The sequence below is a fragment of the Microtus oregoni genome, unplaced genomic scaffold, assembly GCF_018167655.1.
Source record: "Microtus oregoni isolate MIOR12 unplaced genomic scaffold, Mior012 000049F_ref0000343, whole genome shotgun sequence".
Taxonomy (NCBI): Eukaryota; Metazoa; Chordata; class Mammalia; order Rodentia; family Cricetidae; genus Microtus; species Microtus oregoni.
This window is the reverse complement of record NW_024543223.1, coordinates 1,704,118-1,992,475: the sequence shown is the minus strand read 5'-3', so window position 1 is coordinate 1,992,475 and position 288,358 is coordinate 1,704,118. Positions and strand designations below refer to the sequence as shown.

General features: G+C 46.5%; 2 protein-coding genes across 8 annotated transcripts; one reads left to right on the top strand and one right to left on the bottom strand.

Annotated features, from left to right (window-relative positions):
• Nucleotides 1–61,506: 61,506 nt before the first annotated feature.
• LOC121436406 (ATPase MORC2A) lies at nt 61,507–105,738 on the top strand. The gene is made up of 27 exons (XM_041636265.1): nt 61,507–61,750; nt 61,846–62,047; nt 70,553–70,606; nt 71,930–71,964; nt 78,500–78,568; nt 79,076–79,166; nt 82,413–82,521; nt 90,181–90,340; nt 90,453–90,564; nt 91,038–91,163; nt 91,704–91,783; nt 92,586–92,668; nt 92,892–92,977; nt 94,037–94,177; nt 94,265–94,419; nt 94,569–94,697; nt 95,293–95,398; nt 96,014–96,146; nt 98,460–98,534; nt 98,621–99,001; nt 99,491–99,622; nt 100,024–100,078; nt 100,587–100,728; nt 100,859–101,080; nt 101,175–101,268; nt 103,101–103,289; nt 104,185–105,738. The coding sequence occupies exons 1-27, from the start codon at nt 61,729–61,731 to the stop codon at nt 104,251–104,253; spliced, it is 3,252 nt and encodes a 1,083-aa protein (XP_041492199.1). The 5' UTR covers nt 61,507–61,728; the 3' UTR covers nt 104,254–105,738.
• Nucleotides 105,739–105,840: 102 nt separating this feature from the next.
• On the bottom strand, nt 105,841–276,397 carry LOC121436407 (oxysterol-binding protein 2). 7 transcript variants are annotated; one of them, XM_041636269.1, is made up of 14 exons: nt 275,753–276,397; nt 231,623–231,831; nt 136,463–136,719; nt 124,230–124,422; nt 123,566–123,683; nt 122,054–122,117; nt 121,673–121,819; nt 120,168–120,413; nt 117,953–118,073; nt 117,595–117,698; nt 117,428–117,523; nt 117,177–117,352; nt 112,937–113,163; nt 105,841–105,977 (listed from the first exon to the last, which is right to left on the bottom strand). In XM_041636269.1, exons 1-14 carry the CDS (start codon nt 276,376–276,378, stop codon nt 105,958–105,960), a joined length of 2,604 nt encoding a protein of 867 aa, XP_041492203.1. In that variant the 5' UTR covers nt 276,379–276,397; the 3' UTR covers nt 105,841–105,957. The 7 variants fall into 7 exon arrangements, with proteins under 7 accessions (XP_041492203.1, XP_041492200.1, XP_041492201.1 ...); XM_041636266.1 differs by lacking the exon at nt 105,841–105,977 and adding an exon at nt 111,224–112,791; XM_041636267.1 differs by lacking the exon at nt 105,841–105,977 and adding an exon at nt 111,224–112,791 and having other exon boundaries at nt 122,063–122,117.
• Between the last annotated feature and the right edge of the window lie 11,961 nt (nt 276,398–288,358).

The following is a 288,358-nucleotide window of genomic DNA, read 5'->3' as shown; positions in this document are numbered from 1 at the left end:
AATCCTTCTGCACTAGCACTGGGAGTATGCAGCCTTTGGATTGGACTGAGACTGAGCAGAGGGCCCACAAAGCCTTAGGGGTATCCACCCTGGCCCTGGCCCTCCCAGACATTACCAGGCCATTCCACTTGTATGTGGATGAGGCCAGAGGCATTTCCTAGGGGATCCTCATGCAAATTCTGGGACCCTGGGAAACACAGGTGGGACCCTGTAAAAGACAGGTAGCATATCTGTTCAAGAGACAACCTGGTTATAGCCAGACGGCTGGTACGTATAAGGGCCATAGCTGTTGTCACCCCGCTGGTAAAAAAAGCTGACACATCAAATTTAGGACATGAACTGCTCTTGACAGCCTCACTCCATCTTTTGAATGGGCCTCCACTCCTGCATGTTCCTTCCAGGGGAGGAACAATGTAGGTCTAGAGGAAGGACATGAAGGACATCAGACTGTGGAGAAGATTGGCTAGAAAAGGGCCTTCGGGGGTTACAATTTTTTGCATGCCCTGCCAAGGGTGAGTCGTCCTTCCAAGGACAAGATTACCTGGCTTTTACTAACAGCTGGGCTAAATGTGCCTCCTCTGACTCACGGGCAAGTCCCACCCCCACCCTTTGTATACTGCTCTGTGTTAACACCCAGGCGTGTGCCTATAACAGAAAAGAGGGGAGCACGCATATCGACCTTGTCTCAATGATAATGGTCAAATGGGCCCTAAATCTAGTACCTATCCTAGTAGGGACAGGAATACTTGGTGTAGCTGCTATAGGCACCTCAGCCTTGATTGTTGGGAACAAAAACTTTAGGGACCTCATTTCCCAGACAGATTTAGAGCATGGCCATTTGGAGATTCTATTTGTGGGCTGGAGAGCCAGGTTGACTCCCTTGCCAAGGTAGTCCTGCAGAGCTGGAGGAGGCTGGGCCTACTTTTTATGAAACAGGGAGAACTTGGCATGGCCTTAGGAGAAATTTGCCAGCCTATCAGAGGTCATTAGGTAGAATCTTGCCATGGACAGATCAAACTTCAAAGAAAGGGAAGAAAGGAGACGTAGGTCAATTTCTGATAACCTGATCCCCATGGTTGTCCCTTACTGTCAGTGTTAGTCAGACAGTTCGATTCTTATTCTGATCAGGATAATGGTGGAACCCTGCATGGCCAACTATAACAAATAGGGAATACACTCAGGAAAGCTGCTGCTCCTAGAGCAAGACCAGTGAACAATCCGACTCATGTCCACAGAACTAGTGGGGAATATGACAGGACATAACAGTGCAGAGGCTCTTCCATCTTGTCTTCTTGCTGAGTCAATTTCAGGCTTAACTAGAATTTGATCTCTGTGATGGAGAATCCAGTGGAAAATTACCCAACTCTGTTTTAGGAACCAGAGGATTCTGATAATATGTCTGCTTGTGCAGAACCCCCTGTGACTAACCACCTATCTTCGTCTCTGTGAAATTGCCCCTACCTCCATTCCATAGCTGCTGAGAGAGATGCCAGGATGTTCTAGGAGAGCCGCTTGTTTCTGGCTGCTCAGCCCCGAAATAACCACACAGACACTGTATTAATCAAATCACTGCTTGGACCATTAGCTCTAGCTTCTTATTGGCTAATTCTTACATCTTAATCTAACCCATTTCTATTAATCTGTATTGCCACGTGGCTGTGGATTACTGGGTAAAGTTCTGTCATCTATCTCTGGCAGGGCTACATGGCTTCTCCTGACTCTGCCTTCTTTCTCTCAGCATTCAGTTTGGTTTTCTCTGCTTAGCTAAATTCTGCCTTGCTATAGACTCAAAACAGTTTCTTTATTCATCAATGGTAATCACAGCACACAGAGGGGGACTCCCACATCACCTTTTTACTACACCAGGACATGGTTTTTGCCTTCATAAGCTCTGTACTCTGGATACTTAGTATTATACCTAGGTCCAAATACCTCATTGTAGTCCCAACTGGAATAAAGACTTTAAATTGGCTACAAACTGTGTCTGAATGGTTGTCTGTGGTGGGCTCCCTGTAACACCTAAATGCTGTGGCCCCCAAATAGCAGGAAGCATCTAGAAAACATGGTGCCTATTTTCCCAAGAGGTAAGGTGGGTAGTTTTGTTCATTCAATGTATTATGGATATTCGTCCTCATTTAGAGGGTTGTTTAGAAATTGTTGTTGGTCAGGGAGAAAGTTAAACAAAGGAGATTAGATTCAGGGATCTCATCCTGCAAAAAAAAAAGGAGGATATAGGAATGATAGGATAAAAAGGTAGATTATTGAATCTACTTTAAAAAGCAACTATTAATATCAACCATTTTACATCAGCATGGATTTTGTATAGTGATACAAATTTAAGGTTATTTTTGTTATAACATACTGTATAAATGTTTGTATTTTTGTTTAAGATAATTTTAAATATTGATACAAATTTAGGTTATTTTTGTTATACCATATATATGTTTCTACTCTTTTTAAGGTATTGTACCTATACAGTTCATTTAGAAATGTAAAGTTCTAGTCCTTTAAAGCTATTATTTTAAATCATTTAGAATAATTAAGAAATGCAGGTTAGTAGTTAGTCATCTACAACAAACAAGCTTTAGTCTGTAGTAATAGGAGCGGTGGGGCTGCGTCCCCAGCACCCCGGCCGCCTGCTAGCTTATGCCCCGAAATAATTACACGGACACTGTATTCTTTTAAACACTGCTTGGCCCATTAACTCTAGCCCTTACAGGCTAATTCTCATATCCCGATCAACCCATCTCTAATAATCTGTGTAGCATCAGTCTTACCGGGAAAGATTCTAGCCTACGTCCATCCTGGATCGGAGTTCATTGCGTCTGCCTCAAAGAGCAGAGCTATCGCGTCTGCCCGGGAGAGGGGAGCATGGCGTCTCTGAGCTCACTTCCTCTTCCTCCCAGCATTCTGTTCTGTTTACTCCACCCACTTATGTTCTAACCTATCAGGGCAAGCAGTTTCTTTATTTAATTAACCAATGACCTTCCTCCATCATTAGTCTGTAAGGCATGTTTTCAAGGTCACACAGAAATATATTTTAGATGGTCTTTAAATACTTCAAAGATCACCTGGGTGGTGGTGGTGCATGCCTTTAATCCCAGCACTTGGGAGACAGAGGTAGGCAGATCTCTGTGAGTTTGAGGCCAGCCTTGTCTACAGAGTAAATTTCAGGATAGCTAGGGCTCTTACACAGAGAAACCCTGTCTCAAAAAAAAAAAAAAAAGCAAAACAAAAACCTCATACTTCAAAGACTTACAGAATATGGCATTTAAAATGTTTTTACAATCATAAGACTTTTCATGACAGTTAGATACATCTGCTCTTGGCAGCACCAATTTACTTCAACAAAGGATGATAGGTATCAAAGAACTTCCACAGAAGTTTGCTTTCAATATTGCAAAGCCAGCTACTGGGCACAAAACTTTCCTTGCCTTAACTGGTGACAGTATGCTGTCTGAATTGGATGAGCAGGAAACAAAAGATGATTGCCAAACTTTGCAATGATAAGGAAAGAAAGTCCTTCAAAGTTTCTGTTTCAAAAGAATATTGATCAAATATTCTAGACATGTAAGTCAAAGATGGATGCCCCAATGTTACAGTGGAACCTTGAGGTGACTGTCCAGGCAGCCAGATGTCTCTGTATTTTCTATAGTTTTGGAAGTTGTTGTTTTTTTTCCTGCATTTCCTGTTTACTCAGGTAATATTTTATCTTTCTTGGGTCTCTGATGGAGTTGAAGACAAGATAGTTACAGTTATAGTTTTCCTTGTTACCAAATTCAGAAAAGAAACTTACGTAGGAGATGTAAAGTTTATAAGGTTGAGAAACATATAAGCTTAAATTGTTTGTCTAAGAAGATGTTTTTAGGATGGTGAAACTCATGTTTCACGCATGAGTCATGAAAGATGATATCATGCTATTTTTTTCTAGCTGCAACTCCGTCATACCATATCTTTTAAAATTTTTGTGGTGGATATGTGAGTTCAAGTTTGGTCTACTGAAGCACTACGACCCATTTTGACTTTCATTGGACACGGCTGGTTACCAATGTGAGGATTGGACACGACTGGTCACAGGATGTGGGAATTGGACATGACTAGTCACGGGATGTGGGAATTGGACATGACCAGTCACGGGATGTGGGAACTGGACATGACCAGTGACGGGATGTGGGAATTGGACATGACTAGTGACGGGATGTGGGAATTGGACATGACTAGTCACGGGATGTGGGAATTGGACATGACTAGTCACGGGATGTGGGAATTGGACATGACCGGTCACAGGATGTGGGAATTGGACATGACCGGTCACGGGATGTGGGAATTGGACATGACTAGTCACAGGATGTGGGAATTGGACATGACCGGTCATGGGATGTGGGAATTGGACATGACTAGTCACAGGATGTGGGAATTGGACATGACCGGTCACGGGATGTGGGAATTGGACATGACTAGTGATGGGATGTGGGAATTGGACATGACTAGTGACGGGATGTGGGAATTGGACATGACTAGTGACGGGATGTGGGAATTGGACATGACCAGTCACGGGATGTGGGAACTGGACATGACCGGTCACGGGATGTGGGAATTGGACATGACTAGTCACATGATGTGGGAATTGGACATGACCGGTCACGGGATGTGGGAATTGGACATGACTAGTGACGGGATGTGGGAATTGGACATGACTAGTGACGGGATGTGGGAATTGGACATGACTAGTGACGGGATGTGGGAATTGGACATGACCAGTCACGGGATGTGGGAACTGGACATGACCAGTGACGGGATGTGGGAATTGGACATGACTAGTGACGGGATGTGGGAATTGGACATGACTAGTGACGGGATGTGGGAATTGGACATGACTAGTGACGGGATGTGGGAATTGGACATGACCAGTGACGGGATGTGGGAATTGGACATGACTAGTGACGGGATGTGGGAATTGGACATGACCAGTCACGGGATGTGGGAACTGGACATGACCAGTGACGGGATGTGGGAATTGGACATGACTAGTGACGGGATGTGGGAATTGGACATGACTAGTCACGGGATGTGGGAATTAGACACGGCTGGTTACTGATGTGGGGATTGGACATGACTGATCATGGAATGTGGGAATTATTGGACAAGGCTGGTCGTGGGAACTGGACATGACTGTCACGGAATGTATTTTTCACACTAACTCGTTTGTTTGTTTGTTTTGGGGGGAGCAGTTTTGTATTCTGAACATTTCCCCTTTCTCACATGTGATAGGGCTGGAGAGACAGCTCAGTGTGAAGAGCATTGGCTGCCTTCCCAGAGACCTGGGTTGGATTCCCAGCACCGTGATGACTCATAACCATCAGGTAATGGAACTCCGGGATTTTGGAGTTCCATCCTCAACTAGCGCTGCAGACATGTGACAGCCAGACATACATATAGGCAAAATAACCTTATAATACAATAATAATATAAAATAAGATATCTCCCCTTTCTCCTCTGTTTAAATGTTATTTGAAATGTATTGTTAGACATAAAATAAAGTATAGTTAATTTTTTGGAAGGAGTTCTTGTCTCAAAAATTAAGTGTTGAGCAATTGAATAAGACATTTACTATAGATCCCTGGTCTCCACACCCACACTCAGCCACGTGCACACATGTGCACACCCTCGATTACCTGGGTACACATGTTCACATACAAGAGATAAATTCTGGTATGAGCCTTGTAAAAAAATGAATACTTGTCTGGTGAAAATTACAACCTTTTGAGGAAAAAGTCAAAGAAATAAGTCCATGGGTAGACATTCAGTGTTCATGAACTAGAAGGCTCAAGGCAGTAGATCGTTCTCCATAACTTCCTTCTTCCAGCTAACAAAAGTCCCATCCATGCCTCTGTAAGCTGTCCTTCACTGTTGAAGGACAGCGTAACTTATTGTAACATTCAGGCACTGTAGCAATGGGAGGAATCGTGCTTACCATGTAGCATGGCAGGAACTTTTGAGAGGCCAGTCAGAGACTGATGGGACAAACTGCGATCTGGGAGCCACAGCTGTATAAAGAGACCCAGTGAAGGATGCACCAGGCTTTTTCTTGTGGACCACTATTTATTACTAGTTGTGAATGCCTGGCCAACCTTAGGCATGTTTCTGTTTAGCTCTTGTTTGGTTTTTTTTTTTTTTTTTTTTTTTTTTTTTTTGGTTTTTCGAGACAGGGTTTCTCTGTGGTTTTGGAGCCTGTCCTGGAACTAGCTCTTGTAGACCAGGCTGGTCTCGAACTCACAGAGATCCGCCTGCCTCTGCCTCCCAAGTGCTGGGATTAAAGGCATGCGCCACCACCGCCCGCTTTCTGGTTAGCTCTTTTAACTTAAATTAACCTTTTTCTATCTACCTTTTGCCTCAGGGCTTATTACCTCTTATTACCTCCTTTCTCCCTTTTCTTCTTCTTCTTCTTCTTCTTCTTCTTCTTCTTCTTCTTCTTCTTCTTCTTCTTCTTCTCCCTCTTCCCCTTCTCCTCCTCCTGTTCCCCCCCCTCCTCCTCCTCCTCCTTCTTCTTTGAGGCAGGGTTTCTCTGTGTAGCTTTGGAACCTGTCCTGGAACTTGCTCTGTAGGCCAGACTGGTCTTGACTTTCAGAGATCTGCCAGGCTCTGCTACTGGAGTGCTGGGATTTAAGGTATGCAGAAGTCAACTTTATGAAATCAGTTCTCTTCTTCCATCTTCATGTAGGTTCCAGGAATTGACGGCCAGGCTGTCAGGTTTGCAGAGTAAATGCTTTCCCCACTCACTTCCCTCTCTGGCTCCTGGGTTACCAGTTTGTTTTTTAACAATGGAGCAAAATCAAGCACACAGTAGACAGAGTTTTTTTTTTTTTCAAGAAATGTTGCCAACCAAAACAAAAAGGAAGAAAGAGTCAGACCCTAAACGTAAGAGTCCATAAAATTACCTTGAAAGGAATCATGGGCTTTTACATGGAAAGCAAAAGCATAAAACTTCTGAGGAAATGCAGGAGGACATCGTGGGAGGAAGGACAAGGTAATGAATGAGTTGCTAGGTGCAACACCAAAAGTGTGGCCCATACAAGGAGACACTGTCAGGTTGGACTCACTAGAATTTAAAAAAAAATTCTGTATGCATGACTGGGCAAGGGAATGAAAAGAAAAAAATTATGGCTGGGGGAAATTGTTCAGAAGTCACATATCTGACAGAGGTGTGGTTTCTTTTTTTTTTTAATTTTTTTTTATTGCGAAAAGAAGAAAAAAAACATAAACAAAAAACAAGTTTCCACCTCCTCCCAGCCTCCCATTTCCCCTCCCCTCCTCCCACCCTTCTCCCCCTCCTCCCACCCTTCTCCCCCTCCTCCCACCCTTCTCCCCCTCCCCCCACTCCTCTCCTCCCCCTCCCTCTCCAGTCCACAGAGCAGTCCGGGTTCCCTGCCCTGTGGTAAGTCCTAGGTCCTCCCCCCTCCGTCCATATCTAGGAAGGTGAACATCCAAACTGGCTAGGCTCCCACAAAGCCAGCACATTAAGTAGGATCAAAACCCCCTGCCATTGTCCTTGGTGTCTCATCAGCCCTCATTGTTCGCCATGTTCAGAGAGTCCGGTTTTATCCCATGCTTTTTCGGTCACAGTCCAGCTGGCCTTGGTGAGCTCCCCGTAGATCAGCTCCACTGTCTCAGTGGGTGGATGCACGCCTCGTGGTCCCGAATTCTTTGCTCATGTTCTCCCTCCTTCTGCTCCTCCTTGGGACCTTGGGAGCTCAGTCCAGTGCTCCTGTGTGGGTCTCTGTCTCTATCTCTATCCATCACCAGATGAAGATTCTATGATGATATGCAAGATATTCGTCAGTATTGCTCTAGGATAGGGTCATTTCAGGTTCCCAATCCTCAGCTGCCCAAGGAACTAACTGGGAACCTCATCTTGGGCACTAGGGAGCCCCTCTAGGGTCAAGTCTCTTGCCCACCCTAAACTGGCTCCCTTAACTAAGAATTGTGGTTCCGTGCTCCCCTATCCACCTTTCCTTTATCCCAATTCTCCTGTTTCCCAGGTCCCCCCTCCTTCCCTTCTACCTTTTCTCTCCCCATCTCCCTTTACCCCCATCCCACCCCAGCCCCAAGATCCCACAGAGGTGTGGTTTCTTAAATATATAGTTTCCAGGGGCTGGGATGTGGTTCAGGGGGTAAGAGGGTGTCTCTGCCAGATGGAGCCTGAAGTAGTCTTCAGCATGCAGGTATCACCAGCTGGGCCTGGTTGTGTGCCTACCTGTAACCCCAGCACTGGTGGGGAAAACAAGCGTTTCTTGGAGCTCCTTGCTGGCTGATGGCTTAGTGAAAAAGGCTTTAGGTTCAGGGAGGAACCCTATCTCAAGGGAAAAAGGGTGTGTGAGAAACCCGACATCCTCCTCTGACCTCCGCATGCACGCATAAGGGCAGCCCCCTCCAAGACAAACAAAATGAAAACCTGGAATTTTCAGAACTGTCGGTTTAAAGGGCTGGAGAGATGGCTGGGCAGCTAAGAGCACAAACTGCTTTGTCAGAAGACGGTGTTCAGTTCTCAGCCACACAGCAGGAGGTGTGCACCACCTGTCACTCCAGCTCCAGGGGACCTAATGTCCTGGCTGGCCTCTCTGAGCACCTGCATTCAGGCACACTCACCCCCATTCCCTGCACACAAATACACATTAGAAAACAAAACAAGCAAGAAAGCAAACAAAAAACAACTGAGTATTTAAAAACCAAACAGTAAAATAGAAAACAGGCAAAAGACGTTTGCAAGTATCTCACCCAAAGGGTACACACATAGGCATGGAGAGGGTTTCAAGGCCACCAGCTGCTAGAGAAAATCAAAAGACGACTACAATTTTGATAAATACTGTGCGTAGACAAGAATATCTAACACAATAGTGAGAGCACTGGATGGTGCTGAGGATGTGGAGAAAGGGGCTCCAGTATTGCTAGTGAGAATGTAAAATGGCCTGCCCTTCTGCAAAAATAGAGAAACCTTGTCTTTAAACAACAACAACAACAACAAAAACCCTAAACATGGAGTTAGTTAAATTCAGCAGAAGGTCCTAGCAGCTTTATTTGTAACAGACCCCAGACTAGAAACCCTCCAATGTACATGCTACACCGTAGAGTACTACTCTATAGCTTCCTGAGCCCCAAACAAAACCCCTAACCCTAGTTGGTAATTTGGACAAGCCTTAGAAAAGGTACTACTGCTGAGTGAAAGTGAAGTTCAGCTTCACAAGTGCACATGCTACATGCATCTACTCATGTGACTTTTGGAGTTACGGAGGTGGAGGGAAAATCATTAGTGGCCAGAGCTTAGGAATGGAGGTAGGGTAGGTGTGGTTACAAAGAGTTCCACAGAAGGACTTTGTGGTCTCCAGTTAAATACATGGCCTGTAAAACTGCACAGAGCTCTGGGTGGTGGTTGCACACGCCTTTATTCCCAACACTCGGGAGGTAGAGGCAGATCTCTGTGAGTTTGAGGTTAACCTGTGTTGCAGGAGGAGCCGGCTGCTTGTCATCCAGGCTGCCTGGCTAGCTTATACCCAAAATAATCACACAGAAACTGTATTCATTTAAACACTGCCTGGCCCATTAGCTCTAACTTCTTATTGGCTAACTCTTACATATTAGTTTAACCCATCTCCATTAATGTGTATATGGCTTACTGGTCCATCTCAGGCAGGAGATCCATCGCTTCTCCCTGACTCTGCTTTCTTCCCAGCATTCAGTTCTGTCTACTCCGCCTACCTAAGTTCTGCCCTATCAAAAGGCCACGTCAGTTTCTTTATTCAACCAATGAAACAGAAGGAACTCCTACACCATTTCCCTTTTTCTGTTTAAACAAAAAGCTTTAACTTTAATATAGTAAAACTACATATAACTGTAGTAATAAGAGTGGCGGTGCTGCATCCCCAGCACCCCAGCAGCCTGGCCAGCTTATGCTCCGAAATAACAACAAACTGTATTCATTTAAACACTGCTTGGCCCTTTAGCTCTAGCCCTTACAGGCTAATTCTCACATCCTGATCAACCCATCTCTAATAATCTGTAAGCACCGGTCTTACCGGGAAAGGTTCAGCATTTCTAACCTGGAGGCTTGCTTCATCATGTGCTCTGCCCGGGAGAGCGGAGCATGGCATCTCTCTGAGGCGTCTGCTCCCGAGAGGAGAGCTGTGGAGTCTGAGCTCACTTCCTCTTCCTCCCAGCATTCTGTTCTGTTTACTCCTCCCACCTATCTTCTAACCAATGAGAGCCAAGCAGTTTCTTTTTATTTAACCAATGACCTTCCTCCATCATATAACAAACAGTTATCAAGCAAGAATCACAGTTACAATATTTATATCTATTTTGTCTTTTATCATAACAAAGGAAAACTATAACTACCTATCTATTCTTCAACTCCATTAAAGATTCTAGAAGGATATAATATTATCTAAGTGAACAAGAAGCCTGGTCTACAAGAGCTAGTTCCGGGACAGGCTCCAAAGCTACAGAGAAACCCTGTCACCCCGGCATAGAGCCATGTGAGTGAGCACATACACAGCTGCACACAAGTGAGTGTAAAACAGAGAAATCTCAATCATTTCTTCCCTCTTTTTTGGATACAGGATCTCACTCTGTAGCCTTGGCTGGCCTCAAACTCACAGCAATAAACCTGTGTCTGCATCCTGAGTGCATGCACTAAACGTGTGTGCCGAAACACCCAGCGTAACATCTTCTTTTAAGAGATTTATTTAGGATGTGGAGAAATGGCTCACTGGTTACGAGAACCACTGCTCTTCCAGAGGACACTGCTTGCCTCAGCATCCCCTGTTGATGGAGGAGGGTCATCTGTCTATGTGTTACTTTCATTGGTTAATAAAGAAACTGCCCTGATAGGACAGAAAATTAGATAGGTGGAGTAGACAGAACAGAATGCTGGGAAGAAGGGAAGTGAGTCAGACGCTATGGAGCCAGCCATCAGGTCAGACATGCTGAATCTTTCCCGGTAAGCTACCACCTCGTGGTGCTACACTTATTAATAGAAATGGGTTAATCAAGATGTGAGAGTTAGCCAGTAAGAGGCTAGAGATATGGGCCTAGCAATGTTTAAAAGAATACAATTTGTGTGTTGTTATTTCTGGGGCTAAGCTAGCCATGTGGGAACCGGGCAGCAGGAACACAGCCCGCTGCTCTGCACTACACCCTGTCTCTCCAGCTCTGGGGGACCTGACACTTTCTTCTGGCCTCCACATGTGGCATACACATATATACGCATATATAAATTTTCATTTTAGCATTTGGGAGGCAGAGGCAGGTTGATCTCTTTGAGTTCGAGGTCAGCCTGATCTATAGAGATAGTTTCAGAACAGCCAGGTCTGCACAAGGAAACCCAGTCTAGAAAACCCCCTCAAAATCTTTTTAAAGGTTTATTTATTTGTTTACTTATTTGTGTGTATGTGAGTACGTGTGTGTGTGTGTGTGTGTGTGTGTGTGTGCGTGCATGTGTGTCCATACCTGTCTGTGAGTGCAGAAAGTTGGGTCAGTCTGAAGAGGGTGCTGTGTGCCCTTCATCCCTCTCTCCTTAGTCCTTTGAAGCAAGGTCTTTCTGGGAACCTGGGTGTTCTTTTGCTTTGATAAAACTTCTTGCCCCAAAGCAACATATGGAAGGATTTATTTTGGCTTACAGTTCTAGGGGTAAGTTCCTTGTGGTGGGGAAGGGTGATAGCAAGTGGCAGGCTTGGTGGCAGGAGCAGGAACCTGAGAGAGCTCATCTCAGTCAGAGCCATGAAGCAGAGAGTGAACTGGAATCGAGGTGAGGGTTTTAACTCACAAAGCCTGCCCCGATGATATACTTATTCCATCAAGGTTGCACCTCCACCAAACCTCTCCAAACAGTACCACGAACTGGGGACCAAGTGTTCAAATGCCTGAGCCTACGGGGGATATTTCTCACTTAAACCACCACCCTGGCATGCTCCTGGTTTCGGGGCTAGGCTGGGGGCTAGCACGCCCTACTGATTGCCTTGTCCTTCCCCCTCTAGGAACTGGAACTTCCAGATGCGCACTGGATGCCTGGTGGGGTGGTTTGAATGAAACTGGCCCTCATAGTTTCCCAGGGAGCTGCGCTATTAGGAGGTGTGGCCTTGTTGGGGGACGTGTGTTACTAGGGGCAGGCTTTGAGGTTTCAGATGCTCAAACCAGGCCCAGTGTCACTCTCTCTTCCTGCTGCCTGCTGATTCAGATGTAGAATTCCAGTTATCTCTCCAGCACCGTGTCTGCCTGCATGCTGTCATGCTTCCTGCCATGATAACAATGAACTACACCTCTGAATTATGAGCCAGCTCCAATCAAATGTTTTTTAAGAGTTGCTATGGTCATAGTGTCTTCACTGCAATAAAAACCCTCACTAAGATGCCTGGCTTCTTCCATGAGTGCTGAGATACTGAGCTCTGAGATAAAGTGCTCTTACCCACCCATCTGCCTCTCCAGGCCTGGAATCAAACTGTGGGTTGCGGGGATGCCAGTTATCTGGTTTTGTTTTTGTAGTTCCACGTGTGGGGTAAAGCTGTGCAAGAGAGAATGGAAACTTCTCTGCATTTCTTTTTACCTTCCCATGAATCTTTAACAACTTAGAAACAATTCCTAAAAAACTGAATTTGCTGGACAGTGGTGGTGCACGCCTTTAATCCCAGGAGTCGGGAGGCAGAGCCAGGTAGATCTCTGTGAGTTCGAGGCCAGTCTGATCTCTGTGAATTTGAGGCCAGTCTGGTCTACAAACTGAATTCCAGAACAGCCAGAGCTGTTACACAGAGACACCCTGTATATATATATATATATATATATATATATATATATATATATATATACAATCAACCAACGAAACAAACAAAAAACAAAAGCAAAAACATGAGTTCATTTAAAGAAATATTATGTGTACAGTAAGAGAGAGATGAACAGTCACTGTGAGGGTTGTAATGCAAATAACTGTCACTGTAGGGAAAGAAATGGTACAGGAGATTCTGGCTTCACATCCTGCGGTGTGGCTTTAGACAATTTCTTGCCTCAGTTTCTTCATCTCTGGGCACGTGCATTCTGAAGCAGACTTAGAAACTGACTTTCCCTTGGGTGCAACTGTTTGTTTCATTGACACTGGAGACCAGGGCCTAAATTTGTTTGGTGATCCTGGTGAGGCAGCTGTCTGTCAGTCACTTGAAGTGGACAGAGGTGAAAGGTTATCCAGGATGCCCGAGTTGGGCACAGGTATGAACAGAGGGGCAAGTCTGAGCTAACTGAGAATGTGTGTGCCCAAATGGTCTGGATAGACAGTGAAAAAGCCTGGAGATATAGCTAAGTGGGAGACAATTTGCCTCACACATTTGATTTTCAAGAACACACATGCACACAAAGTGCACACATACATATGTGCAACACATATGTACAGACACAATTGTCTGTGACCTAGCTTATCACCAAGCCACCTCCATCCTTATGTTTTAGGAAACTGGTAGTTCTACAAGCTGGCCTGGATTTCTCCTTAACTTTTATTTTTTAATTTTATTTTTATTTTATGTGTATGTGTGTTTTGCTTGCAGGCATCTCTGTGCACCATATGTGTGCAGTAACCAAAGAGGCCAGAAGAGGGTGTCTGATACCCCTGGAACTGGAGTTATACACAGTTGTGAGATACCATGAGAGTGCTGGGAATCAAACCCTGGTCCTCTAGAAGAGCATTCAATGCTCTTAATCACTGAGCCACCTCTCCATCCCCCTCCTTCATATATTTAAGGAGCCATGAGAGGAAGGAAAGGGCAGCTGGGGTGGCAGTCTGGCCAGCAGTTACATCTTGCTCCCCAGAGAATAGCTCAGGATCCAGAGACATTTGTAGACCTCCTGCTCTGGGCATGCAGGCCCTGGCATCCCTTTAGAGCTTTTGTGAGCTAAATCAGGCACTGGGGCTCTAGAACCAAGTGTCTCACCAAAAGCAATGGCCAGGAGGAGCTGGCCAATTACAAGGTGATAGCACTGGCATTCTGTGTCCAAGGTGGAATGACACCATCCTATAACTTAAGCTTGTTCCTAAATATCTCCTATGACTTAAATTAATTCATTTATATTAATCTATGCTCTGCCATGTGGCTCATGGCTGTTACCTCTCCTCTTGCACATTCTATTTATTCTGTGTCTCCTGCCATCTCTGCCATTCTTTTTTGCCAGAGTCCTCTCTGTTCCTAGAAGTCCCACCTATACCTCATGCCTAATTATTGGTTATTCAGCTCTTTATATATGTATATCTTCACACCATGTGCAAATATCCCACAACATTTCCCCCTTTTTGTCTAAATATAAGGAAAGTTTTTAACTCTGACACAGTAAAACTATACACAACAAGAACAATTATCAGTTAGGAATTATATTCACAATGTTAGTCTATGTGCATTTGGCAAATTCAGAGAAAAATTTCCATTATCTCTTCTATCTTGGTGAGTCAAAGTTTTGTACCTAATTTACTTTCTATCCTAACTTGTATCACCAACCCAAACCTATTTTTTTAGACCTGAAAACATTTTCTTAGATAAACAACTTAAGTTTATATGTCTCTCAACCTTATACATTTTACACCTCATTTGTGAATTTCTTTTCTGAATCTGGTAACAAGCGAAACTGTAACTATACGTATATAGTTCTTAACCCTATCAAAGATCTGAGAAGGATATACTATTAGCTGTTTAAACAGGAAGTGCAGAACAAACAGCTTCCAAAATTAACAACATACATCTGGCTGCCTGGACAATCACTTCAAGGTTCCTCTGTAATGTTGGGGTATGTAATGTTAGCCTGCAGGCTAGAATATCTGACAGATTTTTCTGTAAAGCAGAAGTTCTGAAGAACTGTCCTAACTTTCCTTGACAAAGTTCAGTAGTTGTTTTTTTTTTTTTATATATATATCCTATTTTTTCAGTTTGGTCAGCATACTATCAGCATTCAAAGCCAGTGCAATTTTTTGCCCAGTGACTGGCTTTGCCACATTGGAAGCAAACTCCATATGGAGGTACTCTGAGACCTATCATCTGTTTTTGAAGTAAATTGGTGCTGTCAGGAGCAGACATGTCTTACTGTTATGAAAAGACTTATGTCATTAATACATTTTAAATGCCATATTCTGTAGGCCTTTGAAGTGTTTAAAGATCATCTATTTATCTAAAATATATTTCTGTATGGCCTTGAAAATATACCTAATATGACTGAAAGTTTGATTGTTATAGATGACTAACTACTAACCTGCATTTCTTAATTATCCTAAATGTTTTATAGTAATATAAAGGACTAGAACTTTATATTACAGTTTTAAAAGAATTGCTTATGTTCAATACCCTAAACAAGAATAGAAACATGTATACAGTATGTCCTAACAAAAGACTTTAAATTTGTATCAATATACAAAAATCCATAACAGTATAAAATATTTGATATTAGTAGTTGCTTTTTAGTTTATGGTAGACTAAATAACCTACCTTTTCATCCTATCATTCCTATATTCCCCTTTTTCTTTGCAGAACAAGATTTTTAAATCTAATCTTCTTTGTTCAGTTTTCTCCCTGACTATGACCAACAACAACTTGTAACCAATCCCCCTAAATGATGAGAAACATCCCTAATCCATCAAACAAACCCAAACCACTCAGCCCATCTCTTGGGAATGCTGCCTTGTGTTTTCTAGACTGCTTCTTGTTATCATCTAAGGTCACAGCATCATTAGGGAACTCTGAGAAAATTGGGATAATGGTTAAGTCTTGGGAGTGCTAGCTGTATTATTTTTTGTTTAGTCTCTGTGTGATGAAAAAGTGTAGAGCTTATCCGAAGTCCTGGCTGGACAGTCTGTGAGGCTGGACCGTCTCAGCTAGCAGCTTTGAAGTTGTTCTGGATGCGGAATTTTGAGGAGACTGTAACAGAGGCATTCTAAGAGGCTGGATCATCTGGGCTGCTTGTCTTCATTGGTGTCTGGTTCTCTTTTTCTGTAAACACACAGACTTTTATATCCACATTAGCACAGGTATGGATTTTGTGGTGTGTGAAACTCAGCTAAAGATAATTTTTGTTTTATGTTTGAGCAGGTAAAGGGCATCTATCAACTTTGTAAATCCTTTTTGACTGTAAAACCGAACTATAAATCTCCATCCACGTTATATGAAAGGTTGGCATGTAATAACAACTCATGAAGACTCTATAACCAGGAAGATTTATCATGTCTTATCCAGTCTCAGAGCTGTTTCCATGTCAAGGGATATCAGCATATACATCATCTGTCCTGTAGTCTTTCCTGATTTCTTTTCTCATGTCTGTAGCCAATGTTTTTAGGAGCTCTCCCCAATAAAATCTAATCTTCATGAATTTTGAAGAGAACCATAGCTTTTTGTTTCCTGGAAACAAAGGCATAACCTCTCTTCAAATACAACATATTTCTTGACTTCCATTCTGAAGTTAAGACATCTCTAAAATGTCTTGGCTAGTTTAATTCAGCAGTTTTTTTTTCACAATCCAGGATCTCTCAGAGCTGTTGCTTTTTTGTTTGTTAGCATAAAAATAAATTCAAAGTCAACAAGGTACCATACAGAATCCAGATGCCCTGTATATTTCCCATGTAAAAATTCCAAGTCAACAAAGAGCCATACAGGATCTAGATGCCCTGTGTATCTCCCATGTAAAATTCAAAATCAACAAAGAGCCATACAGGATCCAAGCTTTTCCTTTTATATTCCTTACTCTCCCTTTAAAGACTTAACTTTATTGTTTTTATTTATTTTTTATGACTTTCTATTACCCATTTTCTTTTCTTTCTTCAGCATATAAGCACATTTTAAAGTGTATCACATGTGCTCAGAGGGCTTTGGTTTTCATTACATTTGTGAAGTGGGAGCATAAGTACTCGGCTCACAGGCAGACTAGGCAGAGAGTGGATCCTTCTACAGAGCCCGTGTCCTCTAGTCATTTATAGAGATCACTCACACTGTATTTTATGTTAGGTTTTGGCTTGTAGACCCACACTCCTTCATTTCTAGGTTCTGGGAATTAGATGGATCGTCTTACATGCTGGATAAGTGCTCCACTACTGAGCTAGATACCTCCGGCACTTCTAGATTACCTTTTGTTCAAATTGTTTCTGTTTTTAAATACTAGGAACCTCTTCTGCTGGATCTTGTGACATACTTTCATAAATTTTTAAATTCCTTTATTTTATTCTTTATTTTCAGATAGAGTCTTGCTACGAAGCTCAGACTAGTCTCAAAGTTGTTATGTAACCTAGGAGGCCTTTGGCCCCCCAAGTGCTGGATTACGGGTATGTGTCACTGTCTAGGGTTTGAAGAGAACCCATTTCTGTAAAGGAAACCATTTTATTGGAGCTTTGCTTACTGTTCAGAGCTTTAGCCCTTTGTCACTGTGGCAGGAAGCATGGTAGCATGCAGTCAGACTTGGTGCAGGAGAAGTAGCTGAGAGTTCTACATCCGATCAACAAGAAGAGACAGTGAACTAACCTATGTCTTGCTTAAGCATCTGAGACCTCAAAGCCATCTGTCCCAGTGACATACTTCTTCCAACAATGCCACACCTACTCCAGCAAGGTCACACTTAATAGTGCCACTCACTCCCTGAAAGCCTATGGGGGTCATTTCCTTTCATACCACCACAGCCACCATGACCAGCTCATGAATTTTTTAAAAGTTTTAGCAATGTTATTTCTCTAATTTTATTTATAGGTGTCTTACTTACATGTATATTTGTGAACCGTGTGTGTGTGGTGCCCTCAGAGGTCAGAAGAGGGCATTAGATCCCCTGGAACCGAAATTAGAGGTAGTTACACCCTGCCCTGTGGATACTGGGAATTAAATCTAGGTCTTCAGCAAAAGCAGTGAATGCCCTTAACTGCTGAGCCATCTCTCTAAGTCCTGGTTTTTTCCTCTCCTCTCCTCTCTTCTCCTCTTCTTTTCAAGGCAGGTATCTCCACATATCCCTGGCTGTCCTGGAATTCACTCTGTAGACCAGGCTGGCTTCAAACTCACAGAAATCCACCTGCGTCTGCCTCCTGAGAGCTGGGATTAAAGGTGTGCGCCACCATACATGGCCAGCTCCCTCACCACTCTCTGTTTATTAAAAGCATTTTCCTATTTTCTAAGACTCTTCAGGTTCCTATTCTCCTTTGCCTGCTCCGGTCTTCAAAGCAGTCATTTCTCCAGGAAGTAAATGATTCTCTTCCTTTGCAGAATAGCATCAGAAACCACTAAGAATTGCCATGGCTCCTGGGGTGAGGTTTTTTTTTTTTTTAACCCCTCTCAGTTTACAAATGAAAATAAAATGTTTCCCTAAACCCTACTCATACAAGTATCTTCAAATATTTCTCTGTGTAACCATTCATACCTGTGTTAGCTAGAAATGTGCTCATAGTGTCCACACTGATTCATCAACTGCAGTCTATTCCATGGTTCATCTTAGCCCTGTTACCTTGGCAACTGTGAGCTTCTCCAACAGTAGCAAAGCTCACGCCCACCCACGGCACACACTTATTTAATTATTCCACTCCATTGTGCATACCTAGCTGTGTTTGTACTCACATGGGGAACAAGCCCCTCACTTTCAGTGCGCTGCGTATGCCAGCTAGCCTCCCTCCAGTCTACTCATCCAAAAATCATTTTTCCTGAGGTCAGCACCCTGCCCTCACCCCAGTCCCCTGCGGTGAAGTGATTGCACACATTTATCTAAATTTTTTTGTTGCTGTTGAGTCCCTTCATAGGATCCCCCCCCACCTTCTAGAGGATTCTTGAAGTCTTTGTGTATGCTACAGGCTGACTCTTTGTGGATTTCCACAAGGACAACAACGAATGGTACTCACCGTTGCAGTGTGGTACAGAGAACTTCCTCTGCTCTGCACATCTCCCGTGCTCTAGCCCTCCCTCGGACCCCTGGCATCTATTCGCCATTCTATCGTCTCTATGGTTTTCTGTTATTTTTTTTTTCACATTGCCTTCTCTTACTTAGCAGTGAGACTTTTAGCTTCTTCCTCTTCTTATTATGGTTACATAGATATTTTTTTCTACTGCTAAATAATATTCTACTGTTCGGTTCTACCCTCTTTGTTCTCTTATTCAGACTCAACTAGATTGCTTCTGGGTTTCAGCAGTGATAGATGACGCTTCTATGAACATTGGCCTACAGGCTTGGTGTGAGGTGTGTGGCCAGGTCTGAGGGTTGGTCTTATACACTGACAGTCTGTGTGTTCATCTGGTGTGTAAGAAGCATCTCTCACAGGCTTCTAGGTTTTTTGTTTTGCCGGGGTCTGGTGGCAGCCTGGACCCTAAATTAAGTCTCTGAACCAGACCCCAACATAAACTATCTCTCTCTGGACCGGCGTGGAGGCATGGGAATAAAGACACAACTCACATGGCTTTATCGGGAGGGAGATTCTCAGAGGTCCCTCATGAAGTTCTGAGTTCACATGCTGAAGATTCCTCTCGTTTATTCTCCAAACAATATACCAAAACTTAACTGAGGGGAAATACATTAGCATTCTGTCTCCTAGGTAACCAGGTGAATGGCTTTTAGTCACATCCACATCTACCTATCTGCTCTGTATGCTAGGTGGCACATAGGCTTGAATCAGCATCTCTATCAGGCATCCTCCAAATTACAAAGAAAGGAGCAAGCCGGGCGGTGGTGGCGCACGCCTGTAATCCCAGCACTCGGGAGGCAGAGGCAGGCGGATCTCTGTGAGTTCGAGACCAGCCTGGTCTACAAGAGCTAGTTCCAGGACAGGCTCCAAAACCACAGAGAAACCTTGTCTCGAAAAAACCAAAAAAAACAAAAACAAAAACAAAAACAAAAACAAAGAAAGGAGCAAAACAACATCCTGACCCTTTGTTAGGGCAGTGACAGCCTGTCTGCAGGGCTATGGGACCACCTCAGATACTGACTATGGCTTTAGAGCCTGGCTGCCACACCATAGAGAAATATGGGCCTATGTCATTTGCCTTTGATGGTCTGAGGCTCAGACTACATTGCGAGGCTCTTCCTCTCTGAGCTCCCCCAGCTTCAGTCTCCAAAGTGCTGGGATTGCAGGTGTACTACCATGCTGTGCTTTCAGTTTTAAGATGGTCTTTCTTTTTTTTTTTTTTAAGGTTTATTTATTTATTATGTATACAGTGTTCTGTCTGCATGTATGCCTGCAGGCCAGAAGTGAGTACTAAATCTCATTACAGATGGTTGTTAGCCACCATGTGGTTGCTGGGAATTGAACTCAGGTCCTCTGGAAGAGCACCCAGTGCTCTTAACCTCTGAGCCATCTCTCCAGCCCTACAATGTTCCCTGGCTCAGGGATTTGATGATTTGATACAAACTAGTGCCATCTGGGAAGAGGGCTCCTCAGTCAAGAAAGTACTTCTGTAAGAGGACCTGTGGGCAAGCCTGTGATTAATGATTAATGTGGGAGGGAGGGAGTGCCCACGGGTCCACCCTACTGTAGGTGGTGCCACTCCTGGGCAAGAGCTCCTGGGCTGTATAAAACAGGTGGTGAGCCAGGGAAGTCACGTGACCTCTGTTTCAGTTACCGCCTCAGGCTCTGTCTGCCCTGACTGCCTTTCATGGTGGACTATAAGCTGTAAGATGAAATGACTCCTCCCCCTGAAACTGATTTCCATCATGGTGTCCATTACAGCAACAGAACTCAAACAAGAACAGATGCCTTCCTCAGTTTCCTTCCCATGACTTAGACGCCCCACACACCGACAACTTTCCTTGCTCATGCCTCCCTGAGGAACACCTCAGCTAATGCCTCATTGTCTTAGTCACTGTCCTATTGCTGTGCAGAGTCACCATATCCAGGGCAACGCTTATAAAGAAGACGTTTAATTGGGGCTGGTTTACAGTCAGAGATTTAGTCTATTATCATCATGGTGGGGAGCATGGCAGCCCATAGACATGGTGCTGGAGAAGTAGCTGAGAGTTACATCCTGTTTAGCAAGCAGAGAGAGAGACATTGGGCTTGGCAGGGGCTTTGGAAGCCTCCAAGCCCACCCCCACTGAGACACTTCCTCCAACAAGGCCACTCCTTGATGATTAAGCCTACAAATATATGAGCCTATGGGGACCATTCTTAGTCAAACCACCATTCCACCTGATCATTAGTATTCCTTTTCTTCCAATTTTGAGCTCATTCTCTCCTCCCTCAAACCTAGATTCTTTACTTTTTATTTATGTGCAGATATATCTGAGTTTGAGTGTGTGCACTTGAGTGTAGTGCCTACAGACAACAGGAGATGCCCTGGAGCTGGAGTTACATGCAGCTGTGAGTCACCTGATGTGGAAGCTGGTAATCCAGCTCTAGTTGTCTGCCAAGAACACGGCATGCTTTTAACCATTGAGCTTGCTAGTCACGTCCATCCTGCTGCATCAAGTCAGTCACATAGTCTGGATTCGCCTACATTCTCCACCTTTCTACCACAGATGCTGCTTAGAAGTCTCTGTAGTCAGCCCTGCTCTTTGAAGTTGATGCTTCAGACATACCAGGCGATTTCATGTGTCTGGATCTTTGCATAAGCTGTCTCTCTTATGCTGGAACACATCCCTCCTCTCACGAATTCCCTAGGAAATCAAAATTCAGCGTCTGGAGGTGCAAAGCCATCTGTAGACATTTGCTTTCTTCAGTCTACATTCTTGCTACCCAAAGTGTGGCCCACCATCTAGAAGCTGATAGGAATGCACTCTCCAGCTCCATGTCAGACCTGTCACATCAGGATCTGATTAACGAACCAATTAATTAGAAGTAAGGTCTCCTGTAGTTCAGGCTGGCCTTGAACTCATTGTGTAGCTGAGCCTGACCTTGCACCCTTGATTCTCCTGTCTGTACCTCCCGGGTGCTGGGATTAAGGGGTGTATCGCCAGGCTCCAGAATTTTCTTTTAAAGATTCCCCAAGGAGACTCCTATGCAGTTCAAGTGTAGGACATCGTTCACCTGCAGCCTGCACAGAGCTGCTTTGCCCAGCACATCATATTCATTCACTAAAACAACAGCACAGGTTTTATTTAAGTTCTCAGTTTCCCCTGTGACTGCTGTGGAGCGAGACTTAAGTCTCATCAGGAAGCTGACTTTATCCATAACCACTTGTGCCTCCACAGCATTAGCTGATAGGTACCTCCATCACAAAGAATCCTGGATCCACAGTTAAGCAGGACTTGGGGCCACAGTTTTCCTCAGCAGCCTTAGTATCACCTTCCAGTGCTACAGAGCCAGACCACAGGGAGGGGCCACTTTCAACTCACTCCTAGCCTTGCTTATCTATCCTATCACCAAGGCAAGAGACATTTCCAGTGATAGGGCTTGTCTTAGTTAGGGTTCCTACAGCTGCAATGAAGCATCACGACCAAAAAGCAAGTTGTGGAGGAAAGGGTTTTGTCTTACATTTCCACATTGTTGTTCATCACTGAAGGAAGTCGGGAACTCATGAAGAACAGGAACCTGGAGGCAGGAGCTGATGTAGAGGCCATGGAGGGGGGCTGCTTATTGGCTTGTTCAGTCTGCTTTCTTATAGAACCCAGGAACAATAGCCCAGGGATGGCATTACCCATCTGGGCTGGGCCCTCCCCCATTGATCACTAAATGAGAAAACGTCTTAGAGTTGGATCTCATGGAGGCATGTCCTCAGCAGAGGCTTCTTCCTCTCTGATGCTATAGCTTGTGTTATTCTTTTGGTCTCTGGTCCCTTTAAGGGACAAGCCACGCCCACTCCCCACGACCTCTGACCTCTTGTCGCCATCTTGAATCTCTCTTACTGTCCTCTCTTGGTGTGTGCACATGTCTCTCTCTCTCTCCTTTCTCTTCTTCTCTCTCTCTCTCCTTTAAGTAATAAATGTTCAGTTTTATGTCTATTTACTGTGTCTTGTAAGCCTTTTTCCCACTGTCTGCTCACATGGTCCCCGGGGATCTTGCAGGGACCCACAACCATCTCTGCTGGGCTAGTGGCTACTCTGTGAGCCTGCTGGGGACACGGCAGGATTTTTAAAAGAAAGCACAAAAGCTTGGGTCAAGTTGACCCAAAACCAACAGTACAGGGCCTGAGCATTGGTTCTGCACCCCTAGCACTGGGATTTATTTTTAAACAATTGTATGGCCTTTGGGAACAACTGTTTTGACTTTTACAAGATACTTTGCTTTAGTCTTTAGAAATTTTGGGGATTTTTTTTAACTTCTTAAGTTGTATTTGTGTGTTTCTTAAATGTATCTCTAAGTCTGTAAAACATTTAAGGGTTAGATATAACAATAATCATCTTACATAGGGCAGGACAACAATGTAAAGTTCAAAGCCACCCATAGCAAATGGCGGGCTACGGAGATAAGCTTAGTGGAGCACTCTGAAGCCTGTTGTCATCTATCCCAATCCAAGTAAGGGTCAGGTGATTGCAGAAGTTCATTACTAAGAAGATACTAAAGTAAACTGCTAGCAATGTCAACACAGCAGTAAAAGGTTTTGTTCATTTGTATTAATTATCTGGCTGTCTCATCCTGGAGCACTTTTATAGGGCTCTCTGTATTATTTCGCTGAGCCTTGATGAACTCAGTGGGGTGATCCTTAGCTGACTGGTCTAGCCTAGGGCCAAATGAGAAGAGTCACAGGTCTCCCTGGCTAGGTAAACAGTCCCTGCCCCCAGGGGAGAGACAGCTGCACACGCCCCCCCCCCCCCACTGAATCCCTTTAAATTTTTGTTTTTGTTTTGTTTTTGGAGACAGGGTTTCTCTGTAGCAGCTTTGGAGCCTGTCCTGGAACACATTCTCTAGACCAGGCTGGCCTTGAACTCAGAGATCTGCCTGCCTCTGCCAACAAGTGTGTGGCACCCAGCTCTCCCTGCCGGCTTTTCCCTTTGTGTTGACCTGATGGTGAGTCCGTAAGGCCTTCTAAAGTGTCACCAGCACTGTGTTTGGTCTCCTCACAATTTTTTTCCCCAGGAACTCTGGTTTAATGTAAATCTACCCATATTTGTTTTCATGTAACTCAGGCAGGGCTCAGTTTACATTTTGGTCTAGGACATTTTACTTCATTAAAATCTCTTTTACTTTACAAAGGCTCTGTCTTACCATGACAGGACATACCGAAGTCACTGAATCCTGATCCTGAGGTTAGAGAATGTCCTTTGATCTTTTCCTTCATCCTTTTTTTTTAAATATTTATTTGTATTTTATGTATGTTATTCTTTTGGTCTCTGGTCCCTTTAAGGGACAAGCCACGCCCACTCCCAGAAACCTCTGACCCCTGCCCCGCCATCTTGAATCTCTCTCCCTGTCCTCTCTTGGCCTTCATGCATCTCTCTCTCTCTCTCTCTCTCTCTCTCTCTCTCTCTCTCTCTCTCTCTCTCTCTCTTCTAAGCAATAAAGGTTCAGTTCTGATTCATACTATGTGTCTGTCACATGTCCCTACCCACGCACCCGCTCGCTGTTGGAAACCCAAGTGGCTGGACTCGGGGATTTAGGAATATTAATGTGCATTGTTATTTTGCCTCCATGTATGTCTGTGTGAGGGTGCCAGATCTTGGAGTTAAGACAGTTGCGAGCTGCCGTGTGGGTGCTGGCAATTGAATATGGGTCTTGTGGAAGAGTAGTCAGTGCTCTTACCTGCTAAGCCATATCTCCAGCTCCCCTTTTCCTTAACTCTTTTTTTTTTGTTTTGTTTTGTTTTTCGAGACAGGGTTTCTCTGTGGTTTTGGAGCCTGTCCTGGAACTAGCTCTTGTAGACCAGGCTGCCTCTGCCTCCCGAGTGCTGGGATTAAAGGCGTGTGCCATCACCACCGCCCGGCTCTTCCTCAACTCTTAAATGAGCAGAGTTTCATGTGACCTCGTGAACTCTGCATCAGACATTGATTTTAAATATCTTTTACATTTTGACTACTACTTTTATCTTATTTTTTTTCTTTACTATCCAACTCTTCCCATAGGTTCCAAGTGTGTTGGATCCCAGGAAGCTCTTTGGCAGACTTAACCTTAGTCTTGTTTCCTTGTATTCTACCGACTACAAAAACCAGCAATCGTCTCCACCTCATGTTTTCTTGCACAAGCAAATTTCCACTCAACAGTCATCTCACCCTAAAACATAATTTTTGTTATGCATAATAGTGGCTATGGAAACTCTATGGCAACCTAACACTCTCCTATTTTTTCCATGTTACGCTCATAGGCCACAAAATCTGTTCTAATCTCCAGCCTTTTTTAAAATAAAGATTTATTTATCTATGTATTTTGTGTACATGAGTGCTCTACGTGCATGTATTCCTGCATGACAGAAGAGGGCATCTGATCCTATTATAGATGGTTGTGAGCCACCATGTGCTTGATGGGCATTGAATTCAGGATGGCAAGAAGAACAGTCAATGCTGTTAACTGCTGGGCCATCTCTGCTGCCCCCAACCTCTAGCCATTTAAAGAGCATAGCTAGACTTGCACTGGACCACAGTCATCTAATGGGCATGTCACCCTATACCACACGGAGGAAGGCAGCCTCACTGGAATCTCCCCCGTTCTTCCCACTTCCCCCTGGTACAGCATTCAGCCTTCAAGGCCTGTTTCAGCATTCCCTGTAGGGGGTGGGGCATGCAAATGCTGACACAGCAGGAAGGCATACTATCCCATAGCTACACAGAAAGGTAGCCATTTCATGATTTGGTGTAGGAGGTTCTTCTGTTCATGTGTTGCTTTCATTGGCTAATGAATAAAGAAACTGCTTTGGGCCTGATAGGGCAGAACTTAGGTAGGCATGGAGAAGACAGAACTGAATGCTGGGAAGAAGGGCAGAGTGAGAGACAGCATGGATCTCCTGCCTAAGAGGGATGCTGGTTAGAATCTGGCCAGTAAGCCACAGTCACATGGCGATACACAGATTAATAGAAATGCGTTAAATCAAGATGCAAGAATTAGCCAATAAGAAACTAGAGCTAATGGGCCAAGCAATGTTTTAATTAATACAGTTTCTGTGTGGTTATTTCAGGTGTAAGCTAGCCAGGTGGCCGGGACAAACAAAGGGGCACCCTCCTTGCTCAACAATGATTCTTCCTGCGCATGCTTCATCCTTAGTTGCCTGCCTTGGGTACCATACCCATAACCAGGACCATGGACTCGCACATCTGCAGCTCATCTTTGGTTCTGTTGGTCTCTGTTTGGGAACCAATTATTATGTGCTACACTAATCCTGGGGAGCCATCAGCAAACATCAATCCAGATAGAGAATTGTTGACAGACCCAAGTAAAGGTACCACTGAAGTCCAGCTTGGTGAGTCAATGAGTTTTATTGGGATTACTTACAGGGCTATGAATGAGTTGTTACTTATGTGAGCAGAAATGACTCAAAGGCAGTTTATCGCTAAAGCTCACCTATAGATGGGTGTCACACACCCAACAAGGGGGTGATTGACAGCTCATAAAGGCTGGAAGCACGGAGCACAGTGTATAACCACACAGCTCACACACTGGAGAGTGTCCCTGTAGGTAGTTCAGTTGAGCTGAGCCTCTTCCAGACTGCTCAGCTGGTCTCTTCTATCGCCAGACAGCTCAGCTTGTTGAGGGAGGAACCTAGTGAACCTGGTTAGCTTTAGGGACTTCCTGAAGCTGTTTTAAGTTCTGTGTTTCTGGAGCTTAAAAAGCTTTCCTGTAAGATGGAGTATTTCATGTCCCCTTATACATCCTGCTGTTTGACCTCCCTGTAAATAGCCTGTGTCTTAATGAGCATCCCCCTTAGATGTTAGGTTTTTATGTTAGAAGAGCCATCTACACAACAGGAGTCTGCTGGGGCAGCTTGGGAAGATGTAACTGGGCAAGGATGGAGAGAGGGTGTCAGTCCTCAGAACTGAGAGATGGTTGGAAGCTGGGGTGAAGGGATGACCTTTCTCCTGCTGAGATCCCTTCAGCCCTCTGGTCTGGCAAGAAAGGAGCAACCTACAACATTTAAGCATAGGTCTGAGGCTTCAGACAGGCTCCAGACAGGGAGCTAGCGATGGCTCACAAAGGCTTGCCATCTGTGGATCTGACTCTGTTGCCACCTAGTTTTCCTGTCAGTGTATGTCAGTAATTCATAGTTCATCCTGTCTGCTGCTTCTTGAGGGCACTTGTGCTGGTTTGAATAAGAATGCCCCCCCCATACTCATATTTGAATGCTTAGGGAGTGGCATTAGGAGGTGTGGCCTTATTGGAGTGGGTGTGGCCTTGTTGGAGGAAATGTCTCACTGGGGGTAGGCTTTTGGCATTTCATATGCTCTAGCCAGGCCCAATGGCTTTCTGTCTTCCTGCTTATCCAGATGTAGAATTCTCAGCTACTCTCCAGCTTCATGACTGCCTGCATGGCACCATGCTTCCTGCCATGATGATAACGGACTAAACCTCTTAATTTTAAGACAGCCCCAATTAAATGCTTTCTTTTATAACAATTTTTGTGGTAATGTTGTCTCTTCACAGCTATAGAACCCTAATTAAGATATCACTTGTGGAGCTGCGTATATTACTCTGCTCTTAACGTGTGCACTCTCGGGGCCTATGAGATGGACACCTGACCTCCTTCTTGCTCTCTTTCATCTTGTAGACTGCATCATAGAGAGAATAGTGGTAGCCCTGGCCTGGCAGTATTTTGACAAAAACGGCTTAGGAGTCATCTATGGGATCTCCGGGCCATCCACCCAAGTGGATGTTCTTTCTGTCTTCACTGAAGGAGAAGGGCACTTATTTTGTATTCCCATACTTCCTTGGTCATTGGTTCCTTGTGCATCATTGAACATCTTGGCAACACCATGGGAGGCAGCCACACCAGAAGACTTGTTTGTGGTATGAATTGAAAGGGAGACAAGCAGGGTACAGAACTGAGCCTCTGTACTGCTGGGATCTAACTGAACCTGTCAAAATGGCTTTTAGGGTACATTGCATTGTGTGACGTTCTACATCATATACATGATAGCTATACAACTCTCTTAAATGTGTGCATCCTCCTTAGCAAGTCCAATCAAGTTTCCTATGTCAGAAAACAAGGGTTTTCCCCAGCTGAGTATTAGTTTGCATGCAGGGGTTAAATTGTAATATGTATATACACATGCAATTACAAATATGTCTATATCTCCTCAACTATGACTTAAAACAATTCCCAGCCCTTCAAAATGAACTTGAGAAATTTAGACTGATTTTTTCTTAACAAAATGAGAACATATTTTCCTGAAAATTTCTTTCCTTAATATTTTTCAAGTTCCTTCCCTTAAGTCTAGCATATTCTTTTCAAGAATTATACCTTAGTGGTAGGGCACTTGCCTACTATTCATGAGATCCTGGGTTCAATTCCCAGTACTAGGGTGTGAAAGGAAGGAAGTAAATCAGACAAAGTGACAAAGGCCTGTAATCCCAGCATTTGAGACTGAAGTAGCATATGGTAGTTTGAATATAATTGGCTCCCATAAATTAAAAGGGAGTGGATCTATTAGGAAGTGTGGCTCTGCTGGAGTAGGGGTATGGCCTTGTTGGAGGAAGTGTGTCACTGTGGGGGCGGGCTTTGAGGTATCCTATGATCAGGATACTGCCCAGTGTCTAAATTGACTTCATTCTCAGTTGCCTGCACGATGTAGGGCTCTCAGCTACTTCTCCAGCACTGTATCTGCCTGCATGCTGACAGATTGAGAGTTACAGCTCCAGAGGAAAAGGCATTCTGAATTGTCAGGAAGTCAGGCTATACCTGAAGCTTGGCCATGGAGAGAGAGCTCAAACGGGGCTACTCACTCCGGGCCTCAGCTTCCCCAGTTAGTTTCTGCTTGTAAATTCCGGATTTGATGACATAATCTTTCTGCAGTTGTTTCTTTCATTTGAAAGTCTCACCCTAGAGCACCGTGCTCTGCCTGGACCCTCCTGTTAAGGAAAGCTTTAACAGGGCTTTCTGCGTCTACTTCCACGGGTTGCTGTTGAGACTCAGTTTGATGATGATTTGCTCTGTCATCCATCCCATCTGTCTACCTACCCATTATCTCTTGCTGCTTATTTGTTTAGTTGAGTTTGTTATATACTTAATAAACGCACTCATTTAAACCCAAAGTGTGGCTATTATAAATCACTCTCTGGCTGGGCGGTGGTGGCGCACACCTTTAATCCCAGCACTTAGGAGGCAAAGGCAGGTGGATCTCTGTGAGTTCGAAGCCAGCCTTGTCTACAGAGTGAGTTCCAGGACAGCTAGGGCTACAAAGAGAAACCTTGTCTTGAAAAACAAACACAAAACAAAACAAAACAAAAAAAATCACTCTCTGGATCAAATAGAACAGCCCCAATTTTCAAAATTTAAAAAGAAATTGTGAACTAGTAAAAATATTAAATGTTTTTGTAATAGGTATTATTTTAAATTTTCATGTCCTAAGATTTTATCACCTGACAAATGAAAGTCAGAAGACAACCCAGCAGACAACATGCACTCATATACACACTTACACACTCACACACTCATACACACATTCATTCCAACACACACACTCAGACACACTCACACACTCATTCAAACACTCACTCATACATGTACACACACTCACACACACACTTATACATCCACACACACTTATACATGCTTACACACTCATTCAAACACACTACTCATACACACTCACACACTCAGTCAAACACTCATACACATACACACACTTATACACTCACACACTCATACACACGTATACACTTACACACACTCATTCAAACACACAGACTTATACACACACTCATTCAAACACTCACACACTCACACATGTATACACACTCATGCACACACTTATACACTATACACATACACACTTATACACACTCATTAAAACGCTCACACTCTCATACACATACACACACACTTCTACACTCACATACTCATACATACACTTATGCACACACACATACACACACTTATGATCACACACTCATGTACACACATTCTCACTCATGCACACACACACACACACACATACACTAACACACACATTTTATTACTAAAAAGAGTTTTAGGGCTGGCGATGAGTTCAGAGTCAGAGTGCTTACCCAGCTTGTGAAGCTCTGGTTTCAATCTCCCCATCACAAAAACAAAAATCGAAATAAACCAAACCAAGCCCAAAAGCCCAACACCTGGTTCCACTTTTCTGGGAGAAAGTGATAGAAAAAGGCTGATCGCCAATACAAATGTCCCACAAAACCGGCAGATTGCTTATAAGAGAAAAAAAGCTCCTACGAAAACAAATCTGTTTTTTTATATAAATTTATTAAAACTAATCACAAATTTAGAATAATAATGATTTTCCTTTATAAATTTGTTTGATCCAATAGGAACATGGCACTATTTCAAATTTGTTCAAAAAACAATAAAACTCTTGGGAGTTTTGAACACACACACTCCATCACTTCTGCGGATGACCTGAGGCCTGGCAGGTCTTTAGAACTCATTGTGGGCATGCTGGAGTCAGGCTCCTTGATCTCGTGAGACACAGAACCAGAGACTCTGCTTTGGGAGACCCCAGGCACCACATCAGGCCGTGCCTTGGCCAGTGTGCTTCCTTGTTCCCTCCGTCAGCCTTTATTCAAAAACTTTAATCTTTGTCAGGACACAGCTCTCCCTTGCCAAGATGACAGTGTGGTCGGCTTTGTTCTAGATTGTTACCTGGCTGTCTTTGCTTCTTATCCCCAGCTGTCCCACACAAATCCCATGCACATCAGCTTGACCCTTTCTATCAAAGTTTTCTCCCCCAGAGTTTCCAGTTTTGCTCTTTTTTGGTAGCAAAAGTTCCATCTTTATGTCCACTTAAAGAATTGCTAGATGTAAACTGAATTTGTGTAATCCTGCTAACTTCCTTGCAGTTTTTTTCCTAGACCCTTCTAATTTCCAGTTGCAGTTTCGATAGAATTTATTTTGCATCCACTGTACCACTTTTGTGGATTTGTAGTGTAACAAAGGGTCTTATCTTGCCCAGGTTAGCCTTGAACTCCCAAACCTCTTGCTTCTCCCTCCCCAGATTCCTGAGGTTCTAGGCAGACATCACTGTGCCATCTATCCTCACCCTCCGCTGATTTAGTTTTGATGCTTCGTAGTCCCCACATCTTTTTTTCTGGTTGCTTTTATCAGTTTGTTGGCGCACACACACCTCCTGCTTTTGTTAGAGAAGATGCAGAGAGAAAGTTCTAGGGTCCCTGCTTACCTTTGAGCGCCTTCTTTTGCTTCCATAGTTGCTTGGAAATCTGTCTGGAGATGGAATTTTAATTTGAACCCATTTTGTCTGTACAAAAGCTTATGTGACGGGTCAAAACCAGGAACTTGTCAAAAGGATGAGGAGAATACATGGATTTGCTCTCCTGGGCAGAAAGGCAAGGAGGAGACCAAGGGGGATGGGGCATCATATGGTTTTGAAGGAGCAGAGGACTGGAGGAATAACTAATGTTCCACAGGAAGTAGATTATGTTTTAACTGTGCTTTTGAAAAAAATATGTTCCCAAATTCTGTAGCACTACTCTCCAAGTTAAAGCTGAATTCTTCATTCTTTTGAACACCAGGCAGACTTTGTGACTTATTTCTAAGGAACAGAACAAAGAAGTAACACTGTGTGACTCTGGGGATGAGGTCGTACAAAGGCACCGTGCCTTCCCTCTTGACTGCCTTTAAGAGGTGTACCTGCTAGTTTTATGTTAACTTGACAGTTATCTGAAAAGAGAGAAGCTCAATTGAGAAAATGCCTCCTTAAGAAGGACTGCAGGCATGCCGTAGACTATTTTCTTAGTTAGTGATTGATGGGGGAGGGCCCAGCACATTGTGAATGGTGCCATCTCTGGGCTGGTGGTCCTAGGTTCTATAAGAAGGCAGGCTGAGCAAGCCATAGGAAGCAAGCCAGGAAGCAGCACCCCTCCACAGCCTCTGCATCCGCTCCTGTCTCTAGGTTCCTGCCCTGCATGAGTTTCTGACCTAACTTCCTCTGATGATGAACTGTGATGTGGAAGCATAAGCTGAATAAACCCTTTCCTCTCCAAGTTGCTTTGCTCATGATGTTTCATCACAGCAGCAGAAACCCTAGTTGAGACAAGTTGGTACCAGGAGTGGGGTATTGCTGTAACAGACCTGAACATATGTTTTTTTTATTTTATTTTTTAATTTTTTTAACTTTCTTTTTGTTTTATTGAGAGGATTGTGGAAGCTCTCTGGAACTCTAGAAAAGCCATTGAGTGTTGAGATCCCAGGGAACTGCTCTGTAGGATACCACTGTGAAGGGCAATGTAGATGAGGGAAGCCTGGCTTATGAAGTTTCATAATTTGGACCATTTATTATGAATTAAGATTCTGTGTTCTGGTAGCTGAGGGTGAAGAATCAGCTGCAATGAACAAGATACAAGAACTACCTGAGTAAAGTCTCTGCTGGAATACTTGATGCTGGCCAGAGATATAAGTTTCTGTTTAGAGATACTAGCCAAGTGGGGGTTCCAAAGACTTTGGGCCAGGTGGACGGGGGTAGGTCAGACTTCAATATAATTATGGTATAAAAAGGCATTAAAGACAATTTCATAAAGCTCAAGAACAGACACTGTGAAGCTGAGAAATTAGCAGTGATTAAGAAGAGACTAGTACTGTGAAGGTGACATCTGGGAAGTGTTTCCTGAGAGCACAGAGAAGGGGTGTTCCACAGACAGCCAAGGCTGTACCTCGTGCTAGCAGCCGAACTTGGAAGTGTAAGACTCACTCAGGCGGTACTGGTTTTGAAGGCATGAAGGGGTCGTGGTCAGCAGCTGATGTTTGGTACTGCAGAAGCCCAGGAGATGCTATTGATGAAGGTGCAGCCTCCATGGCAATTGAAGGCCCAGAATTTTAGGGGCCAGGAAGAGAAGTCGAGGCTTGGCACGGTGAAGAGAGCCCAGGTGTGGCTATTGGTGAAAGCACAGCCCAGTTGCAGCAGATGCCCCATTTTGGAGATGCCAGTGCTGTAGGGTGACCACCAAGAATAGCAGCCAGAGTGAAGAGGATTCTAGCCAGCTTAGAAGATGGGCTGTGTTTGCTGCAGAGGGCAGAGCCAGGGAAATGACCCTTTGGAGGAGCCCAGAAGACTGTGTGTGAATATGGAATGGTATTGGCCATGAAGTTATTCACACTGTTTGGTTTTGCTTTGTTCAGTTTGTGGCTATGCTCTAGTTCTCTTCTCTTGAAGTAAGCAAGTATTTAACTTAATTTTGATTTTTTATGGGAACCCACGGAGAAGAGACTTTGAACTTTTAAAAGAGATTTTTGATTCTTAAAGAGACTGACTATTTTTTAAAGACTAACCTCTTTTTTTGTTGTTTTTGTTTGTTTTGAGACATGGTTTCATTGTATTGCTGTTCTAGAACTCACTCTGTAGACAAGGCTGGCATGGAACTTATAGAGATCCTCCTGCCTCTACCTCCTGACTGCTGAGATTAGAAGTGTGTGCCACCATCACCAGGCTTGTAGGTCATTTTCTTAATTAGTGATTGATGGGAGAGGGACCAGCCCATTATGGGGTGGTGCCATCCCTGGGCTCGTGGTCCCGGGTTCTATAATAAAGCAGACTGAGAAAGCCATGGGGAGCAAGCCAGTAGCAGCATCCTTCCATGGCCTCTGTATCAGTTCCTGTACCCAGATTCCTGCCTCGCTTGACTTTCTTTGATGGTCTGTGATGTGGAAGCACAAGCTGAATGAACCCTTTTCTTTCCAACTAGCTGTGAGTGTGGTGTTTCATCACAGCAGTACAAACCCTAAGACAGGAGGTCTAATGGTTTCCACTTTCTCTTTCTGGGGACGATTGCTTTGAGGGAAAGTGCCACACAGAAGTCTGACTTTTTATTTTCAACTTAAAAACAAAGTAACTGTGTGTGCACAAGCATGGTTATTGGTGCTTGAATGCAATTGCTGTGGCAGGTAGAAGAGGGAGTTAGAGTTGGCTATGAGCTGTACAATGTGGGTGCTGGAAACCAAGCTCAGGTCCTCTGCAAGAGCAACAGAGACCTAAACACTGAGCCATCTCTCTAGCTCCAAAGTCTGACTTTTTAAAGGCTACCATGTTACTAGGAAGTCCAAGTCAGCACATGGAAAGACAAGATCAGACGTGCTCACCCTGCATCTGTAACTAACGATATTCAACTTTTCAGAGATGAGGTCCCAGACAAAGAAGTGAAGGAACTGTCTTGGCCATTTGGTCCCGGATTCATCCTGGGACACCGTATGGCTCCAGTGGCGTCCCCAGTCACTCTAGTGGGTTTCTTGTCTAAACACGGAGTTGAGTAATCCATACCGGGCTCTAACCGAAGTCTGACTCACAGAATCCTAAGTATATGCTACAGTTTATATCTTGACTGCCATCCAAAGCCTTAGTACCTAACAAGGCAATATTGGGAGTGGTGGAAATCCTTAAGAGATGGGGCCTAGTGGGAGATCTTAGGTCAACTGCGGGATATGCCCTAGAAGTGGGTAATAGGACTCTAGTCTCTCTTCTGTTCCCTGTTTGATTCTATGAGCTGACCAGACCTCTACTGTACTCTGTTCTTTCCAGGATGTACTATGCTACGTAGACCCAAGCAACAGAACCATTCAGCTATGGACCGAAACCTTCAGAACGGTGCGCCAAACAGACCCTTTCCTGTGTTTAAGGTAATTTACCTCAGGTACCGTTACAGTAAAGCTTACCCAGTACATTAAATGGCTGTCACTTTATGCAGTAAACAATTGCAACATACATGTTAATAAGTGTTTAACTCAAACGTTTTTGAAATTTTTATTTTAAAGATTTTATTAGCAGGTGCCTGCATATGTCCACATGAACGTATGTATACTAAGGTGTATATGGAGGTCAGAGGATGACTTTTGGGAATTAGTTCTCTCCTTCTACCATAGGTACCAGGGGTTGAACTCGGGTATTAAAAAGCCCCTTTACCTACTGAACCATTTCCCCAGCCCTCAAACATCTTTTAAAAGTATTTGCTAGACACTTTTCGTTACAAAAATAACATCTGTATATTGTGTTTCTCATTTAGCATGGCAGTATTGTTTGACTTTTTGGATTGCCCACCGCTTCCTGAGAGAAGGTTTCTCTGTGTAGCCCTGTCTGTCCTGGAACTCGCTCTGTAGCCTCAAACTCAGAGAACCATCTGCTTCCTGAGTCCTGAGATTAAAGAATGCCACCACCATCTAGCATCCTTCTTCTCTTTTTTTCTTCCTCTTCTCTCCTGTACCTTCTCCCCTAGTGCATGTCTCTCTTGTCTCACCCTATAGCGCACAGTTGCCTTGAACTCACAGTAACCCTCCTGCCTCAGTCTCAGAGTGATGGGACCACAGGTGTGATGCAGCCTGTCCTCCTTATCTTTTGCTATAGCTCCCTTAACTAGCCCAACTGTTCACAGGCTTAGTGGAAACATATCGAGTAAACAGTTCCTGCCGCTTTTCTTCCTCCTCTTCCCTATCATCTACCCATTCACACTTCAGCTCTGAGTGTGCTGCTGTGATTCTGCAAGTCAGCAAACTTCTACTTCTCTGGAGGCCTGGACCTCATGCTGGGCAGCTCTCAGACCAAAGGGCTTCCTCTGACCTTCCTTGACTGAAGTAAGGCTGTGGCTTTATAAAAGCCAAACTCCGAGAATAACTCCAAGGTTCACAGCTTCTGGGCATAGTGTGGGCTTTGAGAAAACAGCAGGTAAGCTGCAATGTTAGTAGGAATTTGGAGAGGGAGAGATCTCTGGGTACCAACAGGTTATCTAGCCTTGGGCATGTCCTCCCTTCTCTGCTAGGTGTCCTTATGAGGCTCCTTAGCCAAAGCCAGAAGCAGGAAAACCTGAGGTCATCAAAAGTGAGGTCTGGCAATGCCTCAAAATGTCAGGAGTGACTGCACATGCTCCCCAACACTTTAAATTCTTTAGAAAATGTGGGCTGACATTATGGAAAGAGCAAGTTACAAAACAGGCTGTACAGAGTGTTCCCTGTGTGTAACCTTATCCTGCTCTCTGCATGGGACCAAGTTGGGAAAGGCTGTTTGCCAATGTGTTATCTGTGGTTATCTGAGGGGGCAGAAAAATTATTCCCAGTAATTTTAATTTTCTTTCTGGTGTGTTTCCAAATTTTCTACAATGAACATCTATTACTTTTTATGAGCAAGAAATGAAGAAACCCTTTTTAAAAGCAGGCAGTTTGACACATGCCCCTTGTCACGCTTGGTAAGCATGTAAGTTATTTCTAGATAGTTTAAAAATGAGAACTCATCCATGCAGTTCTGTAAATGGAGGCTGTGAGGCTGTAGAACAAATCATAATTTATTAGCTTAAACCAGCGCACATTATCTCATGAGCTTAGCTGAATCTTCTGATCAGAATCTCACAGGGTGCATTAAGGTGTTGGCCAGAATGTATTCACATCTGGAGTTCTAATAGTGTTTTGGTTTCTGAGGCAGTTTGAACACGAATGGCCCCTATAGTCTCATATATTTGAACACTTAGTCATCAGGAGTGAGTGGCACTGCTTGAGGAGGGTTAGGAGGTGAGGCCTTGCTGAAGCACGTGTGACCTTGTTGAAGTAAGCACGTCCCTGGGGGGCAGGCTTTGAAGTTTCAAAAGCCTAAACCAGGCCCAGTGTCTCTCTCTCTCTCTCTCTCTCTCTCTCCCCCTGCTCCTTCAAATCTAGATGTAGAACTCTCAGTTACTGCTCCAGTACCACGCCTGCCTTCATGCCACCATGCTCCCTGTCATGATGATAATGGAGTAAACCTCTGAAACCTAAGCAAGCCCACATTAAATGTTTTCTTTTCTAAGAGTTGCTGTGGTCATGGTGTCTCTTCACAGCAATGGAACACCAATTAGGACAGGAGTTGATACTGGGAGTGGGGTATTGCTGCGACAGGCCTGACCATGCTGCTTGTTGGTGAAATGTGGACTTTGAATTAGGAAAACTAAGTCGGGTTTAATGGACCACACTAGGGAGTGTGGAAGACAGTTCTGAGAGAAACACTGACTATGGTGGCCCATGGTCCAACTCAAGAATTTCAAACAGGAAGAATAGTAAGCGGCCTAGAAACCATCCTTGTGATATTCTGGCAAAGAATGTGGCTGCTTTTGCCACTGTCTAAATAAATCTGCCTGAGGCTAATCAAAGAGTTTTGGATTAATGGCAGCAGCGGAGGAGACTTAAAAGAAGCTTGATATTGACAATGTCATGTGGTTAACAAGCTGAGCCAAGGAAAAATACAAAATGTTTGAGGAAAAAAGGAGCTTCAGGAGTGTAAAGAAGCTAAATCCTGTGCCGCTCAAGGAGATAAAAGGAAAAGCCTGTTGCTAAATGGAATAAAGGGAGTGGTGATCTCAGGGCAAGACCCCAAAAAAGGAATGAAAGAAAAGTTTAAGTAGTGAAGGAAACCATCAAAACCAGAAAGCTGATGCAAATGAATTTGAATGAGGGGGCCACCTTCAAGCCTCAGCAAGAGCAGAACTTGGTAGCTTCAGCCACATAGTTCTGGCTTTAGAATCAAGGATACAGGAAAGGAGTTGTGGAATCTTTCTCAATGGTTAAGGAAAGCCACGGAGGCCAGGTGGGTGTCAGGAGTGTCCTACTTGGAGGTTCTGGAGGTCATTGCGTGAAGCTGTGAAATCCAGGTGAAGCCTGAATTTCAGTGGGGACCCCAAGATGTTGCAAACACCTAAGATGCCCAAGAAGAGCAGTAGACAAGGTGTGGAGCCAGCTCAAAAGAGAGAAGTGTGTTCCAGTAAACAGAGCTGAAAGGAGTTGGAGATCTGAGGAGATTTGACAGAAGACATAGAGATTCAGAATTTGGAGTTTGCCCAGCTGGTTTTCAATCTTGTTTCTGTCTAATATTCCTCACTATGCTCTAATTCCTCCCCTAAGGAATGGTGGTAATACATATCCTGTGCCATTGTATGTTGTGGTATGTGATCTATTTATTTTGATTTGCATGAGGTTAAAGTTAAGAGAGCGTCCTTGACTCTCAGGAGGGACTTTGAACTTTGGATTTATAAGTTGTCTTGAGATTGTGAAAGACTATGGGGACTTTTGAAGTTGGACTAAATATATTTTGTATTGTAATAAGGTTTATAAGCCTATGGGGGCCAGTGAGTGGAATGTGGTGGTTTGAATAAGAATGGCCCCCATATGGGGGCTGGAGAGATGGCTCAGTAGTAGAAGAAGACTAGGTTCAATTCCCAGCACCCACATGGACGTTCACAACTGCCTATATAACTCCAGTTCCAGATAACTTAACACCCATGTCAAAACACTATGCACACTGATTAAAATATAAACAAACAAATAGATAAATAAATAGAATGGTCCCCGTCAGCTCATATATTTGACTGCTTAGTCATCAGGGAGTGGCACTGCTTGAGAAGGATTAGGAAATATTACCTTGTTGGAGAACGCATGGCATTGTTGGATAAGGTGTGGCCCTGTAGGAGGAAGTGTGTCACTGAGGGTGGACTTTGAGATTTCGAAAACCCAAGCCAGGCCAGTTCTCTCTTCCTGTTGCCTGCAGATCTGGGTGTAGAACTCCCAGCTCCTCTCTACACCATGTCTGCCTGTGTGCCACCATGCTTCTGCCACGATGATAATGGACTCAGAATCTGAAGCTGTCAGTCCTCCATAAGTGCTTTCCTTTTTATGAGTTGCCATGGCCGTGGCGTCTCCTCCCAGAACTAGATCTCCTACTAATTTAACCGTTTCCACACATCTCTTGAAACTTCATACACTGGAACTTTAATCCACCAATCATAGGTTACTTAGAGATCATGCCTTGATAATGTAATTAAAATTACCTGAGGTCATAAAGGTGGGGCCCTATGATGTATTGGTGATTCTGTGGGATGAAACAGTGGCTGTTCATAATACGCTCTGCCATGTTCTGAGCAGCAACAATGCTTTCCCCAGATGTCAAGTAGGTCCTGGCATCCTGCTCTTGGACCCCACAGCCTCCAGAACTGAAATAAATCTATTTTTTCCCTTACAGATTACCTAATCTCAGGTATTTTGTTATAGCGTTAAGAAACAGACTAAGACCATTGGGGAAGAATCCACTTTAATGGGGGAAGACTTCACTTCCGTGTTCAGTCATGCTGTTGGCAGATTTCAGTTTCCCTATGGCTGTAGGAGAGAGCTTCAGTTTCCTAATGTCCTTGGGTTGGAAGGTACTGTAAGTTCATTGAGGACACTTATTTCTTTTCCAACATGGCTACGTTCTTCAATAAACCATCAAAGAAAACTTCTAGAGCAAGCGTGCAAATAAGATGTACTATAGACTAGAATGTGGTAACACACTTCACAGCAGTGTTTCATATACTCTGGCATATACATAGGGTAACATCTCATCCCCTTCGTCAGTCACTATTGGTTAAAGCTAGTGGTCGCAAGTACCACTGTTTCTCCAGCAATGGCGGCTCTGTAGTCACTGACCTGCTTTTATGTCCCGCTGGATCAGCCTCCTGCCCCGCCACCAAATGTAGATTTAAATAAATTTATATCATTCTATTTACCAATAATATTCAGGAATAAGAGGCTGGAAACCCACTAGCTCAGGTTGAGGAATAACTAGCTGGCCTTCCCTCTTAGCTACGATCTCTGAAAGAGAGCTTCCTTCTACTCTGCCAAACCAAAGAGTACCAGCCACACTCAAAGCCCTTCCTAACTACTTTCTGGGCATCTCTATCCATCTTCCAGATACCCTCTGACCTCTGACTCTGTGATTTCTTTCTGTTAACTAGTCGCTAGCTCCACCTCCTGAACCAAGGTTGATTTTATTTAGTTAGCCTAAACACAAACTCGGGGTTCACAGTGTTATCATATATCCCGTAACATACCACTTCAACAGAACAAGGATATTGTCAACTGAATGATTCCCAACATTCAGTTTGAAGGTCTAATCCAGAATGACTGTATTTGAAGATGCTGCTTCAAGGAAGTAATAAAGGTTAACTGAGGAAGGAAGGGTGAGGCCCTGATCCAATAGGATTAGTGTCATTTTAAAGAAAAGATGCCACCAAGTTTTTCTTCATTTGCATATACCAAGGAATGTCACACCAGGACATCCCTGAGATAGCAGTCATCCTCAAGCCAGGAAGAATATCCCACCAGAAACTGATGGGGCTTGGTCATCGTCATCAGAGGAGTCCAGGCTCTGGAAATGTGAGAAATGATTCCTGTTGTTCATACCACCCAGTATGTCTAATCTGTGCCATGACAAGCATGAACAATAGGAGACACAGATCACTGGAGAGGAGACAGAACTTGTCTGCCACACTTGGTATTATGAGGTTGTTGGAATTCCACATAGACATTCTAGAAGCTTCCAGGTAACATGTAGACTATCTGAAGGACACAGATGCTCTGTATCGTTCTGTAGGTCAGTGTGGGCCTGGGAAATGTTAAATGTATTCTCCTAAAGTGACTCCAATAATGGTGTCTGGTGACTCACGAGTGAGGAATCCGAGGTTAGACCAGGCACATCTGAATCCTAACCTGGTCACTTCCTAGCTAGAGGACTTTAGCTCAATGCCTCCTTTTCTAGCCAGAATTTCTTTATCTAATTTGACACAGCAAATTGTTAGAAGAAAATATAAGCTAGGCATGGTGGTGCACACTTCTATTCCAGCACTCAGGAAGCAGAGACAGGTGGATCTCTGTGAGTTCAAGGCCAGCCTGGTCTACAGAGATAGTTCTAGGCCAGTCTTGGCTACACAGTGAGACTTTATAGGTATGGCTTCTGACATTACTAGAGACACAGTCTCACAGAAAACCCCTGATCCTCTGGCTCCTGTAATCTTCCTGCCACTTCTTCTGCAAAGTTCCCTATGACTTAGGTAAGGAAGTATTTGGTAGATGTATCCACTGGACTTGGGGGCTGACTCTATTTCTCTAGAGTACTCTGAGCATTATCTGAGTTTAGCACGTGGCCCTTGCCTAGCCTCAATGAGACTTGTTCTTACATATTGTAGCTATGACACCAAATCCTGGCCAAAACCAAAAGACTGGGTCTTTTGAGTGTGTTTTAAGTTGTTCACCTTTGAGGGGTATCAGAGTAAAACAGGGTTCATTCCTGGGTCTTTTGGCCTGTGCAGCTGCACAGGGCCATACACACAGAAGGGCCTCATGTCTAGAAAGCACTTAAATTTGACTTAATTCATAATTTTTGAACAAGGACCTCTTAAGTTTTCATTGGGCTTCCCAGTTTAGGTATATGTCCAATATAGCTTATTTTGATTTCAATTCTTAGTAGCAATCTGCAAGCGAAGCCTTCAAATTCCTACAACCCTTTGTCTTATCTTATTAATGTGTGTGTGGATGCACGTGTGTCTATGTTTTTACAGGTGTTTGAATGTCAAGATATATGCATGGAAGTCAGAGGACAATTTTGGAGTCAGGTCTCTCTTCCATCTTGTTGAGGCAAGGTCTCTCTTGTTATTCTTGTATTGCATATTCCAGGCTAGCAAGAGATTCCAAGAGACCCTCCTGCTCCCGCCTCTCGTCATACAATAGGAGCACCAGGATTGCAGGTGTGTGCCACCACATTCAGCTGCTTTATATGGCTCTAGGACTCAATCCCAGGCCTCAAGTTTGTAAAACAGGTGCTTTTATCTGCTGAGCCATCTCGCCGGCCCTATGTTTTGAGTCCTGACAGGTCTTGAACGCTTTTCCTTCATATGAAATTTCACTGGGCATGGGTATGAAAACAGTGAACACTGCAGGATTTGAGAAAAGAGCCAACACAGGAGTATCCCCTCGGTGTAGACCTAGTACATAGACATTTAGAAGTGGTTTTTTGCCCCATGTAGGCGGCACATGGATTTTTAGCTCCAATTTTCTAAGTGGAAATGAGAGGGGCAAGCATTGTGGTTTGGGCAGAAGCAGGCCCCAAAGCTCAGGTTGGAAGCCTGATCCCTAGCTCACGGTGTGACAGAGAGATGACTGGATCATGAAGCTGTAACACTGTTTTTAGCTAAATAGGCTAATATGAGACATGGCTTGGCAAAAAGACACTGGGGTGTCTTCTTGCTTTAGGCTCAGTGTGGCAGGGTCAAGACAAACACGTCTTCCTTTCAGAAAGCTAACACAGAAGATGCACAGGTACATCTCCTGCTCTCTCTCTCTCTCTCTCTCTCTCTCTCTCTCTCTCTCTCTCTCGGTCTTTTTTAAGTCAGGGTTTCTCTGTAGCTTTGGAGCCTGTCCTGGAACTAGCTTTGGTAGACCAGGCTGCCTCCTGAGTGCTCAGATTAAAGGCATGTGCCATCACCGTCCGATCACTGTCCAGCATCCTGTCTTCTCTTTCTTGACACAGGCTCTCACATATGCTTGACCTTACATAAGCTAGGCAACTAAGTGTTCTCCTGAACTGTATTCTCACCATTTTATAACTTCTATTTTATAACAGGCTCTCCCTAAATTGTCTGTCAGCTGTGCTTGAATTTATGATCCTCCAGCCTCAGCCTCCCTAGCCCCTGGGATTGTAGACCTGTTCCATTAAAATGTGCTTTTGAAAGTGAAGCAAGAGATCCCAGTTATTGTGGAATAGGTGCACACAGCTGAGCTGAGGCTGGGGGGGGGGGGTTGTTGGACAGAAGGCTAATTGACTGGGGTTTGCCTTAAAAGATGGAACTAGGGGAGGTCTCTAGCTTCCAGGCAGAGATATAAACACAGCCTGAGTCCTTGTTCCCTTTTCTGGTGCCCCAGGCATGAGGAAAAGGCAATGCATTTGGCAAGCAGCTAAGAACAACTTGGTATCAATTTTCTTTTCAGCAGAAGCCAAATCGCCTGCTATTGCAGACTGGAGGTTTTGTGAGGCCTTTCCACATTCATTTTGTATCATTGTAACTTTCCTGTAGTTAGATGTGCTGGAGAATCCCAAAGCGCTTGGGGACTGGGGGTGGGAGTAAACACTCTGAGCCAAGAAAAACTGAGAGGCCATGTGACTTGAGCCATTTTCTCTGGAGTGTGTGGATGGTCTCTTCCTCTCCCTACAGGCTGCCTTCTTCAAAACCCCAAATTGCTCCTGCGCCTGTCTTAGATTGGTGCTGTGTGACATGTGTATGCACACATGAGCATGTTTATATGGTACACCCTAAATGACCGCATTGGAAAATGAATGATACAGAGTCTACACAGAACGTGCTGATGTGTAATTATCCTCGTCACAAGGCAATGTGACTTTAAATGCTAATTCAGTGTTCCTCAGATGGGGTTCTAAAGACCATCATCATCTTCTGAGCGTGTCAGCGAGTACTTGTGCCTGAAGTCAATTTCTGTGGCCTCAGCACAGAGACAATGAGTCTATGGGTTCCCATGCCCTCAGTGTTCAACACTTGATGAGGTCAATGTTGTGCCCTCACCCCGTCTCCTGGATCCACGACTAGATCTAATTACATCTACTGCAGTGGCTCTCAACTTGTGGGTCCTGATCTCTTCAACAAGCCTCTAGCTTCATAACGGTACCAAAATTAGTTATGAAGTTGCAACAAAAATAATTTTATGGTCGGGGGTCACCATGGAAAACTGTATTAAAAGGTCACAGCGTGAGGAAGGTTGAGAACCACTGATCTGTGTCTAAAATTTGAGGCATGATGAAGCAGGATGACAACTAGCAGCAAGCAGTCTAGTGGGCCATTCTAATAGTTTAGAGTACTAACCGAGCACATACATATGCCCTGGATTCTTGTTGCTAGTTCAGGACGTTGTTTTCGAGGCAGGGTTTCTCTGTGTAACCCTGGCTGTTCTGGAACTTGCTCTGTAGACCAGGCTGGCCTTGAACTCAGAGAGCTGACTGCTTCTGCCTCCTGAGTGCTGGGATCAAAAGTGTGTGGTACCATCATGCCCTGCCAGGACAGCTTCTTTTTTTTTTTTAAATATTTAATTGAACTGTGTTCTTTTTTAAGATTTATTTATTTATTATGTATACACTGTTCCTCTGCATGTATGCACACCAGAAAAGGGCACCAGATCTCATTACAGATGGGTGTGAGCCACCATGTGGGTGCTGGGAATTGAACTCAGGACCTCTGGAAGAGCAATCAGTGCTCTTAACCACTGAGCCATCTCTCCAGCCCTAGACAGCTTCTTAATATATTGTTTAGGCTGCCTTTAAATCACAATCCTCTTTTAACTTTTTAAAACAAGATGTCTGTGTATGAGTGTTTTGCCTGCATGTGTGTATGTGTACATGTGTGTGTGCCTGGTGCCATGGGGGTCAAAAGAGTACTGGGAACTGAACCTCAGTCCTGTGCAAGAATAATCAGTGCTCTTAATTTCTGAGCCGTATCTCCTTCACAATCTTCTTGCCTCAGTTTCCCAAGTAGTTGGGATCCTATGTATGTACCAGTGCAGCAGGTTCTGTGTGTGGTTTTTTTGTTTGTTTGATACAGTCAGAGAAATGGGGAAGCATTGTTTGTGTGGAGTTACAAGGCTGTCCTGACACAGAAGAGCATTGAGCCTCCTTAACCAAAGCCTATACCCCATTTGCTAAAATGGCAACAGGCACCAGAATTTCTGAGGGTAGGAGAGAGTTGATTTTCCTTTTAAAAGACATTAAATGTGAAAGTGTGTGCATGTCACAGATCTTAACGGTTGAGGATGGGGTTAAAAAAAGAGCACCCAGGTTTAGTTCCAGCACCCATAAGATTCACATCTATAATTCTAGTTCCAGAAAACTTGATGCCCTTTTCTGGAATCTGCAAACACCAGGTATGAATGTGGTACAGATGAATTGTGCACACATGTGCATGCACACACATCAACATTCACTCACTCACTCAAAATCTAAATAGAGCCAGGTGGTGGTGGTACAAGCCTTTAAATCCAATGAGTTCAAGGCCAGCCTGAGCTAGTTCCAGGACAGACTCCAAAGCTACAGAGAAACCCTGTCTTGAAAAGAAACAACAACAGCAAAAAAAAAAAAAAACACCATCAACACCATCAACACCATCACCACCAACAAAACATAAACAGAAGAAATGGCTACTGTCCACCATCCTGAGCCTTCCAGGGTGTCACCATGGTATGTGTGTTCACTATTCTGCTTTCTATCTGACAGTGTTTGAGGGAGGGATTGTTACTTTTTAAAAAATGAACAAACTCAGAAAGGCCGAGTTGCTTGCCAGCACCCCCAGCTTTGCTAATGCAGAAAATTCCTTGGCTAAATTTACTATAATGAATTGGACCCAGGTTTCTGTCTCTACGAATATCTTTTATGTAATTTCTCACACCTATCACTACATGACAGATGCCAGTAATTTGAATGGGAGGTGAGTGAGTCAGGACACTGCCCAATTCATGAAAAGAGAAGACAAGTTATACTGAATAAAAACAACTGGGATCTGTTGGCTTTCAAAGTGTCCTGGGTTATACTCCCTTCAGACATGGCTGGATCTAGTTGGGCAATTTTGGGAATATCTCAGCCTGCTGTCAGACAATCTCTGTGTTGTGACAAGATAGCTGTCAGTAGTGTTAGGTCTACAACCTGGTAATTCTAAGTTCAAGGCATTAAAAACAAAGGAAATGGCTTCTCTCACCCCACCCCCCCGAAACAGCTCTGTGTGTATAGAACTAGTTTGTCTTAGATCTTATATTCACCCCTTATCCAATTATCCTGACCAAGAATCTTAAGTGCTCGGTTAGTCAGAACTCTACCCTTATTTCTGGGGCCAGAGACAGGTATCAATATGTTCAGATGGTGGGAAACTGAACTAACAACTGATATGTCCTCATTAAAAGAAAGAAGGGGTAGATGGTGAGCAGATGAAAGCAGCAGATATGCACTGCAGGGATCTCTTGGAATAGAAGGAGGTCACCTAGATAGTAAACAAAATTAACAAAGTGTTAATTCGTTAGCGTTTGATGGGAGATAAATGCTTGATTCATGGCTCAACTGGTCATTCACTTAGGGCTCAGCCTGTCTTGTCTGTCAGACAGGTTGACTCTGTAGTACAAAATTAGAACAAGTGGAATGAGATGTTCCTAAGAAATATTTCCATCAAACTATTTGCAGGCACATTAAGGTTTGTTCTAAGGAAGGGAAAAATTTCAAATATGATGTGCAAAGGACCGACATTTACTCTGGAAATGAAGTCCAGAGGTAAACAGTTCTGTTCTGTTGCTCTACCAGCATTCACACAGGGCTTTCTTCCTCCTGGTCAATCAGCAACAAGGCTCAGGACTCAGGCAAGTCCGCCTTCCATCTGGCAAGTGGAAGAAGAGGGGATGGGTACACTTTTAAGGACAAGTAGCAAAAGTTGCTCATCTCTGGCTACAAAAATCTAGTAACTAACCTCGTGATGGTTAATTTTGTGGTATCTGCACTGGACTTGGAAGTTCAAAGAAACCAAGAAAAGCACTATGTTTTAGTGTCATGTCAAGATTAGTTGTGAGCATCAAGTAGAGGAAGGTCTACTTCCAATATGGGTGGAGCCCAGACAGAACGAACTTGGAATTTATCAGACCTCTGCATTTGGATTGAATTGTTCTCTCAGCACTCCAATGTGTAGATGGCCTATTCTAAGATTCTTGAGCCTCCATAATAATTTCCCTAATAAGCCCCCATCATATATCTACACCAGTATCTTGTACATACATACATATATCCCATTGGGTTTGCTTCTTTGGAGAACCTGAATTTGGTGGGGTTTTACTTGCCAAAACAGGGTAAGAAATGTGCTTATTTGAAGAACAGATGCAGTGGCTCTCAACCTTCCCAATTATGTGACCCTTTAATACAGTTCCTCATGTTATGGTGACCCCCCAACCATGAAATTATTTTGCTACTTCATAACTGTAATTTTGCTCCTGTTATGAACTATTTGACATGAAATATCTGACATGCAGGATATCTGATATGCTATCGATCTAGGGGACATGACCGCCAGGTTGAGAACCAGTCTTCTGTCAGAATGTGGCACTCCAACCGCCAGCCTTTTCTTTGCTATAGCGAAGGGCTTATCCAAACGTTGAGCATCTGTTATCTGGAAGGCAAGCATCTTCAAAAGGCAGCTGTGAAAGACTTCATCCTTATCCCGTTCCTTCTTTAAGAGCTGGGGATCCAATCCAAGGCTTTAATACATGAGACAGGTGCTCCACCATTATCTCCAGTTTGTTGCTTTTTTTTTTCTTTAAAAGATTTCAGGAACTAGTCATGATGTTTTTTTTTTTCTTTTTTCTTTTTTCTTTTTTTTTTTTCTTTAAAAGATTTCAAGAACTAGTCATGTACCAGGCTGGCTTCAAACACACAGCAATCTTCCTGTCTCTGCCTCCACTGCTGAGCTACCCATTTGTTCATTACATTCTCATTTGAATTAGACCATGTTCAATGTAACAATTTTAAAAGTTATATTTAAATTATTTAATTTAGAACCAGCATTTTCTTGGAAATAAAGGGCATCTGCTTTGCATAACTACAAAGTCATTGTAACAAGTGTATTAAATAAAGTTTCACCAAACTCAATTTTCAGTAATTGTTCATTCAAGTGTTTCTAATTTTAATTGATGTCAAATCACTTTCTAGAAAGACTGGAACAATGCACATTCTCATGAATAAGGTAAAGAAAGTTCTCATTGATTCTAATTTTTGCTACCACTGTAGATAATTGATATTTTAAATAGGGATAGTTGTGAGCTGCCATGTGGGTGTTGGGAACTGGACCTGGGCCCTCTACAAGCGCTCTTAACCCCTAAGACATCTCTTTAGTCTTTTATTTCATTTAGACACTGTATTTTTGTGTTCATAAATAGAAAACACTATCCTGAGTGAGGTAAGCCAGACCCAAAAAGAGGAACACGGGATGTACTCACTCATAAATGGTTCTAGCCATAAATAAAGGACATTGAGTCTATAATTCGTGATCCTAGAGAAGCTAAATAAGAAGGTGAACCCAAAGAAAAACATATAGTCATCCTCATGAATATTAACCTTCATCAGGCGATCAAAGGAGACAGAGACAGAGACCCACATTGGAGCACCGGACTGAAACCCCAAGGTCCAAATCAGGAGCAGAAGGAGAGAGAGCACGAGCAAGGAACTCAGGACAGCGAGGGGTGCACCCACACACTGAGACAATGGGGATGTTCTATCGGGAATTCACCAAGGCCAGCTGGCCTGGGTCTGAAAAAGCCTGGGATAAAACCGGACTCGCTGAACATAGCGGACAATGAGGACTACTGAGAACTCAAGAACAATGGCACTGGGTTTTGATCCTACTGCACGTACTGGCTTTGTGGGAGCCTAGGCTGTTTGGATGTTCACCTTACTAGACCTGGAAGGAGGTGGGAGGTCCTTGGACTTCCCACAGGGCAGGGAACCCTGACTGCTCTTCGGGCTGATGAGGGAGGGGGAGTTGATTGGGGGAGGGGGAGGGAAATGGGAGGCGGTGGCGGGGAGGAGGCAGAAATCTTTAATAAATAAATAAGTAGCCGTTATAACTTTGTGCATATGTATTTTGCTTAAAAATCCATCATGAATACACTAGTTGAATAATCTTGATCTGTCTTCCATGTTTAACTTTTTTTCTAGTTTTTTTGGGTTTTTTTTTTTGGTTTTTATTTTTGAGACAGGGATTCTATGTGTAGTCCTAATTGTCCTGGAAGTCAGTCTTTAGAACAGGCTGACCTCAAACTCAAAGAGGTCCTCCTGCCTGTCTCCCAAGTACTGGGATTAAAGGTGTGCACCACCATTGCCCAGTAAACTTCTTATACCAATATCTTTATGCCATATTATTTATAGGTTTTTGAGTAAGTTTTCAAAGGGCTGCTGGCTAAAAAACATCCATTTCAAACTTTCATTTTTGTCAAATTACCTTTTAAAAAGATTAACACGAATGTTAAAAAAAATCATGTGTCCTAACTTTTGTTAGCACCATAGAAGGTTGCTGTTTGAAAATTTTGCCATCTGACCAATGTGAATGGTACTTTTTGTGGCTGACTTGTTTCGCTGACTGCTTTGGATACTTTCATGCTTACAGAGATGCAGAAGAACACACTGGCTCAAGCAGACTGAATTAGGCCCATTGTGGAAGTAACAGCTCTATTACCCACTGTGTGACATGGGCAAGAGTCCTTTAAAGGTGGTTTCTTTTGCAGGAGCATTTCCTCTCTCTTAAGGCAGACTGAGAAGGCCCAAAACAATACCCAGCATAAAACAGCACTAAATGACTAACAATTGTGTGCATTTGCCACATTTTGATCAACAGTGAACCACCTATACCACAGTGGTCCTTGACAGATTCAGACTAGTGGCATTGGGCATTTTAGTTAGTGTTAAGTATACTGACATTTACATAACAAAACTGCCTAACAATGCATTTGTCAGGATATATGCCTGTAGTTATGACACACGTCTGTTAGCGTATCAGGGATAGTAATCCTGAGTCTGTTATGTTGGAGATACTTCCTTAGTCTAACATATCTTTTATAGGTTTGTTTTATATAGAGAAATACATTTATCATCCTCTTTCTGGCTTCTAGGGTCTTGGATTTATAAAAATCTATTGGTTTCCCTTTTGGTTAATCATGTTGCTTTTAGGAGATTTTAATAACACTCTTATTTTTTCTCATTCTTAGCAATTCAGAAACTCATCATCAAGTGCTAGTTTGGACTCAAGCACTGAGGATCAGGGTTTTATTTGTTGCCTAAAGGTAAGTCTCTGGACTGAGGCTGTTCTTTTAAACTTACGTCACCCAATGAACAAGCATTTCTGCCTAATGGTTTTGGTCTTGGATCCCCAACATTTGCTTATTATACATTATTCCAAACATCAAGGGAGGATACTGTTTTTAAGTCTCCCTCCCAGGAAAGGAAAAACAAACAAACAAAAAAAGCTTTCCTTCAGGACTTCTAGGTGGGTTACCACTACCTTTAATTCAGTTTCAGGGGAATAATCATTTTCATGAGGGTCAGAAGTTTAATATTTTATTCTCTGGTTCCTTCAGGTCATTTGGTTACCAGCAATAGAAAGTCATATAAAATTACATTTATTTGTACATATGTATCAGCACAAATGTGGATGGTGGTCAGAGGACAATTTGCTGGAGTTGGGTCTCTCCTAATATGTACTGGGGACCCAAAATAGGTTATCACGCTTGGCAGCAAGGACATTTATCTGCTGAATCATCTTGCCAATCTGAGAATTTCATTTTTTTTCCCTTACAGAAAGTAAACTTGTAAAGATGTATGATTGTCTACAATTAAAAGAAAATTTGAGTAATAGGCCTTAAAAACAGGTATGAGGGTTCTTTAGGGGATTTTGTATCATTATCTATATTGTTTCTTTGGAACATTTTCATGACAATGATTCAATTCCTGCCACTTTGCCTCTGATGTTTCTCTTTAAAATAGAAAGTCCTGGTGGGAGACCAATTGTGATAGGATAAACTTTGGCCAGGAGTATGAGGTCAGTATATTGTCATGTACTGTCCCACTAAAATAACAGAAAGAGAAGGTGTTCTTTTTCAAGGAAGAGTGGAGTCGTCAGTGAAGGAAGAGATTTGGAGCAGGCCAGAGCAATGGATGTGCAGTATACTAATAGTGGAGAAGAGAATCATCAATGGATTGGTAGCCAGGATGCAAACGTCACACTGTCAGAACTCAGGGGTGCTTCAAGGCACTCATGGGAGCTTGTCTAAGCTCCAAATCCAGGGTACATGTTAGGCCTTAATGACCTTTACTGCAGTGACATGGGAGTTTAAAAAGTGATTCGTTGCCTTCTCTTTGCCTGATGTGAGCAATGCAACCAGGATTTAGTTTAGCCATCACTTTTAAATCTGGAATAATCTTTCATGTAAAATGAAGCTATCAAGATATTGTAATTTTGATGACTCAAGCTGTTTTAAAGGATACTTTCAAAACTAAGGAACACTTACCAAACTCTAAGCTTCCTAACGTTTAACAGCCTGCCAGCTTACGTAATGAAGACTACATTGCTAGATTTGATATACAAGGGCTATTTTAAATCATTTGACAAAGAGGCTCAGGTTTAAGTAACTTGCCCAAAAGGAGGCATTTACTTTTAAAATTCAGATTTTTAAATAAATTCTAATGTGGTAGTGTAAAATAGTCAAAGTTGAATCTTGCGTAATCTACACTATTCAAAGAAAGCCAGTGATAGACTTTTCTATGCATTTACAAAGGTAAGCATACACTTCAAAATGAGTTCACACAATACATTTCTATAACTTGTTTCATTTAAGGTCTCGTGGCCATTTTTTGATGTCTACTCACAATACATATACCTTATTTATGTAAACAACTATGTACACTTTCTTTTATGGCTGAACCATATATTCAACCAATCTTTGAAGTTTCCCCCAGTAATTTTTATGATTCTATAGTGTATTAATCTGTGTTTTTCTTTTGGAAAATAATTTTGTTATGGCCTTGACCTCAAGCTTAACAAATAGCTTGGACAAGTCAAGCTTCATTGCTGATAAATGTTATTAGTCAGGATTCACTTTCAAATAACAGAAACCCAACTCAGAGTAACTTCAACAAAAAGGGTATTTATTGGTTCACATAACTGCAAAGTCCAGGGGATATACCACTAGCTTCAGGCACAGCTGGATCCAGGGGGCATAAATGTTGTCATCAGAACTCAAGTCTTTTGCTCTTTTGGCTGTTTCCCTCTGCACTGGCTTCATTTTCTGCCTGGCTCATTGAACATAGTAGGCCCTGTTGGTTTGAGTTTTTCTCCCACAAAGCTAAAGCATCTAAGTTAAGGGAACTTCTCCACAACTGAGTAAACCACCTAGGGCTGATTATCATTGGACAAACTTGAATCGTGCATCCATTCCTGAATCAATCACTAGAGTCAAGAAGGACTTTGCTGATTGATGAGGTTGGAATAACATGTCCAGCACAAGATTCAACAAGTGTCTAAACCACATGGACTGAAAACTGGAAGAGATGGTTCCAAAAAATATCAGGAAGTTGTTATAGTGAGATGGAATGGGCAATAAAAAAGAACATCCAGGGATAAGGCCAAGTACAGAGCTTAATCTTTGACCATAAAGTTGGCTTATAGTAGTTGGTTTTTCTTCCTTGGTAATAGAATTCTAAAAATCACCAGGAGCGATGTCTGTCCTGTCCATAGGAAGCCTACAAATCACTTAAATGAATGATAATTTCCATTAGCTTCATACTCGAGGATTCACCATGGAGTTTTCATTCAAGTCAGATTGACATTGGTGATGTGAAGCAGGAAAACCATTCTCCTACTTGGCAAACAGTTTGAAGCTGTTTGAGTTAGCTGCAAATTAAGTTCAGTGGTCAAGTTCTTGTGTTGCTTTATGTCTCAAGGTGAACTTATAATTTTTTAGTCCTGGTCAATCATATTCATTTCTTAGTTATTACAGAAAAAAAAAAGCAATGCACTCTTGCTTTTCAACCTGATATACTTCTGTTAGATCAAACATGATTCAGGTGTTGAAAATAAGCAGGGTTATTCTCTACTTAAAGTTGTTGGTCAAAGAGTATGCAGCATGGTCCTCCCTGTTGTGAACATTGAGTTCTGGTAGGGTATGGTACAGGTTCCTTCTATTCAAAATTCGTTGATGGAACTGGGCACAAGCCTGAAACTGATGGTATTCTCAAGGCCAGTTAGTCTGATTGCAGTAGCATGTCAAAATAGGCAGGTTAAGAGCTAAAGACAGGTAAACAGAGTAACTTCAGCAGGGCCAGTCATACCAATAGTAAAACTATAATTTGGAAGAATAGGCAGATTGATAATGAAGCTCTGTAAATTAGTTTTTGTCCTGGGTACTCCAGAGATAATCCAAAGGGTTTACTCCAGACAAAATTTTTTTGTATCTTAAAGGGACAGTTGGGTATAGCAGCTTTCATTTTCCTGCTCATCTGTGCAAGAACTGTCAGCTTAGAAGGCTATATCCTCAATGCAGACTTGAGGTTCTATTTAGGAGTCTATGCTACATCTGAGAGCAACAGGATTTCTTTGGTAATCAAGTCTTCCCCTTCTGTAATACAGCCCATCGCCAAGAATCTTAAAGGCAAGTCAAGGCCTCAGACTGGTTGGTTGGGTGGCACTGTTGTAAGATTTAGATGAGCTCCAAGGCATGAAGACAGTAGACAAGGCCCTAGAATAAGGCTTTTGCCTTAAGTTTTAGTTTTTTCTATTTATCCAATCACTGATTAGATTGATTGCTCGTTTTAACTGAGTATGGCAGAATCAGAAGAAATGACTGGCAGTGTAGTTTTTTTTCCTGCAAATACAGTAAAAAGAAAGAGCTAATGTAGAGATAATAGAAAAGTGAATCTGTGATTTCTTCTTTACAAATAATAGTTGCAGATAAAAGCAGAAATCATCCCGATTTTGATTTGCTGACTGTGAGCAGTTTAGAATAACCCGATCTGAGTTTGATTTGCTGATTTGTGTCAACAATTATACAACCATGGTTAGAGGGTAAGAAACAAGAATATAAAAAGCAGCAGTTCCAACGTTTACCCAATGTACTCAAGAGTAGCTGATGGTAGTTGGCCCTTAGACTATGAAGTTGAAGAATGAGATTTTCTCAGGTCACAAAGTCTTGTTTACTATGATTTCAGTATTCAGGGATTTTATCCTTTCTACAAGAAAAAAATAATCTTAATGTCTTAAGAATACCTCATAGTAAGGAATAAAGTCAGTCACTCTGAACTAGTGTAAAGTGATAATACGAGACAGATGAAACTCCATTAAAACATCCAACAGGACACTCAAGAATATAGAAAAAAATCCTTAGCTGCCATTTACAGATTATTTTTTCCAAGTTAGTCTAATTTTCCAGCAAAAAGGTCGACAATATGCTACTTGAAATGTCTAGCAGGCTATCATGGCCTAGAGTCAAAGAATCTGCGTCCAACTATGCCCATCACATACAGCTGATGGTACCAAGCCTGAAGAATAATCATTAAAGAATATTTCAATGGTAGAGGAAAATTGTCCAGCTATGTTTTAAGTCACATATGATAAAGGATGTTCAGAATATGTCTTCACGATCATCTGTTCCATGTAGAGGTGAGTAAATTAATTTTGAAAAGGCAGAAATAACAAGTGTTGGAGGAATTTAATTTTTCTTTAAGCCCTGGAAACAGTAGTTATTAAATAACAGGAAACCATGGAGCAGTTTAATTAATAGTCACATGAGTTGAAATTGAGACAGTGAATGATAATCAGGTTACAAGTCCCTTTAGGAAAAACTGTATTTGGATTTTGCTTCATAGTTAATGATTATCCTTTGTACGTGGAGTACCATAGTTTATGTGGAGAGGTCAAATAAACAACTTGGTCTAAGATGGCCTCAATGAGACATCAGCTTCAATACCAGCTTTCAGGCAATTCCTATATCCAAGTTCCAAGACTTCCAAGCCACATACTTCCAGTACCACTAGGTACACGTTTGTGAAAGTTAATGGGGTTCTTCGGTGTAGGATACACATGTATTATTCTCTGGCTATATCCAACTCCAGGAAGTCCACCTTGGATGGAATGCTATTAATAAAATTTCACTTGACAACGCTGTGTGATCGTTCTCTGGACAAAGGCATACCCATCTCCAAACATGTTCGGCATCAACTGAATATGAACTATATAGAATTGGAAATACACATAAGGTCAGAATGTCATTCAGGTCAAACATGTTATCTAGGGCAGTGGTTTCCAGCAGTATCTTCTGAAGAATTTTCCATAAAGAAGTCCCTTTAGTTGTCACCATGATGGTAAAGGAATAGTTGTGGCAGGCTGCAGATCCCTACTCCAGAGCAGCTTCACTTTACTCTGGACTTCCACATAGCTTTCCTTCAAAGGACTTCATTAAGCACAAAGCCCTTGGAAAATCAGTGATAAGGATAAGTTGTTCACAAAATGCTGAAACACAAAAAATAGGTCATGGGAACCAGAATATGGGTAAGCAAGCTCAATGCTAAGACAAAGTAGACAAAATATTTGTTTATTCTCCCCCTGATGTGGACCATGTTATTGACTGATGGAATTAAAGCATCTACTGTAAATTTTGATTAGTGACTAAGATGACTAAAAAGGTTGACCATGCTTCTAGGGGTGCCCAAGAGTATCTGGGCAACACAAACTGAGGGAAAGGGGGCACAAAACTGAAAGAGAGCAGGGAGTAGTTTTTGGTAAGTTAGGGGGTAAATATGATCAAAATATACTACATGAAATTCCCAAAGAATTGATAAAAATAATTGTATTAAAAAAATGACTACCAGAGAACAAGACTATTGGTTTTAAGCTGTAATATTGCTGGGAATTTGCAAACAGTACTTTTGAGAAATTCAAAGTTGGATGACTTCACTTAAGCAGTAAGAAGTCACTGGGCCACAACTCTAATTCTTTTTCTTTTCCCTCCTTACTTGAGAAGTGATTCCTTTAAAAGTTACAACATGACTCTATTAAGAAGTTATTGCTAACTTAATTGACGCAAAAGTCAATTTCCCCCCATTCTCCCTTGAATTTCAGAGGCTCCCTTGACAAAAAAGGTAGCATCAAAATGTATAACCCTCAGATGTAACAATAATTCAAGCAGTTAGGACAAAATATGAGAAAGGGCAGTTTCAAAGACAGTGAATTTATTATGGGGTCACCAGGCCAATCTGCTGATAATTAAGCACTGGCAAGACAGTTCTAACAGTTTCCCATTCTGTTAAAAAAGAATACTGGAAAAAACAAAAGCAAACAAAAACTCGCAGTAATCTATTTGAATGATGTATGGCACACTGGGCTAAACAGCTAAATGAAGCTTTATAGCATGTCTTTGAGACCCTAACCACTAAACTGTTTGTGTAGGGACATGCATTACATTTTTTTAACCACCTCACTGGACAACAAAAATTATAAATTATATGCATATTTATAAAAGCAAATGGCTCGTTCTACCTATTAATTTGGGGACAGACCACTGGTAAGCTTTCTCTGTCTAGGAATATTAATAAAATTTAAAAGCAAAGAACAAGTGCAGATCTGTAGTTAATGAGGCTGTTCTTGGAAAGACCATAAAAATGAATAAGAAAATGTAAAAATACTTGTTTCATACTGCATAGCCTTGTTTCCTAACATTTTTTTTTTAAAACCAAATCACCAGCCACCATGAAGACTGCTTGCTCCTATACCTTAGTGACATCATCAAGGGATTCTGGGCTAAATATAGTTATGATTAAACTTCAAACATTGTGCTCTACTAAGGGCAACATATAGTCTAGAAGCTTGAACATTTTCAGTCTCCAGCCATTTTAATACTGTGAATAATATGAAAGCTAAGATAACGCCAAGGGTAATACTGGACTGGGAGTCAGAAGGACTGCCTTCTACTACTGTATCACCTTGGATAATTGCTTAAATTCTTAAATTTCTATTCCCTCATTTCAAAAAGGTGATTGTGTTGATAATTGACACAAATGTTATATGAAAGTGCTCTGAACCTGTAAAGTGCTATACAAACAGAAGAGATTACCATATAGGTTCTATCTTGATGTATCAGAAGTCTTTTCCGGAATCTGGTTGAAGCCTGGTGAGATGGTTAGGTAAAGGGACTCCTTAGTAGAATTTCTTATATTGGTGTGAAAAGTTTTGGTTCCTGAGTAACCCAAAGATGATACTATGAGGAATTCGATGTGCCTTAGTTTTGATCCCAATGGGTCAGAATGTCTGCTTCTCATTCAGTAGACAGCTATAGATTTGAAGGAGGAAAACAAAAACAAAACAAGAGTCCAGTGACCTTGACAGGATCCTAGTCAGTTCATTAAACTTCAGTCATTTGAGATTGTGGAGTATGTTCCAATGCTGTTTTCAGAGATGATGCCATTTTCAGACAGTGTTGACAATTCACAAACAAAACACAAAATCCCCTTGTCCAAGTTTACTATGTGTCTCTGAAGACTTAACTGCAGAAATGAACTGTACATTTATGGAATAAACTTGGCCTTTATTGTGATAAAATAGCTTCAGTTATTTGGCTTGAAGACTCTTGACTGCACTATAAAGGGCTGTGCTGAATCTGAGCAAAGAACAGGAGTGGAGGTAAAGATCACATCATGATGGCTGAATGCTTCTTGGGTCACAGTGGTCCACTGGAATGGTGTCTTCTTCAGTAGTAAGGTGGTAGGAATCACCATGGACAGAAATCCAGGTATCAGTTCTGCGGCTGATGGACTAGCAGAAGGAAGGTCATCACAGGGTCCAGGTGAAGACTCAGCAATCAGGAGGCACAGGACTAGAAAGGGCAGGGAAAAACAGATAAGGTAACAGGCACACAGAATTATAAACACAGGAGTGTAACAATGAGGTGGGGGTTGCTGTCAGTAAATCAACTGTATGGTGGGCAGTCACAAGCCTGGCTTAGCCGGTGATAGAGAAATTGCTAGAGGCAAGGTCAGTTAAAAAAAAAAGTTAGGTTGGGTAAAAAAATGCTCAGAGTTCTCTAATAGAGGTAATATTCTGACTGTCTCAGGGATCAACAAATATAAAATTCCTACTCTGGGGCAGTAATTTGTTTTCAGGTTGCTAGCCATTAGGTGAAAGGGAGGAAAAGTGGTTTCACAATTGGCACAAAAAGTGAGATTTTAGGTAACACACCAATTTTACCCTTACTTTCTCAGTATTGTTCAAATGCTGTCTTATGCTCCTGTCCTATAAAACTCTCCTAACCTTCACTTTAACAAATTCTATCTAGACCAAGACAGTATTAAGGCCTTGGTCGGTCAACCTGCTCTCAATTCCTTTTTGGGTTTAATGGTTCCCTAGTTTTCTTTTAAATCTAGATTTAAGAAATAAGAGTGTGGTTTATATCTAATGAATTCATTTTATCAAGAGTAATGTTAGATATAATATAGCAATTATGGTCCCTGCTTTAAAAAAGGCTTCATTAGAAGTGGTGGCACATTTGGGCAAAGATGAATAAAACCAAGGCTATATGGAAAAATAACAAATGCACCCAAGTAACTTTTATCAGATTTTGCACATAAAAGATTAAAGTCATTATAAAGATTTTCTTTCTGATGTTAAGAGAGCCACAGGGACGAGACCATTTTAGTTGTATAGGAGATAGGAGAGCGGTGCTAGGTGATAAACCACAGAAGTGCATTCCCAAGGTAAACAACAAAAATGGAAAGCAGGGGAATTTTGGAAAATGGCAAGTACCATAGGTTCACTTTGGATGGAGTGTTGTCAGTTTGCACTGAGGGTCTGGACAGAAACCCAGGTCTTCAAGTTTCCAGTAACAACGCTGGTGGCAGTGCTTGTTGTCTTGTTGCCTCTTTACACATGGCAAAATCAACAGTTCCAAAGTTGAAAAGTACAAGACATCTACCTCCAGAGTTCCTGCCACATCTTGACAAGCTCTTCTGGGTCACAGGTCCAGCAATTGAAAATCTGGAAACCTGGAGTCCACAGTGGCAATTACACGGAAAAGTGTATCTGCTCCAATTACTGCAAACACTTCATGAACCTCCAATCCTGGACATCTGTGCTTTGTCACGGAATTTCAAGCTTTTAAATTCCAGTTGATTTTTCTTTTTCTCCTTTCTCCTCCTTTCTCCAGAGGAAAGCCTTTAACACCACAGTCTTAAAAGAGTCTTTTGAGGTACATCCAGATTTAATTACAAAAGAACTAAGACCAACACATTTTTCTCCAAAACAGTCATTTCTCTTGAAGGGAAATCATTTGTCTCTGGCCCTTTGGTAAAGGGAATAGTCAACTTAATTTTTTATATACATTTGAATAAAATATCGGAATTGGTAACCTCTAATCATACAAAATACACTTAAATATGTTGTGTTCACTTGCTTCGAGAGCTGTACCACTTGATAAGCACCACTCCACAAAACGAAAATGTCTGAAATGCAACTGTTCAAACATTTTTATAGTGTTTGCTGGATAATGGCCTGCAATTTGAGGAAAGCAGCTGACAATTAACAGAAATAAACAAAAAACGGCATTTTGGCCATTTCAGTCTCACACTTGCAAGCAATTAGAATACAAGGCTGGCCAGGAAAAAGGTAAGCTTCAAATTACTTCCAAATATACTGATTCTGTGGTTCAACCAGAGTCCAACAACTTTTCAGAGACTGTTAACCTTCAATTAATAATAAGAACCAAACCAAACAAGCCAAACCAAAAATAATCCCAAACAGTCTCAGGAATCCAATGCCTGGTTCAGTCTGTTTCAGGGAGCCCGCTTGCTAAATATCCACCTGCACCATTAGCTGGGTTTGGCAGCACCATTTAAAAATAAGCCTGTTCACTATCAACCACGCAAACCAGGGATACACAATAGGAGCAAACGACGGATGTCAATCATGGTTGTAGAAAATGGTCAATGAAAGAAAAGTAGTCAGGCACCAGTACAAGCAGCAGAAAAACAATTGCTGGGCCAAAGATTACATTTCTTGATACTACAGAACACATTCACTCCTAATTGTAGCTGCTTTATATTGGGTGCCACTGTACCACGTGTATCTGCCACCCTTCAGGCACCCTACGGTGAGAGGAAAGGGCTTAGAATAGAAGCCAAGCAGTGAAATGATGTTACCCGAAATAGCCATTATGCATTAAGAAGCAGCTCACATATACCAGGGACTCAAATGGGGGCTTCAAATTGGTTGTGAAGGGTCCCAAATGACATGTAGGCCTCAGTTTCCTCCCGGTGGCATACAATTGTTCTCTTCTGGGTCACGGCCCCCTTTGAAAACTTGCTATTGATGGGTCCGCCCATTCCCCAAGAATGCTCTTTCCCACACGTTTCTGCACACAAATTCAAGGAGCCTGCCGATCTCCAACTCCAATAAAAGGTTCCCGGATTTAACTCCTGGGAATGAGCAGTTGCTAAGTCTTCTCGCAACTCAAAAAAATAAAAACGATAATCATCCTTTATGTAAACGGACGCTTCTGTAAAAGCGCTTTCAATCCCAGACACACACTGATAGGCAGAGGAGGAAACTGAGGCGCAGACAAATTACAGAGTGACTTGCCTAAGGTCACTCGGCCAGCGGGTGGCTAGGCCCGGAAGCAAACCCAGATCTTCCGACTCCGGAGCTCGAATCCCCACCCCGGAGCTGCCGCCAGAGCTTCCACCCCCACGCTAAGGTGGCATAAGTAGGAAAAGGCAGAGGAGAAAGCCCACCACCAACCATCCTCCCGCGCCCTCCTGTCCCTCCAGCTGCGTCCTAGCAGGCCCGGAAGGGTGGCGCCAGGCCTCCAGGCCGGCCCCGGCCACCCCAGCCTCCCCCGCCGCCTCCCCGGGAGCGGGGCGGAGCAGCTGCCCGCCGCCGCCGACCACCCGGACGACTCCTCGTCGAATCGCAAACGCATAGGCCGCCGCCCGAGTTCTGCGGACGAGAAGAAAGACGCGGCGCGAGCGCCAACGGCCACCGGGCGCGCGCCGCGGCGGCCGGGCCTGCGCCCCAAGAGCTGGATGCCAGAGCAGGAGGAAGAGCCGCCAACCGATCGCTCGATCGACCGCACGCCCGCTCCTTCGCCCTACCAGACCGGGGAGTGGGGGAGGGCGCGCCAGGGCTTCTTCGAGTTAGGGGCCTGACTCCCCGGCGACAAGACAAGATGGCTCCTCCGCTCTGCGCTGCAGCTCCCGTCCGGCTGCGTCGCTCGGCCCGCCCCCGGTACTGTTTCTTTAAATGGCGGAGAGGGTCAGGCAAGCAGGAAGAGAGGCGCGCGCCCTCACGTGACGGGGGCGGGCCGGCGCGGGCCGGATCCGGTCACGTGGGCCCGCGTTGCTCGCCAATCCGCAGGTGGGGGTCTCGGGGCGGGGGCGGGAAGACTTGCGGCGTTGTGATTGGCCGAAGGCGCGGCGGAGAGGCCTGGGAGGCCGGGACCGTCGGAGTGAGCGAGGCGGCTCGCGCTGCGTGCCCTGACGGAGACAAAGCAGTGCCCGAGGTCGCCGTGGCGGTGGCGGCGGCGGCGGCGGCGGCGGCGGCCGAGTCCTCAGCGCCGAGTCTCGTGACGCCAGCCCTGTCGTCATCTGTTCGGGCGCGGCGTGGCGCGCGCGGGCGGCGGCGGAGGCAGCGGCAGCACATGGTTCCAAGAGCGCGCCGCGGTGGTTGAGTTCCAATTCCGCGGGGAGGGACAAAGGCATCTGCGAGCTGCAGGCAACGCCCGACCGGACCCGGGGGGGTGGGGCGTGCTCGCCGCCGTCCTCCCGGTTCTCTGCCCTGGATCCGGAACGAGTGACTTTCTCGGAGGTGGCCGCAGGACCCGGGCCTGGGCGGGCCTGAGGGGCCCGAGGCTGGCTTCTGAAGGGGGTGGGGGAAGGGCGCGTCTGAGGCGATCCGGGCGGGTGTGCTGGGTGGCGTCTCTGGGGGCCACGCTGAGTGATTCCACCCTCCACCTGTGGTGACTGTGGCCTCCCAGCCAGCTGTGCGGGGGACGGGGCTGGGGGGGGGGGTACAGGAATCCGTCGGTCAGCACCAAGGACCTGCCAGTTGGGAAGCGGTGAGGCGGGAAAGGGCATCCATCGCTCCACTGCTGGAACACCTGTGTGAGGAGTCTGGCATCTTCGGCGGTGACGAAGCCTCCCGTGGTAATGACGTAGGTGAACCGTCAGCTTTATGACAGAAGTAGGTCAATCTCTTGGTTCTCTTCAGGAAACTTAGGAGAACAGAAAAGGACTCGAAGAACGTGAAGATGAAGCCGCAATAAGCCGCCAGCTTGGAAGACCATTCCGAACCATTCACTCCGGAGGCTTCGGGAATTGCAAGAAGGACGCTCTATGCTTGCTGCTCTTAAGGACTGTAGGTTTAGGATGTAGTTCTTTCCAAAAATATTACATCATAGTCACTGAAATACGTACATCACTTGCAATTTCAAATATCTGACAATATTTTAGATAGTCGGGAAATTTTGTCCTATGAGTCACTAAGAAGCACAGATTTACCCTTGACTGGATCAACCTCTGGGAAAGCCTGTTCCGTTCTATGTTCTCCCCTGTTAACGGGCAAAGACTGGAGACTCACTGCAGTCATGGCCTTCACCAATTACAGCAGTCTCAACCGAGCTCAGCTAACCTTTGAATATCTGCACACAAATTCGTAAGTATCCTGTAGGTGGCACTGAGGTAACCAGTAACTCCTTGGTGTTAATATGGAAATCCTTTCTCCAGAAAATTTTGCTTTTTTATCCTTTGGCATGTGTCATTGGATGTCTTGAGCCATATTGAAGAACCGAGATCAGTGAAATATTTGTTGCTAATCTAGAAGAAAATGATTTTCACTTACTGGATCACAGTTTTCTAAATGCAAACTTTATATGGAGTCAGTATGTTCAGTTGTCTCATCTGTTTGATAGGAATCCAACAAGAAGGGATCACCAACATTTGGACCGTCTGGTGTCAACTGTTGTACATCTTTAGTGACAGCCTAGACAATTGGGTTTATAACAAGTGTTTCTGACAACAAGATGATGGTGACACGTAAATGACCAACTTGGAAGAAGAAAGCTATTTTTTTTTCAGCAAACAATTGCCTTTATTTATTTATTGGCAAATTGGCAGTATATCCAATGTCGTTTGTATATGCTAAGCAGAGTGGAGAATTCTTTAAAGCCCTTGGTTTAGATAGTCTTGCCCCAAAATGCATGAAAGCACAGAAGCATGCTGTTTTCATGGTTTTTGAGTAAATGAAGAGATAACATCATTATGATTCAGTGTGGAGTATTTTAGGGTTGGTATATTTATTTATTTTGAAGTCCGGTCTCTCTACATATCTATGACTGTTCTGAAAATCACTATATAGACCAGGTTGGCCTGGAACTCATGGAGATCTGCTTGCCTCTGCCCCCACGAGTGCTAGATAAAAGGAGTGCTCTACCACATCAAGCTAGGGTCAGTTCTTAAAACCATTAAGTTACCTTGTAGTGCCAAAAACATTCACCTGTGACTTTTGAGCACAAGGTAAGTATTCTATTAAAGCACTGGGATGAGGAGTTAAGACCTAAATAAATAAATGGTCTAGTTAGTGAAGATCCATCTGCAGATTATCAAGCATAGACTTCAGTTATCCCATAATAGTGCAGTGATTTTTAGCCTATTGTGATTTCATAATACTTTAAAAAATCTTTTCTGAGCCAGTCAGTGATGGTGCACGCCTTTAATCCCAGTACAGTACTCAGGAGGCAGAGGCAGGCAGATCTCTGAATTCCAGGACAGCAAGGACTACACAGAGAATATTGTCTCAAAAAAAACAAAACAGAAAACAAAACAATACCAACTGCTCTCCCCCCACCCCAAAACCCAACCAACCAAACAAAAACTTCTGAAAAGGAAGTAATGAATTTTTGTCGTTGTTGGTTTTTTTTTTTTTAAGCAGTGGCTTGTCTAATGCTGAGAGGTTTTATTTTGCATCATTTAGGAAGTTTTTTTTTTTTTTAACTGAAGTGAATTGGTTTAGAGATGGTACTATATAGAGATTACCTTGGACACATTGCGAATCTGGAACCTAGGTCACTAATCAAAGATACTAGCACAACCTTTGGCTACGCTCTCAGTGTTTTTTGTTTGTTTGTTTGTTTTTTTTTTTTGGTTTCTCAAGACAAGGTTTCTCTGTGTAACGAGCAAGGTGGCCTTGAATTTGAATTTACAGAGATCCACCTGCCTCCCTGGATCTAGGATTAAAGGTGTACACCACCACCGCCTGGCATCAGTGTTCTTTATATTTAAACTACATATTAAGAACAAGCAGATGAAGGGCACTATTCAAAAGTTCATGGCTGATTGTGTGCTATAATGTCAGCACTCATCAGATTTCAATTTTGGACTGTCAGGGCAAATTTGGAGTTACAGATTTTAAGAAATTTGGAAGACCTTTGAAAATTGACCTTCCAAATCTGTCTTGTTCCAGATTCACTATTGACTTATGCAATAACAGGAGTATAAGCAATTCATTGCTTAAACTTACAGGTTGACCCTTATTCTGGTTTTGTGTTTGAGAAAACTGAGGCTCTAAGAGATCAAGTTGTTGCAGAGGCAAATTAACGGTACCCAGATTTGACTACAGTGCTTAGTATTTTTAACCATTATGCAGTGCTGGCTGATGTTACCTTGAAGGTTTTTTTTTCTTGTCTATAAGGCAGAGGACTTAGCTTCCTGATCTATAAGTCTTTCATTTTGGTTTATTTTATTAAGCTTCCGAGTATTATGGATTATTAACAGTTTGTGGACACTGCCAAAGCAAAGAAGTAAACTGAGTTACTTGAATGAGTTGAATTGGAACTTGTGCTAGCATATCATTTGGAAACTCTGGAATTTCTTATCTGGATCACAGATTTGGTCTTTGAAATGAATCTGCTTGCTTTGAATGTGCTAGTCTTACCTTAAGAAAATATTAACTGTACACCACACACAATGAGAATTCTTTTTTCTTTCACTTAGGCTTGTACTGTGTAGCCAGGCTAGGCTTAATCCTCATGCTTCAGCCTCTTGAGTGCTAAGGGCCACCACTCTGGGCCCTCAACTTAAGTTTTCTGTTAGTAACTAATTTTAAGAGGTTTTTTGTTGTTGTTGTTGTTTCTTTTGGTCATTATGATTTGATTGGAAGTTCATTATTAGAGAAACTAAAATTTTAAAAAATTTTACGTGTGTTAGAATCAACTTCAGAGAAGGAAAGATCTTATGGTACCTGCTTTATTCTGTTAAAATCTTAAAAATGCCAGACAATTTTAGATACTACACAAACAATATTAACTATATTTTGAATTGTGAAATAAAAACATTTTATTTATTTATTTATTTATTTATTTATTTACTTTGTATTAGGCTTGCAAGCAGAGCCTGGACTAGAGGAGTAGAAATTTTTGTGGTTTGGTGGAAAGCCTGTACTTAGAAACTCTCAAACTCTATACTTGAATGCTTCTTTTCTTGCGGCTTTTTTAAGCCTCAGTTTTGTTTTTTTCTTTTTTCATTTGTAAGATGGAGATAATATAGTATTTGAGGATTATGCCAAATAACAATCAATTGGTGTTTATTCTTTATACTGTTTTATCTAGACTAAAACCTAATTGTAACCTACTCATTGATGTTAGACATTAGACAATTTTTAAAGATTATTTTTTGTGTATGAGTGTTTTACCTGTATGTATGTAAATGTACCATGTTCATGCCTGATACGTTCCAAGTTCAGAAGAAGGCATCAGATTCCCTAGAACTGGAGTTAGGGGGTGGTTGTGAGCCACCATGTGGGAACTGGGAATTGAACCTGAGTCCTCTGCAAGAGCAACATGTGCTCTAAGCCACTGAGCCAGCCATCTTCAATCCCTAGGCAGATACATTCAGAAGTATATGTTGGAAAGAGTGAACAGGTCTTAATTTTTTTAAAAATTAGATCCTATGATACTTACTCCTGATGGTTATTCTTGATTATAGCTGATAGTCTGAAAAAGAAATCTGCTTTCTTCTAATAGTATACGCTGCTTTTTATGGGATTATGCAGGCTAGGGTTTCCACAGAAAAGGAGTTTTAAGCTCTTTGGTAGTTTTTTTTCATGACTGCTATTCTTGTTATAGTAGTGGTTCCTTTGGCATAAGAGGAATATGTTTCAGCCTGGTCTACAAGAGCTAGTTCCAGGACAGGCTCCAAAACCACAGTGAAACCCTGTCTCGAAAAACTAAAAAAAAAAAAAAAAAGGAATATGTTTTTAATTTAAGATTCGTATCTTAAGTCATTTGATATACTTTTATGTAGTCAGGTAATCAGAATGCTTAAGTATAAGGTGACTTTTTTTCTATTACTCTTGGAACATTCTGTGACTTACCTTTGGCATATGGTATTTCTGAGTGGTTTTCTCCATATGAGAAGTGAATGTACAGGGGCCTATGAAGTCAGAGACTTGTGTTTCATATGATTTACAAGACTGCTGAAATGTAAGGCAATCATATTTGTATGCATGCATGTATGTGCACACACACTATTTGAATGTAAAATAACTCCACAATTTCTCAGCTTGAACTCACAGAGATCCCTGCTTGTCTCTATCTCCCCAGTACTATGATGAAAGGCATGTGCCGCTAGCTTTTTTCTGTACTAATTATGGCAATTAACTATTGTCAGCATATTCAGGAATTCAGCAAAAGCTCTCATTGTTATGAGCTTGTACAATTTTTTCTTTTAAATTCAGGTTGTCTACATAGAGAAACCATTTTTTTTTACATAACAAGCAAATTTATGTTTGATTTTATTCTGGAAATGCTGAACTGCAAAACTATTTTGGATCACATATGGTTAAATCAATTGGAAGCATCAGAGTTTTAAAAACCTTTGTGTTTTCTCGATTAGTTGACTTCAGATAAGGTACAAATGATATTTAGGTCTGTGAAGGTTTTTTTTTTTTTCTTTTTTTTTTTTTTAGAGATTTATTTATTATGTGTACGGTGTTCTGCCTGCATTCCAGAAGAGGGCACCAGATATCATGGATGGTTGTGAGCCACCATGTGGTTGCTGGGAATTGAACTCAGGTCCTCTGGAAGAGAAGTCAGTGCACTTTACTGAGCTATCTCTCCAGCCCCCCTCTTTGTTTTCTTTTTTAAATTTGAAACAGGGTCTCTCTATGTAGCCCTGGCTGCCGCTGCCCTGGAACTCACTATATAGACCAGATAGACCAGGCTGGATTCAACTCACAGAGAACCGATCCACCTGCCTCTACCTGAGTGCTGGGATTAAAGGTGTACATCACCTTGCCTGACTTGAGAAATGTCTTTAAAAATATTTAATTATATCTCACATGCTAACCAGCAGCAAGTGTACCTTTTGAAATATTTGGCAAAAAAGGAACTTCATGCATTGTGTGTGTGTGTGTGTTTTATGATTTTTTAAGGATTATTTAGAACAATGATGTCAACGTCTTTAAGCTCCATCTATCTCATGAGATTCTATTTTTTTCTGACCTTAACAGAAAGCCCTTTAATGATGTTTGCTACCATACAAAATACTCTAGCTACATTTAGTATCTATTAGGTTATCTGAAATATGTGTGTATAAAATACTAATGATACTGCTAGTAACGAGATTTGAAATTTTTTTCTTAGCTCTTATATGTACAAAGCACATTCCTAAACTTTACATAGAGTACAGTGAGATTTTAGCTAGAAGTGCTGCGTGCTTGCCCTTTTAATAGCCTTTTAATAGATTCTCAATGTCTCATTTTTTATATGAAACAGTTGGAAGTACATAGTGCTTTTTTACACTTTTTTTGTTCTTGTGGCAAAGGATGTTATTACTGTCTCCATAATTCTTACTTACAGTTTTATAATCAGAAGCCAGAAACCTTTTCCTTCCTTCCTTCCTTCCTTCCTTCCTTCCTTTCTTTTTAAATAAGGTTTCTTGTAGCCAGGGCTAATAACCTTAAACTTGATAAGTAGCCAAGAATCACCTTGAACTGATAATCTTGCCTTCACCTCTGAGTTCTAGGACTTTAGGCTTATACTACAAACCTAGTTTTTTGTTGTACATGTTAGTCAAGCACCTTACCAACTGAGTTACATGCCCAGCCTAGAAACGTCATTTTCTTTTAAGCCAGAAGAATTTGAGCTCTGTTTTATCAGTTTTATCTGTTTTATATGCAACATTCTGATGCAAGTTATACTCGTATTCTTAGTCTAGTGTGCTTTTATTACCATACATCAGGGGGTTTTTTTGAGATTCACTGACTTACGTTAAAATAAAAACATGTTCTTGTTTAAATAAATGAAAATGATTAAAAATAGAGTTTCTAGTTTATATTTCTACACACCAGTCTGGATTGTATATAAAACTAATTTGATGTAATTTTATGACTTACATCAGAACAGAAGATGACTGAAAGCTTGAGAATAAATATTAGATTACCTACTTTAAAAAAAATTCAGTCTCTGTAGAGACTGTCAGAACTTTCCAGTGCTGACTGTGTTTTCAAGTCATCATGGTATGGGGTAGTTTTCAACTGCAGTGATTGTATCTCAGAGAAACCTTAGTGGCTGTGAAACAGCCACTGCTCAAAGCAGAGTCCCCACAAGAATTCTGTTCTAAAGATAATCTAGCTATATAGCCTAGGCTTACCTAAAACTTGTTATTGTCCCTCAGCTTTATGGAATTTCAGTTGTGTGCCATCATGCCTAACTGTAGATTGACTTTTTTGTCTTAAGTACTAGGGATCTAACCTAGGCCTTGCACATGGTATGCAAGTGCTCAGATGCTGAGTTATGTCCTCTGTCTCTAGATTGACTTTTTTGTTTGTTTTTCAAGACAAGGTTTCTCTGTATAACAGTTCTGACTGTCCTGGAACTCACTCTATAGACCAGGCTGGCCTCGAACTCACAGATCTGCCTACCTCTGCATCCTAAGTGCTAGGATTAAATGCATGTACCACCACCACTCAGATTGGCTTTTAATTAACATTATCTATAACAATTCATCTTAATTTTCCAACCTGCCTCTTTGTGTATCTGCCTGCTTGTTTGCCTGTTTCTCTCTCTCTCTCTCTCTCTCTCTCTCTCTCCCTCTCTCCCTCTCTCCCTCTCCCTCCCCCCCATGAGGATTAAATCTAACACCTATGCATGCTAGACAGATACTGTGCCACAGACCTGTATCACCAGCCCTCTCCCTATACCAGTGGTTTTCAACCTTCCTAATGCTGTGACTCGTTAATACAGTTCCCCATGTTGTGGTGATAAAATTATTTTTGTTGCTACTTAATAATTGCAATTTTGCTACTGATATGAATTGTAATATAAATATTTTTGGAAATAGAGTATTACCAAAGGAGCTGTGAGCTACAGGTTGAGAACCACTGCCCTATACAGATATGGAGTGGAGTACATGGGGCATTTTTTTATCCCAACTGATAGTTTGGCAAATTTAAAGCAATAATTTTGAGGGACTGGAGAGATGGCTCAGAGGTTAAGAGCACTGACAGCTCTTCCAGAGGACCTGAGTTCAATTCCCAGCACCCACATGGTGGCTTATGACCATCTGGCTTCTGGCCTGGAGGTATACATGCAATCAGAACACTATATACATATATACAAGTCATTTTTTTAAAAAAAGTAAAAATTTTGAAAATTACTTAAATTTTTCTTTTTTTGATAATATCTTGCTACATAGTCCAGGCAGGCCTTGAGTTCTTCATCTTACTACCTTTTGGATGATGTCATTATAGGGTCTTGGGATTTCAGGCATTGCTATCATAACTGTGAACACTCAAATATTTATAATAAAGAGATGACTTTTTAAGGCAAGGTTTCTATTAGAAGTTTGATTCTTCCATGTCAGGTACTTAATATTTGGATTTTATCTGGAAGAATTTGAGCTTCATTCCATAAGTGAATTGGTGATAAAACGTCTGCATTTTGCTGCAACATCTTTCTTGGTCCTACTGCCTTTGGATTAGCAATAGATATATTCACTGATCTCATGGGAGAAAATGTCTTTCTAGAATTCTAGGAAGAGGTAGTTTTATTTATTAAAAGTTTACAGTTTAAAAAACAAGCTGAAGAATAACCTTAAGAAAATCAGTTTTCCTGGACAGTTAGAGTTTTTATAAAGAAATGGTTCACAGTTTAAAACAATATCGTAAGTGGTCAGAGATCCTAAATGCTGGGTACTAGTGTTATATTTCAATCTAAATGTTTAGAAAATGCCATTTTGATTATTGACTAAACATGAAAAAGCAAGAAAAAATTTATGAGAGTTGATTATAGTTTGTGTCTATAACTTTGTATTTCCTTTAAAAATCAAGCCGATTTTGTGGATGGTTCTATATCGACCTGTTCCTCTTTATAGTTAGTGAAGACTGTTGTAGGAAATTGTACAACTTAAGAAAGTGTAAATTGAGCATACCTGTGTGTGAGCTGTCCCAGGGAAAAGAGGAGACGCATGGGTTTTGTGCAGCTTGTAAGTGAAATCCCCTCTTCTCAGAGCGGGAGGTAGCGCAGATCATTTCAACTTCCCCAGATGTTGGCTAAAATCAGGTCTTTGACTAAGATCCTTAAAAAAAAAAATGTAAGAAATTCTCCTGCAAGGGTAAGAAGACCATTGGTATGGTCTTCTGGGTGTCCAAGGAAAAAATAACTTTTTAAGTGGAGGCTTCAGTGATTATCTCCTGGAAGCTTCTAAAAGTTTGGGTTTTGTGAAGATACCTGTCATTATTCAGAACTCAAGATACTTACTTGTAAAGATGTATGTTTATAATTGCTTACAATTCCTCCTGTGCAGAAACCGACAGCTGGTTAAATCAATGAAAGATAAAATAGAGGCATTTTTTTTCTAGGCTATTACTCTTTTTTTCATACTATCACTACTTTTAATAGTACATGTAAAAATTTCAAGGTTCTTTAAGGTGGGTTTTCAATTAAAAATAGGAAAAGTAAACATTCCTGAATAAATGGCAGGGCTTGATTTGTGGGGAATCAGCTCTAGAAAGGCTTGTGTTATGGAGTTTATATTTAGTAGTTCCATCAGTGATGCACATGTGGATTTTAGATGTTTTCTAAACCTTTTAAATGTTTATAACCTTAAGACTCATAGCTCAGGTCATAATTCTTTTGTTAACTCTTAAAATGTATTATTTCAGAACCACTCATGAATTCTTGTTTGGTGCTCTTGCTGAACTGGTTGATAATGCAAGGTATGTAGTCTTCAAGCCTTCAATTGCTTAGAGGGAGAGCTTTATGGATCATCATGACTTTTGCTCTCTGATGACTTGAGAGAAAGATGTTTTTGTTGTATATGTTGCAACTCCTAAGAGACTCGTTAGCAAAAAGTATTTTTATTATCACAGTATTTGACACTTTCTTGATTACCTTAAATTCATTCATTGCTCTTTGTGTTCCAACCTAAAAATAGGAAACTTACCACTTCCAAACCACCTTCCCTTGTGTATCAGCATCTGATAATTGTGAGAAGTAGGGAATTAAGATAGGAACTGGAGAGTCAAACTAATTGGACACATAGAGTATTAGTTTGTGTTGCCAAGACACTGTACTGCTGAATGTCTTTAAAACTAGGCCAGATTTGTGCATCTTCCCCCAAATAGTTATTTTATTACAAGTGACTACTCTTTAATCAGTATCTTCCGTTGTGGGTTTTTTTGTTATTTTGAGACAGGACCTCACTCTGGCTGGCCTGGTAACCACTGTGTTGACTAGGCTAATTAACGTTTACTTTACAGAGATCTGCTGACCTCTTCCTCTTATAGTTATATTAACAAAATATTGTCTTGGTTTTAGTGTAAACTCTAAAATTTAGATACTTATTGACTAGTGTTGACATAATGAAGGAAGAAGAGGGTAAGAGTTGATAGTAGAATTTGAAACTTCCTCAGTTAGTGAATTTACTTGTAATTTCTAATGTCTGTACAACTGTTAGTATAGTGTATACTGTTAGTACTTTTTGTGTTTTTGAGACAGGCCTTACTATACAGCCCAAAGTCCTCCTGCCTCAGTCTTTTGAGTGTAGCCATTATAGATGTGTGTTACCATACTTGACTTTTATTATTGCTTTTGTTACTATATTCTTGTTACCTGCTCATGGAAATGTACTAGATCACACATTATTTAACTACAATCTTACATCTGGCCACTTCTCCTTCAGAGGAAGTCACTGCTAGTTTATCAGACAGTGAAAGATTAATTTCCTCAGTCAAAGTGAGCTTGAAGATACCAGCATGTATGAGACTCTTAAAACTGTACCCAGGTTCTGTGTGTCATGCATCTTAATAAATTTGGAGTGCTTGAAATATTTCATAGATATGTCAGGAAAATTTTGTGGTCAAGTATAAAAACAAAACTTTAATATATATATTTAAATATATGCATATATTTACTATATCTGAATTGTTCATAGCTTGAACAATTCAAAATAATATGCATTACTCTTAAAATACTGTGTATTTTGCTGGTTGATACTTTAAATTCTCATCTATATCTCAGATTTTTTTTTCCTTTTGCAGAGATGCTGATGCCACCAGAATAGACATTTATGCTGGTAAGCCAGACTTTAGATCTTTTATTGCCTAAGAAGTGAGTGGGAAATAAATGGCTTCTGGAGCCTGGAGATGATAGAATTTCTTCATGCTCTAGGTAGAAATGGGGCAGATCCGACCACATATGTCTTAAAACCCAGGAGCTTTAAGAGGGTGCTGGAATAGAGTAGTGGGAAGTACAATGATCCAGTGTTAGTCATCTTTCTGGAAGACAGGGTCTTGTTGAAATTAATCCTTCACTACTCCTGGTAACAGGTTTTTCCCTGGAAAGTTGCTGGTATCAGTTGCAGAAAATTGCTGGTAATTGGTTTATAGAGATGCTGAGATCATGTGTTAGGCTTTTCTAGAGTAATAGAACTTACAGAATGAATCACACACACTATATATATAGTGAGAGAGGATATATATAAAAAGGGGATTTATTAGAATGACTTACAGGCTTCAGTCCACCTAATCCAACAATAGCTAGCTGTGAATAGCGTATCCAAGAACCCACTAGTTGCTCAGTCCACAAGGCTGGATGTCTCAACTAGTCTTCAAAGAGGTAGGCTCCAATGCCAGTGAAGGAATGGATGGGCTAGCAAGGTGGAGGCAAGCAAAGAGCAAAAGCTTCCATCTTTCATGTCCTTATATAGGCTTCCAGCAGAAAGTGTGGCCCAGATTAAAAGGTGTATTTTCCTGCCTTGAGATCCAGATCAAGGCATGTGTCTTTCTTCCTCAAAGGTCCAGATAAGAAATGAATCCACTCACTTCAAATCAAGCAGAAAATCTCTCACAAGTGTACCCTCCATTTCTAGATTCCAGTTAATTCCAGATGTAGTCAAGTTGACAACCAAGAATAGTCATCACAAGTCCACTCCTTGTCAACTTGACATACACTCATATCTCTTTATGCTGTAATTATTTCTAAATGAAGACAATAACCAGGTCATAATAATGCCTAAATATAATGTAATTATCCCACATATAATTAGAAGCACATTATATATTTAACCAGGTCATAATTATGCCTAACTTGATATAACTATCCATTGTATAACCACAAATGCATTATAAATCTAGAATAGGTGGCAGTGTCCCTTGGGAGGCATTCTTTTAGTATCTCAAACTTATATCACAAGAAGGAAAGTGAAGGAAAACACAGATACCTGCATAAACACATTTTTAACAAAATACAATACTCATGTCAACTATGATCCTTGTTTCTGTTACTGGTCATGTGACCTTAGCTCTATTTCCTCCACCCTTGCAAGCATCTCAGCAGGTCTTGGTTCTTTTCCTGGAGGAGGAAAGGCAGAAAAGGCAAATCCATAGCCAGAATAAGCATCTACTCTAGTAAGGACAAAGTGTTCTTTCTATGGAGGAGATGGTCCAGTGTAGTCAATGTGTCACCAGGTGGTCTGGTCACCCTGGGAAATGGTTCTGTATCTGGGGCTCAGTGATTGTCTCTGCTGTTGTCATATCTGGCTCTCAGCAAGCAGTAGCTGTAGCCAGGTCACTTGGTGAGTTGCGGTCCATGTTGTTGAGCCCATGTATAACCTTCATCACTGCCACCATGGCCGCTTTGTTCATTGATCCCATTGGTCAGTGACAGGAATGGCTGAGGAAAGAGGCTACTGTCCACAGAACAGGTCATCCTATCTACTTGATTATTGAGCTTCTCAGCAGAAGTCACTTTTTGATGAGCATTTACATGGGACACAAGTATCTTCACATCCTTTGCCCATTTGGAGAGATCTATGCACATACATCCTCCCCAGATGTTTTTCTCACCTAATTCCATGATTCTTTCCAAGTCCCTGACCATCTAGCCAATCCATTGGCTCTAAGCCCATGAATCAGTAAATAATTGCACATCTGGCCATTTCTCCTTCAGAGGAAGGATTAATTTCCTTGGTCAAAGGTGAAATAGGCAGTATTTCAAGGGATGGTACTGAGGGTACTACTTCCTGAGGTGAGGGAAAAAAAAAAAAACAAACCTCGAGAATCTGAGAATTCAAAGTTCTCAGCCTCAGTAGGTTCCTCCCATACATCTCCACTCCAAGTTATAGGATCCCAGTTTCCACCAGCTAATGCCCTTCCTTTAACTGTGGATACCATCCATCTGAGGCTGGAACTTGAGTTTTCTCTGTAATTCAGCCTTATAATGAGGGCTTTAGCTTGATTTTCTACAACTTGAGTTCTGTGGCTGCTGGACAGAAGATTCTCTTCTAGGCCACACTTAGAAACTTTTAGACTGTTTTTGTGCATCTAGAACTGGTCAGTTTTATCACTAAAATTCTGAGGTACTAGAAGTTGATTGGTTTTTGTCACAGAGCTCATCCCTATCCTTTGTCAGTTCATCCAGAGATAAATTAAGCAACCAACCAGCATGATCATTTCCCTTATTTTTCTCCAAACTGTCTAAAGTTTCACATACAGGGTCCCCAAATTCTTTCCCACTCACAATTGGTGAACCAGGATAATCTAAAGCATTTATCTCACTATATGGTTCATACCATGGGCTTTCAATATTCTTTGAATTCCCAGGAGAAGGGATAATTGGAGAGGCTTCAGTAACTGTAGGTGCTAGCAAATTGAAAAGCCTGTTACAGATACTTAAAAGATTCATCCTTACACTTTTGTTGTTCTAGAGCCAGATTTGGTACTAAAATTTGTAATTAGGGTTCTCTAGAGTAACAGAACTTATGAAATGAATCTCTACATATAAAAGGGATTTATTAGAGTGATTTATAGGTTTCAGTCAAACTAATCTAACAGTTGCTGACTATCTAAGAATCCAGTAGTTGCTCAGTGCACAAGGCTGGATGTCTCAGCTAGTCTTCAGTACATGCTGGATACCAGTGAGGTAGGCTTCAATGCCAGTGAAGGAATGGATGGGCGAGCAAGGTGGGGGCAAGCAGACTATGATATAGAGAGCTTCCTTCTTCCTGCCCTGTAGAGGTTTCCAATAGAAGGTGTGGCTCAGATTAAAGGTGTATCTTCCTGCCAGATCAAGGCACCTGTCTTCCTTCCTCAAAGGTCCAGATAAGAAGTAAATCTACTCACTTCAAACCAAGCAGAAAATCCCTCACAGTTCTACTCTCCATTGCTGGATTCCATTTAATTCCTGATGTAGTCAAGTTGACAATAGGCATTATAAATAAAACATCTTTTTGAAATGTTAGGCTTAAAACTGGATGCTGTGACATCCTCTATTGTTTGCTCAGTTGGTTTTACTTTTATATTGTAAGATCATCTTTGTCCTAGAGTTACGATGACAGTGACAGAGTTTTTAGTTATTGTCAATTGGCTTTTTATTTGTTTTCTGCCCATTCAATATTTATAGCAATACCTTTTTGATCATTTTGATCCTAAAAACTTGAACAAGGAAATAGAAGACAATTCTTAAACTCAGTTTGGCTAATGTGATATATTTTATTGACATTCTTTTCTAAATCTGAAAGATTTTCGGTCATATTTTGAGCATATGCTCAAAAAAAGTTTGTTTATGTGGAATATACAGTTTTGAAAGTCTTTGTTTATGTGGAATATACAGTTACTAGATAACCCTCTTCATGGAATCTTTTGATAAGTGGAAATAAACACAGAACCTCTAGTGTTGTATTGTTAGGAAGATTCTCTAGATAAGACAAAGGACTTAGAGTAAATTATTTTGGAGAAAAAAGAAAATATAATGCCTACATATCAGCTATTCACAAATTCTGAAAGCTACCTGTAGAAAAGGCTGCCAAAGTGGTAGAAATACTTTGGATTTTTTTGTTGTTGTTTGTTGTTTTTGGGCTTTTAGACAGAGACACGCTATGTAACTTTCTAATCTTAGAGGAAAGTAAGAGGAAAAAGTAGTATTGTAAGACTTGAACATGATGATTGCTAAATCTCCTAGATGGTGCCACCTTTCCAGGCCATAGCTGAGTGTGCATGCAGGAGTGCTGGCAGTTACCTCTCAAAGAAACTGACTATTCACATCATTTCCCAGAAGATAAAGAAACATGAGCCTCCACTTGAAGTGATGTTGAAGGAATATATCCTCATAGTGGTCTTTCTAAGAAGTTATAAAGAAAAGATCTTCTTTATTCCCTTCTACCATCTTCATTGGGTAAATTTTAGCAAGGAAATTTAAGAAAGTTAGGTTATAAAAGGAGCGCTCAGTGTGCTTTTTATTTGTTTTGGGGAAAGTTCGGAGGATGAGATGAGGCCTTTGCTCTCAGAACCTAATACCTAATTAAAGAAATGGCACACTACAAATGGTTACAGATGAACAGATAAACAGTCAAGACAGTAAGAAACTGGGTACTGTAGCACTTGGTGTTAATCCTTAACAGGAGGTAGAGAGGCAGGAGGATCAGTGTACTCATCTTGACTATTTGGGGAGTTCAATGCCAACCTGGACTCTTACGGTTTTATAGTACTGTAAACTGAATGAAGAAACTTACTTTAAAAATCTCTCTCTCTCTCTCTCTCTCTCTCTCTCTCTCTCTCTGCGCATGTGCATGCGCACATATGCCACATGTGGGGGGTATACATGGAGGCAAGAAGAGAGCATTAGATCCTCTAGCATTGAAGTTACAGGTGGTTTTGGGCAACTCAGTATGGTTCTTGGTGACTGAACTTGAGTCTTCTGCAAAAAGAGTATATGCTCTTAACTACTGAGTCATCTCTGTAGTCCCATAAAACAAAAACAAAAAGCCAGACAAAAATGAAGCTTTGAGATAAATCCTTGAACTAGGAGAACTTGAACCCACATTTGAAGCAATGACTGCTGAAATAGCCTGACTCCTTTACCCTAACACAAGCCTAGGAAGTCAGCTCTGGGGTATTATTCAAGGGATTTCAGTGGTCTTGGGAACTTTTCAAGTGGCATTTGTCTCAAAACAGTTTTTAGATCCCAAGAGAGTCTTGATAGTTTTCTGACTGTATACAACAAATGTCTCTGGGCAGGTGCTAGGACGCTGCTGCTACATGCTCTGTCCCTTATCCATTGTGAGTCTCTATTTGACTGTTTCTTATAGACGGAACTTGGGCAGCTTTTAATACTTTAAAAACAAGAACAATAAAAAACCCTTGTTCCTGCTGGCCACATTTCTCTTGGATGAGCTAGATTTTGATAAGAAGTGCTGCCTTAGGAGAAATGTTCTCATCTACTACGATCTTCTAGAAGAGCCTCACTCTGGACCTTTGAAGAGGCATTTGTTCAGCCTCCTGAGCATTGAGAGATACTTACAAGTCCCTGTGGTTTATGGCCCATCTAAAATAGTATTTTAATTTGCATTAGTTTGTTTATTTAGCAGAGTGCAGTCACGACTCATTTAGTTTTACCCTGTGGGGGGAAAAAGCATTTAAAACAGATTTGTCAGGATAGATAATTGTACAAAGTGAACTGAAGCTTGGACTCTAGGAACTAGGCTCCCAAGTAGCCTTGGGCCTTGACCTTATATTATTTTACACAGCTTCTTCTTTTTTGGTAGATGTGTTACTTTTATTCTTATGCTGAGCAATGGACCATGAACAACATCTGTACTGGGGAGGTTGATCTTAGTGGTTCTTTACATGGTTTGTTTGGGTCCTGCTTCAGTTTCCGCCTCACTCCCTTTTCTGTTTGATATCTACATATCTGATTCCAAGACTAGTTTTCCCGTTGTTTACATAGTCTTCACTGAATTAAAAGTCACCTTGAAAATTAGTATAGCCTTTTTCCTTATTTGAGAATCTTTACTCTATTGTTGCTACTTGCTATGAGTTACCATATGGTGCTCGTATAAGAATGGAGGCCACAGTTTTGTGTCATGTTTCCTTTTTGTTGGCTAGTAATCCCTGCCAAAACTGTGCTGAATATTATTGCTAAAGGTCTGTAATTCTGACAAGGCAGGTCTATCCCAGAACTAAGAACCACTTGCTGAATCTTGTGTCATTTCGCTTTTCAAGGGCCCATATCTAGGAGGGGATATGACAGATATACAGATAGCTCACAATCTGCAGTTAGTCTAGAGGTGATAGTATATAAACATAGCAATTAATCTTTATGTGGCAACTGCCACCATTGTGCTTATTACTACATGTTGCATCGTTGAATGTTACCTCAGACGTAGATCACAAAGGAAGGTACTCTGTTGAGTTTGAACAGTTGATAAGGTATAATACATAATAGATTACTTAAATGACTTGGGGTCCATGATGTTGGACAGATGTAATAGTATATCATGTTGATATATAAAAAGGTATATAGAAAAATAGATATGATATATAAGAAAGAAAGATATAAAAGATATGCATATTCAGTGATCTTGAATGTTAAGTACTGGTCTCTTCTAATAGATTCTCTGAAGCCTTGTTGTGAATTAGAAAGCACTAGAGAAGCTTCATGTCCTCAAGAGCCCTGAAGTTTAACTCACACTAGCTTAGTAGTACTATTAGGAGAAACTAGATTTGAACTAACCCATCCTTTTATACCCGGCTTCACTTTGGTTCACTTTCTGTACCCAGGTTGTGGCCCTGTAAGTGGTAACAGCCCAGTAATGGCAGCTGCTTCTTTTACAGAAAGGCGGGATGACCTTCGAGGAGGATTTATGCTTTGCTTTTTGGATGATGGAGCAGGAATGGATCCAAGTAAGTGGTTATGGTGACTGTTTCTTTTTCAGAACATAACAATTTACTATCAAAGGTGCTTTTCTGTGACCTCACTGTTGTGGCTAGACGATCCACCTAGGGAATGAGAAGCTGTTGCAACATCTCAGGCTTTATTACACTGTGTGTTTGCTGGGTCTTGTCTTAACATAGGAGGTGTTTGGACAACACGGAATGTCAATCTGAAATCAGTTAGATTACCTGTCTCTTGACAATGTGTTTATCAGCTTGCACAACATCCTGGAGCCGTCACTACTGAGACTTCTTCCCCTGAAACTGTTCACCATGTTCTAGTAACAACACAGGGCACTGTGGTGGTATTGATGGACTAGGCAAGGATTACTTTCTTATGCCTCATGACTGACTTTCCTTCGAGAGAGGTTTTGTTGGCACAGAGCCTTGCTTATATTTAACATGACTCACATCTCTAGCTTTGAGAAGTCTGGGGAAGAAATGCTAACTTTTTATTTCTCTTATCTACCACTTGAGGTGATGCTGCCAGTGTGATCCAGTTTGGGAAGTCGGCCAAACGAACTCCTGAGTCCACCCAAATTGGGCAGTATGGCAATGGATTAAAATCGTATGTATATTGAAAGCCTGCTGTAGGGCTGAACACAAAATCACATGATGTGCTCTTGCTGTTCATCCCTTTGTCCCTCTAGGACTATTAACTCTGGAGCAGTAGGAGAGTCAGAAAGGAGAGATGGTTGGGGGTGGTTTACCAACTATCTAGCTGAATTTTCTCAGTAGTTTTTGAGTAGTATGAGTATCTAAAACACTGTTCTCTACAACTGTCTCTCTTCCCTTATTGAATAATAGATAGTTTTATCCCGTGTTTGAAAATGTGGGTGGTTCTCTTCTGGGCTGGGGTGTATTTGAGATGGCAAGGGAGTCACTTCACAATGTATCAGTATGCTTGTGGTGCCGGACATTGGGGACCCAGAGTGAAAAAGGGGCAGTTCTCCTGGAACGCCCTGTGTGGACATCCTCTAAGGCCATATTGTAGGAGACCCATCTTATTCCTTCAGTCTATTGGGATATCCCTTGGGCTTTGGTTCCCACTTGTTTAGTGCTTAGAATGTGTTGTTTGTAGCATTAGGTCCTGCTTGTTGGGGTTTCTGTCCCACCCAGTTCCTCACAGCTGGCAAGCCCCAAAGAAAATTACAGAGGTCTCCATAAGTTATAAATTCATTGATCCATTAGCTTAGGCTTCTTGTTAACTCTTATAACTTACATTAGTCCATTATCCTACTATATGTTAGCCACATGGCTCAGTACCTTTTTCAGCGGGGCAGGTCACATCCTGCATCTTCGGTGTCTGAACAGGACTACACAGGACTGTGGAGGAATGGGCTTCTTCCTTCCCAGAATTCTCATTGTTCCATCTCTACTTCCTGTCTGGTTGTCCTGCCTATACTTCCTGCTTGGCTACTGGCCAATCAGGGTTTATTTAAGACATAATTGACAGAATACAGAATTGTCCCACACTAGTTGTTCTGGTTTTTGAGTAAAGCTCTGAGGAAAAGGTTTCTGTTTCTGAAATGTTCACTTCCAGCTGTACGTACCTTTGGGTAGAATACTATTTAGTGGAGTTTGTGCAAATGAGATTATGACTCATGTTCCATCTTGCTGTGGAAGTGCGTTGTTTTATGTGAGAAAGGGTGGTGGTTTGATCTGTCAACAGCCTCAGTTGGGCTTCATGTGCATTGTGCTTTGGGTGTGGAGAAGAGAATGCTTCCAAAGAAACCAGGGCCCTGGTTCCTGGGCTTTCTTCTCAGGGAAGGATCTGAATGTTAATAATAAGCATTCCCCATGTGCCAGAAGGTACTGTGGCTAAAAACTTTGTATGGGTGATATCATTTAAGCCACACTTCAGCCTGTGATAGGTGGGTTTTGTTAGCATTCTCAATGAAATTTAGATGTATATGAGTGAAATGACTTGCCTGATGGTATAAAGGTGTTTATTTGAAGGGTGAATATATAAACCAGGTCTTTCTGATTAGAAAATGGAAGGGACTGTCCATTTGACTTTGGTCAAGGGTTCAGATCTCAATCCAGCCATTTATTCACTAAAGTTGTGGCTTCTTGCAAATTGATCATACTTACAAATAGTTAGGATCACCTGTTATTATTGCCTTGAGAGTCCCCAGACTGTGATCACAATGGGAGCCTTCCCCAGAGGATTCTGAAAATCTAAGACCTGTAAAAACCGAGGTCTCCAATAGAGTCAGCTCCTATCTAGTCCTGCCAGTTCTGCAGACTCAGCTTTACCTCTCTGACAGTTTCCTAACCTAGAAAATGAGGTTCTAACTGCTGATACTCTCCTTAGGAGCCGGTTAAGTATGACTCAGAAAGTACTTAGAAGACTGAGAAAGAACATGTACAGAGTTAGAGTGCAGTTATCAACATGTTTTGGAGGCTTTTATGAAAGTCCCTTTGAATTGGAGCCATCTAGTGTTCAAAGTTAAGAAGTTACATGAGGTGATTTACAGTGAGAATAGGGTTTAGCAAAGGTGGTGTTTTGGGGTTTCTGCTAATCGGACCCTATTGTCAGGATCAAAAACAGAAACAAAAAAGATATAAAGAAAGTCTTCTCAAGTTTGAGTAAAGGCAGTGCTGTCCACAACCTGCAGGAAAAGTAGTCCTATCTTCAGGAAAAGGAGAATTGATAGCCCCCAGAGCATCTACTTAGTGTCTTGGGAATTTTCCTGAGTGCTTGGGAAATGCGACATGAGATTCATTTATGTGTCTGGCATGCCAGTCTGAATTGTATATAGAGATTAATGAGGCTTCCTACCATTTTCTACTCCCAGAGGTATTGTAAGGACTAATGAGATAATAGCCAGAAGCTGTTCAGAAAAAAACGGAGCTAAACAACCTCATTGTTGAGTAGATAGTCTTACTGCTGCTTCATACTTCTGCTGTGTCCTGTGCTGCCGGAAGAAGCCTGTCTCTGCCTGCTCCAATAGAGGATTAACATGGCCAGACAGGAAGGAAGCCATTGACATTGATTGCATTTAGATTTTTTTGCCAGATGAGTTTTGTTTTCCATTGATTCTAGGGATTGTACCGAGGCCCTTGTACATGCTAGGCAAGTGTTCTACCATTCTGCTGTATGCCAAGCTCCAAACTGCCTTGTAGAAGACGAACTCGAGGCTATTTCAGAATTAGCTCAAAGTAGCAAAGCAATTCTGAGACCGAAAATGGCTAGAGTTACGGGACATGGATGTACTCCTCTTTGAACTATTTTCAAAGATCAAATTTTGAACTGGGCCTGATATCATGATCGAAGAAAAAAAATTAGCATTTGTGTTTTGATAAATGTTGCATTCATGCTGATTTTTGAAAGACTTGTGAGACTCTTCTCTTGACAGTGTAGTAAAAAGACAGATAGAAACAGGGTGTTGCCCAAAAAGAAGATGATGTGTTCAAGGTGTCCACTTTTGGAGTTAAACGAGTGGTGTCACAGAAGACCCCATGAACCTGGAGCTCCATTAGATTCTCTTGTTAGGGCTGTGGCAGTAAGCTGGGAGGAAAGCAAACCTGGGACTTGTCGTCTGAGCGATTATATTCTAGAAGGATGGTGAGAGGGAAGTTTGCTCAAGGAGGTTATAGACTAAGGAATTAGAGACCATTAGGAAGGCACAGCAAGGAGTGCTGGCTGAGTGCAAGTGGACAGGGGCTGTGGGATCTCTCGGGAGTAGGGCCATTGGTGGTCTTGAAGAGGGCCCTCTGGTCATACTCAGTAATGCCAAGAAGGTGCTCTCCCTTTCCAGATGAGCTTTGAGTCCTTGGGAGAGTGATCTGTTTTCTGTTTCCTTTTCAGGGGCTCAATGCGCATTGGGAAGGATTTTATTCTCTTCACTAAGAAGGAGGACACCATGACCTGCCTCTTCCTGTCTCGTACCTTTCATGAGGAAGAAGGCATTGATGAAGTAGGTTTTATCCTTGTGGCCTGAGTTGCCACTTGACATTTACTGGGTTTATCTGTTGTTCTGAGCTCTTTGAAGTTGTAGAATTGAAGCACTTGCCTGCTCTTATGGGATGAGATGGGTGGATGCATTGGTTGGAGGATGGTAAAGCAGATAATACCTTTATGTGAGAGGAAGTGAAATGTCCAGGTAAAGACAACAGCTTTTCTGTTTTTGAGAAACTGTAAAGTGGCCAGAAGTGAGAGTTGGATTCTAAGCTTCTCCTTATCTGCAAGATACCCCAGTCTGTGGAGAACTGTTACTCAGGCGGGTATTTTGGGCTTCCCTAACTGATTGGAGATTATAGTTGATGGTAATAATAGGACATCAGTGTGTTTGTCCTCTGAGGATTATTTTGTGGAGTGTGTTGTGAACACATTTTCTTTTTGAGGAAATGTGTCATGTCGATCTAACTCATGTCAGAAGCCATGAGTCAGATCCCTAACCAGGCAGGTTGTGAAGCAGGTAAGTATTTGGAAAACATTAGTATGAGCTCATTGTTAGTAGCGCCTTCCACCTGCTCTCACTAAGAGCTGCTTCCTTGCCCCAGTGATTATTACTGTCCTGAAAGACAGACTTAGAAATATATCTTACTTTTAGAATATATTGGGATTGGAAAGATGGTTAGGCAGTAAAGAGCACTGGCTGCTCTTTCAGAGGACCAGGTTCAATTCCCAGCACCCACTCCCGTTCCACAGGATCGGATACCCTCCACTGACCTCTGTGGGTACCAGGCATGCTTGTGGTGCACAGACATACAAGCAAGCAAAACATCCATATGCATTAAAAAAAAACTTTTTTGGTAATTAATTAGGCAGTTACCTAATTACAGATGTCTAGATTATTCTCTTTGTGGTTTGGTGACTTAAATACTGAAGAACAAATATTCTTTTCTTTTTGAGACAGAGTCTAACTGTGTAGTTCTAGTTGTCCAGAACTTGTTATGTAGACCAAGCTGACTTAAACTCATAGAGATCCACCTGCCTTTGCCTCCTGAATGTAGGGATTAAAGGCGTATATCACTGTACTTGTCAAAGAGCTGTTTCTTGCTGGGGGAGTAGGGAAGGTCTGGCCAGCTCTTCAGGTGTGAGTAATAGAGGCTAGAGCTTGAGAGGGATCTAGAAAGTGTGGAAAGTAATTCATAGCTGTCACATAAGTAGATGATCCAATTGAGAAGTTCAGTCTAGTCCCCTCTGTTGGTTAGCAGTGATTGAATTCGTACTGGTGCTGTTGAAATCTGAGTATAAATTTGTGGCAGATTTATTGATGTTAAAACAGGCATGTTTTTCTACCATTTTTATTTATCTAGTTAGTCGACTTGTTCACCTGTTAGGTATGGTTTGTTACCCTATTCAGCATATTTGGAGAGAAATACACTGAGGCTATAAAGAGAAAACTTCTAAAAGAAGATAGGACAGGAAGACAGCCTGGACTAAGGTATTCAGAAATGTTGCCTAGTGAAGGAGTCTTGGAGTCAGTGAAAACATTCTTTTTTTTAAAAATTTTTTTTTAAATATTTATTTATTTATTATGTATACAATATTCTTTCTGCGTGTATGCCTGAAGGCCAGAAGAGGGCACCATACCTCATTTCAGATGGCTGTGAGCCACCATGTGGTTGCTGGGAATTGAACTCAGGACCTTTGGAAGAGCAGGCAACGCTCTTAACCACTGAGCCATCTCTCCAGCCCCTTTAAAAAATTTTTTAATTATTGATTTTATTGAGCTATACATTTTTTTCCTTTCCTCTCCCCTCCCCCTCCCCTTCAACCCTCTTCCATGGTCTCTATGCTCCCAATTCACTCATGAGATCTTGTCTTTTTCTACTTCCCATGTAGATTAGATCTATGTATGTCTCTCTTAGGGTCCTCATCGTTGTCTAGGTTCTCTGGGATTGTGATTTGTAGGCTGTTTTTTTTTTTGCTTTATGTTTAAAAACCACTTACGAGTGAGTACATATGATAATTGCCTTTCTGGGTCTGGGTTACCTCATTCGATATGATGGAAAAGCATCCTTCTTAAGCTCCTGAGGTTGGTGCTGGGAGAGAGGTGGTCTTTGGAGAACAGGACATAGCAAGATTGGGCTGATGCTCTGGGCCTTGTTTAATGAATGGGATTTTAATCAAGCAGTTCTTAGTACCAGAATCTCTTTAGAAAAGTCTATGTGGTTGCTTCACAGTGTTAGAAAGATTTAGAGTGGACCGGCAGAGAGGTCCTGACTGGCTGTGCAGTGATACAGTATTTGATGATTATTGGAGGGAGTAAGGAAAGGATTAAAGAGACTTGCAGGTTCTGTTGTGGCAGTTGGAGGTAATGGGCCACTACCTGGGGAATGAATGGAAGGGGACAATATGGAGAGAGGACGATGTAAGTTAGTTTGGGGCATGCAAAGTAAATTCTGGAATTTGGGGGCAATAGGCTTTCTTTTCTGTTTTTGTTGTTGTTGTTTGTTTGTTTTTGTTTTTATGCATCCTTAGTCCTAGACTCTGGGATTATTAGTAGCAAATAAGATCACTTAAGAAAGAAAGTAGAGCAAGAAAAGGACTTGAGAGCTTAGCAGGCCAATATTGAAAGGTGTGTGTGAGGAGAAAGTCTAGGAAGAAAACTGGGAGATGGTGACATAAAAGCTGAAGGAGAAATGACAAGTAGGAGCAGTAGGGAAAGTTAGTAATTTAAATTGGTTCACCTGGAACTGCTTAAAATTGGAAGGTATAGATACATGTTCACAGAACGCAAATAGAACTTGATTCCCTTGGTAGAAAAGCTAGATGAAATTTTTTCCTTACTTGGTCCTAGAAGGTCACTGTTTTGGATTGTATTCCAGTCTAGACTCTGCCAAGATTTCAAAATAAGATCATTTTCAGCCCAGGAGGAATGTGTCCAGACCAGCCCCTGTGCTGAATGACTTCAGCATGAAGCTTCTTTAGAAAACCAGCAGTGTTGGAGCTCCTAATGAGTTATCACCCAATCATGTGTTAAGATACTGAATTCCTTTGTCTTATGTGGGGGCAATTGGCTTGAACCCATGAGGTGCTTCATTTGGTTTGCTGCACAGAGAATCCCTTCAGCCAACCCATGCTGAGTTCTGCAAGGACTGCTGGCTTTGAGCAAGGGATGAGGACATGATGAAGCCACTAGGGAAGATATTTGAAGGGGATGTTTAAAAAAAAATTAGACATAAAATCAATTTTCATATATGTTGAGGAATTATTACAATAAAGTACACATCTATGTAGTCATAATCATAAACCAAAGTTAGAAGTCCCCTGTCATTCCTGATCTGTGTAGTCCTCAGTGTGCCCCTGGGGAAATCACCTTCTGATAACTTTAAGGATCATCACTTGTAGTGATGAGCTGCAGGCAGGCCTGCTTTTCATCCTGCCTGGCTCCCTCATGGTTAGCTTTACACCCTAGATAACAACATACAAACTGTATTCTTTTAAACACTGCCTGGCCCGTTAGTTCTAGCCTCTTATTGGCTAACTCTCACATCTTGATTAACCCATTTCTAATAATCTGTGTAGCACCACGAGGTGGTAGCTTACCGGGAAGGATTCAGCATGTCTGACCTGATGGCTGGCTCCATAGCGTCTGACTTACTTCCCTTCCTCCCAGCATTCTGTTCTGTCTACTCCACCCACTTGATTTTCTGTCGTATCAAAGGGCCAAGGCAGTTTCTTTATTAACCAATGAAAGTAACACATAGACCCTCCTCCATCATTTCCCCTTTTTCTGTTTAAACAAAAAAGAAAGGCTTTAACTTTAGCATAGTAAAATTACATATAACAAAACAGTTATCAAGCAAGAATTATAGTTACAATATTTATACCTATTTTATCTTTTATCATAACTAAGGAAAACTATAACTATCCATTCTTCAACTCCATCAAAGACTCCAGAAGGATATAATATTACCTAAGTAAACAAGAAGTAAGCAACTTCCAAAACTCTAGAAATGACAGAGACATCTTGCTGTCTGGACAGTCACCTAAAGTTCCTCTGTACCGTTTGGGCATCTATCTTCTGCCTTCAGGCCCATAGTATTCAGCAGACTCTTCCATGAAGCAGGAAATTTCAAAGACAGTTCAGTCTCTTTTTGCTGTGTCCTGCAGAATGTCTCATAGACTCTTTCATAAATCAGGAACCCCGAGAGACCATCTCACCTTTAGGCAAGTTCAGCAGTCCTCTCTGTGGGTTCTCTGTGTCCAGTTTATGCAACAGTCCAGGCAAGAGCAGTTTCTTGCCCAAATGACTATCAAACTCCATAAGGAGCCTCTTCGATGCCCATCTTCCTCTCAAAGTAGCTTGGTGCTGTCAGGAGCAGACATGTCTCACTATCATGAACAATCCTAAGTTATTAAGACATTTAAAATGCCATATTCTATAGTCTTTGAAAGATATGAAGAATGCCTATCTGAAATATATCTATGCACATCTAGAAAATCTTACATGACTACAAGCTTGACTATTATCGATGATTATCCACTAACAACCTATATTTTCTAATTATACATTACATTTTTAAATGAACTACACAATCACAATACCTTAATCAAGATCAGAAATGCATATACATATAACAAAATTGACCTTAAAATTATATCAATAGAGTAAAAATTATACCAATGTAAATTATTCATGTCTATATCATTTCCCCCTTTAAATGTAAAAGAACATTTATAAACAATATTTGGGAAGATGGGCGCAGTTTTTTCTCTCCAAACTGCTTCGTGTTGAATGGGGGCACTGTTATTTAGGTCTTTCACAGTATAACCTGTTGCTAGGTTCATCTCAGTTGGCAGTTGAGCAAAGTAATTTTTTGAAGGTGTTCACAGCAACCTTTCAGGAGGGCGCAGTCTATCATACCATATTGGGATAGAAGCAATACACAGGGTCTCATCCTCTGTGAAAACTAAAGAAGAAACTTCTTTCCAAAGCATCATGCCCTTAGATCCAAATTTTAAAGTCAAAGTATTTTCAAAATATCTATCTTGGATTAGTTCAGCAGCATTTATAAACAAATATCTTTTAGCAGCTGTTGCTCCTTCCTCAGCATTCAAACAATTCATAGTATCAAGATTCTCTGTGCATTTTCCATCTTTGTGTGGCTTTATTTTAACCTCTATTTCATTTATTTTTATTTTTACTTTTATTTTTTGAGGCAAGTTCTCTGTATATCTTTGTCCTGGAATAACTCTGTAGACCAGGCTGTCCTTGAACTCTTAGAGATCCGTCTGTCTCTGCCTCCCAGGCATTGGGATTAACGGTGTGCGCTACCACACCTTGAAGTCACAAAGGTCAATCTACCTCTGCTCCTTGAAGTCTCAGAGGTCAATCTACCTCTGCCTCCCAAGTGTTGGAATTAAAGGTGTCTACTACCACACCCAACTACTCTCTTTCTTTCTTTTTTAGGAACTTTAACCTTTAGCCTACATATATTTTTTAACACATAGTAAACCATTTAGAGGTTTTCTTCATCTTTGAATCTATCTTTACTGTATATCTCTCTTTTTGTGAACACATGCGTCTTTAATTTAATGAGCAATATGGGTAGGATTAAAGCTGTGGCTTTGCTGGCTGGATCCAGCCTATTCCTTAGCTTTCTGCTATTCCAGCCTTGTGGCTGAGGTACCGGCTAGAACCGTGTTCATTGCCACAACTCTACAGTGTTTCAAGGTCCCTGCTAGCAAGCAAGCTGCAGCATTCTGCTCACGGACCACACTCAGTCGGACTGCCTGCCTGAAAGAGTCAGAGTTTGCCTTGGCAGGATGACCCAGAAAGTCAGCATTTTAAAGCGGCACAGCTTTTTTCCTGCTACGGCTGAAAACCGAAAAGCATGTGTTCAGCTTTTCATCAACACCATTTATGTGTTTTGTGGCAGGACCTCTTAAAAGAGCTGCAAGGTTTTGCATCTAAAGCTGAGTCAGGAAGCCTCTCTTAGATGAGAGCGCTTGCTTGCCTCTAACAAGCAGAGCAGACCCGAGAAATTTCTGCTACCAAGAAAACATGCTTTACTCTATTCTTTCCCAAGCTTTCTCAGGCTTTCTGTGGATTCAGTTGTCCACGTCTGGGTGCCATTTGTAGTGATGAGATGCGGGTAGGCTTGCTTTTCATCCTTCCTGGCTCCCTCATGGTTATCTTTACACCCTAGATAACAACATACAAACTGTATTCTTTTTTTTTTTTAAATATTTATTTATTATGTATACAATATTCTGTTTTTGAGTCTGCCTACAGGCCAGAAGAGGGCACCAGACCTCATTACAGATGGTTGTGAGCCACCATGTGGTTGCTGGGAATTGAACTCAGGACCTTTGGAAGAGCAGGCAATGCTCTTAACCGCTGAGCCATCTCTCCAGCCCCCAAACTGTATTCTTTTAAACACTGCCTGGCCCGTTAGTTCTAGCCTCTTATTGGCTAACTCTCACATCTTGATTAACCCATTTCTAATAATCTGTGTAGCACCACGAGGTGGTAGCTTACCGGGAAAGATTCAGCATGTCTGACCTGATGGCTGGCTCCATAGCGTCTGACTCACTTCCCTTCTTCCCAGCATTCTGTTCTGTCTACTCCACCCACTTGATTTTCTGTCGTATCAAAGGGCCAAGGCAGTTTCTTTATTAACCAATGAAAGTAACACATAGACCCTCCTCCATCAATCACATTTTGGAAGGTGTGAGGCATTGTTTGTCACTAGTGTGTGTGTGTTAGTTTTTTGTACATGTACACATGGACCGACAATGTAGAAATTGTATTCCTTTAAGATAATACTGTGTTTGTGAGACTCCTCCATGTTGATGTTTGTAGCTGTGCCTTTGTTCATTTTTATTACCATAAACTATTCGTTTAGACACTGTGTTGTAGAAGGAGCAGCGGGCTGCGTTCCTGCCTCCCAGCTCCCGGCCGCCTGGCTAGCTTATGCCCTGAAATAACAACACACAAACTGTATTCATATAAACACTGCCTGGCCCATTATATCTAGCCTCTTACTGGCTAACTCTCACATTTTGACTAACCCATATTTAGTAATCTGTATAGCACCATGAGGTAGTGTCTTACCAGGAAGATTCTAGTGTACGTCCATCTTGGACTGGAGCTTCATCACGTCTGACCCAGAGAGGAGAGGCATGGTAATTGCCTCACTTTCTCCCAGCATTCTGTTCTGTCTACTCCACCCACCTAAGGGCTGGCCTATCAAATGGGCCAAGGCAGTTTCTTTATTAACCAATGAAATTAACTCCTCCATCACTATGTAGTGAATATTTGAGTTGTTCCTGTATATGTATGCTGGTAATTCCTTTGGGGGTATTTGCCCAGAAGTAGAATTGCTGAGTTAGAGGTTATATTTTGTGTTTCTAGATTAGCTAGATAATTGTAAATGTATTTTCCCTTAATGGTAAAAGTAGAATTTTTACCAAATTAATGAAATGGCCAAAGACATCCCAGATAGGCACAGAAACCTTCAGGGCACAGACTAGCATAATGGTAAGAATTTGAGGAAGGACCAGAAGCTGCAGCTGATGCCAGACTACATAACTGAAGAGACAGGAAAGCTGCATGTTTCGGGGAAGGTGGTTCTGGATCCCCAATCACAGTGTTCATCTGTGCTCACCCAAAACAAAGGTGATAGTCCCATTGCCTACCTGGAATGCTCGAACACGGGAACCTGTCACAGACAATGTGGAGAAGTTTGCCATTGAGACAGAGCTCGTCTACAAGTACTCTCCCTTCCACACTGAGGAGCAGGTGATGGCCCAGTTCATGAAGATTCCCGGGAATAGTGGTAAGTATAGGCTTTGGACATGTAGCCCAGAGAATCTGGGAGCCCTAGAGCCTCTGGTGGTGTAGGAAGGAGCCATGGTTGGCTGGCAGAGAAAGGATTTCTGTTTCCTCAGGAACACTGGTGATCATCTTTAATCTCAAGCTCATGGACAATGGAGAACCAGAACTAGACATAATCTCAAATCCAAAAGACATCCAGATGGCAGAGACCTCCCCAGAGGGCACGTGAGTATGGCTGGAATGGTGGCAGGCCCTGGAACTGGTCTTTACTCCCTTAGGAGATGACTTCAGGGGAAAATGGAAAATCACTTTCATGGCTTTCCCTTGGCAGTATTGATAGAGCTGAGAACTCCTAACTGCTTAATAGCAGGACAGTGGCTCCTCAGTGAAACTAAAACAAAGACTAATGATTCCCTGTTCCAACTCTCCCATTTGATAGAAGAATCTGAGGCCTGGGTCCTAGTGGCGAAATTGCACTGGGTTCCCTGTAAGGGCCAGCTGAGGTATCTGTGGGGCATCTGTGCTAGGGATATGACTGGGGAGGATGTACCTGTGATGAGGGGCCATTCTGGTCAAAGTGTCAAGAGAAGCCAGGATGTGAAATGAATATTGAGGAACTGCAGAGCAGAGAGGAAGTCATTAGCTTTGGACTTAACCTTGTTGTGAAGACAGTACCTCTCAGTTCCTGCTATTTCCAGGAAGCCAGAGCGACGCTCCTTCCGAGCCTATGCTGCTGTGCTCTATATTGATCCACGGATGAGGATCTTCATTCATGGACACAAGGTGCAGACCAAGAGACTCTCCTGTTGCTTGTATAAACCCAGGTAAGAGCCTAGTTACCATGATCTGGGCTGAGAAATGGGGCCTGGCCACAGTTCTCTGGGGGTGATGTTAGGATGGTGTAGTATGAAGACTCTACACTGCTTGCTGATTGTGCCTGTTTAGCAGAGAGTCTTTTCCATGGTGAGGACGGAAGTGACAGACAGGCTGCTGGGTGGTTGGCCAGGCTGGTTCAGAGATGTGCCTTCTGAGATGTGGCGAGTGGCACGGGCAGCTGTCTTATCTCAAGTTCAGGGGCCTAGCCTATAGGCCCTTTAAAGGAAAGGAGAAGCCATGGCTTATTACTGAGGTTTGTTCCTGCTCTAAGATTAGTGATCCCTGCTGAACACCAAAGACACATCAGGAGACTGGGGACAAATTGAATAATGATTTGAATCATTTTACTAAAATGAGCTTGGATCTGTTTCATCACAAAGAGCCAGGGCAGCACCACATAGGAGGAGGCAGAGTACTTCCTGAGCTGTTCAAGTTAGCTACTTGCCCCACTACTGCTTGGCCCTCAGGTTGCTTTTTCTACTCTTCAGAATGTACAAGTATACATCAAGCCGTTTCAAGACTCGGGCAGAACAGGAAGTGAAGAAAGCAGAACATGTAGCACGGATTGGTAATGCTACTCCCTGTGTTAGGAGGAGGGATGAAGTTGGGGCTACCGCTTGTATTAAAAGCCTAGGTCAAGGCTGTTCCCCTACTTAGATCCAGTCCCTCTTCAATTTCTCCATCTCTAATGCCATCGGCACTGTTGTCTCTCTAGATTTGACTTTCCCCTCTCACTAGTTATAAGACTTAATGCAGGACTAGAGTGGCATAAAACAAATCTATAGATTCATTTAAGTCAGATACCAAGCCAGATATAGATTCAAGACCAGATTAAATATTTCATATTGCATACTGCTTCAGGTTATCCTGACTCTAGGACAGAAATCTCAAGGTTTCCCCCCGGAATAATTATAATTTTCTTAGCTCTTTGGTGGAGGCAATTGTCTAAAGCATTCTTCAGGCTTCAGTTCATACTGAAGGTTGAATTCCCATTGAATAATTTTTTTTAACTATTGTAAGTCATTTGTGAAACAAAAGGGAAATATAAATAATGCTTTGCTTAGGGTTATGATTTTGAGATAGACTTACTTACTTTATATCCCATGTTGGCCTCAAACTCAATGATCCTCCTGCCTTAGCTTACAGATTACTGTAAATATAAGATGTACCATCTTGTCCATGACAGTTTTGAATGTCAGTCGTTGTTTTGTTGTCTTTTTGTTTGTTTGTTTTGTTTTTTCTGGTGCAGTTCTGTAGTTTAGGCCCAGAGACTTCCCCATTTCGCCCTTGTTGTTAGTATGCACTTCTTGTGTAGCAGGGATTAAGGAAGGATGACAGAGTTCTGAACTTTTGATTTCTTCTGGATTTAGCTGAAGAGAAGGCCCGTGAGGCAGAGAGCAAAGCTCGGACTTTAGAAGTGCGAATGGGCGGGGACCTGACACGGGACTCCAGGGTAAGTCCTCAGACTCAGACTCTCTTTCCTTGCATATGTGGATTGGAACCCAGCATCCTGACCTTAGTAAAATGAAATACAGCTTTGAAGTTTGTCCCCAGTAAGGTCACTTTTCTATATAAAGGTATAATCTTCAGGTGTGTTTTAGTATCCAGGTGATATCATATTACTTAATGTAGCATAAAGCACTTCCTCCCCTGTCTTACTGGTTATGTATTGGCAGGTGATGTTGCGGCAAGTCCAGAATACAGCCATCACCCTGCGTAGAGAAGCTGATGTCAAGAAAAGGATCAAGGATGCCAAGCAGCGGTTAGTACTTGGGACAGACCTTTGGGCTTTTAAAATTATGTACCATTTGCACTGGCAGGTTGCCATTTGCTACCAAGTTTACTTGGAGAAAAGCATCACTGCTGTGATTGCAAATGCTGGTCAGACGCTTCTGATCCTGCAGAAGGCAGGCAGAACTGACACTTAACTCACTGCTATCCTTTTCTTACTCTTTTCTGTTAATGTTGTACAAAATATCCATTGTGTAAAACTTGAAAAATAGACATTTAAATAAATGTGAAACTCCCTTATGCTTACAAAAATATGAAATTTTTTTATATGTTCATAATTTATTTTCTCTACTCATTATAAATGTACAATGATACTATAGATTGAATTTTGTGCCTTTTGGTTCTAACTCATCAGATCACTGACCTTAACTCTGTTTAGAGCTTCTCAGGCCCTAGGGCATGAATTTCTAGCTAATTCCTTGTTACAAGCAGAAGTTTCAGTTCACTTCACTCTAACTTGTCCCAAGATTTTCTTGACATGTCATATGAATGTCTTCTCTTAAGTATTCTTGTTAATTTTTTGCCTTTTAAACTCTTATTGTTGTATAAATCAGGCGTATTAGTGAACACCTTTAATCCCAGTACTTGGGAGGCAGAAACAGGTGACTTTCTCTGTGAGTTTGAGGCCAGCCTGGTCTACAAAGCGAGTTCCAAGATTCTGTCTTGAAAAAACTAAACAAACCGAACTATTGCTGTTAACATAATTGGGATTTTGAGGATGGTATGATTATAATGTTATGTTTATTCTACTCTCTAACTCTCCTTGCAGAGATTTGCAGCAATTTCATAGTACCACATTCATATTTAAATCATCTCTGTTTTACAACATGAAAAAACCCCAGAATTCTGTTTATACAGAGGGTCACTGAACAGTTTAGATCCATATCAAGTCTAACATCACACATTGAATGGAGATGGAAAATTTTAACATGTCTCAAAAATCTTAACACACCATTATTACCATATTGTTTTTGTGCTAATGAGTTAATAGGCTTGATGGTTTTGTTTTTGTTTTTTTCCTCTTTATTAGAGCACTCAAAGAACCCAAGGAACTGAATTTTGTTTTTGGGGTCAATATTGAACACCGGGACCTAGATGGTATGTTTATCTACAATTGTAGTCGCCTGATCAAGATGTATGAGAAAGTGGGCCCACAGCTGGAAGGGGGCATGTGAGTACTGCTCTAGGAGAGGTTTTCCAGCCCAGGGTGAATGGCAAAAGAGTTTTGGTGACAGTTGTGACTTCTTTGTCCTTGCAGGGCATGTGGTGGGGTTGTTGGGGTTGTTGATGTGCCCTACTTGGTTCTGGAACCTACACATAACAAGCAGGACTTCGCTGATGCTAAGGAGTACCGGCATCTACTGCGAGCAATGGGGGAGCACTTGGCACAGTACTGGAAGGACATCGCCATTGGTAATGGGATTGGGAGCCAGGCTTAGCCTCTCTTTTATCTTGAGCTTTAAGATGCTTTTATGGCTTGAGAGGGTGAGTTTATCAGTTAAGAAGATGGTGAGGCTGATGAGGCCTGCTTCTTATGTAATGTGTGGGCATTCGCCTTCTAGCCCAGCGTGGAATCATCAAGTTTTGGGATGAGTTTGGCTACCTTTCTGCCAACTGGAACCAACCTCCATCCAGTGAGCTGCGTTTCAAACGCCGGAGGGCTATGGAAATCCCAACTACTATCCAGTGTGGTGAGTTGAATAGTGAGAACTCTTCTCCAAGCTCCTATCGTGAGGATCTGTGCCCTCCTGCTGGCCTTCTGACTTGACTAATATTCATAAACATAGCTTCCAGCAGGAACAGGATCTGTTTGGCAGTGGCTCTGTGAGCACAGTCTTGAAGCTGTGTTAGTTCTCCAGTTTCTCTTAATGATATGGACAGTCACACCACCTTGGAGACATTTCATACCACAGCTGGGCCAGGCTCAATAGGTCTAGTACTGTGTTGTTTCTAGAATGAATAAATGACTGAGCCTAGAGAAAGGAAGGGCTGGTGGCATTTAGATTCCATAATTTTTTTTTTTTTTTTTTTTTTTTTTTGGTTTTTCGAGACAGGGTTTCTCTGGTTTTGGAGCCTGTCCTGGAACTAGCTCTTGTAGACCAGGCTTCCATAATATTTTTAATCCTTGCTCCAATCTCTGTCCATAAGGTAAATGTATCAGTTTTGTAATAATAAATAAAGAGTGTTGAAAGTCCAGGACATCTTTGCTAAGATGAGGAGCCTGGATTCCAGTAATTGTTGATAGGTGTGGCTGACATGTAGGGAGGGGTGTTTTCTTTCTTGCAGATCTGTGTCTGAAATGGAGGACACTCCCCTTCCAGCTGAGTTCAGTAGAAAAAGATTATCCTGATACTTGGATTTGCTCCATGAACCCCGATCCTGAGCAGGACCGGTGAGTCTTTAACAAGGATTATGTTTGCTCTTCCCTCCCTATTACAGTTTTCTTTCTGTTGCTGTGTAGACATCACAGAACATCAGATATCACAGAAGCAATTTGGCTTATACTTCTAAGTACAGTCCATCGTTTAGAGACGTCAGGAATCTGAAGTAGAACCGTGAAGAAACATTGTTACAGTGGCTCAGTAACTCAGGCTCATGCTTAGCTGGCTTTCTTGTACAGCTCAAGACTGCCTGTCTTGGGATTGCCATCTATAGTGGGTTGGGGCTCCCATACATCAATTAACAAGGTAGTCCCTGACAAACATGGAATGCCCACAGACCAGTCTGATCTAGGCACTTCCTCAATCCAGGCTTTCTTCTCAGATGACTCTAGGCTGTGTCAAGTTGACAGTAAAGCTAACTCGACATTTACCAGCCCCACCACTGTTCCCTCCACTCTTGGGGTATTTCTTGAGGGCAATGCTGCATGGTTTGTGCACAAGAAGGACAAATAAATGTGTCCTGTAACATACCATTTTTATACATTGGAAGCTCTGTGGTGGTTGTAAGACAGCAGGTCTCTATCTTATTGGAATGCTGCTTTGCCACCAGTTTCTTTCCTTTACAGCTGTGAAGCTTCTGAACAGAAGCAGAAGGTTCCCTTGGGGACATTAAAAAAGGACCTAAAGACACAGGAAGAAAAGCAGAAGCAGCTGACAGAGAAAATTCGCCAGCAACAGGAAAAACTAGAAGCTCTTCAGGTACGCCATCATGAGCAAGTGGGCAGAGCCAGCCTGTGTCAGCAGTCTGTCCAGGATAGAAGCTTTCAGTGGCTTTCGTGTCCCTTCCATGTGTTCACACCAAGGTTTTCTGACCCCGAATTCCAAACACTTTTCCAGTGCACCTTGTTGATTATTTAGGTAACAAACTATTTTGTTTATATATCCAGATTGGTCCGATGTATTTAGAATGTATGAGCATTCCAAAAAACAAATATCCTATCATAGAAGAAATCACCACTAACTCAATAGTTTTATAACTTTTTTTTGCCTCCTCCTCCCATTAAGAATTAAACTACTTTGTCTATGTATGTATTAGGCAAGCTGTACCACTGAGCTACATCCCTAAACCCTTTTCTTGCTTTTTATTTTATTATTTTTCTTTCTTTTTTATTAAGATTTATTTATTAAATATACAGTGGTCTGCCTGCATATGTCCCTGAAGGCCAGAAGAGGGCAGCATTTTTCATTCAGATGGTTGTGAGCCACCATTGGTTGCTGGGAATTGAACTCAGGACCTTTGGAAGTGAAGCCAGTTCTCTTAACCTCTGAGCCATCTCTCCAGCCCCTTATTTTTATTTCTTTAAGTCTCTGAGTTTACCTTTAAGGCTGGTCTTAGACTTAAGATTCTCTGGAGTAGCTCTTTCCAATTTTGCATGAAGGCCTACACTTAAAAACCTCTCTATATAGTTTTTAGTGTCATAGCCAACCATCCCATGTTTATTTAATATATGCATATATTATTTTTAGTGCATAATAATTTTTTGGTAATTTGTGAAATTGAAAAGAGTTTACAAGCCGGGCGGTGGTAGCACAAGCCTTTAATCCCAGCACTTGGGAGGCAGAGGCAGGCGGATCACTGTGAGTTTGAGTCCAGCCTGGTCTACAAGAGCTAGTTCCAAGACAGGCTCCAAAGCTACAGATAAACCCTATCTCGGAAAGAAAAAAACAAAAAAAGAAGAGTTTACAAAATGTTATGGTTTTAAAAGAATTCTCGGGGACTGGAGAGATGGCTCATAGATAAAGAGCACTGGCTGCTGTTCCAGAGGTCCTGAGTTCAATTCCCAGCCACCCACATGGTGGCTCATGACCATCTATAATGAGGTCTGGTGCCCTCTTCTGGTAGGCATGCAGGTGTACATGCAGAGCACTCATTAAAATATAAATAAATAAAATTTGAAAATAAAATAAAAAATAGCCTTGCAGGCAATGTACTGTTTTGCATTTTTTCAGTTTATTTCTTCTCATATATTAACATCCCAACCAGTTTCTCCTCTCTCCTTTTCTCCCAGTCATGTGCCCTCCACAATTTTGCACGTTTTCCCAGTATGTAGAAGAGTTATCTTTATATTGCAAATTTGATCAGCAAAGATTTTTTTATTTTTAAGGTTGATCAAATTTTCATATGTGCTTAATGTTTCATGATTTCATATTTTTTAAATGATTAATTTTTATTATTTTAAAAATGTGTCTGCCTGTACATGCACAGGTGTGTGCATGGAATGTGTGCAGGTGCCTGTGGCATCCAGAAGAGGGCATCAGATTGTGGATAATGGGAACTGAACTCTGGTGCCCTATAAGAACAATTTGCACTTTTAACCAATGAACCCAATTTTGTATTTATTACAAAATTATTTTCCTTTCTTCTGTGTCTATACTTAACTAACTGAAAATGCCTTTTACGGGGGGGGGGGGGGGGAGTGAGTTTAGAGAGACAGGGTTTCTCTGTAGCTTTGGAGCCTGTCCTGGAACTAGCTCTTGTAGACCAGGCTGGCCTCAAACTCACAGAGTTCCACCTGCCTCTGCCTTCCAAGTGCTGGGATTAAAGGCTTGCGCCACCACCGCCCGGCTTGTAAACTCAATTTTCAATTTCACAAATTGCAAAAAAATCCCGAGTGCTGGGATTAAAAGCTTTTGCCACCACTGCCTAGTTTGGAAATGTCTTAAGCATGCTGAATTCCACTCCCTTCTCTGGCCTCATGCCAACTTCTCTCACCAGTTCTTTCCCACCTTTTTGGTTTCCTTTTTAGAAACTCTAAAGACTTCCCCAGTCTCTCAGTTGCTGAATCAGTCACTTAGGTACCCTTTATATTTATATCTGTATGCATATAGATGTATATCTGTGTGTATGTATGTATGTATATAATGTATACGAATATATACATGCGTGCACACACATACTGCCTTTGTAGTGATAATAGCAAACTTTCAGAAATAGACCTAGATCACTGTCTTAGGCACATAGTGAGGGTCCAAAAAGATTGTAAAGAATTTATCATTACCTTTGTTTTGCAGAAAACCACACCCATCCGCTCACAAGCTGACCTGAAGAAATTGCCCTTAGAAGTGACTACCAGACCTTCCACTGAAGTAAAGCCCAGGGACATAAGGGAGGCGGGGCTCTTCTGGTGTCTTAAGCTAGGACCAATGTTCCCACTGTTTGGGCTTTTTTTTAGGAACCTGTACGGAGACCTCAGCGTCCTCGGTCACCCCCTTTACCTGCCGTGATCAAGAATGCTCCTAGCAGACCCCCTTCTGTTCAAACTGCTAGACCAACTAGCCAACTCCGAAAGGCTTCGGTTATCAGCAACCCCCCAAAGCTGCCTGCTACTGCAGCCCGAGGTGAAACTAGTGTATCCAGGCTGCTCCAGCCAGCTGAGGCACCTCGAAAGCCTGCAAACTCTCCCATCAAGACTGCACCCCGACCCACCCCTCCTGTGCAGCCCCCATCACCATCTCTACTCCCGAACTCCAAGAACCTTCGGGAGATTCCTGCTCAAAAAGCCATCAAGACTCCAGTGGTCAAGAAGCTGGAGACACCTGTTAAACATTCCGTGGTGAGACACTTTGCCTCCTCCATGTTCCAGCTCATTAGCAATGCAGTAGGGGAAAAGTTATACTAGGGGAGTCCAGGATCACTGAATCTCCATGCTTTTCTGATGCCTTTGAAGAAGAGGAGCCTATATAGCAAGAGACTTGCTCAGAACTTACACAGTGAGTTTTTTACCCAGCAGACCCAACCTTGGTCTGCTGCAAACTTGAGTCAGCTCCATTGGCTTCTTGTTAACTTGGTGACAGACAGCTTTGGTAGATTATGGCAGTGGTCTTTGTTTGTCAAGGAGGGCTTGACTAACTAAGGTTAAACGAGAATCTTCTCTGGTAACAAGTGTTGTCAAAGTCCACATAGTATAAGTACCAGGAAGTTGCTTATGTGTGTACTGAGTAATTCTGAGCAGGAACTGACATAAGCTCTTTTGAATAGTTCAAAATCTGTACAAAATCTGAAGGCTGAACAGGGCCTTCATGCTCCTACTCTCCTGATCTAGGTCACCTCAGGGCGGAAGCGGAGTCTTGTAGTCTCTGATGAGGAAGAGGCTGAAGAAGAAGCTGAAAAGAGGAAAGAAAGATGCAAGCGAAGCAAGTTTTCTGTGAAGGAGGAAAAGAAGGAGGCAAATGAGGTGGGTGATCACATGAGGCTCACAGGGATTGCCTCCCTGGGCCTCTGCCAGCACCCATTGTGTTCATGACCTAAGGCTTTGAGCCTGTTACCCTGATGGGTAGAAACATGGGGCCAGGTAGGATCTTGAGGTTTGTTCTAATAACGGGCCAGTATATATGTGCATGTGTGTGCGTGTGTGTGTGTGTGTGTGTACACCTAGGGGCCTAGAATCACTTGAAATGTGTCTCTTGCCTGTTGTTTTATTCATAAAGGTGGTGGAAGGGTAGATACCTGGGACAGCATAAAAAAAAAAAAGACATGTTATAGCTGGTGACCATGAATAGCCAGTAACACAAAAGAGCCCTCATTGACAAACAGTGACCACTTGAAGAAGCTTCTAATAGACCGTTCTCCTCGCAGCTCTCAGACAGTGCTGGGGAAGATGACTCAGCTGAACTCAAGAAGGCTCAGAAAGGTAAGTTTAGGGAGTCCTGTCAGCCTGTTTTGAAAAAGGAAATAGAGCCTTTATTGTCAGCAGCTTCCTCCTTAAGTTAACAGCTCTCTGGGCTTGGTTTCTATAGTTGGTCCAGCTTTCCCTTCATGATGTTTAGTTTTACTTGTGATGCTTGAGATTTTTGAGCAGACTTGCATTAGATGGTCCAGTTTGGCCTTGAATTTGTAATCCTCTGGCTCAGTCTCCCAGTGCTGGGATTAAAGACACGAGCCATCATGCTTGACTTGTGGTTTTCTGCTTTTGGGTTTTTTTGTTTGTTTGTTTTGTTTTGACACAAATTCTTTGGTGTTTGCCCTTGGCAAGTCACTCATCCTGTGTCTTGGCTCTATGACAGATGGAAGAATCCGCATTGCCAAACTTCAGAGTGCATACTGGGGGACTCACCTGGGGACCTTTTACAAGTACAGCACTGGCTAAGTCGGGAGCACTGATGTAGTTGTCTGGTTTTCACTTGTGTTTGAATTCTCAGATAAAGGGCTGCATGTAGAGGTACGTGTGAACCGGGAGTGGTACACAGGTCGTGTCACAGCTGTAGAGATGGGCAAGAATGTGGTCCGGTGGAAAGTGAAGTTTGACTACGTGCCCACAGACACAACACCAAGAGACCGCTGGTAATGCCCTCTTCTGGGATGTCAGAATAGCAGAAGTTAACTAGGGTAAAGGAAAGCGGTACCCTCATGTCCTTCCTAGCAGCCTGTTAGGAGCTTAGGACAGACATGATACGCTCTGTGTCCTCCATAGGGTGGAGAAAGGCAGTGAAGATGTACGACTGATGAAGCCACCTTCTCCAGAGCATCAGAGTCCTGACACGCAGCAAGAAGGTGGAGAGGAGGAGGAGCCTGTAGCCCAACAGGCTTCGGCCTTACCAGAGCCGTCTACCTCTGATGGTCTAGCCATTGAGCCTGACACTACTGCCCCAAGTACCAACCATGAGACTATTGACCTCCTGGTCCAGATTCTTCGGTTTGTGTTTCTTTGCCTTTTCCTTAGGGCTGACAATAGTTCACTTTTTCCATGCTATTCTGAGTTCCTGTCCCTCCCTTTTTTTCCTACTTAGCAATTGCTTGCGATATTTCTTGCCTCCGAGTTTCCCCATCTCTAAGAAGGAGCTGAGTGCTATGAATTCAGAAGAACTAATATCTTTTCCTCTGGTGAGTCTGGCCTGATCTTTGGTTGCTTATTACAATCTCATCATTCTCCCTTCTTACTGAGGGAAGATTTGAGAAGATAGGACTGGTGTGCAGGAAAGAAAGCTAGCTTCACCCCTTGAGGCTCCTTTTCAGATTTAGGATACATGCATCTCTTTTCTTTTTTTCAAATCTGTCCTAGGTAACACTAAAGAGATTAGACTCAGCATACCTAGAACTTGGGACTTGGAAAGAGGAAGAGGGAAAGTGGTGGTATCTGGAGATGAACATGAGAACTCATGTAGCCCAGAGGACTCTACTGGCTTTTTGCTAGAGGTGGACTTGCTGCTACTAGGTAGCTGGCCATAGCCTGAGAGAAATGAATGTTGTGGCAGTGGCCAGAGAGCCTTAGCAACTTGGTAGAGAGGGAAAACACCAAAAAACCCTAACCAAGTAAAACAACTAGGGCTTCAGTAAGTGCCTGCTTTTGTAAGTGCAGAAGACTGTTTGGAGGCAAGGGCAGGAGGCTTTTGTAAGCAGCAGCAGGCTGAAAGATTTGATGATATGGTGCATCTTTGGGTATCAATCTAAGCCTCATTTTTATGTTGGAAATGGTTGAAGCTGAAAGAATTGTTGATCTGAACCACGCCCAGGGCCAGTTAGCAAATAATAATGGGTTTGTAGACTATATGGTGTGTAAAATTACTCAGCTCTGCAATTACAGCATGAAAGTATCCAGAGGCATCCATCAAGGATAAAGCTTTGTTTACAGAAACACCCAAGTTGATTTTTGTCTGCTGTCCTGGCCTTTCTAGGGGCACTTTTAGTAGCATGTCATGCCACATTCTTGTCTCACAGCAAGCCCAGCCCAGACTGTGGCTTTTGCCCTTGTTTAGACTGGGCTCTCCAGAGGCCCTAGGAGAACAAACATCTACTTGTTACTTTTGGCATCAACTTGTGAAATTCAAAGCAAAAGCCAGAGTACGGCAGGACCTCAGCAGTAAGCACTGTCGCTCAGCCCAAAGAGAATCAGTGTGATTGTCCAAGTCTAAAAATAATATCTAGCTTGTTTTTGTAAAAGTAGTAGTACACAACTTTGATCTTCTGATTGCAATTTCTAAAACCAAACTTTCAATTTTGTTCATTTTATTTCTTATCAGTATGTAAATGGTGCTCTTCAGTAATTTTACAATTAAAAGTTTAATATAATTGTCTTCAAGATATTTGCATTTGGCTTAAATTTTATTTTGTGCAGCCAAGATATTTTTTATGTAAAATGTGAAGCTTCTGTTGTCATCATGGTGTGAGATCGTAATGTAGATTGTAAGCCCCTCAGTGCAGCGACTCACGCAGCCTTCAGAGAAGCAAGTACGTGCACTGGATAGCCAGGACCTGTGGTAGTTTTTCTGTGAGGATGACTTCCCTTCTCAGTGACTGTTTCTGAGCAGATCATACTGGGATACGACTTAAAATTGTTTTTAACTACTTTTAACCACTTCATAATAAAAGGCTTTGTTGTACAACTAAACAAATCTGGGGATAATTGCTGTTGGTAGGTGCTTGGTAGCTCTTTGATCCTAACACGATGTTGGATATACAAGTCTTGTTCTGGAGTTAGAAAGGTGTGATTAAAGCTAGAATGATTCCACAGTCCTTTTTAGCTGTGTGGAAGGTAAGCCATCCTTGCAGTTTACTAAGCACTTTGCTGAGTGCACTGTATCCTCATCCTTGTGGTATCCCCAAAGGACTGCCACTAAAATCTCTTTACCTTGGTTCTAGAAGACTGCTTTCCCCCAGTACTGAAATAAACCCAAGTTACTTGTGAACTTATGGCCCTATCATGTTTCCTTCCACAGAAAGAATACTTCAAGCAGTATGAGGTGGGACTCCAGAATCTGTGTCATTCCTACCAAAGTCGTGCTGACTCACGGGCAAAAGCCTCAGAGGAGAGCTTGCGCACCTCTGAGAGAAAGCTTCGTGAGACAGAAGAAAAGTTACAGAAGTTGAGGACCAATATTGTAGCACTCCTGCAAAAAGTACAGGAGGTGAGCCAGCAAATCCCTTGGAGAAGCTAGACTAACTGGTCTTGGAGTGAGGCTGGACTTTTCACAGGACTATGCACCCACAAGAGTCTGTTTTCAGCCCTGGCTGCTCTTGAGTGGCTTGAGGGCTTGAAGTGATAGAGCTGCCTGGGCCTCGTCCCAGCCAGACCCCACAGACCGTATACAGTTTGCTTTGAGAACCCTTTAAGCCATAAGCAAAATTCTTTTTTTTTTTAAATATTTATTTATTTATTTACTTATTATATATACAATATTCTGTCTGTGTGTATGTCTACAGGCCAGAAGAGGGCACCAGACCTCATTACAGATGGTTGTGAGCCACCATGTGGTTGCCAGGAATGCAAAATTCTTACTTATCTAAATGGGTCCCAGGTGGAGTTGAGTAGTGGAGAAGTGGGATGTTGCCCTTAGGGGTCTGGTACATCTTTCTTCTACACAGTAGACTGGGGGCAGGCTGGTAGAGAACCTAGAGCTACGAATGGGATGGTCTCTAAAGTAACGAAGGAGACTGAATCCAAGGGGAGGCTACTAGACTAGGATGGACTCTGGAGACTAGGATCTGACTAAGCTGTAGTAGGGAGTTATGGATGGTAGGAGAGGCAGGACCTCTAAGTATGTGGTTTGAACCCAAGAGCGGAACATTACTGGGGGATGTGGCATAGTCCAATTTTCAATATAAGACACCAGGTGGAGGGATGCAGAGAACCTGGCATTCCTGGGCATACACAATGAGTTCTAACAAGGGATAACAGATTTAGAAACAGGGCAGGAACAAGAAGCAGAGAGCTGGGCAAGAGAACAGAATGGAATTCTGGCCTAGTCCTAACCCCCAACCTGTTTTCCTGCTCCAACTGACCCCCACCCCACTCTGTTCCAGGACATAGACATCAATACAGATGACGAGCTGGATGCCTACATTGAGGACCTCATCACCAAAGGGGACTGAGGAGCTGGGAGGCAGATAATTCCTCTGCACACCTGCCTCAGCACAGCAGCTTCTGGGGAAGGGGATTTCATTAGTGAGTTGGTGGACTTAATCTTGATTTGACTCATGTGGGACATTTGTGCTTTGGGAAGGAGATTCCTTGAATCTTCCTCCCTAAGTTTACATAAATATTTATTTTTTAAAAGAGAAGATGTTAATGCCTGCTGTGAGACTGTTCTTTTGTGTGACTCTTGAGGAAAGGGCACAGAGTCTGAGCCATTGAGCTCCTGGAACCTCAACATAGGATGAAGCAAGCACCAACCTGAAGTTGGAGAGGCTCCGAGGACAGGAAGATCAACAATGGGATATGAAAAGTATGTGGCCCCAGAGACTCAGATCTACAAGACCCACAAGGGGGTGATCAAAGCAGGTCCAGTATCAGAACGACTTCCTGTAGCAGATCTCCTGGTTTCCAGTCGAGGCTATGTAGGTCTGTAGGCTACCTGAGCAGCTGTCAGAGTCATCCTGGCTGTGTTACCCAGGCAGCTTGGAGATGATTCTTGATGTTCAAATTTCCCAACGCACCACCTACTCTGTTGCTGAAGGAGCCATTTCTCAAGTCAACCACACTGTCCAAGCTCAAACGTAGACAGCTCTGACTGGTCAAATTGCTGGGCTGGATAGCACTCTGAATGTTGAACTCCAAAGATTCTCAGGGTGTGCAGGTGTGAAAGAGCTCTCTGGAGGAGGAGGCTTCCTCAGTGGTGCTAGTTCCTGGAGAGCCTTTGCTGCTGCTTTTCTACTTTGTCCTTTGTGGGCTTCAGAGAGCCCAGCACCTCCCATACTCTGAAACAGTGAGGAGGAGGAGGAGGAGGAGGAGGAGGAGGACCATGTGCTTCAGACAACTATTCAGAACCGGAAAGGCAAGAGTTTCATCTGATGGCCATTGGGAGAATTCTGGTTCTTGTCCCACCAACTCTTCACTTCTGTTGAAGACCACTGAAGATAGAACTGTGACTTTGTACTCCTGATCCAAAACACTTTGGGCTTTGTTTCCTACATCTACCCACTTGCCATGGTGTTTGTAGAAGATGGGGAATTGGTGAGGACTATGCACATGTGGCTAGAAGTGCCTGCTTGGGTTCTAGGCTACCCCAGACTATCCCATCTGACAATTCCTGATGCCGGATTGTTTGGGGGGGGGGGGTATCATTCAGAAGTAGTCCTTTTCTCTGGAACATTCTCCAATAGAAGGATTTCCTGTGTTGGTGCACATAACCCCCAATCCAACTTTCTGTTGACCCTATCCAGGCAGTGTGTGGTCCATTTTTGTCTCTAAACCCACTGTTTAAAGAAAATTGGTCCTGCATTTTTACTGGCAGGTAATACTTCTTTTTTTAACCTACACATGTAATCAAAACGTTACCATAAATTTCTACTGGTGAGACTCCTTAAGTTCAGTACATTCTTATGCGAAATACAAGATCTTCCTCTTCACCTGTTACATATCCACTGTCTTTGTTCTTAGCTTCACTTAACATCCACAGACACGGAACAACTTCATTTCCTAGATGTTTTATCTTTAACTTTCTGGATATACTAAATCCAACCTCAGCTTTTCTTAGTGCTGCTTGTTCCTATGCAGAGGTCCTACTGTTCTGATGGCAAGATAAAATGTAGGGTCTTTCCTGGGAACAGCATGAAATAGCTGACCTTGGAACTGATTCATAAGGTATCCACCGGCTCTAAAAGAGAGGGATAGGGTTGAAGATGCTAAGTGACACGTGGACATGATAAGAATTCACTTATGCTGGGCGGTGGTGGCACATGCCTTTAATCCCAGCACTCAGGAGGCAGAGGCAGGCGGATCTCTGGGAGTTCGAGGACAGCCTGGTCTACAAGAGCTAGTTCCAGGACAGGCACCAAAGCTACAGAGAAACCCTGTCTCGAAAAACCAAAAAAAAAAAAAAAAAAAAAAAAAAAAAGCACTTATTACAAAGGGCTGAACATGAAAAGCAAGGCTTCTACCTGATCCCCATGTTCTCCCTAGAGATCAGATTATTCATCTTGGATACAGCAACACATCTGCCCTCTTGGGTTTCCTTAGGTTTTTCATCAAGTATGTCATACTTTGTTTCAGAGTGAGTCTAGTATACGTCAGCTTTGTTCTGAACCATCAAAGGACATTTCATTATCTTGAATGTGTTGTCATGTAACAGTCTGTGAACACTCGTGTTTCTAACATCTGTGAAAAAAGCTGTGGTGTGTGTATGCTTTTATCTATTACACTTGTATGGAGGGTAAATTCCAGAAAGGACATCAGATACATTCCCATTCTGCTCCCAACAGCTTCAATTGTAACTCATTAATAGTGGGTATCTCCAAAAGTGATACTGGGCATCACAACTGTGACTGGACATTTTCATTGTCTTGCCCAGGTGTTTTTGTTTTTTTTTTTGTTTGTTTTTGTTTTGTTTTTTTTTTTTTTTTGGTGCAGAGATATATGTAGTTCTGAATCTAGGACTAGGGATCTTTTTGTAAATCATGAGTTTGCAAAATCCTCAGGAAAATAACTTAGTATAGTAGGATTTAGAATTTCCAACCCCATTTGGGAGTAAAATACTGTCTACTACCAGGTAAAGACAAGGACATGACACTTGTTTTCCAAGAATTAGTACAGGCTGAGGAAACTTCTGGTTTCTTCATTTCGTCTGTCTGAGAGACACTGCTTTTTATCTTACAGGTTCATATTTCCCATGTTATCAGCACCTGGCTGATAGTTGGCACCTTTAGGGATCAGTAGTAAATTAAGCCAGATAAGACTTCCAAATTTGCCATTTACACAGAACTCAAGTTTGGCCTGAGTGTTTTGTACCTCCTCTGGCTACTTGGCTCCTATTTGGAAGGTCATCCAACAGGGTTGGGTGAGCCTGAAACATCCTGAGAATTCTGCAAGGCTCTGGATTGTAACTGCAAGTTACCACTTCTGCATAAACATTAAGAGGTGTATATTAATTACAAACCTTGGCCTATTAGCTCAGTCTTATTAATTAGCTCTTACAACTTAAATTAACTCATTTCTATTATATACTTTACCACGAGGCTTGTGACTTGTTACCTCATGTCTGTGTTCTCCAGTAGCTGCTGGCATCTCTCTGATTCTGCATTCTTTCTCCCTCTGTTTTGATTTCCTGCCTAGCTATATTCTGTCCTGCCATAGGCCAAAGCAGCTTCTTTATTAGCCATTGGTAATAAAATATTCACAGCATACAGAGGGGCATCCCACTTCACTGGACTTCACTGGACTTCACTGGAGATGGAACCTAGGAGGCTCCATGTGCAACAGCCACACTGTACTGGCTTTGCAGGGTCAGCTTGACCCAGAAGGCAGGACTCCAAACAGGTTCTGCCTTCAGACTGCCAGTTCCCTTGCACTGCCCAGGGACCCTCTCTACGATGGCAGGGATGGTGAGGCAAGATGTTCAGGTGCCAGGACCACTGCTGGCTTCAGCAGAAACTTCCTTCTTGCAAGGTAAAAAGGTCGTTCTGTTCCTTGTTCCTTAGGGGGTTACATTGCAGACAGATCTTCTAGTTTAATAAAGCCACAAGGACAGACAGGTTCCTGCTTGAGAGTTAGCCCAGTGTTTCTAAAAAGTCTGGAGCTGTGGGCTGAAACTGGAATGGGGGCCAGAAACCACTTGCTGTCTTGATCCCCAGTTTTTGCTTGTAGGGTTCTCAGCACTCTACCAGCTACCTGTAGGCCTTCAGGTGTTTACAGAGTGGCCCACATTAAGGACTACCATCATCAGGTCAACTTCATCAGTATCCAAAAGGGAGGGCTGGGCTTCCATGCAGCTTCTGCCAGACCTGTGCCATTTCCTGGGGTGCTTATCCTCAGCAGTTGCCAGCTAATACCTGGAAGGGGGGGGGCTTTTACCTTGAGAGGGCAAAGAATCATAAAGATTCATGTCCTCGACCTTCCTGGGATATTTACAGGATTCCCAGGGTCCCCTGCAGTCCCCTTTTAAAGCTGTGGCCAGCTCTACTCTGTGACTTACTGTCCTCCGCACCCCTCCCAGAAAGCCTCCCCAGTAGTTTGGTCACTAGACTGGCCTTGGGGTTATTCAGTGGGTACTGGAGAGGAGTCTGACAGCCTTTTTCTTCCATTCTTTTGTGATTAACCATCAGCTACCATGGCACCACATTTGCCCGAGGATTGATTATGTAACCCAGAGGACACAGCACTTTAGTAGCCACTCATCTCTGGAGGTGACTGACATCCAACACTGGCCTCCTTACAACTGGCCAATAGAGGCATTCTGTGGAGTGTACCGCCCCCAGTCCAGACAGCATCTACACCAAGCTACACAGATGACAGCAGGCTGGCCATTTGAAGCAAGCTGAACCATACAGCCCTTCCCATGTCCACCATCTTGCAGAAAAAAAGCTCTTGGACAAAAGAGTGTGTAGGGTTACCTGTAATGATCCTCCACAGAAAGCTGAAAAAAGACTGGAGCCATGGCTCCGCAGTTAAGAGCTATTATGGCTCTTGGACAGGACAGGACAGGACAGCACCTACAGAAGGCTCACAAATGCCTCCAGTTGCAGTTTTAATGCCCTCTTCTGCATCTGAGGGCATCACACATATATGTAGTGCACAGACACACTCAAGGCAAAACATTCATACACATAAAGTAAAACTTTGGACCTTGTTCACCTGTAAGATAACCCCAGGGTTTGATGAGTCCCTCGGTGCTTATAATGCAGATATAAATTCTCTTGAGGAGTGAGCCTCAAATCTGATCAGAGAGCAACTGGTTACTCCCATAACAGACTGGCCACTATTGCACCTGTGGGTGCATTTTGCCTGGCTGGTCAGGACCTAGGTTTATTCCTAGCACCCACATGGTGGCTCTCAATTGTCAGTAACTCCAGTTCCAGCAGATCTGATGCTCTCTTTTGTCCATTATGGGCACCAGGCCTGTATGTGGTCCATACACAAATAAAATTTTAAGAAACTATTTTAAAACTTTGTCCAGTATATCTAGTTTTCCTTTTTTTAACCTATTTTTAAATAAAACTGGGCATGAATTTACCACTTAGCAATATGTCTTTTATAAGTGGCTGCCTTCTATTTGATATTGTCTTATTTGTATTTGTGAGAAAACATTTGATAAGGATGGAACACAGGACCTTGCACATGCTCTAAAGTGCTTTACTGAGCCACCTCTCATGCCTGAGAATTCTTTTTAATGTCATCAACTGTTTTGCAGAGGACCCAGGTTTGATTCCCAGCACTCATATGGCAGCTCACAACAACCTGTCTGTAATTCCAGTTCCAGAGAATGAGAATCCAACGCCCTCTTCTGGCCTCCGTGAGCACTCATGCACAGACACATGCAGCATATACACACAAAAATCTTAAGGTAGTTACTCTGTTACTGTTAGAATGTGTAGGTTAAGTGTTGAGAGTTGTCTCTTAGGTATCATCTCCTCCCCTCTCCCTGGACCCTCCAGGTTTCTTTCCTGTACAGATGTTTCTTTTAGACAACTGCTCTGTCAGGAGCAACAATTTGGGCTCTATAGTTTGGGGAAAATTAGGAGTTTCCTGGGTCATTCCATTCAGTTCTTCCCAGGTTCATCTCTAGGGCCCCATCCCAAGTTAACACTTCTCCACAACCACACCATCTTTCCGATGTCCTTGCACTCCGCGGACCACTGAAACACTTCGCCTCTATGGTCTACGTACATTCTTTGCTGTTGTTGTTCTGGCTTCTTTGCTGGCTTAATCTGTGCTCTGACCCAGCAAATATCAGCATCGTACTGCACTGTGTATGTGGTATGCAGTTGTCAAGGAGTACATGCAAATGTGTGTGCACACCTGTAGAGGCCCCACCTGGATGCTGGATGTCTTAAGCACACAATGTTGAGGTAGGGCTTCACAAATGAACCCACATTTGCCCATCAGCTAGTCTAGCTGGTCAGCTTGTTCCCCGCCACTCCAGCACCCATCTCTGTTGCCTCAGTGCTGGACCTGCAGGTGGCTGCCATACTTGCCTGGACTTCATGAGTTTCTAATCCTTTTGCTTGCAATGCAAGTGTTTGATCTTCTGAGCCATCCCCCAGACCCCTTTATTTTACTTTACTACTCCAGGAAGGGTTTGTGTAGTCTGGTGACTTGAGGTTTTGAGTGGGAGACCCTACCAACCCAGTTATCACGGCAGCCCTGCCTTTTCCTTAAAAATACTTTTCCTACTCAGAGGGGCTTTCATCCAGGAAACAGACTGTAGGTCAATCTTTCTAGAACACTGCGCTATTACTCCCTGTTCAGAGCTCTGCCAGGCCATTCCTGTCTCTTTGCGTATCTCTGTGCTTCAGTGTGCAGGCCTTTGTCCTCTCTGGACGGTGCCCAGTGTGGCTTGTTCCCTCCCTTGCCCTCTGAGTCAGGTCCATCCTGGGGATGCTTCTGCTCACAGTACCCAGCGATGGAGCAAGGCTGGAAAGGCTCTCTATGGGGCCCAGTTGGAGCCTGTGGTGTTAGTGCCCCACCCCACCTCTTCCCTCACCTGGAAGCCTCTTTGGTCCATGACTCAGAAGTTAGTGATCTGAGTCGCCTGGCAACAGGGCAGTAGATGTTGCCTAGGCCACAGTGGTCAGGCAACATGGAACTCACCAGACTTTATGGAGCCGTGGGACTCATGGCCAGAGTGCCTCTACCTGGGCATTTCTGGGAACAAAGGATCAGGGGCCAGTTCTGCACCACGGCTCTGTTGATACAGGGTTACCTCTCCTCTGGTCAGCTGGTGTTCCCTCTGTCCACTGAGACTATCCCATCAGGTCTTACCCCCACCCCCACCCCCCCACCACCACCCCACTCCTTTTGCAGCTTGGGAATTGAGCAGAACAGAGCCCCACGCCTCCCATGTCCCCACATGGCTGTCACCTTTATTAGCCACACTTCATCTAGCCACAGACAGATTCTGGGACAGGGTTGTGGAAAACTCCAGAACCAAGGTTTTTATTATGGTCAGAGGGTACTTGCTCAGCCTGCTGGGAAGAGGCACATTCCAGCTCTGAGGGAGACCCGTGGCCCTGTCCCTCCCCCTCACTTCCCCCCCCTCCCCCCAGAGTGGGCACTGTAAGGCATTCACACTTGGTGTTTTCTTGCTTTCTTTTTTCATTTTCTTTCTTTCTTTCTTTTTTTTTTTTTTAGATAAAAAAACAGCCCTGGAGTAGAAAGAAAAGTCCTGCAATGATGAACTTTCCAGACCAAACTGAAGTGGGGTGGACTCAGAGGGTCTGAGGAACAGGGTTCATTTCCAAGGTTGGCAGAAGCGGCTGGGAGGGAGGGGGTCCAAGGAGAGGGTGGGGTCCAGCTGACAGGAGGCCAAACTCAGACAGGAACACCCTGTCTTCATCATTTTTCACGTTCACAGATCATAGAAATTTAAGCAAAATAGCTATTTTATATATATTTATATATCATATATATATATATAAATTAGGCAAATAAAGATGTCAGGAGTGCTGAGATGAGGACCCTGATGCCGCCTAGGGACAAGGCAGGAGGCCAGGTGTCTGTAGAGCCTAGGTCACCAGCCCAGGCTAACTGAAGGATTTGTTCCTTATTGCTGATTTGGGGGCCTGGATCTTGGCAGGAAGCACCTTTGCGCCCTGCCTTTCAGCCCTTCTTGGCCTTCTGGGGACTGGGGCACTGTCCCAGCATGGCCAAGGCCTGGCAGGGGATGCTGCTGTCAGCTCACAGCGGGGGCTGCCTCCTTGCTCCCACTGTGGGCTGTCTGTCCCCACAGGGACCCCACACACCCGTGCAGGTCGGGCAGGCTTCGGGCTGTCTCTGTGCCTGCCGACCGGGAGCATGAACAATGCGGAGACACAGCCCAGCTGGGTTTCAGATGCTCCCCACTCAAAGGGGCGGGGTTTCCGTATGTCTTTAGAAGAGCGCTTCTCGCCGGGACAGTTTCAGGGCAAGAACACACGCTTGGAAAGCGAATCTTCTCAGTCATGTGCTAAAAACAGTTACTAAACCTCATTGTTAGAAAGAAATGGAGTTTTGGTTTTTTTCTTAAAAAAGTCAAAAGAGGCTCCCTAGGAGGGGGTAGTTCCTCCCTGGATTGGGGTTAGTGACCTGAGCAGCCCAGGGGCCCAGTCAGCCGGCCTGAGTTGTGGTAACTGGGAACTAGGGTGCCCATGGGGCCCAAGTCAGTGATAACAGGCTGGCGACCTGGGGGCTGGAGAAAACCTAGGTCGGCCTTTATCCCTTCCAGGGAGGGAGCCCCCTTTCAGGGGGGAAAAGTGTGTGAATGTGTGTGCGTGTGTGTGTGGTCCAGTACTAAATTGGGTGCATTAAAGAAAAGGCTGAGGCTGTGCAGGCGCCTGTATTTGTCGCAGGAGTGGCTCAGAAGATGTTGGGGCACATGTGCCAGTCCTTCTTCTCCTTGGCCTCCCAGTAGCCGCCCTTGTACATGCAGGCCATCTCCCCGGTCAGCGGGTCCAGCCTCTTCTCGAACCACAGTGGCGCATAGCTGTCTGACTCCTTTTCTGCTCGGCAGGCACAGCGGGTGGGGTGAGCTGCCTGCTGCCCTGGCCACCTTCTCATCTCCCCCCATTCCCCTCCTCATCCCCCCCCCCAGGGGATCATCCCTCCCCATCTCACCCCCACCGCCATGCGCTGCCCCGGGCTCACCATCCTCGCCTCCGCAGCCCGCCGCGCACGTCTCCATGCGCCTTCGCCGGTTTAGGCGCTGCTTCTCCTCCAGCCGCTGCTTCTCGGTGTTGGCCTCGTCCCAGCGTCCCTTCTCCATCAATCTCTGGTCAGGCCGCAGGCGGCTGTCAGTGGGCGCTACGCCATCCTCTTGCTCGTTGAGAGTCAGGGCCAGCTCCGAAAAATAGTACATGTTCTCTGCGTTCTCCCTGCGGAGGCCACGCGGCAGCATGAGCGACCCGGAAGGAACCTTCCCTGGTGAGCTCCTGCTCTCCCCTGGCTGTCCCAGGAACCCAGCCTGCAAAGGCCATCAGCTGGGTCGGACGCGCCCTCCATAGCCCTCACCTGGCATGCTCTCTCCCACCTGCAACTGCTTCTCTACGTGGAACTTCTAAGGAATTTGTCTTTTTTTTTTTTAATAGATGCCTCATCATCGCAAGGTTTTTCCTTACTATTTTGTTTTATTGAGCGTCAGGCACAGCCAGGTCGGTTGCAGGACCTTGCCGACTTTGACCATCTAGGTCATGGCTGCCTGTGTGTTCATTGGTTGGAGATAAAACTTTGTTCGTCTTCTGGGTTTTCTGCTTTATTATCCACTGTGTTCTGTGGCTGGAGCTGCTTCTTCCGCTTGCTTTCTGCCTCGGAACGGATGCTTATCGCATTGTTTTTATGCCCCGTTTTTCTGGTGATTCTCATTTCAAAGCATGGCACTGGCTGAGTCCCAGCACTTACAATTACACTTGTAATTATCCAAGGTGTATTTGCTGCTTTCATCGTGTTTTATCTGCCCTACGGATTAGTCGGAAGCCTATTTCTTAAACGTATAACCATGCTTTGTTTTGTTTTCCTCTCCGTAATTGCTCTGGAGTCAAACGATACCCCTGGTGCACTTTTTTAGTGCTTGAACTGTGTCCGGTGGTCCAGCCGCTGGGTATGGCCCACGTGGGTGTGCTGCAGCTGGGCAACATGGTGCTCTCTGGTTAGCTGGTGATTTCCGTTGTTCAGACTTAATGCTCTTGCTTTTGTTTTCCTTTCCGTATTTCAAAGCAGCAAATCAAATTGCCCACGCTGGTTGTAACGTGGTCCCTCTCCTTTTATCTTTCTATCACCCTGTGCTACCTGAACTTCGCAACTGTGCTGTTAGGTGCAAGGTCTGTTCAAACTGAAGACTCACACACCTGGCGACCTGCTGTTGCCCTCAGTGCTCCTGATCTGTGTTTGCTGTAGTTTGCTCTGTTCCACCCTGGGACAGCTCTTCCAGCTCTGGGAAGTTTGCTCGGTTAGTGTGGACATAGCTTCCCATCCTTTATTTTCTTCAAAATTAAAAAAAAAAGATTATTTTATGTGTATGGGTGTTTTGCTTGCATGCACCATGTGCATGCCTGTGCCACAAATCCTCTGAAACTGGAGTTGTAGGCAGGTGTGAGCTGCCAGGCGGGTGCTGGGAATTAAACTGGGTCCTCTAGAGGAGCAGCCAGAGCCCTTAACCACTGAGTCATCTCTCCAACCCTACTCTTTTTCTTTTTTTACTCTTTATTTTCTTATTCAAGCATGTCTTTCATAGATTAGCTGGGAATTTTCAAAACTTCTCAATCCTATACCTAGGCTAGGGCACTTAATGCAATTTCAAGCTACACACTTTTCCAAAATGTTGGGGAGTTGGGGTATTTTATAGACATAATGAGATAGAGTGGGGATGGGACTTAAGTCTAAACAGGAAATGTGTTTCAGCTCTATCCTAAGCACAGCCTAAGGGTGACAACACATCGTGACTGTGCCGCCTGCTGTCAAGGATGCCTTCTGTGACATTTCCCATTCACAGTGACCTGTTGGAGGAGTCGCGGAGGGAGACACTGAAGCCTCAAGCTTCACTCTGGTTCCCTTGTTATTCTGTCCTCTGGACTGCAAACGAGCGTGCTTTTCTCTGTCTATAAGAGCCTGGGGGTTATAGTGCGTGCTGGTTCTTTAAGACACGGGGTCCAGTGGTTCCAGAGTGGTTCTGCCAAAGCATATTTCCACTCGGCAGAAATGCCGAAGGTTTACGTCTTCAGCCCTTCGCTTTGCTAATCAAATGAACATAAAATGGCTTCTCGCAGTGGTGTGGGTTTGCATTTCCCCAGTTACCACTGGGCTTTTTATAAAGCTGTTTTGGTGTGGTTCTGGATGCATGCCAGGTGACAGATTTCCCTCAGAGCTGTGTTCGCTGACCTGTGTGGCGGTTTTTCTCACAACTCATGCTGTCCTGTGTGAAGTTCTAATTACGACTCTGGCACATTTCCCTGTTGGATTATTTTTGCTGTATTTGTTGAACACAAGTTATTTATGTGTTAATTTTAAATTATTATTATTTCTGCTTTTTTCTTTTTTTTAAAAAAAAAGTATGTGTCTGCATGTGTGTTCCTGCATATGTGTGTGTGGGTGTCCAGGGGAGCCAGAAGAAGACATCAGAAACCCAGGTGCTGGAGTTGCAGGTGGTTGTGAGCCACTGGGCACTGGGCATAGGTGTTGGAACCGAATCCAGACTCTGCAAGAGCAGCAGTCATGTCTACCCCTAGCTTGGCTTTTTGAGACAGGGTCTCATTCTGTAGCTCAGGTTGGCTTGGAACCCCACTATGCAAACCCAGACCCTCCCACCTCACCTCCAGAATATTGGGATTACAGTTGTGAGCTACTGCTCCCCCTCTTAAATTATTTTTATGAAATAAAACCCACTTATTTATTTTTGGTGCTTTGGGCCTCATACACGCTACTCATACCTTACCCCTGCCTTGAGCTGTAACCACAGCTCTCCTTCCTAGGTTTCTTTTTTCTTTTTGAGACAAGGTCTTGCTATGTAGCTCAAGCTCTCCCTGAATTCAACCTGAACTCAAAACGTTCATGCCTCGGCCTCCTCCGTGCTGGGATCGTGAATATCCTAGCACCCAGCCCTTTCTTTTTCTTTCTAAATATTTATTTATTTGGTTGGTTGGGGTTTTGTTTTGCTGTCTATTTGTTGGTTTTTTGAGACAGATACTATCTGGTGGTTATTTTCTTATTCTACCTCCTTCCCATTTTAATTTGCTTCTTTACTTTCCTCCTGTGAGTCCAGAAAAATGTTAGTTTGGTGGTTACTGAGAGATGGAGAGATCCCCCTCTCTCAGTCAGTGGTAATGTGAATCTGTCAGCATCTGCAAGATGCGATCTGTCTGTCTTTAGGCTCCCGTTATTGCTGAGGATAGCTCTGGGGTACAGAATTTCAACAAGTAATATCTTCCTATGAATCTGGCTGCGTGTGGCCAGGCATAGTGGTACATGACTGAAATCCCAACACTCAGGAGGTCGAGGCAGGAGGATTACAGATTTGGGGCTTGGGCTACATAGTAAGTACCAGGCCAACCTGGGCTAAGTAGTGACCTGAAGAAAAAAAACCAAACTGACTACTTAAATAGATGGGAGAGCCCTCTGCTGTTTTCTCTCCAGCAGGACCTGTCTCTCTGGGACTCTGGGCTAGAAGCGCGTGAGAACGGGCTCTTGCTGTGGATCTTATGTAGCTGAGGACTGTCCAGGGAGTCTGGGGTGAATTCACACTTCCATGAGGGGCCCTGGGCTCCCTTGGGGTGACCAAGGAGTAGGTAGGCCTTCCCATTCAGTTCTCTTTCGACTTCTTGAGACAGTTCCTCACTGTACAGCTCAGGCTATCTCACTCTACAGCTCAGGCAGGCCCCAAACTTGCAACCTTCTGTCTCTACCTTTTGAGTCTGGAGCTGCAGGTCCTCCGTGCCTGGTCACAGCTTTTGCATTCATGCAGCAACAACATCTCTTCCTAAGGGCATTTGCTCCACCAACCTTGCTGTGGATTCTGTTTCCGTTATTTTTCCTTTGTAGATTTTTCTCTTTTGTTTTCATTGCAAGTTTCTCGGACAGTTTCCTCTGGGTTATTGTCAAGCTTGATTTTACCTCTCGTGGCATTGCAGGGGAAGATTCTACCCTGTCACTTTGCTCAAAGTGTCCACACGGCATGCGCAGCCACTGGATATCTTTATGCCCATGACCCTCTGGGCAGTCACTTTCCCACTGGGATGATGGCCTCCTGGCCCTGCTCTCTGCTAGATTGGATTCCCCAGACCTCTATGCACTCTGCTGGGTGGGGCAGGAGTGGCCCTATGCCTGTCTCTTCCTTGCCCTCTTTCCTCTGCCTCTCTCAGTTCCTATTCCCCAGAGCTGGCACCCCGGCGGGACTCACGGCAGCGGGTATTTCCTCCACAGCAGCTTGGCGGGCAGCGTCTGGTACACGGTCTTCTGCTTCCCGTCACAGCTGGGGCTGCTGTGCACGATCTTCGAGCACTCCATCTGCTCGTCCCACGAGCCGGACAGCACGTAGTGGGCCTTGCCCTGGCTGTCACTCACCACTCCAGTCACCTGCGGACATTGGCAGGACACATGAGCACACGCTCTGCCCTGCACCCACTGGGGTCCGGGCATGGTCCTAGTTACCTTACGGGCTGCCTCTTTGGAGAAGTAGCTGTAGGGCACGAACTTTAGCTGGCACCGGTCCTTGGTCTTGTGGTTTACGATCTCAATGTCCCCTGACTAGAGAGAGCAGGTGGTGTTCAGTGGCTGGTCCCTAAGCCATAGACCCCACATCCCCCAGGATCCCTGACCTGGTCGATCCAGAGCTTGCCCACGATGATATTGTGCACAGTCGAGGTACTCTTCCTCCACACGTAGTGATTGCCACTGGCTTGGAATTCTAGGTGGATGGCACCTGGAGGCCAGAGAGGTCAGAGGTCATGGGTCCTTCCTTGGGCTCTGGCCAGACCACCCACAGGCCTGGGATCAAGAATCAGAGGAATGTCTCTGAAGCTTAGGAAGGGGTGGGGTATAGGCTAGGTGATGGGTGGGCGGTGGAGGTGGGCAGTGCAGCCTCTCCCAGGGGCTATAGCTGGGCTTTAGATGTGCAAAGCGCTTCCCCTAGAGCTGACCATTTTCCCACCCTGGGAGCCCCGCACCCCAGCTCACCAAGCGGCATGATGGAGATATATTTTCCCCGGAACTTGCTGGCGATGGTGATTTCCTGCCAGAGGCTCCAGCCATGCTTAGAGAACACGTGGTGGGCAGCAGACGGGGGATGGTGGCTTACCTGGGATCAGACCAGCTGTGTGTGAGCACAGTCAGGCAGGCCAGCCAGGACACCTGCCCTCTGTCCAGGATGCAGGGCTCCATCCCATGTATCCCCACAGTGGGAAGCACAGTGTCCCCAGTGGAAGAGCAGCCTGTCCAGGTTGCCCAGTCCATGGGGTGAGTGAGAAGCCTCTGCCCAGCTCTAGAGAAACAGTGGGGCAGGGGAAGCAGAGCTGTGTCCAGAAGTGGAAGGTGCTGCTTTACTAAGGTTTCTGTACCCCTTACCATGTGTGACGACCTGAAGGAGAATGACCCCCACAGGCTCACGTGTTTGAATGCCTGCAACTGTTTGGGGATGACTGGGAGGTGAGGCATGGACTTTGTTTAAAAAGCCCATGCCTCTCCTGGGTAGCACTCTTTCTGCCCCAAGCTGTGGACCAAGATGTGAGCACTCAGCTGCTGCTCTGGTCACCAGCTCGCTGCTCTTGTTCCACCCAATAAGTTCCAACCCTCTATTGTATAAACTCTAACCTGTAATTGTACACCAAATCAAACCTTTCTTCACAGTGTTTTATTACAGCGATATAAAAGTGACTAAGAGGCCATGATCTGGCAAGAGCATGTAGTCCAGGCTGGCCCCAAACAGCTACACAGGCAGGGGACAGACTGGCAGAACCGAATTAACTGAGGGAAAGAATCTGGTCTGACTCCAGAGTGGGAGTCATATCAGTGTCCTGACATGGGCCTGTGTGCCCCCTATACTGGGGCCCCCTCTTATGTCACAGCATACACCGACTGCTACTCAGCCCCCAGGGTACTTGTCTGTCCTACACAGAGTGGCAGTGCCATTGGCTCTTCCTGGTGCCCCACGCCCATTCCACAACAGTCAGGCTCTGTCTGGCCCAGCCTCCTTACTCTCAGGGTGTCTCGTGGTCTCAGGGCCAAGTCTTGTTCCCGAATTCCCCTCAGGGACTTGGTGAGCCCAATGCTCCCCCATGATTGTTGTCTCTGTTTCCATGAATGGTACCTGAATGCCTCCTGTGCATTGGAAGTAGACAGACACAGCCTGTCTGCTGCCCTGAATGATGGGGGTGCTGTCCCCGAGCGGTTGTTACCTGTAATGAGGTGTTTACACGTTCAACTAGAGCAAGCCTAATGAGCGTGTGCAGGGATGGAGCCCAGCTGCAGGTCTGGGGACATGTCCACTTCAGTCTCAGGACCCCGCTTTTTCCCTGCTGTTCATACTGGATGCTGTGGACTCTCCCTTACCCCTCCTCCTCACGTTCCTCATTGCTTCCTCTGCAAATGCTGTCTTTCCTTTCAACACGCCCCCCTGGCACCTCCCCTCACCCCGTCCTCAATCTGTCTCCTGGACAGATGGGCAGAGGAAGCCGGAGTCGGCATGGGTCACAGGGATGCCTGCCTGGCTCTCCCTGTCCACCCTCCTTTCCAGACTGCTTCCCTGACCACTCTGCCTAAACAGCTAGCAGTACCACCCGTGACAAGAGCTCTGTGTCTTCCTGTCCCAGCTGTGTCCTGTGTGTTTGACCATGCCCGACACCTCTAGGGCACTCACCACTGTCTGAATGAAGAAATGTGTGTGTGTGTGGGGGGAGGGTCAGGCCAAGGACTCTGAGAGCCCCAAACCCCACATCTAAATTGTCAGCACGTTTTCTGGTTCCTGTTTCAAACTCAGTCACGGAACGGCCTGGTACGGCGTTAAGACTATCACGTGGCCACGTGTAGCTCTGATTATCTTCGGTGTGCATGTCCCAGGCTACAGCCCGCCACTTTTCAGCTCAGTGCTGACCTACGCTCTAGCCTGGACTCCCAGCGACCCCTGTAGATGACCCTCTGTTTGGGTCCCCTGTTCCCTGGCTGGGGTTTAGTCCCTCTCTCCCTGCACCAGACCTGGCTCTCTCAGAGCACACTCTCCTCCCATGCCCTCTGTGTCTGGGAGACTATGGACCTGGCCTTGCACAAGGGGCACAGATGCCCAGTTACACATGAGCTCTGTCTGGTCACGGGCTGCATCCCCTTTGTCTTGCCCTGACCATGAGCCTGGCCACCTGACCAGAGGACACAGGCAGCGCTACCTGATTCCAGCCCTTACCTGCTCACAGAGGGAACGCAGGCCCATGTCCTCCAGACGGTCCAACTCAAAGGTCTCCCCCAGCATAGGGTTGAAGGGCTTGGCGATGCGGTGCACGGTGGTGGAGTAGGAGGAGACAGAAAAGGCAGCTACCAGACACATCTGCTCCACCGAGCTGGTGCAGTTCACCGCCTTGTCCAGCAGGTGGTGGTACTCTAGGTCCTCTGTAAGTCGCTGGAGCATGGACAAGGGCTCATTGAAGTTCACCTGTGGGTGATGCAGGGAGGTGGCCGTCAGGGCGCCCCTGCCCTTCTCAGACACTGAGGGACATCCCTGCTCTGGTGGCACTTCACAGTGAGGTTCCAGTCTAGCACGTCCTGCCTTCATTTTCCCCTCAGTATCTGTCACTTGCTGACAAGCCACTTGGCGCCATCCTCTTCTACCCCACAAAAGCCATGGCATCAGGCTATCATGTGATCAGAGCTCAAAGCTCAGGCTCAAAGCCAAGAACAGTGGGTCCAGGGGTCTACAGATGGAGGACATACATCCTCCTTGTTAGGAACCATGGACTAGGTGTTCTGTCAAGGGCTCTTGTGTGCTATGCACGGTGGGTGGAAACTGACACTATTAGCCTCAGACAAGTCAGGGTTATGCTACCCTGGAAGGTAAACCTTCCCTGATAACATTAGCCAACTCTACCCTCCAGTTACGTAGTGTGAGTGTGCGTGAGCCCGCACCGGTGTGTGTGTGTGTGTGTGTGTGTGTGTGTATGTGTGTGCGTGCAGGTGTGTGTGTGTGTGTATGTGTGTGTGTGTGTGTATGTGTGTGCGTGCAGGTGTGTGTGTGCGTATGTGTGTGTGCACGCGTGCAGGTGTGCGCGGGTGTGCGTATGTGTGTGTGTGTATGTGCGTGCATGCAGGTGTGTGCGCGGGTGTGTGTGTGTATGTGCGTGCGTGGTGTGTGTGCGCGGGTGTGCGTATGTGTGCACGGGTGTGCGTATGTGTGCACGGGTGTGCGTATGTGCGTGCGTGCAGGTGTGATTCAGTTGGGCAGTGTGGACACAGAGACAAGAGATATAAAGGACGTGTGTGCCACAGAGTAAAACTGGCTAACAGAAAGTCCCAAGTGCTTCCTTCATGAAGATGGTATTGCAGCCTGGTGACACAGGACTCCAGAGGCCCTTGGGTGGCTGTGTGGCATTGCTGAATCTCCATTAGCCAGGCGTGCACCAGGGACAACCTCTGGCAGGAAGGACTGCCTTTTCACCCCCAAAGCCTACTTATCTCTGCCACCCCCATCTACCATGTGAGGACAGCAGGGACACTATGGGTCTTTCTGGGGTCGCCCAGAGCTCTGCCTTGGCTCCTTCCTTCACAGTTTGAAGGTCCCTGTTCTCTGTGGGATCATCTAAGGAACACCAAAAACCAGCCACACAGCCCTCAGGCGTTATGAGGAAAACAGCACCCCCAGTGTCTCACGTGCACCGCACCCCAGGTGCCCCGGGATTCCAGCCCAGCCGTGCCTACCGGCATGGGGATCCGAGAGAGCTCTCGGCCAATGCAGTTCTTCATGATGCTCCAGAGGTTAAGGCTGTAGTTGGGCTTGTCAGGGATGCGGACTCGCCTTTTGACTTTGCATGAATCCTTGGGTACGAATGAGGTTACATCTAATACCTGCCAGGGAAGCAGGCACTCTGTCAGCAGCCCAACCCCCACCAGCGCTTGCTCCTGACCCTCCAAGAGCTGGTGGAAAGCCAGACGCTGCTACACTGCTTGGTGATAAGGGCAGAGGCCACCTCTGCCTGCCACTTGGGAGGCAGGTCTGGAACCTAAAGGTGGCCCTGAGCTTGTAGTGCTGACACCTCCCGACCCTGAAACTGAGCGCTTCTTGGCTCTTGAGTGTCCCACCTCACGTACATTATCTGCCGAGGTCCAGTCCACAGAGGTTGACCCAGTTCCACCCTCGGCTTTTCTGCAGGAAATGAAGGGGAAGCAAGTTACAAATTCCGCATCCATCTCTAACCCCACCTACCTTCTATCTAGACAGCACTGCGGTATGAGGGCAGCCCAGACGTATCTTATCCAATGGTCCATCCAATGGGACACTAAAATGAGGACTGGGGGACCCAGACAGTGATCTGGAGAGACCCTATCCACCACGATTGCTTACAGCATTGAAGTCCCATCCATCAGGACTGGCTGCCCAGTCTAGAGTCCTTGTACCCAGGACCAAGAAGAGGGCAAGTGGTAAGTGCCGTGTCTGGGAGAGCCTGGTAGAAGCCCCTGGGCCCCTTTGTTCCGCAGACATAAAGTGTGTCTTTATCTGCTTCCCACACTGGGATGGGTCTGATGAGTCTCTGCTCTCCTGACACTTGTGGCATAGATTGCCACAGCACCAGGGACACCAAGGCTGAGGGCCCAGGCTCTAGGAGCCTATTGACGGGCAGTGTGGGGCAGCCAGGCAGCCAGACCAGGGGACTGTAGGGAGCCCAGAGCCCTCAGGGCAGGGATAGCAGGACAACCCCAGTTAGAGTCCTAAAGATGGCACTGCTGGTAGCAGGTGGACAGGAGTTCATAGCCAGGCTATGCTAGCCTCGGGTTAAAATGCTATTGAGAAAGAACCTTTACCTTTTTGTTAAAAGCAGCTCTGGCTGGCCCTGGCTAGCCTGGAGCCCCCGATGCTGACCAGGCTGGTCTTGAACTCCCAGGGATGCACCTGCCTCTGCCTCCAGAGCCCTGGGATTAAAGGTGTGCGCCACCACCCCTAGTTTCCCCTCCCCTCTAAACTATTTTTCCTGGGAAGTAGTTTCTTAGCTAAAACACATGGCTGGTCGACAGCCCTTTCCCAGAAGACTCTGGGGCAGGGAAATGATGGAGCATGCTGGGTCACCAGCCTGAGCCCCTGACCGTAGCTCCTGTCCAGCCTGCCCACTTCCCGTTTGTCAGTGCACGTCACTCCGTGGTCCTTTCCTGTGGACCTGAGAGTCTGGCTCTCTCACCTGGGAATCCAGAAGCAGCCCAGATGAGCACTGAACCGGGCTTGGCAGTAGAGAATGAGACTGGGCATGTCCTCAGATAACGACAATGACACTGAAGGGGGTGGCTGCTGCCTGTGCTGTTCTGAGCAGCTGGGCTTTGCTGGCTCTTTCCCTCTCCACTTCTTCCCCCCGGGCTGGAAGTGATCTGGTCAGTATCCTGGCTGACCTCCAGGTACAAAGCATTCGGGCATTTTTTTTTAAAAAAAATGTAACAAAGAATAGGACATAAGCAATACACTCTTGCCTGTGATGGAAAGAGTACCCCAAGGGTAGAGCTGTTCAAAAAGCCAGGTGTAGCCTAAGAACCAGCCAGAGACACTGCCCCAGTGCAGAGGAAAAGCCCCCAGCCACAGTAGCCGTCTCTGCTCACTGCGCGTCCTACCTGTCTTCTTTGGCCTCGGTGATCACGGTGATAAAAGATGCAGAATCCTCCATGGCATCAAAGTACTCAGTATCTTCATCTTCTTCACTGTTCTCGCCTTTGGAAGTCAAGAAGCTTCCTAGACACACAGAGCCGCTCCGTTTGCAGCTGCATCCTGACATCATCCCCTCTATCCTGCCAGCTACACCTGCCCCACTTCAGACACCTGGCCCTGATCACCCTGCTCCGTGGCCACTCTCCTTGCGTTGCTGGGACAGGGCATTCCAACCCATCATTGCTCAGACACCTCCTTCCAGAAGCACCCAGATTTGCCCAGGTTTGCTCAGCCTGCCTGTGGCCCAGCTTTTCTGCTCAGGGCACCTGTGATGCTCCTAGCCTGATGTTAGGTAGATAGCCACCTGACTTCTGGGCAACCCTGTCCCAGAGAGAACAGCTGGGCTCACTGAACATTTAGGACTTTGAACGTAGACATGGTGTGTGGGACTCTTGCCAGTTGGCGGCAGGTGTGGGGCATACAGCACCACAGCCAACAGTCTGAACTCCTCAGGACAAGACCACATGACATGAGGTCACTTTAAGGGACAGGTTTATGGGGCCCGAGGGCTGTGCTGGAGCATGCCCACCCACTTGCCCGCCTGCCCGCCAGCCTCACTTTCACACGCACCCTCGCTGAGGCTCTTGCTAGGGTTGGCCGGCCCACCGGGGGTGTTGCAGAAGGCCCTCTCAAGGCTGTTGTGCTGCTTGGCCAGCTGCTCAATGGTTTCCTCCAGGTGGACGCGCTGCTCCTGCTCATAACTCAGAGCCCGCTGCCATTTCCGGCTGTGAGTCTCTGCTAGTTCCAGGAAGTCCTTGCAGGCCTGAGAAGGACCAACCACCATGTAAGCATCAGGCTGTGACCTGACCTGGTCAGCTTGCATCAGTCAGATCCCGTGGCTAGGACCTCAGCTGTCTGCTGGAATATCCTTACAGGGTGCTAGGTCCCCAGTGGGATCCAAGGTAGCCTTAGTCTCTTCAGCTCTTTATTGGCTTTGGTCAAAAGGGACAGCAAGCCACATAGTTCCTGGCTCAGAGGTTAACAAGCCTTGTTTGAGAAGAACCAGGGCAGGCTAGGCATGGTGGCCCAGGCCCGAAACTCCACCCACATGGGAGGCTGAAGCAGGATTGTAAATTCAAGGCCAGCCCAGGCCAGCTGGGTGACTTAGCCTTAGTAGAAACAGGGCTGGGGGGCTGGAGAGATGGCTCAGCTGTTAAGAGCACTGACTGCTCTTCCAGAGGTTCTGAGTTCAATTCCCAGCAACTACATGGTGGCTCACAACCACCTATAATGAGATCTGGTGCCTTCTTCTGGCCTACAGGCATGATACTGTATAAATAAATAAATAAATAAATCTTTAAAAAAAGAAGGCAATACACCCTTTTTAAAAAAAAGAAATAGGGCTGGGACTATAGCTTAGGAAAAGAGGCCCTAGGTTCACCCTCCAGAGAAATACACACACACAGAAAAGGGGGAGAGGACTAAGACTGGAACTTGCTACCAAGCCACCAAGTCACTTTACCGTCCCTCTCACATACTTCTGCCTTTTTATTTATTTATTTGTTTTAACCATGGGGGTGTGTTTTGAAACAGTCTCACTATGTAGCTGAGACTGCTGGTCACTGACTACATAGCCCAGGATGATCAAGAACTCACAACCACCTTGTCTCTGCCTCTTGTGTGTACTGGGATGACAGGTGGGTGTCTCTGTGCCCTGCCATTAACTTTGCTCTGGCCTCATTTCTGGGGCTGTGATAAAAATGCTCCCCCAATAACAACTGAGGAGAAAAGGAGGTTATTTAGCTTACAACTCCAGGTTATGAGTTATCCTAGCAGAGAAATCACAGTGGCGGGTCTTCAGGAAGATATATATATCCAGTCAAGGGCAGGAAGGAACAGATGCATGCATGGCTACTTGCTTACTTGGCTCAGGCCTGTTTCTCTACTCGTACACAGTTCAGGAATTCTTGCTCAGAGATTGCTGCAGCCCACACTGGGCTGGGATTTTCCCTTATCAATTAACTCAAGACAATGCCCAACAGACATGCTCACAGGCCAACCAAGCACAGACCTTAAGACTTTCTTCTCAGCGGATTCTAGCTTGCATCAAGTTGACAAACTAACCATCAACTTAGTGCTTTTAAGTTCTCTCAAGTTTGTGGTCCATTACATCCAGATTCTTTTTGCATCCACAGATGGTCCCACTATATTCTTATGCGGCAGGGTTGGCTCATCAGCTCTGTTCTCAGCTGCCCTTGCACAGGCTGGCTGGTCTAATGCAGCGACCACTAGACTTGCCCTTTCATGGAACCTTTAACTAGCAGATGGGGCATGGCTCCTGGGCCCGCGCATGCTCGGGTGTTCTTAGTTGCCACTTCCCCAGCACTGCTGCCCCACCCTTGTACTAAGCCACCAGACCGCTGGGTGTCAATACCTGTTGCACACTGGGACATGGGAGCAGTGCAGTGCCATTTCAAAGGGCTGTGAGGAGGGGCAGCGGTGACACAGAGCGCTGAGGGTCCACTCTCTAGACATGACCTTGTAGGCCATCAGCTGCATCTGCCCAGGCACCTAGTGTTCATGCCCTCAATCCCTGGGCTCCTCCGACCTCCCCTCCAGCTCAGGCCAGGAAACTGCCTAGCTCCTGCTAAGGCCAGGTCCACTCAGTGGCTGGCCTCCACAGCTGCATGTCACTGAGTTTGTTTCTGTCTGTATGGACCCTCTTCCCATGGGGTTCCCAAATGATAGTGAGTGTCGTAGATTCATGCCAGCCCAGTGAACACTGAAACTCATGGAAATGGGCAATGATCAGAGGTGTTCTGCGGGCTCCTCTGGGCAGCAGGGATGGACCAATGACTAGCTCCTCCAAGGTCGGCAACCCCCTGCAGCCTCAGTGTAGTGCTTGAGGGTTGGTTGCCATGGCGCTCTCCTTTAACAAGCATCATTCTAGAAGTCTCCCTCTGCCACCTTCCTGCTAAGACCTATGGTCCTGACCCCATCTGAAGAGGCGGAGGCCGACGTGAGGCACAGCGTGAGCTACCTGAGGAAACCAGGAGAGTGGGATGGGAAATGACAGGCGACCAGAGGGATCGAGCCTGGCAAAGCCACTCAGCTCACGTCCTCACTAGGGGACGGGACAACAATGTTCACAGAGCTATGACAACTGACAGAATGGCAGCCAGACCCAGTGGCTTGACCAGAAGGGACTCTTTGCTCATTCTGTCCCATTAATAAGACACAGCAAAGTAGGGGCAGAGTGTCCTTCTGGGCAACCCAGGAGCATTCCAGACTCTCTTGGGAGCGCTGTGAGGTGAGTGAGAAGAGACAGCCACCCCATTACAAAGTGATATGCCAGGGCTCTGAGGCTGCACAGCAAGGAGCTAACAGGGGCAGCCCAGGAAGATGTCCGCCTTGGCTACTGCTCCTGTGGGACTCATGTCCCCGTCACTCACTCTTCATAAGCTTAAGCTTGGCCCCAGCTGGAAACAGTCCCTGCCACCTGGTTGCTGGCCATGAAGAAAGGCCCTGACACTTTAGGGCTGGCATCACAGAAGGTGGCAGATGGGGATGTGGGAACCTCAACAGAGGGTGCAGGGTTTTGGGGAAAAGGTACTCTCATCTCCAGGGTGGGCCCAATGGGGTGATCCCTCACCCTTCTCCATGCTGCCCCTTGACTGAGGCCCTAGAAGGCACTGCCCAGGTCATAAGCAGATTGGGAATTGGAATCTGTCCCCTCTACACAGTTGAACCACCTCCCACCAAGAGATGCATACAAGGTTCTCTTGACTTGGGTTGAATATTGAGCCCTGTGGTAGCTGAGAGCTAAAGGATGGCCATAACTCCCGTAAGTGCACACCAGAAGCCGCGTGGTGTGGGCTTCCACATCCTTGCCACCCATCTCCTGGGCGCCACTCCTCCCCAGCCCTCGTGTGCCCCACCACAGTCAGCCTCTCTGCCGCCATGAACGCCCACCTGTATATTCCCACAGGTTCCTGACCTGGCAAGCCTTCCCCAGCTTACAGATGTGCGGGGCACGCTTGCAGGCACTGAGGTAGCCATTTCTCTAGCACGCACCAGCAAGGGGAAAAACATGGGCTTGTCTGCAGCCCCGTAGCAGGTCTGGGGTCTGAGTCCCTGTGTATGTCACCTGTGTGATTTCCAGGGTACAGAATCAGTGCCGCTACCCTATGCCATGAGGCTGGATCTTTATTGCTGTCCCCAAGCCTCTTGATGGCGTAGATCATGTGGGATCCACTGGTCTTCCAAAGGCGGAATGAAGTCTGTGGCGATGCTCACGAACAGGGATGTTGGTAGTAGAGGGCAAGCCCCAGCCCTGACCTCAGGGAGGTGGTAGTGGGCTGTCTCAACGCAGCAGCAGATTGCTTGGACATACCCTGGCTATGTGTGACCTCCATCTACCTTGAGGTTACCACAGGGCCCTTGGGTACAGAAGGACAGGGAGACGAAGTCAGGCACCCCACAGATGGCTGGGCCCCATTCGAACCACGCAGACCCCAGCGTGTCACGGTCGACTGTCCCACACACAGTCAAGGAGCTCCCTTGGCTGGACCATGGTGGACCAAAGGCTGTTCTTACTGCACCAGTGGGCTCCGTGCCACAGACGGGCTGCCCTGGTTGGTTGTGGGCATCAGATGCCCATCTACCCCCTCTCCCAGCCCCAACACACCTACCTGGTATCCATTCCTATCTCCCAGGGTCTTCTCTGCTGCCACTGGCTTTCTGCAGGCCTCATCCTGGCCACACCATGAACAGACAGGAGCCAACCCGGCCCTGCCGCCCCAGAATGCTGAGCTGGGCAGTGCCCTAAGGGCTGTACTCACTAAGCTGGATTAAGCCTGGGGCCCAGCGGGGGGGAGGGGGAGGAAAAGCTTGGCTGATCCTGTCAAGGCTGGACAGGGTCACAGTTCCTGTGAGATTCCACCACACTATATCTAGGCCCAGAAAGTTCCTTTCCACCTATCAGCAGATGGCTCACCCGAAGTCCCCCCTTTCACACCCATGGGCTCACAGCCTGGATCCATGGAGGCGAGGTGGACGGAGTCCATCTGGGAGCCAGAGTCAACATCTGGGCCCCACATGCATAGTGCTTTGCTTCTCATCCCATTTAGCCCCTCTACCTCCGAGAATCAGCATCCTTATGGGAAAAAGGACCCGCCCTGGGATGCCTACACTGTCTATGATTCTATGGGGTCCCTCAGGATGGGGTGAAGTCTCAATTCCCAGACACTGCCCCTTTGTACAATTCCCCACGGTTGTGAAAGGGTGACAGGGAACACAGGTACTCCTTAGTGGCAGAGGTGCAGGTTAAAGCTCTGGGCTCCCGACAGGGAATGCATGGAGCCTATTGAAGTGCCCCCCAACGCAGAGTGAGAACCTCAAAAAGGAAGGTCTACCACATGGGCCTGGCCCAGCTTGACTCCAGATGGAGAGTCTCGGCTCTGCCCACCCACTGGGGGCTCTCCCTTTCTTCTTAGCAGCTGCCCCATGGGACACAGCTTCTGACCTGGAAACCCCCACCTACTGTACCCAGGAGAAGGGCAAGCTCTAATCGCTTTTGCTGTTCCTAATCCTAATCCTGCCAGTGACCTCATGGTTCCTCTCACAGGCAGGAGCAGCAGCCATGGGGTCAGCCTGCCTGGGCCCTCTGCCTGGCCTATGTGGCCTGTGGCAGCCCAGGCTCACGGGGGTCTGTGTAGTGAGAACCCTGCTGGGCCTGGATGTCAGTGTCCACTCTAAAACTCAATCTGCACGGTTACCTTCATCACCCATGATATGAGGACAACTGGGAGCTGGGATGAGTAGCCACTGGGCTCACAGAGGACGTGGGAGATGGTCAGTTGTCCAGAGGGAGGGTCCAGTCTGTGCTGCCGACTTTGTCTTCAGTCACTAACCACAATAGAACCTGATAACCCTGGGTGAGGGGATGAGAGGAATGGCTGCTTCCATTTGTGCCAGGCCAGGACCTGCTGGGACCTGTCATGCAGCAGGTATCTGTTCTCTGTGGGTACTTGGGTATCTTAGCTCCTGGGCAGCTGTCTCCCCACGATGCCAGGGTTGAGGCTGCCTGGCTACCACGTGGATCCCTTTATAGCCCCAGATTCCTGGAGATTCTTGCTTTTCAATGACCTGGGAGCTCAAAGGCAGTAAATGGAAAAGAGATGGCAAGGACACAAGTCTCCCCGAGTGCCCCCACTTGGCTAGAGCTGGTAGGCACACTGGGACCCACTGAGGAGTAGCATGCAGGCCCTATGTACACAAGAAGAACAAGCTGAATGCAACCTCACAGGTGGGAGGGAGCAGCGCTGCCTGAACCAGAAGTTACTATTTTGAAAGTTGTCTGTCCATCTTAGGTGTCTGGATTCAAGAGTGGGGACCGAGAACCTATAATGGGAGTCCTGGGGTCAATTCAGAGCCTCTTGGCCCGGTGAAGCAACTATGCTGGGGTGCCTTCCTGGTCCATTCCAGGTCAAGTTCTAGGGCAGTGAGGCCAGGCCACTCGTCTGGGCAGCATCCTGGTCTGGTTCTAGACCTCCCCTAACCTAGGTGGGCCCTCTCGGCTGTGACTCATGTTCACCAGTAGGGAGGCAGCTCTGTGCTTCAACTGAAACTCCAAAATAGCCCTTTCCATATTCAAAATAGTTCACCCCTTGCGGCAGGAACGCGCGCCATCTGGCTGCCGGTTTACCAGCTGATTTGAGACAATTCTGGAATCTATTTTTAATCCACCTCCCCAGACCCTGAGCTAGCAAGCTGTCAGGGATAGCATGCTGGTCAGCTAGCAACAGCCTCTCCACGGTCCCAGAAGGACCAGGGCACGCTGCATCTCATGCCCATCCCCTGCTGGGCTCGCCCAAGGAGCACCATGTGCCTCCCGGTTGGTGAATCAAATGAGGCCTTAGGGAAGAAGTCCCAGCCATTCCCAGTAGCAAGTGGCCCTTTCTGCTACTTTCCTTCTTTGTGTGATCACCCCCCAAAGAGACCCTCATGGCTTTTTAATTTCTATGAAATTGAAGTACTCAAGCGTGTGGGGTGTACATATCTGTCTGCATTCATTTGCCTGTCCTAATGTCCCATCCTGGTATCTGTCTCCCCTTGGCACCTCCTATACCCCCAGAATATGTCACTACATTCTGACATTGCAGCCTTCTCCAACTGGATCATCCTTCCAGGTCAAACCGAGCAGGTGCCCCTACCCTGTGGGCTCTCCCAACAACCTTGTGTCAAGATTTCCCAGGTTCCTGCCATCTGCCTGTTGCATCCTGTGAGATGCTTGCTTCCTTGGTAAACTCCAGAGTTAGCCCTGCCTCTCTCTATCCCTCTGTGCACTTGGATGATTGCCAGTCTTTTACAAGGCTTCACCTCAAGCCAGTTCCGCCCACTTTTTCTGCACAAGCCCTCCTCTGGAGACAGATTCTGGGGGATCCCTCTGGAACCAGGGTACGTGGTGGGTGTCAGAGAGCAAGTGTCCTCGTTCTCTTGGGTTGGGCTTGTACTTTGATGCCCATTTTGATAGCCTTCGTTCTCACTCAGGAGGCATCTCGGCTGGCCCTGTCTTCAATTCAGAGTGGCACTGGGCATCCTTTAGGGCACCAGTTCCCTTTTCTCTGTCCCCAGGATGCATGAAATGTCCACAGATATCTGTCCTTGCTCACTGACAGCCTATTCTCTAAGCAGAAAGAGTTGCTCATTCTCAGAGGGAGACAAAAATGACCGCTCTGGGCACCCAGATAATACAGACAATGATACAGTAGTGACACCAACTTCACCCGGCTACAGTGAGGAACAAAGTCTTGGGCAGAAGAGGGAGGTATGGCTGTCACCAAGCAAGCAGAGTGAACCCCTACTACACCACAGGCCTGTTCTTCCACCTGGGCCTCTGGCTCCATCACAGAGCTGAGCGTCAGCAGAAACGAGGGAGCCTGACAGCTTTTCCCCTTCGCTTTACAGGACCCAGCGCCCAAATTGTGCAGCATGCACAGACCCAGTCCTTTGCCTTAAGCCAAGTGGCAGACTCATGTTTCCCTGAGAGGCATGTCCTGAGAGGATTGAGACATGGGGGCAATGAGGACATGTCCCTGTGCTGAACGTGACGAAGAACCTCTACATGGTACACAGGTGTTCGAGGATCTTCCACAACCCTCAGCTGGTCTACTAATGCTGTGAGATTTTCCCTAAGTGGCAGGCTATTTCACAGCTACCCAAGCAACCATTCAGGCAGGATTTGCCGGGTTGGTGTTTGTCAGCCGAAAAATTACCCGCTGGGGGTTCTGCCAGACACCGGGCAACCCATTCATTTGCTTCCACTTTCTTGCACAGTTTCCCTTGGGTTTTTTTCTCTCTCTGGTTTGCTGAAGTCCTATGTGCTGGGCCCTGTGCCAGGCACAGGGGTTACAGGACAATGGGGCTGCCAAGGTCCTGCCCTCTCAGGGAGTATGGGCCAAGTACTTATGAGACACTGTGGGCCCATGGATGCTGTTGAATGCTGAGGAGGGGATGCAGGAAAGCAAGCTTGCCTGAGGTTTTCCTGCCCTTCCATTTCCAGCCAATGGGAGGTATGGGCTGATTTCCTCCCATGAGGCAGCAGGCTGTGTCTGCTCTGGAAGCACGAAGACCTGGGCTCACCTCAGCACTATGACCCTATGCCTTTCTTCCTCCCGCCAGGGCCTGTTCTGCGGCCACTACTCCTCTGCTCCCAGAGAATAGAGATGTCAATGACTGGAACCTGAGAGTCATTCTCCTGTGGGGTTGTGGCTGGCTGGACCTGGACTGACTTCCCGAACTCTCTTTCCACTGCATCCTCCCCACCCCACTCAACCCTGAAGGTCCACCACTAATATAAGTAGACAATGAATGCATCACTAGGAAGGATTGCCCGGCTGTGATCTCCAGGAACAGGAAGGGCCTGCCTGTTTCCTGCTGCCTCCTCCAGCACAGGCCTGGGTTACGCGCCCATTCAGCAGGGCCTCCCTAGCTATCCAACCACATGACGACAGTCCACAGCAAGGAAGGATAGCACAGCATCAGGAAAGGCATTTCCGCGTCTTTTGGTGTCCTCGGACACAGGAAGAGGCATGCTGGGTGGGAGATAAGGGTGCTGTCTTGGCTTTTGGAGAGCAGTGGGCACGGGACCACTAGCCACAGAGCCTGGGCTCTTGGGAACTGTGCAGGGACTTTCTTCACGTGTCCCACGGGTGGTTTAGAACCAAAAGTCCAAGGGGGTAAAATGGCAGGCCCAGCCTGGGTAAAAAGCTGCTGTTTGCTTCTTAACCTCAGGTGGGGGAGGGGTTCCCAGCAGGGCTTGTCCAGGCCAACCAGCTCTCACTTTTTGTTCTAGTAGGACCCAGGCACAGACAGATGTGGACAACACAGGCACTTGTTAGGGCCAGGGGCGGGGTAGGGAGGGGCAGAGAGAGTTCCAGACTTGGGTGTGGGCTGCCAGAAGTTTCACTGTCAGGGCAGGGTGGGGAGTGCAAAGGCAGCCAGACCTCCACAGTGGGAGGACCACCTGAGGGCTTCATTTGAGGGGCTGGGAAAGGGTGGTTGTACGTTCAGCCAAACGCTGGAGGTGATTTCCATCTCTTGAGTCCCCAGCCGTCAGCCACAGCTATCAGAGGTCCCATGGCAGCATAAGGCAAATGGGGGCCTGGAAGACTTACCGGAGGCATTTGGAGGTATTTGGGGCTGGGAGGGTGGTGTAGTGGCAGAGCCGTGCTTAGCGTGTGCACGGCCCTGACTCCATCCCCAGCAACAACTCAACACACCAAGGACTCAGAGAGTAAGGCAGGCAGGAGGAGGCTTCTGCTTACCCACGCTCCAACCCTCAAGAGCCATCGTTTCTGTAGTGGGCCATCCTGCAGTTCTGGCTTGGTACCCAGCTTGGTGACTCTGGGAGCTAGGGTGGCTTTTCTGAGTCTTGCTTTGCACTCCAGTGCTAACTCCACCATAGTACCAACAAGGTAAGCACACAATTCGAGGGCAGGAGTAGAAAATTCCTGTGGTCGCCACAGCTCCAGGTACCGGTGGTCTGCTTTCATACAGGCATAAAAGCCAAGCCCTGGCCAGGGATGACTCCTATGTCTCAGGACCCCCGGCAAGCTTGCCTATGGACCTTAGCACCCAGTGGGGGTCTGGACATGTGATGTCTGGCAGCCACACAGGCACCCTGCCAGAGCAGATGCTGTTCTGCCAGGTAAGTAGTGGTAGTCATGAAGCTTCCCAAGAACAAGCTGGGCCTCTGGGCTAGTATAGGCTACAAGTGTCTATCAGCTAGCCTTCACCCTGTTCCCTGATGAGATGCCCTGGGTCAGGTTCACGTTAGCCACTCCACGCCGCAGATCCCATCACTTGAGGCACACCGTCCTAGGATTCCCTGGGGGGCTAGACCTGGAAACAGGCCTCATAACCAAGCTGGGGGGCTGTGTGCTCTATAAAGCATTTCACTGTGCACTTAGACTAGGAGCTGCTGTATGGCTTTGTAGACACCGATGATAAAAGACGTCACTAGAGTACAGCCAGCAGCGAGCATCACTTTCTCAGAGAGGACAACCCCCCTCCCGGGTCCAGCAATTTCCATCTAGGAAGGCAACGTGGGCAGGGGCGGCTCCCAGATAGATGGGTCAGGGGTAGGAGCAGCCAAAAACACAACACACACACACACACACACACACACACACACACACAGAGTGGGTCACTGACCAGGGCCCACACAGGTGGCTCGCTAGAAAGAGGATGGTGAATGGGGGCAGCCTGACGGTGGGAGCCAAACACAGGGCAGCTACACACAGCACTGCAGCCCAGCATCCCTCACTGTGTTTATCACTGGCCGCTGGCCACAACCCCGCACACCGTGGGGTCTGAGGACAGACACTGGCATAAGCATGTAGGGGACATATTGTCAGTGTCTGGAGGAGGGCGCTCCTGTCTGTGCTCAGCGCTGGCCCTCAGGTCACAAACTCCCAAGGCTCTGGCCGGGCCCTGGCCTGAGCACAAGGAGCAGATGAGGGTGGTGAGTGGCCCTTCGGCTCCATCGTCACGCTGCTGACACACTTCAGAAGCAGCCCAGGGTAGACTTGGACCTGCCCTGACCTCTGAGCTGCAGGGACGGCCCCCCAGCTGGGGCTATTCTGGGTCCTGGCATTGCCTGCTGTCACCCGGTAGTCTGATACCCCTTGAGCCATATTTGGAGACCCCTGAGCTCTTTGTAGCAGTCTCCATGTCTGGATACTGCCTCTGTCTCAGCGCCATGCCATGCTGGCTCTTTAAGCCTGGTGCCTCTGGCTTGGATGTGCACCTCCAGGGGAGTCCACGGGACGAGACCGTGGAGGGTGGAAGCCTGGGACCCCTCAGCAGGCAGACTGAAGAAGGCCTGGAGTGAGGTCATATGCAGCATTCCTGTCACCACAGAGAACTCTTCCCAGCCCTCATCCCTAATAAGATGGATTCTGTGGCCCAGGAGGCTATGGGAGTCTCAGTGTGCAGACGTTGGTCACTCGTTCTATGATTGGGTTGGCATGACTGTCAGCAGGCCCAGCTCTGCTACCCTCTGACTAAGGAAGTCCTTGCCGCCCCTCACACACGTCTCCTGTCCCCACGTTTTTGGGGTGTACACAGGGAAAAAGCAGGAGCAGCTGTGAGGGCCAGAGTCACAGCAATGCCCCATTATGTAGGCTGAGCAAACCCACTGAACTGCCATCTCAACTTTAGGCCTTGGCTTTCTCCACCCATGCGTGCCTTGAGCAGACTCCACAGCCACTCCATTTTATCAGGTCAGTCAAAGGAATATCCTAGAAGGCCGGCAGCCATTATTACGGGAGGCTAACATAGAAGAATTGCAATGAATTTGAGGTCAGGTGGCCAGGCTAAGTCGCACACCATCCTGGCTTTTTATCAACTCGACACAAGCTAGAGTCATCTGAAAGGAGGCCACCTCTGTTGAGAAAATGCCTCCGTAAGATCTAGTTCCAAAACATTTCCTTAGTTAGTGATTGATAGGGGAGGGGGAGGGCCCAGCCCATTGTGGGTGATGCCATCCCTGGACTGGTGGTCCTAGGTTCTATAAGAAACCAAGCTAAGTAAGCCATGATGAGCAAGCCAGTAAGTAGCACTCCTCCATGGCCTCTGATTCAGCTCCTGCCTCCAGATTCCTGCCCTGCTTGAGTTTCTGTCCTGACTTCCTTCAGTGATAGACTACATGTGGAAGCGTAAGTCAAATAAACGCTTTCCTCCCCAACTTGCTTTTTGGTCTTGGTGTTCCGCTGCAGCAATAGAAACCCTGACTAAGACATTGGACTAGACTTTGCTTCCCCTGGGGCCGGTAAGATGGCTCAGTAGTTAAGGCACTTGCCACTCACTAAGGCTGCCAATCCCTCACCCGCCCCCGGAATCTCCACGGTGGAAGAAGGGAACAGATCTTAAGTTGGCATGCTTGTGAGAGCGCGTGCACACACACACATGCACGCACAAACACACGTATGTGCACACACAAACGTACACACACACACATAGTATGCATGCACTCACGCGCACACACACACACAAACTAACAGATGTTTGTCACTAGGTGGAGGATTATAGCCCTAATGGAGGAGCACTTGCCTACCATGTGTGAGGCTCTAAGTTCTGTCCTGAGCTTCATGAAGAAAAGAATAATAATAAATATCTCCAGCGGTTAGTAGCTGTGTAGGGGAGAGGACATAAGCAGAATGTTGGCACACGTGGGAAGGGGTTGGCTTTGGAAAACAACTCAGAGCCACAGAAACCAGAGGCCTTGACTATCAGGCACCCTCCTGCTCAGGGACCTGTGGCTGACGGGGTGTACCCTCCCCTTTGGTGGGAGCACTCACATTGATCATAGCATTTGACGTGATGCGAAAGAGGGTGGCTCGCTCATTCACAACCTTCAGCTTCTCCCCGCTCTCTGGTGGGATCTTGAGGCTGTCCAGCTCATTCAAGGACCGCTGGAGCGCCGCACCATGCTTAGCAATGAGGTCATTGCACGTGCTGAGGTCATCTAACTTCAAGGAGAGGTTCTTCAGGGTGTGGTGGAGCTCACTCTTGTCAGCTGGGGCAGCAGGCTCTTCGTCATCATCCCCGGAATCATCTAAAGAGAGAGACAGACTTGCTGTAACCACCAAGCGAGAGTCTCTGTCGTCTGGGCTGCAGATGGCAGAGTCACACCAGAGTGGCCAGTGCCCTAGATAGTGTCCTGCAATGCTTCTGGCTAAGGCTGCTGCCCCTTAGCCTGGCCCACACACATCCGGCTGAGTCAATGGGAGTGTGAGGCAAAGGGGACTAGCTGGAAGGGAAGGGTGCTGTGGCGAGCAGGGACTCCAGGTGCCTGCCCACAAAAACGGTACCAGCTCCGCTAGGTCACAGCCTAAGATCGCAGCAGGACATGCTGGGTGGAGCAGATACTTGAGGAGAGAGAAGGACTCCATTCCTTATCTTGCAGGCCTCCCAGGATAATCAATACTGCTGGCTAACTCCATGCCCATCTCTAGCCATGCCAACTGTCTCTTGCTCTGCAAACACTTGTCCACGTGCTTGGGGCCTTTCTTCCCATCATGTACTTCCCTGATGCCTAGAACATTATACCTCAAGTTCTCACCCCATTTGCCCTCTGAGGCCCAACCCAACACCACTGCCTCTCCAAAGTCTGCCCGGGGACCCCCCTGCCATAGTTAAGGCCACTCTCTTGTCACCAAATCTACACCCTAGACCCTCTTCCTGCTAATCTCCACCCCCATGCAGAACATGGCCCCATCTACACACACACACACACATATACACACACGCACATGCATGCACACACACATGCACGTACACACACATATGCACACACAGAGAACATGTCCACTCACAGAAAATTTGTGTGAGAAGACACCAGGGCAGCGATGGTGCAGCTGACCCTCTAAGGCTGCTCAGCTCACCTCCTTCGTGCCAGTCATCTGGGGCTTCTGTGCAAGGGCCTGCTCCCTCTCACCACTCACACAGTGCCACATGAGTCTTTCCTTCTTCCCTGCTTCCTAGCCCGGCCTGTGCCCATAGAGGCCTCTGTGGGCAGCTGGCCTGCGACCCTGATGCTGATTTAATGCTGGCATGGGACAGCCAAGAGGCTGACATGAGCTTGTGACTTTTCCCAGTGCCTGTCTGCTAAAGTTTTCAGAAATCCCTTGTTTTAGAAATAATCCACACAGACTTTTCTTAGATGAAGGAAATATGCAACCAAGATACAAAATTAAAAGAGAAAAAAGAAGGCATATTTTGAGAGAACAGATTTCTCCCGCAGCAGGCAAGGTACATATGGGTGGACATGGATTGGTCACTGTTCTGAGTGTGTCCTGAGTTCACAGCAGTGCCGAGCTGGCCGGCTGCACAGGCCGCGAGCAATGGGGAGCTAAAGGGAAGCATCTGCTGCACACGGTGTCCCTGCCAGCTCCAGAGGCCTTGGGCTAATATCCAGCCCCCTCCCCACAGGCCGGAGCAACCGTAGCCCTGAGTGATCCAGTGTCTGGAGGTCACTGCGGCCACTGGCAGGTGCTCTGGGCCTCCCTGGCATGGCAGGGAGACAACAGACATCAGCCCTTCTTCACTCTTCCTCACTCCCGCAGGAGCAAGAGTGCCCAGCTGTGGGCTCAGAGCTTAGAGCGCTTGGGGGCAGAATAGGGGCTTGACTCCAGCTCCAGCTGCTGGCATGGCCTGTCCTCTGAATCACCAGCAGCAGTGTGCTCAGTCACTTGGGGTGTGAAGCCTCAGCACCAGCTACTACACACAATGACCCAGGAATGTGGATCTGGGGACAAGAAAGGTCTTGAGACTGACAGGGTCACTCTGCGCATATACTCAGTAGACTCTAAGAGACACCCACAGATCCAGGTTTATTATGACACCAATCACAATAGTCAAGATATAGAATCAGTCTAAACTCCATTCAGGGCAAAATGTAGAGAGACACAATAAGTCTACCTCTTGCAGGAAAATGAATGGAACTGGACATCACCATGTTAAGTAAAGCCAGCCAGGCTCAGTAAAGTATCATTTTCTCTCAAGAGCAAATTATGGATTTAAAAAAAAAGTATAGGAATAGGAGAGGGACTATGTGGGGAGAAAGAGACACTAGCGGAGGTAGAAGGAGAAGGGGTGATGCGTGTGTTTCAATAGTTACAAAGCACATGATGCACACATGCAGAGATGACCAAAGGAGCCCATTGTTCTGATGCTTTTCTTCCTTTATCTCTCTCTCTCTGTCTCTCTGTCTCTCTGTCTCTCTCTCTGTCTCTCTCTCTGTCTCTCTCTCTCTCTCTCTCTCTCTCTCTCTCTCTTTCTTTTTCTCTGTAGCTTTGGAGCCTGTCCTGGAACTAGCTCTTGTAGGCCAGGTTGGCCTCGAACTCACAGAGATCCGCCTGCCTCTGTCTCCTGAGTGCTGGGATTAAAGGCGTGCGCCACCACCGCCCAGCTTCTTTTCTTTCTTTTTCTTGTTGTCAAGACAGGGTTTCTCTGTGTAGCCCTGGTTGTCCCGGAACTCTGTAGAGCAGGCTGGCCTTGAACTCAAAGATCTGCTTACCTCTGCCTCCTGAGTGCTGGGTATGTGCCACAACCACCTGACTCTATATGTTTGTTTTTCTTTTTTTAAAAGAACTCCTTGGGGCCATCAGGCAAGGGAATTCTAGAATATTTGGAGCTGTCTTTGCCAGAGTCTTGGTGCTGAGGACCCCTTGGCACTGAAGCACCTGCCATCTTCCTGAGCAAACAGCTGGGCCCAGCAGCTGGTTTTCCAGTCAGGGAAGTCCAGTTGTGGCTTGCTGGCTGCAGGCCCACCTCAACATGACCCCCAGTTTCTGAAGCCCAAGTAGCCTGAGCATCCTCCCATGTGATGGGTTGGGGGGTCATTGCTCCTCTATTTGACCTGTTATTAAACGGGACACTGTGTACATATTTCTTAAGGCCCATATTCTGATCCTGGGGACAAATGATGCACTTGTGTTAGTTTCACACCATTAGGGGAGGAACTAGGGTCAGCAATGGCTGTCTATTCAGAGACAGGCAGGGAGAGTCCTCCCCAGGGAGACAAGGTGGGGTGAGCAGAGGAATGAACGATTTGAGGGGCTGGGACATGCTCTCTGGTGGCCAGCAGGAGCACAGGGTGGCAGGTCCCATACAGAGGGCAGGGTGTGGGAAGAAATGAGTGGTAAGGTGGGCGACTGAAGGGAAAGCTGGTGGAGGAGTCTGACACAAGCCAAGGGGACTTGTTCCTTCCCCGCAACAAAAGGAAGCATGTGGTGTACAGGTAGAAGGCAGGACTGGTAACAATGGCGTGGTGAGCAGACTGGCAGGCTAGAGAGGCCAGAGGCAAGGCCAGAACTGCTGCAGAAAGCCAAGGACTGGAGAGTTCTGGGTAGGCAGAGTCCTGGTCACATCCCATGCCATCTCTATATAAATGTTGCCCCTGAAGGAGGAGATGGTGGTCCTTACTCCACATTCCTGCAGTAGCACCGATGTTGCTCAAACACAGAGCCCAAGGCATGATCCCACCCCTGCTGTGACTAAGACTTGGCCATGGTGAGTCTAGAAGTCTCACAAAAAGAAAATCCTCGTTGGAAAGATGCAGTAGAGCTGGGCCTGAGACTCTGTGCTTCCCTCTGCCAGTAGTGTTCCCAGGTCTCTCGGGCTAATGGCATAGCAGCCCCAGACTGCGGAGCACCAAGAGCAAAATGATCTCAGCCTCTAAGACAGGCGCGGAGCCAGGAATAAGGTGCAGGCCAGCTCTTAAATGGCGCAACCACGTGGAATAAATGACCACAAAAGACCAGTCCCTACCTGATGAAGCTTCATCTTCAGGAAAGCACTGGTTCTTAAAACACCCATCAGGGTCACAAGGAACGACGGATTCTTTTTGTTAAAAGAGAATAAACTCATGAAATTCGAGTCACCAATGTGTTACAGAGCAGCATTCAGAAATGGCTTTCCCACTCACGGCAAAGCCTCCTGTGGGGGTGAGCTTCCAACACTTAGTGGCTGTCCTGGGCGAGTTAGTGCCATTCCCCTACCTGATCCCAAATTTATGACCTTCCTGGAACTTCTGAATGTGACTGCTTAAAGAGAAAGTGCAGATACAGTTGGTCAAGATGAAGTCATGCCGGAACATCCAATATGGCTGCTATCCATAAGAGAACCCGAGATAAGAAACAGTGGCATGGGACGGTGGCCCTAGCACCTGGAAGGCTGAGGCAGGAGGATGGCGAGCTGCAAGGTCAGATACTATATAGAGAGACCCTAGGTATGTATGGGGGGGGGGAGAAAGCGGAGGAAGAAAGAGGAAGGGAGAAGAGGAAAAGGAGGAGGAGGAGACATAGTTGCAGGGCAGAGGGTGAAACCGGAATGATGGAAATAGAAACCAGTGGACAGCAAGGACAGCCAGCAACACAGGACACCAAGAGAACAGTGTATAATAGATTCTTCCCTTGAGGCTTCAGGGGCTCTGGCCCCACTTACACCTTGATTTTGAACTTGTAGCCTCTGGAACTTGGAGAGAAAATATAGCCTAGTTGCCTTCATCCACTGAGGCGTGGTAACTGGTCACGTACCGCAGTACCAGGGAACTTAAACTGGCTTAAAACAGTACACTTATCACATGCAGACCTGAAAGTCTGAGTTCTAAACTCAGGTATGGAGCTGTGTGCCCCGGGAGTACTCGGGGTGGGGGATGAACGCATTTGCCTTTCTCACTCTTAGAGGCTGCCCTCACTCCCTGGCTTGTGCCTTCGCCTTCTTCCATCCTCAAGACTGGCAGGCAGGTAGTTTTCATCCTCTTGGACTCCCCTTCCTCCCTCTTAAGAACCTTTGAGATTATGCTGGGTCCACCTGCATGATCCTTATCTCAAGATCTGGAATCTAATCAAATCTGCCTGGACCCTTTCGGCATGCATATCAGCCGCATGGGGTTTGGGAATAGGGCATGACATTTTGAAGCCATGATTGGACAACCGCCTGGGACTGCTGTGGCTAACACCTGTCACGTTCCTCCTCTGGGGTTTGACTCACTGAACCAGGCACCTCTGGTGGTTGAGGTGACTACTGAGACACCTTCCTGGGCACAGGGACCTTGTGGGCCCTCTGGTCTCTCTGAAAAGCTAGGCACAGATGCCACTCTGGCTAGTACCTCTATAAGAAAATGGCAGACTGGCATAAGGAGGAGCCTGGTGGTCCTGTGGTCATCTTCCTGGGGCCTGAGTTAAGTGTGTCAGTCCTATGCTAAGGGTATTTCTGGAAGTAAATGTTCATAGTATAAAATAATGCTTTGATTGTTTCACCCCCATTGCCCTCTTGCTGGTTCCTGTACTCTTTCCAAGTGCCCCTCCTTATTCTCATGCCACACGTATCCATGAGTGCAGATAACCACATCAGCTTAGATTCCACACGAGAATACACAGAGTTGACCGAAGCTGGCTTATTTCTCTTAACATGATGATCCGCAGTTCCACTCATATTCCTATAAATGATAATTTTGTTTTTAATAACTAAATAAAACTCCCTATAATACCATATTTTATTAGCAGACTGGTTGCGTGCCATGACGGCAGCAACCTCAGATGTAAAGATAAGGCCCTTATTAATCTGCAAGCCTTCCTCACACAGGGATAAAATGATGTGGGGTTGTACTATGTGTGCTGCAGAGGTGAGTTCCTCTGGGGACGGAGATGCCTTCTCTGGGGAAGATGGTAGCATACTCAGTGCATGGCCGGCACAGACCTAGCATGTACTGTGTTCTGGGGCCCTAGGCCCTGCCCACTGGACTCTCCATCCCTTCTTCAACACAACTCTGTCTGGTTGACTCCACAGGGAGCCTCAGCTCCCCGAGGGCTCACCAAGCCTCTTTAATAGCAGGAGGTGACAGTCTAAGAGGTCCCTCTGCATGTGCCACCATGGCCAGAACCCTCTTTCCTAGGGAGGCTCCTAAGAAGGACAGGTTGCCATGGCAACTGTGGTGCCAGGTGAGCTATTTTTAGAAGCAGAACTTTCTTTCATCTCTGGAAAATGGATATTGGTGGGGAATCCCTGAGTGTACGGTGCCGTGCATGGAGGGGGGCGGGGGAAGAGGGGTAGCCTTTTAAATAACCCGCAAAGCTGCAAGGCTGGCTCAGTCGGGGCGGGTGGTGACATGCAGAGTATCCCCCCACCCCACCTGCTTTTCTATGGGATTCCTTTGGGGGGTCAAGTCACAGGAGGGCCTGTGGGGAGAGACTGACTCGGGTGACACTGGCCATTGTCCTGAGAGCAATGACAGAGAAGATAGCTCTGGGGTGGGGAGGCATGCGACTGGGAACCAAGACCTCCAGGGAACTGGGCAGAACCTCGAAGCCATGGCCTGATCCAACAGCATCTCGCAGGGCTCTAGTCCTGCCGGACATCCTGCAACAATGACAGCGATAAACTACCCTGTGGCAAACTGGATGATGCCTTGTCCCTCAAGGAGACAAGAGTCTGAGGCTCTGGCCACCCAGACACTGGAAAACATGACAGGATCTAATCTGATGGAAAATCAGATGGCAATAAATAATGAATTGTGCAACCCTGTTAGACGGAAATACCAGCCGGGCTCCGGTGTGCTCTTCATCTTCTGGGCCTTGCCAGGGCCGGGCCCAGCCCTTCTCCCACTGCAGACAGAGGAGGAGTACTGAGGAAGGCGGGGACATACCCCCCAGGATAAGGTGGGAGGCCTTCCCTTGCCTCACCAGGGATCACTGACACCAAAGCAGCCAGGAATCTATCATCTTCCAGCCAGGAAATGCTCCAGGGAACCCTGCACAGGGACCTCAGAGCACACACCCTGGAGGACTGAGAAGTTGGCTACCTAGATGTCCTGGAGGCACAGGCCTACAATTCTGGCTATCAGGAGGTTGAGGCAGGAGAATTAAAAGCTCAAAGCCTGCATGGGCAACTTAGTGAGACTGTCTCAAAACACAGAACTAAAATTTGCGTCTATATGGTATAGCCCTATACAGTACAGGCCTGTATGGCCTGTTCTATAATTGTGAGGTCTTAAACACCAATCCCCAACGCCATAAGAAAAAAAAAAACAGCAAAAATAAAACTTTTCCCCCTCTCAGAGGGAGCCAGAGCTCACGGCATCAGAGCCATGGACAAGCTCAAAGGGGCGCGTGAGCATGGGCTAAGCAGCCCCTAGAGGCTGGGTACCTTTCCTTGGCAGGGATGATCTGGAGCTGCGTGCTGACCTCGCCCCCTGAAGTAAGGTGCAGAGGTGTGGAGATGGAGCGTAAGACAGTCAATTGCTCTATTATGGCACTTGCTGTGATATCACATTCAACCGGTACCCACATCCTCCTCCAGTCAGACGAGAGCCCAGTGGGCATTCATGGAGCCATACTGAAGGAAAGTAGATATGTATCCTGGACCCAGCCCTGGGGAGAGCTAGCCCTTCCAGGGTGTCTATGTCCCCTCACCCTGTCCTGGTGAGACCCACCCCAGGCAATGAGGACGTTGGAAAGATGGGGAGCTGGGGCTGGTGCAGCAGGAATGGACCAGTGCCAGACGAGCCTGGGAAGCTGGCCGCGGGACGGCCTGGCATGGACCCAGTGGAGAGGGTGCTCACCCCATCTCTGGTGATGGGTTTGACAGAGCTGAGGAATCAAGTTCTAGGGCTCCTTCCCTGCCTCTGCCACACCGGGCTGAGAGCAAGAGATCTACCTGTGCCACAGCAGGTAGATACCTCCCAGGCAACAGCCTCTCGGGTTGTTTATCAGAGATAAAGTGAGCCTCTCCCGGGCTGGCCTCTGCTTTCTCACTCCAGCATCCACTGAGGGCCTCTGTCTGTGAATCAGTCAGAAGCTCCTGCCTAGAGGCCCGGCCTTCTGTTTCAGGGGAGTCTGGTGACTTGGGGGGCATGTAGGCATCTGGCCTACTTATGTATGCTCCAGCCTGGACAGAGCCACTTGACCGGATGCTTCCTGAGGTCCTGCCAGCTTTGACATCCTGATGCTAGGTTCCAGCTCCAGACACGCTGTCTGTCTATCCCCCATGCTCCAGGTGCCACCTCCCAGTTCTGCAGACATAGCCACCAAAGTTGAGGAAACTCGTGGGCCGCCAGGCATCCAGATCCTGGGGCTCCCCGCTCCATGTTCTGTGCTGCCCTTTGGGAAGTCAAATAGAAGGACAGGATCCCTCCCACTATTCTGACATCTCAATACAGCCAGCTATTTCCTTACTCCCTAGACGAAATCTGGCCTTTGCCCACATTACATAGATTCCATTTTTGGTTTTTAGTTTTTAACGTATCATCCCATAAGCCTTTGCTCCATATCTACAACTGGGTTACTTGTGAGCAGCTGATCTATGTGCTGTTCATTTGTGCGCTGTGGCTTCCCCATGGCACCAGGTTTTTTTGGGGGGGAGGGGCGGGCAGGCGGGCATTTTTTTGCCTTTACTGGCGTAATGCACAAGTGCCACCCTGGGCAGACCCAGGCACAGGTCCCTTGAAGCCACTGATCTTACCCTGAGCAGATTCTGGACCGGGTCACTAGGCTGATTGCTGGGGTCAAGGATCCTCCGTGACCTTTGCTTGTCTGTTTTTAGACAAGGTCTCACTATGTTGCTCTGGCTGACTTAGAACTTGCTATGTAGACCAGGCTAGCCTTTAACTCAGAGAGTTGTCTCTGCCTCCTGAGGGCTGGGATTAAAGATAAACACCACAAGCCCCTCAAGAAGGACCTTGAATGGACAGCAAATGGACTCAAACTTGAGTCTTTCATTTGATGTGACACCAATGCCCATCTCAAGGTCAAAGCAAGCGCAGCTCAAATCTAAAGCAGGCATTCAGTCAGCTACACAGAAGCACTAAGCAGGTCACCGGAAACTCTCGGCTTACATTTTCCTGGCCCAAACACTGTCCCGTTGGCTTATCCTTGGAAACTATCTGATACCCGTATGGTCACACTAGAATCTTCCATTGGCAGAGCCTCCAGGGATCAGAACTGCAGAGCAGTGGAGACAAGGAAAAGGGCTATGCCTCCAGAAGCCCCACGGTCCTGAGAGGGCAGGGCTGCCTCTGTTCAGGATCCCCAAGTGCCAGAGCTGGACACACAGGCAGGACTGCGTAGACACCCATGCTAGATGAAGGGGTGACCCCAGAGACAGTGGACCGGGAATGTGTTTCATCTGCTCAGTGGGGCTGAGGTTCAAGAGTCACAGGTTAGGGATTTCCTTGATGCCATGCCTGTCTCTTGAACTAAGAGGGAATCAGAAAGACAACAAAACACATCTATAATCCCGTGAATCTTCCCAAGATCGGGCCCACAGAGGCCAGGCCTGCTGTGTAATCCCCTCTGCAAACCTCAGGCGCCTCCCACTCTTCTGGCTGCAGCATCGTCTGGGGTGTGTTTTCGCTGCTGGAGACAGCATGGCCTCCAAACTATCCCAGCAGTGTAGGCTGAGCAGGAGCAACAATCTCAAGGAAAGCAGCCATGGAAGGTGACGCAAAGGAGGATGGGAGAGGAGTCAGCTCCTTTTCTTGGGTGGAGGGGGAGGACTACTCCAGCCTTCTTGAAGGCCTTCTGTCCCAGCCACCCCTCGTCTCCTGTGAGACTAGTGAGCTTCACTCTCAGGGGTCCTGGAAGGCACGTTTCTTAGCACTAGTTAAAGTGTCTATTTTATTTACTAAAGGAACCCAACACTAGAATTCCTGAGAGAGGATGCTACTTGTCAAGGGCTGAAAAGTGGTTTATTATTCAAAAAAATGTAGAGAGTTGTTTCTAACGCCAAGTCCCACTGACTAGGAACGGCACTTGGGAAGGACATACTGACTCACAGAACCTTCCAGATGTGGGCCAAGGCAAGGCCAGGGAGGGAAAAGCAGCAGAGATGTGAGACAGGGGGTGTGTGGGGGGGTATCTGAGCACAGAGCCTGAGAGGAGAGGCCCGCGTCAGTGGGGCAGCAGCCCACTTCTGGAGACTCATTTCTCAGCAACTGCTCCCCAAGCCTGTTGCATACTCCTCAATTCCTAAGCAACGCCAGGGCCCCAGAACCTGGCTGAGATTCTCCCATTACCTGCTCAGTAACCGCTCTTATAGGCTGCAGAAACCAGAATAGGCCAGTGGTGCACCTACCATGTGTTCTACGAGAATAGCAAAACATGATCTAGAAAAGTCTGAACCCCTAGTCAGGCAGTTCTATGCTACAGCAATCTGCAGAGGTCCAGATCTATGTGACCTTGATAGGAGTCCTTTTAAATAGGTCACTAAGACCTGTCAGTGCTCGGCCAGGCAGGATACAATAAAATCTGTAGTGGAGAGAGCTATACAGCTATTAGAAGTCTGTGGTGGGGATTTGAAAGGCTACTTAGGACCATAGGGCGTGGGACATTAGGGCTCTGTCTACGTAAGCCCCTTTCTTAGGGCAGCCTCTGACTGGAGACCTAGGCAGCACCAGCAATGCTCGCGGACCTCACTAAATCACCTTGCACTCACTGGGCACTCCTAGGGCTACCACACTCACGTGCCGTGAGCTCCACTTCTGGCCACCATTAATGTCAAGAATGCTGCTACAGGGGTCCACAAGGTGGCTCAGCAGATCAAGGTGCAAGCTTGTCCTCTTTGTACGTGCACATATGTGTGCGCACGCACACTTTAGAAAAGAATGCTGCTATGGCTTCAGCAGGGTTGAATCAGTCCCCCAAAGTTCATGTGGTCGTGTTTTTAACTGAAATGAAATATTATTTGGACAAGAAACACAGAAAGCTAAAGTTTAAACACAGTGTTAACTCTAGATCAACCACCTAGAAGAGACCATACAGCTCATGAACTAAGGAAGAAGAGAAAAATCAGAGACCAAAAGTAGATCATGGCAGAAGAAGGGAGAACAAAATATAGGCAAGATAAAACAAACCAAGTAGTCATTTTAAACCAAGTGTGTCAGCCAGATGGGGTGGGAAGTGCCCGCAGCCACAGTTACCGAGGAGGGAAAGGAAGACCCAGGAGCTGCAGGCCCAGCTGGGGGCACTGTGGGATCTGCCTCTAACTGAAAAACAAAGAAGCAAACGAGCAGCGATTACACTAACATAAAGCGTTACACAGTTCAACTAAAAGTCAGAGACTTCCAGGGCTGGGTGCTTAGTGCAGCAGCAGAGTGCCCTAGAATGAGTAGAGGCCCTGTTACACCGCGGCCCCGAAGAGGGGGAAATCAGAGGCTTTACCAGTCCAGGTATTTTTAGAGCATGAGCCATTCTATGCCATTCTACGTTGCAGCTATAAAAGCACAGATAAAATATCCAGCCATATGCTTTCCACGAGACACACTTCAGATAGAAAGAGACAGATGGGTTAAAAAGCAAAGGACTGGAAAGAGAAACAGGCAACAGGAATCCAAGGGAAGCTCAAGTGGCCTCCTCAGCTTTAGAATGCAGACTCTGGACAGACACACAGCAACAAAAGACTCAGTGGCTGAGATGACACTCCTAAATGTGTGTGCCAGAGCTGGAGAGAAGGAGGTGAAGGGGCAGATCTGCAGCCACACTGAGAGGTTCTTGGCTGCCCCAGCCCAGCCCCCGCACGAAGAGTAGACAAAATGAGCGCAGGCACAGAGGGGCTGGGGTCTACGTCACTGGCTACTTGGTTTATCTTATTGTCATGTGTATGAATGCTTTGCCTGCATGTGTGTTTGTGTACCACATGCATGCCTGGTGCTCAGAGAGGCCAAAGGGGGAGGCATTGGGACCCCTGCAAGTGGAGTTAAAGACAGTTGTGAGCTTCCATGTAGGTGCTGGGAACTGAACCTGGGTTCTCGGAAAGAGCAGCCAGAGCTCTTAACCATAGAGCCATTCCTCTAGTGTGAGTTCCCCCTAAATAAAGAACCCCTTATTATACTCAATTCTGAGCTAATGTGGGATTACTTTATTTGCATTCTCGAAAAAGATTTTTAGTTTATATGTATATATGTATACACACACACCACACACCACATACACACACACACACACACACACACACACACACACATATATGGAGAGAGAGAGAGAGAGAGAGAGAGAGAGGTCTCAAGATAGAACCTGGAAACAACTTAAATGCCCCTTGACCGAAGAATAGATAAGGAAAATGTGGTACACTTACACAATGGAGTACTTACTACACAGCAGAAAAAAAAAAAACATCTTGAATTTTGCAGGCAAATGGATTGAGCTAGAAAATATCATTTTGAGTGAGGTAACCCAGACCTAGAAAGACAATTATCACATGTACTCACTTATAAGTGGTTTTTAAACATAAAGCCAAGAAAACCAGCCCACAAATCGCAGTCCCAGAGAACCTAGACAACAAAGAGAGACATACATGGATCTAATCTACATGGGAAGTAGAAAAAGACAAGATCTCCTGTAAATTGGGAGCATGGGGACCTTGGGAGAGGATTGAAAGGGAGAGGAGAGGCAGGGAGGAGTGCAGAGAAAAATGTAGAGCTCAATAAAAATCAATAAAATTTAAAAAAAAAAAAAGCCCCAAGGAATCTAGCGAGAGAACCCACAAGACTGCAGACTCAAGGGCAGCCACAAAGGGTTTTATTCTCTAATTCCAGCAGTTGAGAACCTAGAAAATAACATTAAAATAATACCTCCTGTTACAGCACCAATACTTGCAGATACGGATATAGGAAGTATGTTCAAGATAACACACAGCTAAAACAGAGTTTAACAGATAAACAGATATGTTTATAGACACTCACTAACCCACCTCACTAGCCTATACAATTGTTTAAAAACTCATAAAATAAGTATTGGAAAGAATGTGTAAGAAACAGCAATCCTCACACAGTAGGGCACTAAGGGGTACAGCCACTCTAGAGAGTAGCTTAGTAAATGCTATATAACCTAGGAATCTCACTCCTGGCTGCAGACCTGAGAAAAGGTAAAACCATCACCCCCACTCAGAAACTTTCATGTGAATATTCGTAGCAGTGTTTTTCACAACGGTCCCAAAGCAAAAACAATTCAAAAGTAGTAAATCCATACGTGGGAATATTACTTGATGATAAAAAAGGAACAGAGAATTAGCTGAGCAAAGCATTCACTCCCTCGCTCATTCCCCCACTCTCTCACTCACTCGCTCGTTCTCTGTGGATGCAATGAAACAGCTACCTCAAGCTCCTGCTGACTTACTTCCCTGCTCTGATAGGCTGAGCCCTTCCTTTAGTGGCGTTTGCCAGGGTGCTTTACCACAGGAATGAGAAGTGCCCGACACAGAAGGTGATGCCCCTTCCACAGTACACAGACAGGCTGCCAAAAGTTCCACCCGAGAGAACGGTGTGTCCAGCCAATGTGCAGGAGAGAGTGCAGAGCTACGGAGGAGGGCAGCAGACAGTCCTAGTGACCCCAAGTCCCAGCCCCACCTCTGGAGGGAGCTCCATCTGTCACACCCTGGCCTTCACTTCTATCGGATCCCCTCTCAACTCAGCCTTCAAGGGAGCCTGTTGAGTGAGCAGCTGACTGACCAGGGTAGGGCTCAGAGCCATCCAGGGTCACCCAGATCCCAGGACATGTCATTTAAAGTGACATGGTGCTCCTCTGTCCCCCCCAAGGGCACTAAAGGACAAGTGGAGACGTTTTTCTTCTGTGTCTATTTTCCAGAGAGCAGGCTCCGGGAAGCCACAAGTTTCACCTGTCAGGTGCACACAGCCCTGCTGACTGGTCTGGACCAGTGTGACTGAGAGCCAGTGTGTGTCAGTAGTCACACCAGGGGCTGGTGACACTCATGCTCCACATCTTGCCAAGTCCCCATCCCTCTGCGTTCCCAGTTATCATCCCTGAGGACAGTGAGACTGGATACAGCCCCTCTTACCTCAGTGCTCCCACTTGTAAAGTGGAGAATAAACACAGTAGCCCCCTGGTAAACAGAGGGACTTGACTCAGAAGACATGGACTGTATTATTACATAGGTAGCTTCTAGTACAGGGAAGAGGTTGACCCATGGCATGAGAAATATCCTCAAACAGGCTCCAACAGCAGGTTCGTAGGGGGAAAGGAACCGATCGACACACACTGCTGGGCTGACAGAAATGAACTGTATATTTTGTATCCTTAGTGGAAAAAAAAAAACTTTACAATCTCTGCCAAAAAGTCAAAAACAAAACAAAACAAAAACCCTATAGCAGATGCAATAAAGATGTCAGTGTAGATCTTTAAAATATTTTTTGAGAAAATACAGGAAAATATCTGGAATCTTCAAGCAGAAGCATAAAGTGGTATCCACAAAGCCTGATAAGTCAGTCATTAAAATAAGCGACACCATTGAGTGTGACCACAGGGCAAGGACATCATGCAGCTTGGTGGACAGAATTGGCAATGTGGGCAAAACCCGACTCCTACGATCAGCTGATTTCCAGCATGGGTACAAAAGACAGTCAACCAGGAGAAGAAAAATCTTTAAGGTAATGTTTCTAGGACAGAAAGCATCAGAATAAAACCGGACATCCCACTCCCCGCCTCTCACAATAAATACAATTAACAGGAAGCAACAAGCTAAGACTCAGAACACCAGCTGTAAAGTTCTCAGAAGGAAACGGAAGGGACACTGCTTGAATTTGGGCTAGACAGCTAAACAAAACAAATTCTTAGATAATGCATCCAAAGCACGGGGACAAAAGAAGAGCCTGAAGCTGACACCATCAAATGAAACCAGGACAGTGGAAGGAGACTCACGGGATGGAAACAGGCATTTAAAACTCATATAAAGGACTTGCATCCACAATACATAAACAGCCCATATGACAATAAATGGACAAACAGGCACAACCAAAAAGAATAGGCAAAGTATTTGAACAAAGATTTCTCCAAAGACACCTAAATGGCCAAAACATACAAGAAAAGAGTTCAACATTCTGTCACCTGGGCAGCGGAGAACCACTACCATTCATTCTCCACAATGATGAGATACTACACCATTCTCTGCCACGATGAGATACCGCACCATTCTCCATCGCGATGAGATACTACACCATCCCCACCACGACGAGATACTACAACATCCCCCACCACGATGAGATACCACACCATCCTCACCACAATGAGATACCACACCATCCCCCACCACGATGAGATACCACACCATCCTCACCACAATGAGATACCACACCATCCCCCACCATGATGAGATACTACACCATCCTCACCACGATGAGATAGTACACCATCCCCACCACGATGAGATACTACACCATCCCCACCACGATGAGATACTACACCATCCCCACCACGATGAGATACTACACCATCCTCACCACAATGAGATACTACACCATCCCCCACCACGATGAGATACCACACCATCCCCACCACGATGAGATACCGCACCATCCTCCACCTTGATGAGATACTACACCATCCCCACCACGATGAGATACCGCACCATCCCCCACCATGATGAGATACTACACCATCCTCACCACGATGAGATACCACACCATCATTCATCACGATGAAATACTACAACATCCCCCACCACGAAGAGATATCACACCATCCTCACCACGAGGAGATACCGCACCATCCTCCACCTTGATGAGATACCGCACCATCCCCCACCACGATGAGATACCACACCATCCTCACCACGAGGAGATACCACATCATCCCCCACCATGATGAGATAGATACTGCACCGCTAGCATGGACACAATTTGAAAAAACAAGCAGGAAAGCCCAAGTGTCAGCAAGGGTATGGAGGCACCACAACCCCAACCTGTGGCTGTGGTCATGTGACATTGTGCAGTCACTATTACAAATACTTTGGCAATTCATTGTCAGAACACGATCCAAGAATGGAATTGTGAGAGAATTCTGAGCGCTTGTGTGAAAACTCCAAGAAAACACGATCCTAAGACTTCAGTTTCTTCAAAACATAGAGCTGTTCTTGAAATGTGCTTTTGTGCTGCTCCCAGGTGTAGCAGGCGGGAACGTTTGCTTCAGCTGCCGTTTCATGCGCCTCTGTGGAAAAACACATTTCTGCCTCGTGTGGCTTGTCCTTGTGACTGAACCTTACTCGTGTGATTTTTCTGCACCCTCAGAGTATAAACTTCCTGATGCTCTGAGTAAAGGCAGCTACTGCATGAGACTTTACTCCTTTACTCCGCCTCATTTACTGGCTCCATTCTCCCAGGTTCCCACTGCCATTAGAGCAGCAAACAGCTCATCAGTTAAACCATGAGCCAGCAACAGAGTCCTATCACTCAGTGTTTACCCAAGAAAAAGAACAACACATATCTTCACACAAAGACTTTTGTGTTCATAGCTTAATGGCTAAGTACAATGTTGACCATCACACAATGGTATGTGACAATGGAATGTCCCGACACATGCCGCAACACGGATGAACCTAGAAGACATCGCGTTAAGTGAAACAAGACAGAAAAGATTCCACTTAGAGGAAATATCCAAAAGCAGCCTGGTAGTTGCTGAGGGTTAGGGATGGAGAGAGATCACTAAGGAGTATATGGTTTTGTTTTGTTTTGTTTTTTCCAGGAGAGGCAAAAGACATTTTACAGTTAGACCATGGTGATGGCTGTGTAATCCTGTGAATGTTTTTTAAAACCACTGAATGACATGTTTTAAGTAGGGGAATCCTTATGGCATATGGGTTATAACTCAATAACTATTAAACAACTTATTAAAATACTTGTTTAAAAGTACAGGTGTGGACTTACAGAGGCTGACAATATAAGCTCTTCAACTTTTCTCAGTGTCTGAAGATTTTCATGACAAATATTTGTGGGGGGGAGGCACAGATAAAAGAAGACTAGCCCTCACAGAAAGCCCAACTATAATAATATCAGCTGTGCATCTCGGGTTACCACACAAAAAAGTACATGACAACATAGTCACAGTTCCACAAGAGACTATCAAACAGACAAAAAGACAAACAAAAACGCTTCGATTCTAATGAGAAGCAAAGTTATTACTATTCAGTAATGAGCTCCCACTTCCAATTCCGTGAAAATGCATTGCATTGTGTTTTTTCCTTTATGTTTGTGTCTGTGTGCAGATGTATGGGGGGCATGTGTGGCCGTCAGAGGACGGCTTGCAGGAGTTGTTTCTTTTGGGGACTGAGCTCAGACCATCAGGCTTGGCAGCAAGCACCTTAACCCACTGAGCCATCTCGCTGTCCCCCAATTCTGGCTCAGCGATTAAGAGCACTGTCTGCTCTTTCAGAGGACCTGGGTTCAATGCCCAGCGCCTACATGACATTTCACAACTCCATTTCCAGAGGATCTGGCACACTCACACATACATACAAGCAGACAAAACATGTGCATATAAAATTAAAAGAAACAAATCATTTAAAAAAAAGTTGAAAGTGCTATTGAAAGCCGTGGAGGATTCACGGTGGGACTAGCAGCAGGGTACACGCCCCTTTATCATGGGAGTGCTTTGCAAACTCCTTCCATGGTTTAGCTCCCACATTGGCAAAATGGGGGAGAGAACCTCAAACCAGCTGGGGTCATGGACAGAGATCAAGAGAATGGCAAAAGCTGGGTGGCAGTGTAATCCTACACCTGGCAGGCAAAGGCAGGAGGCTCACCCCAAGTATGATGCCAGCCTGGGCCACACAGTGAGACCCTATCTCACAAAACGAAGGACTCACATGAGGTCATCACACAAGGTGTCAGGGTGGAGCAGCCAGAGTGACCTGTGGTTACTTCTGTGCAAGACTGCCACGTCTTTTTTTAAAAAAATGTGCATGTGTGTAAGCATGCCCACGCATTGGTACATACATGTGCATGTGTGTAAGCATGCCTACGCATTAGTACATACATATGCATGTGTGTAAGCATGCCCACGCATTAGTACATACATGGGCATGTGTGTAAGCATGCACACACATTGGTACATACATGTGCATGTGTGTAAGCAGCCCGCACATAGGTATATACATGTGCATGTGTGTAAGCATGCCCACGCATTGGTACATACATGGGCATGTGTGTAAGCATGCCCACGCATTGGTACATACATGTGCATGTGTGTAAGCAGCCCGCACATAGGTACACACTTGTGCACGTGTGTAAACATGCACGCACATAGGTACACACATGTGCGCGTGTGGAGGCCAGAGGATGCTGCTGTGTGTCTTCCTTGATCATTGGACTGGATCTGGCCCACCTGACTAGCTGATCAGCCAGCCTATCCTGGGGGTGCTCTTGCCTCTGCTTCTCAAATCCTAAGATTGCAAGTGTGCCACCACAGTGCTAATCACTTACATGGGCGCTGGGCAACTGAACTCTGGTCCTCACACTTGCGTGGGAAGCACTTTTCTTGCTGAGCCATCTTATCAGCCCTCGACTGAATCTTCTGTAGTGAATATGCATTAGCTCGGCAATCAGGAAAAAGATGTCAAAAATAATCTCAGTTGGTGGCTGTAATTTAGGATGGGCTGAGATTTTATGGCTTCGGGATGCCTTCATATAGGGAGCCAAACACATCTCACATCTAAGTGAGGACTCGCACATCAATGCCTTCCTAATCCAAACACTGAAAACATGAGGGAAATATGAAGTATGGGACCCATATCTCCCATGAGAGGAGGAGCAAAGGCAAGCCAGAGACACCGAAGAAAGTTCCAAACTCTACACTCCATGGGAGACGCCAGGAATGCATTCTGGTTGCTGCTGGGCTGGACCCTCAGTGCCCCCACCCCCACGGGGACCCACTGAATGCATTCAGAATGCCACCTTGCTTCACAGGCCCTCTGAAATGAAACCCCAGCTATCGCCTCTGCTGCCTGGGAGGAGCCTGGTGAGTGTGGGCAGGGAGAACAGGCCGCCTGCCATTTACACAAAGGAAAAGTCCCAGCAGCCACCATTCATCACCAGCTACACGCAGTACAAGCAGCAGCTGCCCTTGTCTTGGCAGGAAGAGGGGATGGGGTGGGGCCAAAGGGGAGAAATAAATGGGATACAGGATCATCTTACTGGGAAAAGTGTCTAGAGTGTCCCAGGCAGGCTGCTTTTGATCACTTGTCCTACTTGGCCAAAGCAGGTGGAGATGAACAGAAGGGGAAGATGGCCAGCAGCAAGCTCCCAGGGTAAGGTCAAAGCAGGTACAGAAATGGCCCTCGGAGGACAAGGGTCCTTGCGTGTCCTGGCGGCTGTGGGGCAGAGCAGCTAGACTACACGCATGTTTGGCCTTGACCTCTGCGTGTGGAGTGACCCCTGAGAAAGCTAAAGAGAAGGCTGAGTGGGCCACTTCCAACTAGAGCACTGAGTATGTCGTGGGCTCACCATAAGCCCACGTGAGCCGCCATTCCCAGGGCTGCCACTCACAGGGCCTGGGCTCACGCCTGGATTAGTCCTCAGTTGTCACTGCCTGTATTTCACTTTGCACGGGGCCCACAGGTTATGCAGCAGGGATTGCTGGGAGGTGAATCCCAGCTCCTCAGGACAGTGAGTCTGCACCATGGCACAAGCCAGCTCTGCCCCGTCCTTCCTGTTGGGTTTCCAGGAAGGGCAGGAGAAAAGGCAGCCTCCGAGCCAGGAGTGGGCGCCAGAGATGACTCTGTTCTGTTTGATTCTGCTGCTGGGAATGGAACAGAGGCCCTCAAACAGGCTAACCAAGTTCTCCGCCACTGAACTGCGGCCTAATCTTTCTGTTAACCAAACTCAAAGCCTTAACAAGGGGCAGACTGAACACGGCACGTGTGTGAGCCTTGCCCTTGAGAGGCTGGGGCAAGGGGATCCTGAGTCACAGGCCACTATGGGCTCCATAGGGAGACCCTGTCTCAAAGATAAAATGAGGGGCTGGGTGATAAAAGATAAAATGTCTCGGTGCGTAAGGTGCTTGCTATGCGAACATGAGGATCTGAGTTTGGATCCCAGCATCCATGTGAAAACCAGGTGTGGCAGCATACGGGGGAGGGGCAGGTGGGGAAGGGTGGAGACTGGCAGACCCCTGGGGCTTGCTGGCCAGCCAGCATAGCTCAATCAGTGAGCTCCAGGGTCAGTGAGAGATGGGAGAGGAAGGCACCTGGGTGTCAACCTCTGGGCTCCACATGTACACCTGCACACACATGCACCCACTGACAAGCACCCCTCCCCCCCAGAAAAAACCAACAACATCCCTTCAGAACACAGTCATGGAGGCTGGGGCGCCCTGCTGTGAGCATCATGAATGAGCAGTTTAGGCGAGCGAGGACTATGACACCAGAGGGAATGTTCACACCCTTCCATGCAGCCATCCCACTCCTGGGAATGTGTCCCAGACAGACACACAAATGAAGGAGCCTTACAAGCCAAAGATGCTCAGGCGGCAGTTGGGCTGCGCTGATGCTCTGAGCAGAGCACAAATGCCTAACAGGGGGAAAATCGCTCCGCAGACATTCGATGCAATCAAGCTGCAGTCACGTGCGAGGCTGCGTAAGAGGGAAATGATGTAAAAAAGACGTGCACATAAAAGAAAAATACAAACCAGAACAGGGACCTGATGAGTGTCCTGAACTCTCATGGTGCCACAGAAAGTCACTCTGTGACCTTAAGCAACTGGAACTGCTGTCCTCAGAGCATCGTTAAAAGTAACAGCAGTCCAGGGACAGGGGAACGGCCCTGCTGGACCTCAAGAGTCTGGCCAAGAACAAAGTATGTGGGTTGGGGGGGCTGGGAAAAAAGCTTGGGAATCTCTAAGCAGAAACAGTGGTCAAATGGCTCCAGGGCTGAAATGGTACCTTAGGTCTGGTCGTGCCACTTCCCATGGTCCAGGCACAGCCATGTACCAAGTTACTTCTCTCACTTCCCTTGAAACACACAACAGTAGCCCTAGGGTACTGTCCAGATGGGGCGCCAAACCCGAGTCCGCGGCTCCCTTCTGTCCTGACACAACAGTTGATGTGGGCAGCTGCTATTTTTGCAGACGTGCGTCAGCGGTTATTATTCGACATGGACGTCAGAGGAAAGGACATAAAAGGAAATTTATCTTTAGCAGCCTGAAGCTCATGGCTTCATCGTCATTCATGCTGCTCATCTATTCGATCCCATGCATTGCTAGTGCGAGCCGACGGGCACTTTACAGGAAAACCAGGCATCGGAGAATGAGAGTGCCCTGCCCTGGAGGGAAGGGGCCAGTTCAAGTTGGGGAGGGGGTGTCTGAGCTCAAGTTCAACTTTGTGTAACAGGTAGCTAAGGCTGTATTCTCAACTCCCTGGCCACCTTGATGCTGTAACAGCCCAGCTCAGGCTGTATTCTCAACTCCCTGGCCACCCTGATGCTGTAACAGCCCAGCTCAGGCTGTATTCTCAACTCCCTGGCACCCTGATGCTGCAACAGCCCAGCTCAGGCTGTATTCTCATCTCACCAGCACCCTGATCCTGTAACAGCTCAGGCTGTGTTCTCAACTCCCTGGCCACCCTGATGCTGTAACAGGTAGCTAAGGCTGTATTCTCATCTCACCGCCCACCCTGATGTTTCCCTGTTTGGTCTCACAGGGCTCTTGTGAGCCCTGCTACAACTCTGGGATATATCTGAGCCCTTATGGGGCCATCTTTTTGGCTTGGCCCCTGGGTGGCCCTCTCTTTTGCTTAGAGTTAATAGAGATCAGTGTATTATTCTAAAGACCAGCTGAACCGTGACTCTGATAACTTGTCGGCAGGGCTGCATATGGTTTGAACAGGTCGTGTGCTGTGCAGTTCTAGAGGGGAGGGGCCAACCACAGAAGACACTGTAGGTTTATTTTTATGGTAACACATGTCCAATAATTGCAAGAAAAGTTATTTTTCTGGCAAAAATGACATAACTAAGGATCAGTGGGAGTAAGGGGTCTTGAGGAGTCTGTCAAGGCTCTTGTCAGAGCAATCCTGCCGCCACCACTGTCTGTAATGGTATCCTGTCCGCCAGGCTCAGAAATGGAATCAGCCAGTTGTGTACTGATGCTGAGCTCAAACAAAGCCACACTCCCGTTTGTCACAGCAACAAAATGCCAACACCAGGGGCACCACTGCTCTCCTTCAAAGCTCTGTGGTGGCTTCCTTTCCCTTCCATATGGGGGAACCGGGGTGACCTTTTCTACAGCACCTTTTGGACTAGACTTACGCCACACTCAGACTCTGGTTACCCAGCCAGACTTCTGTCTCCAAACCATCTTTGTCTCTGTGTAAATGACAGCAGGAAAGCGCTGCTCCCAGACTGCATGTACGATCGCACAGGAGACTAAAACCCACCAGCATCCTCACGGACACGGGTACCATGTGTTAGTGAACAGCCAGAGGCTCCCACTCGTGACTGCATAGGGTCCCCCTTCCACGGACCACATAAAGCAATCATAACCTGAGTTCAGGGACAGCACTGCAGCAATGCCTCCTTTCCATGCGAGATGTCAAGGCTATGCCTTCCTTACCATGCGTTCAGTCCCAGAGACTAACCGCTGTCACCTGGCAAGGCTTGGTGTCACAGCCTCAGTCTGCCTGCCTGTCCTTCCTGACCCATCCCTTCAGTGGGTCCCCTCTCACTTCTCATGTGTTATCATAAGGCGCTGAGACTTCCCTCTGCCTCCTGACCTCTATCCTCTCCCCATTTCCATAGACATCCTCTCATGTAGCCCATAACAGGAGAGTTCCTTCCACCAGAAGTGACTCTCCCTCCTCTCTTTCCCTTCCATCTCTTCCTCCCTCCCTCTCTCCCATCCTCTAGCAAAGCCACAGTAGCCCCAAATGAGAGGACAGTGCCACAGTTCCTATGCTAGGACATAGGAATATGCTTCCTTGTGAGCAGGGGAGACCCAGAGTCATAGGACAGGCCCTGTGAGCAGGGGATACCCAGGGTAAGAACACAGGCATCTGTCTGTTCAGCCCCTTGCTTCAGGCCTTGTGGCCTCACAGGAACTCAGCTTATGGGACATGCCAGAGGACAAGCCCTTTGAGGCTGTCCCTAACCAGAACCAACTTAGGACTTTCTGAAGGGCCCTGTCTCCCATATCAGTCCTCTCTGGTGTTCTGTCGGGCTCCTTCTCTGAGGATGGTTCCCGGTCTAGCCCGCAAAGATAACGGGGGGCGGGGGTCCAAAATAAAAACAAAAAACACATCAAAACCCAGGCTGGGCATGGTGGCACACATCTGTAACATCAGTATTTGGGAGGCAGAGGCAGAAAGATTGTGAATTAGAGGCCAGCCTGGACCACATAGTGAAGACCTGTCTCAAAAACACTAAAACATAGCAGGCTTTAGAGCAGACAAGGGCCTGGCACTCACATTGCAGCCACACAGCCTCCAGGGAGTCTCATCACCAAGTCTGTGTGAAGACAGTCACTCTCAGTGGCCTGTGACAGACGCTATTACCCCAGTCTCTTCCTGTGTTGGTGACACATCGCTCCGCCCTTAAAAGTGCCATCTTTGTAGCAACCTGCTCGGTGCACCCGGCCTGACCTGCTCAGTCTTCCAGATTCACATGACAGTCAAAAAGAGATATATAAGTCTAACACACACACACACACACACACACACACACAGACCAAGGGGTGTGCTACTGAGCCTGGGGACACCTCATCTCCCTACCAGGTGCACCTAACTGCAGCCTGCAACCTGCAGACCCCCTGTGCCCCAGGATCTGTGAAGACGGCTCAACACAAAGTTGCAAATTTACTTAAAACATGGAGGGTTTTTTTCTTTCAGTTTCTTGTAACTCAAGCACGCCATTCTCGTCATGAACCTTGATGATGTATTGTGAGGACAAACAGCTGCACAGGCCTGACGTCATCAGCTCGCCATTCCTTGTTCCTCTAGACTTGTGGGCTCTACATGACCTCATTGGGATCACGGATCCACACACCTCAGCTCGTGCTTGTCTCCAAGCCCTGTCCTCGGAAGACAGATGTGGGTTTCCCCCACCACTCCCACAGCCACCTTTCAAAGGAGCTTTTTTTCGCACAGCTCCTGGTTTCCGGGAACTGGCATGCTGCATGTGGTAGAGTCACCTGCCCGGCTAGGTGACACCCGGGGCTGAAGGGAACTTCCCCCAGTCCCTACATGGGCCTTTCCCCTTGTGGCTCCCTAGGTTCTGTCTGAAGCACAGAAATAGATTACACACAATATACAATATCTCATCTCAACCTCACCACTACATAAAGAGATTAAGATGCAAACAAACATTTGTGTGTGTGTGTGTGTGTGTGTGTGTGTGTGTGTAGATCAAAGGACAACTTACGGTACTTGGTTCCTAGAACCCCTGAAATCAGGCTGGCAGTCTTGGTGCTAAGTGCCTTTACCTGCCGAGCCATCTCCCTGGCCCTGGGAAGGTAGGTTTGATGTCTTTTCAATGAGGAAAGCCGGCTGACGAGCTTAGGGTTGGGGTCAGGAATTGGCTGATGTAGATGACTCTGGGTCAGGGACAGACTCAGGGGATGTGACCTGGCAGTAGAGCCAAGACAAGAACCCAGGTCTCCCGGCTCATGACACAATATGACTTCCAGTGTAGCTGCCATGGGACTTGATTCCCCAAGTCAGAAAGTTCTGACGCTGAGCCATTCACAGTCTGGATCACAGCCCCTGCCCCCCCCCCCCCGGCAGGCAGCAAATCCAGCTCCCTCTCCAACATGAATAAAATAAGCTGAGGTGTGGGACATAAATCTCACTGGGACCTGCCAGCAAGGAGGGTCTGGTCTAGGAACCTTTCACGTTGTCTGAGCTGAGGAGCCGAGTCTCTATGAGGTGGGCTGGAGTTCTCTCCACGCACAGTGGAGAACCAAGTGCCCATAGCTGGTGCTAACCAGAACTCTGTCAACCTGGGCCTCCTCCACTTTTCTCCCCCTTTAGCAGGCACAGTCACTGTTAAGAATGGGAGGTTGCCAGCTTGTCCCAAAAGTTCTAGTGAGGCCATGCGAAGCCAACAGAGCACCTCGGGGACACACCTCTGCTGGCCTGAAAGGTTCCAGTCTGGAGGCCTGGATCTGCCTGTTCTTGACCATGACACTGGCCACAGGGTCTCCTGCTGAAGTTGTTAAGTTCTGCTCCAGGCACCATTCTAAATGCTGCGTACATTACACACAACCTCTGAGTGCCCTTATCCCCAGCATGATCTTGACATGAAAGAGAACACGGAAACTGGACCAACCAGAGGTCACTCAGACACCGCAGTACCCACACCCGTGCTTCCTCAGAAAGGTGTGAGCTATCACAACCAAGCAGAGAGCAAGCAGGCATTTCATTCCACACTTGCTAGCCCTGAATCTTCCACAAGGTAGCAATCGAAACTGCTCTATGGGCAAAGAGAGAAAAGCAATTTAACATCTGATGTGTATTTTCATTTTACTGACTCCAAAACTCACCCTCTGAATAAATCTGTCTAAATTGACAACAGAATCATCATTTAACTTTGCATATGCATAAAGTATATATCGGAAGTAAAAACTGGAGATTACAACCAATTGGTTAAGAGCAGAAAATGTACTTTGAACAGAACGCATTTCTATAAGCGTTCCTATAAGCGAGCGACCCAAGTGCAACCGCTAAAATCCTACACCTGTGTTCTGAACGCCAATGGTTGACCACACTCTCCACGACTTCCAGACTGAAGCATGGTGTCCTGCAGGTCTGGGGAATGCAGGAGCTAGTCAGATCCCATGAAGCCATTGGCATAGCCAGTCAACAAGCAAAATTAATCACAAGGTTCACTACAGGCCAAGGGGCATTAATGGCGTAAAAAAGAGCTGGTTCTAACCTAGGCAAGTGAAGTTAATCGCCTCTGTATCTGTTGGGTCAACAGGGTGAAAGAATCCTGATTCCAAGGGACTGACATTAGACCAGAAACACTCAAGGTAAACAGCAGGTTTCACTCACAGAAGTCTCCAAAAAGGGTTTCAAGCATTAAAAATGGCAGGCATGACTAGGGGGCTGCAAGTTTGCAAGGCATTGGCTTTCCTTCACCGAAGTCAGAACACCAGAAGGTTCTGCCTGCACACTAAAGCAGTTAGCCAGAATCACCGCAGGGCAGGGGTATTTCAGGGCTGGCCCTTGCTCAGACCCAGGTGACCACTCCAGAGTCACACCGTGAGCTAAGGTAACTCGAGGACAAGGCCCTTAAGGAAGGCGCTGCAGTCTTGCCAGCGCTCAGGGCGCCTGAAGGCCCTGGTGTAGTGAGGATTCCAGGCCGACTGGGGAAGAAATGGGGTAAACGTTGGGGGCCGGCAAACACGAGCGCCCCTCCCAGACCCCATCTCCTTCCCATGAACAGCTGGACTGGATTTCTTTTCCTTTTTCACCCCCAGAGGCTAATCGACCCCGCGCATCTCTAGCCGCAGCCCCCTTTCCAAAACTCGCCATGCGCAAAGTCACTGCGCAGCGTGCGCCGGCGGGGTGTGGGGAAAGGGGTTCCCCGGGGCTCCCCGCGATCCCCACGCCACGAGTGAGTGACATCAGAGGCTAGCGTGGACGGGTCCTGCCGCAAAGCCCGGCGCGGGGCGGGCGTGCGTGAGAGCGAGGGGAGCTCGGCCTCACGAAAGCCGGCGGCACTAACCCTTCTTAAATTTATTCAGGCAGCCGGAGCTGCAGAAGGAGCGCACGGAGGCCGTCTCCCAGCAGCCGCGTCCCTTCATCCCCGCGGCCCGCGGCCTCCGAGCGGCTGGGCGCTACATGGCCCCGGGTCCGGGGAGCGCAGCTCGGAGAGCCGCAGGGCGGAGGCGGCGGTGGGCGCTCGTGGGTACCGGCGTCGCGTCGCACGGAGCACCGGGCCGCCCTGAGCGCGGTCCCTTAACCCCGTCGGCGCCGCGCGAGCCGAGCGGCCTCCCCGCCTCCTCCCCCGGAGCCTGCGCCGCAGCAGCCGCCGTGCGACCCCGCGAGCTCCGGGGCGCGGGGTGTGGGGCGGGCTTCCCGCGGCCACGTCACGTCTGCACGCGAAAATCCGAGCTAAGGGGCCGCCCCCTGCAGCAGCAGGAGCAGGCTCGGCGCTGCTGCGTTTCAAAGGAAGGGTGCCCTTGAGAAGCTGGGGCACGTGGGAAATGGGGTGGCCCGGAGCCTGGCGGTAATTCCAGGAAATTGAGGTCACTGCTGAGACCCGGTCACCTTCTAACCCCGCTTCCGCAGCAGGCGCGTCTGTGTCCGGCCACCTGCAGCTTACCTGGCCACCTTCTGGGCGGAAGGCAACAGGCGGGGCCCCAGAGACTTCAGCTCCTTTAGGCACTGCTGCTACAGGAATGCAGGCATCTGGGGACATCTGTCTCTGCCCAGACCTCTATGGATATGACACGCCCCTAGAAGTCTGATGGGCGTCTTAAAACCAGCTGTCTAAATGTGAGTTCCTTGTGGTTCTCTAGAGCTTTCTCCCAACCATTCCTTCACCCCTCTTCCATCAGCAGGAGACAGCGCAGAGCCATATTTGAGTGATCTGCCTTAAGACCACTGGGCCGCACAATCCCGAGCTCTGTGCCCACGGAACACATGCCCAATCCCACTCTTCTCCATCACCTCACTCTCTCTGGACCACGGACTCTTAGAAAGCATCCCAGAAAAATCACCGTTTCCACTCTGCCTGCCCCCAGTCCACACTCAGTACAATGTCCAAAGGATCCAGTTCAATGTCAGACTCAAGATCTCCGCATATGAACCCACAGTTTACTGATGGAGCCCTATCACGCAGCCCCAAGCTTCCTACTTTTGAGAGGCCTGGAAGACCGGCCTCAGCTTTCCCAGGAGCAAGATTGCAGTGTGCCGCAGCCTAAGTTTATTGGCAATTTTTATAGGACTTAGGTGTGCAGGAATGGATCCAACGCGGGATATTCAGTCCTGTGCTCTCATTACCATGGAAGGTGGAAGAATCTGACAGAAAACAGTGTCCCTGTCCTGAACCAGGAATGGCAGAGTACAAGCCTGTGTGTCAGTCCCACACAAAGTCATTCCTGGTGTTCCTGCCCGTGAGCTACCTCCACTGTCTAGCCGCTGCTACTTAAAGCCACTCCGGATTGCTTGAGAAACCAGCAAAGAAAACACATCTAGAAAAGAAAGTGAAGTAGTGAAGCAAAAAATAAAAGAATCTCAAAGTCCTGGGAAAGCACACGTAGACACACACATGTGCATACATGAACACACATGTACATGCACACACGAACACAGATGCATGCATTTGCACACACATGCATGTATATGCATACACATGAATGCATGAATTCTTTTTTTTTTTTTTTTGGTTTTTCGAGACAGGGTTTCTCTGTGGCTTTGGAGCCTCTCCTGGAACTAGCTCTGTAGACCAGGCTGGTCTCGAACTCCCAGAGATCCGCCTGCCTCTGCCTCCCGAGTGCTGGGATTAAAGGCGTGCGCCACCACCGCCCGGCTTAATGCATGAATTCTTGCACACGCGCGCACACACGTTGTACCACCTTTCTACACATTAATTTACACAGTAAGCCACATCAACATTATCAGGTTCTGCTCATGTAGAATGGTTAGAGTCCAGCCTAGAAGAACAGGTCGCTAGGTGTCAGGTGAGGGTTCACAGGTGACCAAGCAGCAAGGTCAAGGGACCCAGTATCACACTTCCACGCACCACACTGCTAGCCAGGCTCTGATGGCACCAGGTTCCTCCTTTGCTAGTGCATACACACACACTGAAATCATGTTCAAATATCGGTGTGTGCTCCTGTGTATGTGTGTGTGCTCATGCATGTGCACAACATCCAGAGTTCATCCCAGTGCCAGAGGCAAGAGAAAGCAAGTCACTAATGGGAAGAGTCTAGGGTGCAACATGGCAGTTCAGTGAGAGCCACAGACATGTCCCCACCCCACAGCCCAGTGTGAGGAATCAGCTTCAGGTTGGAAAGGAAAAAGCAAGATGCTCAGTGCCTGTCACCACTGGTTGTCAAAACAGACGCAACCTAAGAGCCCAGCTGCAGGGAAATGTCAGTGTTGTCAGCTTCCTGGATGCCACAGAGTCATCTAGACTTACACAGGCAATGACAGCACAGACAAAAACTTATGCTAACATCCACAATGCTGCAAGAAAAGTAGCTCAGACAACATGCTTGCAATTGAGTAAAATCTACATTGAAGCAGCCTATTAAAGCTGCAGATTGGGGGCAGGGGCAATTTCTTGGACTCTAGGCTTCTTTCTTGTGAATCCAGCATGGTCTTCTGGGACTTTATTCATTTGTCCGTTTCCTGCTTGGACAGAACTCCCTGAGGACAGAGACCAAGGTCTTCTCTCATTGTCCGCAGCCTCCCATATGACCCAGTACAATGAAGGTACTTACTGATAGGATGAGCACTGGAGTGACTCAGCAGTGATGAGATCAATGGCTTGCTTCCACTAAGTGACTTACTCATTCACCAGGAACCATACCTAGCTGAGCCTGGCTTCAGGCTTCTCCTCCCGCCGTCCCCAACTTTCCCCTGTTGACCCTTCAAGGTTGTGCTGCTGGTGCACACCACCTCACAGCCTCCTCTTCCCCCTGTTCTTCCTGGAGTGGACAGCCCAGAGGTGAGGAGAGCCTTGGGTCCTGTAAGAGCAAGCTCTACAAGAGCTAGTTCTAGGACAGGCTCCAAAACTACAGAGAAACCCTGTCTCAAAAAGCAAAGCAAAACAAAACAAAACAAACAAACAAAAAGGCAAGCTCTATAGCCCCTGGGGAACCGTGACTTCCCTCTGCGTAACAGGCTCATCATTAAAAAGGGCTGGTGCCTTTGCCCACCCAGGGTGCATAGCACATGCCTGGTACCTGCGGGGCTGCCTTCTGATTGAAGCTTTAACAGAAGCAGTGTTCTAAGAATATCCATACATAGGTGCTGACTACCATTGTCATTAATAAATTAATGACTTTGCTCCAAAGCCAAAGAATTAATTCCAGAGCAATTTATGAGAATGGGTTGCTAGGCAATTAAAATAAATGTCTAAGGGGAAACTCTTCAATTTGTCATTGATTATGCTAAAAGTTACAAATTATGGGAAAGAATGTGTCATTCAAATCTGTTTGATGTAAGGGAGTGTTTGTCCTGTGTGCCCTGAACTTTTGGGGCAGTAGAAAAGATGGACTCCACCTCTGGGGGCTGAGCCTGGTAGGCAGCAATGGGCTGCCTGGCCTGGAAGCCAGCTCTCTGGAGTACCAGGAGGTAGAGTTGGGGTTAGTGCCACCAGCCAGTTCCAAGGACACTGGCATCTTGTCAGCCTCCATCCAATGCTCTTGTAATGGTAAAAATAAAATGGCGCCATTCCCAAGGGGCCACAGGGGGCCAGGTGGGGCAGCAGGTCCTAGGCAGGGAGCTGCGCAGTGAGTGAGAAACCTGGGTCGGGGGTTAGCTGGTCCCATGAAGAGCCACAGGGTGAGAGACAGATGGATAGGCATGCCATGCAGAATGAGGTTGGATATTTATTTAGTGGGTTATGGAATGGAATGGGAAAGGGGAGAAGGAGGGAGAAGGGGGATGAGGAGAGAGAGGCAGAGAGAGAGAGAGAGGGGGTACAGAAAGAGAGGTGGGGGAAGAGGAGAGGGGAAGCTACCTCTTCAGGAGAGAGAAAAGAAGGGTGAGAGCCCAGGCTGGAAGCAGAAGGAAGGTCCCCTTGCCTGGGTGGACAGGGAGGGAGTGGGCGGGGCTGGCCCCTTAAAGGGACAGGACAGATCATTACATCCGTTGGTTATTAATCAAAGAGTCTTTTGCTTGTTGGAGCCTAACTTTCATTGACAAGTCCCTGAAGACTCTGTCCATTTGTTTAGTCTTCTCATTATTATTATTATTTTACTTAAAGGGATAACAAATAAAACTAAAAAATACAAATTGATTACAGAATATCCCCCTTGATGGGTCATTAAAGCAACACAAATTAACCACCTTGATGAGTTCGTTTACGTATACTGTGTCACCACTGAGATTCCTGGAAAGCCGATGCACGCCTGTTCTGGAGTGTGGCTCATTCCATAAAGGGATATGATGGCTCACTGACGGCTGGCTGTGTTGCTGCTGTTGCCCGAAACTCGATAACCCAACTCCTGGAAGTTTTCCCTCAGGAAATGAATCAAGAGGATGAAGAGATGTTCTGTACAGAGATGCTCACTGCCTCACTATCTGTCACAGCACACAACGGAAAAGTCAGATGCTCAGCAACTAAGGATGACTCAGACGTGAAGAGTATCAGCTCTGTGGACTATTACACAGCCATTAACAGAAGATAAAGAGGGGGACCTGCCAGCTATATCGGCAGGGTAAAGGGCAGATCACAAAGCAACCTCTTTAATCGGATGCCTAAGATGGGAAACATAAGAAAGGGGAAGAAAAAAATACATAGAATTCAAAGGCAGGTTTGTGAGGGTGTGAGATCATGGGCATTTTTTTTTTATTCTAACCCTTTCATCTTCTAGTATGGCATTTCCCACAGCGACAAAATCACATCCAATCAACTGACCATAAACCTTTTCCCAAGACAAGGAATGAGGAAGTCTTTGAAGGCCAGGTGCTTTGCTCAGGGAGGGTAGCAGGACACGTGACCCGAGAGCAGGGAGTCAGGATTGTGGATCCCCACCTTATGATGCCAGTCAGCTTTCTCAGGGGGCCTGGACTCAGATTGGAAACCCACCTGCTGGGTGACAATACAAATATAGAAGCCTCTCTGAGCCTTGCTTTGCTGCATCCTCAGCCAAAAATAGTCCAAGCTGGCTGGCTGGCTGGCTGGCTGGTTGGCTCTGCCAGGAGCTGAAACAAACATCCCCTAATGCTATGTTGAACTCCAACCTAAGAACGGGACCATACTTGGATCTAAAGTCTTTAAAGGGATGCCTCTAATAAAATGAAGTCATTGAGTCCCCACTAATCAACTCTGGGAGGTGCCCTCCCAAGAAAGGCGGATTAAGATGTGGACACACAGAGTCCAGAAGGACACAGGGAGAAGGCGAGCCAAGGAGAGCCACCTCAGAAGGAGCCCAGCCTGCTGGCCCTCTGACCGTAGGCTGCTAGTTTCTAGAGGAGAGAGTGGATTTCTATTGTTTAAGCTGCCTAGACTGAGGGGTTTTGTGAGTCTGAGTGACTGACAAAATTCCTTATGCAAAACCCTGAGGAAGGGGGGCTGGAGAGATGGCTCAGTGGTTGAGAGCACTGGCTGCTCTTCCAGAGGTCCTGAGTTCAATTCCCAGCAACCACATGGTGGCTCACAACCATCTGTACTGAGATCTGGCGCCCTCCTCTGGCGTGCAGGCATACATCGAGGCAAAATGTTGTATACATAATAAATAAATAAATCTTAAAAAAAAAAAAAACCCTGAGGATGTCAGCACCAGCTCTGGTAGGAGCTTACCTGGGAAGCCTGAGCCACACCAGAGTCAGATGCTAGGCATCCCCAATCACTTCCCTAAACCCGGCTGAACTACACAGGCCCAGCTTAACTGTGATCCCATGACATCTGGAATGAGAGGGCAGTGTGGCCAGCACTGCTGTACTGCTGAGAAACCAATGCAGAGAAAGAGAGCATCAAGTCTGCTCCTCCAGGGAGGGATCAGAACATTGGCTGCCATTAGACCTCCAAGCTCCACTTCCCCGGCACTTCCCAAACCTCTGATTGACAGATTCTCAACTCAACAGACATTCTTACTGCCACAATCACAAGTTTGAGGCCAGCCTGGTCTACAAAGTGAGTTCCAGGGCAGCCAAAGATACATAGTGAGACCTTGTCTAGAAAAAAAAAAACAAAAAACAAAAACCACAAAACCAAACCAAACCAAAAGAAAAAACATGGAGAAAATACTGCAAAGTATGTAACAAAAGACACACAAACTAGAATGCGTGATTCCACAGCAGCACAAACTCCAAATCCCCAAAGGGTACCATGGCAACAGAAATGATTAGCAAGCTCAGAGTGCACATGATTGGTCAAGAAACACAGCAAGGCTGACCTAGTCTCAACAGCAACAGGAGAAAAGCAAAACAGACTGAGGAAATGCCTTCCTGTTCACTGTTTATTCAGTAACAGTAGGAAGAATGCCATGGAAGCTGGCCATCCACACTGTTGGGAGATAAACAGTAGCAAGCATGCATACATGCGTGGATGCGTGCATGCGTGTGTGTGTGTGTGTGACACCCTTCAGGAGTCAGTTCTCCCCTTCCAACAGGTGAGTCCTGAGGATTAAACTCAGGTCACCAGGCCGAGGCGGGCACCCCACCAGCAGAGCGATTCTGTCAGTGCTGTCTTCTTCTTTGAGCCAGGGTCTTTCACTGAGCTTGGAGCTCCATTGATTGATTACCCTGTCTCCACCCCTACTCCCAGCAGGGACTGCAGGAATGCACCACCTTCACGAGGGTGCTGGGGATTAAACTCAGGACTTTGTGCCTACGCTAAGCACTTGACCTACTGAACCATTTGTATTCTGTATCCCCAGGCCCTTTGCATTCTGTTTGGCCAGCAGTCTGGTAGTGCCTGCTGATATCTATCCTGTGCACCCTTGTCACCCAACAGTTTCACTTTTTGGAAGCTGTGCTAAGTAAAGGCACACACCACAGCACTCTCTGAACAGAAATAAAATGTAAAGAATCTTAATGAGCCATCAGAAGGGAAGCTGACGGACACCCTGTGGAATTCTACACCACTGTTTCAAACTGATAGAGATCTATTTGAATTGGCACATGGGGATCTTCAGACTACACTGGGGCCAGAGAAAAAGCAAGGAGGTGCACACGGAGGCAGGCGAGGGAGGGGCCGTCCTCCACTTCGGGAACGGTTTGCAGATGTACCACTGGAACCGACTGTGTGGCTCTCTAGGGAAGTGATGAGACAGGGCTAAATTCTGCCACATATATCTTAGCATCATTTAAATACGTCACAGTGCTGTGTTTCTTAAGTACATGTAATCCTCTCAGACAGCAATAGAGACAGATGTTGCCACATGGCTGCCTGCTCTCACTGAAACCCATGGCTGGGAACAGGAGGGTCCCAGGGGTCACATCAGAGAAGCCACCACATCAATGCACACAGACCAACCTGGCAGGCAGCAATCAGAGAGGGTCTGGATCATTTGACGCATGCGTGGCACAATCCCCATGAATCGGAGGAGCAGAGCCGTCCATGGCGACGGGCCCTGCAAAGAAGGGACATAACTACAACCAGGTGTGGAGGGACCAGGGGTCAGGTGCTTGCCACCCAACCAGGCTGGAAACCAAGCCACCCTCAGCTCTCAGGCTACGGGCAGCAGCTCATGGCCATGGACACCAGTGACTGCCCAGAGTGCAACTTGGGCGTGAGGAAAGGACATCCGTGGGGTATCTGGGCATCCCCTCGCACTCAGCTCCCAGGTCTGCTCTGAGTCACGTGGTCAAAGATAGCGGGAGAGGGAAACGCGACAGGTGTACCCGTGCTTAGTGATGGAGTCTGATGGCCTCGCTGGAAGCCCTCCACAGGTCCCTCATGTCATGTCAACCACTTCCTGGTGCTCGTGTCTCACACAATCTTCCAACCTCCGCATCTCCCACTGCCAGGTGTTGGTCAACTGTTCATACTCTTTCCACTCCATGGGACAATATCAATGCCCGTGGCATGCACCTCTTTCTGTACTAGTGTCCTACCAGCAGTGGAAGTACAATCTTCCCTCTGAGCTCCAGAATCACCCACATGCCCTCTGCCACCCCCACCCCTGTAGAGTCCAGCATCTCTTCTGTTTCCTCATGACCACTGTGGTGGTTTGAATGAGAATGGCCCCCATAGGCTCAGAAGTTTGACTGTTTGGTCCCCAGCTGGCAGAATTCGAGGGAAGGATTAGGAGGTGTGGCCTTGTTGGAGGAGGTGGTCACTGGGAGTGGGCTCTGGAGTTTCAAAAGGCTACACCAGACTCAGGCTCTCTGCCTACTACCTTCTATGGATTGGACGTAAGCTCTCAGCTGCTGTTCTAGCACCTGCCTGCCTGCTGCCTGCCTGCCTGCCTGCCATGCCTACTGCCATTCTCTCCACCATGACAACCATGGACTCACCCTCTGAAACTGTAAGCAATGCTCCCTAAGTCATGTCTCTTTACAGTGACAGAACAGTGACTCAGACACTACCTTTCCCTCAGTGACAGTCCTATCTGTCCCTAGGCACTGGGTGCAGACCCCAGGGGCAATGGCTCTGCTTTCTTTCTCAGTGCGTGCATGCAACAAATCCCAGAGTCCTTCAAAGTAAGTTGCAAATCCATCCAGATCAGTTGTACCCTCCTGTTCACTTCCAGGGCCTCAGCTTCCACGTCCCCCTTCATGTCCATCCTCTGGGCAACCACAGGGGCAATCTACTGAAAACATCCCTTCTTCCTGCTGCTTCCCTGCCCTGGCCCTTGGTGCCAACAGAACCAAGTTTAACTTTAACCCTTTCGTATATTTTAACCAGAGGAGCTACGCCTTATGGGTATCAGCTCTCCCCACTGCCCCTGTTCACCTGGTGACCTGCCTTTCTCTCTTTGAGTCCTGCTCAGCTTTGAGTACCGGGTGTGGGCCTCTCTCTAGCTCCAGAAGCTTCAGCGGTGGCAGAAAGGTTCTCTAGGTACACTGACTCAGGAGGACCTGATGGAGAGTCTGTCTCCTAGAAAATGGCCAGTAGTTTGGGGGCCTGGGAAGGTTGGCAGTCACCTGATTTGTCCCAGGGCTGCCAAAACCTGGGAGGCAAAAACATAAATTCATTCTCTCACAGCATTGGATGCAAGAAATCCAAAATCAAGGTGTCGGCAGGGCTGTGCCCCCCTCCGTGCACGAGAGGTGGATTCCTTGCTTCTTCCAATTTCTGGTGGCCTCAGGAATTCCTTCACTTGGGACGTCATCCTAACCCTGCCTTGCTTCTGTGTTCTTATATGGTGCTCTTGTGTGTGTATGCACACACATGTGTGTGTGCATGTACATGTTTGTATGTGTCTGTGGGTGTGTATATGCCTATGTGTCCTTATAGTGTTTTCTGTTGTGCACATGTGTGTGCATGCATGTGCACGTGTGTCCTTGTATACTGTCCATGTATATGTGTTTGTGTATGTGCCTATGTGTGTGTGTACCTGTATGGTATTTCATGCATGTTCACATGTGCGTGCACATATATGTACATAAGCCTGCATTTGCACATGTGTATACGTGTGTGTGTGTGTGTGTGTGTGTGTGTGTGTGTTTGTGCAATAGGGACCTGAATGGCTTTGCCATAAAGATTACATCTGTAGAGACCTTTTCCCAAATAAGGTCACACTCACAAGCACAGGGCATTAGGACATAATGCAGCCCACAGGACTCTGGCACTACTGGTGCCTAATACTGCACTTGATACATAAAAAGACTCTGGTTCCCATGAATGGCCACCCGAGCAAGACTGATGAGATCTAAGCAGGGGGGAAAGTGGCTTGGAGAAGGCAGGTTGGACCTGGAGGAGAGGGGACAGACGACCACATTCAAACTCTGCCCGGGGGTGGAGAGCAAGGTGCGCGGAAGGCTCTTTCCTTTCAGTGTGGGTTCCAGGGCTGGCCTGCTGGAAAGCCCTTCCCAGCCAGGCTGGGGCCCGTCCTCTTTCCAGATGCAGGAGCTAGCAGGGGAAGGCTCTTCGGGAGAGCACGACAAGAGCAGAATCTGTTCCTGAAACATCACCCACAAGGCAGTGTCAGAGGAGTCCCATGTGGGAAGGGGGCCAGGTGCAAAAATGTCAGCCTTGCCGAGGAACTGAATCAGGGTTGTGATAGCATGGCCTGGGGAAATGAGTGCACTCCAAAGAAAATCTGACAGGAAAAGGGACAGGGCCTGGCTGCGGGCAGAAGGAAGAGGCTCACAGGAGGAGGTAGGTGCTAGGGCTCAGGGCTGGAGACACAGAAGATGGAGCCTGGAACCGGAAACGCAGCCCAGGGAATGGACCGAGTCTAAAAGGGAGGCGAGTGGTTTAACACGAACGCCACCCAATTAAGAAAGCAGGCGCACAGGTGTGTTTGCTGGAGTAGCCACTGAGGCAGGCTGTGTGTACAAAGGAGCTACATGAGATCCACTGAGCAATCCATTCATCATGTCTTTTTATACCTGGCTCTTAGCAGCAGGTAGGATTAGGTGAAGGGAGGGAGACACACAATTGAATGACCTTTAAACGACCTTATCACCCCTGGAATAAGATTCAACCCCTGCTGCAACTCCAGGGCTGGCTCCAGGGCATCTATGCAGAGGCCTCACACGGGTCCCTAGACTTCAGGAAGCTTCTCCCACAGAGCCACCAGCGCCACCCAGGCTTGTTATAGAAGTCAACACAGGTACAGCACAGTAGGCGAGACTCCCATCAAAGGAGTAGGATAAAGAACCTTGACAGGAGGCAGCATGCTCTGGCAGGCCAGATACTGGCTCCCACTGCTGTGATTAGAGCTGCTCACACCAGCTCTGCTTCTTCCTCCTGTCACCCAGCAGGGACACTGCTACCACAGAGTGAGTGACCAGAGAACTGAAATATGCACTTGGAGATGGGGTGTGACTTTGTGTGCTGTGTTCCTCTTTAGGGACCCGGAGTCTGTGTGAGGCCCTCTCCTCATGCTGGAGAGCCAAGTGTGAGCGTCACCTTGGACATCTGTGACCAAGCTGCCCCATCTCTTCCTCCATATAATAGAGATGGTGAGAGTCCTCCACTCTCAGTTTGCAACTGAGTTGCTTTCAGAGTACCTGGTACCCAGTGTTAGCTGCTGTTGCCACGGGGAGAGGCAGGGCATCAGCAAGATGGGAAGACACACATTGCTGGGAGGAGGCAAGGTGAGAAAAGGCCAGGAAGCCCAACTGCAGGCTGAAGCCCTTCTTGGGGTCAGTTTCTATGACCAGAGACCACTCATGGCTTCAGGCATCAAAACTCCATTCCTCTTGGAGGGAGCATTCCCTTTATCTTTTTACCCAGGCTCCATTTCTGCCTAGCCAACATTTCTGGGTAACAGTCCACCCAAGGGCAGTCCCTACCTTGGGAATATCTCTTCCAGTTTGCACCAGGCTTTCCCGGTCTTTCCATGGCCCTCACAAATCTGAGAATGAACAAACTTAACTGAACACACTTGAGTCCCTGTAACACCTTGCATCTGAGCACCCCTGTGCCGAGCTGGAGCTGTGGCTTTACACTCCAGGCCAACATCGCTTTCTCCACTGTGCAAGAGACACATCTGAAGCCCAGAAGAGTAACCTGGGGTCAATCGCTTCTGCTAGAATCAAGTTGGCCCCATTGCTAAGCTTTCATTAGACCTCGTTATCTTTCACCGTGAGGAATCCAACAGGAAGACTCAGCCCAAAACCCTCATACACTTTGTCTAACTGTGTGGCTTGTCCACTATATAAGCAAAAAGAAAGTATTTGCAAAACAGAAAACGTGAACTGGGTCTAGAACTAGGTATCACTAAGTATCAGCTATAGGATTTAGTAACCCTCAAGTCGTTCGGTTACAGAGGAGATATGAGCCTGCTTTAATTATTAAGGAGGTTTTAAGTTGTTCAGAGTATGGGTAAAAATAGGCAGCCCGATTACATTACAGACACACAGCATGCTAAAAATATACGCACACCCCTCAATTTGATCTAACTATGGAAAACTTTTTGGCTATGAAGGTAAATTTTGAGAAAACGACCAGCAAAGCTCAAGTACATTGTTTTCCTAAACCAAAGCAATGCCCACCTCTTAGCTAGCCTGCTGGTGTATTTCTGGATTTTATGAACTGCAACAGCGAGGACATCAGAGTCAGTTATGAGTCAGCCATCCTCCCAAAGCATCATTCTTTGAAGGGGTTCATTCACACAGCCAAAATACAAGCTAGCAGGAGAAAAAGCTCCGAGGCAGAAGGAAGAGGTAAGAAAAATGTATAGAGAGAACATATATCACCCTTCCTCCTCATGACCTTTTCTCTCTCAAGAACACCAGTGACAAGCCGATGGTACCTAGATACCCAGCGGTCTGCCTTAAGAAGGCAATGCTACGTTCTTGGCATGCATTTCCACAGCACTGCAGCACTACTGCAGCTCATGCTGACCCCCAGACCTGTGCATCACCTCATATGTCTTCGCCACCTTTCGCTTCATCAGCACCGCTGAGCATCGGATGACCCATGGCACAGGCCCACCAGAGTCCTTTCTGATACACAATAAAACAGAACAAGACACACACCCCCGTCCACTGGGTGAACCCACCAAGACCCAGAAGATTCGTCTAGACCTACTGGGTTAGAATAGGCACCTCATATGGTTTGGGATTTAACACAGGCCTCCAGGGCCTCAAGGCAGGGTCCATTTACTTTCACCCTCTCCCCACCCCCTCACCACCTCCAACATGCCAAAAGCCCATTGTCTAGGCAACACCCCCAGCAGCCCACCCGCCCAACTCAAGGAGTTACCAGGTCTGTCTGACCTTGCCAGGTAATGGAGATGGGGACCGACTGTTGGTAGGAACGAAGGCAGAGGTGACCCATCAAGTTTAAACACATCTCCCCCTTCAGCTGCCGGCTCAAGGCAGGAGGGGGCAGTTCTCAGGGCTGAGGAGGCCCTAAGGCTCCTCTGGCTGGGGAGTTTTCCAGAGTGACCTCAAACTGCTTACTCAGAGCACAGGCAGGCTGGAGAGGGCTTTTCCTGTGACTGCTGCCACTGGAGTTTAAAACCCCCTCTCCGTGCTGGGAGCACACACACACACACACACACACACACACACACGTGCCTGCTCGGTATCCACTCCAGAGTACATCTGCCTGAGTAAGGATCTCAACTCTAAGTCGCACAGACACAATCATCACCCTTGAAGCTCTGCTGACTGCATCTTGGGCTGTTAGGGAGAGGATTCTCTCTTGCAGCCTCAGTAAAGGCTGGAGCTTGCCTTCCTCCACTAAAAGATGGCTGGTCTCTATCTAGGTTGAATTCTAGTGCCTGAGCTTTCCAGGGCCAGTCTCCATCACAGAGAGGGGAAGGTGTCTCCCTTGGGACACCAGCCTGGGCAGAGTCCTTCCTGCTGCTGAACTGCTGGCTACACACAGGGTGCGAAATGCCACCTCCTGTCCGACTTCTAGCTAAATCCTTTGTCCCACGTTTGAGGGCAAAGGGGTCTCGACCCAAGACTGGGGCTAGTGTAGGGGCAGAGCTTCGAGCTCAGCCATCCAGGCTGCTCTCCACCTAGGGCTTGAAGAAGGCAAACGTAGCTCAAGCGACGGGTTGCCCCGGGGCCCTCCTGCCCAACCCGTCAGCCCGCCAACTCACCCCAGGGAGAGGCTCTCCGGAGTGGACGTGGAGCTGGCCCGGGGGTTGCGGGGACTCAGCCAGCTGTCGCCTTCCCGCCGCGCTCTTAGCGCGTACCGGTGTAATGCTGGCTGTAGCCAAGCTGAGCCGGCGAGGAGGGCGGTGCTGGGTTTGAAGATGCGCTGTGCCGGAGGCCCGCCTCCCCGCCGCTTCAGCACCGCGGACAGCGGCCAGCCCCGCGCAGGAGCGGCCTCGCCCGGAGGCTACAGACACCCGGCTGGACAAAGGCGATTTCTCCTGGAGGGACGCGCGAGGGCGGCGAAACCGCAACTCGGCCTCTTAAAGCGTGTCTGCGTGGTCGGGAACCGGACCCGGCACCCAGGGCGTTATCTGGGTCTAATCAAGGCCGGAGGAGGGTGGCCCCTCGCGTGGGTCCAGCATGGGAGGAGCCCAGAGAAGGTCGGTGCTCAAGCCCTCATCTCTCGTTATCGCATATTCTGGATCTGTCTTGTGAATTAGAGGCTGGGAAAAGGGGTGTCAGGGTTCCATCCGTCCTGCAATTTCACTTCCTCCCACCCACCGCCCCATCTTTGGTGTCAATCAACCAACAGATGGAACTGCTAGAGCTTGGTGACATCACCCAGAGCCACTTCCACGTTGTTTTCATTTCTGTTAAAATCCCTTCTGCTGTTTCTTGTTCCCAACCAGAAGTTCCCGGATGAGATGGTGGTGTCCTTGTTCTGACTTGGCTCCCAACACAGACCAGCAACGTGACCTTCAGCTTCCATTCTCCTCTGGAATGGGTGGGTGGGTAGAAGTGTTGTGGCTCCAAGCCAGAGGAAATTCAACCAGCCTAGAGAACCCACAGTTGGTGGGCATTGCGGGGGCCCCCACTCCCTCCTGGCTTCTCTTAATCCCTCCAGAATAGAGGCGAGGAGAATCCTTCCTTCCCTGAACTAAACTGGTAACTCCTGCCCAATTCTTTTCACGGAACCACAACTTTTTTCTCTCATTAGTTAAGAACCAGAAGCATTTTTATTTTTACCTCTGGCCGACATCCCTGCCTTCATTTGAAGGGGGAAGATGGAACGCAGCAATTTAAAAGTCTAGGCGCATAAATCCTGTCCAAGCGCATGGATCCTGCACAAGCATCCAGTCAGTGGTCCAAGCGTATGGATCCTGCACAAGCATCCAGTCAGTGGCTGCTAAGAAAGAATGTGACCTGAAACATTCAAGAAGGGCACAGCGGGCCCGGGAGACAGGGTCCCAGGCAGAACTCTGAAAATTACCTCACCACCCTCCCCCTCCCTTTTTAAAAAATAATAATTACTGTCAAGACTCAGAAGGAAGAAATGAAAGCGTGCCCAGAGCACCAGGGTCCATGGGCTTCCTGCTGCAGTCAGCATAGATTCTAGAGGACAAGGTGCCAGGTGGACATGGCATCCCAGTCTTTCTTTGTGCATTTCCTTATTTGGCATGGGATGTCAGGAGCATTTTGTGGCAAAGGATCCCTTCAATTTGTTCCTTTGTCTAATATATGGCAGGCTCAGCATTTCCCAGCATGCCTGCAGCCTCACATCAAAGACCAGCCCGGACCCCAGAAAAGCTCACTCTCATATACATGCATGCATACACACACTAATGCATGTGCACACATGCATGTGCACATATGCACATATGAGCGCAAGCATGTGCATGCGTGCACACACACAACCACTAGAACAAAGTTAAAAATGTATGACCACGTGGCTATATTTGTACTGGGCTCCAAAAGGTTCAAGGTTTGAAACAGAAACAATTCAACGATACAGCAACATTTAAATTTGCCTGGTTAGTCCATGATTTTCTGATTCTGGAAAGGCTTAAAAACAAGAACACACATCCCTGATTCCCACCCACCAGGCTGGAAGACACTGCTGTGCCAGGCCCTCTCCCTCCTTCAATCCCTTGCATGGGGCAGGGAGCAGGAGATGGAAGCCCTCCGACTTCTCCATAGGCTTTTCCTCCTTCAATCCCTTGTATGGGGGAGGGGCTGGAAGCCCCCTAACCTCACCATAGGCTCCATTCTGCTAGGAAGACAGGGTTTACCAGTGATGTTGACAAGCAGTAAACCATGCCCACCAGACTAGCCTGTAACACCATCTCTACCACAGATGTGCTAAAACCAAGACAATTCCCAGCCAGCTGTGCCAGCCTAGCCCTGCTGCCTCACTTCCTGTTGTGCTCTGAGCACCCATGGTTCCTTTTCTCCACCCTCTCTGTACTGGCTGGTTTTATGTTAACTTGACACAAACTAGAGTCATCAGAGAGGAAAGAGCTGCAGTTGAGGAAAAGCCTCCATGAGATCCAACTGTAAGGCATTTTCTCAATTAGTGATCAGTGGGGGAGGGCCCAGCCCATGGTGGGTGGTGCCATCCCTGGTCTGCTGGTTCTGGGTTCTGTAAGAAAACAGGCTAAGCAAGCTAGGGAAGCAAATCAGTAAGCAGCACCTCTCTATGGCCTCTGCATCAGCTCCTGCCTCCAGGTTCCTGCCCTGTGTGAGTTCCTGTCCTGACTTCTTTGGTGATGATCAGCAATGTGGAAGTATAAGCTGAATAAACCCTTTCCTCCCCAACTTGCTTTTGGTCATGGTGTTTCCCTGCAGAAATAGAAACCCTGACTAGGACACCCTCATAGCCAGGCCTTCCTCAGCCCTTCCTGTCCTTCCTTTCCCTAGCATGTTTACAGGAGTCCAGATCGTCCGCAATGGTGGAGGCCTGTCAGCTCCCATGCAAGTGCACAGGCTCAAACTTCTAGAATGAGCAAACCTAGAGCTGGGCAGACTGGGAATGGCAGAATTTAAAACGTTCTTTGGGACTTCATCTAATTCCTAAGTCTAACCACCACCACCCTCTCTCCACTCCCAGTAAATACCCTGGCAAGTCAACCTAGAGAAATCTGGATCAGGTCTGTCTTCTCAGTAGGCAGGGAAGAAAGAGACTCTAGGCTTACAGAAACCAGGTACAACATGGCACTCTCCTTGGTATTTGGAAGTAGGACCCTTCCAGGAACCCTCCAGACAGGCAGAATGGCCTACTGTACCCTAGTCGTGCCTCAAAGCCATAGTTGTGGTCAGTGGCTATAGCAACAATGAGAGGGGCAGGTGAGTCACGTCAGCCTTGTGCAGAACTGAAAGGGCCTTTTACCTGACGTGCCGCTATTCTAGGACCACAGCTCTGTCAGCCAGAGCTTGGGAAGGGTCACAAGTGACATGAACACCAGGTCTCCCTGCTCTCTGTACCTCAGTTTCCATGTGTGTAAGAAGACACAGGATTGGCTGACTTCTGCCATGCTTTTCTGCTTTTAAAACCCAGTGCCTTGGGGACTGTGGAGATAACTGAGTCAGCAAAGCGCTTGCTGTCCAAGCAGGAGGATTTGAACTCAATCCTTAGCACCCATAGCTGGGGATGGGGTTTGCATTTATGATTCAAGCACCAAGAAAGCAGAGACAGGCAGATCCCTGGGGCTCAGTCAGCCTAGCCTAGCCGTGGGTCCCAGTGAGAGATTTTTGTCCCAGAAAACAAGGTGGATGATACTCAAGGACCAACCAACACCCGAGATGGACTTCTACACACACACACACACACACACACACACACACACACACGAGAGACAGAGAGAGAGAGAGAGAGAGAGAGAGAGAGAGAGAGAGAGAGAGAATATGGCAGAATGGAGAAAAGCCTTGGCAGTGTTAGAGATGGGTGCTGTGGGGAGGGAGTCTATAAATTGAGAGTAGCTGATAGGGAGGTCTGCAAGGCAGAAAAGCCCGGGAGCCAGTGGGGGCTGTGGTGTGTGTCACAGGTAAGCGCTAACAGGGGACTAAATGCTCCCTTGTCTGAGGTAGGGGTGGATAGAGGCGGCAGTGGATGTGGTGGCTTGGATGAGAACAGCCCCAGAGACTTGAGTGCTTGGTCACCAGGGAGTGGCACTGTTCGAAAGGATTAGGAGGTGTGACTTTGGTGGAGAAAGTGTGTCACTGGGGGTTGACTCTGAGGTGCCTCCCTTTCTGCCTGTGGATCGGGATGTAGCTCTCAACGACTTCTCCGGCACCATGTCTGCCATACCTGCTACCATGCTTCCCACCATGGTAATAACAACTAAATCCCTGAAACTATAAGCAGCCCCAATGAAATGCTTTCTTGTGTAAGAGTTGCCTTGGTCATGGTGTCCCTTCACAGCAACAGAACGGTGACTAGGACTGTTGGTCCCGGGGAGCAGGGTACCGGCTGTGACAGGCCTGACTGTGCTGCTTGGGCAGAATGGATTAGGAACACAGCCGGATGCTCTCAGCAGGACTTAGTGGGCTATCCTAATAAGACAACTGAAGACAGTGCTGACGGCAATGTGGACTGTGCGGTCCCCAGCTCAACAAGTTTCAGAGAAAAACATTGGCGTGCGACTTAGAAATCTTTCTTGTGATATTTTCACCAAGAATGTGGCTCCTTTTTGCTGTTGTCCAAAAAAAATCTGCCTGAAGAGTTTTTGGATTAATTGCATTGGCAGAGGAGATTGGTGGGGATGGAAAATGGTGAAGCTGCTGTATCTTGATTCCTGAAAATAGTTACCCTGTTACCTGGCCATTCCAGGCCTGGACAATTACATAAATATACGCAAGGGGACTGAAAGCAGGGGCTAGAGAAGTACCTGTGTACCAGTGTTCATGGCAGCGTGGTCCATAGAGCCGACATGCTAATAGAACCGGTGTCCATTGCAGATGGATGGATAAACAAAATGTGACATAGGCCTGTGATGGGATACTACTCAGCCTTTAAAAGGATGTAAGTTCTGGCATGTGTTAGAACATGGATGAACCTTGAGGCCCCAATGCCACGTGAAATAAATCAGTCATAGAATGACATCATAGGATTCACTCAGGTGAAGTTCCTAGAGAAGCCAAATCCACAAAAGTAAACAGTAGAATGGTGTTTGCCAGGGGCTACTGGAAAGAGAGAGTGGAAAGTCATTATTTAATGGGCACAGAGTTTTAGTTTTTCAAGACAGAACAAGGTCTGATGCTCATCCAAGCACACTACCAACTGGACTCAGTGGGCTATAAACAAGAGGAAACATGAAGGTCTGGGGAGAAGGTGAGGGGCAGCAGAGGGAGAACACAACCAGGATACAGCATATATACATGTGAAATTGTCAAGGAATACACGGAAATTAGAAATGGTTAAAATGGTTGTATGTATATATGTGTGGTGTTCATGCCTGTATATGCATTTGTGTGTGGGCACAAGCAAGTTCAGGTGTATTCCTCAACCAGTGTCTGCCTAAATACTGAAGCAGTGAATGCCACCGAACCTGAAACTCTTTGGCTCAGCTAGCCTAGTTAGCCAGCATGCCCCAAGGATCCCATTTTCACCTTCCGAAAGCACTATGATTACAGGTGAGCTGTCACACCTGTATGTCACACCTTTATATCAGTTCTGGGGGCCTGAATTCCAGTTCTCACACTCTGAGGGCAAACACATTATCCACTGAGCCTCTCCTCAGCCCCTTATCTATGTATTTGACTGCAATAAAACCTTTTAAAACCAATGATTGTCTGAAGTACATATATTAAGAAAGAGGGAAAGCAGGGCATGGTGGCTGTGGTGGTTTAAAAGAAAATGACCCCCACAGGGAGTGGCAGTATGAGGAGGTGTGGCCTTGTTGGAGGTCACTGTGGAGGTGGGCTCTGAGGTCTCCTATGCTCAAGCTATGCCCAGTGACACCAGTTGCTTCTGCTGCCTGCAGATCAAGATGTAGAACTCTCAGCTCCTTCTCCAGCACCATGTCTGCCTGCATGTCACCATGGTCTGCCATGATAATGGACTAAACCTCTGAAACTGTAAGCCAGCCCTATATAAGAGTTGCCATGATCATGGTGTCTCTTCACAGCAATAGAAACCCTATGACAGTATCATACACCTTTGATCCCAACATTAGGAGGCAGAGACTCAATGCCATCCTGGTCTACATAGTGAGTTCCAGGTCAACCAGGGCTACACAGTGCCACCTTATCTCAAAACAAACAACAAAGAGTGGAAGAAAATGTCAAATAATAGTGAAATATTAAAGCTATTTCCTTTGTAAATGAGCATAAGCTTAATACCGTTTCAAAACTTGTGATACATAATAACTAAGAACAGGAAAAGCAAGTCCCACCTTTACAAGATTTTGCAGCCTGGGCTGGCGTTTCCCCCCACAGCCACCAGACAGCTTCCCAGGAGCACAGACCTGTGTGGCTGTATTCCCAGCCTCTTGGAAGTGTTTACAATTCACCTCCCAGCCTTCAAGAAGCCAGTGGACAGTGATAGCAGCAAAGAACATCCTAGAGACGTGATGCCAACTCGAGAGACCACAGATGGCTGAGGGGCCAAGAGCCTAAGAGGAGCTAACTTACCAGAGCTGGCTGATGGGCCAAAGGCTGATGTCAGAGCAACTATAACCACAGTGTTTAAGGAAAAAGAAGCAAAGAAGAAAATGAGTAAACAGATGGAATGTTCTAATGTGACCGGAAACAAAGATGACCAGAAATTCGAGGACATGAAAGGTTTGAATCTAAGAACTCATTGAACAAGAGCAACAGCAGAATGAAGAGAGCTGAAATAAAATTTAGCAAGCTAAGAGACTGGACAACTAGAACTATTTAATGAAAAAAAAAGAGTGGAAAACTCATAAGAAGCCGGGCGATGGTGGCGCATGCCTTTAATCCCAGCACTCGGGAGGCAGAGGTAGGCGGATCTCTGTGAGTTTGAGACCAGCCTGGTCTACAGAGCTAGTTCCAGGACAGGCTCCAAAGCCACAGAGAAATCCTATCTCGAAAAACCAAAAAAAAAAAAAAAACCAAAACTCTTAAGAGTGAGAAAGAGATGTGGGAGACACAGACGGTCTGACGTACGTATCAGAAGAGAGGAGAGTTCAGAAGCAGCTGTGGAAGAAACAGCAGCCAGCAATCTTTTAAAATCTTGTGGAAGACATTAACTGAGAGATTCGAGATGCGCAGAGAGCTCTAGGAAAAGAACAAAACAATGAAAAATCTTCACCTGCAACACACTCAACACATCACAGTCAAAATTCTGAAGGTCAAAACAGGGAAACTTTAAAATCAATGGAGAAAATTGAAACACTAAACAAAACAGCATGGGCTGAGTGTCCCTTATCCAAATGTTTGGACACAGAGATGTCTCAGGTTTCAAAGGTTTTCAGATCTTGAAACATCTGCATAGATGATGGATTAAGTAATAACCCTAATCTGAACATCTGAGATCCAAAGTGAGCCAAAGTCCCAAACACGACATTAGAATGGCTTTGGAGTTTGTCTTTTCACAAAGGGGTGCCTAGCCAGGGCATAAGCTTAAAGAGACCACAGGAGGTCTGGCTATCGCCTCCCCCACACACACCTGTTTTTGTCTACCACATTTTCTTTGTTTATGTTCATTGAACATGGTATTATGTTACAGAAGGATTTTTATACAATGGCATTTCTATGTTAGAACTACTCTTGATAATGTGTGTGTGTCAATAGTTTGCGTGTGCTGTAACAAAGCTTGCCAGAAGATCAGAATGCGAAGCTAGTCATACTAGGTAGCCACAGAGGCTAGGCAGCAATGGCACACACTTTAATTCCAGCACTTGGGAGACAGAGGCAGACAGATCTCTGTGAGTTCAAGGTTACCCTTGTATAGCCCTTGAATCACTCTAAAAGAGAAACAGAGCCAAATGGTGGTGGCGTTGGAGACAGAAATGATATGGCTGAGCGAAGAGAGGAATATAAGGCGGGAGAAGACAGAGTCAGGATTCGGTCTGAGGATTTCGCAGAGTTAAGAACTAGAGGCTGGCTGTACTGCTTCTCTGATCTTTCAGCTTTCACCCCCTAATATCTGACTCCGGGTTTTTATTATTAAGATCAATTAGAATTCATGCTACAAATGTACTTTATTTGAAAGCAAGATGTCATCAGTAGCATGCCCCTGTGGGCATATCCGGTAGCAGGCGGGGTCCACAGCTGGGTAAGGCTGTTGACGATTTTACTCCACCAAGAGCGCTATGAAACCAGGAAGAAGGCATCCTCTTCACTTCTGGCTTGATTTCTGGGTTCTATATCCAAAGTGTGTGTTTGATATCTTCAGACACTTTGGAGTCTCCAAGAGTAGGATCTTACCACCCAGGGGCACTGTGGGAGCCAGCCATGATAAGCTAAGTCTGGGCAGGTCACCCAAAGGAAGTTCTTTACTTCCAACCGTTATCACCTGCCAGAGTAGAACTCCGCCCTCCATAAATTTAATAAGAGGCCTGAGTCTCAGTAGTTTTCCCTGAAGCAATACCTGGTAGCAGGAAAAAAAACCACAAACCAAGATAACCAGAGCCCAGCCCAAGAGCAGACCATCCAAAGGAAATGCCTGACATTCCAACCTCTGTAGATAGGATCACCTGCCAGCACACCTCACCAGGACACCCCTAGACAAATGTCAGCCAATCAGGGGTCCTGAACCTCAGAGACCCCTCAACCCCTCCCTCCTTTACTACTATAAAAACCCAGTTCTAACTGAGCTCGGGGCTCTCCATTTATTCCAATATGTTGGACATGCAGAGAGACCGAGTTTGCAAACTTGATTAAAATAAAGACTCTTTGCTTTTACACGTGAGACTCGGTTTCCTGGTTGGCCTTGAGGGGACTTCGTGGATTTGGGCATAACAGGCACCACGCACAACGGCCAGAGCCTTTGTTGTCTGGGGACCTTTTGGGCCTCCCTGACTTTACTTTTGAGTACCTCCCCCTCTCCTGGGCATTAATTACTTTTCTGTTGCTGTCATAAAACACCCTGATCAGAGCAGCTTAGAGGAGAAAAAGTTTTATTAGGTTGTGGAGGGATAGGATCCACCATGATGGCAAGAGCAGGAAGCTGTTCACATACAGGAAGCAGAGTGAGAACAGGAAGTGGAACCAATTATAACCTCCACAGCACCGCCAACCCCTTGCGCCTTTTCTCCCTCTCCCTCTTCCTCTCCCCTCTCTCCTCTCTTCTCTCCCCTTTCCCCTCTCTCCTCTCCCCTCCTCCTCCCCCTCCCCCTACTTCACTCCGGCTGCGTGTATTGACCTCATTTTCGGAAGCCAGCCCTCCAGTGCTGGACACCTCGGCTGGCTCCATGTCACTGCTATTGGAAGCAGGGCTGACGCTGGGCAAGGGCTTGGGGGTTTTGGATGAACACTCAGGGCTGGTAGCTGGATCACATGGGAGGTCTAATTTCCATGGTTTCCACAGTGGTTGGGCCACTTCACACTCTTACCAGCAGCGCACCAGCCTCTTTCCCCGCATGCATCCTCACCAGCATCCGCCATTCTGACAGGTGTCGGACTCCCGCTATGTAGTTCTCATCTGCATTCTCCGTGGCTGGTGAGACCGAACATTGTTTCATATGTTTATTGGCTGTTTCTGTTTTATCTTTGAGAACTGCTGGTTTCACCCTGCAGTTTATTGGGCTGTTGCATTTTAAATATAAAACACTGCAGAAGGAAAATAGGTTCGTGTTCAAAACTTAAAACAGAGTCAGGCGTGGCGGCACAAGCTTGTCATCCCAGCGCTCAGAGACAAGAGGCTGAGACAGGAGGCTCTTGAAAGCAAAGCCGGCTTGGGCTCACATTGTTTTCTGAAGGGAAGAAAGGGGCTGGAAAGCCGGCTTCATGGGTAAGAGTACTGGCTGCCCTTCCAAAGCATCTGGTTCAATTCCCAGCACCCACAAAGTAGCTCAAAACTGCAACTTCAGTTCTAAGGGATTTGACACATTCCTCTAACTTCTAAGGCACCAGGCGCGCATGCACACATACACATACATGCATGCAGACAAATGCACATAGAATAAATTTAATTTTAAAAAGTAGAAATAGATGTTTTCAGACAAAGCAACCCAAAAGGCAGACTTTACTGCCAGTGGATATGATCACAAGAAACGCTAAGAGCTCTTAGAATAATGAAAATACCTCACACGTGAAGCAATGAAGAAAGGGATAAAGATTAGCTAAAATGTTTAAAATACAGCTAAATATAAGGAAATATTGATTCTATACAGATTTAATTATGGGCTGGGATGTAGCCCAGCTGTAGAGAGCTTTCAATGGCCTGGATCCCATCCCCAACAACACCCAAAACAAAAAATAAAACAAAGAACAGCCATCTGAGCCACTTGTAACAAAAGGAGGAGCAAGTGGACATGGGAACTGCACCTTGTGGGAGGAGGAAAAATAGGAATTAAGGTAGGCTAAAATGTATCAAAGATTCACATTGTAATCTTATTAAAACAATCTAAAAATAAAATTAATAGAGAAAATGAAATAATTTAAATTATCTATTCTAAAGTAGGATTTTCTTCCTTTTAAGGCTGAATATATTCCTCTATAATATATCCTTGTATAATATATTCCTCTATAATAAAATCACCTCTGAGTGTGGCTGTAACACACAGCCTGAGTCGTCCCAACCTTTGGTTTTCAGGTAACATAGTTAACAGTATGGAGCAGGGAACAGGGAGTTAGGCAGATCTGATCTGCGGCCGACTGGCTCTGCCCCTTAGAAACTCAGTGCTTGGACACAAAGGGCAAAGCAGGCTCCCACTGTGGCCTCATCAGTGTGACTCTCACACACGCTCTACTTGGCATTCAGAGCTCTGGTGCAGAAGTCACCCAAGGCTTCTGCCCTCAGGACTATTCACGTCTAGAGCAAACAGGAAGACAAACTGAAAACCCCAGCAGCCACCAATCACACACGTAGCCATAGCCAAAGGACGGTAACTGGCTGGAGAGCATTTCACATTCCACTCAACCAGTCTCTACCTGACTCTAAAGCCCTGGGGCAAGCGGCTGGGAAGGATTCGTGCCTAGAAGCAACAGCTAATGAAGGCCCAGAGAGGATTCAGTGCAAAGCACTACGGTCGATTTGTCGGAGTGTCAGCTGACAGGCAACTTCAGCAGGAAGGCTGACAAACTCAGTTCCTTCCACACAGTACTGAAGCTGGCAAGCCGCACCGCTGCCCTTACCAGTTTCCCCACCTGAGCTGCTTCTCCACCAGCTGCTTCTTATGGAAAACGGTGGCCTAAGCCTTCATGCGGTTCAATAGTCACCATTTTGCTGTTTTCATAAATGCTTATCAATTTTTAAAGAACATCATTCTGAATTTGCTTCTAAATGTTGGTGATATCCATGTATTTACCCACTGGTTTAGAGTCAGGGAGGAGAGCAAGCGGGTTCTTAATCAAAGCATTTACTAAGACTCCTCACATGTCCACGGGTGGAGTTCCCTGTCCTTCCGATCGTCCTAGCCAAGGCTCCCAGCCATTCTGTAGCCAACTGTTCATTATCCACACAGAATGAAGGTTCACTGTGTTTCTCAAGACTGCGGCCCTGGCATCATAGAGACCAGATGGAGCACAACCTGGTCCCTGGCTGTCAAGCTCTTGCCTCTGGAGATGAACAGCATATAACACAGGGACTCCTTACTGGCAATGGACACTTAAAAACTTATGAAGAGGGTTGTCAGAAATCTCAGAGCAATAACAATTTAAAAATTTGGGGGTGAACAGGTTGAAGTGTGGCCCTCCCTGCTGAAGCCCTAAAGTTAAAACAAATAAACAAAAAAAGCTTATCAAGGGGCTGGAGCAGGAAAGGGCACTGGCGGCTCTTCTATTACCTACATGGTGACTCACAACCATGTGAAATTCCAGTACCAGGGGATCCAATGCCTTCTGGCCGCCGTGGCCCCCAGGCATGCCCATACATATAAAAATTATCCCTTCACCATATTTGCCACACTCAGCAAATTTCCACACCTCAAGAAAGTTTTTGCGGGGACAAGGCAGAAATCCTTAATAAATAAATAAATTTAAATAAAAAAAAGAAAAAAGAAAAAAAAGAAAGTTTTTTCAACTTAGGAAGTATGCCCATGTATACCTCTCTTCTCTCTCTCTCTCTCTCAAGATGAAATTGGTTGTACCTCTCTAAGACTGCATTTTGAATCTAGCTCACAGTGCTGCTGAAAAGCTGCCTGAAAGCTCCAGACACACATTTATGAGAGCAAGAAAACACACTTAAATGTATGCATACAGAGATGCATTCAGATATACACGAATGCACACATAGATGTACACATGCATGCATATATACTATAGAACTCAGAGATTCATGTATATATATACACACATGCACCTACACATACATGCAAATGCACACATACCCCCACATTGAGTTTGCTGGAATTCTTGAGGCCAATGGGGAGCCACCAGCTTTGTCTTCTTGCCTGTCTCCCTCAAGGCTGCCTTAGAGAATGTGTATGTGAACTGACATGCATCCAAATCTCTGTACGGCATGTACACTATAGTTTCAACTTGTCAAACTTCTCCCAGAAATTCTCTGGCTCTCAAATGCAAGTCAGCAGCAACACCATGTATTGTGAAGGGCTGCCTAGCTGCAGCCTTTCTCACACCTGGGCATGCCTGTCAATGAAGGAACTTGAGAAGGCACAAGAATAAGCACATGTGTCTTCTACCACTTACAGCCCAAAGTCACCATCCAACTGTTACCTGACCCCCCCCCCCCCCGTCTTCTTTCCATAGCCCATCACTTTGCTGCCTGGACACGAGTCCCTTGCTTTCCCCCAGATACTGGCCATGAGAAAGTGCCACACAGCAGCATGAGACCCCATCCCTCCATCCCCAACAGCACAGCATGAAACAGAGACGCTATCTAAATGGGAGCCACCACTGCAACCATCCACAGAGAGCATCCAGCCTGCCCCAGGCTCTAGGGCAGAACGCAAGTCACTGGTGCTGCGGTCCCTAAAGACTGCACCAGGTCTCTCTCAGCTAAGCCACTCCCTTCCCTAGGGCCTTATGGAGTCAGCAGGATGGGCAAATGCTTGCTTGATGCTGACCAGTCCAGCAGTTCTGGGCTCGCCCGGGGCTCTTTGGGTCTTTGGTTTCTATGAGCTCTGCACATTGCCTTTTTTCCTGCCAGTGTCTGGGCCGAGTGGGCAGGGCTGCTGATTCTGAGAAGAGCTCACTCGCTTGTTTTAGCAACTGGCACCTGGAAAAGGTGGAAGAGATGCGAGTCTTGTGGGGAGGAGGTGGCACTGAAAGCAGGCACAATGTGGTCCCCTCCTTGGCTCCTTTTCTCCTGTCAGGGTGGAGCTTTCTCCCGAAGCCTCTCTCTGCACCCCCAGGATTCGTTTCCAAGATGACCACTGCAGTGATTCCCCCAGAAGCTCCCTCTGCTTCAAGTGAGCTGATGCAGAGATCATCAACTCACCCGACCACAGAGGGGCTCTGAGACAGCCAACAGGTTAGTCGGGGCACACTGCGCATGGGCTAACACGCAGCAATTTTGTGCCCATTTACTCTGACTCATGTAGATCAGTTCCAAAGCTATTAAAAAATAAATGATCTGCCCTCGGTGAAGCCCAGAAGCCAACACAATTTATTAATTAACACAGCTGCTAGCTCTCGAGACTCATCACGCCAAAGCTCCGGTGATAATCTGATTTCCCGTGTAATTGCTACAGCTCTGTAAGTCTGTGCCACGGCGAAAATCATCAGACTGAATCGCACCAAAGGCCTCGGCTGGTTTGCCGGCAACCCCATTAACTCAAGGCCCCAGTGAGAGTTTAAACAAGCCGCTTGCCGCCAGCGACCCCTGGTGGTCGGGCTGTATTTCTCCATGTGGCCTCTTAGGAATACCAAGGGGTTAACATGGCCCAGGGGAAAGTGCCAGATTCAGTGTGGTGGAGGTTACTCAGGGAGACTGAATTAGGGGAATTGCTCCTGTCCATGATTCTGAGGCCAGCCTATATTAACATAAATAATAACATTTTCCCTTTTATGTACATGGTGTTCTGCCTGCATATATTTCTGGGCACGACATGCATGCAGCACCTGTGGAGGCCAGAAGGCATCAGATCCCCTGGAACTGAAGTTATAGCTGAGCAGGTGTGGAGAAGAGAACCTGGGTCCTCTGGAAGAGCAGCAAGTGCTCTTAACAGTGGAGCCCTCTCTCCAGCCCCAATAATAAAAGTTTTAAAAGCGATACCATCACCCCTTACCGCCCTCTTTCCTGTGAAGCATGCAGCGGAGAGGATGCTTCACAGCTGCCCCACCAAGGCCACCGTCACTGTCATTTGTTGTGGACACTGTAGTAGGCTGGGCGTGGTGCTGACACCTTACCCATTGTACAACAACCCAACTCTTTCAATGCAGAACTGAGACAGGTGAGCATGAGGCGGGGGTTAGACCCTCCTTCCAGGCCACATGGCTACAAAGCGACACAGCTAAGAGCTGCAGGGATTCACTTGGGCTCTGGTACCACAGACCCACAAGGAACAAATTAGACATGGAGCTTGGGTCTGCTCCCTGAAGCTGTTCCTCTCTAGTGTCTTGATGCACTGATACCGCTATCCAACATCAGGACCGGCAGGCCCCTTCACCACCAGCAGCCTGCTTAGGTCTGATCACCTCTCCACCTGCAATCAGAGAAACAAAGCCAAGCCTGAAGCTGTCGCTAGGGCCTTGGCGGGAGCAGGATTGGGCTGCTCCTGCCTCCCTTGTTTGTCCCTAACTCTCTAGACAGCCAAACTGGCCCCTCACTACTGTCTCCAGTCCACCTCTTCCAGGATACTTTCTCCTTGCCCTTCAACTCTTGGGTTACATATCACTTCCTCCAAGCAGTCTTCCCTGCTCCCAGCTGTTGCTGAAGTACTACCCTGGGGCACCCTTTACTAGCACAAAGCACCAAGCATACTTCCAGTGGCCTGTCTGCCTCCTCACGATTGGAGGGAGGTCCCTGAGAGCTGGCCGCGGACCTGTTTCCCTTTGACTTTCGGCTCCCATCATTATCTGGCCCAGAGAGAGGCGCAGTAAACATTGATATTAACTGGTGGTGGTGGAACGCTTACCTACTGTGCTTTGAATGAGAAGACTGTCCCCCAAAGGCTAAGGTGTCTGATCCCCAGTTGGTGGCACTGTTTGGGGACGTTTAAGAGGTGCTGTCTTGCTTCAGGAAGTACGTCACTGGGGAGAGCTTTGAGGATTCATAGCTTCAGCCACCCCCCCCCCACCCTCCCCCCCATTTGCTCTCAGCTTCCCACTCCTGTCATTTGCTGCCCTGTCTCCCTGCCACGATGGACTCTCATGCCTCTGGAACCATAAACCAACATCAGCTCTCTCATCCACAAGTTGCTGTTGGGCATGATGCTGTATCATAGCAACAGAACACTGACTGACACTCAGCGTGTGCAAGGCCCTGAGTTTAATCCCCACTACCACCTCCAAATGTAAGCCGTAGTATATACATATGAACTCATTTCAAACATATGAAAGTCTATAAAATTTAGCAGGAAAGCAAGTTTTCCTGATCAGGAACACTGAACACTGATGTGAGCAAGTTACAGGCTGCTCAAAGCACAATGCACCCTACAGGGCTCCAGAGGAAATGCAAATGTGCTCAAGCACAGCGCACCCTACAGGGATTCAGAGGAAATGCAAATGTGCTCAAAGCACAGCGCACCCTACCAGAGGGAATGCTGCTCAAGCAAACTTGGGTGGATTCTGGATGGAACTAGAAAAAAAATCATCCTGAGTGAGGTAACCCAGATCCAGAAAGACAGACATAGTATGTACTAACTTACAGGTGGGTGTTAGCTATAGAGAAAAGGATAATCCTTCTACAATCCATAGATTCAAAGAAGCTAAGTAAGGAGGGTTCAAGATGGACGCATGAATCTCACTGTGCAGGGGGGAGAGACTGAATGGGGATGAGTGGCATGGGAACAGGGGGGATCAGGTCGGGGGAGGAGGGAGGGAGGGAGTACTGGGAAAGACAACTGGAACTCTAGGCATCATTGGGATGAACTAGAAACCTAGCACAATGGAAACTCTCAGGTATATGAGTGTGATACAAGCTGAGACTCCTAGAAAAGAGAGACAAAACCTACACCAGACATCTCTAGTAACCAGACATCAGGCAACTTCCAGTGGAGATATGGAACCCCAACCACATCACCTCTGTTCTCACCTACAATTTGCCCTGCCTACAAGGTGTGCTGGGACAAAAGTGTCGCAGAAGTTATGGGAGTGGCCAACCAATGACTAGTCCAGCTTGAGACCCGCACCATGAGAGGGGGTCCACCCTTGACACTGCCTGGAGGGCCAGGACCCAGAGGCTGCACAGCCCAGAGGCCTGGGAGAGAACCAAACATGACTGGCAAAAAAGAAAAAAGTCAATGAAATAACTCCTAATGATATTCTGCTATGCTCATATAGCGCTGACTAGCTCACTTGTCATCAGAGAGGCTTTACTTAGCAACGAACGGAAACAGATACAGAGACCCATAGCCAAATATTAGGGGGACCTCGGGGAATCCTGTGGAAGAGGGGGAGGAAGGACTATGGGAGGCAGAGGGGCCAAGGACACCACAAGAAAACCCACAGAACCAACTAACCTGGGCTCACAGGGGCTCACAGAGGCTCACAGTCTCTGCATGGGACTGACATAGGACCTCTGCACATATGTTATAGTTGTGTAGCTTTGGTCTCCTACTGGGATGGTGGGGGAGGTTGGGAGGAAGGACTAGAAGGAGAGGAAGGAAGGAGGGAAAAATGACCAGGCTGAGGAAAAATAATTAATAAAAAACTGAAGAGTCAATGTCAATGCACATGGAATTGAAGAACAATATGAGAGCTTAGCAGCCATTAAAATATATCAGACATGGGAATCGATGCAGAGATCAATGGAGAAGAGTGTTAGAAACAGAGCAGAGGCTGTGGGGGAAATCAGATATACTTTCGTAGGCCATAAAAATGATATGGTCTCTTCATAGCTATTAAAAATATCAATTTCTGGAGAACATAATCAAAAACACATTTGCTGAATGGTTCCTTCTTTCCCAAGAGAGTTGGATGCTACCCTTCTCACTAGCCAGCCTCGTACATGGAAATCTGGCTTTAGAAAGGCCATCTGGTGCTAAGGATGAAAGCTTAGGATTTTTGCCTGCAGCATCTTATTCTATATTTTATATATTTTCAGTTGTGGGGATCAAACCTAGGGCCTCACACTAGGCAAGCACTCCACCACACAATCTTGGTAAGTTCCCAGACTGGCCTTGAACTCACCATGTTCCTGCCTCAGGCTCCCAGGAGCTGGGATTACAGACCAGCACCCCTTGTGCCCACAGTGCCCACAGTATTTCGATGATGACCCACTTGCAACTTTCTGTGGAGTTATGTGGATACTGGGACAGCACCCACGCTTCTGGCACTTGTCAGGAAGTTCTACAAACACTCACGTACTGAGGGCAGCTTCCAGTTAACATTACCAAAAACGGTGAATGGCTTTAGCCCCGGCTCTAGCCCACATCTGCTGCGCTGCTTCACCCAGCTGGCTCTGGGGCACTTCTGGGACAACCAGCACCATGCTGGGCAAATGCACATTTCACATTTAAAATCCTCTTTCTAACAAGTCTTCACAGGTTGGATTTCTTTTTCTTTCTTTTTTCTATGATTTGGTTTATTTTTAAAATTAGAAAAGTAATGGGTTTATTATGACATTTTCACATGTAAATGACAATGTCAATATATACTGCTAGTCTTCTCCGCCCCCATGGCCCTCCTTTGTTTCGTCTGCCCTCTCTGGTCCCCTCCCTCCTAATAATGCCCTGTTCTATAATGGTTTCCTTACAACTTGAGATATTCCATCCATGAGGGTAGCTTGTTAAGATACAGGGTATAAAGGGGGAGTGAAGTAACAGGGTTAGTTTAAGATAGGATGTTCATATGGAGATAAAACAACAGGATGTTCTAAGTGGGTGAAAAGGTACACCCTGCAGGGAAGCTCCTCAAAGGCTTCAGGAAGTCCCTGAAGCTGACTAGATTCACTAGCCCCACTCCCAAGCAGTAAGATCTGCTGCTGACAACTACTCTCAGACAAACTAGCTACCAGGAAGAGAAAAATCAGTCACACAGCCTGGAAGAAGCCGATATCAGCCAGTCTGCCTGGAAGAGGCTCAGACCAGCTAAGTTACCTGGAAAGGACACTTCTCAACCTTTTGAGCCTCCTGCAGGGTGTGCAGGGAGCCCCAAGTTTCCAGCTTTGGTGAGCTGTCACACATGCTAGAGTGGGCTTTGGCAATGCAGCTGACTTGGAATTATCTCAGATCCTGTAAGCTACCCTTCACCCATACTCCTGTAACCCCATAAAAGTCATTGGTTCATCAAGGTGGACTTTTGTGGTATTTGTACTTTGGTTGTTTGCATCTTCCCAGAGTCACACATATACTCCATTCTGTTCTTATATCACATGGAGTTCATTACATTACTGTCTTCCCCTCCTCACCCTCTCTTACAGGATTTCCCTCCCTTCTCCTGGTCCCCTGTTTTCATCACACACACACACACACACACACACACACACCGGGGGAGGGGTATGAGAGCTCACGACGTACATACAGTTCGCCATTCAGAGTTTATGATGAGCACACAGTTCACAGAGTTCATGCTGCACACACACAGAGCTGGAGACACATGCATATATTTAAATCTGGATCCACATATAGACTCTGAGCCAAGCTTATGTTGTATAACACGATTTCCAGATCAATCATCAGTTTTCCTTAAAATATTACAATGTCATTATTCTTTAGAGATAAATAAAAGAAACTCCTTTACGTATATGCATCACATTTTCCTTGTCTGTCTCTGTGCTGATAGACATCTAAGCTGGTTCCACTTTCTCACTGTTCTGAATAGAGCAATAGGAAAGACGGATAATCAAGTGTCTCTGTGGGAGGACCTACCATATTCTGGGTTTATACCCGGGCTTGGTGCAGCTGGGTCATGCGGTATATGTTTGTAGTTTCCTGAGGAACCACCCCACTGATCTCCATGATGATGACCACACTTCCTCTTTCCCCACGTCCCCACCAGCATGTTGTCATTTGTTTCCCTCTGACTGGGATGATGTGGAATCATTTCCCTGGTGACTAAGGACGCTGGTTACTTTTTCAAGAATTTACTGGCCATATGTTTTCTTCTTTTAAGATTTTTAAATGTTATTTTTATATGAGGATATGTGTTTTACTTTATGAGGGGGAGCATGCAGAGACCGAGAGCAAAGATAACTTTGTGAGACTGGTTCTTCCTTCCATCCTCCTATGGGCCCCTTGCTGTCCTCTTCTGGGAACCATCTGGCTAGCTCACTGGTCCATCTGGTGATGGAATGGTTTGTTTGGGGCACTTACTTTTTCAGTTCTTTACTCCTTCTAAATGTTAACCCCTGTCATGTGTGGGCAAAGTTTCCCCTGTGCCATGGCTTTTATTTTGAAGGAACATCTCAGAGTCCTGGAATCCCATCTGTCAATTACTGGGATTCTTTTTTTCTTATTCTGCGGGAGTCGCCTCTAGAAAACCCCTCTCCCATGCCTACATCTTCAAGTGTTTATCTACTTTCTTCCAGCAGTTCAAAGTTTCAGGTATTACCCTGTCTCGAAAAACCAAAAAAAAAAAAAAAAAGTTTCAGGTATTATATTAAGGTCCTTGCTCCATTTGGAAGTTTAGGATGAGACAGGAATCTAGTTTCACTCATCCCCAGGTGGATACCCTCTTCTCGGCGTGGTTTGTTTCTTCAGTGGATTCGTAGATAGCTTTAGCTTTGTGAGTTTGTTTCTGAATCCTCTATTCCTTTCTGTTGGTCTCCATGTCTGTTTTGGTTCCGATACCATGTGGTCATTGTTACTATAGCTCTAAGGTATAATTTGAGGTCAGGCATTGTGATATCTTCCTCACTGTTCTTCTTGAATAGGATTGTTTTCAGGTTAAAGAACATGGGAAGACTCATCCTCTCAGCCATCAAGGTGTATTGTAGCAGCTTTGACTATTTGGGGACTTTTTAATCTTTTTGTGAGTTTTAAGATATTTTTTCTAGTTCTGTGGAAAATGTCATTGGAATTTTAGTGGTGAGTAAATTGAATCTTTAGGTTGATAATATGACCATTTGTGCAATATTAATTCTGCTAACCCATCAACATGGACCATCCTTCCATATTCTAGTCTTCTTTATCATTTTTGGTGTTTTAAAGCTTTTGTGTAATGACCTTTCTTCCCGCCCCCACTGCGTGGTTAAGTCTATTACTAGGAATTTCTACTGAGCCATCACCAATAGGCTCTTTCCTTGATTTCTTTTTCAGAAAAATTCACTTTTTTTAAGTTATTCATTTTTATTTCTTTTTTTCTTTTTTTCTTTTTTGGATTTTCGAGACAGGGTTTCTCCGTAGCTTTTTGGTTCCTCCCCTGGAACTAACTCTTGTAGACCAGGCTAGCCTCGAACTCACAGAGATCCGCCTGCCTCTGCCTCCCAAGTGCTGGGATTAAAGGCGTGCGCCACCACCGCCCGGCTTTCATTTTTATTTTTATGTATGTGTCTTTTCTTCATATATGTCTGTGCACTACATGCATTCAGTGCCCACAGAAGCCAGAAGAGGGTATTGGGTCCTCTGGAACTGAAGTTACAGATGGTTCTGAGCTGCCATGTGAGTGCTGGGAATCGAACCCAGGTCCTGTGGAAGAGCAGCCACTGCTCTTAACCACTGAATCATTGTTCCTGCCCAGCAAATTAATTCTGGTTACATAGAAAGGTTACTGAGCTTTTTCACATTGCTTTTTCATATGGCTAGTTTGCAGAAAGTGTTCATCAGGAATTTTTTGAGGGACTTTCAAACACAGGATTATGTAATCTGCCAAAAGGGATAATTTGACCTCTTTTCACATATGCATCTGTTTTCTTTCTCGTGTCTTATTGCTCTGGCTGAGACTCAGAGTGCAATATCTCAATGTTGAGTAAGAAAGAGTACAACGAGTACGCTCTTGTCTCATTCCCAAGTTTAGAGCAAACACGAGGTCTTTCTCCATTAGCGGTACTGGCTATCCGTGTGGCATATGTAGCCTCTTTACGTCAAGCTGCATTCCTCTCATCCCTAGCTCCTTCTGGGATTCTGTCATGAGCTGTTAGACTTTTTCTGCAGTTATTGAGATGATCGTGTGATTTCCGTTCTTAGGTTTTTGTTTTGCTTTGTGCTTTTGTTTTGGAGACACGTCTTTCTAAATAGCCCAACTGGTATTGAATTTGTTCCTACCACAGCCAGTGGCTGGCCCCTAAGTTGCCTTCTTTGCAGACACTCCTAATGGCAAGATGTTACACGACCAGTCAGATCTGGGAGCAAACAGCTTTTCAGCACATCAGTCATTCCCCTTTAGACAAAATGTGCTCTCTGAATGTGGCTGGAAATCTAGGGCAAGAGTCCTGGAGGCCTCAGGAGTCCTAGCAGGCTATGCTCGACTGCCTGTCCCAGCATGCTAGTTGAAGAGGAGAATCAAGCGCAGAGAAAGGAGAGCAAACCAACACAGCCATGCTGGGAAGTATCAATGAAGGGGTTCAGTGACCACGAGCCTGTATTCTGGGCAGACATGATCTCTAGGTTAGATGCAAGAATCAAGGTGGGGCAGGAGCTACGCTTACAGGAGCCCTGGCCAGTGTGCTTTGGCTGATCATTACTCAGTCCCAGGAGTACAAAGTGTTTCAGGGATGTCCTTATTGGTTGAGGGACATTTCAGTTCCCATATGTTATCCTTTTGGGGTGGTTTCATGAGGGTGTGATCTGTCTGAAAGGCTCTGTTGTTCCCAGGTCTAAGGTAACTGTAAGGTTTAGAACAATGAAGACATCCCAGTACCTTTTGGGGATGGGCAGTGTGCAGCAGGGCATCTAAAGTCTGAAAGTCAGATCATAAAAAGCTGTGCCTTTGGGGTTGAGTGGATGAGACAGTTGGGTACCAACAGTTTTCAGATAGGGGCTCCACTGAGTGATCATGTTCCTGTGTGTGGGGTCAAGACAGTGATCAATCCAAAGCGAAGGAGGAAGAAATGAAGACAGTGATGCCAGGCTTCAGTCCTGGTTTTAGTTACCTTCTAGGCCCAAGTGGGGAGCCAGTGCTTTTCAGCTAAAGTGCTTCTAAGAACATGTTGTGTGAACAAGGCTCTCTGCCTCTAAGATGGACTACTTTATGGTCCAGAGGACCATGAGAGGCAATGACCCGTCTGTAGTGACCTGCCTTTACTGAATTCTACAGGGGAGCCAATGAGGCTGAATGCACACAAGTTCCCCACTCTGTGAAGCAGAAAGGACATTGTCACTTCAGAGAACATAGTCATTCAAAAGGCTAAATGAGGGCTGAGGATAAAAAACATTCCTTGTAAGCTTGAAGACTTGAGACTGAATGCTCAGAACCCACATAAAAGCCAGGTACAGAGGCATGCACACACACACACACAAAACCAGGGCATGGCACACGCATATACACACCAGGGTATGGCATGCACACACATACACACCGCAACAAAATGTTATTTTGATCTTTGGGAAAGCCTGCATTCAACATTTCCTTGAGTTGGTGTGACATGGTTGACTCTGTCTACCCAATCCCCTCCCCACCCGGATTCTGGCATTGCCAAGAGATATTGAAAAATCTACAGCCACTCTGGCAGACAGATCAGCAGTTTTTGAAAAGGTTGAAACGTGTATCTATTCTGTGATCCGGTCATCTGATTCCTAGGTACTTACCCCAAAGAAAAGACAGTATGTACCCCCACAATAAACTGACCATGCATGTTCATATCAGCCTCTTCATCCTGGGCAAACACGGGAACCACTCAGTGTCCATCAACAAACAATGGGTTATCTTGTGACACTGCTTAGCCATAGAACCAACAAACTGAGACACGAAGACAAATAGAAATGTCAAGATGGCTATGCTGGGTGAAAGAAGCTGTGGTGCTTTGAATGGAATGGTCCCCAGAGGCTTAGAGAGAGAGCAGCACTCTTATGTGTGGCCTTGTCAAAGGAAGTATGTCACTGGGAGTGGGCTTTGAGGTTTCAAATGTTCAAGCCTGACCCAGCATCACTCTCTTCCTGCTGCCTGCCAATCTAGATGTAGGACTCTCTCGACTGCCTCTCCAGCACCATGTCTGCCTGCATGCTGCCATCACAGCAACAGAAGCCCTAAGACAGAAGCCAATCACAGGGTGCATACTCCACACTCCCATTTGTAGTAACTTCTATGGAGAAAAGATGGCTCAGCAGGTTAGGCACTTCCTCCCAAACCTGACAGCCTGAATTTGATCCCCAGGACCCACATGATAGAAGGAGAGAATGAAAAAAGTTGTCCTCTGTCCTTTATAGGTGCACCATGGCACCCATAAACACAAAATAAGCAAAATAATCAAAATCAAAGAAAGTAAGTTCTAGAAAGTGCAAGCTAACCTATTGTGTCAGAAGACAGGTTTATGATTGTCTGAGGCAAGGGGGTGGGGAATAGAGATTTTGAGAATGAGAAACTTGTACATTATCAAGAGACTGTGGTTGTTTGGGGTTATATATGTTGGTCAAAACTTACCAAGCTGCCCTCTTTAAATATAAGCATTTTGTTGCAAGTCAATCATATCTCAATCAAGGTTTTTTAAGACTTGTATTAAAGACAAAGAGAAGAGTGGGGGAAATGCATGCTCATCAAGATTCTGTGGGGACCCATCTTCCAGCTGAGGCAATCACTATATGTCTCTTAAGACCATAAGGTCCAGAATTTTCTTGGGCTCTGATTCCTCCCTCCTCCTGCTACAGCCTAGCTCCCCACTTCAGCAGACACCTCCCCAGCTCACTCCCCTGGAGCAGGTGCACAGTGCACAGCGCAGCACTCCCTGAGAGCATCAGTCTGGCTAGCTGATGCCTGCAGAGGCGGAGGCGCTCTGACAGGATTCTGTTAACGAGTGCAGAACACCTTCTCCTGCTGCTCGCCAGCAGGATGCCAGCTTGATAGCTCATAAAATTCCAGCACATGCTCCGCTCCCTTCTCCTTGAGGTTCTGCGCAACAAAACCGCTCCTGACTAAGAGCATAAGGGAGGCACGGGGCTCAGGCTGCGTTGTAATCAGTTGTGGTCTGGAGAGCTCCAGGACCCACTGGCTGCTTAACCGGGATGTCCTCCACCAAATAACAAACCAAGCAACCCTTTCTGAGTCCTACCTATCCCCCCATATCCTTGTCTAGAGGGAGGCAGGCATAGCTCTCAAAGCCTGCATGCAAAGGCTGAGTCCTGCTGTATTTCCTGGGTACCTGCTAAGCCTCAGGCCCTGTACTGAGCTGCACATGATGACCAGAGAGTCGCTGTCTTCCTGAACACAAGCTGGGTTTGGAAGACAGATGTTAACCAAGCACCACTACCTCCTAAGGTAATCAACGTACAGACTTTCTTCCTACCTGAGCAGGGCTGCCCTTCTTTGGATGACCTGGACCTATGACCACTGAAGCAATATCCCAGTGCTGACTGACATGGACATAGAGAGCCCAGCACCATCTATGGTCAGCCTCACTCTTGGACACAGGGAAAATAAGTAGGGTGACTGTAGGCCCCAGCCATGACAAGCTCAATAAAGACCCGAGTCTCCGTAGTTTACCCTGGTTCCAAGAAAGACCACAAACTGAGACTACCCAGGCACCACCCAGAATCAGACCCTCCAAAGGAAATGCCTAACATTCCAACCACTGTAGACAGGATCACCTGCCAGCACACCCATCACCCATCACTTTCCACCAGGACACCCCTAGACAAATGTCAGCCAATCAGGGGTCCTGAACCTTAGAACTCCCTCACCCCCACCCTTGCTTCTATAAAAACCCAACCCTAACTGAGCTCAGGGCTCTTTGATCACTCCAATACATTGGGCACACAGAGAGACTGAGTTTGCAAAGTTGTGTAAGAATAAAGGACTCAGAGGCCGGGCGGTGGTGGCGCACACCTTTAATCCCAGTGCTCGGGAGGCAGAGGCAGGCGGATCTCTGGGAGTTCGAGGCCAGCCTGGTCTACAAGAGCTAGTTCTGGGACGGGCACCAAAGCTACAGAGAAACCCTGTCTCGAAAAACCAAAAAAAAAAAAAAAAAGAATAAAGGACTCAGTCTCCTAGTTGGTTTTGGGGGGACTCCGTGATCTGGGTATAACAGTGACATCTTTCTGAGTCCTCTTCCCCAACAAACAGCTGGTCTCTGAGTGCTTCAAATCACTTAAAGGGCAGGTGTATGTGCAGAAGCCAAGTCAGTAGACTTTAGAAAGTGATGGAGAGTTGGAGCACCATCCTGGGCTGGCTTGCTGTGATGGAGAGGTCTGTGTGTGTGTGCAAGTGAGTGTGCCTATGTGTACATATCCCTGTGTGATGTGGGATTCCCCTCTGTATGCTGTGAATACCACTGGTTAATAAACAATCTGTCTTGGGACCGCACAAAGCATAATAGAGGTAGCTGGAGAAAACTAAACTGAATGCTGGAGAAAAGGCAGAATCAGAGAGAAGCCATGGAGCCCTGCCAGAGACAGATGCCAGAACTTTACCTGGTAAGCCACAGCCACATAGCCTTACACAGATTACTAGGAATGGGTTAAATTAAGATGTAAGAGTTAGCCAATAAGAGGTTAGAGCTAATGGGTGGTTTAAATAATGCAGTTTCTGTGTGATTATTTCCGGGCTGAACAGCCGGGAATATACAAGCGGCCTCCTACAACACCTGTGCCTATGTGCAAGTGCACACACATGTATTTGCAGGACAACATCAGGTGTGATTCCTCAGAGCCATTCACCTTGTCTTTGACAGGTGATGGAGGAAGGTCATTGGCTAATAAAGGCACTGCCCTGGCCCATTTTATTGGTTAGAGGATAGGTGGGAGGAGTAAACAGAACAAAATGCTGGTAGGAAGAGGAAGTGAGCTCAGAGACTCCACAGCTCTGCTCTCTCGGGAGCAGACACCTCAGAGAGAGACACCATGCCCCGCTCCCGGCATGAAGCTCCGACCCAGGATGGACTAGGCTAGAATCTTCCCGGTAAGAACGGTTCTCACAGATAATTAGAGATGGGTTGATCGGGATGTGAGAATTAGCCTGTAAGTGCTAGAGCAAAGGGCCAAGCAGTGCTTAAAAGAATACAGTGTCTGTGTAATTATTTTGGGGCATAAGCTAGCCATGTGGGCGGCCGGGTGTGGGGGACGCAGCCCTGCCGCCCCATATTACTACATTTGGCGCCCAGACGTGTGAACAACTAAACCCACTTAAAAAACCTGAGAAGGCTTAAAAATAAGGGAGAGAGAGTTTAACACAGATTTTTGCTGTTTGTTGGTGGAGTGCTGTAGAGAGATTTCCTGATTCGGCAACAGTAGCAGAAAAAACGCTGTGTCATTTTAAAGCGCGACTTCCTGGGGCTGTGCCGCCATTGCGATCTCTGTCTGGCTCCTGCGGGAGACAGAGCTTTTGAATAGAGCATTTGAAGTAAAGTGCTACGATTTGTTTGATGGCAACTAGACTCGCTGTGTTCTCGGGTCTGCTCTGCTTGTTAGAGGCAAGCATGCGCTTTCTTCTAAGAGAAGCTTCCTGACTCAGCTTTAGCTGCAAAGCCTGCAGCTCATTAAGAGGTCCTGCCACGAAACACTTAAATGGTGTTGACAAAAAGCTGAATGTATGCTTTTTGGTTTTCAGCCGTAGCAGGAAAAAAGCTGCGCCGTTTAAAAATGCCGACTTTCTGGGCTGTCCTGCCAGGACAAACTCTGACTCTTTTATGCAGGCGGTTTGTGCGGTTTGTTAGCACAGGCTGCTGAAGCTCACTTGCTGGCTACAGCCAGTACCTCAGCCATGAGGCTGGAAAGCTAAGAAATGGACTGGATCTAGCTGGCAAAGCCACGCCTTTAATCCTACTGACATTGCTTGGTAAATTAAAGACTCATGTGGTCAGAAAAAGAGAGTTATACAGTAAAGAGAGATTCAAAGACAAAGAACATTTTTAAATGGTTTACAGTGTGTTAAAAATATATGCAGACTAAAAGTTGAAGTTCTTAAAGTAAAAAACAAAAAAAGGAAGCACACGCCTTTAATCCCAGTACCTAGAAGGCAGAGGCAAACAGATCTCTGTGAGTTCAAGGTGTAGTAGTGTACACCTTTAATCCCGAATGCCTGGGAGGCAGAGACAGGCGGATCTCTGAGAGTTCAAAGACAGCCTGGTCTACAGAGTTACTTCAGGTCAAAGATACAGAGAACCTATCTCAAAAAGCAAAAAGTTAAAAGTAAAAATAAACGAAATAGAGGTTAAAACAAAGCTGTACAAAGATGGAAAATAGACAGAGAATTTTAACACTGTATGCTATTATGCTCTCTTTGAATTATTTGAATGCTGAGGAAGGAGCAACAGCTGCTAAAAGATATTTGTTTATAAATGCTGCTGAACTAATCCAACAAAGATATTTTGAATTTGTATCTAAGGATATGATACTTTGGAAAAGAGTTTCTTATTTTGTTTTCACAGAGGATGAGATGCTGTTCATTTCTTCTATTCTGATTTGGTATGATGGACCACGCCCTCCTGAAGGGTTGCAGTGAACATCTTCAGAAAATTGCTTCGCTCAACTGCCAACTGAGATGAAACTAGCACACTGGTTATACCATGAAAGACCTAATTAACGACGCCCCCATTCAGCAGGAAGCAGTTTAGAGAGAAAAAACTGTGCCCATATTCCCAAATATGGTTTATAAACGTTCTTTTACATTTTAAGGGGGATATGATATAGATATGAATAATTTACATTAGTATAGATTTTGCTTTATTGATAGAGATTTAAGGTCAATTTTGTTATATGTATAAGTGTTTCTGATTTTGATTAAGGTATTGTGATTGTGTAGTTCATTTAAATATGTACTGTATAATTAAGAAATATAGATTGTTAATGGATAATCATCGATAATAGTAAAGCTTGTAGTCATGTTAGTTAGATTTTCTAGATATATAGAGATATATTTTAGATAGACATTCTTCATGTCTTTCAAAGATTACAGAATAGGACATTTAATGTTTTAATAACTGAGGGCTTTTCATGACAATGAGACACTCTGCTCCTGGCAGCACCAATGTACTTCAAGAGGAAGATGGGCATCGAAGAGGCACCTTATGGAGTTTGATAGCCATTTGGGCAAGAAACTGCTCTTGCCTGGACTATTGCATAAACCGGACACAGAGAACCCGCAGAGAGAGGACTACTGAACTTGCCTAAGGTGAGATGATCTTTCGGGGTTCCTGATTCATGAAAGAGTCTGCGAGGCATTCTGCAGGACACAACAGATAGTGACTGAACTGACTTTGAATTTTCCTGCTTTATGGAAATGTCTGCTGGATAGCATGGGCCTGAAGGCTGAAGATGGATGCCCCAACGGTACAGAGGAACTTTGGGTGACTGTCCAGGCAGCAAGGTGTCTCTGTCATTTCTAGAGTTTGAAGTTTCTTAGTTCTTGTTTACTTAGGTAATATATCTTTCTGGAGTCTTTGATGGAGTTAAGAATAGTTAGTTATAGTTATAGTTTTCCTTAGTTATGATAAAGATTATTGTAACTTTTACTTGATAACTGTTTTGTTATATGTAATTTTGCTATGTTAAAGCCTTTTTTTTGTTTAAACCGAAAAAGGGGAAATGATGGAGGAAGGTCATTGGCTAATAAAGGCACTGCCCTGGCCCATTTTATTGGTTAGAGGATAGGTGGGAGGAGTAAACAGAACAAAATGCTGGTAGGAAGAGGAAGTGAGCTCAGAGACTCCACAGCTCTGCTCTCTCGGGAGCAGACGCCTCAGAGAGAGACACCATGCCCCGCTCCCGGCATGAAGCTCCGACCCAGGATGGACTAGGCTAGAATCTTCCCGGTAAGAACGGTTCTCACAGATAATTAGAGATGGGTTGATCGGGATGTGAGAATTAGCCTGTAAGTGCTAGAGCAAAGGGCCAAGCAGTGCTTAAAAGAATACAGTGTCTGTGTAATTATTTTGGGGCATAAGCTAGCCATGTGGGCGGCCGGGTGTGGGGGACGCAGCCCTGCCGCCCCATATTACTACAGACAGGCTCTGCCATTGGCCTGGAACTCTCTGAGGAAGCCAGGCTGGCTGGCCAGGGAGCCCCAGGAGTCTGTCTGTCTCTCTGCCTGAAAGATTACAGGGATTACAAAAATAGATTATAAAGACATTCTACCATGTCTGTCTTTAAAAAACAAGAGTTCTGGGGACCATGCTCAGGTACTTATAAAGCAAGCACTTACTAACCAAGCTAGCTCCCCAGACTGGGTTAAATAATTACGAATTAAGATTAATGCCCGGTGTTTACTTTAGTGGTGTTTGATGGAATCCTGTCAGGACATAAGACACCAGAAATTAGATCTACAAATGCCAAAGGGATTCAATTTAGGAAGTAAAGGATTAAGTGGGTTAGCACATACAAATGCAATGTAGACAATGACAGAGTCCTCTGACCCCATCTCAGCTGGGATAGCTGTTGCCCACAGGGGCAGAGCTACTCCCTGTGGCTCCTATAACAGCTTTGCCCTGGATACTGAGTGTTTCCACAGGACCGCAGGGGTATTGGGAAGAGGCCTTAGTGCGTGAAATGTATACCTTGTGCATGCAGGCTCTAACACTGAGCTGTATCCCCAGACCTGGAGACAAGCTACTTGTTGGAGCCCACAAGACTATGCAGTAAATGCACAGCTGATGGATTCACAAAGGCAGACCCACAAGTGGACAACTTATGGGGTAACCCATTTTGCAGAGCTGCAGGAACACTTGTCTTGTGAAAAAATCACTGTCATATCTGTCAAAACCTTGTGAAGCCATGATTCTTTCCTTCAAAATAGGATTGATTCCAAAACACTTCAGCAGTGTGACTTGCTCCATTCTTCCATATCATGAGGCCTTGGAGCGATGGCATTTACTCTTTGTTCTAAGCAGTCAAATTTACATAGAGTCAATCCCACAAAATTACCTGCTAACAGACCACATAGAAATGTCTATAGAAGACAGGCACCAAGCTGGAAGGCAGCATACCTCACCTTTGCTAACAATCAAATGTGGGGGTCCCCAAAGCTGGTTATCACCAAAGGGGTTAGACGAGGAGAATGAGTGGACTCAGGACTCGGGGATGTTTAGTAACTTTCCCATCCAAATTCAGTCTCTGATGTGAACTATTGAGAGAGCAGAAACGTTATCTTCCTGGATTTGGAAGTGTTTGAGAGGAGATTAAATTAAATAAGGACAGGAGGGTGGGGCAGTCCAATTCCATTACGTGTGACTTACTTTTCATTCATTGTTGCTGTTTTGCTTTTTTGAGATAGAACCTTGCTATGTAGTCCAGCCTAACCTCAGGCGCATATCAATTCCCCTGCCTCAGCATCTTGAATACTGGAACTAAAGGTGTATCTGCTATGCCTGACTGGAAGTGCAGCCTTATGAGAGGTCTTGGGGTTCATTTTGGCACACACAGTCACACAGGAATAGATGGCCCCTCCCCTTCTTCCACGATGTGTTGGGCATGTTGGGGTGCAGTTCCCCCACTCCCCGTGACCCAAGTCCCAGGAGTTTGTGGAGATGAAGCCACAGAATCAGTGTTTCCAGCAGCTGATTTACCAGACAATAGACCTGGGTGGGAGACACACATGGATAAACCTGGCCAAAGGTGAATAAATTCATACACACAGAAATTTACCTGGATGGTCTCACTCTTAAATCACACAACTCAGTTCCAGAATCAGTATTATGCCAAAAAGTAGTGATATTTCATTTGAATTTTAATAAATAAAGCTTGCCTGAAGTTTAAAACAGCTGCTGATCAGCCTTACAGACCAGGCAGTGGTGACACACACCTTTAACCACAGTAGCCACACTAGTTTGCCATAGAAACCAGGCAGTAGTGGTGCACACCTCTTAGGATCTGCTGGCCTGGTCTGTCACCTGGGTATACTGGGTACACTGTCCCTTTAAGAGACAAGCCCCACCCTCTCCCAACCCTTCCCCCTCCACCAAGGGAAGTGGCTATCCCACCTCCTCCAGCCTGAGCTCTCTTTTTCCATCTCTCTCCCTAAGAGGTAACTTCTGTCTCTCTCCCTTCTCCCCCACATTTTCCTTCCCCTTTTCCCTTTCTCCCATTGCTGCCCAGCCCTGCTCTATCTCCTGGGCTCTACTCCAGTTCCCAGCTTGGTGGCGTAACAGGCATTCTGTCCTGCCGGCACTGCCCCCCCCCACACACACACCCATTCTACCTCCCAGGGCAGCAGCAGATTCTGTCTCTCCATTCATGGAGTCCTGTTTTTATCACTGCTGTGTTGCAGGCAAAAATCCTAAACATGGACCTTCTACCAGCTCACTTTCCAACTTCCTGTCAGTCCGCTGGGACAGTTAGTAAGACTGCTCCCTTTGGGGCTGACTGCCCTTTCTCTGGTTCTCCCTTAGCACTGCAATCACTGAGTGATGCATTAGTTTTGGGGGCCCAGGGTCCCTCAGATGTTTTTCTGACTCACAGCTTCTCATAGAAGAAAACGTGAATGGACCACTCAAAGTGGCCCTTGCGCTGTTCTTGCCCTGGTTCCTGAGCTGACAGTCTGGGAATCTGCTTGGCTTTATTATCAACCCCCGTCCTGGAGACATCCACCTGGGGTTTGTGTCTTTCTCACTGTTCTCAGGTTTTCAGCTATAGAAAACCAACCACATTTCTAACTTCCACCAGAGGACAGCTAAATTTAAATAGTCACACCACGTGGACAACCATGGATGCCACCATTTGGCTTAACAAAGGGAGGAGCCAGAGGTTCCGCCCTAGCCACAGAGCAGGCAGTAGGCTCTCCACATGAGGACCCACCCAGCCAGCTTCCTTTCGCTCACTTTTCATTTAACTCTATGTGTATACGACTTAATTAAATTCAACTGGATGTAAATGCACTGTTATAATTGTCCACTGTATCTCATTCCAGACTTCAAAAACAGTACCTCATGTTTTAAATTGGTATGTACTTTTAAGTCTCTTACCAAAAAAAAAAAAAAATGCTGTATATGTAATCCAACCCTGCTTTAAAATATATTAAGCTGTTCTCCACTATTGTCAGTTCCACCGTTAGCTTTATTGCAAACAGTTTTTTCTTCTTTGTCTTTCACGAGTACAAATATCCCCTGTTAAGTTGAGAGCCAGTATAGTCAAGCTCGGACTCAGTTCTCCAGGACGATTCTACACTGTAGTTACACCCATAAACAGCCCTCAACTGCTCAGAGATCTGGGGAATATGGCATTTAAATGTTTAATTACTAAAAGACTTTTCATAACAGAGAAAGGTTGGCTCCTAGCAGCCCTCTATTTCCTCCAAAGAAGACAAAAGATAGGTGGGCACAGAACAATGTCCATCTGCAATTCGTTTCAAATACCAAGCACTGACCACAGGGCAAAACTGGCTTTCATCTAAACTGAAGATCTCCAGACATGGATAGAATCACTGGAATGGATAGCCTAGCTCTAGGTGGACAACTGAGTAAGTTCCCTGTCATTTTTTAAATCAGTAACTCAAGTAAAATTTTATCCTTCTCAAAGATCTCTGATACAGTTTGACACCTGAGAGATTTTGTTGGTGTAAAAGGACAGCCTCACCAAGCAAATTTCAGTAATATACAAATACACGTTATTAAGGTGTGAGGACAAATACAAGTTATCAAATTTCTCTCTCCTGCTGCCTTTCATAGTCTTGAAAATACTTTTCATTGTGCAAAACTATCCATCACAGTGATTCTGACATAAATATGCTGTTTATACAATATATATGTCTAAAACTTATGTTTTCACAAACCCAAAGAATTGTTGTGAGTTCCAGGGAGCCCAAATTGAAGGATCTGCCTTAAACAGATCAGATACACCCCTCTCAATTCCCTGGTCCTGAAATTTTTTTCTTCCTAAACTCACCTTTGTCCTCTGCCAACACCTTGCCAGGTTCAAGAGACACTGGACAGGAGTAAAGTAATCAACTACCACAGGATGTGACCAGCACCCAGCTTTCTCAGGTTCCTCCCAAGGCAACACCCACAAATAAGCAGGAAGCAGTCTTGAGAATCTGCCGTCCCAATTCCTTTAATCTGTTGTGTCTAACTTCCCGCCTTTTTATTATAAGAAAGAGATGGGAATGTAATGATCTGTTGGCCTGGTTTGTCACCTGGGTACCCTGTCCCTTTAAGAGACAAGCCCCACCCTCTCCCAACCCCTCCCTTTCCACCAAGGGAAGCAGATATCCTGCCTCCTCCAGCCTGTGCTCTTTCTTTGTCTCTCTCCTGAAGAGGTAACTTCTGTGCTCGCTTACTTCGCCCCACCACCACCCCATGTCTCTCTCTCCTTTTCCCCCTTCTCTCCTTTCTCTCTTCTCTCCTTTCCCCCTTTCCCTTTCTCCTCCATAACCTACTAAATAAATACCCACTTTATCTGCATGTCGTCTGTCTGTCTCTCACTCGCCAATGCTCCTCACCTGCCACCTCCCACCTGCCTGGGATCCTGCTGGCCCTAGGGGAACACAGCATTTTATTTAAACCATTACAGAGAGGAGACAGTTCTCACATGCAGTCATTCTGAGACTCTTGATGGCAGGGTCATCATTTTGGACTGAGGTAGAGGTTAAGAGCCAGTGGCTGGCTGTTTTGCTTTTCTGACCTTCAGGTTGAACCCCAAAATCTGTCTCTAGGTTTTTATTAATCATGTTTAAAAAAAAATCCATGTGTTACTCCACTATGGCTTTCAAGGTTATCTCTCTCCTCTATCCTATGATTTTTATTTTAAAATATGTTCTTAAGGCAGCCTAAGACCTCTAGTTAGAAAAGAATCTAGGGCCTGGCTGCCACAAGAAGTTAATTTACTCTGTGCATCAGAGTACAGAACGTTCACAGATAACTGTGGGCAGCACCATCCCTAGGCAGCTGGACCTGGACTAGATAAGCAAACACAGGCTTCTAAGCTAAGCACACGCTTAAAACTGAGCCGAAAAGCATCTTCCTCCCCTTGACTTCCTTCAATGGCGGACTGTAACCCGGAAGTACCAGCCAGATGAGCCTCTCCTTCCTAAAGCTGTTTTTGCTCTGAGTTTTTTTTTTTTTTTATCACAGCAACAGAAAGTGAACTAGCAAAATATTCATCACCCAGGATCACAAACATGGAATAAAGGCTGGTGGAGTGAGGAGGTGAAGGCATCTGTCCGAAGGAGGGCAGCAGCTCGCTCCAGCCTGACGCCTGTCCCCGCCAATGTGGCTAAGTACACAGCTACTGCACCACACACAAGGCCTAGGAGCAGCCTTGGGTGTCCTTGAACATCCTGCCCACGTCTCCAAACAGTTGCTTCCCAGGAGCCATAGGTCTATGGTCAGTGAAGGGCCGAGGACAGTGGGGACAATGACTGAATTTCCAGCTGCTCCTCTCCGCTCCTCTCACCTCTTGTTTTGTGTGGTTCTGTTTTACTGCCTTTGCTGCTGCTATTTCCCCTCATAATCATCTTGAGATGCCAATGTGTGTCTTACCTTTGGTGGGAAGTCTGACTGAGACTCAAGGTCAAAGTCAGAATCCCAACTTTTATGCTTTTTAGTCAGCCACACCTGTTCGTGCCAAGGGCAACTGAGATTCCATACCCAGCTTCTTACTGTGGTGTAGACTAGTAGTGGCCTTGACCTTTGAGGGTGAAGTGGAAGGCACCCAGGAAAATGCTACAACCCTCGTCACACTTGCCTCAGGTTAAGGTCATGTGTGCCAGTCTGACATCTGCATGACAACAGTGTACCAGTGTCCAGCCTGGTTATTACAAAGGCCTGTGTTTGTATGCTTCTGTGCGGTACACCAGGAAGTAACTAGTGATCAGTAATCAATGCCTGGCAGGAAAGCTACGCTCACGTCCCTGGTGAGGCTGAGGTGGTCTCGGCAGTGGCAGTGGCTTTTGCTACACTCAGCCTTTTTGACTAACATCACCAATTTTAAAACTCCCACATTGCCTGTTTCTACCCTGATGGGCTTGGCTGTGGCTCTAAGTTGAGGGCCCAGGTCAGGACGCCTGCTTCCCTCTCAGCCAGCAAGCCACAGCCATCTGTGTGGGTCACTGTGTGGTCACATCCAAAGCCAAGCCTGCAGATGGTAGGTGTTCTGTGCCGCCCTGGCTCAGCAGCTCCCCACTTAGCCCCACCCACCCCCATCATCTCTACTGCTGAGGCCAAGCCCTCAGAAGACTGTCCTGAGGTCCACCTCCTTTCCCAAAGAAGAGCCAAAATATCTCAAGCAAGGTTCCTTAACTTCCTTTATGATGCCCTGGGACTGCTCAGAAGCCAGTGTCTCGGCCGGAAGCCAACACTGGGTCCTTTCTCAGCCCCTGAATCCCCTTTCTTCCTCCCTCACACTCTGTCAGGTACAAAGGAAAGAACACGGCTCCTTTAAGCAAACCTCAATCCAGTGTAGATTTCATAGGTGTGGGTGTCCTGCTTTTGTAGGAACCAGCCGTGAGAGGCACCACAGAGGCCTGAGTCTCAGCCGTTTACCCTAAGGCAATACCTGGTTCCAAGACAGACCACAAACTATAACTACCAAGGCACCAAAGGAAGTTCCTAACATTCCAACCGTTGTAGATAGGCTCACCTGCCAGCACACACCCATCGCTTTTCACCAGGACACCCCTAGACAAATGTCAGTCAATCCCTCACCCCAACCTCTGCTATTATAAAAATCCCACCTGGACACATGGAGAGTCCAAGTTCAAACTTGAACAAGAATAAAGGCTCTTTGCTTTTACAGACAGGACTTGGTCTTGCAGTTGGTTTTTCAGGGACTCTATAATCTGGGCATAACAGTTTTGATAAAAAAACAAAACCCCTATTTTAAAGATATATAGATGAGCTGGGCCTAGTGGCATAGGCCCGCCATCCTGACCACTTTAGGGGCGAACTGGAAGGACGACAAGTTCAAGGTCACCTGGGCTACAGAACAAGTTCAAAGCCAGCCTGGACAATGTAGCAAAACCTTGTCTCAAAATTTAAAAAAAAAAAGGGGAGGGAGGGGGCTCCCCTAGTATACATAAGGCACTAGGTACAATATCTGGTACAGAGGGGTCGGGGAAACGGAGTGCTGGTTGTGTGTCCTGAACCAGCAGGGGCTTCCAGACAAGACTGGCTGTGACTGGTAACAGTGTGCTAAGAACACACAGGGGCCTCAGGCCCTTGACTTTCCCACAACAATTAAACAAAAGGTTTTTAAAACCCCATACACAAGGTTTTAAGGTACCTTTCTATTTTTCAAATTAGCAACGTGCAAGATGCTGCTGAAGGTCTTACCTGCTAGGAGCTCTCCAGAAGTGTGTCTGTCCCCAGCCCATCCTGTCCTGGCTTTAATAAAACCCAGAAACCCTCATTTCTCCAACTATAGAATTGCCCCTTTCTCGGCACACACCCAACTCCCAACACTCAGAAAGCTGGGGTAGAAGGATTCTCAGGCCAGTCTAAGCTAACACACATGGCAAGTTCCAGGCCAGCGTGTGCTACACAACCGTCCCTGTCTCCAAAGAGATGGAAGGGGTTGGAGATCTGACAGCAGTTACGGGTACCGGTTGCTCTTTTGAAGACCCCGGGTTCTGGATCCCAGGCTCATAACCATCTGTAACTCCATCCCCAGGGGATCTTATGCCATCTTCCAGCCTCTGGGGGGCATGGCACGCACGTGATACACATACATGTAGTCAAAACACCGTACACGTAAAAATAAATGGATGGAGGGAAAGCCATTCCTTCATGTAATAAGGGAGAACCATTGAGTGTTCAAGCCGATTGTGTCCTAGGGACACAAGCAGAAAGATTCAGGGAGGTGTTTACCAAGCCATGCCAACTCCACACTCCCCAGGAACTTTGGGTGCCAGAGCCAACAGGAGGGATGCTCGCAAGCCTTACCTTTTAGAGGATCTCCATCTTGGGGTGATAGGCTGATGGGCTGCCTAGATGTTCTGTAGGGTAGGCCCTCAGGGCCACCAGCCACCTACACTCAGCCCTGCTCAGCTGCCTGTCTTGTCTCTCTAAGGGTAGAATCTGGCTGGTGAGAAGATTCTGACACTGGGCTATGATGTCAGAATAGGCTGAGACATCAAAGTGGTGGCAGGGAAGGGAAGGGTACAGGGCCAGAGATGGGAGCCCTTGAGCCTGACCAGCCTACGGAAATGAAACCCCAGATAAGAAGGTGGCTGGCTCGTGCCCAGCTCCTACAGCTTTCCACACCTACCCTCACCCTGTGAGGCAGACAGAAAGATCATCTAACAATGATTCACACACCCTGAGCCTTATGTTGGGCATCCGTATAGAAGTAGGGCATGTGCAGGAGCCATCCTCTAGCGCCCTCTTGTGTTCACTTAAAGGATATTTCTATTTGCTTATAAATAAAGGTGGTTTGCCTGCAGACCAAGAGGAGGTCTGTAAGGTTAAAGGGGCCAGCCAAAGTAGCACAAGAAACCAGAGCCAAAGAAACACACCTTGACCTGAAAACAGAGCCAAACACTTGGCCCTGAAACCGGAGACAAAAGCACACCCTGACCTTGAGAACAGAGCCAATTCACTACCCTGAAACCAGAGCCAAAGAAACACACTTTGCCCCTGACCAATTCAGCACCCAAACCAACCAATCCCTGGGCACGGAATCCAGCAATCTGAGTTTATCCAAACTCAAGGATTAAAATCTGACCAATTCCCACCATGAAAATCTTCACCCTGAAAAAACTCCGCCCCCCGAGAAGCCCTGTATAATAAGCTCTACACCTGCCTTTTTCACCCCAGCAGAGGCAGTCGCCCTCCGGGATTCTTCCCTCCCAATAAATCCCTTGAATGAGGATTGGGTGAAGACCTTTAGCTGGAGTGTAGCAGAGCAGAGAAGTAACAATTTTCTCTGGGGCTAGAGCGGAGCAGAATTGTAACACTTTCATTGGGCAAACCTTCCCCAAGCAGAGCAGAGTTGTTCTCAGGTCCGGGAACCTGAGCAGAGTTATTACACTGGGAAAACCTTTCCCTGGAGCAGGGCTGTAAACTGTTATAGTTATGATGGCTTTGTGGTATTCCTTGGCCCCCGACTGAAAGGATCTATTTCCATCCAAGCTGCAATATTTACGAGGTCCACAGCAGAGGCCCCAAGGAAACCAGGTATCACACTTTCCCACGACAGGACAAAGTGTGGGCTGATAAAATGTAAGGTGGCCATCATGTTTGAAGTCTAGATACACAACACACGATACATAAAATTTCTCAAACGGGACAGTGTGAGTGGCTTGAATTGGGTTGTTTTTGTTTGTTTGTTTTGTTGGTTTTTTTTTTTTTTAAACGATCCTGCCATTTCACTCAGGAAGGCTTGGTAAGATGGATTCCCACGCTGGCTGCATCTCAATAAGGATCCCATGCTGGTCTCCAATTCTCTCCTCCTGCCTCCAGTTCCCCAGGGCTGGGATTAGAGGTATGTGGCCCCCTAACCAGTGTAACAACTGACAAATCAAACAAGCAAAGAAACAACCCAGGGTGACATGCTGCTGATATTTAAGGATTTTTCTACAGCCCTCTTGGGTCGTTTGCAAGCAAGGACAGTCTATTTCTCCCATTCTGATCTGGGTGACCTTGCTGCCCTTCTCTGCTTGACCTGCTGACCGCGAGCGAGCATGGGTCTGGGGACAAGAGTGGGAATCTCTGTCCATCTCCAAGAAGCACCCGGCATGCACAGGGTGATACTGGCTTTGTTCCTGCTCTTTAGACTGATCATCAAATGCTGACTTTGTTAGGCTCCTGGCCTCAATCCATCTTGATCATGTGAACTACTTAGGTCTTTCTGGATTCCACATGCTAATATTTTGAAGATTTTACAAACTATGTTCAAGACAGACATTGAGTTGGGGCTCTCCTGTACCATATTTGTCTAATTTTGTTTCAAGACAACAGCATCGTCATGCAATGGCCTGGGAATCTCTCTCTGATATCTAAGAAGACAGTGTTATTTCTTTTACAAACATTTTATGGAGTTCACTAGTGAAGTCACCTAGGTATGAGACAGCTAGACATGATCCCAGGACTTTATAAACAATTTAAGATTTTTCTGAAGCATTTCTTACCATTTAGTCCATGCTGGTCCCAATTTTCAATCCTCCTGCCTCAACCTCCTGAGTGCTGAGATTATAGGCATGCACTACCGTGCTTGGTTCCATAAACTACTTTATGGGGTCAGTTTACCAAACATGCATGTGTTCTCTCTCTCTCTCTCTCTCTCTCTCTCTTTCCTTTTCTCTCTTCCTCTCCCTCCCTCTTTCTCATCTGGTATTTTCTAGCTTCATAGAGATACCTTTTTCGATCTTTTGGGCCAAGACCAAAGCTTTATGCACTGTCTACCACCTACGGCTAAGTGTGGTGACGGGGGAAATGCAGTGGGGGCTGCAGTGGGGGTGTGCACCATGATACTTCCTACTACAGATTTCTGAGTTTGGGGCTCCCCTGCTGCCTGCACTGTCACATCCTGAAGATTTCCTGCTCTGCGGGCCTGACCTAGAACTGTCTCTGCTCTCATGTCCACCTCTCCACACTCCACAAGATCCCGGAAGGAAAAACTCTCAGTCACTGCCTGTTTGATGCTGCTTCAAATGGCCTTGTGACTGTTTAACTCTCCGAGAACACACGGGGCCATGGTACTCTGTGCAACACAATTCTGTCTACTCTTTTAGACAACCTCCAGTTCTACGGGCGGAAACAGGGGAACAGTGACTCAGCTAATGCAAGCCAGAGTCGGGATTGAGCCTAGGTCTTTCTGGTGCCTGACTGCCCATGGTTAGGAGATGAACAAGCAGGGGTGAGCAAAGCTAAACAGCTGGGCAAGCAAACAAGAACACCCCCCCCCCCACACACACACACACACACCAAGCAGGAGCTGAGGGAGCAGCCAAGGCCAGGTGGCAGGGCACACTGCTTTAAACCCAGCACTCAAAGGCAGGCAAGTGGATCTTTGTGCATTCAAGACTAGCCTGTTCTACAAACTGGGTTCTAGGCAGCCAGGACTACACACACTGAGACCCTGTCTCAAAAGAAACAAACAAACAAATAAATAAAAGAAATCAAAGAAAGGAGTTCACCAGAGTCAAGGGTACAAGAAAAGTGACTGCCACAGGCCATTGCTGACACTGAGTAACTAAACTGGTGTCACAGGGCCCACAGGTAGGGTTAGGTCAGGTGTTCTAGGCTGCTGCATGGCTGAAGATGCCAGGGGCATGTTGACAAAGGGACACAGCATTGGGTTTGAGGACCTGAGGGCTGGTGAGTGGGAAGGAAGCCTAGGCAGAGGCACGGAGATGCTGGAATCTGGAAGAATGAGCAGCAGGATAGGAAGAACAGGCAGTGCATGTAGCTGACCCTTCTCTGGTCTGGTTAGCCTTCCCAGAGGAAAGGTGCTACCTGGAGGGGATTCCATCTTCTGACTGGGCTCTTCTCCCGCATCCCAATGACCCCAGAGGACCTTAAAAGGGCAGCTGAGTGAGCACAGCTGTGCCAGGTCCAAAAGTCCATCCAGCCACCAGATGGCAGCTGTGGACACCAGATAAAGCTTTTTTTCCACGTGGTGGAGGGCTACCTGGTGAGCAAGCCTAGGGCTGCCCCTTTCTCATCACTGAAATACCAGGAGATGCTGTACCCTTTCAGATGCTGTTTTCCTGTCAGACAAAGAAAGGGTCTGAGAATAAAAGAGACTGCCTTGGCAAGACCTAGATGTGAGCTCTGGTCTCTCGTGACAGATGGCCTCGTCCGTCACCAGCTGCCACTGGAGGCCTCCACCGTCAGCTAGCTGCTCACAGCCCTGAATGCTCTCTGCTCCCAGACCCTGTGAGTCTGGCATTGCCAAGTGGGGTGGTAGGACGGAAGTGAGAATGTTTAGGTCCGGGGATTGTAACCTGTGGCCTGAGGACCACACACATTTCAGCCTGACTCGTTTCTAGATGACAACATCATGTCACAGTTTGAAAAAGTTGGACATCCCAGGCTAGGTCAAGAGCTACCTGCTGAGGTACAGATGCTTAGCCGGCAGCGGAGTAGACCTTCATAGGCGGTCCTAAGGGGGCTGCTCCCCGAGTGGGAATCTGGCCAGTGGATGAGCTGAGAAGTTAGTAAATGTGAGGCTAGATAACCACGTGCCACAGGCTGAGGCAGCCTAAGTAGCATTTATCATCCAGTAAAGAAGGCAAAGAGATCGGAATTTAAAACCAACAAAAACATGGTAAGTGCGAGTCAGGTGTCATGGCAAACACATGTAATTCCAGCACTTGGGAAGAAGGCAGAGGGACAGGGGACACAAGTCTCCATGAACCTGAAGGCAGAGGAGGGGAGCAGGCGTCACCGTGATGTCTGGAGGATGCAGGCAGCAAATGGCTGACTCTCAAAGGGAGCCTCAGTAGGGAACAGGGCTGGAGCTGCTCCAACAAGATGCCATAGGTGGCAGCCAGGAACTGCCCCTCAGCCTGAGCATGACACAGGGCTGCTCAGGCAGAGGGAGAGCCCTTGGGGGATGGTCACAGAGCAGAGCAGGGCGGCTAGGTAACCTCAGACAGGGTGGAAGGACACATGGGTGGCTCAGCACTGTGTGGAAGGATAATGGGTTGGACCATTTCTTCCTTAGAAGCAGTATTTATCATAAAAAAAAAACAAGACAAAGAACACTCAGTGTCAAACCAACAAAAACATAGTTATTGCTACAGGCCAGGCAGGATGGCAAACACCTATAATCCTAGCACTCAAGAGGATCATGGGTTTAAGGCTAGCCTGGACTACATAGTGAAACCCTGTCCCAAAAACAAACAAACAAAAAAAAAAACCCATGATCAGCCAAGGACAGGCACAGCATCAATGAAGACAGGTCCCTGCAGGAGGACAGAGGCAGGAGAGAATGTGGCCATTTTTCCTGGGTTCAGTGAGGCGCAGGGCAGGTGGACTAAGGTCGATGCCAGGAAGCAGAACAGTGGCACGACCTGGCACAAGGGGTCTGTCTGGGTTTCCTGCAGGTAGGCAAGCCCAGCAGGCCTCACCTGTGTAGGCAGGTTGGCTTGTTAAAGGGCTTCTAGATTTTGTGTGCTCAATACAGCATATGATCATCTCCAAATCCCTCAGCGGCATCGGGGAGAACACAGCAGCTTCGCAGCAGGTACCAAGAGAACAGACCTTTGCCCTCTCGACCTGGGGTTGAAGAAGAATGAGCAGAGTGTAAAGACTGTCTCCCCAAAGATAACCTGGAGGCGGAGCCAAAAAGCACAGGGTCAGTTGTGTTCTGGGGCCAAGAGGAGGGGAATGAGTGGGCCCAGCACCATGGGTCCCTTTCCCAGAGGCCACAACTGTGAGGAAGAAGTTTGGTCTCCAGAGAAGCCCAGAACAAACACAGCATGACCATCCCCTATGTGGTCCCATACCACACTCTGTCACAATTACCACACTCTGTCATGGTTATTGTCTGAACTGTAATGGTCCCCAGAGGTTCATGTTTTGGATGCTCAGATGGGAGCTTTTAGGAGACAGAACCTGGATAGCTGAAGTAGGTCACTAGGAAAGAGACTTGGGAGGTTCTACCTGCCCACAGTGCCAGTCTTCCTCTCTGTCTCATGGATAACCACATATGAAGACCACCTGCTACGTGCTGCCATAGACTGAACCAGCTTACTGGACTCCTTCCCTGCCACCGTGAACAGAAATCCCTGTGAAGTCATGAGTCAAAATAGGTCCCCTCCCTCAGGCATTCTGTCAGGTAACATGCCACAGAGACAAGTACTCTCAATAGCAACAACACACATGCAGGGTTCCACTCCCCAAGAAGTCCAGACTTGGACACACTGGACACTCTGCTAAAACAGACCCCAAATGAATTGCCAAACTTTTATTCCTCCGTCAGAATCAAGTGGAATATACACTATCATTTTGTGAATGAAAAAGATTAACACCACAATCTATAAGAAGGCCCTAGTTTTGCAGTAAAGGAGGCATAATTCCCTCAGATGCGATATTTGAGGCTTCAGAAAAACCACTGCCTTAGATGGAGTGGGCCATGCTGTTTGTAGCCTGACATATAGGTCTTCCCTTGTGGAAGGCCCCTCACCCTGTCTTAACCATGCTCATCTACTGCAGCGCCCAGTCATCCAATTCCCCTCAACACTCTATCTTCCTCAGGGAAGGGACTGCCTGAGCCTCTTTGCTCAGGCCATGGCTAGCTCTCTCCAAAGAGTTCTTCTGGAACAGGGGGTTTGCAATTTCCTCCCAGAAAAAACCTTCCACCCTGCAGAAAAGATCCTTAAACTCAGGAGGTACACAACTCAAAAGTTTCAGACTGTGCCTGAAACAGAGCAGATATACTAGGCCCCTCCCCTTTCAGGTATATGCTGGAGGGACAGCTGAGAGCTCTCTCAGACCAACTGGGCTGCCTAGAAGAGGCTCAGATCAGACCAGCCAACTAGTAGAAACAGAGACCAGCCCAGCTTCCTGGAAGAGGCTCAGGCCAGACCAGGCAACTGACAGAAGCAGAGACCAGCTCTGCTTCCCGGACCTGCAAAGGACACTCTTATCTGCAGAGCCTCCTGCAGCTGAGCAGTGGGCTCAGGTTCCAGCTCTGTGAGCTGTCACTCATGCTTTGATGAGCTTTGGTGATGCAGCTGCCTTTGAGCCATTTCTGCTCCTGTAAGTAGCCCCTCACCCATACTGTAAGGAACCCCAATCAATAACACCCATGGGTCCATCCAGATGGACTTCAGCGGTATCCGTCCTTTGGTCTGTCATGGCTTCCGTATCTGAAGCCAGGAGATGTCTGCTTGTGTCTTCCCTCAAACAGTGCCACACACCAGGGTCCCCGTTCCCCTGGCTTCTTACTGCACCCGAAGCACAACTGTCTTCTTCCTTTACAGGGCGCACTGGAGTCCATCTGCAAACCTCTCCCTAGACAGTGATTTCCTGACCTCAGTCTTCCACTTCAGGCTTAGCCCCCCCCGAACACAAAAGGACACGGAGGAAGGTTGTCTGAATGACGTGTGAACGTGAGCGCATGTGGAACATTTGGGCTCTGAGCGACTCCATGTGAATGTGGAGAGAAAGTGCTTCCCAGACGTGCCACAGGGCTGTCGGGAGGGAAAGGGAATGCCAAGAGCGCCCAGAGTCCTGGCCTCTCAGAGTCTGTGCCGTGACTGGCTTACTTCAACATTCTCTGTGAATTCGCGAACACATTGAAAGAAAATTCACCCACTTTCCCTTGTGTAGCAGGATTGGTTAAATTTTGCTTTGCAAGCACTGTGAGCTTCTGATTTCTTGGAGCTTAGTAATCGTGACATGGTATTTATGAACAAATGAGGACCAGCTCTACATCAGGGAAAGTATTCCCTGCACCCCCAAATACACAGGAGAAAGGGCCCATCAGAGCCGCCATCAGTAACAGGCAGAAGAGGACATCAGCGCCACCATCAGTAACAGGCAGAAGAGGACATCAGCGCCACCATCAGCAACAGGGGAAGCGGCCATCAGAGCTGCCATCAGCAACAGGGGAAGGGGTCATTAGAGCCGCCATCAGCAACAGGGGAAGGGGTCATCAGAGCCGCCATCAGCAACAGGGGAAGGGGCCATCAGAGCCACCATCAGCAACAGGGGAAGGGGCCATCAGAGCCACCATCAGCAACAGGGGAAGGGGCCATCAGAGCCGCCATCAGCAACAGGGGAAGGGGCCATCAGAGCCGCCATCAGTAACAGGGGAAGGGGCCATCAGAGCCACCATCAGCAACAGGGGAAGGGGTCATCAGAGCCACCATCAGCAACAGGCGGAAAGGGTCATCAGAGCCGCCATCAGCAACAAGAGGCAGGGGCCATCAGAGCCACCATCAAGCAAAGTGGAAGGAATAGACACAGGAGGAAGGACCATTGGGTCATGAGCTGTTCTGGTACCAGCTGCCCCACTGCTTCCAAAGCCTGATGTAACAAGTCTGCATGCAGGCTACAGGCATATTCGCCTTTCCCAGTACAGCCCAGGGGTAGCCATTATCCAAACCCACCTTTCAACCTGTACTCAAACAATCAGATGTAAGATTCCAGGAGAAAGAGGTCACCTGGTAGGGGTTTTGGAAGAGGGAATGCCCACTGAAAACAGAGCTGCCTGGGATGGACAGTGACTTCTGGGGTCTCACCACTGAACTCGGCCAACTGTTCTGCCCGTCATTCTCCTAGCCAAAGGTCAGAGTCCTAGATTCTGGTCATGCTGGTGTCTCTCAACGGCCCTTGATGCCCCTGGTTCCTGATCAGATCTACAGCCCTTTGCTCCCACCCCTGCCATGATCCCCAGGGGAGCACCACACCTCCACTGTGCCAGGTAGCTCGGGGTGGGTCTGTGCTCATTCCTGCTGAGATCGTGGCTAAAGTGTGAGAGCGCTGAGCAGCTGGGACTTCACACATCATCAGATGACCGCAGAGCAGAGCCTGGGTCTGCCTCCAACCTATGCCCAGTTGGAGTCAGGGCACAATCACAAAATGGAGAAGTCCATAGGGGTAAATTTTGGGTGCCCAAGTGGGCAGTTGCTTCCAGAGTATGCAGAGGTGTCTGGGTGTCATGGCAGTGTGGGTTTCCAGGCCAGTCCTACTCCAACAGCTGGTCCTGACTGGAGAAGACCCACAGATGGACAGAGCCAGCAGAGAAAACCCACTCTCCCCATCAACCAGCTGCTCCCTGCCTGACACTCGCGTATGCCATGCCTGCCAGGACAGCCCTGGCTGAGCCCCTGCACCGGTGATATGTCTGTATTAGCTGCTTTTCTTTCAGTTGGCCCATGGCTGCTTGGTCTCCTGAACTTAGACAGCATCATAGTGATGAGGGCTTGAGGCAGAGGGGTTTTGTCAACTCACGGCCGATCGGAAGCAAGGAAAGGAACAGGAAGGTGCCAGACACAGGGTTCCCCCAAGTGCTCACTGCCAGTGACTTCCTCCCCCCAGAAAATTCCCACCTCCTGAAGTTTCCAGACCCTCGTTAAATAGGACCACCAACTGGGGAACCCAATCCATGAGCCTTTGGGAGGGAGACCCTTCATATGCCAACACGACAATCTCCTTGGGAGATGTGATGTCATCCAGGGCTGGTGCTGTGATTCAGGGGGACAGGCAGCAGGTAGATGGGACAGGCACCGGAACCTGGTCTCCAGTGGAGCGGCTCTGTCACACGACCTGCCGCTGGCTGTGAGCAGAATGGCATGTGAAGGGTAGGGCACACTACTCAACAGCACAGCTCCCAGAAATGAATCTTGTTGTACCCACAGGGTGCCACTTTCTGCATATTGTCCAATAATCCTTCCAGAAGCTGAGCAAGACAAGGCAACTAGATGCCAGAAATACCTGGTTTAACCAGGGTCCTATGGCTGTGGGTGGGGACTGGGGGTTAACCCTGACCGACTGCCTATTTCAAAGATAAGGAAATAGGCACTGAGAGACCAAGGCGCTTAGCCAGTGTTGGACATGCCCCAACCCGAGAGATCTGCCTGTGCTACCAATAGCATGCCACCTAACATGGAAAGTGGGAAGTTGAAGAAACAAAAAGCTAGCCAGAAGGACAGTATCAAGCCCTGACAAGGCCACTGGGCCACCACAAGACTCAGCTCTCAGCTGCAACCTCTCTGTGTCCCGGCTCACACATCTCGGGTGCTCTGCTTTGTCTCTCAAGCTAAGCCGAAACCAGCTTCACGGCCCTCAGCCCTGATTCCCTCTGTACCATAGAAACGGGTCTGTGCCCTCATCTGCCCTCATCCACACATCCTGACTTCTGTTTTTCTTCATCGGTGTGTAAGAGACTGTGTGTCACTATGTAGTCTGAACTGGCCCAGAACTCAGTGGTACCAGGCAGAGAGAAACCTCGCCTCAGCGCTTCCCCACGAGGAGGTTAGCAGATCTGCTGAGGGTGCCATGGAACACAGGCCGAAATAGACCCGTGGTTGAGCTCTAACCCCTCTGCTATGCTCAGTGCTAGGTCCCAAGCTCACGGTGGATATTAAGTGCACAGGTTCTCTGTGCCCTGGAGTATGTGTGTGCACCACATACGTGCCTGGTGTATGGAGGCCAGAGAAAGGCATTAGAATCCATGGAACTGGCGTTACCGATGGCTGTGAGCCACCATGTGGGCGCTGCACATCAAGCCCAGGTCCTCTGGAAGAGCAGTCAGGGCTTTAACCACCAAGCCTTCTCTCTAGCCCTTATTGAGTTTGTACGGCGGAAGAGTGGTGGGTATCCATTGACTCCTTTCCTTGCGTTGCTTGAGATGACTGTGCAGCCCTTGTCAATCAAATTGGTATATTACATGGACTGCTTTTCTTTTGAACCTCCTTGAACTTGTGGAATAAATCCTACTTGATAATGGAGCACAATCCTTTACAAGTCACTGTTGAATGTTGTTTACATCCGTGCTCGTATAGGATGACGAGCCAAGTTTTCTTTTCTTGTAGAGTTTGGTGGATTTTGGTGTCAGGGCTGGCTTTGCACAATAAGAATTATTTCTTCTTATTCGGTTTCTTTTCTTTTCTTTTTCTTTTTGATAGGACTGGTGTGTATGCTTCCTTAAGTTCTTGGTAGAATTCCCCAGCTCTGCCATCTGGTCCTGGGTTTTCTTTACTGTGAGATCTGATTCCCATGCCACACTTCTTTGCAAATGTTAAGATTTTTGCAGTTAGTCGCAGTGATCTTGCTTAGACATTTCCCCATTTCATCTCGTCTAGGTTACCCAACTATATATAGTTCTCTTTACTTCTGCAAGGTCAGTAGCAATAACTGTTAGAAATAAGACAAGGCAAAGCAAAGGACACTGTCACTAAGACAGAAAGGCAACCCACTGACTGGGAGAAGATCTTCACCAACCCTGCAACTGACAAAGGTCTGATCTCCAAAATATATAAAGAACTCAAGAAACTAGACTGTAAAAAGCTAATCAACCCAATTATAAAATGGGGCATTGAGCTGAACAGAGAATTCTCAACAGAAGAACTTCAAATGGCCAAAAGACACTTAAGGTCATGCTCAACTTCCTTAGCGATCAGGGAAATGCCAATCAAGACAACTTTAAGATACCATCTTACACCTGTCAGAATGGCTAAAATAAAAAACACCAATCATAGCCTTTTCTGGAGAGGTTGTGGAGAAAGGGGTACACTCATCCATTGCTGGTGGAAATGCAAACTTGTGCAACCACTTTGGAAAGCAGTGTGGTGGTTTCTCAGGAAATTCGGGATCAACCTACCCCTGGACCCAGCAATACCACTCTTGGGAATATACCCAAGAGATGTCCTATCATACAACAAAAGTATATGCTCAACTATGTTCATAGCAGCATTGTTTGTAATAGCCAGAACCTGGAAACAACCTAGATGCCCTTCAATGGAAGAATGGATGAAGAAAGTATGGAATATATACATATTAGAGTACTACTCAGCAGTAAAAAACAATGACTTCTTGAATTTTGTATGCAAATGGACGGAAATAGAAAACACTATCCTGAGTGAGGTAAGCCAGACCCAAAAAGAGGAACATGGGATATACTCATTCATAATTGGTTTCTAGCCATAAATAAAGGACATTGAGCCTATAATTTGTGATCCTAGAGAAGCTAAATAAGAAGGTGAACCCAAAGAAAAACATATAGTCATCCTCATGGATATTAACCTTCATCAGGCGGTGAAAGGAGACAGAGTCCCACATTGGAGAACTGGACTGAAATCCCAAGGTCCAAATCAGGAGCAGAAGGAGAGAGAGCACAAGCAAGGAACTCAGGACCGTGAGGGGTGCACCCACACACTTAGACAATGGGGATGTTCTATCGGGAACTCACCAAGGCCAGCTGGACTGGGTCTGAAAAAGCATGGGATAAAACCAGACTCGCTGAACATAGCGGACAATGAGGACTACTGAGAACTCAAGAACAATGGCACTGGGTTTTGATCCTACTGCACGTACTGGCTTTGTGGGAGCCTAGGCTGTTTGGATGCTCACCTTACCACAGGGCAGGGAACCCTGACTGCTCTTCAGGCTGATGAGGGAGGGGGAGTTTTTTGGAGGAGGGGGAGGGAAATGGGAGGCGGTGGCGGGGAGGAGGCAGAAATCTTTAATAAATAAATTTAAAAAAAGAAACAAGACAAGGGCCAAAGTTGGTATGGAAGAGGAGCTAACGCAAAATTAATCTCCAGGAAAGAGAGCAGAGGGGCGTGGCCTGATTCCTTCCTGTGATGGGGTCTGACCAGCACTCTAAGGGGCAGGCTGAGCTAACAAGATGGCTCCATTTTTGTCTGGCTTTAGTGACTGTGGTCTGTTCTTCCTGTTTGTTGAGTCTCCTTTTCACATGGTTGTGTTTCTACAGCAGAAACTTCTGAGAGCTGCTCTTGCGTGTTCTCATCTCCATCGTCTCAAAGTTTGTTCCAGTTTCCCTCTGCGGTGCTCTGAATGGGACCGCCCCCCCCCCACAGGCTCATATATTTGAATGCTTGGTCCCCAGCTGTTGGACTGGGGAAGGACTGGGAGGTGTGGCCTTGTTGAGGAGGCTTTGAGGTTTCCTAAGCCCACCTCATTCCCAGTCTGCTTTCTCGCTCTCCGTCTTGGATCAGATGTAAAATCTCAGCCGTGGCTCCGGCACCATGTGTGCCTGCCGCTGCCATGCTCCCTGCCATGATGGTCATGGACTCACCCTCTGAATCCATGAGCTCCCAGTAAACTGTTTCTTCTATAGGCTGCCTTGGTCGTGGTGTCTTTCCACAGCAATAGAAAAATAACCAAGGAAGAAGTTGTATGAGGGAGTGGGGTTTTGCTGTGACAGGCCTGGCCATGCTGTTTTTGGAGAATAGGGAGAGCAGTTGAACACTGTAAGCAGAGTGTTAATGGGCCAGTAGTAGGGGCTTGGAAGATGGCAGTGCTGGGAGCAAGGTGGACAACGGAGGCCCCCCTCAGGAGGCTTCAGAAAGGAGCAATAGTAGTCGCTGGGCTAAAGTCCATTCTCACGATATTTTGGCAGAGGATGTGACTGCTTTTTGCCTTTGTCTTAAGAATCTGCCTGAGGCTAAGCTGGTGAGTTTGGGATGGATTATATTGACAGTGGAGAAGTCAAGACAGCCTAAAACTAGCTCGGTCATGTGATTATTAGTGATAACTCTTAAGCAAACCTAAAATGATAACAGGCCAAAACAAATACAAAGTAGTTTGGGGAGAAAAGGAACAGCAGGAAATTGAATGTTGGAGCCAAGGCTTGTGCTGAAGGAGGTGAAGGGAGGCCTGGCCCACACAAGACGAAGGGAGTGCTGCCCTCAGGGTAAGACCCCACCCAGCTAAGCTTCCACTCATGAAAAGAAAAGGCCTCAGGAATTATCTGGTCCTAAATACTGTTTCCACAAATCAAAGCTTATTCAAATGTAATTTAAGGAGAAGGGCAGGCTCCTCACCAAGCACACAGCTGGCTTGGCAGCACTGGCCACGTGAGTCTAGCTTTGGAGTCGTGAGGGATACAGGAGCAAGGGGTTGTGGGATCTTCCTCTGTGGTTAGGGAGAGTCACTGAGGGGGGTGTGCACCAGGAGTCCATACACGAAAGCCTGGAGGGGCCACTGTGTGAAGCTGTGGAGTGAGGCCTGGACTGCGCTGGAGACCCCAAGATGTTAGAGGTGGCAGTGCTGCGGGATGTCAGCAGAGGAGAGCTGCACAGAGGGAGGGGAACCAGCCTGGGAGAGAAGCAATACTGTAAGGCAGTGTTAAGAACAGCGCGAGAGAGGAACCTTTGCGGTTGGGCCCAAACCACGGTGGGTGACAGAATATGTCATGCAGAGAGAACTTGAGTGTGGAGTTTATTGAGAGAGTAAGGAGAGGAAGGGAAGGAAGAGAGAGAGAGAGAGAGAGAGAGAGAGAAGGGAAAAAGATGGAGACCTGCCTCTTCAGAAGAACTGCAGGGAAGAAGGGGTGGAGCTTGTCTCTTAAAGGGACCTTTGCGCCTGTGTACAGATTAGTCTGGTCAGCGTACAGCCTGGGTACATCCTGCCAGAGGCCAGGCCAGCAGAAAGCCTGGATCCTAACAAGCAGAGCCATCTAAGCCCCTGACATCAGACATGGAGCTACAGGATTTGGAGTTTGCCTTGCTGAGTTTTGGTCTAGTTTGGGTACTGGCTGGTTTTATGTTTCAACTTAATGCAAGCTAGAGTCATCAGGGAGAAAGGAGCTCAGCCGAGGAAAAGCCTCCATGAGATCCACCTGTAAGGCATTTTCTCAGCGATCAATGCGGGAGGGACCAGCTCATGGTGGGTGGTGCCTTCGCTGGCTGCATATGGTCCTGGGTTCTATAAGAAGGTGGGCTGAACAAGCCAAGAGAAGCAAGTCAGTGAGCAGCTCCCCTTTGTGGCCTTTGCATCAGCTCCTGGTTCCAGCCCAGCTTGAGTTCCTGTTCTAACTTCCTCTGATGAGGGACTATGATCTGGTAGGGTAAGCCAAGTCAATCCTTTCCTCCCCGACTTGGTTTTGGGTCGTGGTGTTTCGTCACTGCAATAGAAACCCTAACTTTGGCTCGGCATTTCCTCACTGTGTTCCCATTCTTCCGGTCTGGAAAGATAACGTATATTCTTTGGCACTGCGCGTTGAAAGCATGTAATGTGCTTTTTGGATTTCACAGGGAGTTCCAATTGAGAGCTTGCCTTGAGTCTCAGACGAGACTCTGGACTTCAGACTTTTAACAGTGAGGAGACTGTGAAAAACTATGGGGACTTTTGAAGATGGAGTGAGTGAATTCTGCAGTACAATAAGGCTACACGTCTGTGGGGCCAGGGAGTGGAATGTGCTGGTTTGAATGGGACTGTCCTCTTAGGTTCAGCAGGTAGTGGGACTTTAGCCGAGTTCTTCCATCCTGGAACCCACAAGATGAACCTCTGTGTTAAGTCGGGGGCATAGCCCCAGCTCCTGGCTTGGAATTGCATTGGTCTGGACTCCAAATCCCAGAATGCCAGGTCCTCACCCCTCCCTTGGGGGGGGGGGGGACCAGGACCACTCCCACAGGGTATTTAAGTGGCTCCCAGAGGAGGAACACGTGGTTCCTGGTTTGCATGTGTTCCCCCCTTTCCTGTCTCCCTGCCAGGCACCTGAGAGCGCTGTATTTAATAAAACAATGGGCATTTTAATTTGGTTTGATCTGACCTAATTGGATTTCTTTGCGCCGGCAGAGCCGCCCATTTTAGGATTTTTTTCTAACACTTTGAACTCCACACTGTAGGAGCCAACCATGGTAAGCTAAGTATGGGCAGGTCACCCAAAGGAAGTTCTTTACTTCCAACCGTTATCACCTGCCAGAGTAGAACTCGGCTATCAATAAATTTAATAAAAGGCCTGAGTCTCAGTAGTTTACCCTGAAGCAATACCTGGCTGCAGGAAGAACCACAAACTTGAGATTATCCAAGCACCACCCAAAAACAGACCATCCAAAGGAAATGCCTAACGTTCCAACCCGATGTAGATAGGACCACCTGGCAGCACACACTCACCAGGACACCCCGAGACAACTGTCAGCCAATCAGGGGTCCTGAACCTCAGAGACCCCTCACCCGCACCTTTACTACTATAAAAACCCAATTCTAACTGAGCTCAGGTCTCTCTGTTTATTCCAATCCGTTGGACATATGGAGAGACCGAGTTTGCAAACTTGCTTAAAATTTTTGCTTTTACATATGGAACTCGGTCTCCTTGTTGGCTTTTGTGGGGACTTTGCGGATTTGGGCATAACACACACAACACAGTGGCACTCATACACCTACATATACACCACACACACACACATATATACACATATACACCATGCACGCATACACATATATACACACTTATGTACCACACACATACACCATACACACATAAACACACATATACACCACACACACATTCACACATATACACAGTTATGTACCACACACACACACATATACACACATATACACTACACACACATTCACACATATACACACATATACACCACACACACATGATACAGTGGCACTCATGCACCTACATATACGCCACACACACATGCACCACACACAAAAAAACACATACATAAACACCACACAATTCACACAATAAATAAATGTAAATAGTTAATCTAATAAATATTGCCTATCCACCAATTTTAGAAGCTATTGTAGTCATTCATTCAGAGAAAAGAGGAAGCAAGTTCCTCCATGAGTGGCAGGTTTCCTCACTTGAACAGCAAGGCTGACCTGAGTGCCCACCCCATTGTCACCACAGTGGTCGTCCACAGGCAATCACAGAGACCATGGGTTCACAGGGCCCAGCACAGCCCAAATGCTCCCTGCTGAAAGACTACACTTCCCAGCTTCCCTCGCAGACTATGGAAGGCATTTCCACCCTGACAAAGGAAGGGCTGCATTCTATCTCCTGGGGGCATTTTGGCCATCTGCGTGAGTGGGTAACAGAAGTGTCCCCTCCCTGTGAGTAAACATGGTCCTGCCTAAGGTCCTACTGAGCCTCTCTTTCTGCCCACCATCTCTCTACAGCTGCCCTAAGCAATCTAACACAGCCCTTGCATTAAATCCGCTCCCAGCCTCCTCCACTGCCGTGTCAAATCTGCACATATGCATGCTTGAAGTAAGACACCTGCAGGCCACTCCCTGGGCCACTGTGCAGCGCAGAAAAATAAGGAAACAGTTTCAGGTTAGAGAGATGTCTCAGAAGTTAAAAGTAATTGCTGCTCTTTTAGAGGACCTGGGCTCGGTTCCTAGCACCCACATAAAGTCTAACAATTGCCCATCTCCAGTCCCAGAAGATGGAGCCCTTTTCTGGATGCTGAAACACCACACACATACACATCACACACACACACACACACACACTTTGAACAGACATGTAGGCAAAACACTCATACTCATAAAGTACATAAATCTTAAGAAACAGCCTAATGGCTCATCCCCAGACAACAGGTTAAAGGAACTATGGTACCTCTATACAGTGAAAAACCAAGGCAACGCTTTTATGTACTAACAGGGACACATTTAGGATAAACAGCTAAACGGAAAGGCAGGGGAGTGTTTCATTTTAGACAAGTATCTCCTGGAGAACGTGTGCAAAGTCGCCACCTCTCGTACCTCTGGTGGCCTCCAGTCAGAGACCAAGGTAGGGAGCTGGGGGCAGGAGTCCAATATGGGTTTTCCTCACGGGATTTTAGAGCTATGAGCTTATAAATCATATCCGGTAGCGTATATTTAAAAATTAGCTGGGTGGTGGTGGTGTCTTTAATCCCAGCACTCAGGAGGCAGGGGCAGGCAGATCTCTGTGAGTTCAAAGCCAACCTGGTCTACAGAGTGAGATAGCAGGGATTGTTTCACAGAGAAACCCTGTCTCTAAAAACAAAAATCAATTTAAGAATGTAAAATAGTTTAGACCGTCGGAGTTGATGTCTTGCCTGGCCAAGCTAGAAGGGGAAACCATCCTCAGTGCTCACTATGTAGTCACTGGGGAAATCGAGTCTGAGGCACAGGTACACCCTCCTGGACCCCCATCCAATACCGGGCCTGGGTTATTACAATATCTGAAACATTTATTAAAGTCCTCAAAATCATTCTTATTCAAAAGAAGGCATACATAGCCCCTGGCACTGGAAGCTTGTCTGTGCCCAGGTCAGCCATCCACAAACACCTTGGTAGAGCCCCTCCCTCACTGTGGAGGGTACACCTGACCAAGTGGGAAGGGCACATGCAGGCCTTGGGCCTTCTGAACTGGACCAGACTCCCTTGGGTTTCCTGGTCACTGCTGTTCTCAAATGCTTTTGATTCCCACTTCCTCTGGTGGGACACCATGGCACCAGTCACACACACCCTGTGCTGAGTGGGCACTACCTGGCTGAGTTTTCATCACGCAGATAGCCTTGGCCTTGGCCAGCTCCAGTCACACACACACCCCGTGCTGAGTGGGCACTACCTGACTGAGTTTTCATCACGCGGATAGCCTTGGCCTTGGCCAGCTCCAGGACGGTGATCCACTGCTGCCGGTCCACCTCGGAGCCGGCCTTGAGGTGGTAGGTCCTTGCCCCATTGCATAGCAAGATTCCACAGGAGTCCTCTGTGTCGATGTGTGCGGAGGCCAGGTTGATGGTTCCACGGCAGGTGTGGGCCATTTCACCCTGGTTTCTGTGGGATTCAAGAGAAGGTATGAGGTGAAGCTCCCGAACCCAAAACTTCCAGGCAGAAGAAACTCTTAAAGAAATCTTCATCTCCACCCCCGGAGCTGGGACATGCCCTGGGGTCACCAGCGGAAAAGAATGCCTTATTGGGACGACCTGTTTGGGTGGGTCAAGGAGGACTCTGAGGCCTGTCTGCCTACTGTGCGGAGAGGTGAAAGGGATGTAAGGTGGCATGTGACTGTGCTCTGAGCCCTCAAGCTGTGTCACTAGGAAATGGAGATCCCCAACAGGCAGAACAGGTCTGCGGCTTCAGGCCAGGATCTTCCCACTAAGTCTTGGAAGCAAAGAAGGAGATGTTGCCACTAGAGCAGAGATTGGAGGTCAGGAGCTCAAAGGGGAGGACCCGAGGGTACCTTCTGCTTTGAAGTAACCCTGGAATGGTGCTGTTCTCGAGACTGTCATTCTGTTTCACTAAGAAAGCCACAGAGCAAAGATGCTATCACTGTTGCTCAAGGCAATGACAGGGCTAATGGGATGCCACCTCATGTCAGTGACAAGACTGGGGAGCTCACAGCACCAGAGGAGAAATAGTGGGGACAAAAGACTGTATTATCTCCAGCTGGGCCTGTGTCTGAAAGCCAAGATCTAACTGTCGTGAATGAATTCACTTTAACTCACTCCCTTGGACACTTGAAGAAAATCCAGAACTGCATGGGAACCCCAGATCTCGGCTGTTACAGAGGGAAGAACAGTTGGCAAGTCTACTACTGCCAGGGGGATGAATTCACTTGGCAATTTACTGCTGTGCCCAGTATTCTGGTGATCTGCCATCTTGACTACATCTGGAGCCAACTAAAACCCAAGTGGCTGGGTACACCTGTGACAGATTTTTCTTAACTAAATCATCAGAAGTAGAAAGACCCACACTTAATCCAGATCTTTTGAGGTGAAAAGATCCACCTTTAATCTGGGCCAGACCTTCCAGCGGCCCAGATTCTAGTCCTATATAAAGGACATGGAAGAAGGAAGCTCTTGTTCTTTGCTTAAGGGAAAAGGTTATTTTGGCTCATAATGTAATCAACAGAGCTCCAGAAGTCTCTGAAGTGCTACCCTTCCAGCTCTGCTGCCCACGACACACATAGATTCTATTGGGGGCCGTGGCAGGGTGGAGGGGTCCAGCCTATGCCAGCAGTTTTCCTTGGCAGATGTCCTACGACCCTCAGGTGCTTTCTGCAAGGCACTAACCTTGCTGCAGAGTCCCTGGCCTCTGCAGCTCTCCACGATCCCCCTCAATCTTGTATCCTCCATGCCTTCATAACCAGCAACCACATGGATGCTGCCGACAAGCTCTCCCACCAACTCAGGATGTGGCCACCCTGAACCACAACTGTATCAAGTCTAAGTGTGTTGACGCTGGGAGACACTTTCTTAGGCAGTTGCTTCCAAGGAGCAGCTTAGGCTGTCTTGATTTAAATGACCTTAGACGCACCTGATGGAGTTTTGCCCCCAGACACCTTCCCTGTCCCCCTCTCCTTGTGCAGCCCAGGAAGGTTCTCGCAATTCAGATCTTTAACAGCATGGATGACATCAGCTCCAGCACGAATGCTCTCCTGTCCTAAAGTTTCCTCTGAAATAAACTGGCCCATTGTTTGCTGGTTTACTTCACTTCAGGTTCTCACAACATGGCAGAATAAAAGCAGACTCTTGGCAAGAATACGTTTATGGCCCCTAGTTAATTCTCTGAAACCTCCATCCATGTTTCTCTCAGCGCTCTTGTCTTCTAGGCTCCAATAGAATGGTCCGTCAAGCTCTGCTGACAGCATTCAAGGTCTTCCACGTTCCTCCTACAAAACATCCCCAAAGGCCCAAAAGCCAGAGGTCAGGTTCATACAGAAACGGCCTTGCTTCCAGTACCAGCTTCCATCTTAGTCTCTTCTGTGTCACTGATGAAAACACCCTGAGGAGATAATTTAAGGTTTATTTTGGCTCAGGGTTCGAGGTCCTGTCCATCATGGTGGGAAAGTTAGGGTGGCAGGGGTCTGAACCAGCTGATCACTTCACATCCACATCAGAAAGCAGAAAGCAATAGACAAACAGATGCATGCTACTGAAAGACCAGCGAACGATGCTGCCTGCTGTAACTAACATAATTATTTTCCACAGCAATTAATGCAATTAAGATGATCTTTCACAGAAATTTCCAGAGCCCTTCTCCAGGTAACCCTACATTGTGCCAAGCTGACATCAGAACAGCCATCACATCACCCAACAAATCAATCCCCTATCTGAAGACTGCTTTACCTTTCTGATTTGCTCGGCTTTGGCCACGCCCCTTAGAGAACTTGCCGGAGCAGAGCTGAAGCCAGGCCCAGCTCCCATGCTGGCACGAGAGGAAAGGTGCTCTGAGCACAGACTTGGCAGTGCTGGGGGTGTCTGTCGCAAGCCTCACATCGTGGATTTAATTTTAGGATGGAGACTGGGTGTTAAATGTTATAGTGACTAACCAATAGCACCATGCTAGGCAGACTGTTTTTGGATAAGCCAAACTTGGAAGACCAGGAAAATTCACAAGGCTTTCAGAGACCTGGAAAGGCCCCAGCATCACAATGCAGGAGAGCAGGAGAAGAGGGGAACAGGGAAGTAGGGGAACAGAGGAGTAGGGGAGCAGAGGAGTAGGGGAGCAGGGGAGTAGGGGAACAGGGGAGTAGGGGAACAGAAGAGTAGGGGAGCAGGGGAGTAGGGGAGCAGGGGAGTAGGGGAGCAGGGGAGTAGGGGAGCAGGGGAGTAGGGGAGCAGGGGAGTAGGGGAGCAGGGGAGTAGGGGAGCAGGGGAGTAGGGGAGCAGGGGAGTAGGGGAGCAGGGGAGTAGGGGAGCAGGGGAGTAGGGGAGCAGGGGAGTAGGGGAGCAGGGGAGTAGGGGAGCAGGGGAGTAGGGGAGCAGGGGAGTAGGGGAGCAGGGGAGTAGGGGAACAGGGGAGTAGGGGAACAGGGGAGTAGGGGAGCAGGGGAGTAGGGGAACAGGGGAGTAGGGGAACAGGAGAAGAGGGGAACAGGGAAGTAAGGGAGCAGGGGAGGAGGGGAATGGGAGCAGGGGAGCAGGAGAGCTGGGGAGCAGGGAAGGCAGAGAAACAGGCAAAGGCCTAATGTAAAACTGGCAGACACAATAAAGAGTTAGACTCCTTATACCCAAAAGTCAAAACAGTGAGTCCTGGACCCAATATCAGAAAAGAGAGAGGATCAACAGCTCCAGAGGTTTCTGTGGAAACACAGCAAACAAAAGTGCCTCATGCATAGTGGAGATGGAAGAAGCCAGGCCAGTTTGTGATATCAGGGTTGCACTGTAAGTTATCCACTGGGCATAGTATAGACCACAGTCCAGTATATATATCTCATATTCATATGCATATATATATATATATATATATACTGTGTATATAACAAATACCCAGCAGTCTGTGCAGGTTCAAGCAAAGGACTGTAGGAATAAATGGGTGAGAGGTAATATATTTATCAGAAGAAGCATAAACACAATTACAGACTGTGATTGTTAAGCTTGCCAAATAGCACACACCTCTGGGTGGGTCTGTGAAGGTATTTCCTGAAAGGATTAAGAAGGGTAGGCTCCCCCAGAATGAGCAGACCCTTCCCTTGGCAGCCCAGATATAAAAATAGTTGAGGGTAAACCAGAGCTGCCTTTGCCTGCCCTCCTTTACACCGTGCTGGTGAGTGCATCTATTCTGTTGCTCCTACTGCAGCTGCTATTCTCTACTGACATCCACACCCAGCTTCTTCAGCCTTCCAACATGAACTCTCCAGGGACCCTCCAGGCCTGCAGCACCAAGTCAGGACTACTGAGACATCTCGTCCTGTGGATTGAGCAGACATGGGGGCCGCAGTCTTCCTGGTGTACAGACAGACAATGTTGAACTATGCAGACCAAACTGCATATAAGCCAATCTCATAAATCCTTCCTTTGTATTACATATTCATAGGTTATCAGTCCTGTTCCTCCAGAGAACCCTGACTAATACATGGACATAGATAATCACTAATACAGTGTAGAATTCAGAATTGCATTACAAAATAGAGGAAAGTCAAGACTGGACAGGCGGTTGAAGTTCAAATGAAGCCTGGCACTTGGGTGGTAACCTTGTCACAACGTTGTCGTCCTGGGTTTGGTGAGTTACTGACACTCCTAAAAACAACCCCTCTTCTCCCACGTGAGCAGCTCTAACAAAACTCCTGGCGCCACCAACACAAACAAAAGCAGGCATGAAAGAAAAAGGGGGTTTGGGTGAGAAGAAGAGGGGCGTGGGCCAGAGGAGGGGACAGGAGGGGCAACGGAGTGACTATGATCAGAATGAATTACATACATAAAGAGAATCCACAATGAAACCCATCATTCTGCATAAATAATTATGCTAGTATAATATTTTTTAAAATTTAAAATATCAAGAACATCTGAGAAAATGAAAATAGAGATTAGCTTTTCTAGTTACCGAGCATTCAAATAAACGGAGACTTTACTCATAATAAAAAAAATTCAAGGTCTTCAATTTTTCAGTTTCTATTTTATTTGTACTATTTGGAAATCATGTAGTGGGCTATATAAATCTGGGGCTCAGGGCCTCTCAAAGTCTTGCAGCCTAGAGGAATTCCTGGCCTTGGGGTCCAGCTCTATTCTTCCTCTTCCCTCTAGATGGATCATGTTCAATCCACTCTGTGCCAGCAGCAAGGGTTTATTTTTACTTTGTTAATTACATTTGTTTTGTTTTCATTTCGGTGGCTTCTAGTGCAGTTCTGCAAGGAGCCTAGAATTCAGGAACACATCCTCAAACTCAGATCGCTGTCTGGAGTGGCGCTCCTGCTCATGGTGTTTATAAAATGCTTTGTTTCTTCCTAAAAACTCTGGTTGAGAGCCGTTAATATGTCTCATGGATGAAGGTTCCTGCTGCTAAGCCTGAAGAGCTGAGTTCAATTTCCAAGACCTACACGATGGAAGGAGAGAACCAACTCCCGCAAACTGTTGTCTGACCTCCACAAGTTCCACAGAGGACATACACAAAGAAAGAGAAAGACAGACACACACACACACACACACACACACAGATAGACACACAGAGAAAAACAGACACATTCACACAGAGAGAAGCACATACAGTAAATAAATAAATGTAACTTTTAAAAATCTAAAGGATTGTGGTTGACAACTGGGTGTGTTGACACATAGCTGTAATCCCAGCATTTGGGAGGCCTGGACAGGAGGTTTGACCATTTCAAAGCACGTCTAGGTTACCCCATGAGTTTGGGACCATCCTGAGCTACATGAGACTCTGCCTCTGACACTTAAACAACAAATACATTTTTGAAAAATCCTGGTTGACAGTAGCATAGACACTGAGAGCAACAATAAATAAATGGGACCTCTTGAAATTGAGAAGCTTCTATAAAGCAAAGGACACAGTCAATAAGATAAAAAAGCAGCCTACTGAACCACCAATGTGGCCAACTAAATCCACATTAAACCTGAGAAAGCTTGGAAAGGAATTCTAGACACTAAAAAACAAAGTTTAGTCGCATTTTTTTTGCTAGGTGGAATTTGCTTGCTAGTGGCATGCTACAGCTCCTTTAAGAGAGGTTTTCCTGACTCAGCAGTAGCAGAAAAAAAGCCACGCAGTTTTGAAATGGCAGCTTCCTAGGCCATGCTGCCAGCACGAACTCTGGCTCTTTCAGGAGACCAAGCATTTAAATGGGTTTGTGAGCAGACTGCTACAACTTGCTAAATGACAACATAGACATGCTGTGTGCCTGAAAATGGGGCTGTGAGCATGGCTCATGCTAAACAGACCTCCAATCTGCTATGCTGGACTGGGCAGAGCCAAAAGGCAAAGCAGCCTTAGAAGCACTTAGTATTTTAAGAAGGCTCCTGGACAGAAAAGAATTACAGACACACAAATAGGACAGATTCAGACATAAAAGACCTCTAAATGAGTCACAGTGTTGGATAAATGTATGTAAGCTTGGGAGAGAGAAGGAAAAGAGTACAGGGAGTTATAAAAAGAAATAAATGTGTTTTTTTTAAAGTCTTTAAAAGAGTACAGATAGAAAAGGGGAAATGGTGTGGAAGGTCCTTCTGTTTATCTGTTGCTTTTATTGGTTAATGAATAAAGAAAATTGCCTTGGTCTATAGCAAGGCAGAACTTAGCTAGGTAGGGAAAACTAAACAATCCTGGAAGAAGAAGGCAGAGTGAGGGAGAAGCCATGGAGCCTCCACCAGAAACAGACATGTTGGAACCTTGCTGGTAGGCCACGAGCCTCGTGGTAAAATATAAAAGAATGGAAATGGGTTAACTCTAGATGCAAGAGCTAGCTAGCAATATGATTAAGTGATTGGCCAAGCAGTGATTTAAATTCTGTGTGATTATTTCAGCTCTGAGCAGTCAGGAACAAACAAGGGGCCTTTTACTACAATAGCTTATGCTGGAGAGGATGTGGAGTATGTGGGAATGCAAACTTGTACAAGCACTTTGGAAATCAGTATGGTGGTTTCTCAGAAAACTGGGAATCAACCTACCTCAGGACCCAGCAATACCACTCTTGGGTATACACCCAAAAGATGCCCAATCATACTACAAAGACATTTGCTCAACTATGTTCATATCAGCATTATTTATAATAGTCAGAACCTGGAAACAACCTAGATGCCCTTCAATGGAAGAATGGATGAAGAAAGTGTGGAATATATACACATTAGAGTACTACTCAGCGGTAAAAAAAAAAACAATGGCATCTTGAATTGTGCATGCAAATGGATGGAACTAGAAAACACCATCCTGAGTGAGGTAACCCAGACCCAAAAAGATGAATATAGTATGTACTCACTCATAAGTGGATACCAGCTATAAACAACAGATATGAGCCTATAGTTCATGATCCTAGAGAAGCTAAGTAACACGGTGAACCCTAAGAAAAACATATATAGAGCTTTGGCGGCATAGCGCCTCCCTGCTCAGCCTGCTCGGGCGCTGGGACCGAACCCGAATTGGGAGGGCAAAGGGGAGGGTGGTAGCTCCTTTGTCCCCATAGCCTGCCTGCAGCAAGCAGGGTGGGCCCTTTGTTTGCGAGCTAACCAAGTAGCAAGGAGATCCTATCTGGACACCAGGAGAAACATCACTGGGGAGTGACATCACTGTGAAGGTACATCAGTGGGCAAGAAGACCTGATCCTGTAAAAGAAGATCCATAGGGGAGTATTGGGAGGAAGAGATGGGCAGACGCCAATGCAAGAATTCACCCAACAATCTGAAAAACAACACGAAACCACCAGAAACCAGCGACCTCACAACAGGAGGACATGAACACCTTAATCAAGAAGAAGTAGAAAAAACTGACTTCATGAAAGTGATTAACACCCTTAAACAGCATATAAAAAACGCCCTTATAGAAATGGATGAGAAGTATAACAGAAAGTTCAAGGACTTGAGTAAATCAGTGAATGATACCCTAGGAAACCAAGGAAAAACAATCAAGCAGATAATGGAAACAGTTCATGACTTGAAAACTGAAATGGAGGCAAAGAAGAGAACACAAACAGAGGGCCGGCTGGACATGGAAAATCTAGGTAAACGAATAGAGACTACAGAAACAAGCATAACAAGCAGAATATAAGAGATAGAAGAAAGAATCTCAGATTCTGAGGATAACATAGAGAAAATAAATGCACTGATCAAAGAAAACAGCAAGTCCAACAAACTCTCATCACAAAACATTCAGGAAATATGGGACACAATAAAAAGACCAAACCTAAGAATAATTGGAGTAGAAGAAGGAGAAGAAGTGCAGCTCAACGGTCCAGAAAATATACTTAATAAAATTATAGAAGAAAACTTTCCCAACCTGAAGAAGATGTACCTATGAAGGTTCAAGAAGCATACAGAACACCAAATAGGCTGGATCAAAAAAAAAAATCCCCTCGCCATATAATAATCAAAACACAAAATATACAGAATAAAGAAAGAATATTAAGAGCCACAAAGGAAAAAGGCCAAGTTACTTATAAAGGTAAACCTATCAGACTTACACCTGACTTCTCTATGGAAACCATGAAAGCCAGAAGGTCCTGGATAGATGTTTTACTCCAAAAACTAAGAGACCATGGATGCAAGCCCAGACTACTATATCCAGCCAAGCTTTCGTTCACTATAAATGGAGAAAACAAAATTTTCCAGGATAAAAACAAATTTAAACAATATGTAGCCACAAATCCAGCCTTACAGAAAATAATAGAAGGAAAATCACTAACCAAGGAGCCCAACAATGACCACAATAACTCAGACATCTACAGACCCTTCACCAGCACAACTCAAAGAAGGGAAACACACTAACCCTACTACTAAAAAAGTGACCGGAGTTAACAACCACTGGTCATTAATATCACTTAATATCAATGGGCTCAACTCACCTATAAAAAGGCACAGGCTAAGAGATTGGATACGAAAACAGGATCCAACATTCTGCTGTCTACAAGAAACACACCTCAACCACAAAGACAGGCACCTACTCAGAGTAAAGGGCTGGGAAAAGGCTTATCAAGCAAATGGACCTAAGAAACAAGCAGGTGTGGCCATACTAATTTCTAACAAAGTTGACTTCAAACTTAAATCAATCAGAAGAGATGGAGAGGGACATTTTATACTCATAACAGGAACAATTCATCAGGAAGAAGTCTCAATCCTGAATATCTATGCCCCTAATATAAAAGTACCCACGTACGTAAAAGAAACATTACTAAAACTCAAGGCAGCCATCAAACCGCACACACTAATAGTAGGAGACTTCAACACTCCTCTCTCACCAATGGACAGGTCAATCAGACTGAAACCTAACAGAGAAATTAGAGAATTAATGGAGGTAATGAAGCAAATGGACTTAACAGACATCTATAGATTATTCCACCCAAAGAGGAAAGAATATACCTTCTTCTCTGCAGCTCATGGAACCTTCTCGAAAATTGACCACATACTCGGTAACAAAGCTAACTTACACAGTTACAAAAAAATATTAGTAACCACCTGTGCCTTATCAGATCACCATGGATTAAAGTTAGAATTCAACAACAATGCTACCCCCAGAAAGCCTACAAACTAATGGAAACTGAACAGTCAACTACTGAACCATACCTGGATTAAGGAAGAAATAAAGAAAGAAATTAAAGTCTTCTTTGAATTCAATGAAAATAAAGAAACAACATACTCGAACTTATGGGACACTATGAAAGCAGTCCTAAGAGGAAAGTTCATAGCACTAAGTGCACACCTAAAGAAAACAGAGAAAGCACATATTGGAGACTTAACAGCCCACCTGAAAGCTCTAGAAAAAAAAGAAGCAGACTCACCTAGGAGGAGTAGAAGACTGGAAATAATCAAACTGAGGGCTGAAATCAACAAAATAGAAACACAGAAAACAATCCAAAGAATCAATGAAACAAAAAGCTGGTTCCTGGAGAAAATCAACAAGATTGATAAACCCCTATCCAAACTAATCAAACGACAGAGAGAGAACACGCAAATTAATAAGATCAGAAATGAAAAGGGGGACATAACCACAGACACAGAGGAAATTCAGAGAGTCATTAGATCTTACTACAAAAGCCTGTATGCCACAAAACTGGAAAATGTAAAAGAAATGGACACTTTTTTAGATAAATACCATTTACCAAAATTAAACCAGGACCAGGTGAACAATCTAAACAGACCTGTCAGTCGCGAAGAATTAGAAGCCGTTATCAAAAACCTCCCTACCAAAAAAAACCCAGGACCAGATGGTTTCAATGCGGAATTCTACCAGAACTTCCAAGAAGACCTAATACCTATACTCCTTAATGTATTCCACAATATAGAATCAGAAGGGTCATTACCAAATTCCTTTTATGAAGCTACAGTTACTCTGATACCAACCACACAAAGACTCAAACAGGAAAGAGAATTACAGGCCAATCTCACTCATGAATATCGACGCAAAAATCCTCAACAAAATACTGGCAAACCGAATCCAAGAACACATCCGAAAAATTATCCATTATGATCAAGTAGGCTTCATTCCTGAGATGCAGGGCTGGTTCAACATACGAAAATCTATCAATGTAATCCAGCATATAAATAAACTGAAAGAAAAAAACCATATGATCATTTCATTAGATGCTGAAAAAGCATTTGACAAAATTCAACATCCATTTATGTTAAAAGTCTTGGAGAGATTAGGGATACAAGGGTCATACCTAAATATAATAAAAGCTATATACAGCAAGCCGACAGCTAACATCAAATTAAACGGAGAGAAACTCAAAGCCATCCCACTTAACTCAGGAACACGACAAGGCTGTCCACTCTCGCCATACCTCTTCAATATAGTGCTTGAAGTTCTAGCAATAGCAATAAGACAACATAATGGGATCAAGGGGATTCAAATTGGAAAGGAAGAAGTTAAACTTTCGTTATTTGCAGATGATATGATAGTGTACATAAGCGACCCCCAAAACTCCACCAAAGAACTTTTACAGCTGATAAACAGCTTTAGTAATGTGGCAGGATACAAGATCAACTCCAAAAAATCAGTCGCCCTCTTATACACAAAGGATATGGAAGCAGAGAGGGAAATCAGAGAAGCTTCACCATTCATGATAGCCACAAACAGCATAAAATATCTTGGGGTAAATCTAACCAAGGAAGTGAAAGATCTATTTGATAAGAACTTTAAGGCATTGAAGAAAGAAATTGAAGAGGATACCAAAAAATGGATGGACCTCCCTTGCTCTTGGATTGGGAGGATCAACATAGTAAAAATGGCAATTCTACCAAAGGCAATTTATAGATTCAATGCAATCCCCATTAAGATCCCATCAAAATTCTTCACAGATCTGGAAAGGACAATAATCAACTTTATTTGGAAAAACAAAAAACCCAGGATAGCCAAAACAATCCTATACAATAAAGGATCTTCTGGAGGCATTGCCATCCCTGACTTCAAACTCTATTACAGAGCTACAGTGATGAAAACAGTGTGGTACTGGCATAAAAACAGAGAAGTCGACCAATGGAATCATATAGAAGACCCGGATTTTATCCCACAAACCTATGAACACCTCATTTTCGATAAAGGAGCTAAAAGTATACAATGGAAGAAAGAAAGCATCTTCAACAAATGCTGCTGGCACAACTGGATGTCAACCTGTAGAAGAATGAAAATAGACCCATATCTATCACCGTGCACAAAACTCAAGTCCAAATGGATTAAAGACCTCAATCAATATCAGCCCGAACACACTGAACCTGATAGAAGAGAAAATACCCTACAACAGATGGGCACAGGAGATCGCTTCCTATGTATAACCCCAGAAGCACAGACATTAAGGGCAACATTGAATAAATGGGACCTACTTAAACTGAGAAGCTTCTGTAAAGCAAAGGACACTGTCACTAAGACACAAAGACAACCTACTGACTGGGAGAAGATCTTCACCAACCCCACAACAGACAAAGGTCTGATCTCCAAAATATATAGAGAACTCAAGAAACTAGACTTTAAAATGCTAATTAACCCAATTAAAAAATGGGGCACTGAACTGAACAGAGAATTCTCAACAGAAGAAGTTCAAATGGCCAAAAGACACTTAAGGTCGTGCTTAACTTCCTTAGCGATCAGGGAAATGCAAATCAAAACAACTTTGAGATATCATCTTACACCTGTCAGAATGGCTAAAGTCAAAAACACCAAGGATAGCCTTTGCTGGAGAGGCTGTGGAGGAAGGGGTACCCTCATCCATTGCTGGTGGGAATGCAAACTTGTGCAACCACTTTGGAAAGCAGTGTGGCGGTTTCTCAGGAAATTCGGGATCAACCTACCCCTGGACCCAGCAATACCACTCCTGGGAATATACCCAAGAGATGCTCTATCATATGACAAAAGCATTTGTTCAATTATGTTCATAGCAGTATTATTTGTAATAGCCAGAACCTGGAAACAACCTAGATGCCCTTCAATGGAAGAATGGATGAAGAAAGTATGGAATATATACACACTAGAGTACTACGCTGCGGTAAAAAACAATGACTTCTCGAATTTTGCATGCAAATGGATGGAAATAGAAAACACTATCCTGAGTGAGGTGTCCCAGACCCAAAACGATGAACATGGGATGTACTCACTCATAATTGGTTTCTAGCCATAAATAAGGGTCACGGAGTCTACAATAGGTGAACCTAAAGAAGCTAAGTAAGAAGGTGAACCCAAGGAAAAACATATAGTTATCCTCTTGGCTAAGGGAAGTAGACAAAATTGCCGGGGAGAAAATTGGGATCTTGGGGGTGGGGTGGGATGGGGGTAAGGGGAGATGGGGAGAGAAAAGGTAGAAGGGAAGGAGGGGGGACTTGGGGAAACAGGAGGATTGGGATAAAGGAAGGGTGGATAGGGGAGCACGGAACCACAATTCTTAGTTAAGGGAGCCACTTTAGGGTGGGCAAGAGACTTGACCCTGGAGGGGCTCCCAGGTGCCCAAGCTGAGGTTCCCAGTTAGTTCCTTGGGCAGCTGAGGATAGGGAATCTGAAATGACCCTATCCTAGAGCAAAATACTGACGAATATCTTGCATATCATCATAGAACCTTCATCTGGTGATGGATGGAGATAGAGACAGAGACCCACACTGGAGCACTGGACTGAGCTCCCAAGGTCCCAGTGAGGAGCAGAAGGAGGGAGAACATGAGCAAAGAAGTCGGGACCACGAGGAGTGCACCCACCCACTGAGACAGTGGAGCCGATCTACTGGGAGCTCACCAAGGCCAGCTGGACTGTGACCGAAAAAGCATGGGATAAAACCGGACTCTCTGAACATGGCGAACAATGAGGGCTGATGAGAAGCCAAGGGCAATGGCACGGGGTTTTGATCCTACTTAATGTGCTGGCTTTGTGGGAGCCTAGCCAGTTTGGATGTTCACCTTCCTAGATATGGACGGAGTGGGGAGGACCTAGGACTTACCACAGGGCAGGGAACCCGGACTGCTCTTTGGACTGGAGAGGGAGGGGGAGAGGAGTGGGGGGAGGGGGAGAAGGGTGGGAGGAGGGGGAGAAGAGGAGGAGGAGGGGGAGAAGGGGGAGGAGGGGGAAGGAAATGGGAGGCTGGGAGGATGTGGAAACTTGTTTTTTTTTCTTTCTCCTTTTCTCAATAAAAAAAATGAAAAAAAAAACATATATAGATCCACCTGGAAAGTCGAAATAGACAAGATCACCTGACAAAATTGGGAACATGGAGGTTGGGGGAGAAGGGAGGGTAAAAAGGGAAGAGGAGAGGAGAAGAAGAGGCGAGAGGAGAATATGAGGGAATGGCCAATCACTTAATCATATTGCTAGCTAGCTCTTACATCTAGAGTTAATCCATTTCCATTCTTTTATATTTTACCACGAGGCTCGTGGCCTACCAGCAAAGTTCAACATGTCTGTTTCTGGTGGAGGCTCCATGGCTTCTCCCTCACTCTGCCTTCTTCTCCCAGGATTCTGTTTAGTTTTCCCCAGTTGAGATGGAGGAAGGACAGAGATGAGAGCAAGGAAAGAGATATCTTGATTGAGGGAGCCATTATGGGGTTAGCAAGAAACCTGGCTCTAGAGATATTCCCAGGAACCCACAAATATGACCCCAGCTAAGACCCTAAACAATAGAAGAGAGGGTGCCCAAACTGGCCTTGCCCTGTAGTCAGACTGATGGATATCTTAAATATCACCACAGAACCTTCATCCAGCAGCTGGTGGAAATAGAGGCAGAGACTGGCACTGGAGCACTGAACTGAGCTCCCAAAGTCCAGTCGAAGAGAGGAGTGAGAATATAAGCAAAGAGGTCAAGACCATGATGGTGACACCCACTAAAATAGCTTACCTGAGCTAATGGGAGCTCACCAACTATAGCCGAACAGGTGAGGAACAAGCATAGGACCAAACTAGTCCCTCTGAATGTGGTTGACAGTTGCATGGCTGGGGCAGACTGAGGGGCCACTGACAGTGGCACCAGGATTTATCCCTACTGCTTGTACTGGCTTTTTGGGAACCTATTCTCTTTGGTTGGATACCTTGCTCAGTCTAGATATAGTAGGGAGGGCCTTGGACCTTCACCAAAGCAATGTGCCTTACCCTCTCTGAGGAGTGGATAGGGGTGACCTGGGGGGGGTGGGGGCGGGGAGGGAGTGGGAACTTGGATTAGTATGTATAATGAAAAAAGATAGTTTTCTTTTTTTAAAAAAAATAAAGATAATTTCAATCAAGCAGCCAAAAAAAAAAAAAAAAAAGGCCTGGTTGAGATAACGCTAAGAGGATGAAGAACATTCCAGAGTCTCTCAAAAGTCTGGACAGTGAAATGATGCTCCGCAGCCTGCTGGGACCTGCCAGCCTTTTAGCAATTCCCTTCCTTTGGCTGAGGGTTCATGGAGGTGTGAAACAGCCCAGAGCCATCGCTCTTATGGACAGCTGCCATGGCCTCGCTCCCACTGGCCATGGCATGGCCACCCAGTCACGTCAGAACATTCAGGGACACTCACGATGAGGGGACTGTGTACCTTTAATGGGGAGCTCGTGTCGAGGCTTCAGTTTGCCATCTAATAAATTCAGAGCAAGCAGAGGCAAAGTATCAGCAGGTGACATAACTGTAAGACAACCTACTGTGGCCATCACCTACTATGTGCCCTTTGGTGACTCAAAGCCGAACAACCATCAGCAGTGACCCCGTGAGGACAGCAGCTGTCGGAACTCCGAAGCCTGTAACAGCCAATGCGGCATGGCGACCACCTGAGGTTAGTGTATTAGTGACTTCTCTTGGCGTTATCAGAGCAGCCAAGATAAACTTGATGGAAGAAAACTGTGTCCCATTCATGTCGAACTGTCCGAACTGTCAGTCCATCATGGAAGATGGCATCAGAGAGGAGGACACACACACACACACACCAAGCAAGTATATTCGTCCCTGTTCCTCACACAGAGGCTGGACAGCTCCATGGAGGACCAACAGGACAGAGCCACTAGTTTATTAGTTTGGCCCTTGGGGATTCACAGAGATTCACAGATTTGCCTCCCCCCAGCCTGCAGGTCTATTCCCCCAAAGCCGTCAGAGCTGTGTGGTCAGCAACTCTAATTGCCACATGGTGCCAGCAAAGAGAAGCCTCCACATATGTTTGCTCCAGAAAGGGGAGTGTCACTGTGAGGCCTGACCCAGTTCATTTTGCCTGGCCTCATTTTTGTCACTTAAAGTTTCCCTCAGGAGATGCTAAAAAAGGCCCCACTATAAGGACACTCTCTCTCTCTCTCTCTCTCTCTCTCTCTCTCTCTATATATATATATATATATATATATATATATATATATATATTAATGAAAGTGCAAAAGGAGGCTTGCAAGGCAGTCTCCTCCTCCTCCTGAAGCTCACCAACTGAAATTAGCACCCTTGAAGTGGGCAGCAGACATTGTTAGCATGTATTTGTCATATCCCTCGTGACCTGTTAGAATCAGCCCCACTGTACAGAAAGGGAAGAGCTCAGGGAAAGATAAATCTACTTCTGGCCTGTAGAACTGGTCGACCACAGAGCCAGAGCAAGCATCAGGGAACATGATAACTCGTCTTTGCTATCAACGAGCTCAATTTAGAATCATCTGGGAGGCTGGTGAGACACACCTCTGGGTGTGGCCCTGAGGGACGCCCACCCTGAAGGTGCACAGGCTAGGGGCCAAGATGGATTAAAAGGGGGGAAACAGAGAAGACTAGCCAAGTGTTGGCATTCCCCTTTCTCCCCTTCCTGGTGAACTTCTCTCCTCTACCACATCCTCACCACTGTGATGCTCTGCCCAAGCAGATGGGACCAAATGACCAAGGGCTAAACCCTCCAAAATAAGGCGTGTTTGTCACAGAGATAAGAAAGCTGAAGAATACACACTTTTTGGTCATTGGGACATGCCTCTTTTGATGGAGAATACTGGAGTAGGTACTCAGAATAATGTGTTGTTTTATCTGGTGATAATCTGTATCTACTACCTGCAAGCTAATCCCAAGCCCCGTAAGACACAGCCTGTCTGGTCCCCACCTGGCTCGGGGAGAGCTTCAGACAGTACGAGGAGGGCTGAGTGAATCCATGCTGGAGCATATACAATCGGTGGACTGGATTGAGGACACCTCACTCCACAGCATCAGCACCAATCACTGAACAATCATCAGACCCACCGTCGTGTTTCCACCAACATGGTGGAGCACCACTATGGCCTGGCCACGGCTCAGCACTTCCTGGGTTCAGGTTGAAAGCCTGCTACAGACCGTCAGGCAAATGTTTCAGCTGCCCAGTGTTCACCGGGATGTCTTGCCAAGTAGAAAGTTAGCGAGCAGCATGTTGTTGTTTGTTTGTTTGCTTCCCAACGCAAAAAGATGAGCCCGCAATGCTTTCCACAGTACTATACTCTGGGTTGAGCCTCCGCCCTGGGCTTCAACAGGCAGAACCCGCATGCTGTCACTCAGATCCATTCTCACTGCCCGCACAGGCCATGGCAACCTCCCCTAGAAGCAGCCACAGCTTCTCCATCTATCTGTGTACCAACCCCAGTGCCTGTCCCAGACAATTCCTGTCTGAACCCCGTTCTCTAAACGTTCTAAGCCTAGTGAGCATTCTGTCACTGAGCTACACCCGCAGTCCCGCCCTACACTACTTCCTGTCTTTCATTAGACCCCACTCCCTGACATCTTGAGTTCTTCTTGAGCTTGCTCTTCCTCCCTGATCGCTGCTCCTGCACTCACACAGCCTCCCAGTTTCCTGGCTGTGCCTGCCCTGTGTACATGCTGTTCCTTCTACCTGCATGCTGTTCACTCTACCTGCATGCTGTTCCCTTTACCTGCATGCTGTTCCCTTTACCTGCATGCTGTTGTTCCTTTACCTGCATGCTGTTCCCTTTACCTGCATGCTGTTCCCTTTACCTGCATGCTGTTCCCTCTACCTGCATGCTCTTCTCCCACCCTGTATGTTGCCCCTCTGCCTGTGTATAGCCCTCTACCTAGACACTTCCCTCCCATAGCGCAGGCCTCTTTCAGCAGCCCCTGGAACTGTCACTTCACCAAAGCAACTCCCATCACAGCTAAACCTGGATCACATTCTAATTCTATAAAGTTCTGTGGGAGAGTCAACCCATTTGTTTAATTAATGGTGAATAAAGGATCATGTAGGGTCTTTTTTTTTTTTTGATGCATTAGCTATATCATTAGGTAATCAAACGGCCGATAAGCGGAAGACAAGTTTACACATTTATCCCGCTAAGCACTGTGGACCTGAGAAATGGCTCAGCAGTGGAGAGGCTGCTCTTCCAGAGCACCTGGGCTCCATTCCCAGCACTCACAACCACCTGTAACTCCAGCTCCAAGGAATCCGATGCCCTCTCTGGCTTCCAGAGGCACCAGGCACACATGCAGTGCACAGACACACACACAGGCAAAACATCCACACACATAAAACAGTAATAATAATAACATAAAGATTTAAAGATTCCCTCAAGCAATGCTGGGCATTTGAAGATTAAAATACATTAAAAAAAAAACTTGAACTCTATGGGCTCATACTGATACATATAAATAAATTAACAGATGAATAAATACATAATGAAGGATATAGGACAATGCCTACTAAGAAATGTGGAGATGATAGTGTTAACTGAAAAATCACATATTGGCAGTCATCAAAGCAACAGCTGATGGGGCATAAATCATCAAAGGATCCTAATACCAGTGGATGAAAGTTTGTCAAGGAACAGGAGTTAATGTTCTCCATTAACTCCAGTTAATGTCCAGCACTGGTGTGAATGGTCTCCTGTTAATTCTCCAGTTAAAGTCCAGCATCGGTGTGAACTGACTCCTGTTAATCCTCCAGTTAATGTCTAGCACTAGTGTGAATTGACTCCTGTTAATCCTCCAGTTAATGTCCAGCACTGGTGTGAACTGACTCCTGTTAATCCTCCAGTTAATGTCCAGCACTAGTGTGAATTGACTCCTGTTAATTCTCCAGTTAAAGTCCAGCATCGGTGTGAACTGACTCCTGTTAATCCTCCAGTTAATGTCCAGCACTAGTGTGAATTGACTCCTGTTAATTCTCCAGTTAAAGTCCAGCATCGGTGTGAACTGACTCCTGTTAATTCTCCAGTTAAAGTTCAGCATTGGTGTGAACTGACTCCTGTTAATTCTCCAGTTAATGTCCAGCATCGGTGTGAACTGACTCCTGTTAATCCTCCTCCAGTTAATGTCCAGCATTGGTGTGAACTGACTCCTGTTAATCCTACAGGAAATGCCCAGCATCAATGTGTCTTCCTATAAAAACACCTACTGGCTGGAGCAATGGCTCAGCAGTTAAGAACACATAATGCTCTTTCAGAGGGCCCAAGTTTGACTCCCAGCACCCACAGGGCACACAGCTGCCTATAACTCCAGCTGCACTGCATCTAACACCTCTGGCCTCAGCGGGCACTCATACACATCTGGTGCACACACAGACATATAATTGGTTTAAAAAAATCTTTTAAAAAACACTAATTACTTAGCAATTAAAAAAATCACAAAATTCATTAAGTCTGCAGTGGAGAAATCTGGCAAACACCACCCTGGCCAAATAATAAAAGCTAATAATAGAACGAGAAACCAGCGTCACATGCTTCCTCACAGGGTGTACTGAGGAGGATCCAGCGCTGTGTTCTGCAGTGCTTCTGCCAAAAACACAGGACCTAAATCTAAATACGCAGAAATGGTAAGAGACCCCACAGTCAAGCATTCTGCAGCTACTGTCGTGTATTTACCACAGATGTTAAAATCATGAATAATGGGGAAACAGAAAAAATGGATCTGTTTGAAATTAACGTGCATGGTACAGCCCTGCACTGGATTCTGTGCCCACAGGACCCTGGGGCAGATGGCACATAAAGTCAGCCTGTGCGTTCCTGGCAGCATTGTGTCATGGCTTGTGCTGAGGAGCGGGGAGAGTGTCCCTGCTTTAAGAAATATTCACGGAAGGAGTTAATGATAAGATACGGCCGCATGGGCCAGAATCCCAGCCCTCAGGAGGCTGAGGTAGGAGGATCATAAATTCAAGGCCAGTAAGGACTTCACAGTAGGAACTTGTCAAAAAAAAAAGGGGGGAAGAGGAAAGGATAATGGACCTCATTATAATTACTCTTAAAAGACAATGCATACAAATATAGCATAAATATAAGGCAAACAGCAAATTGGCCATTTGGAAACTGAGTGAAGGGCACAGGAGTTTCTCAAACTATTTCTGTAACTTTCCTCCAAATTTAAAATTATATCAACATTAAAAGTATCTTCCACTATTCTGGCTTGTTCATTTTTAGATAATTTTATTTTATTATTTTTTTAGATGCCTGTTTATATCTTACTGAGAGAAAGAAACGGTGGGTGGGAGGTGGAGAGGATCTGGGAGGAGTCGGGGGAAGGAAAACCATGATCAAGATGTATGGTATTAAAAAATCTATTTTCAACTTCAAAAGGTTATCCTTTACAAACCTGAAGATAAGCATCGATGAATTGCAAGTGTGTGGACCTTATTAGAAATTGTAATGAACTGGGGGCTTGGGAGGTGGCTCAGCCATTCCACTGTGCTGCAGAGAAATGGGGACTGGAGAGCTGATCCCAGGACTCACACAATTCCAGCTTCACAGAGGCAGATGGGGCATCTCCTGAGCACACTGGTCGCCAAGGCTGGCTACATCAGAGAGGCCCTGCCCAAACAATACAGTAGAAGAGTGATCAAGGCTGGCTCCTGACATCAGCTATCGCATGCATGTGCACACCCCCCACAAATTACATGTGTGTGCACACACATGCAAACGTGCATACATGCACCCCCACCACATACCCATGTGCACACATAAAAAATGGAAAAAAGTAAAAAAATTAAAATCCATAGTGAAATGCTGGTGTTAACGGGATATGTGCTAACATTATAGAATCACTGTTATCTGTTAGACATAAAGCGCACACATACACCATGCACACATGGGGCTGGTGAGGATGGCTCAGTAGGGAAAAGCACTTGCCACGGAGCCTACCAACCTGAGTTCAGTCCCTGGAGCAAAGGTGGAGGGGAGAACCCACACTCCCAAAAGTTGTCCTCTGATGTCTAAGTGTCCCCCACCCCCACAAACAAAGAAAATAATTTAAAATCAAAAATAAGTAAAGAGATACATATGGAACTCTCTATCAACAAAAGTTAAAGCTGTCTGAGATTTGCTTCAAAACACATGGGGCGTGGATGTCACAGCTTGGGACCACAGGTGAGACCTGCTGGCCGTGGGTAATGGGAACAGGGATTCATTATATAATACATCCACGTTTATATACCGAATCCAGAGTGAGAATCACATTTTAAATCTTCCCTACAGGAAGAACTGTGGTGAGGAGTGACTCTGGTGGCAACGGGGCCTCCTGAGTCCCAGGGTGGGAACGAGGCTGCGCACTAAGCATCTAAGGACGAGAAATAAGGTGACAGCGAGGTCCCCAGGGCACGGCGCTGGTTCTATTTTGAGAGCAGCCGTGGGCCTGTGACTCTGGGCTCTCCTACACGGAACATTTCAGGATACTTGAGCAGATTTTCTTTTTTTAAGTTATCATATAACCCTGGCGGCAGCTGCCACCGCCTCCAGGGTGCCCTGAAGCTCTGCTCCTTCTCGTGTCCTTTCTGTAAGACTCAAGCAGCGTGAAAACAGACCAGAGAAGAAACACACTAAGCAAAGAAAGTGAAAAAAAAAAAATCAGTTACCCAGCCATAGAAGGGTGGAAATACCACAAATCAGAGATCAATCAAGGCCGGGCAGTGGTGGCGCACACCTTTAATCCCAGCACTCAGGAGGCAGAGGCAAGTGAATCTCTGAGTTGGAGGCCAGCCTGGTCTACAGAGTGAGTTCCAGGACAATCAGAGCTACACAGAGAAACCCTGTCTTGGGGAGGGGAGAGGAGGACGGATACACAGAGATCAATCGAGGAAATGCGTAATTCCAAATTTAACACACCAAGGCCAATCACATTTAAATGTACAAATTACAGCATGAATTATGGATAATTTATTCAGGAATTTGCACACATGCACATACGCACACATACCTGCAGCCTACAGTACCACAGGCACTGACATTAACATTAGCTACAGTAATCTAATGTGACTCCCACAGGGCTTTAATAAACACAAATGAAAACTGAAAACACGGGAGCAGCTGTAGAAGCATAGGCCCCACAAGGGAGAGCAGGTACAGCGTGCATTTGAAACCATCCGCACCCAGTCAGCATGGCATTTCTGGAGGGCTGCGCAGACCCAGGATAGGCCCTGCGCCTGGAGCGGTCACTGTCTCGGGTTCCCATGACACTGAACACCTGTGGGTAAACGCCCACCTCTCTCTCCACCGGGTGGACTGAATGAGGGAAGAACAGGAAAGCCTGCCCGAGAGAAGGGCCTCCCCATGACAGGATCCCTCAACTCCAATAGGACAGTGTACCGTCTGGCCACTCCCCCAGAGAAGACTGACTGTGCCTGCCTCACCCTTCATCACTCTTCCAGACTGTGGCAGCCAAGAGGAATGAGGGTGGTGGCGGGGCGCCCTCCAGACAGGTGTTCATTTCTAACAACACCCCGGTATTCTGAAGCACCCCTCATTTCTAGCAACGCCCCAGCTCTCCAAAGCACCCTTTCACTCAGAAACAGTTCACCAAACACAAATTCCTAGTTCTGGGGCAGGGTGCTTTTGTCTTTTCAATCTACAAAGTAGGGTTGTTCACAGATGAGAGGAGGCTACGGAGGTTTGGGGTCATCCTTTCTCCCTGAGCCTTGAAGGACTCTGGAGTGACCAGGAGGGTACTCACACACTGGGTAAGCACCTCATGGACACTCGAGCAGTCCTTTGGCAACCACAGGACAAGACCGGAGGCCTCCTGTCAGTCATCCACACGCTCAGCCAGTCATGTAAGTCACTGCCTTTAGAAGTGGGGCCTCTTCCAAGGGCCAGGCTTCAGCGGGGCCATGCAGATCTGAGTGGCCTGTTCTGCTACCTGATGCCATGGTGACGTCTGGGTCAAAGCTACACCTGAGGGCCAAGTCTGGGTCCATGGCCCGACTGCAGTCAAGGTCTGTATTGCTGTTTGAGGGTTATGTTACCATTGATGGCCATGCTGGTGCCCGAGGGCCATGCTGTGACAGGGACTCTGCTGACTCCAGTGGCCGGCACTGCCACCTGGGGCAATGGTGACATCCAGACCCAGCTGCTGCTGAAGAGTATTTTCTGGGACTGTGGTCCTACCACACCCAGGGGCTGTGTTGAAGTCTGAGGCCTGTGTTGCCAACAAAGGTTACCCAGAAGCCTGAGGTCGGGGCCCAAACCTGTGGTCTTATTGGTGTCCAGGGCCTGTGCCGCCATCAGAGCCATCCTGATCTGAGTGGCCTGGGCTTCCACCCATAGCCAGGATGTTGACTAGGCCCAAGCCTCTGCCCAAAGGTCATGTCTGGGTCTGTGGTCCTGATTCAACTGGGGTCTATGTTGATATCTGTGGCCTGCTTCACCTCAGGGGGGCCGTAGGAACCATGAGTGACCAAATCAGAGAGCCATACTGAGCTGCTCCTGCCCTCCGCTGGCCTTGGGATAGCTGGCCCTGACCCTCGATGGATACTAGAGCAGGAGAGCTGGCCCCAACCCTCAGTGCCAGGTGTGGCGTATTTCCCTGTGAGTTATGGGGGAGAAACCCGAAAGAGCACAGGATGCTGCCACTGCTCTTGGTTTCCCACCATAACTGGACGGTAAGACTCTGTTGCTAAAGACGCCACACATGTTGGTTTCAGGGCAAAGAGAAATCACCAGGAACAAGTCTGGACACTTCCTTCCTGTTGACTAGCTTTCACAGCGCACAGGCTGCCACGGGAAGCTATCCATGACCTTATCAGCAGTGGACCTTGCATGTTACACTGGCGACCTGCCAGGCAAGGTGTGCCCACAGTACAAAAACAGCATGGCTATTACGGGTGTAAATGCTTGCTTCATGCTTGGATCTGAGGCGTACTCCACAGGAAGGAACTCCCACCTACTACTATAAACCCGGGCCAAAGCCCATAGCTGAGGTCATAGGCCCAGGGCGCAAGCACTACTACTATGACCCTAAACTGACACGCTGTCAGGCTGTCTTCTAAATATTTATATTGATACTCACAGATGGGTCAGATGCATAACTGGCCCAAGTGCTGAGAATGAGTGACTGTTAAGGATTTACTCTTAAAGGACACCTACATCATGCACACTGCGAGACTCAGGAGACACCATCAAAGAGGGGGTGGGGAGAAGAGCTGCGCCATGCTCTCTTCTGGACGTGACAGGGCTATTGCAATCATGAGCACACAGAAGCTAGGATCACTTTCACAAGACCTACACAAGATCAAGCTGGGGGAGGGGCTCATGAGGCTCCACTCTGAACTGAGGGTTACTGGGGGAGGATAACTCCTCCCAGGGGTGTAGCTGCTGGTGGGTTTGCCCAATGTTTGCAAGCAATACTAATTGGACTTAAGCATTTTGTTTAAAAACAAAGAATGGTGCATGAAGAAAGAAGGGTATATGTCGGGGTGCTTGTGCCTGCTGGAGTTGGGGTAGATATCATTAAGATGCATTGTAAATGTGTGTGAAACTGTCAAGGAATAATCTCATCAAGAGACTAAAGCATACGGTCCCTGGAAGGGAGAGGAGAACCTGTAGGCAATCTTGCAACTCTTAATGCCCTCTATGATGTACAACCCACAGTTAGGGACCTGCTGCTGGCTTCGCAGGGCCAATATCCAGAGGAGAGAGCAGGCATCTTCCCTCCCCATTGACAAAGGATAGGGCCATCTGCTATGATTCATGAGGGCTTCATTCTGCTTGCACGCTTGGCCTCCACTCTCCCTTCTGTCCTCTGCCATTATGGTGGGATGATACATCCCACTAGCCCACACCTGTCTCAGTCACCTGCAGGCCCTCAAGCAAGACTAACATATAAACGCGAGCTTAAGCCATCCCCAGCAGTCTGTGGGGGTAAAGCTGTCTGTCCTAGGGGCACGGCAAGCTGAGGATTCTTTCTCTTTTGTCTACTGTGTCGGGGTGGTGGAAGAAGAGTTCCCCAGAACATGATGCTGGAGAGATAGACATGAGGCTTATGGCGAGCCACGGTTATATACGCACAGATGAACAGGAGACGAAATGCTGAACTCCACAAAGTGCTGGCTTCTCAGAGATCTTCCAAGGGCTCGGGAGTCTGCCCCTGACATCACCGTCGGAATGCAGGTCTCAGGAGGGGTAAAGATATGGACTGAAAGAACTTGCCCATCAAATGCATGGCCCTGGATTTGGTGCCCAGCACTTCAAAAACGGGGGCAGGGTGTAAATCTCCTGAAGAGAACTTTTCAGGGGCAAAGTTCCTGCTGCACAGTGTTAGGCCAGCATTCACTTACATGTAGGGTGGGCATGGTGGCCCAGCGTGGACACAGGGGCTCCCTAGAGTACACAAGCTGACTTGTTAGGTTGGATATGTGAGTTCTGAGCTCAGTGACACCTGAAGTCAACCTCAGGCCTCCGCAAACCCACACATGCAAAGACATGCCTGAGATAGAGAGGAAGAGAGAGAGAGAGAGAGAGAGAGAAAGAGAGAGAGAGAGAGATTTAAGAAGAAACCTTAGAGATCTGTCTCCTTGGGTATACCATCACCACCACCTCCACAGTCTCGGATGCCAAAGGCACAGCTGGGCCTTGACATCAGCAGCACACAGTTCTAACAGTGTGGTGCTTTTCAGGAGGGTTGTCTTTCTACCCCATGTGTATGGTCAAAGGGCCTCCAATGTGAGAGTGTCAGGAACACTAAATAGGGAAAGAGGCCAACATGGCGCCAATGTGGTGGACTAAATCCACGTAAAACCTGAGAGGGCTTGAAAAGGAAGTCTAGACACAAAAATACAGAGTTTAACACGGCTTCTTGCTGTTTGCTGGCAGTGTGTGGCAGGTCCTTTAAGAGAGGTCCTACTGATTCAGCAGTAGCAGCCATGTAGTTTCAAAATGGCAACTTCCCAGCCATGGGCCATGCTGTTAGCATGAACTCTGGCTCTTTTGGGAGACTAAGCATTTGGATGGGGTTTGTGAGCAGCGTGCTATGGCTTGCTTCATGGCAATGTGGACTGGCTGTGTACCTGGAAATGGGGTGGTGTTTGTGGCTCTCAGAAGCAGCAAGCAGCTCCACCATGTTGGAATGGGCATGGCAAGTAGGTAGTATCATATGTAACCTAGTAATGTCGCAGCTTAGATTCTTAGGTGCTTAGCATTTTAAGAAGCACTTCTGGTCAGAAAAGAATTATAGATATTCAATAAACACAAATCCAGATGGAAAAAAAACTCTAAACAAGTCACAAGTCACAATATTGGATAAATGTACATAGGCTTGGGAGAAAGAAGAAAAAGAGTACAGAGAGATGGAAAAGAAGTGAATGGTTTTAAAAAAAGGGTAAAGTCTTTAAAGAGACAGAGTACAGACAGTCATAGATTAAAAGAGTAACAATAATAAAATAAATATTTAAAAGTAATAGAGTAAAAACAAGTCACATAAAGATGGAAAATTCACAGAGAGTCTGGATTATTATATTATTGCATTATTGTGTTATCTTTGAATTTTTTGACTGTGAAGGAACTAAGTACAGAAAGACATTTCATTGTATGACCTGCTAAGTTAAACTAACATAAAGGTATCTTGATCCCAAAATTTGAGTCTAAGGATATGCTGCTTTGGAAAAGAGGATCTTCTTTTGTTTTCACAGAAGATGAGAACCTGTGGATTGCTTCCAGACCAATATAGTTTGATGGAACAAGACCTCCTGAAAGGTTGCTGTAAACACCCCCACAAAGAAAATACTTCACCCAATAAACAATATGAACTGCGCTCATATTCCCAAATATTGTTTATAAGTGTTTATTTACATTTAAAGGGGGATATGCTATAGAGATTTGCTTTGGTATGGATTTTAGTTTATTGATACAAATTTAAGGTCAATTTTGTTATACTGTGTATATATATTTCTGCTCTTGATTAAGGTATTGTGATTGTGCAGTTCATTTAAAAATGTAATGTATAATTAAGAAATATAGGTTAATAGATAATTATCTATAATAGTCAAGCTTGTAGTCATGTTAGTTAGGTTTTCTAGATATATAGAGATATATTTCAGTAAGACAGATATTCTTCAAATCTTTCAGAGACCTTCAGAATATGGCATTTGAAACGTTTTATAACTTAGGACTTTTCATGGCAATGAGACACATCTGCTCCTGGCAGCACAAGCTACTTCAAGAGGAAGATGGGCATTGAAGAGGCTCCTTATGGCGTTGGTTGAAACTGGACATGCAGGATCCACAGAGAAATGACTGCTGAACTTGCCTAAAGGTGAGACCATCCTTCAGGGTTCCTGCTTCATGAAAGAGTCTGCTAGACATTCTGCAGGAGACAGAAGAAAGTGACTGACAAATTGCCAATATAGGCTAAACTGTCTTTGAAATTTCCTGCTTCATGGAAAAGTCTGCTAGATACTATGGGCCTGTAGGCTGAGGATGGATGTTCCAACAATACAGAAGAACTTTGGGTGACTGTCCAGGCAGCAAGATGTCTCCGTCAATTCTAGTGTTTTGGAAATTGTTCACAATGCACTTCCTGTTTACTTAGGTAATATTATATCCTTCTGGAGTCTTTGACAGAGTTGAAGAATTTATAGTTATAGTTATGATAAAAGATAAAGTAGATAAAAATATTGTAACTGTAATTCTTGTTTGATACCTATTTTGTTATATGTAATTTTACTATGTTAAATTTAAAGCCTTCCTTTTTACTTAAACAGAAAAGGGGAGGTGATGTGGGAGTCCCTTCTGTGTGCTGTGATCATCATTAATGAATAAAGAAACTGATTTGAACCTATGGCAAGGCAGAACTTAGGTAGGAAGGGAAAGGTGGACTGAATGCTGGGAAAAAGAAGGGCAGAGTCAAGGAACCGCCACGGAGCAGTCACCGGAGATAGACTTGCTGAGACTTTGCTGGTAGGCCACAACCTCATGGTGATGCACAGATTACTATAAATGGGTTAAATTAAGATGTAAGCGTTAGCCAATAAGAAGTTAAAGCTAATGGGCCGCATGGTGTTTTAATTAATATAGTTTCTGTGGGATTGTTTGGGTCTAAACTAGCCGGGCAGCCAGGAACAAACAAGCAGGCCCTCCTCCCACAATAGGCCTCCAATGTGCGAGTGTCAGGAACTATATAGCGAAAGAGAGGAATTGTCAACAAACAGTACTGGGACTCTGGACACCGCCATGGTGGGGGGATGGGTCTGGAGTTACCTAATCATTAGCAGAGTGTGGTTCAGGAGGACAGCATAAGCTTGAGGCCCTGCATTCCAGTCCTAAGGCTTCCAAAATTTCTGTAAACTCCAAATGGCGAAAAAAAAAAACCCACTAAATTTAAGATCTAAAACTTTAAAATTCTTAGAAGAAAATGCAGGGGAAAGTGCTGGCTTGACACTTGGCTTTTCCAGGTTGTAACACAGAAGCCACAAAGGGAGCAGCCAGATGGACCACAGTGCACACCAACTGTGGAGATCTCCACCAAAGCAGAAAGGAAACATCTTCAGACCACACATCCAGCAGAGGCTGCCATCCTACACGTCAACAATAACAAACAACCGATCTGAAGAGTGAACAAAAAGGTTGAGCCCGATGGCACAGGCTTATAATCCCAGCTGCTCAGGAGGCTGAGACAGAGCGTCATCCTAAGTCAAGGTCAGGCCCGGCAACTTAGTAAGACTCAATCCCTGAACTTCAAAACGTGTGTGTGTGTGTGTGTGTGTGTGTGTGTGTGTGTGTGTGTGTAAGAGGCTAAGGAGGTAGATCCATGGTACAACACTGCCCAGAGTTCAAGCACCACACACAAATAAAAAGGGTATAAGATATATATTTCTCTAAAATCATACAGAAATTATCAGCAAGTGTATAAAAAGGTCCTCAGTGTCACTAATCACCAGAGAATGTGAATTAAAACCACAGTAAATATCACCCCAAAGTGGCATCAGAAACAGACAGCTGGGGCTGGAGAGGTGACTCAGCAGTTATGAGCACTCACAGAGTTCAGTTCCCAGCACCAGCATCAAGCAGCTCACACCACTCCAGCTCCAGGGGCTCCACCGCCCTATCCTGGTCTACAGGCACCTGCACACATGTGCACATACCCACTCACAGGGATCTATAAAGACAAATAATTAAAATTAAATCAACAGAGAGAGATCGAGGAGGAGGAGGAGGAAGAGGAGGAGGAGGAAGAAGAGGAGGAGGAAGAGGAGAAGGAGGAAGAGGAGGAGGAAGAGGAGAAGGAGGAGGAGGAGGAGGAGGAGGAGGAGGAGGAGGAAAGAAGCTAAGAAACAAAGAAGGAAAGAAAAGAAAAATCCTGCTTCTGGTGCATGTACAAGAACTAACTAACGGGCTTGAACACTGGTCTTGGCTATTGTGACAGCTGCCCAGCGCATGGCTTCCACAGTACACAAGAGAGGAAAGCAGCCCATGGGTTCTCATTAGGGTCCTAGTGCCGCGGTAAAGACCATGACTAGAGCAACTTGGCCAGAAAAAGGCTTATTTCAGCTTGCAGTCCACCACGAAAGAAGTCAGCACAGGGACCCGGAAGCAGGAACCACGGAGGAACACTGCTTACCAGCCTGTTCACCGTAACTCCCTTTGTCAGACTTCTTATTAACCCATGACCACAGTGGGCTGGGCCCTTCCAAAAGAACCACACTGACTCCTACAGGTCAATCTGATGGGAGCATTTTCTCAATGAAGTTGCCTCTTCCCAATTGACCCTAGCTTGAATCAATCAGGTTGACCAAACAAACAAACAAACAAACACTATCGACACACCACATGTCCACAACCAAAGCATAAACAAAGTGTGGCGTGTTCTTACAATGGAGTATTTATTACTCAGCCTTAAAAAAAAAAAGAGCTCAAGCTTGTCCTATGCTATGAGGATGAACTTCAAAGCTGTGCTGAGTAAAATAAGCCAGAAAAAGACAAATGCTTTATGATTCCACTTTTACAAAACAGCCAAAGTAGTTGTGTCTGTGAAACCTGCAAGGCCTGAGGACAAGGGAAAGAGGAGAAGCTGCTCCAAGAGCATAGATAAGAAAGCTCTGGCGGTCAAGTCACAGCAGTGTGACGTTAGTCAACACCACTGCTCTGCATGCTTCAATATAAGGGAGATAAAGGGGGCTGGAGAGAGCACTTGCTGCTCTTCCAGAAGACCTGGGTTTGGTTCCCATAATGCCATTGGTAGCTCACAACCAGCTGTCACTCCAGTTCCAGGGGAACCGACTCTTGTGGCCTCTACAGGCACTGCATGCACATGTGCACATAAAATAATCTAAAACAATAATAATCGAGATAAGGCCCAAAACACAAGCATATACTTGCAGTCATAGTCTCTCTGGAGTCTGAGGCAGGAGGATTGCTTGCACCCTGGCATACAAGGCCAGCTTTGATAACATGGCAAGACCTCTTCTTTTTAAAAGTAAGATTAAAATAGAATGAATTGAGATAGTTAGCCTTACATTGTAGTGCTGAAGACTGGGCCCAGGGAAGCACCTTGCTGGTGAGTTTTTTGAGGTAAATTCATGGTCCCCCTCCCTCTGCCTTCAAGTGCTAAGATTCCAGGCATGCTCCCCCGCGCCAACTGCTTGCTGTTCTAGACAACGACGGACGGCGGACAGACGAGCCTGCCCTTGCAGACCACTGCCGTGCCTGGCGAGTGTCTGAACACAGAGGAGCAAGTCTCCCGTGAGGCCTCCGGAACCAGCACATTCCCATTTGCAGTGACACAGGGCCAGCCCTGAACGAACCAGTGAAGCTGGGGTTGAAGGCTCCTGAATAAAGGGGACATGTAGGAGCAGAGAAAGGAGGGTGCCCAAGGCTCCTGGACCACCTTGCGGCTGTGTGCACAGATCTCCAAGGCAAACAGGGCAGTACCTAAACCACGGGAGGTCTGGGGGGCTCAAGCTTGGCCATAGATGGAAACTCTAAGGGGAGGCTCCCAGCAGGGGTGGGCACCACACAGTCCTGGATCAGAGCTCAGCTCAGACACCCACTTACAGGGCTGCTGCACCGGGACCCGAGCCAGCTTTCCCATCTCTACCACAGATTACACCTCCTTTCTCTCTGGGTTGTCATCAAATGGGAGTAACGCGTATGTAAGCACCATGGCCACCATTATGACGGCTGCTCAAACATGGTCCGTACTGAAATCTAATGTAGTACAGGAAGGGAAGCACAGGGGGCTGTTTCATCCAGAGTTTTGTGTAATGCACTGAAGTTTTCTCCAAAAAGCCAAAGGCCTCAAGTTTGGGCAGGACAGTTTTTACCCAACCTGTAGAGAAAGAGGGAAGATTTGGAGTCTCTGCTCCTCCACTTCTTAAAGGTTCTTGTAAGTCACAAAATACAAAATTCAAAGCAGAATCCCACTCCACAGGCTCCACCTTAATACCGAAAGTAACCATGCAGCCTCGCCTGCAGTCCCACAATGCATCATAACGTGGCTTTGCTGGGGTGTGAGAGAACTGAAACCTGCAGTGGGGAGAAGGTCACCTGGGGAGCCCTCTTCTCTACTTTCTGTCTGTCCTGATGTGAGCTGTTCTTCTCGCCCTATGAGCCACTGACAACCAAACCTTGAGCAAAAGACCCTTCCTCCTCCTCTCTGTCGAAGGGTTTCCTTAGTGATGAGGGAGAAGGAGGGCTCAGGTATCCTTCCATAAAGCAAACACACCCTGGACCCTTCTCTTCCATTCCTGCTGGATCCCTTCACTCTACCCAGGACTCAGCCCCCTCCATCCAGGACCCCTTCCCCTCCATCCTGGACCCCTCCCCTCCATCCTGGACCCTTCCCCCTCCATCCTGGACCTCTTCACTCCTTCCTGGACCCCTCCACTCCTTCCTGGACCCCTCCACTCCTTCCTGGACCCCTCTCATATCCTGGACCCTTCCACTCCTTCTTGGAACCCTCCACTCCTTCCTGGACCCCTCTCATATCCTGGACCCTTCTTCATCCTGGGTCTGTCCTCTCCCAGATGATGTACCTTACTCCCCCAGAAACTCCATAACACCCCGGGGCAACTGCAATGATCCCCCTGGGCTACTGAAATTATTCCCTCACCCCCACCCCTGGGCCACAGCAATGGTCCTCCTGGGTCACATCAATGGCCCTTCTGGGCTACTGCAATGGTCCAGGATGAATGTTGAGTCCTTTTCTCTCTTTCCTTCTCCTCCTTCCTCCTGGCCACGTTTGTATGGGTGCACACATGTGCAGATGCCTGTATGTGCACACACGTAAAGGCAAGAGGTCAGCTTTAGGTGCTATTCCTCAGGTGCTGTCATCTAATCTTGGTTGACTTGAAGTTCATCAAACAGCCTAGGCAATCTGGCTAGAGAGCCTGAGGACTTGCCTGTCTCTACCTCCCTTGTGCTGGATCACAAGCCTGTGTCACCATGACCAGATTTTCTTAAGTGGGATTCTGGGGACTCAAACTCAGGTCCTCATGCTTACAAAAAAAAGCACTTTACTGACGGAGCCACCTCCCTATCTCCTCAGCCCCTGCATGTTGGGTCCTTATAGCATAAAAGAGAACAATATTACAAAGCATTTTTTTTGCTTTGCCTGATTGTTATTTATTTATTTATTTATTTATTTTGCTGGAAACCAAACCCAGGGCATCAGACATGCTAAGCACACACTCTATTGTTAGGTGATCTTCCAGCCCATGAAGTGTGTTCTCTATAAAACACTTTTCTGACATTCGAGAGTCTACTAAGTACAATGCATCCCAGTGGACCCTACACAGCCTTGGCTCTGGTGGGTAGGAGAAAGCCCACACCTAGCTAACAGTGTGCATGGCCAAATGCCACTACATGGAAGGGCACCCAGAGCATGGTTCCTCCAGATCACTGCTGAGGAACTGGGTAGATCCAACCCAGGACATCCAGATGATCCTAGTATTATCGTCAGGTCAATAGCTTGTCATCGATGGCTGGGCACCCTCCAGCTTAGGCAATTGCCCTGCGATGTTCTGAGAACAATAAAAGGCATGTGGTTGTGGAGGAGACAGTCAAACCAGGCAGACCCCAGGAGGGGTGGGGGGGGCGCTGGCAAGGACAGTGGGTGCTGTATGTACCTGGTGAACTCAGGGAAGCCGTACCCCACATCAGAGCAGCTCCCACAGCTCCATCCAAGGACAACACACTGTGGCAGTGTCCCGTGCCAGCTCTGCAAGGCCATCTGCCCCTTCCTTGGTTTCAGGCAGCAGAAGTCAAATGGTAGGAGTCTAATCGGTATGGAATGTGCAGGGCTGTGGTCCAGGAGGAACCAGGGGCAGGGCATTACCAAGGGATCAAATTCACAGAGCTGTTTTGTTTTGTTTTTATTTTTTAATGGGGACATGGGAGGCACTGCATATAAAGAAAAGGAGTCAGTGTGGCTCTGAGACTCCTGAAGCCACATCTCTATGTGGTGACATCTGCTGTCTGGTTTAGGACACACCAAGCTGCCAGTTCCGTGCAGGGCTGTCTTCTCAGGCATCAGTTTCCTTGCTGGTTTTCTCCTTGTTCTAGGGATCTCATTCTTTACTCCCTCTTTCTCTTGCCCTCCCTCTATTTTTCCCTCCCTCCTTATCTTTCCCTGATTTTTTCATAGGGGGAGGGGCTAGACCATGTACGAAATCTGTAAGATTGGTGTTGGGGATGAGAACGCAATGGTGGTGATATTGCTTGGGGGAAGCTATGAAATTTTTAGGACATGAGCCTTGCTGAAAGAGTACATCACTTGAAAGTCTGTAGCCTCAACCCTCTTCCAGTTTGCTCTTTCCACTCCTGTGTGTAGGTAAAGATGTGATGAGCCAGCACCCCCACTCCTGCTGCCGTGTGGTCCCCATGTACACACACAGTATGGACTCTCCTTCTGGAACCATGAGCCAAAATGAACTCTCCCTTCTATAATCTTTTGTTCACATCCACAGAAGAGTCACGAATACAGCAGGAATATGGCTTGGTCTGATCAGAAATAAGAGCACATCCCATCACTCAGAGCCAAGAGGAAGCACTCACTGTCCCTGAAACAGAGTGAGGATTATTAGTACTTCCATGACCGGCATCACTGGGGCCTGCAAGGAGGAGGACAAACTTGAGGCCATTCATCCTTCCAAGGACATTTCTTCTAAGAAAAGCCCTGGATTGGAGTCTGGGAGCTTTGGATTTTTGGTACTTCCTTGCTGTTCCTTAGTTGACGATGCTCAGGCTGTCCACACAATGTGGTGTGTGTTGACAAGGATGCTCACACTGTCTATACAATGTGGTGTGTGTTGAAAATGATGCTCACACTGTCTACACAATGTGGTGTGTGTTGAAAATGATGCTCACACTGTCTACACAATGTGGTGTGTGTTGACAAGGATGCTCACGCTGTCTACACAATGTAGTGTGTGTTGACAAGGATGCTCACACTGTCTACACAATGTGGTGTGTGTTGACAATGATGCTCAGGCTGTCTACACAATGTGGTGTGTGTTGACAAGGATGCTCACACTGTCTACACAATGTGGTGTGTGTTGACAATGATGCTCACGCTGTCTACACAATGTGGTGTGTGTTGACAATGATGCTCACGCTGTCTACACAATGTGGTGTGTGTTGACAATGATGCTCACGCTGTCTACACAATGTGGTGTGTGTTGACAATGATGCTCAGGCTGTCTACACAATGTGGTGTGTGTTGACAATGATGCTCAGGCTGTCTACACAATGTGGTGTGTGTTGACAATGATGCTCAGGCTGTCTACACAATGTGGTGTGTGTTGACAAGGATGCTCACACTGTCTACACAATGTGGTGTGTGTTGACAATGATGCTCAGGCTATCTACACAATGTGGTGTGTGTTGACAATGATGCTCACACTGTCTACACAATGTGGTGTGTGTTGACAATGATGCTCAGGCTGTCTACACAATGTGGTGTGTGTTGACAATGATGCTCAGGCTGTCTACACAATGTGGTGTGTGTTGACAATGATGCTCACGCTGTCTACACAATGTGGTGTGTGTTGACAATGATGCTCAGGCTGTCTACACAATGTGGTGTGTGTTGACAATGATGCTCACGCTGTCTACACAATGTGGTGTGTGTTGACAATGATGCTCAGGCTGTCTACACAATGTGGTGTGTGTTGACAAGGATGCTCAGGCTGTCTACACAATGTGGTGTGTGTTGACAATGATGCTCAGGCTGTCTACACAATGTGGTGTGTGTTGACAATGATGCTCAGGCTGTCTACACAATGTGGTGTGTGTTGACAAGGATGCTCAGGCTGTCTACACAATGTGGTGTGTGTTGACAAGGATGCTCAGTCTGTCCACACAATGTGGTGTGTGTTGACAATGATGCTCAGGCTGTCTACACAATGTGGTGTGTGTTGACAAGGATGCTCAGGCTGTCTACACAATGTAGTGTGTGTTGACAATGATGCTCAGGCTGTCTACACAATGTAGTATGTGTTGACAATGATGCTCACACTGTCTACACAATGTGGTGTGTGTTGACAAGGATGCTCAGGCTGTCTACACAATGTAGTGTGTGTTGACAATGATGCTCAGGCTGTCTACACAATGTAGTGTGTGTTGACAATGATGCTCACACTGTCTACACAATGTGGTGTGTGTTGACAATGATGCTCAGGCTGTCTACACAATGTGGTGTGTGCTGACAATGATGCTCACACTGTCTACACAATGTGGTGTGTGTTGACAATGATGCTCAGGCTGTCTACACAATGTAGTGTGTGTTGACAATGATGCTCACACTGTCTACACAATGTGGTGTGTGTTGACAAGGATGCTCAGGCTGTCTACACAATGTAGTGTGTGTTGACAATGATGCTCAGGCTGTCTACACAATGTAGTGTGTGTTGACAATGATGCTCACACTGTCTACACAATGTGGTGTGTGTTGACAATGATGCTCAGGCTGTCTACACAATGTGGTGTGTGTTGACAATGATGCTCACACTGTCTACACAATGTGGTGTGTGTTGACAATGATGCTCAGGCTGTCTACACAATGTGGTGTGTGTTGACAATGATGCTCAGGCTGTCTACTCAATGTAGTGTGTGTTGACAATGATGCTCAGGCTGTCTACACAATGTGGTGTGTGTTGACAAGGATGCTCAGGCTGTCTACACAATGTGATGTGTGTTGACAATGATGCTCACACTGTGCACAATTATTGGAGATCTGCTCTCCTTCCAGGAATCTGGAATTTAGGCACCTGCTGGACAGGGGGCTTCCATACGATCAGTCCACAGCAAAACCGTGGGCTAGGGAATGAGCCTCTTGTGGTGGCAACATTTCATACATGTTGTTGGCGAGTATTACCGGAGAATTTCATGTGTCTTGTGTGACTCCACCATGTCCCTAGAAGCCTGCACCACAGCTGTGCTTTCCCTGGACTTCACCCCATGTGTCTTCCCCCTTTTCTCCTGATATGCATCCTCATGGTGCAGTTTTATTATAAGGCTAATGGTACGCTGCATCTTACTGACTCCTCCTAATGACTCATCAAACCTGGGGTTAGCCCAAGAGCCCAGTGAGCATGGGAGTCAGGAAGACATCTGTGGGGTTGGGTCCTGGTGCTTCTCCTGAGCTGCACAGAGAAAGACAAAGTCATGTCCCCTTCCTGGAGAAGACCTCACAGATGAAAAGGAAGGCTGGGTTATCCAGGAGCAATGGAGGGGAGTGGCCGCATCTCTGCCCATGGTCTATTCACATAGGGTTTCTCATATGTAATACATGGAAGGCAAACAAGCCCACACGGCTAGTTTAAAGAGCTATAAGCTCTTATATGAAAAACATCCCATAAAAAACTTAGTTTTGCTTTTCATTCCTTTATCCATGGCCAACATCACAAAGTGACAAGTCACCCTTGTGCATACAGACTACACACACACACACCCTTGTGTATACAGACTACACACACACACCCTTGTGTATACAGACTACACACACACACCCTTGTGCATACAGACTACATACACACACCCTTGTGTATACAGACTACATACACCCTTGTGTATACAGACTACATACACACACCCTTGTGCATACAGACTACATACACACACCCTTGTGTATACAGACTACATACACCCTTGTGTATACAGACTACACACACCCTTGTGTATACAGACTACACACACCCTTGTGTATACAGACTACATACACACACCCTTGTGTATACAGACTATACACACACACCCTTGTGTATACAGACAACATGAACACACCCTTGTGCACACAGACTACATACACACACCCTTGTGCATACAGACTACAAACACACACCCTTGTGCATACAGACTACATACACACACCCTTGTGTGTACAGACTACATACACATATCAATACTTACAATTCTACAGAAATACCAGTGAGCCAGGGACTGCAGAGGAGCTCAGTGGTTAAGAGCACTTGCTACTCTTGAATAGGACCAGAGTTCAGTTCCCAGCATCCACATCAGGCTCACAATTGTCTGTAACTTCAGCTCCAGGTGATGTGACACCTCTCCTTGTCTCCATAGGTACCTGCGTGCACATGTGCAGTGTGTGTGCATGCACACAAATAACAAACAAAATAAAATACTCTCTAAAAGAATGAACCACACAAGATAAGCTACAAATCCAGAGTCGCCCCGTACAGCACATTGGAGCCTGGTGACATATCGTTTCCTGTCACTTTTCCTGCACTCCTGGCTTAAGCAGCATTCTCCACAGTATGTGCCCAATCTTATTTCAGAAGACAAGATTTTGCATAGAAAACAAATTAGAAACACACTTTCTTTTTTAAAAACCCAACAATTCACTGGTAATTCTCTCTCACTCATTCATGTATTCCCTCAGCCACTCAGAGACCAACCGTGCTACAGATACAAACGTCACAGCAAAGCACCATGCTAGGAAGAGGATGCTGAGCTTGCCATAGTGTCCTTACAGCACGGCTGCCTTAGGATGTCCACAGACACACCCTGTAAGTTCTTAGCGAAGGAAGACTCGTTCTCTGGGGAGTCTCCTCAAATATGCAATGTTCCCAAAGGCCATTGCAGGCATTACAGAGGAGTTCAGTGCAGGGATGTGCTTCCTTCTGCCATTCCAGGGCCACTGGGTCGATGGAACCTGCGCCATAGCAGGGAGGGACAGAGCAGGACGGTGGCTGGAAGTCGGGGCACTCGTTAAGCAGAAAGCAGACTAAAGCCACGATATGGCATCAGGGCGGAGACGAGGGACTATGAGAGAGACACATAGGCTTGGAAATTCCATCTGGTATCGAATGAGGAGGGAGGAGGCAACAATATGACTCAGGCTTTCAGCTATTCATGGAAACAGGAAAGCTCAGAGGAGGTTTCATGGGGGAAATTACAGTTCATGTCACCAGAGCATGTTAAAAATGTTGGCATGCACAGTACACCTCCAAAACCCTCCCGGTCCATTTGTGACTCTTTGCAACAACCCTATTGTCATTCTCTCTCTCTCTCTCTCTCTCTCTCTCTCTCACACACACACACACACACACACACACACACACACGTCTGTGTTACTCCCTTTCAGCCTCCTAACATATGAGATGCTGAGTTTTTCAAATCCAAGTCAAATCTAATATGATCGGGCTACTTCCTGAGGGGCCCCAGCACCTTAACCCACAGATATCCAGGCTCCGCTTCACGTTTTGGGGGCATTCTGCTACGCATGGGCTTCCGCTTCCCCACCTTTCACCAATTACGTATGAACGAAGTGACATCAAAAACAACACTCTTTTCTAGGGGCCCAACCTCCACAAGAGTTGGCTCCGGAAAGCTGAGCTCACGGGAGAGATAAATAATCCATCTGGGGCCAAGATGCTCAGCAAGCCATGTTTGTTACCTGGCCCCCACTCTGATATGCGCTCAGCTCAAGTATGCGATGGTCTTCAGTGGGGGATTTTAAGTTTTGCTCTCATTTGACTGCTGTCTTTCGTCTTCCCTATTAACTGGCTTAGCCATTACTGCACATAGATCAGAATGGACAATAAAAACATATTTAAGATACTTCTGTCTGAAATCATCCCCTGAGAAATAAATGTCATCTATGGGACCAAACAAGCAACTGGCACACAACACAGACTTCCGCCTCGCCTTCTTAATGTGAGAAAGGTCGTGTTGGGAATTTTGTCTCTCTGTGACAACTTGTTGAGATAATTCCTTTGGGAATTCTGTGTCATTATGAATGCTTTCCTAGTTTTGTGTAATTAAATGTTCTCTGTGAGACAAGAGCTAGGAATAAAATGCTTAAAATGGGAGCTGAGAGCAGAAACGCAATGTGAAGCTGTGTTCCTGGGTGGTATCCGAACAGACACACAATCAGGGGGCGGGCAGTGGAGACTCGCACATCCTTCACCTTACTGTCTTACCACACGGTTAGAGAGAACTGTGTACTGCGGCCCACACCTCCCAGAAATGCTGCTTACGTGTGACAGTGTTTATAAGCAGCATCCTTTGACTCCTGGGAGCGTGAATGTCACCGCACCCATCTGTTGGCCGAGGCACTGTGGGCACAAAACAGACCGGATGGCCAGGCCGCCTCACAGGCCCATGGGGAAAGCCAACATTTGCTGGCAGAACCAGGCCCCGGCGTTAAAGCCAAGCTGGTGAGAGCAGAGCCCCTTATTTCATGTGGTCATTGCTGGTCTCCAGGATTCCTTCTATGGGTCAAAGACTTTTGAAGCTGAACTCTTCCTTCCAGAATATGCAATGGAGGCACCTGAAGTATATTCTGCAGCCATAAATGAGCATACTAATTTAGTTAAATTGGGAAGAATACATTTAGATGTTTTGAAAGGTAAGCAATCCCTCTCCCTGAATATCCACACAATTCTGCTACTGCTTCCTCTGTGAAGCGCTCCTGATCCAGGTGATGGAGCAGAGCTGCGGAAGACTGACAGAGCCCAAACTGTAGAAGCAGAAGCATGGACCGGATTCCACACGCTGAGTAATGTGCCAGTCAATCTGACCAAGCACGTCACTTCTGTTTCCCCAAGACTGCCTTCTTTGTTTGCATTTAATGAGTACTGTCTTAGAAACAGTTCAAAATAAAAGACGAGGCATCCTCAGTCCCTTGGTGATGAAATGCACATTAGCAAATCTGTCTTGTCCTGATTCACTGCTAGAAAGCATGAGCGAAGCCTAGCTCGTCGTCTGGAGAAACGTTTAAAAGCAAAGGCCTCTGATTGGGTTTGGTTCTGTATCATGATTTGGGTATAGAGCACAAGAAATAAAGGTAATTGTCAGGGTGAACTCAGGAGTACGGGTGTTTCTGTTTTACATTTTTAGAGGGAAACTGGCTTTATTTTAATTTCATCTGATGCTCCCCCTCCCCTTTATATGAGAATTTAATTGCAGTGTTAAGAGCAGTGACCATGCCGGCTGCTCTTGCAGAGGACCCAGGTTCAATTCCCAGCACCCACATGGTAGTTCAAAACCATCCCTTACTCCAGTTCCAGGGGATCCGATGCCCTCTTCTAACCTCCAAGGGTACGGCAAGCATGTGGCCAATAGACATATATACATAAAATTAATATAAATATGCAATTTTAAAGCAGCTAAAACAGGACCAATGAGATGGCTCAGTAGACGAAGGTACCTGCTACCAAGGCTGGTGACTGAGGTCAATACTCCGAGCCCACACGATGGAAGGAGAGAACTGTCTCCCTACGGTCACCCTCTGACCTCCACATGGGTGTCAGGGCAGGCACGTATTCCCCCTCACCCAATAAATAAATGAACAGCAGCTAACCAGTTCCTTAGAATACAGTATTTAACCAATTACAACTTTCTTTAGACACTATAGATGGGCAAGCTCGACCATCTGAACCAGAATGAGAATGTTAAATGTCACAGCCGTCACTACTAATGTGATCTGTGATACCAAGGGTACATCCCCTGACTTCAAATAAACGTTCATTATGGCCATCTTGTATGGCTTCTCTGGAAACTTCTGTAAATCTGTGTTTTAATAAAAGATATTTGTCATTCAAAAGAATGAAAAAGAAGATCCCATATTTTCTCCGACCACTTGGCTTTACTTAGCTAAGAGCTTTAATTTTTTATTAGGTTTATTTTTTCTGAGGCCGTCTCATTATGTAGCCCTGACGGGCCTGTAATTTCCTGCACTGACAAGGCTGGCCTTGCACTCACAAAGATCTGCCACTCTCCCTCCAGGGGCTAGGACTAGGGCATGGCCCACCATACCCAGCCAGTTAGACATTTTTTAAAAAAAGAGAATGGCCTTTCCAAAAGAGACGCATGCAAGAGGAATGGCTTTGCTTTCTTGTCAGCCACAGCACCCCGGCGGAAGAGAGGCTGTGGGTAAGAGGGCTCCTCTTTGCCTGCTGTTTTGGCTCACAAGCACTATGATCTTGTCCCGTGGAGAACTACTAAGACAGCGGCTGTTAAATGCAAATAAGAAGGAAGCAGTGCGACTGAGGCTAAGGAGACAGCACAACCCTGGTGACAAAGGGAGCACAACCCTGGCGACAGAGGGAGCACAACCCTGGCGACAGAGGAAGCACAACCCTGGCGACAGAGGGGGCACTCGGTGGCCACAGAGGGGGCACTCGATGGCCACAGAGGGAGCACTCGATGGCCACAGAGGGAGCACTCGATGGCCACAGAGGGAGCACTCGATGGCCACAGAGGGAGCACTCGATGGCCACAGAGGGAACACTCGATGGCCACAGAGAGGGCACTCGATGGCCACAGAGAGGGCACTCGATGGCCACAGAGGGAGCACTCGATGGCCACAGAGGGAACACTCGATGGCCACAGAGGGAGCACTCGATGGCCACAGAGAGGGCACTCGATGGCCACAGAGGGAGCACTCGATGGCCACAGAGAGGGCACTCGATGGCCACAGAGGGGGCACTCGATGGCCACAGAGGGAACACTCGATGGCCACAGAGGGGGCACTCGATGGCCACAGAGGGGGCACTCGATGGCCACAGAGGGGGCACTCGATGGCCACAGAGGGGGCACTCGATGGCCACAGAGGGGGCACTCGATGGCCACAGAGGGGGCACTCGATGGCCACAGAGGGGGCACTCGATGGCCACAGAGGGGGCACTCGATGGTCACAGAGGGGGCACTCGATGGCCACAGAGGGAGCACTCGGTGGCCAGAGGGAGCACGTAATGGCCACAGAGAGCACACATTGGTTACAAAGGGAGCACTTTATGGCCACAGAGGGAGTATGCAATGGTTACAGAGGGAGCACTCACAGAGGTGCTCTGCTACTGTCGGGATCATGAGCTACAGGCCTGGAAGCAAGTTAGGCCTTGGGCCCACGTGGCAGGATGATCAGGTTTGGACTAGAGAATGGGGTTTGGATCAGAAGAGGGGACAGGAAGCCAGGCATAGTGGTACAGACTTGTCATCCCAGTGCTGGGGAGGCTGAGACACAAAAGTTATGAGTTTAAGGCCTGTCTAGTCTACCCAGGGAGACCGTCTCACAAAAAGAGAGCAGACCAGGAGGGACAATAAAGTGACATCCCGCACAAGAAACGCCAAGAGGCGGTAGAGGAACCTGAGAAGTCCCAGAAGGCAGCGCAGAGGAGCAGCAGACACAGCTTCTCCAAGGGGCAGTCTCCATCTCGACACCCGTGAGCAGGGTGCCATTGGGAAAACTACTAACACTCATGCCTTCAGCCTCAGTTTCCCCTTCCCAGCAGACTTTACATTAAACTGAGAACACACGATGGCTAAATGTCAGGACCATTCATTCCGCCTAGCTGAGCCAAGCAACAACCATGCCCACCTGGACTCTAGACCCATCCCTATGAAACGACAGAAGTTGGCTTTAAACACACACACACAGAGAAACTTTTTCCTTCTTCCTTCTTCCTCCAAACCAGAGTTCATCTCTACAATCTTGTCAGCAAGCAATGAGATTTTTTTTTTAGTAGCCCAGAGAATCCACACCCTAAGATTACCTTCGAATGCCAACTGTCTCCACAAAGTCATGGGAAGGCGTGAGAACGGGAAGCCTTTGCTCTTCTACTGCAAACCAAACAAAGCGGGATAAGGCGAGGTCATACGTCCTACCCTGACCTCTACAGCACATCTGCCCGACACAGACAACAGTGGAGGCTGGGATCCAGAGTGGCTGTACTGGTACAGGCGTGGAACAGGCGCTTGAGTCCTGTGTGTTCAACTTTATGTCTCAGGACAGTTTCCTAAAAACTATCATTTCTTAGTATGCAAGCTTCCAGATGAGGTGGTTCTCGAGGGGTGAGGTCACTGAAGAGCGCTGAGTCCAAGAATCTCTGGGCAGGTGACCAGATGGCAAAGCTAAGTCCTCCTCTCAGGCCTGAGAATACCCACTTGTGCAATAAGATGATATCAAAATATCCCTCACGCCACGGCTAGAGGAATGAAATAAATGAATGTGTCATAAAACAAAGTGTGTGGCCCATGCCTGACATTCTGCCCCCTGCCTCCAAACGAAAAGTAATTCAGCACTTCACGGAAGGTCCTTGCTGCCGCGTATCTGGGTAAAATAGCGGCATCGCTGAAGTGTAGTTAAGATAGATGAAAAACAGTGTCTGGAAAGGCTCTCCTAGGTTGGCATGCTAACTCTAAGGACAGTGTGTTCTGGGTCACAGCAGAGGGGGTCAAAGGACACCAAGACACGATGTGGGTAGGACACACCCAGGCTCATCTTGGCTTTCCCTCCATAGGGAAGCAAGCATGGCCAATGACTCCCACATTGGTGCAAGGACCACATTTAACCAGTGGAGCACAAAAAGTCTCAGCCATGGCACCCTTAGCTAGTCTCTAAACTAGGTACTTTGTCTCCGAAGGGCTGAGAAGAACAGTCTAAACCCTGATGACAAGGACCTGAAGGACTGGCAGAGCCAAGTGACTTGGGAACTCAAGCTCCAACAAACAAAGCAGGACTCTGTCCACAAGAGTGAAGCAGAGTTCCTCGGAGTGTGTGCGACCCGGGACCAGCATCACCACCCTTACCCAGGAGCTTTTAGAAAAGCCTTCCTTTCCTCTGGCCTGCTGCAGGAGGGACTCCATGAGAGGCCTGGACACTGCCGCAGCAACCCCACTGGCCTATAATGACCTGAGATCTCAAAGCTTAAACACCTAGGAAATACACGAAAGGGAAGGAGGCCGTGAGGAACTTCGAACCAGAATTAGTGGGAGGGAGTGTTAGCTATGTCTCTGCTGGACTGCAATTCTGAAACCCAGGCTGCTTCTGGAACAAGGAAGGTAACAGTAAAATGGTCTGTTCTGCACAGAACGTCAGCTTGGGTTCCCAAAGGGCACACACTGTGTCTAACATATTTGCGGGTCGGCTAGTCCCAGTCCAAGGCCTGGCAACCAGCAGGTGTCAGCAAAGGTAGGAAGCCAACAGCGCCCTTCCCGAGAGTGGATCCTAAGTGTGGAGTTCAGTAACTGTCTCCTTCCATTCCTAACACCAAGGACTTTATAGGGTTGGCTATGGCTGTCCGCCCAGGCTCCACAACTACCAAAAACAGCAGGGGAACTGAGGACCTAGTTCACTCCGCCATGCCATTCACCCTCTAAGCCAAGCTTGCCAGAGGCCATGTCTCCAGGTCACAGGCACCACTTCTACAGGAGTTCATACTTCCGAATGTCTCAGTCGAGGCCCGCCATCAGCACCCTCCAACCTCAGATGGCCCACCCTGACACTTCCGTACCTGTAGTAGGACAGCAGGCCATTGCCCAGCACGAACCAGCGGCGCTGGTAGCCCTTCAGGTAGTTAGTCCACTTGAGGAGCCAGCCCTTGTAGCTGTCCAGAGGAGGTGAGACCATTGGGGCACTAGTCCCTGAAACTGGGCTCCCAACAGACGTCTTCGCCTGTCCTGGTCGCTGAAGGGCCTGGGGCTTTGACACCGACCTGGACTCGGGTTTGGCTAGGGGCACGACCCCCATTGTTGATCCCAGAGGCAGCGGCTCCGATGGGGTTTTGGGGAAGGCCCCTACTCTTGGGCCCGCCTCTGACTCTGGCCACAAGCCCTGTGGCTCCGATTCCTGCCCAGCCCCTAAGGGCCCTGGCACAGACGTGGTCTGGGGCCCAGGTTCGGATCTCGGCACCGGCTCAAAAACTGGCTTGCACACCTGTTCGGACAGCAACTCCCGCTCTGGTGCCTGCACAGGCTGGAGCTGAGGCTTGGGCTCCGGCCCTGAGCCGGATGTAGACGAGTTCATGCCCGGCGCCGCCGTGTGGCAGGACAAGCAGGGGACAACCGTGAACAGCGACGAGAGCCCGCGGGAGCGGCCAGCGCAGCCGCCGCCTCGGCTCGGAGCGGCCGCTTTCCCCATAGAGCTGTGGACCCGAGCGCGGCCGAGAACGGAGTGGGGGCGGGGCGGAAAGGGGAATGGGCGGGGCCTTTGGAGGGCGGGGTGGGGCGGGGCAGGGCGGGGTCGGTGGAGGAGTGGGCGGGACAGGTGGGGCCCTCACGTGAGCTGGGGCGGACCCGGGCGCGCGTGGGTGCGCGTGGGTGCGCGTGGGCTTCTCCACTGCTCAGGCTCAGGTGGAACACCGTGGGCCAAGAGCTGAGCAGGCAACGTGGAAGGCACCTCGCGCCTCAGGCTCCCACCCGGGGCTGCTGTCCCGCCTGTGCCAGGCGCTAGGAAAACAATGGTGAATGCAGGCCACGAGGTGCGCTTGGACGCAGCTCTGGACAGCGGTGGGTCTTAGCCAGCAAATCTCAGGCTCTAGGGAAATTCAGCCAGCGCCTAATCCCTAGCTGTGGAAACTGTAGCCACTCCATTAGCTTCCTTTTGCTCATCTGTATCATGAAGACAATGCCTCCTTGAGAGGCTGTAATAAGGTGGTGGCGGATGAGGCACGTTTGGCATAGTAGATGCTCAATAAATATTATTGCGTTATTAACTAGAGAGCTTTGTGGTACCTTTCGTCAGGGACCAGAGCGGGAGATGAGAGCAAGGTTGACAAGCTTGGGAAGCAGCCCCTAGGCATGCATGTGTCAGATATGTGTGCAGCCCTCAGGGAGGGAAGCTAACTAATAAATCCTTAACAATATGTTTTGACTCCTGCAACAAATTGCCAAGCTCCCTAAGATGACAGGCCTGTCATTAGTTCTATCAAAGAGACAAGGTTTGCAGAGTCAGAGGAACCAGAAAGTCATTCCAGGAGAAACCAGTGTGTACAAAGTCCCAAGTCAGGGGAGAGCAGCTTGCTTGGCAAAAGCCAAACAGTTCCGGATAGGGTAGGACACAGAACAGCTGCCGGACACCCCACCACAAGCAATGCCCTTCATCCTACAGAAACTGGGGTGGCTGGAGATAAGGGAGATTTTTCCCCCACTTTGTTAATTTATTGGGGGGGGGGGTTGTTTGTTTGTTTTTGGTGTGTTGAGACAGGGTCTTTCTATGTAGTCCAGGCTGGCCTCCACCTCCAAATGTTCGTTTCTCAGCAGCCAGATTTCTGGGATTACAGATGTGAACCATCACATCTGGCCCAGAGCTTTCATTTTTAAAATGCCAAACAAAAAAAAAAAAAGAAAGAAAGAAAAAGAAAAACTTTAAAATCATTGATCTTTCATGGGGGGAAAAAAGGTAACTCCAAGTCTGGAGCAGGAAATGCAGCGATGGACCAACCCGGAGCTGGGGCAGTGACCGATCTTGCAAAGGACCTGGAATCTGGTTCCCAACACCCACATGGCAGCTCACAACCATCTGCAACTCCAGTTCCAGGGGAGCCTCTTATGACCTCTGTAGGCAACATATGTACAGAAGCCTATACATACAGGCACTGCCCTCACACACGAAGGGAGGAAGGAAGGAAGGGAGGGAGGGAGGGAGGAAGGAAAGGAAGGAAGGAAGGAAGGAAGGAAGGAAGGAAGGAAGGAAGGACTTACCTGAGAGTTCTTATCATACTAGAAAGCAAAGAGTTTTCTAGAGTGGTTTGAATGAAAATAGTTTTATAGGCTCACAGGGAGTGGCACTATTTGGAGGTGTGGTCTTGTTAGAGTAGGTGTGGCCTTGTTGGAGGTTGGAGTTTCAGACTCAAGCCAGGTCCAGGGTTTCACCCTCGCTTCCTACTACCTGCCAATCCAGATGTAGAACTCTTGGCTTCTTCTCCAGCACTGTGTCTGCCTGCATGCCACCATGCTTCCTGCCGTGATGATAATGGACAAAACCTCTGAACTGTAAGCCAGCCCCAGTTAAATGTTCTGCTTTGTGAGAGTTGCCATGGTCACGGTGTCTCTTCACAGAAGTAGAACACTGACGAAGACAGTGGGTAAAAAATACTTGCTACTCATCCTGAAAAACTGAGTTCAGTTCCCCCAGCCTAGCTAATCCAACAGTGGCAACTGTGGACGGAAAGTTGCTCAGTGCACAAGGCTGGATGTCTCAGCTAGTCTTCAGTACATGCCGGAATCCCAAAGAGGTAGGCTGCAATGCCCGTGAGGAATGGATGGGCGAGCAAGCAAAGAGGAAAGCTTAGCTTTATTGTGTCTGTTAGGTAAATATTGTCAGAATCAAAATAGAGTCACTTATGCCAAATCCAAACCAAAGCAGAAGTAGGGAGCCAAAAAGGGAGGGCTCTGATGCACACTTGAATCTGATAACAGCTACTACATGGTGCATCTAAAAACCACAACTTTGCACAGAGGCCACCACAACCTTACCTAAAGAATTTCTGCAATGCCCTGTTCCACCTTAGACTGGCCATCCTTACTGATTATTCTAGCCAAGGATATTGCTGTTCATCTTTCAAAATGTACATAACCTTTGTTTTCCCTTTAAGTACTCTCCATTCAGTTGTGCATGGTAGCACTTGGGAGGCAGAGGCAGGAAGATAGTGCGTTCAAGGCCAGCCTGGGGTTACACAGCAAGTCTCAAACGACTGGAAGGCATGAGTTCTTCTGCACCTCGGCCTCCCCAGGTAAACCACTGTGACCCATCGCAGCATGCAGGGCTCAATTATAGCCCTCTGTTTCATCTATTTTTATTAATCTATTTTTGATTTGTGTACATTGGTGTTTTGCCTGTATGTATGTCTATGTGAGGGTGTCAGACCCCCTGGAACTGGAGTTACAGAAATCTATGAGCTTCCATGCAGGTGCTGGGAATTAAACTCAGGTCTTCTGGAAGAGCAGCCAGTGCTCTTAACTGCTCAGCCATCTCTCTAGCCCCCACAAGATACTTTTCTAAAGAAATTGAATTATGGACAGAGATAGCTCAGTATGCTCACCTGACTTATAGCACAAAGATTTGATTCCCACATGCTTGATACCCCTTGGCTTAGTGTTGATGACGGGACTTTTAAGCCTCAGGGGTTGGGATTGCAGCTATGCAGGCCATCACGCCCAGCTCTCTTTACATGAGTTCTGGTACACTGGGTAAACCTTCACAGTGGAAGGCCTAGAACACATGTTCATCACTAATCCTATAAGACACAAAATGGCGAGGGGGCACCCACACGTTTGAAGGGTCGTCTTGTCACCATTTTCCTTGTGCCAGACCCTAGTTAGAGGTGCTGCTGCTTAATTGGATGAATGAAGTGCAATGGGTTTTATTGGACCCTGAGGTAGCAGGGGCCAGGTGGCAGCACTGACTTGCCAAAGACGAGGTGATTGTAGTTATCATAATAGGCAGCATAGATAAACCAGTGTTCATCATGGCCTGGCCCACGATGGGCAGCACAGGCAAAATGAACTTTATGAAGGCATTAAATAGATAAAAAGCCTGCTGCATTTTCTTTTGATCTGTCTAAGTGTAAAAAATTTCAAGCAAATAAAAAAAAAAGACTACATTGGATCGTGTCAAAAGGGAATCTTGGCCCATAAATCAATTTTCAGATTTGAGCTAATTTGCAGACCCAGAACCCCTCGAAAGGAGGGACAGCCAGGTTCCAATGAGGTAGGACTTGATAAAATACCTAAAGGTTTTACTGCTAGCCTTCCTCCATTCCTTCCCCAGAGAGACCTATGGCCTTTTACAAGGGAACTGTACACTGGGGGAAAGGAAACAATCAGACCTTCCAGAGTCTATTAGACACTGATTCTGATATGACATTGATTTCTCAAGATCCCAAGAAACCTGTGGTCCTCCAATTAAAGAAGGAGCTTATGGAGGCCAGGTGATTAAGGGAGTTTTGGCTGAAGTCCAACTCAGAGTAGGTTCAGTGGGTTCCCGAACTCATTCTGTAGTTATTTCCCCAGTTCTAGAATTTATAATTGGGATAGATATACTTAGAAGTTGGCAGAATTCTCAGTTTGGTTCCCTGACCCTGTGGAGTGAGGGCTGTTGTGGTTGGAAAAGCTAACTGGAAGCCTGTAGAGTTGCCTCTGCCAGGGAAAATAGTCAATTAAAACAAATCATATCCCTGGAGAAATTGCATAAATTAGTGCCTCCATCAAGGACTTGAAAGATGCAGGGGTGGAGTTCCCACCACATCTCCTGTTAATTCTCCTATCTGGCCAGTGCAGAAGACAGATGGGTCAAAAACTCAACCAGGTAGTGACTCTGATTGCAGCTGCTGGACCAGATGTAGTGTCCTTATATAAGCAAATTAACATGTCTCCTGGTACATGGTATGCAGCTATTAATTTAACAAATGCCTTTTCCCTGGTACCTGTTCATATGATACAGGTTTCTGTCCCATCCGGGCTTGCAGTCATTCAGTCCCAAAGAAACACACAGAGGCCTGCATTAATAATAAACTGGCTGACCTATTAGCTCAGGCTTCTTATTAACTAACTCTTATATCTTAAATTAACCCATAATTCTCGTCTGTGTTAGCCCCGTGGCTTGGAACCTTTTATTAGTGAGGCATTCTCATCTTGCTTCCTCTGCATCTGGTGACAACTGCAAACTGAGCCTTTCCTCTTCCCAGAGTTCTCCTATTTCTGGTCACCCTGCCTGGCTACTGGCCAATCAGCATTTTATTAAACCAATACAAGTGACAAATTTTTATAGAGTACAATACCATTGTCCATAGTACTCCCTGCCCCCTTTTTTCCTTTTCAAAACAAGAACTCTGAATTTAATCTCCTTTGTTTAGCTTTTTTCCTGACCATTATCCATAACAACTTGTAACCAACACTCTAAGCAAAGACAAACATCCCTTGTCCATTTTTTGGGACTGTGGGTAGTTTTCTAGGCGACTTCCTGCTGATTGGGTGTGCTGATAATCAAATAGGAACCTAAAGAATATTTAGGATTATGGTCAAGTCCTCATTAGAATATTCAGTGAGGCTTGATCATCTTAGCCAGCAGTCTTGAGGCAGTTCTGGATGTAGAACTCAGAGGAAACTGCAACAGAGGTTCTCTGAAATGTCAGATCATCTGGACCGTCTACTCCTATTGGAGATTTTTCTTAGGGGGTCTTCCTTGATAAAACCTGATTTTTCTTAACCCAGAATGAATCCACAGCATCTCATTTCATGTGGAAACAAAAACAAAACTTCTTCTCCAAAGTAACATATATTTTGACTTAAATTTTGAAGTTAAGGCATTTTCAAAATATAATAGGTTAGATTAATCCAGCAGCATTTATAATCAAATATCTTTTAGCAGCTGTTGCTCCTTCCTCAGCCATAAAACCATTCAAAGACAACACAATAGCATGCAGCATCCAGTTCTTTGTGTATTTTCCATCTTTACATGGCTTTATTTTAATCTCTATTTTATTTATTTTTATTTTTAATTTTTTGGTTTTTGAGACAAGGTTTCCTCTGTGTAGCGTTGGCTATCCTGAAACTCACTCTGTAGACCAGGCTGTCTTTGACCTCACAGAGATCTTCCTGCCTCTGCCTCCCAACTGCTGGAATTAAAGATGTGTGCTACCACACCCAACCACTCTCTTTTTTTAAAAGGACTTTATCCTTTTTCTTTTCTTTCCCAAGCCTACATATATTTTAAACACACTGTAAACTGTTTAGAGTTTTTTGTCTAAATCTGTCTTTACTGTATATCTCTCTTTTTCTGACCACATGAGTCTTTAATTTGCTAAGGGCTAGTGCAAGGATTAAAGCCATGGCTTTGATGGCTGGATTCACCCATTCCTTAGCTTTCTGAGAGTCTAGTTTCATGGCAGAGGAACTGGCAGGAGCCGTGTTTACTGCCACAACTCTGTTGAGTTTCAAGGTCCCTGCCACCACCAAGAAGCACGCTGTTGGCTATTCATAAACTCCATTTAAGTGCTTTGTGGTAAAGCCTCTTAAAAGGGCTGCAAGGTTTTTGCAGCTAAAGTTGAGTCAGAAAGTCTCTCTCTTAAAAGAGGCACACTTGCCTTAGCAAACAGAGCCCACCCGAGAAAGTGCTGCTACCAAGAAGCCATGCTTAACTTTGTTCTTTGGTGTATAGAATTACTTCCCAAGCTCTCTCAGGTGGATGTAGTAGCCCTACTTTGGGCACCATTTTTTGACAGAGGTTTCTGTCCCATCTAGTCCTGCAGTCATTCAGTCCCAAAGAAACACACAGAGGCCTGCATTAATTATAAACTGGCTGACCTATTAGCTCAGGCTTATTAACTAACTCTTATATCTTAAATTAACCCATAATTCTCGTCTGTGTTAGCCCCGTGGCTTGGAACCTTTTATTAGTGAGGCATTCTCATCTTGCTTCCTCTGCATCTGGGTGACAACTGCACACTGAGCCTTTCCTCCTTCCAGAATTCTCCTATGCTGGTCACCCTGCCTATATGTCCTGCTTGGCTACTGGCCAATCAGCATTTTGTTAAATCAATACAAGTGACAAATCTTTACAGGGTACAAGACCATTGTCTCCAGAGGCAGTTTGCTTTCGGTTGGCAAGGCCAGCACTGCATGGTGATTTGCTAGAAAATGGCCCCTGAAGGCAGTGGCACTATTAGGAGGTATGGCTTTGTTGGAGAAAGTATGTCACTGTGGGGCAGGCTTTGAGGTCTCCTATGCTCAAGATATTGCCCTGTGTGTTGGTCTATTTCCTGTTGCTTGCAAGATGTAGGATTCTCAGCTCTTTCTCCAGCATCATGTCTACCTGCATACTGCCATGTCCCACCATTATGATAATGGACTGACCCTCATGTTAGTATTCAGGCATTTGTACTGGCCTATTCTTGGGGCCCTGACAGAGTATTAGTATTCAGGCATTTGTACTGGCCTGCTCTTGGGGTCCTGACAGGATATGTCCTCAGCTGTAGCCACTAAGAGCACCTCCTGTGCACATTCGCTATGTTCCCTTTTAAAAGGGCCCTGCTCTCGTCCAATCTCCGTCTCCTTGTGTTGTTCTCTTCTCTTCTCTTCTCTTCTCTTCCCTTCCCTTCCCTTCCCTTCCCTTCCCTTCCCTTCTCTTCCCTTCTGCCGCTTCTGTACCCAGAGGCTGGTTTCCTCCCCGCCTTTCCCTCTTTTTATGTTCCCTTTTCCCTAATGAAAACCTCTCTGTGTGACCTCTGTCACATAGCATCTTTCTCTCTTGTGCAGCTTTTTTTTAAATTACAACATTGGTTCCCTGACAAGGAAAGACTCTCCTGGTGCTTCCACCTGCCTGCACGCAGTTTGAGGTACACCAAGACCCTGGAACCCAGCCCACATGTGACTCCATCCAAAACTGGCATGATTGGTGACCCCTCCCCCTTCCCTACCTCTGGCTATTTCCCATTAGTGAGGACTCAATTCTTGTAGTTTCTCACCTTTTGGCCTCATTCGTACTGGTACCAGGCAACAACGGCTCTCTTGGGTTCAGAGCCTTCAGCCCAGTCCCTTTGCGTGACAACTCACTGGGTGGCCTGTGTCTTTCTTGGACCCTTGAGTCCTTCGGGCGTTGCCCTATTGCCCCACTCCTTGAGTGACGACTCTCTGGGGTGGCTTGTGCCTTTCTCATGGACTTCACTTGATAAAAAGCCATTGGATCTTATTCTGATTCACTCATAGGGAATAAGCCTACCAAAATTCTGCTTCCCGGCACTCTATATCCTTATACTTATGGGACTTTTGCAACATTCTGTCGGCAATCTGATAAATGGAAGGAGGTGTCACCCCTTCACTCTTCCGCTTTCCCCCTCCCCCAATAAGCCTCTTACACTAACTCTGTTGCATGCGCCATGTTTGTTCAGTGGCAGAGTTCACTGAAAGGTAATCACTTCACTCTGGGACCCTACTCACCTCCTCCACCTTCAACAGATCCTCTCTTCCACCTGCAACAAATCAGTTTCTCATTCACTGGCAGCTTCACCTTCCAGTCAATGTTGGCAACTGAGCCAATTTCCCTGGATGTGAGGCTTTCCTTTCCAGTCCTCTCTTCACCTTCTGGCTGTTCTCAAAGTCCGGGTACCAGGTGACTGTGTCTCTAGGGTTCAGAGTCCTCGGCCCCTGCTCTGTAAGCTTGATGAAACACTCCGAATTTCTGGGGCACTAGGAATCGCAAACCCTTGGGTCTTATTTCTCTGCTTCATTTATGGGAACTGTGGCATCCACCTCCTTGCTCCCACTGGGATGTGTTTGGAGACCCACGGACCATCCCTAATCAGCTATTATGGCAGGACTACCACAGAGCTGGGGGCGCAAGACCATCAAACTAGTCGGGTGATGCTGCAGTGATGGGAAAGGATCCGGCGCTTTAAGCCCTGGGGAGTCGACTTAGATCCACCTCGAATGGCATTTTCCAGGTCCAGGTGAGCCTGGACAGTGAAACAGCGCAGCTACTCCAGGACATGGGAAGCACCCCAGCTTTCCCAGGTGCCCCAAAGGTGAATGACGCCCCCCATCAGCAGGAAGTAGTCTTGAGAACACGGTGTCCGCATTCACACCTCACCTGCTACTACTTTTAACTCCTCACTTTTTTATAATAAAGGGGAATCTGTACTGGCCTGCCCTTGGGGTCCTGACAGGATTCGTCCTCAGCTGCAACCACTAAGAGCACCTCCTGTGCACGATCACATTTTAAAATGCCCACCTCGCATCTCTCTTCTGTTTCTGTCTCTCTGTCTCTCCTTCTCTGCCTGTCTCTCTCTCCCCCTTTCTCTCTCTCTCTCTCCTCTCTCCCTGCCTCCCTCTTCTCTTCTGCTGCTCCTGTCCCCAGAGACCAGTCTCCCCACTCCCCTTTTTTTTGTTCCCTTTTCTTCTAATAAAAACCCCTCTACATGAACTTTATTGCAGGATGTCTTTCTCTCATGTGCCATTTTTTTAAATTACAACACCTCTGAGACTGTAAGTGAACCCCAATTAAATATTTTCCTTATAAGAGTTGCCATGGTCATGGTGTCTTTACAGTAACAAAAACCCTCACTAAGATAATACCATTGAAGTTTTAGCTCCAGGATATATTAATTCTCCTGCCCTGTGTCATAATTTAGTTAGAAGGGATCTTGATTGTCTGTCTCTCCCACAAAATATCACACTGGTACACTATGATGTTGACATTATGCTGATTAGACCAAGTGAACAGGAGGTAGCAACCACTTTGAACTCATTTGTAAAACATATGTGCATCAAAAGATAGATAATATATCCAACCAAAATTCAAGGGCCTTCTACTTCAGTGAAATTTTCAGGAAATTTGATAGCACACGCCTTTAGTCTCAGTACTTGGGAGATAGAAGCAAGAGGATCTCTGTGAACTCAAGGCCAACCTGGTCTACAAAGTGAGTTCCAAGACAGCCAGGATTACACTGAGAAACCCTGTCTCGAAGAAAAAAGTTCTTAGGAGTCCAGTGGTGTGGGCATGCAGAGACATTCCTTTCAAGATGAAGGATAAGTTATTGTACCTGTGCCTCCCACCACCAAGACAGAAGCACAATGTTTAGTTGGCCTGTTTGGAGTCTGGAGACAGCACATTCCCCACTTGGGTGTGGTTCTCCAGCCCATAGACCAAGTGACTCGGAAAGCTGCTAGCTTTGTATGGGACCTGGAACAGGAGAAGGCTCTTCAGCAGGTCCAGGCTGCTGTGCAGGCTGCTCTACCACTTGGACCATATGATCCAGCAGACCCGATGGTGCTTGAGGTGTCAGTGGCAGCTAGTTTGGAGCCTTTGACAGGTCCCTATAGGTGAATCACAGAAGAGACCTTTGGGATTTTGGAGCAAGGCTCTGACATCAGCCATTGTTGGATTAGCTGGACTGCAGCCTGAAGGCCATTTCAATAAATCTCCTCTCTCTCTCTCTCTCTCTCTCTCTCTCTCTCTCTCTCTCTCACACACACACACACACACACACACACACACACACACACACACACGTGTGTGTGTGTATATATATATATATATATATAGAGAGAGAGAGAGAGAGAGAGATTCATTCTATAAGTTCTGTTACTCTAGAGAACTGACTAATATATTGTGCATGCTGTTACACACCTGTAATTTCAGCACTCTAAAAGCTGAGGCAGGGGGATTATTGTGAGTCTGAGGGCAGACTGGATTATAATAAGTTCAGGACCAGCTTAGATTATGTAGCAAAATCCTGTTTATCCCCTCCCCAAAGTATAAAGTACAAAAGGAAAAAGATAGGAAGAAATTAAATTACGTATGTGAAGTCAGGTTTGTAGCATAGGTTTGGGCGCCATACAGTAGAGCCCTCCTGGCATCTCTATGATGGTGCACCGTATGAAACTCTAATAGACGAGATGATACGCTTAGTTTACAGATGCCATGGTGAGTTGTGTCTAGTTGCACAACCATCAGAGAAACCCACCCCAGTTCATCTTATAAAGTATTAGTTAAAAGGCAGAAAGGTGTAAACCTGGGATTTGAACTTGAGACTCCCAGGACAAAATACAGCACAAACCAGCATCCACATTTGTATCTGTGGTCTCAAGCTCGCAAGAGAACCTACTGGAACTGTGGAATAGAGATGGGATGGCTGCTTAGACACCAGGGTTCTTTGCCAATGTCTGGGTGGCTTGAGCTTGGGCATATGGGGATAATGGTCCCAACTAGGTAACAGGGTCTGAGGAAGTGCTGAGGGTGCACAGCTCTTCCAGCCTGCTGCCCTTCCATCTGCTGCCCTTCCATCTGCTGCCCTTCCATCTGCTGCCCTTCCATCTGCTGCCCTTCCATCTGCTGCCCTTCCATCTGCTGCCCTTCCATCTGCTGCCCTTCCATCTGCTGCCCTTCCATCTGCTGCCCTTCCATCTGCTGCCCTTCCATCTGCTGCCCTTCCATCTGCTGCCCTTCCATCTGCTGCCCTTCCATCTGCTGCCCTTCCAGCCCCACTGCCCTTCCATCTGCTGCCCTTCCAGCCTGCTGCCCTTCCAGCCCCACTGCCCTTCCATCTGCTGCCCTTCCATCTGCTGCCCTTCCATCTGCTGCCCTTCCATCTGCTGCCCTTCCATCTGCTGCCCTTCCATCTGCTGCCCTTCCAGCCTGCTGCCCTTCCAGCCCCACTGCCCTTCCAGGCTGCTGCTCGAGCCTCTGCCAGCCATCATCATGTTCAGCCTTTCATATGCCCAAGTGTCATAGGCTCCGTGCGACAGGACTTCTTTGGGGTGTGCAGGCATCCCGGGGCTGGACACTGGGGGACGTGTGTCTGTAGTCTCTTTTTGCACAAGCAAGAGGGCTTTCGTCTGAAGAACCACCTGTTGCATTTTGATTCTCATATGTCTAGCTAGGTGAGCCTTAATTTCTCCAAAACTGACCCTATAGGAGTTTCCTGAAGGTAGGAAACGATGCGTATGAAAGGCCCGACATCTGTAAAAGAAAAGCATCTTTAACTTTCAGACACACAGCAGAATATGGAAAACAACAGGCTGTACACTTCACTTATCTCAGTCAGTGTTCCGTTGCTGTGAAGCCTCACCATGACCAAAGCAACTCTTAAAAGAGAAAGCATTTCATTGGGGCGGCTGACAACTGCAGAGGTTGGAAGCTACATCTAGAGAGAGAGAGAGAGAGAGAGAGAGAGAGAGAGAGAGAGAAACACTAGGCTGGGTATGGTTGAAAATCTCAAAGTTCCTGTGTCACACTGCCTCTAACAAGGCCACACCTCCTAATCCTTCTAATTCTATCAAAGAGTTCCACTCCATGGTGGCTAAGGATCAAAATATGTTTTTGGTGACAGGGTTTCTCTGTGTAGCGCTGGGTGTTCTGGAACTTGCTCTATAGACCAGGCTGGCCTCAAACTTAGAGATCCGCCTGCCTCTGCCTCCCGAGTACTGGATGTGCCCTACAGGAGTGTCCAGCCCCACCACAAAGGCTGGGCCATTCTTAACTCGGTGTTACTCATCTCCTAGCTTCAATACTGTCCACATCTGTCCACACCTTCTCTCTCGGAGCGTGACTGTAAGTGCAGGCATACTTACACCTTGGCCTGTGTGTGCTGGGGAAGAGCTCGCAGGACAACTCTTAGGAGGCA

What these genes read in the sequence shown, in the direction of transcription:
- LOC121436406 (XM_041636265.1), top strand. Translation starts at nt 61,729, where the DNA reads ATGCTTGCTGCTCTTAAGGACT. An exon ending in GAATATCTGCACACAAATTC is followed by an intron (nt 62,048 to 70,552) that starts GTAAGTATCCTG and finishes GTATTATTTCAG; the next exon opens with AACCACTCATGAATTCTTGT. An exon ending in ATCAAGGATGCCAAGCAGCG is followed by an intron (nt 92,978 to 94,036) that starts GTTAGTACTTGG and finishes CCTCTTTATTAG; the next exon opens with AGCACTCAAAGAACCCAAGG.
- LOC121436407 (XM_041636266.1), bottom strand. Translation starts at nt 276,378, where the DNA reads ATGGGGAAAGCGGCCGCTCCGAGCCGAGGCGGCGGCTGCGCTGGCCGC. An exon ending in TATCTCCATCATGCCGCTTG is followed by an intron (nt 117,699 to 117,952) that starts GTGAGCTGGGGT and finishes TCTGGCCTCCAG; the next exon opens with GTGCCATCCACCTAGAATTC. An exon ending in GCAAGCTCTGGATCGACCAG is followed by an intron (nt 117,524 to 117,594) that starts GTCAGGGATCCT and finishes TGCTCTCTCTAG; the next exon opens with TCAGGGGACATTGAGATCGT.